Source organism: Heteronotia binoei, chromosome 15 (genome assembly GCF_032191835.1).
Source record: "Heteronotia binoei isolate CCM8104 ecotype False Entrance Well chromosome 15, APGP_CSIRO_Hbin_v1, whole genome shotgun sequence".
In the NCBI taxonomy this organism is placed as follows: domain Eukaryota; kingdom Metazoa; phylum Chordata; class Lepidosauria; order Squamata; family Gekkonidae; genus Heteronotia; species Heteronotia binoei.
The window spans coordinates 51,701,134-51,989,491 of NC_083237.1; the positions used below are offsets into that span (position 1 = coordinate 51,701,134).

At 45.6% G+C, this 288,358-nt stretch overlaps 4 protein-coding genes and 1 non-coding gene across 6 annotated transcripts in view; 1 reads left to right on the forward strand and 4 right to left on the reverse strand.

The window, feature by feature from the left end:
- Positions 1-46,855: 46,855 nt before the first annotated feature.
- Positions 46,856-86,394, reverse strand: KPNB1 (karyopherin subunit beta 1). Of its 2 annotated transcripts, none has more exons than XM_060256749.1 (22): positions 85,891-86,394; positions 84,210-84,268; positions 78,007-78,189; positions 77,482-77,682; positions 75,628-75,780; positions 73,374-73,433; positions 70,087-70,176; positions 69,880-69,990; positions 69,163-69,264; positions 67,853-68,077; positions 65,763-65,954; positions 65,019-65,149; positions 61,239-61,386; positions 60,544-60,615; positions 57,327-57,471; positions 53,901-53,983; positions 52,127-52,234; positions 50,619-50,762; positions 50,392-50,497; positions 49,446-49,590; positions 48,494-48,655; positions 46,856-47,520 (listed from the first exon to the last, which is right to left on the reverse strand). In XM_060256749.1, coding segments are annotated over exons 1-22 (2,661 nt in total). In that variant the 5' UTR covers positions 85,931-86,394; the 3' UTR covers positions 46,856-47,519. The 2 variants fall into 2 exon arrangements, with proteins under 2 accessions (XP_060112732.1, XP_060112733.1); XM_060256750.1 differs by having other exon boundaries at positions 49,446-49,560; positions 85,891-86,386.
- A 6,938-nt stretch (positions 86,395-93,332) lies between these two features.
- On the reverse strand, positions 93,333-219,112 carry NPEPPS (aminopeptidase puromycin sensitive). The gene is made up of 23 exons (XM_060256178.1): positions 218,687-219,112; positions 193,362-193,446; positions 167,428-167,505; positions 156,767-156,888; positions 152,710-152,817; positions 149,770-149,970; positions 145,712-145,808; positions 145,576-145,609; positions 141,490-141,604; positions 138,634-138,798; positions 137,841-137,945; positions 135,706-135,766; positions 130,095-130,204; positions 127,440-127,503; positions 124,562-124,701; positions 115,291-115,425; positions 109,375-109,594; positions 106,426-106,568; positions 105,633-105,689; positions 102,509-102,616; positions 99,624-99,779; positions 99,474-99,521; positions 93,333-94,935 (listed from the first exon to the last, which is right to left on the reverse strand). The coding sequence occupies exons 1-23, from the start codon at positions 218,807-218,809 to the stop codon at positions 94,783-94,785; spliced, it is 2,628 nt and encodes an 875-aa protein (XP_060112161.1). The 5' UTR covers positions 218,810-219,112; the 3' UTR covers positions 93,333-94,782.
- On the reverse strand, positions 127,924-127,995 carry TRNAR-UCU (transfer RNA arginine (anticodon UCU)). The gene has a single exon. It is a non-coding gene; the product is annotated as a tRNA-Arg (tRNA).
- Positions 219,113-251,884: 32,772 nt separating the features above from the next.
- MRPL45 (mitochondrial ribosomal protein L45) lies at positions 251,885-264,926 on the forward strand. The gene is made up of 8 exons (XM_060255943.1): positions 251,885-252,030; positions 253,323-253,524; positions 256,673-256,790; positions 260,155-260,253; positions 261,282-261,330; positions 262,887-263,036; positions 263,130-263,303; positions 264,212-264,926. The coding sequence occupies exons 1-8, from the start codon at positions 251,953-251,955 to the stop codon at positions 264,338-264,340; spliced, it is 999 nt and encodes a 332-aa protein (XP_060111926.1). The 5' UTR covers positions 251,885-251,952; the 3' UTR covers positions 264,341-264,926.
- Positions 264,927-274,583: 9,657 nt separating this feature from the next.
- GPR179 (G protein-coupled receptor 179) overlaps positions 274,584-288,358 on the reverse strand; it is an 83,613-nt gene continuing 69,838 nt past the window's right edge. The window contains exon 11 of the mRNA XM_060256188.1: positions 274,584-279,999. Coding sequence (XP_060112171.1) covers positions 274,861-279,999 — 5,139 coding nt within the window. The 3' untranslated portion in view covers positions 274,584-274,860. The remainder of the gene's footprint in view (positions 280,000-288,358) is intronic.

Here is a 288,358-nt window from a genome sequence, read left to right on the forward strand (position 1 = left end):
TGCATAATTAAGTTTGCTCTGGGGCCATTCTTCCTGAGCTGTGTGAGCTGGAGGCTAAAAAAACCTGTGAGCTAACTCACACTAACTCAGCTTAGAGGGAACACTGATTATGGGTAAATTCAGACAAATGGCTTGCCCTCCGCTCCCCAAAAACCGGCATGCTGAGATCTGTTTACTGATTGACTTCATTCATCTTCCTACATTTCTCCCTAGAGGGGAGCTAAAGCACCTTACACCATTCTGTTCTCCTCTGCTTCAGCACACAACACCCTGTGAGGTAGGTTAGGCTTAGTATGTTTGACTGGCCTAAGCGGACCCAACCAGCTTCCATAGCAGAGCGAAGATTCAAGACTGGGTCTCCCGAATCCTAGCCTGCCACTCTAAACTCTATACCAGGCTGGCCCTCCTATCTACCCATAACAATAGGATGGCTTTGGCTTAAGCACAAATCCAAAATCCTAATCCCAAATAACTGCAGGAAGGAGGCAGGGGCAGGAGCACCAAAACAGATCGGATAACCTGAGGGAGAGTCAGCTTGGTCAGTGGTTAAGAGCGGAGGATTCTAATCTGGATAAACCAGGTTTGGTTCCCCCTTCCTCCACATGCAGCCAGCTGGGTGATCTTGGTCCAGTCGCAGTTCTCTCAGAGCTGTTCTCTCAAGAGCAGTTCTCAGAAGAGCTCTCTCAGCCCCACCTACAGTACAGTTTGTCCGATGTGGGGAGAGGAAGGGAAGGAGATTGTAAATCGCTCTGAGACTCCAAGTGAAGGGTGAGATATAACTCCAATCTCTTCTTCTGTTCAGGGCAGCATTTTCCAAAGTCTAATATATTTAACATTTCCCCCCAGAAATGACACTGGGAGATACAATTCAGACTCCCACAAAAAAAAGATGTTATGCTACAGTTTGCCCAGCTTCATCATCTGCATCAACTTATCCCTTTTCTCTTCCTTGTTCAATGGCTGTATAAGGGTAATGCTGATCTATATTCAAGGACTCTTCCCCCTTCTTTTTTTGTTTCTGCATGAATCACTGATCTGGGCATGCCTTTCAAGTGGAAGGAGAGTAAACGCAGAACACTGACTCATACAGAGTTATGCAAGAGGCAGCCTCCTCTGAGGTTCAGTAATTATTCTGCATTGAAAACAACGAATGATCCAACTGGACCTGACTCAGAGATGCTCCAGAATTAGTAGCCCCCAGAAGAGGCTGACTGAAAGGATGCAAAACCAGAGAGCAGTAAATCCTGCAGGAACTCAACAGGCAACCTCTTCTGAGATGTGTATTTGGGGGTCTGACAGGACCTTTGAGTAATGTATTTCTCACAGCACACCAACAAATCTATCACAAGGCACTCATAGGTCAGTTCGAAAAATAATGAGGACATTATTATGAATTCGGTCCTCATTTAATTTATGTATGATTTTATGGTCATTCAGTTTTAATTTTGTATGATTTTACTGTTTTAAATGCTGGCTTAGGCTGTGAATAAACTATATTGATTGAAAATTAATGACATACTGTGTCATTTCTTATCCTTGGTCCAGCTCCTTTGTCTTTCACAGACAGGGAGAAAAAAATAACTGGGGGAGGAGGAGGAGTACAATTCTAGCAGCAGCTTCTCTGCATATTAGGCCACATACCCCTGATGCAGCCAATTCTCCAAGACCTTACAAGGCTCTTTTTTGTAAGCTCTTGGAGGATTGGCTACATCAGAGGGTGTGGCCTAATATGCAGAGGACCTCCTGCTAGAATTCCACCCCGATGATGATGATATTGGATTTATATCCCGCCCTCCACTCCGAATCTCAGAGTGGCTCACAATCTCCTTTACCTTCCTCCCCCACAACAGACACCCTGTGAGGTAGGTGGGGCTGAGAGAGCTCTCACAGAAGCTGCCCTTTTCAAGGACAACTCTGAGAGAGCTATGGCTGATCCAAGGCCATTCCAGCAGCTGCAAGGAGTGGGGAATCCAACCCGGTTCTCCCAGATAAGAGACCGCGCATTTAACCACGACACCACTACACATTTTAATTGTCCTTGCTTGTAAGTTCCTGTTTCTTTGGGGGATTTTTTTCCTGTTCTGCACATGTTTTTATGGCCACCAGAAAAGCCTGTGCTGGTTCAATCTACAGGGAGATATGCTGGAAATACACCAGTGTAATATAAAATCCACCACTAGAGGTAGCAATAACATATGCAGAAGAGAACCCACCTCCCCAAAGAAGCAGGAACTAACAGGCAAGGAAAATGAGACTGTAGAAAAGCCCTTTACTGCTCCATACCAGACAAAAGCTGAAGAAACTCAAATACTACCAGTCGTTCAGCAATTAAAACAAAGTGTCCTGGCAGAGAAATTAACAGCCTTACACAGACTTGCTTCAGAATGCGATAGTCATACAGTTGGTGCCATAGCCCCAGACAAATGAAAACTGTACTTCTCCCTCATCTCCAAGCAGCCAAACCCAATTCCTACCCACACAGTTCTAGGCAAAAGGAATTCCAGTCAGGCATGAGTATCAACAGTAGCTTTGTTTTAAGAAAACAATGATTAAATATTAAATGTTAAATATTGTTTGTTTGGTTTGTATTTGTTTGACTGCACTTTTTCTTGAAGAAGATGAAGATGATGAAGATATTGCATTTATATCCCGCCCTATACTCTGAATCTCAGAGTGGTCACAATTTCCTTTACTTCCCCCCACACACACACACACAACAGACACCCTGTGAGGTAGGTGGGGCTGAGAGAGCTCTCACAGAAGCTGCTCTTTCAAGGACAACTCCTGTCAAGAGCTACGGCTCACCCAAGGCCATTCCAGCAGCTGCAAGTGGAGGAGTGGGGGATCAAACCCAGTTCTCCCAGATAAGTCCTCACACTTAACCACCACACCAAACTGGCTCACCAAACTTAAATTGAATTAAATTATAAATTAAATTTAAAATGTACATTTTAAAAACGAAACTGATCACCCATCTTGAGAAAGCAAGCAGTTTTGTTACCCAAGGGAAGAGACACACTCCAGACAGGTCCTAAAACAGTGCCTTAAAATGGAAAATTCAACCACCCATTAATTATCCAAGCACACTCCAGCAGGAACTCAACTTCTGCAAGCCCCAGTGAAATGATTGGGACTTCTACAGCGCCCGTTCATTTCAGTGGTGCTTTCGCAGGAGTCAGGTCCTCTCTCCCAGTAGGCCATCTAAAATCTGGCACCCCAGGCAACCACCTTGCCTTTCCACAGACCCTACTTGTATACTTTGATAAACAGACCGAGAGAAAGAGACATGCATCCTTTCACATCCTCTTTGAATGCCTCCTTCCTCAAACCAAAAGGGAAATCTGGGATTTCATTCCAGGCAAGAACTCTCCGCTCTCTGACTTCTGAGAGGGAAGGTGGATCTATCGACGCAACACACAGATGGCGAGCTCGGAGAACTGTGGAATTAAACAGGCATGGCCATAGAATATGAAACCACCATCCAGACTGAGAGAGAGAGAGAGCGCATTCGGCGGCAAACTGGAGGGAAATCTGGCATTGGGGGAAAAAGAACATCCAACACAGGAAAAGGTGGGAGTCCAAACTGTGTCACAGAAACTTGAACAACATGGCAATATTTTTAAGGTAGATTACGTGTTAGAGACTGCAGATTGTTAGAGACTGCAGATGCCGTTAAAAAAAGAAGAGAGACATGTTTTGGCAATCAATCACTGGCAAATGAATGAGTTTTACACCAGGAACGCAACATCCTCCTCCTCTGTGTCAATAAACCTGGAATAACTCCCTGCCACCAGCTGCGTTCTCACAACCAGGAAACCAGAGAGGAAAGCCCACTCCACCCAGAAGCACACTCCGAAAGGATGCAGCGAACCCACCTGGCCTGCAAGACTGCTTGAGGACTCATTGGTCTGAGGCTGTTTCCACATAGCAATGATTCCCTCCAGGGCTTTTTGTATAGAAAAAGCCCAGCAGGGACTTATTTGCATATTGGGCCACACTCCCAGATATCACCACTGTTTCCCACAGGGCTTTTGCATAGAAAAAGCCCAGCAGGGGCTCATTTGCACATTAGGCTACACACCCTGATGCCCAGCCAGCTGGAACTGCGTCCCTGCTCCAAAAAAGCCCTGATTCCTTCTGTTCCCTGCAGTACCACTGAGAAAGCGGAAGCATTTGCAGCAGTACTTTCCCCTGTACTTTTCTGGCCTCAGCCCCCACAGCTGCCATTCCTGGGGTTGCCAGGTCTTCCTTGGCCACCAGCAGGGGATGTAGGCTTCCCAACCCTCCCGCCCTGGCGGGGGACCCCAGGAATTCCAGCCTCTTCCCCCGCTCCCCAAAAAAACGGAAGCGGGGGGAGGGGGGAATGGCTGGTGAGAGGCCTGGGAAGGCTCGGCATTGCTTGCGCTGCTTCCTTCACTTCGGCGGCTCCTGTGGGGAGGAGGGGGCGTCTGGGCCGGGCTGGGCTCCGAGCTAGGGTTGCCAAGTCCAATTCAAATATCTGGGGACTTTGGGGGTGGAGCCAGGAGACTTTGGGGGTGGAGCCAGGAGTTCAGTTATGCTTGTCACACCCTCGTTCCTGGCTCCGCCCCTAATGTCTCCTGGCTCCACCCCCAAAGTCTCCTGGCTCCACCCCCAAAGTCCCCAGATATTTCTTGAATTGGACTTGGCAACCCTAAGGGGATGGGGGGGGGTAAGGTTGCCAGATCCAGGTGGGGAAACACCTGGAGATATGAGGGTGGAGCCTGGAGAGGACAGGGACCACAGTGGGGTACAATAAAGGAGGAGATTATATTGGATTTTTATCCCACCCTATACTCTGAATCTCAGAGTCTCAGAGCAGTCACAATCTCCTTCACTTTCCCCCTCCCCACAACAGAAACCCTGTGAAGTAAGTGGGTCTGAGGAAGCTCTTACAGCAGCTGCCCTTTCAAGGACAACTCTGTGAGAGCTATGGTTGACCCAAGGCCATCCTAGCAGCTGCAAGTGGAGGAGTGGGGAATCAAACCCGGTTCTCCCGGATAAGAGTACGCACACTTAACCGCTACACCAAACCGGCTCTCCAAAGAGTCCCACCCCCACCCCCCAAAGCAGCCATTTTCTCCAGGGGACCTGATCTCTGGAGTTTGCAGAGGAGCTATAATTCTGGTAGGGTTGCCAGCTCTGAGTGAGGAAATACCTAGAGACTTGGGGGGTGGACCTGAGGAGAGCGGGGTTTGGGGAGGAAAGGGACTTCAATACCATTGAGTCAACCTTCTAGAGTGGCCATTTTCTCCAGGTGAGCTGATCTCTTCCCCCTGGAGATCAGTTGTAATAGATCTCCAGCCACCATCTGGAGGTTGACAATCCTAAATTCAGGGGGAATCCCACCTGGATGCTGGCATCCCTTCCCATACCCCCCACCACAACCAATGGAGGGGTTTTCAGGCATTCCATTATGGAGACCAATTCCCATAGGGTATAATGGAGAATTGATCTGCGGTTATCTGGGGCTCTAGTGGGGCTGTTTGTTGAGGTAGAGGCACAAAATTTGCAGCATAGCATCTGATGCCTCTCCCCAAAATACCCTCCCAAATTTCAAAAGAATTGGACCAGGGGGTCTTATTCTATGAGCCCCAAAAGGAGGTGCCCCTATCCTTCATTCTTTCCAACGGAAGGAAGGCATTTAAAAGGTGTGTGGTCCCTTTAAATGTGATGGCCAGAACTCCCTTTGGAGTTCATTTATGCTTGTCGCAACCTGGCTCCTGGATCCACCTCCAAAGTCTGCTGGCTCCACCCTCAAAGTTCCCAGATATTTCTTGAATTGGACTTAATAATCGTATATCGATTTTAAAGCCCCCCCCCCCCCAATTCTCGACAAGGGCAGGGGGGACAGAGATGAGGAAAACTGTGCTGCCAACTTTTCTCCTGCCTGTGTCCCTCGCATCAGCCCAACATCCATAAACAAAGCCTTCGAGCTTCTGTTGCTAGGCGCACAGCTGGAGACTCACCTGCTACCCTGCCAAACGAAAAGCAGGTAAGTATTTATCCCCACCCTTCCTAAATCCTTGAAACAGAGTCAGGAAAAGCATCAGGATACACCGAAGCTGGAAAATTATTTTGCACAGGAAATGCATCTCCTCCCATGGCCAGGAGACACAATGCCAAGGCAGTTGAGAGTTTACTGCTGTTACTTAAGGAGGCATATCCAGATATTCCTCCCACTTGTCCCTCATTTTCTACTCTTAGGGCTGCCAGTGCCACCGACAAACCCCCACCCCCAAACAGAGATGTCACACAGCAACACAAACTCTGTGATTTTGAAAGCAAAAAAACAGGCCTCATTTTGGGCAGGAGCTCACAGGAACGGAGCTTTGGAACCCCTACATTTTATTGTGCTTTCTTTCTTACCCCTCCCCCTCCCCAAGTACTTGTTTCTGGGCTCCATTGTTCAACCCCCTTGTGAGAATTCTGCTGAACTCGAAGATTTGACAAACTTTCAAATATTTCCCCCCACAAAAAAATGGAAAATTACCAAAACATATCAAGCAGACAGAAATCTTCTTCATGCCACTGTGGCCACATAGGTGAAAGTAATTTTAAAAGTATGATGGGAGTAAGGTTTTAGGATGACAGTTATAATTCAAGAAGCATTTTAAGGTAGATGCTGAACTGATATACTTTAGTACCGCTTCCGATGATGTCAGGGGCGTGTGGCATAAGCAAATGAGTTATGCTAATGAGCTGTGCTAATGAGCCCCAGCACCTCTTCTTCTATGAAATTACCCCTGCAAAAAATCATAGAGTTTTGTCCAAAACCCCGAGCGTTGCACATAATATTGCCAATGCAATGATGTCACTTTCAGATGATGTCATCACATTGGGGTACCACCCACCATGGTGGCAAGGGGACCTGATCACCCTAACCTGGAGATCTCCTGATATTGCAGTTGACCTAGATATTGCAGTTGGTCTAGATGACCAAGATCAGTTCTGGGGAAAAATACCTGCTTTGGAGGATGGACTCTTTGGTATTATACCCTATTGAGGTCCCTCTCTCTCCAGGCTCCACCCCCCAAAATCTCCAGGCATTTCTCAACCCAGAGTTGGCAACACTCTCACTCCTTGACCCTGGCAAATCCTGCACAAATCTGCCTTTGCTAAAGATTTGTGCATCCCGTTTTTGAGTTATTTAGGCTTCAGGCCTGAGCAGTGTCCCCTCTAAACTGAGTAAGCATGAGCTAGCTCACAGATTTTTAGCCTCCAGCTCACATATTTTTGTCTTAGCTCAGGAAGGGCGACCCCAGAGCACACTCATTTCTGCAGAAGCTCACAAGTTTAATGCCACTAGCTCACAAAGTAGAATTTTTGCTCAGAAGACTCTGCAGCTTGGAGGGGACGTTGGGCCTGAGGAATTAGGGTTTCCTTAAAGCAATGAAATACCTAGCTGGCAGGGGGCTGCATCTTGTCTGTACCAGGGTGCATGCTCATCGTAAATGCACGCGCATGAACACAAAGGTGCTGCATCGCGCACAGCCTGCCTTCCAGCTGCCACTGTGTATGCTGAACAATTAGCGACAGATTGCTGGGCAACTTTTTCAAGTCTATCTTTAACCAAAAGAACAAACCGTTCCTTGGTTTTCAAAATTAGTGGTGGATAATGGCTGCCGCTGATCTAAAAGTTGTCTTCGTTCCAAAGGACTTCAAAGGCAAGGATCCAATGTGAAAATGCCAAACTGGAATTCATCAAATAGCTTAGCACTATTTTGCAGTCCCCCCGCCCCTCCCCAGCATGAACAAGGACTTAGATTTCCTTATACACCAGGGGTGGCCAAACTGTGGCTCTTTCACACATATTGTGTGGCTCTTGAAGCCCCCCACCTCACCCTGTCAAGGAGACATTTGTCTCTTTAAATCACTTCTCAAAGCCAAGCCAGCTGGCAGCTTGGATAATGCATTCAATGTTAAAGTTGCTTTCTTTCCACCTTTCCCTCCCTCCTACTCCTCTATCTATTTTCCTTCCTTCCAACATCTGATGTTCATGTCTTGCGGCTCTCAAACATCTGACATTTATTCTATGTGGCCCTTACATTAAGCAAGTTTGGACACCCCTATTACACACTATAGGTGCTAACATCTCAGCGTGATGCACCTTTCACAGATATTGTCTGTACTTTTTATTTATACCATGGTCTTTGTACGGCTCTTACTGAATCGGCTTGGTGCGCCTGTAATTAGGGAAACGGCAAAAACTTCTGAGGTGAATTTCCCACTCCCACTATTTCCTCCCCCCCTTCCTTGAAAGCCCCCATAGCTCCTCCCACTTTCCTTCCCCCTCCCCTCCCCAACCATCATCCAACTGACCTTTATTGTCTCCCCATTTTCAGTTTTTTGCCCTTCCCGACCCTGGTATGCTCTGCCCAGGAAAATTATGATCCAGTTGCCAAGGCAGGCCCAATTTCCCAGCAGGGAACCTGCAAGGCCCTGCAAAAGGTTGCCAACCTCTAGGTGGTAGCTGGAGATCTCTTACTATTACAACTGATCTCCAGGTGACAGAGATGAATTCCCCTGGAGAAAATGACTGCTTTGGAAAGTGGACTCTATGGCATTTCACCCTGTGTTTTTCACTCAGGTATTTCCCAACTCGGAGCTGGCAACCTTAACCTTAACCCCACTTGTACGATAATTTAGGATAAGAATGTGTAACTGGCCCAAGGTTAGAACAGATAAAAGGAAGTACTTCTTCACCCAAAGGGTGATTAACACATGGAATTCACTGCCATAGGAAGTGGTGGCAGCCACAAGCACAGACAGCTTCAAGAGGGAATTGGAGACACATATGGAGCAGAGGTCCATCAGTGGCTATTAGCCACAGCGTATTGTTGGAACTCTCTGTCTGGGGCAGTGATGCTCTGTATTCTTGCTGCTTGGGGGGCACAGTGGGAGGGCTTCTAGTAGTCCTGGCCCCACTGGTAGACCTCCTGATGGCACTTGGTTTTTTGGGGCACTGTGTGACAGAGTGTTGGACTGGATGGGCCTTTAGCCTGATCCAACATGGCTTCTCTTATGTTCAAGGTCACCCAGTGAGCTTCCAGGGCAGAATAGGGATTTGAGCCCCTAGTCTGAAACACTAACCACATTTGGCTTTTTTGTGGCTGCTTTTGAACATCAGCAAGCGGCCAGACCTAGGTGAGTCATGTGGTATTAAGGCACCCCAATGACTCCTCTCTCAAAGGCCAAAACAGTACTGAAAAGGGCCCTGTCCCACCCCGCTGCCTTACTAAGCCTGTTGTGGTTGCCTAGCAACAGCCACTAAGGCAGCACCTATTTTTTAAAGCTACAGTCAGTCCTTTTATCACTTGGGGGGAGGGTGTTAATAACCCCTTCTTGCTTTTGTATGTGTTTGTTTTTCAATATCAGATTTTTCTGCAAACCTGGAACAGTTTTCATATCTATGGGAAGATCAAGTCTTGGCCTTTTATGTATCCTTAAATTTGGCAGAGTTGTCTGTTAGAATTTTCAAGCTGGAACCCACAAGGACTTGTAGGGTGTTATCATTTTCCCCTCATTTCCCTTCCCTGAAAGCCTCCATAGCTTCTTCTCTTTTCCTCCTTTCTTCTCTCCTTCTCACCCAACAGCCAATCTACTTTTTTCCGGTCCTCTTTTTCCTTCAGCTTCCTCTCTCCCCTCCACAGCAGCCTCTACCTAGGAAAACTATGGCCCAGTTATGTGGTGCCAGCTGCTGGGCCAGGCCCACTTACACTGATGGCAACCCTCAAGAACTTGTGGGGGGCACACCACTTTCCCCTCTATCCCCCTCCCCACATCATTTCCCATCTCCCCCCTCCTTGCAAACCCCATATCCTCTCCCTTTTCCCTGTCTCATTCTCTCTTTTACAGCCATTCACCAACTTACCTTTTATCTGCCTCCCATCTTCACCTATATTTATTATTTACTTCATTTATACCCTACCCTTCTCCACAGTGGGGACCAAAGCAGCTTACATCATTCTCCTCTCCTACTTTTTATCCCTGTCAGGTTAGGCTGAAAGTATGTGACTGACCCCACATCACTTAGTGAGCTTTCGTGCCAGACTGGTGATTTGGGCCTGGGTCTCCCAGACTCTACTCTGAAGCTCTAACCACTACCCCACACTGGCTCCCATAGGGTGGCTGCAGTTGAACAGTAGCAAGCAACCAAGCCTAGGTGAGTCGTGCAAGTTTGATGGTATCAAGTCACCCAGTGGTTGCTGCCAGGCCTGGCCTTGAAAGGCCAAAGGCAGGCCAAAACAGCCCTGGAAAGAGCGCTGTCCCCTCCCCCTGCCTTTTATTGACCAAAGAAAATGTCCAGAATGCTGTGGTTGGTTAGCAATGGCCACTGAGGGCTTCCATTCCTGAAAGCTGCAAGTACTCCTTTTATAAGTTAAAAAAGGTAAAGGTAGTCGTGCAAGCACCAGTCGTTTCCGACTCTGGGGTGACTTCACATCATGACGTTCTCACAGCAGGCTCTTTACGGTTTGCCATTGCCTTCCCCAGTCATCTGCACTTTACCCCCAGCAAGCTGGGTACTCATTTTACTGACCTCAGAAGGATGGAAGGCTGGGTCAACCTCGAGTCAGCTATCTGAACCCAGCTTCCGCCAGGATCGAACTCAGGTTGTGAGCAGAGCTTAGGACTGCAGTACTGCAGCTTTACCACTCCGCGCCACGGGGCTGTTATAAATTATAACTTTATAACTTTCCTGTATATCTGTTCAGATTTCAGATTCTTTTGCAAACCTGGGGCATTTCTCAGGTTTGTTAACAGATGTGTTTTGTCTGTTCACAGCTCCAGTCACTAGATTTGAGTATCCTCCAATCTGGCTGACATGGCTATTAGAATCCAGGGGTGGCCAACGGTAGCTCTCCAGATGTTTTTTTGCCTACAACTCCCATCAGCCCCAGCCAGCATGGCCAATGACTGGAGCTGATGGGAGTTGTAGGTAAAAAACATCTGGAGAGCTACCGTTGGCCACCTCTGGATACCAGTTGTGGGGATTGCATCTCCACCCCTATTGCTCCCCAGTATACACTGTCACAGCCGAGCTCAGAGGGGCTCCTGGTTTGCACCGCGTGGAACGACTCTCGGTTTTACTCACCACCAGCTCTGAAGATTAACTGTAAGTGTATCATCTGTGCATCCAGACAACACTGTGCACACTTTTAAAAAAATTGGGGGAGGGTATTTAACATCCCCCAGTGTATTTTTTTTTTAAGATTTCAGATTTTTCTGCAAAGCAGGGGGGGGGGTCTCCCAGGTTTGCAGAAAAAAATGTTTAGTGTTGCCATAGCCCCAGTCCATGGATGTAGATTTCCATAGTTGTGGGTCACACGTTGTTAGATATATAGTTAATTATATGATATGATATATGATATGATGCTAATCATAATCTGTTTGTCTATCAACAGTTGGCAGTAGTCTTCATCCACTGTAATTTGGCAGATTATTTTTATTGGTTCTTCTTTTACGTTAACCACTCATAACGTTTTTGTACCAACCCACCCCTTTCTGAAGTCCAAATTTAGCTGTTTGGGACAAGTACTCCAACAGACCAGATGAGTTCTGATTTACAAAAGGTGATGGAATAAATTTTTGTTTGTCTTTAAGGTGCCATAGGACCCCTGTTTCATTTAGCAGCAAAACTTAAGCAATCTGTATTAGTTTTTCTTTTTTTGGAGAGAGGGAATCCTCAGATAATCTTAAAATGGTATGGACCAGGGTGGCCAAACTGCGGTTTGGGAGCCACATGTGGCTCTTTCATACATATTGTGTGGCTCTCCAAGCTGGCTTGGAGAAGGCATTTGTTTCTTTAAATCACTTCGCCAAGCTTGGAGAATGCACTTAATGTTGCTTTCTTTCCACTTCTCCCTCCCTCCTCTCTTCCCCCTGTTTTACAGCTCTCAGACATCTGACATTTTATTCTATGTGGCTCTTACATTAAGCAAGTTTGGCCACCCCTGGTTTAGACAGTGATACATTTAGGGAATTTGCTCTCCCAATATAGGGCCACATGCCAGCTAAGATCAGAAGGATTCATTTAACCTTCACAAGATCTATGGCTCTTTCAGTCATTGCCCTGTTTGAAGGCACAGTTTGTTTACCAGAGGAGTTGCATAAAGCACCTCTCTTTTTGGCAATTGTTCAGAAGCTGTGTAAGGTTGTACTTTTTCTGTGTACCTTTGGGAGTTGAAAGATTTTGGCATTAGTCCAGCCTAGAGAGAAAACTCAGGAGCTTTTAAAGCTTGTGTTTTCTGGGAGGGAGCTGAATGTCCCCTAGGTATGAGGCGATTTCAATATCTGACTTGGTCAAGCAGAAGTTTCATTTATGTGATGGGCATTAACTGGTACTTTTGTGGAGGGAAGGAGTGGTTTCTAAAGGCGCAAAATAAATCCATAAAGGGCATGCATTCCATTTCCCAAAACATTTACAATCATCTTTGCAATAAACCCACAGCAAAATATACCTGCAGTGTGTAATCAGTAGATAAACCTACTAAAGGTTTGGCTGATTAATCTGTTGGGGTCAATGTTAAAAGGAGAGGGGGAAATTTTAATCAATGAGGGTTATGGTCAGAGAACATCTGATTAAACATAGACATGGAAAGGTCCAGGTAGGCAGCCATGTTGGTCTGAAGCAGTAGAACAAAGTAGGAGTTTAAGACCAACAAAGTTTTATTCAGATTGTAAGCTTTTGTGCCCAGCAGACATTCCCCCCTCCCATTTTCTGATGATCCTGAAGCGGGGGGAGAGCCTCCAAACTGGGGGATCCCCTGACCCCACCTGGGGATTGGCAACCCTAAGCTTTGGTCTAGGAACAGCCATGGAAGCTCGCTGGGTGACCTTGGGCAACCCTCAACTCACCTTTGACCCAGCCTGGAGAGGTGGCGGCTGAGAGGTGATATGATCACCATCTTCAAGTACTTGAAGGGCTGTCATCTAGAGGATGGCGTGGAATTGTTTTCTGTGGCCCCGAAAGGTAGGACCAGAACCAAAGGGGGTGAAATTAAATCGAAAGAGTTTCTGGTTCAATATTAGGAAGAATTTCCTGACCGTTAGAGCGGTTCCTCAGTGGAACAAGCTTCCTCAGGAGGTGGTGGGCTCTCCTTCCTTGGAGGTTTTTAAACAGAGGCTAGATGGCCATCTGACAGCGATGAAGATCCTGTGAATTTAGGGGGCGGTATTTGTGAGTTTCCTGCGTTTTGCAAGGGGTTGGACTAGATTACCCTGGAGGTCCCTTCCAACTCTATGATTCTATGAACTCAATCCAGCCTACCTCACTGGGCTGTTAGGATAAAATGGAGGAGAGGAGAATGAGGCAAGTCACTTTGAATTCCCACTTGCCAACCTCCAGGGAGTGGCTGGAGATCTACCACTATTCCAACTGATCTCCAGGTGACAGAGATCGGGTCATCTGGAGAAAATGACCTCTTTGGAAGGTAGACTCTATGGTATTATACCTCACTGAAGTCCCTCCCCAAACCCTGCGCTCCTCAGGTTTCACCCTCAAAATCTCCTACTATTTCCCGACCCAGAGCTGGCAACCTTAATTCCCACTGGGGGAAAAGACAGGGTATAAATAAACCAGAGCCTATCTATACCACTGGTCTGATCCAGCTCAAAGTTCCAGCAATCCTACAGAGAACTTTGAATGCACAAACCCTGTTTCTTGTTAAACTCTGTAGCCACAGAAATATAGTTAGCTCCTTGGTGGGTGCATTAAAAAATCCCATTGCGGGGCTGGAGGAAGGATTGATGCTAAGCCCGAATCTGTCCAAATTAAATCAACCGTGAACCTGACCTGCTCATGCATGCTTAACGAGCCAATGTGATAACGAGCTCTGTTTCCAAGCGAATCCCATGCAGCCGAAGAAATGCACTCTGAAACTTTTTTTTTTGTTTCCAAGAGGTTTTTTCCCCCTCCCCTTTCTTGCACGCTGCAAAGAGCTGTTGTTATTTCCCCCTCCGTTCCATTGTTTCTTTTCTCTGGGTGGTGATTTTTTTTTTTTGGAGGGGTTACCAAAGGAATTAGTATTTAAATGCATTCAATGAAAAGAAAGCCCACACACATCCATCATTAATAAGGTAAAAAAAGAGTACCACCCAGGCTTGGAAGACAGAACACTAAAAGAAAAAAAAAACACCCATGCCCTGAAAACGAAACAAAAAACCGGAATAAAGCACAGCTTGATTTTCTGGAGGGGAACTTGAAAAGTAGCATTATTCAATCGATCACAACTCTAGGATTATTCCAGGACAGCCTAACAAGGGCATGTGAGGCTCTGCATGCCCATGGGTGCTTTACCTGGCATGGGCATGGTTTGGTAGCCACAGGGAATGGGAGAGGCCATAGCTCAGTGCTTAAAGACTTGCTTTGGACATCAAAGGAGCCCAGTTTGCCCTGCCCTGGACAGCCCAGACAAGCCCCATCTCATCAGATCTCAGAAGCTAACCAGGAGTCAACTCTGGCAAATACTTGGATTGAGACTCCCAAGGAATACCAGACCCGGAGGCAGAAGCAGGCTTTATTCTGCCACCTCTCTGTATACCCCCAGTAGGGGTCAGTCACCACCAGAGGTTGCCATGACTTCCAGGCATGCAAACACACACATAAAAACACAAAAATACCAAAAAAGGAAGAAACCTGCTTCGATCCTGCCCTATCCATACCAAAGGACGTAGGGATCAAATGATGGGACATTTGAATTCACACTGTTTTCTGATGCTATGGCAGGGCTTTTTGGAGCAGGAACGCACAGGAATGCAGTTCTGGATTATTCAGCACCAGGGGCGTGGCCTAATATGGAAATGATTCCTGCTAGGCTTTTTCTACAAAAAAGCCCTGTGTGAAATGATGATGATGTCAGGAGGTGTGACCTAATGTGGAAATGAGTTCCTGCTGGGCTTTTTCTAAAAAAAAAAAAAAAAAAAACAATGGTGACACCAGGGGTGTGGCCTAAGATGCAAATAAGTTCCTGCTGGGCTTTTCCTACCCCCCCCCAAAAAAAGCCCTGTGCTATGGATTAGGACTGCAGAGACGGAGGCTTAACTCTTCCCTCAATAAACACCATTCTAGGTTAGAGAAGCAGCCCGTGGCACATTGGCAGAGTACCAGCATTGCATGTAGAAGGCCCCAAGTTCAATCCTCAGCACCTCCCATTAAAAGGAGACTGGAAGGCCCTCCGCCTGAGACTCTGGAGAGCTGCTGCCGGTCAAAAAACAGACCTTGAACGATCAGAGGTCTGGCTCAGAAAAAGGCAGCTGTGGGCTCAGTGGCAGAACAACTGCTTTCCACGTGGAAGGTTGTAGGTTCAATACTGGACACCCCAGGTAGCAGATAGGCAGGCCTCGGATTCAGCAGGAGCTCACAGGAACGCCGCTCCTGAACCTTTCTGAGAGTTCCACCTCCTCCTCCCCACCTTGTACATTGAATAGTAGCTGCAACTGCATAACAATCCCTGGATGAGCTCCACCACCTATTTTTCTACAAAATGACCTCTGATTGCAAGTAACCTGACATAACCGCTACTCTCAGACCCTGGAGAGCTGCTGCCAGTCAGAGCAGGAAATACTGACAAAGCCTCAGAAAAAAATCAGTCTCTAAACAATGGGAGGCAGTTCAAAAATCCATGCATTTGTATTAAGGTACCCTGTAGCACACAGCCAGACAGAATCACCACAGGCTGTCGAGAGTAGCTAAGAATGACCCCCGTTTCGTCTGTGACCCAAAGGAATGTGCTGTCCACATTTGCCTTGGGAGCAAACGAACCGAGTGAAACTTCTCGGAAACGGAGAGTAGGCCCAAACTGAGATTTCCAAAGAACGCCATCAGAGCCATGTGCTGAAGGACACGTGTGCTCTCTGGCCCCAAAACCCTTCCTGAAAGCCTGGAAATGTGACACTGGAGATTGCGACTGTTATTGTTTTAGCCCTGCCTTGTACCAGAATCCTACCTTCTGCCCAAGACTGAGTCACTCATGGAGTGGAAAGAAAAGCTGCCCCAAGGAATTGAAAGCAATTAGGCAAACATCTTCCTCGTCACGGCCAAGTAATTGGCGGTGAGGCAGAGAGAGACTCCAGGCCCTCCAAAAGGAAAGTCAGAAAGGGCTCCATTTACTAAGTCCCCTGTGAGGACCACAAAGCTGCCTGGAATTACAGCACTGGGAAGGATCCCTTGAGGTCATTTAACCAAACCTCCCTCACTCCTGCCCTGGGAGACACTCAAATACCCAGGAATTTGCATACAAAAATCCTGAACGAAGCAAAGCTAACTCCTGCTGCCTTTGATACAACTTGCAAAACAAGAAGTTGGCATAGATTCAGGTGGGTAGCTGTGTTGGTCTGAAGCAGCAGGACAAAGTTTGAGTCCAATGCCCACATTTTATTCTGGGTATGAGAGCCAGTTTGGTGTAGTGGTTAAGTGTGCGGACTCTTATCTGGGAGAACCGGGTTGATTCCCCACTCCTCCACTTGCATCTGCTGGAATGGCCTTGGGTTAGCCATAGCTCTCACAGAGTTGTCCTTGAAAGGGCAGCTACTGTGAGAGCCCTCTCAGCCCCACCCAACTCACAGGGTCTATTATGGGGGGAGAAGATACAGGAGATTGTAAGCCGCTCTGAGTCTCTGATTCAGGGAGAAGGGCAGGGTATAAATCTGCAGTCTTGTTCTTCTAAGCTTTCGTGTGCAGGCACGCTTCTTCAGATATCTGAAGAACTTTGTGTACACAGGAAAGCTTATACGCAGAATAAAACACTGTTGCTCTTAAACTTGCCACTGGACTCGAGTTAAGTTTGCGTAGCTCTTTTTCATTATTCATTCAAGTTCTCATTGTCTTGAAGATAAGAAAAAAACCTGTTCTAGGCATTAAAACCCACCTCCCCATGTTCTGATTTCTGAGATTTCTCCGAGAACGCATACCCTTTCCAGTCGATGAAATCATAAGCTCTAGAAACCCGGCTTTCTTTAAAATTAAAAAAGCCAAGGAAACAAAGGGTGATATTTTTAGAATCATAGAGTTAGGAGTAGGGTTGCCAAGTCCAATTCAAGTAGTATCTGGGGATTTTGTTAGTGGAGCCAAGAAACTTTGGTGGGGGGAGACAGGAGACTTTGGGGATGGAGCCAGGAGCAAAGTTGTGACAAGCACGATTGAACTCCAAAGGCAGTTCTGGCCATCACATTTAAAGGGACCACACACTTTTAAAATGCCTACCCTCCATTGGAAATAATGAAGGATAGGTGCACCTTCTTTGGGGAATCATAGAATTGGATCCCCTGGTCCAATCCTTTTGAAACTTGGGAGGGTATTTCGGGGGGAGGCACTGGATGCTATGCTGCAAATATGGTGCCTCTACCTCAAAAGACAGCCCCCTCAGAGCCCCAGATACCCGCAGATCAATTCTCCATTATACCTTAAGGTAATCGGTCTCCATATTGAATAATGGAGTGCCCAGAAAACATTCCCCCCCCCCTTGCTTTCTGATGACCCTGAAGCGTGGGGAGGGCCTCCAAACTGGGGGATCCCCTCCCCCCACCTGGGGATTGGCAACCCTAGTTGGAAGGTACACCCAGGGACATCTAGTCCAACCCCCTGCACAATGCAGGAAATTCACAAATACCTCCCCCTAAGTTCACAGGATCAGCATTGCTGTCAGATGGCCATCTAACCTTTGTTTAAAAACCTCCAAGGAAGGAAAGCCCACCACTCATGAGGAAGCCTATTCTACTGAGGAACTGGTCTGTCAGGAAGTTCTTCCTAATGTTGAGCCGGAAACTCTTCTGATTTAATTTCAACCCATTGGTTCTGGTCCAACCTTCTTCCAACACTAACTTTTGCATCCAGCAAAAAACTTCATGCTTCCATAATATGACGGGAGAATTCGCACAGTCCTGACTGCGCTCAGTCGGCCCATGTTATCTAGAACCTGTTCTGTATGTATGAATTAGACACGCCTTATGCACAGGCAACAACATACCTGCATTTACAAATCCGTGTAACATGCATTGGAAAAAGTGGGCAGCCATGTTGGCCTGAAGCGGGAGAACAAAGCAGGAGCCAAGTAGCACCTGTAAGACCAAAGTTTTATTTGCATACGAAAGCTTACATTCTGAATAAAACTTCGTTGGTCTTAAAGGTGCTCCTTGACTCCTGCTTTGTTATACATTGGAACGTGTGCCAAGACAAGCGGATTGTCTGGGGCTTCAAGTCACTGTCACATTTGGCAGCGCACGCACAGTTAATTGCAGTATAATGTCTGGACTTCTGCTACTGGAAGGGCGGCTGCTGTAAATTCTTCCTTAGCGCTCCAGCCAAGGAGAGCACAGACAAGAGGGTGAAACGTGAGATCCTGCTGAGGTGAAGGAGTGGAGGTGCCCTGAAAATGCATCCTCTCTTTTGCGTGAGCCAGCCCAGGGGAGGGGGCGTTTCTTAAACTTTTGTCTTATCCAGCCTGCTCTTCTGTTTTCCTTTTTCTAAGTGCTATTCCAGTGGGAGGATGCCTCCCAGCCGCTATGTCACGTTCTCAGGGCGCAGGCAGGCAGGGGTCCAAAGCCAAAGTCCAGGAAGTCAAGCAGGAGCCAAGTCACCAACGCAGAATCACAAACCGGAATCAGAGGTCAATGTCCAAAAGCCACAAGGTCAGGGTGCCAAGGAAATCAAGCAGGTCAGAATTTATTTAACAAATTAAATAAAATGACAAAGGGGGTAAAATTTGCACTGCCGGGGGTCATGAAAAGGGGGGAGGGGTGGAGAAACTGTAATGTATGTGTATTAATCTTTAATAATCAATGATTATATGAAATTGCAATATATTACATTATAATAAATTGTTTTAAACCCAGAATCAGGGAGGAGCATAGATGCAAGCAGGAGGATAGACTTGTTGCTTCCACAAGGTTACCAGGTCCTGGGTGGGAGCTATATAGGAGCCTCAATCAGCCTGCTCCCCGGGTGGCAGTGACTCTGCTAGAACTCAGGGCTGAGAGATCTCAAGCATCGGCATGCCTCATGTCTTCGCTCTGAAAGTTCTTTCCAGAGCTTGCTTCAAACTCTTGAGATGGGAGGAGGAGAGCTTGGAGGAGCTTGATCTCAACAGCTGACACTAATGCCTGGAGAGTGATTGATGGGCCAGCTGCTGTTTGTTCAGCTGAGGAACTAGCTGGCAACTCTTCCAGGTCTGTTAACCCTTCCAGCTCCCCCTCATCAGGGCTCATGACACTATCCCACCCCCCACAGATGGGCCAGGCCAATCAGGGTAGGCCGTGTGGAACTGTTGCACGAGGTCAGGTGCGTGCAGGTTGTCCGCATGTTCCCATGAACTGTCCTCGGGGCCATAGCCTTCCCAGTTCACGAGGTACTGGAGGTCCCCGCGGTGGATTCAGGAGTTCAGGAGCTGGTGGACCTCGTATTCCTCCAAGTCATTGACCAGGACAGGTGGAGGCGGTGCTGGAGGCGGCGGTCGGATGGGATCCGGTGGTGTAGCAGAAACAAGGAGGGACCGGTGGAAGACCAGGTGGATGTGGAGGGTGGCCAGAAACTGTAGCCAGAAAGCAACGGGGTTGATTTGATCTGTGATTAGGTAAGGCCCCGCAAAGCGAGGGTCCAGCTTGTGAGACCGGCCAGGCCGACGCAGGTAACGTGGGGGCCGCATCTGTCACTTTCGGTCGGCGGCTGTCTTGTAGGCCTCTTTAGCCTGTTGAAGCTGCTCTCGGAGCAAGTCCTGGAGAGCCCGGAGTTCCTGCAGGTGCGCATCAGCAGCAGAGACTGCTGTGGGGGGCAGGACTGTGGGGAAGAAGTGAGGGTGGTACCCATAGGTGGCTGCAAACAGGGTCTGTTGCGTGGATGCACATACGGCGTTGTTGTAGGCAAACTCGGCCAGGGGTAGCAAGGCAGCCCGGTCATCCTGTTGTAGCTGGTGTAGCAATGCAGGTATTGTTCCAGCGTGGTGTTTGTGTGTTCGGTCTGCCCATCCATTTGGGGATGGTAAGCTGAGGACAAATCCACCCGGGTGCCTAAGCTGGAGTGCAGGGCTTGCCAGAATCGGGAGGTGAACTGGGGGCCTCGGTCTGAGATCAAGTGTGCCAGGATCCCGTGCAGGCAAAAGATGTGCTGGAGGTAGAGCTGGGCTGTTTCAGGAGCCGTGAGCGGCTTGGGACATGGAACAAAGTGAGCCATGGATGCAAGTGTGCCCCTTGGACCTGGAGAGCTCAGTGATAAAGTCCAGGGAGACGGTGTCCCAGGGTCCTGCAGGCGAGGGTAGGGGATGCAAAAGCCCTGGGGGCTTGGCTGGTACATCCGGCAGATCTCACAGGAACCGACATAGCGGGCCACGTCAGCACGCACACGAGGCCACCAGAACTCCCACGTGAGCAGGTGCAGGGTCTTGTGTTGGCCGAAGTGCACCGCAGAAGGGGATTTGTGGGTCAGGCGGAGCACGTCGGCCCGGAGGGGCCCTGGAGGCACATATAGGCGCCCACGGTGCAGGAGGAGACCTTAGCAGGTAGAGAGGTCCCCGGCCGGCCGGTCTACTCGTGCCAGCTCATCAAGGACTTTGCCAGCCAGCCCCTCCATATACTGGTCCATGAGGGCAGCCTCATTCCAGGCCAGGTCTTGGGCCAGAAGCTTGAACTCGGTGGAGTACTGGGAAACCGAGTCTGTATCTTGCTTCAGGGTCTGGATCTTCCAGTTGGCGGTGGCTGCTTGCTGAGGGTTAGCAAAGCCCTGATAGTCAGTCAGCAGGGGCGATGGGGCTAGAAGCAAGGGGGTAGCCCATTTAGCTGCCTGCCCCTTTAAGAGGCTGACAATGAAGCATACCTTGGTCTTGTCATTGGGAAAGTCTCTGGCATGTAATTCAATATACAGTTTGCACTGTGCCAGGAATGCAGGAAACATCTTCCCAGCGAACTTCTCTGGGGGTAGAAATGGGCACTTGGGTGGGGCAGCAACAGTGGCATGCTGCTGCTGTTGCAGGTGAGCCACCATCTGAGTGAGGTGCTGTACCTGAGTGAGAAAGCCTGCTAGCTGCCCAGAGCCTCCGCTTGCCTCCTCATCCATCTTGTGGAGTGTGTAGGTAGAAGCAATCTGTCACGTTCTCAGGGTGCAGGCAGGCAGGAGTCCAAAGCCAGTCCAAGGTCAAAGTCCAGGAAGTCAAGCAGGAGCCAAGTCACCAATGCAGAATCACAAACCGGAATCAGAAGTCAATGTCCAAAAGCCAAAAGGTCAGGGTGTCAAGGAAATCAAGCAGGTCAGGATCAGGAAGGAGAGTGGATGCAAACCAGAGGATAGACTTGTTGCTTCCACAAGGTTACCAGGTCCTGGGTGGGAGCTATATAGGAGCCTCAATCAGCCTGCTCCATGGGTGGCAGTGACTCTGTTAGAACTCAGGGCTGAGAGATCTCAAGCATCGGCATGCCTCATGTCTTCGCTCTGAAAGTTCTTTCCAGGGCCTGCTTCGAACTCTTGAGATGGGAGGAGAGCTTGTAGGAGATTGATCGTCAACAGTTGACACTGGTGCCTGGAGAGTGTTTGATTGGCCAGCTGCTGTTTGTTCAGCTGAGGAACTGGCTGGCAACTCTTCCAGGTCTGTTAACCCTTCCAGCAGGAGCTCCTTTGCATAGTAGGCCAAACACCCCCTTGTTTGAGTAACTAAGAAAGAGAAAAAGTCACGCTTCAGAACTCCTGCCTTCAAATTCCAGGGGCATGGAGGCTCTGCCCTCACTCTGCCTCATGGTAGGCTCTCCCTTGGGCACTTTGCACATGTGCAGATGAAATTTCCTCATTTCACATGCACCAGGATCATCTCACAGAACTCAGGAATGAACCCTGGCTTGAATTAAGTCCAGAATATCTTATCTGAAATGCACGACAGCAAACCAAGGGGCATAAAGAGATGGAAGACTAACTCCAGAAGGGGCACTTTTCTTTTCCTTAATTCTGAGTGGGATGAACATTCTGCATTTGGAAACATGATTCATGAACATATGAAGCTGCCTGAAACTCAGTCAGACCCTCGGTCCATCAAAGTCGGTATTGTCTACTCAGACTGGCAGCTGGGACCTTCTGCTTACCAAGCAAATGCTCTACCACTGAGCCACTGTCCCTCACTGTTCTTCAGTGGGTTTTTAACAAATTCACTGAAGTTGTAAATTGCCGGTGTGAACCCACATTGAGAGTATTTTCTACCCTTCCCCTGAAAAAAATATTAGGGTACCCCCGAAAACACTTCAGAGAAAAATGCTGATAGACATGGAGATCTATCAAGAGTCACTCACTGCAATAACTCAATGTTATCATGTACCTCTGAATGCTGGGATATTGGGGCCAAACAAGAAGAGATGGCTATCATTGGTTTCTGTGCTTCCAAAAGGCATTTTGCTGGCTGGCTGCTGAAAACAGAACTCTGGAACTCGATGGGTCATAGACTGATCCAGAAAGCAGTTATTATTTGGAACAGGTTTTGGCAAAATCCACACTAGACAAAATAGACTGAAATACTAACAGCTACAAATCAAAGAGAGGGCTGTAGTTGTTTTTCATTAGACTCAAGAGAACTTCCTCTGTCAAAACCGTCAAACACTTTTTTGGGGGGGAGCGGGGGGGAATGTCTCCTGAAAGAAAGGAAGCAAGATCCCATTCACACATGCACACCAGAAAGAACTGGAACGATTGCCCCTCACTAAATCGGCAAGGCTTTCCACCTGGAAATATGGCATAGCAAGTGAGAAGAAAGCAGGGAGAAGCCCAGTGGGGAATTAGGGGCAGGCAGCTGAATGTGAATGGAATCAGAGGTGGGATGGGAATTGGGGCCGCTCAGTTTCCCTGAAAGGGAAAACACAAATAGCACCTTTCTATTACCGCTAATTAATACGGGGCTCAATCCACAGGGAAGCTTTTCGCTCAAGCTTCACTGGAATGAGCAGGAGCCAAGTCGCTACTGAGCTCTCCACAGAGCTGATGCAAAAGCATCTTTGATCGGGTCCAGTCTGTAGGTCAGAACTACCTCTCTCTCCCCTGGCTGGGAAATACAATGGCAACCAAGAACTACCGCCGGAGACTAGGGCTGACAACCTCTGGATGACAGTAAAGAGTCCAGTAGCACCTTTAAGTCTAACAAATTTTATTGTAGCATAAGCTTTTGAGAAACACAGCTCTCTTCTGTCAGATGGATCTGACAGAAGAGAGCTGTGTGTGTTGAAAGCTTATGCTATGAAAAAAATTGTTAGTCTTAAAGGCCCTACTGGACTCTACTGTTTTGCAGCAACAGACTAACACGGCTAACTCCTCTGGATCTATAACCTCTGGGTGGTGTCTGGAGATCTCCTGGGATTATAACTCATCTCCAGGTGACAGAGATCAGTTCCCCTGGAGAAAATGGCCACTTTGGAAGTTGGACCCTATGACATTATACTACACTGAAGTCCTTCCCCCTCTCCAAACCCTGTCCTCTTTAGGCTCCACCCCCCCAAAAAAAATCTCCAGGTAACTGTACCTGAGGCTCACCCTTGGTCTGATAGCAGGGAAAGGAGGGGTTGACAAGAAAGATGGGCGCCACTTAAACTCTATAGAACAGGGGTGGCCAAACTGTGGCTCAGGAGCCACATGTGGCTCTTTCACACATACTGTGCGACTCTTGAAGCCCCCACCACCCCATCAGCCAACTTGGAGAAGGCAGTCATCTTTTTAAATCACTTCTCCAAGCCAAGCCAGGCAGCAGCTTGGAGAATACATTTAAAGTTAAAGTTGCTTTCTTTCCAGCTCTCCCTCCCATCTATTTGCCTGCCTGTCTTGCAGCTCTCAAGCATCCCACGTTCATGTCTTGCTGCTCTCAGGCATCTAACGTTTATTCTATGTGGCTCTTACATTAAGCAAGTTTGGCCACCCCTGCTATAGAGGTATCACAGTTTCTTTGGATTGAAACTTCAAGGATGCTTAAAGCCACACATCTTTGGATATTGTGCTTATGGCTAAGCACACGAAGCTGCCTTCTACTGACCTTTGGACTATCAGAGTCAGCGTTGTGTATTCTGACTAGAAGCGTCTCTTCAGGGTCTCAGGTGGAGGTCTTTTTCACATCACCTGCTACCCAAATCCCTAGGTCTATCGTTCAGCAATTGCTACTTTGACAGTCAATGGCTCTCCAAAGTCTCACGGGGAGATCTTCCAAGTGAGTTCCTTCACTGGAAATGCCAAGGATTGAACCAGGGACCTTCTGCATGCCAACCTGATGCTTTGCCACTCAACCACAGCCGCTTCTCACAGCCACTCACAACTGTGTCAACACAGCAACCAAACTGAGAATAATTATCCAATAATATAAGTATCCAATAATATGCAGGTGCAGAGCTAGGGAAGGATCTTGGAAGTCTTTGAATCAGGCCAACAAAGCCAGGAAGCAGGAGGGATGGGAGAGAAGACGGGATCAAGGACTCAAACAAACGTTTTAAAAAAAAAAAAATACACAAGAGAGTCTCATGGCACCTCACACACTAATACAACGGTGGCATAAGCTTTTGTGAGCCGGAGACCACTTTGGCAGACAGAAAACCATTTTGTGGGCTCCTGAGAGCTTTCTCCATGATGAATTTGTTTGGCTTGGAAGTGCCACACGATTCTCTGTGGTTTTGGCTGCAGCACACTAACAAAGCCACCTCTCCGGAATCTGTCTTTACAGAAGGCAATAAAAAATACAGCCCTGTATCGCAACCAGCTCCATATCCTCCTCCTCCTCACAAGAAGGCTACTATATAACAATAACGAATCAACAGTGTGGAAGAGGCGGGGGAGGAGGGAGAAAAGATACAGGAAATGGGAAACGGGTGTCTGTGAGTCTTAGCAGGGTGAGAGCTCTATGGCTTCAAGATTCAACATGCACAAGGCTACTCTGGAAGGGGGGGGGAAGCAAAACGCACTCTGCACATGCTCAAAAACACACACCACTATTACTGCTTTTGGATGTCTGTGGGGAACATGTGGCTCAAATTTGTAAGATTTTGAGTTGGGACTGGAGATAAAAACAGGAAAACTGTTGTAAATCAGGGGGGGGGGGGAGAAATGCAAGAAGTCAGCTTGGAGAAACACGGAGGGGCCATCACACGGGGTGGGGGGTGGGGAGGGAGGTCTCTGTAGGGCAATGGGCACGGAATGGGGGGAGGGTGCTGGACCAAGGAGGCTAGGGTAGGGGAGTCAGTGCCTGGCAAGATAAGTTTATTATCATACAGCAGGGGGAGGGGAGGACATGAAAGGAAGTGCTGGGGGGACACATAAAAGGAGAACAAGAAATGCAATTAGATGGGAAACTGGGCTGGATGTGCATGCCCAGGACAGGGAAACAGAAGCAGATAAAATTAGCGGTGGGGTTGAAGAGTGGGGCCAAATGGCATTGAGATTTCTATGCAGAGAGGGACACTGCTCTAAAGAGCATGAATGCACCAGCATGGAAAGGTAAGCAGGGGGAAGAAGAAGGTTACAAATCTTGGGAGGAAAAGGGAGGGGGGAGTGCTAGGGACAGATTCCTAGGGGACTCCCTGCCATAACAAGGACGGAGGGAGGGAGGGATTGGGACAGAATAAATAGCCCGCAGTTGGGGAAGTGAAATTCAGAATGTGGACAGTTGAAACTGGGCCAGAGGACAGCGTGTAACTAAATGGGCAGCCACAGAACTGGTGGCAGATGGGTGCTGGGCAGAACCCCTAGACGGCAGGGGAATGTAAACATCGGGCTGACCCTGGAGTTGAAAGGAGCATCCACGCAATGGGGTGGGCGGGGGGAGGCAGCTGGGTTGCGGGGGAGGGGGAGAAGAGACCTAGGTGGGGGTCAGGATGCCAAATCAGAACAGAGCAAGGGGGCAGCCAGCTGGGGGGGGGGGAGGCAAAGTGCATGCAATTTTGAAGAAGAGGGGAATTGGTGGTGGGGGCAACTGAGAAAGGAGGAAGCCGATTTGCGGGGGGGGGGGGGGACGAGGGGCGCACCAATTGGGGGGAGGTGACGACATAAACAAATGGGATGGAAGCCTGGCTTGATCTTCCCGCACCCCCATCCCTGCTGGCGCTGGGCCGACACAACGCAGCTGCGTACCCGGGTTGTGCCCCCCCCCGGGGAGGGGAGTCAGGTGCCTCGACCTTTCCCCCCCCCCCCCCGGTCCGGAGCATCGTCATCTCCAGCAGCGATGGGCTTGCATTCCTGGGGAGCGAGCCCCCCCTCCTCTTTAGCCCGGTTCATTCTTGCAAGGGGGGGGATGAGATTCGGGGAGGGGGGGCGTACTTACATCACCTCCCAACCCGGTCGAGAATCCATCCTCAACAGCCGGAGGAGCCCGTGGAAGGCGACGCTCTTCGGAGGGGCTTGGGGAGGGGGGAGTCTTCGGTGCCTCTCCCCCCCTCCCCGGCTTGATCTCCAGCCCCTTCCCCGCTTCTCCCCCCTGGCCGAGCGCCAGCTGATCTCTGCCCCCCTCCCCGCCCGGGGCTCACACCACCACCAGGCGTGGCATCCGCCCGCCGCCAGCTCCAGAACGCGTCCCACGTGGTGGCATCACCTTTTGTGGCCTAAAGGCTCCTTTTTGCCACACCTCCCCCTTTTGCCGAAAAAAAGAGGAGGGGGGCGGCTTGCAATTTGCAGGGGAAGAAGGGAGGCAGGCAGGAAATGTTTGCAAGGTTTCTTCCTCTCCCTCCTCCTGCTCTGGCTGGCCTGCTTTCGCCTTTTTTTTTTGCTCGTCTCTCCCCAGCTTCTGTTTCCTGCTCCTTATCCCTCTCGCACACAGCTCGAGCACAAGCAGGAAACAGTCAGCGAGCGGGCGAGAGAGAGGGACCCTCTTTTTTTTTTATTTAAAGAGAACCGGCAAGAACAACAATCCCCCCCCCTCCCCCAGTAAAACTGGTCACAGCGCAGCCCGGACCCAATAAAAGCGGAGTTGGTGGAATGGATGCGTGGAAGGTTCAATTAGAAACGTTCCGGTCGGATTTCTTTTCATTTGGGCAGCGTTTTGAGCTTGCGAGGAGGGAAGGGGGAAAGGCTCGGAAGAGCGGCTTCCGTCCTCGCCCCGCTCCCCAAAATCTTTCCAGTTATAGGGTTGTCAACAAAAACGGGAGGAGGGGGAAATCTCGCCCCTTTCGCTGAGGCTTCGTGGTGGGGAAATGGGCATTTGGTGGCGCCAAGGTAAATAACCTCTCATTAAGTGAAAAGGGGGAGCGCATCATCTCGCCAGATTGCTGTTGGCAAGCGTAATCGCAGCTGCTTTTAACGGGTTTTTTTTTGGGGGGGGGGGGGAGAACCACCCAAGGCGAAAGTACCGTCATTCATTGTACAAACCTATCTTGAATACGGCTGCCTTCAAATTCATGGACAAAACTTGGGGTTTCAAAAGGATCGCCTGTCAAAGCTGGGTTTCAAAGAAGGCATCTTTTCCGAAATAGCCCAAAAGGTGCAATTCAGATGCTGGGTGAAGGGGGGGGGGGGGTGGAGTTCGCAAGTTTTGAAGGAACACAGGATTGTAATTTATTTTGAATCCAGTTCCCATGTGAACATACGCGAATTGTTTGGGAGAAAAAGGGAGAGATTTACTGAGGGCAGAGGAAATTGTGAATGGAAGCCTGTGATAAGAAAATGTGTGGGAAGGATTATTACATATTATTAGCTATGGCTCGAGGTAAAGAGGATGGCAGGGAGTTGTTTTGTGAGCAACAGGGTTGTTTTGTGGGGTACAGCAGGGAGTTCTTGTTGCCATTTCAATCGGAAGGGACCTGCCCAGTAGGAAATGACCTGTGCCCTCAAATAACACATAAGGGAAATGAAAAAGAACATGATACAAAGTGACATGAATGTTAAAAAAAACCTAAGACTCCTTGTGGTCTAAACCTCACTTTTGTCCAGAGCGAGATTTCCGCGTAAGCAAAGCAAGCTATAGTTTAAAGCCTCAGAGCATCAGAGGGCCTCTAAATGCAAAGGAATAGCTCCAAGTGTGCTAAATTTCCCTTTCGGTTAAGTCTATGGGGCCTCTACAACTTGATGTCGCTCAAGGCTACAACGTTCCTTAATCCAGCCCAACTTCAGCCTTGGGACTAGAGTTGCCAAATCCAGGTTGGGCAGGCCCATAGCTTGCCAGGGACCCACAGGGCCTGGCAGCTGACAGGGTTTTTTTGTGGGGGGCTCACCCCTACCTCCCCCTCCTCTGTGATTTAAATCGCACAGGAGGGGCGCCCAAGAGCAGCCATAAGAACATAAGAGAAGCCATGTTGGTTCAGGCCAGTGGCCCATCCAGTCCAACACTCTGTGTCACACAGTGGTCAAAAAAACCCAAGTGCCATCAGGAGGTTCACCAGTGGGGCCAGGACACTAGAAGCCTTCCCACTGTGCCCCCCCAAGCACCAAGAATACAGAGCAGCACTGCCCCAGACAGAGTTCCAACAATACACTGTGGCTAATAGCCGCTGCCCCTCCCATGCCATTTATAGGATTGGTGGGCTCTAAATCACACAGGAGGGGTAGTCACCATCCTCCTGCATGATTAGAGAGCCCCTTCCTCCCATGGCCCCCTGTGGCTTCTAACTACAGGGCTGAGGTTGGAAAACTCCTGAAGATTTGGGGATGGAGCCTGGGCAGGACAGGGGCCTCAGTTGGGTACGCCATAGAGTCCACCTTCCCAAAAAGCCATTTTCTCTAGAGGAACTGATCTCTGTTGTCTGGAGATCAGCTGTAACAGCCCAGGATACCCAGGCCCCACCTGGAGGTTGGCATCCCTACTTGGGGCACATGGTTTGACCGGTGCTCAGAATCCTGGGCCTTGTCAAGATCTCTCAGCCTCAGTTTTCTTGATCATGTTGTTGCAAATATAGAAATTAACTCCAGTTAGACTGCTCTGGATGGCTCAGGCTAGCTAGCCTGATCTCATCAGAGCTCAGAAGCTAAGCAGAGTCAATCCTAGTTAGTGTTTGGATGGGAGACCACCAAGGAAGTCTAGAGGTGCTACACAGAGGCAATGGCAAGCCACATCTGATTGCTTCTTGCCCTGGAAGCTCTCAGGGTCACCAGAAGTCAGCAGCTGATGGAACCGGCAGCACTTTCCACCATATGCTGCTCTGCTCTCCTCAGAAGGATATCAAGAGTAGTAGTAGTAGACCTTTATTGGCATTGATATAAGAGTACAGTATACTTTAAAACCGACAGTAACACTATAAAATATAGTAAAACCTTAGAAAAACCTGCAAAAGTTAAATTACATAAAATAGCTGTGGGCTATGCATGAGTAAAAGCCTCTCTGATTTGGATCGCAACCTGTAAAAAGCAAGCCACGTGAGTGGTGACAAAGTTGTGTTTCCCATGGAGTAAAAAACGAACTTTAGCATTGACAGAGAGGCCTTGATGGTCAAAGAGCAGAGCGGGATATCAAGAAAGACAGCCTCTATCCTATCACTCTGCTCAGGGCTTTTTTTGTAGCAGGAACTCCTTTGCATATTAAGCAGGCCACAAACCCATGATGTAAGCCAATCCTCCTGGAGCTTACAGGGCCTCCTGCAAGCTAGGGTTGCCAAGTCCAATTCAAGAAATATCTGGGGACTTTGGGGGTGGAGCCAGGAAACTTTGGGGGTGGAGCCATGAGACATTAGGGGTGGAGCCAAGATCAAGGCTGTGACAAGACTAATTGAACTCCAAAGGGAGTTCTGGCCATCACATTTAAAGGGATGGCACACATTTTAAATGCCTTCCTTCCATAGGAAATAATGAAGGATAGGGGCACCTTCTTTTGGGGCTCATGGAATTGGACCCCCTGGTCCAATCTTTTTGAAACTTGGGGGGTATTTTGGGAAGAGACACTAGATTCTATACTGAAAATTTGCTGCCTCTACCCCAAAAAACAGCCCCCCCAGAGCCCCAGATACCCACAGATCAATTCTCCATGATTTTCTATGGGAATAAATCTCCATAGGGAATAACAGAATTCCCAGCAGACATTTCCCTCCCCTCCCCCCGCTTTCTGACAACCCTGAAGCGGGGGGAGGGCCTCCAAACCGGGGGATCCCCTGCCCCTACCTGGGGATTGGCAACCCTACTGCAAGCTCTTGGATTGGCAACATCAGGGGGTGTGGCCTAACATGCAAAGGAGTTCCTGCTCCAAAAAGAAAGAAAACCCTGACTCCACTCAGCCGAGTCTGAAGCCTTCTTCAGGATCAAGGAGTCTTCAGGGTTGAAACTCGGCTGACCTGGGGAACTGGGGGTGCTGCTGGCAGATGAATGTGTCAACCTGGGGGCAGTTGACAGGAGACTTGGAGCCTATTCCCGCAATGACTGGCTGAGCGGGTGGGAGGGGACAAGCCACCACCCATGACTCCCTTGTTCTCTACAAACCTGTTCTGTCACTTCAGATACGGCTTCAGAAACTGTCTGGCTACTGATAGATCCAGAGGAGTTCGCTGTGTTAGTCTGTCGCTGCAAAACGGTAAAGAGTCCAGTAGCACCTTTAAGGCTAACAAATTTTATTGTAGCATAAGCTTTCTAGAGAAACACAGCTCTCTTCGTCAGATGCATCACTGGATGCTCATTGTGTACATCTGTTAGGACAATGCGTTTACGTGGCACCAGGGGTCGTTTTGTAGAAAAATAGTTGGCGGAGCTCATTAGCATAAGTCATTAGCATATGCCCCCCCCAGCCAAAAGCAACCCAATGCAAGAAAGGAGAGCCCCAGGCAAGTGAGGCCTGCTTGGGCTGGCTAGAGATCCATGTGTGGGTCAAAAGGCCAGCAAGCCACCCGCCGCCCAAAATCACATAGGAAGTGGCAAAAGGGTGGTGCAGGCTTCTCCAGGAGTTAATGAGGGCTGCTGGGGGTGTGGCAAAGCCCCTGGTGGCTGGCTGCCCCCTCTCCTAATCCAGGGATTGTTATGCAGCTGCACCTACTACTCAAAGGACAAGGTAGGTGGGGAAGAGGGGGAACCATCAGAAAGATTCAGGAGCTGCACTCCTATGAGCTCCTGCTGAATCTGAGGCCCACAAGGCACGCACCAATCCGTCTGATGAAGTACCTCACCACGATGGAGTCAATTTTTGTTAATCTTTACCAAGCCACTGTGGTGTAGTGGCTACAGCATCTGGTTAGGATCCAGGAGACCCAGGTTTGAATCTCTGCTGAGCCGTGGAAGCTTGTCGGGTGGCCCCGAGTTGTTCACGCTTTAGCCTAGCCTAGGGTTGCCAACTCTGGCTTGAAAAATTCCTGGTGATTTGGAGGCGGTGCCAGGGATGGGAAGAAAGGGAGGGAAATGTGATGCCACAGAACAAGGGTCCCTAATCTTTTTGAGCCTTTGGAATTCTGACACAGTATGGTAGGCATGGCCACAAAACACATGTCACAGGAAGCCTAACCAGCCATTTTGTGGCTTACCATCAGTCACACGGTGAAGATCCTTGTGTTGTGATGGTAAGCTGCAGCCAAAGCCACGGCCAATCAGAAGTCTTGCTGGGTAAACACTGTGCCTGGCCCTGCCCACTTTATAAAAATACATAGCACCAGAAAAAAAGGGTTGGTGGGCTCCAGGTTGGTGGGGACGAGGGTTGCCAGGTCCCCCCTGGACACCAGCAGGGAGTTGGGGGGAGGGCGTTTAAGGCTGCCACATCCAGGTTGAGAAACTCCTGGAGGTTTGGGGATGGAGCCTGGGAAGGATGGGGACCTCAGTAGGGTACAATGCCCTAGAGTCCACCCTCTCAGGTCCGGCCCTAGACTGTCCGGCACCCTAGGCAAGGCTAACTTCCAGTTCCCCTCACACACTGATAACATCACTGAGCCATATGAGGGTGTCCAACTGTTTTTTCCTAGTGGCAGAGCTGGCCTTGCACCCTCCGAAGCATCCGTTTTCTCCAGGGGAACTGATCTCTGTAGTCTGGAGATGAGTGGGGATTTCCAGGTCCCACCTGGAAGCCGGCATCTCTAGGGGACCCCTGCCATAGAGTCTGCCCTCTGAAGCTGCCCTTTCCTCCTGGGGAACTGATCTCTGTAGCCTGGAGATCAGCTGGAATTCCAGGGAAGAAGGAGGAGGAGGAGGAGAAGTAGTGCAGATTTATACCCCACCCTTCTCTCTGAATCAGAGACTCTGAGAGGTTTACAATCTCCCATATCTTCTCTGTTCTTTCACGGATGACTCCTGCGAGAGCGATGGCTAACTCAAGGCCATTCCAGCAGGTGCAATTCCTGCGAGAGCGATGGCTAACTCAAGGCCATTCCAGCAGGTGCAAGTGGAGGAGTGGGGAAACACCAGATACCACTAGAGTGGCCACTGCCAGCTGCCAGGTGGGTAAACAATGAACGGGACCACGGTGGATCGCACTAAGCACGACGATTAAAAATCAACCACACCGTGCAAAACTCAAATATCCTATCTGAAAAATCTCTAAAGAACTTCTGTTTATCAGTGTGTTGTAAATATCACAAAAGGTAAATATCTACTACAACATCATCATCTCTAAGCTTGCTATTTAAATACACAATCAATGAATGCAACAATCAGCTTCAGTCAATATTTTCCACCATGTCACAAATATTTGTTATGCGTTCAATAAATACCATTTTTGTTCAGTAGTCCAACATATTGTGCAATTTCTGGATAGAAGCATATCTCAAACAACAGGAGTTTATGAGATTTCTTCCACAATCCCTGCTCAGGTCCCTCCCCTCCCCAAACCCCGCCCTTTCCAGGCTCCTTGCCTCAAATCTCCAGGTGTTTCCTAGGGATGCTAGTCTCCAGGTGGGCCCTGGAGATCCCCTGGTATTGCAGTTTATCTCCAGACTACAGAGATCAGTTCCCCTGGGGAATATGGATGCTTTGGAGGGTGAACTGTATGGCAGTGTACCTCTCTGAATTCCCTGTCCTCCCCAGGCTCCATCCCCAAATCTCCAGGAGTTTCCCATCCTGAAGCTGGCAACCCAAATCCCTCTGTCCCACGCTGGTGGCTGTGGGGCACCTGGCAGGCAACCCAAGGTACCACCTGGAGGTTGGCAGGGCATTTTTTATAGCAGGAACTCCTTTGCATATTAGGCCAAAAAAAAAAAAGCTGTAGGGGCTACCAAGAGCAGCCTATACTGCAAGCAGAAAAGGCCAAACGTTGCTCTCTTGGGAACAGCTGGTCATGGAATAATTAGTCTCCTCATCAGAAGAGGGGAAAGATCACATAAAAAGGGGAGGTCTCTGAGACTTGAGGCTATATTGCTGCGCTTCTGTGAGCATTTCACCCCATGTCACTTAGCTCAGAGCTAGAGGATCTTATTTCTTTTTTTTTTCCTTTTTACCTCTCCACCCCTTTCCTTAGCTCTTCTTATATTTTCTTATTGGGTGTTTGTTTTTTGCATTTTGCAACTATTTCTGCACTGCAAAAGCCAAAATGGATTGTGGAAAGCAACCTAGACAGAAGCCTACCTTTGCTACCACCACTGGAATCTGAATTGGGACCACATGATTCCACTGCTTTGGCAATCTAAGCATTTTATTTTAAAGTAAGTTTCTAGCCATTGTGGATCAAAAAATGGGTTTGCAAATCTGTGGCAGGGGGCCTGTTGAAATCTCCGAAGCCAGTCAGAGAGCAGAGGCACACAACTTAACTTTCTGGAACTTTTTCTCCCCTTCAGATTGTCTGATTGTTCTTCTGGTTAAGGATTCCATGTCTTAAATCACTGAAAGGAGGGCAGGGAGCCGTTCCTGTTGGCAGCAGAGGAGAGGACCCGCAATCATGGGTTTAAATGAAGGGCAGGAAGGTACCGGCTGGCGATTAGGAAAAACTTTTTTATAGTCAAAGTTGTTCAAAAGTGGAATCAACCATCGAGGGAGGGGGTAGGCTCCCCCTCACTGGCAGTTTTCACTGCTATCAAAGATTTCAGGTTTTCACGGCTGGTAACATCATTAGGGTTTGTATAGCCTTTCGGGATCAAGTGCCGTGTTCTACTGGAGAAAGTTTTCCTTCCAGACGTTTCGTTCTCAGCTGCGGAGAACATCCTCAGTGGCGTTGCAGCCGGAGCAGGCGCTCTGACCTTCTTGGCTGCTGTGCATTGAGTGGGGCCAGGGCTGCTGGAGAGCTGCTATTTCTAGGCTGGAGGGGGTGTGATGAAAGGGCAATTGGTTTGTGGATGTGCCCATTGTTTGGTGGGGCTTCCTGGAAGGGTAGTGATAAGGAAACTGGCTGTTGAATGTGACCATTGTTCTGTGTTAATTGCTGGGAGGGTTGGAAGGGGTTTGAAGATAAGGAAGATGGTTGTTGACTGTGCTGATTGTTCTGTGGAATTTGCTGGTTGTTCTGAGACTTTCTGCAATTTATAGTCTGTAGAGTGCTGCTGTTTTCACTGCTGTTCGAAGGTTCTCCTTATGTTCATGTAGCTACAGAGAGGTTAGGAAAGCATTGTGGAAACAGGATTTCCAGGTTGTCTCCTCCCTCCCCTTTACTTCTTGAGAGTACCCGGCTTGTCACAACACCCAGTAATAAAATGGCCATCCCCTGTAGGGTGGCTGCCAGGTCCCCCTTGGCTACCAGCTGGAGATGGAGGAGCAGGGGGGCCAGATCCAGGTTGGGAAACTCCTGGAGACTGGGGGACGGAGGCTAGGGAGAGCAGGGACCTCAGTGGGGTACAGTGCCACTCTCCCAAGCATCCATTTTTCTCCAGAGGAACTGATGGTCTCCGTAGTTTGAGATGAGGAGTAATCCAGGGATCTCCAGGTCCCACCTGGAAGCTGGCATCCCTAATTACCCTGCACGGATCACAAATGCAGCAAAATTAGGCCCCTCCCAGACAAGGGGAAGGTTGTTCTTGGTTTGGGTGTGGAGCACCAGTTTTATGGAAGGAAAAACGACTTTTTAGCAATTTTATCTATGCTGTATTTTATCTTGATATGCTTGTTTGATTGTTGGGTTTTTAACCATTCTATTGCATTTGTAATCCACCCTGAGCCCGTCATGGGAAAGGGTGGAATATAAATCTATTAAAATAAAATAAAACAGCCAGAAGAAAAAGACATACACACCCAGGGCCATCTTAACAGCATTATGGGCCCCAATGCAAAGCAGCGTACTGGGCCCCCACGACAACTACTCACAGGAATAAAAATGTAAATGGTCGATAAACTATCAATGCCTGGTTATTAGCACTGCATCATACACAGATTAGTATGGGGCCCCCATGCTCGTGGGGCCCATGGGCAAGTGCCCATCAGGCCCATGCATTAAAACCGCCCTGTACACACCCCTAAGTAGGGCAAAATAAGTTCTTGGAGACCTACCTGGAATATTGACTGTCAGTTAAAGAGATAGGGCCAGACCAGAGGATCCAACCGCTCATCCCCTGCCCTCGAATGCTTAGAGAATCTTAGAGAATCGTAGCGGGCCAAGATTTCCAAGTTGTTCCATGGCCTGCCCACGATTCCTCCCAGAGCCCAGTCTGTTCAGCTCTAAAACCTCAAAGATGGAAGATCTTAGAAATAAGACTCCTTGCTCACAAAGGCATTCCATAGCCGTCAGGAGGAACGCATCATTTGGAGGATTTGGGGAGGGGAGGCTTTGCAGTGGAATACTTTGAAGTGCAAAGGAAGTCTTTCCGTTGACAGAGGGAAGGGGGGGGGGATGAACAAACGACACTGAGCTCATTCCTCCACTCTGCAAGAGCAAGCACACGATTCTCTATGTTTTATCCCTGGATGTGAGTCTCTGTACATTGTATTTATTGACCACTGAGGAGCACCCCTAGGGGCCAGAACACGTTTGGTTCTTGTGTTGATTGTAAATCCATCAAGTGTATATGAGTAACTATATATGGTTTACATATTTTATGCAGTCTGACATTCGAACAATGTTTTAAAATTCATTTGTGGGATGTCATTTGATAGTAACTGTTATACATTTTATGAATCGCGTATAGGCAGCTTGACCCTCTTTTCCACTGCTCCAAGAGGATCCCATTATCCAATAGATTTTGCAGCTGCAACACAGGCAGCCTTGATCCTTTGCTCCGCTGCTTATTGGATTGTCCAGAATTTCATAGGTATAGAACTATGTTTATCTCCCCCTCCCTAAAGGATTTGGCTAGTCTTCCAGCTAACTATGAATTACAGACTCTTTTGGCTGGAAGCAACCAAGAAATAACCCTGGCCATTGCTAAGTTCCCCCCCCCCCCTTATGTACCCAAATTCAATAGATAGACCTGGATGATCTGATGTTTTAGCTGTCATAGGTGTTTTTACTGTTATTACCAGGGCTTTTTTGTAGCAGGAACTCCTTTGCATATTAGGCCACACCCCCTGATGCAGCCAATCCTCTAAGAACTTACAGGGCTCTTCTTACAGGGTCCAGAGATAGAATTCTAGCAGGGGTCCTTTGCATATTAGGCCACACACCCCTGATGTAGCCAGTCCTCCAAGAGCTTACAGGGCTCTTCTTACAGGGCCTGCTGTAAGCTCTTGGAGGATTGGCTGCATTAGGGGAGGTGTAGCCTAATATGCAAAGGAATTCCTGCTACAAAAAAGCCCTGGTTATTACTATTATTGCCATCAGTGTTTTTTGTTGTTGTCGTTGTTGTAGAAAAAGCCCAGCAGGAGCTCATTTGCATATTAGGCCACCTGACCTCCACTCTTGTGGGCTCTGGCAAGAAAAAAAAGCCCTGGTTTGTTATGACTATTTACTGCCATTAACATTATAATTCCTTACTGCTGCTCTGTTGTTGAACTGTTATTGCTCAAGACTGTAGTCATGAGAGCAGATAATAAATTCAAATTGTTAGGCAGTTTTGTTAAGGTTGTTTCTTAAGGCTGTAATCCACCCTGTCTCTCAGCAAAAGCAGCAGTGAACTTCATCCTTTTGTGAAAAGTCCTTTTTACGAGAGCACTCGCACATAGGACTATGAGTGCTTGAAACACCTCAGATGTGTTGTTGCAGTCCTTACCACAGGCTTGAAAACAGGGGTGGAATTCTAGCAGGAGCTCCTTTGCATATTAAGCCAAACTCCCTTGATGTAGCCAATCCTCCAAGAGCTTACAAAAAAGAGCCTTATAAGCTCCTGGAGGATTGGCTACATCTGGGAGGTGTGGCTTAATATGCAAATGAGCTCCTGCTAGAATTCCACCCCTGCTTGTAAAGTAGACTGAAGTTATGAGGGTGAACAGGGCTCGCAAAGGATGCTTAGGGAATCTGGGTCCATAGGGAGAATTCATCCACCCAACTGCAGCTCAATTTCTTAGGAGCCCACAGTCCACCACTCAGAGTTCGGATTGCCAGCCTCCATGTGGGGCCTGGAGATCTCCCATTTTTACAACTGATCTCCAGCTGGCAGAGACCAGGGAAGGAGATTGTAGGACTCCTTCAGGTAGTTAAGGTTGGAGTATAAAACCAAACCTCTTCCTCATTTAAAACAAAGAGATATACATACAACTTAAGGCTCTTCTTATGCCAGCTAACTTTGCATTGCTTGGGAAACAACTGGTCACTGCCATTTCGTAGGGCCTGCAAGACGGACTATTCTGCCGGGCCTTCGATTGAGGCAGCAGACATCCTTATTCCCATCTGCTTGGCCTCCCTTGTCATTGTGCTATCTTATTTTAATCTTATCTTAATTTATTATTCCATCTCTGGGCCTACTGTTGTATTGATATATCTAATGTGCCCAATTGGAAACTGCCGCCTGGGACATATATGTTGTTTTGTTTTATTGCATCATATAGTTTTAGCTTGTAGTTTTTGTTTTAACTCTTGATGTTAGCCGCCCTGAGCCCACTCGTGGGAAAGGGCGGAATATAAATTAGCAAAAACAAAAAAACCCCAAGAGATCTTTGGGCCAGTTCTGGCCTTTATAAAGGACAAAAAGCAATACATTGAACTGGATCCTGAAGCACTTTTCATAGGGCGAGTAATCTGCTCCCCAACATCGTACTCCCCCACCAATGTACTGCAACAAGTGAGCCGTACCAGTGCATTTCTTCAGTGCTTTAAGTGCAATACAGCCAGAGCCGGATTAACAATTAGGCCAAGTAGGCACTAGCCTATGGGCCCCCATGCTTTTAGGGGCCCTGGGCTGGCTTTTCCTCCTAGGGTTGCCAAGTCCAATTCAAGAAATATCTGGGGAATTTGGGGGTGGAGCCAAGATCAAGGCTGTGACAAGCATAATTGAACTCCAAAGGGAGTTCTGGCCATCACCTTTTCAGTTCCTTCCTTCCATAGGAAATAATGAAGGATAGGAGCACCTTCTGTTGGGGCTCATAGAATTGGACCCCCTGGTCCAATCTTTTTGAAACTTGGGGGGTATTTTGGGGAGAGGCACTAGATGCTATACTGAAAATTTGGTGCCTCTACCCCAAAAAACAGCCCCCCCAGAGCCCCAGATACCAGCAGATCAATTCTCCATGATTTTCTGTGGGAATAAATCTCCATAGGGAATAACAGAGTTCCCAGCAGACATTTCCCTCCCCTCCCCCCGCTTTCTGACGACCCTGAAGCAGGGGGAGGGTTTCCAAACCGGGGGATCCCCCGCCCCCACCTGGGGATTGGCAACCCTATTTCCTCCTGTTTTCCCCCCTGCTTGCAGCCCTCCCAGCTTGCAAGAACAGCCAGCGACTGAGCTGCTCTTTGCCCAACTTGCCTGGTGTGGCTGCTGCTGGCGTTGTCGCCAAGTTTGCCTCTCCCCCGCAGCTTAGTAAAAGGGGCTTTTAAAAAAGTGCCTGCAGGCTGCAGCGGGGACCAGGAGCAGTGGGGCGGGTGCTCCAACTCTGAAATAACTTGCGAGGGGGTCCCCAAGATTTCGACTGCCGAGGGGCCTGCGCAGGGTTTAATCCAGCCCTGAATACAGCATGTGCCTCTGGCCTGCAAGAGTCTGGGTTTTTTCTTTCCCTTGTGCCATGCCACCCCTCCCCCCCACACGTCTTCTCCAGCCACCAATGCAATTCAGCGGTTCTCACAAGAAACCAGCTTCTCAATGCACAGTGACATTTTAATGCATATATATATATGAACCCCACCGATTTGACAATTTCCCCACCTAACAGAAGCGTGAGCCTCCCCGCTCGAAAAACGCAAAAAGTAAGAATTAGCCGAAGGCAAGGCTTAATTTGAGGCAGAGCCGTCAGCAAACCTGAGTCCCTTGGCAGCCATGGAGGAGATGAAGCGCTAATGAGGCATCTTCACACGTATTTTGGGGGGAAGGGGGGAAAAAACACGCACACACGCCACAAACTCCTGTTTGGCAAAGCCAGGAGGGGACTCCCAGATCTGCAAGAGCACGATGGCAGGTCATGACATCAGAATCAGGTGACAGGAGGGAGAGCTGCAATCTCACTGGAGCCGTGGAACGAACTGGCTGTACCATAGTGAGGACAAGTCAAAGGCTGGAGTTACAGGCAGTGTTCCCTCTAACCTGAGTTAGTGTGAGGCTAGCTCACTGTTTTTTAGCCTCCTACTCACACATTTTTGTCTTAGCTCAGGAGAAATGGCCCCAGAGCAAACATGTATCCAACAGCCCACAGCTTTAATGCCAGTAGCTCAAAGTCACATCTTTCCTCAGAAGATTCCACAGGGAGACTCTTTCCCAAACTTAGTGATCAACGCGGGAAGAGGCCTCTTGAGGAAAATGGTCCTGCCCACTCAAAAGGAGTAGAGAGGCCCTCCTCACCACCTGAGGTTCAGCTGGCCTGCGGGGGGGGGGGATCAGCCCACCAGAAAAAGTTCAGGTAGTCGTAACGGCCATTCTGCTCCTGCCCTAACCTTACTTGTGTCAACCAGGGGTGGCCAAGCTTGCCTAACGTCAGAGCCACCTAGAACAAACATCAGATGTTTGAAAGTCACAAGACTTTAGGAAGGCAGGAAAGTAAATAGATGGGGGGGGAGAGAGGTGGAAAGAAAGCAACTTTAACTTTAAATGCCTTTCCCAAGCTGCCAGCTAGCTTGGCGAAGTGATTTAAAGAGAGAAATGACTTTTTCAAGTCAGCTGATGGGGAAGGCTTTGAGAGCCACACAATATGTGTGAAAGAGCCACATGTGGCTCCTGAGCCAGTCTGGCCACCCCTGCAGTGTTCCCTCTAAGCTGAGTTAGTGTGAGCTAGCTCACAGATTTTAGTCTTAGCTCAGGAAAGATGACCCCAGAGCACAATAATTTATGCAGTAGCTCACTTTAATGCCAGCAGCTCACAAAAGTAGAATTTTTGCTCACAAGACTGCAGCTTAGAGGGAACATTGCACCCCTGGTGTAAATGGATGGAGGAGACATGGCACCTGTGCTCTCTCTGCATATCCTTCCATGCTCCAGAAAAGCACCCCACACCCCTAAACCACAGTTCTGTAAAGGCTTGAAATCTCCCAGAATCATCCGGAACCTACAACTCACCCCCAGAGAACAGCAGAGGAGCCAGAACCAATGTGAAATGCAGGGGAAAGAATAAAGCACAGCCAGCGAGGGTCGGCTTTGCTTTTACTTCGTCGATCCACGCTGCCGCCACAAGCACATTTTGCCGCCTGTTCTCGGAGTCCTCTGAGCACCTCTAGAACGCCTTCCCTTTATTGCTCCGGCGCTAGAGCCCTTCCTTCCACTGGAGGGGTCCCAAGAAATCTGAGAGGACACACAATCCAGGCTGGCTCAGATCTTGACGCCTCGCAAAGCACGGAGTAATGCTTCTCTGCCCACATGCTGTGCATCCGGAGCACCATTTAGGAAGCAACCAAGGCCTGTCTCACCTCCTGCCGGTTCTTCAGCATACTGAAGCAGCTCATCTTTAGCCAGAAGTCTAACCCCGTCCCCCCCAGACCGCTATTTGACAGCCATAGTGCCAAGCAACACACCAAAGGATGTCCCCCCTCCCACAATGTCGACGAATCCCTGCTTGGCAAGTCGAGAGACCGTGTGGGGCAGTGGTTAGTGTCAAAGCAGGATTGGCAAGACCCAGGCTCAGCTGCTTCCATTGTCAAGAAAGCTTCCTAGAAGTTGGGCCTGTCCCTACTGATCAGCCTAACCTACCTCAAAGGGTTCTTGTGAGGATGGAACAGAGAATGGAGGAACGTTTTATGCTGATTCAGGTTTCCGCACTGAGGAGAAAACAAGGACATAAATAGCTGATAGCCTTTTTAGGTATATGAACAGGGTTAAAGAGAAGTTTTTGCAGCCTGTATCCCTCCTCCTCCTCAATATTAGGTGAAGCCTGAGGTTTCGCAGACTTCATTTGTGGCAAATTAAAAAGTTAAGGCAAATGTTAGAAAATGTCTGTACTGCCACTCTGAGAACCAGCTTGGGATTCTAGTCCCGAAAACTACAATCCTTCATGGAGGGCAACTGGCAAGACAGTCAGTTTGGTGTAGTGGTTAAGTGCATGGAATCTTATCTGGGAGAACCAGGTTTGATTCCCACTTGCAGCTGCTGGAATAGCCTTGGGTCAGCCATAGCTGAGTTGTCCTTGAAAGGGCAGCTTCTGGGAAAGCTCTCTCAGCTCCACCTACCTCACAGGGTGTCTGTTGTTGGAAGGTAAAGAAGACTGTGAGCTGCTCTGAGACTGAGATTCAGAGTGAAGGGTGGGACATAAATCCATCATCATCTTCAAGAGACAGTGCTGAATTTGGACCTGGTTCAATCCCAGCTCAAGCACAAAACACTCTAAGCTCCAGACTGACACTGACCACACCACCACAAGCCACCAAGAACTTCTGAAAAAAAACAGGATCCAAATGTCATGAAACCCCAATCGAAAATTCAGATTTCTTTCACTTGATTTGAAATCTGCTGGAGTATATGGGGAGAATCAAGTTTCTCAACTGCCAGCAGAAACACCCAACTTCCTATACTAAGGCGCTTTGGAATCTGAAATCATTTTGAATAGCTCAAGGCTTGGTTTTTATAATGTGCCAAGACGCTTCTAAGAAATGCTAAAGGCAGCAAAGGAACAATTAGCGGCGTGTTCCTGAACGTGGGTGCCCAGAAGAGAGCCACTGCCAGCCCTTTTTTTAACTCTGAGGCTTCCAATCTGTGGTTAAGGACATGACCCAGAGTATTAAGTAAATCTATGCTTTTGGGCATGTACAGCTGTTACCTCTCCGCTGAGAAGATGCAACCCCTCCTTCTGGACCTCAGGCAAGCATAAGGTATCAGTATTGTTTCCTAGTAAGTAAGGACTGGGGACTTGCACAGTGGTGGTTTTCCTTCAACTCTTTGTGCTCCAAAGATACCACCAAGATTTGCTGGAACAATCTGGAAACAAGATTTTTAGGCACAGCCGCTAGTGGGACAAGCAGAACAACAACCTGGTGCAGCTCGAGAAGGTTGGGGGTGGGGGGGCAAAAGCCCACAAAGCAAATTCCAAAACGGCAGCCGAGTGATTTTACTCTGCAAAATCAGCAATTTGTCACCTTTGCAACATTTTTAAAAAAAACTGGCCAGATGCATGAAAGTAAGCAAAGACGCCCAAGCATGGGTACAGCGTGCAGAGAAATGCACTCGAATGTTTTAAGCTAGGCTATCTGCGCAAAGCAGATAGACCCTGCTGTGCTAACTGAATGAACATGGCTGCTTTACCCAAGGAAGAATCCAGTTTAAGGGAGATCCTGGAGGCATTTTTTCTGCCTTGCCAGCATCCCCTTGAAGGGCAGCGCACAGGGAGCTCGATTGCTGAGGAATTCATCAGGACAAGCCGCACTGGGTCCCGGAAGCCTCACTTTGCAAACTAGTTAGGAAGAGGATATATAAACCTAGGCTTTCAAAACAAGCATTGGCTCATGAACCAATACAGGCCTCTTTCAAAAAACCCCTTCTGCAGAAAACACCCACCCACTCACCCCTCAAGAAAGCCAAAGGCTGATTTTTGTTCAGGCAGACAAAATATCTAGGCCAGATGGCCACAGAATGCTGAGTGCTTGCAAGCCAGCTTCTGCTAAGCTTAGAGGCCCAAAAGGCTCCCTTCCACCCAATAATTGGGAACAGTGATCCCTCTAAGCCATGGTGTCAAACTCATTTGTTATGAGGGCTGAACCTGACAGGGCCGGGGCCATGTGTCATGAAATGTAATGCCAGGCAGCAGAGATATAAACTTTATAAAGGACACAACACAGAGTTAAAAAAATAAATAGAACATGATTAGAACATAAGCACTCATTCGTCGTAAAGGTGCTTTCTTCGTATCTCCCCTAGGGAATTGGGCAAAGCTCTGGCTCTTTCCTTCTTTCAACAATGAAAGATATGGAGTGACGGTTCAAAACAATGAAAATAAAAAACACCCAACACTAGGCAATATATAAATTGAGTCCCATGCTGCAATACGTCTTAGCCAAAGTAGTCCATATGAAGACCCCGGGTTTTTATTACTTTGTTTCAATTTTTCAATCTTCCACAGTGGTGTGGGCATCAATCAAGTTAATTTTGGATGCCAAGATAATTCTTATGATTCTGAACTTCTTTTCTGCTATCAAGTATATGCGGACATCAAGAAATTATTTCTCTGAAACTCCTGTTTCCTCCCCATGTTATCCAAGCTAATGCTATCAATGGAATTAAGCCAACATTCTCTCAAACAGGCCTGTTTTCTATTTCCATTCTTTCTTTCTTTCCCCAGGGGACCAGGAGTGGGAGAAACTTCAGCCAATAGAAGAGGCTTGGCTCAGTAACTCTGCTGTGTGATTGAAAGCCTGGCAAAGCAAGGTATTCCTCCCCCACTTCCTTCCCATGGGAGGAGCATCAGCAAATAGGGAAAATACAGGCTTTGCTCTGTAGCTGTGTGATTGAGCAAGCCTGGCAAAGCAAGCTGTGATGCAGAAGGAAACAAGAGAGGAAAAAGGAAGCAGATGAAAGCCAATTGCTTGGCGGCCTGATAGGAGCCCTTTGAGGGCTTGATTCGTCCCCTGGGCGGCATGTTTGACACCCCTGCTCTAAGTTTGAGTGAGCTAGCTCAGTTTTTTAGCCTTTGGCTCACACATTTGTCTTAGTTCAGGGAAAATGGCCCCAGAGCAAAGTAACTTATGCAGTAGCTCACAACTTTAATTCTAGTAGCCCATGAAGCAGAATTTTTGTTCACAAGACTCCACAGTTCAGAGAGAGCACTGGTGGAGAGGCTGGATGTCTTCATTCCCAGTTCACACCCTAAACGGAAATGCAGTGGTAGTGGAAATTATCAGGTCACAGCTGATTTATAGTGACCCTGTAGGGTTTTCATGGCAAAGGACATTCACAGGCAGTTTGCCACTGCTGTCTCTGCATTGCAACTCTGGGCTGCCTTGATGGTTTCCCATCTATCCACCAGGACTGACCCCGCTTAGTTTCCAAGATATGCCAAGGTTGGGCTATCCAGTTCAGAGCAAATGGAAACATAGCATGGATCGAGTTTGGGAGTATATTAAAGATCCTCATCATCAGGAATAAACGCACCTTTGAGATTGCGGGGGAGGATCTGTTTACAAAATACGTTCCACAATAGTTTTTCCAATAACATACTTATGAGAGAGATTCAGGTGGGTAGCCGGTGTTGGTCCGAAGCAGCGACGTTTAAGTCCAATGGCACCTTTAAGACCAACGAAGTTATTCTGGGTGTGCACTTGTCCCGACAGGAAGTGCTCAGCCCGAGGGCTGCAGGTTGTACAAGGCTTGCTCTAAGACAACCTATTTATTAGAACTATAAAGAAAACAAAACACCCAGCAGCTGCCGGTGGGCACTCTCATCAGAGAAAGGAGAGCATTTTGAAGCACAAGCATCGATCTGGATCGCAAACGGCACCAAGTGCTTTTAAACCATTTCCCAGCTGCATAGAACTGTTCCATCCACTCGCCGAGTGGCACAGCACCTCCGGATAGCAAAGCTTGTGAAAAATTTGCAAGCTCACAGAAAGCTATGCTGAAGCAAGCACATTTGGGACAAGGCAGCCCAATGCGTGCACAAAAAAGGACAAAGGATGTATTCCATTAAGAGGCCTGTCACGGGGAAGTCACTTAATGTTTTATTGCTCCTCTCCAAAAGCAGATTTAAGTATTCGGGGCCGGCAGCGGTTGTGCCTTGAGATCTGAAACACACAGCGGCCTCCAGGTGCAAGTTATAGATGCATAAACAATGGTAACAAGGAGAGCCATTACTGAAGCCTCTTTAAACTGTAAAGCTCAGAAGACAACAGCTTGTCCTTTGAGCATGTGCAGAGGGGGGCTTCTGCCACAGGAGACAGACTGGGGCAAAAGATAGGATCTGCTATTGCCATGTTAGAACTTAAGCGGCGAGTGGCAAGAGGACAAAAAAAAAATACACACAGATTTTGGTTTCCACTACTAACTCAGTGTACTTTATTTGCCTGCAGCCTACAGCTGAACAGTGGACAGAGTTCAGTAGCACTGAGGAATGATCAGATTATCTCCCCCTTCACACACCCCTCTTTCCCCCCAATTCAGGAATGGCTTTCGTTTTGTGGGTGTCTCTCTCAAAGAAAACCCCCCAACCCCAAAAGGGAACAAAAAAAAAAGGCATTAAGAAAAGGTGGACCCAGGTTTTGTGAAAAGCCAATCTTTCAGACTCATGCTGGAGCTTCCCATTTTAGCCCACCTGGTTCTTTTCTGGTTCGAGAAGTCGGCACTTTGGGGCTGCAATCCTGAATCTGGCACTGAAAGGCACGCGTCAGATACCCTGTACAAGAAATCTAGCATGCTTGCTCTCCGGCGAGGATGGGCAACTCAAAAGTAGCCCAGGATCAGCCTGGGAAAAGGAAGAGGGCATGGGGAGGAAGGAGATGAGGATTTTTAAGAAAATGCTTCCTGTAAGATTATTAGGATCCCTACCAGACAAGGCAAACTTGAAAAGCATCTTTTTTTTTTAAGCCCCTAAAAAATCAATAGCTGCATAGTTGAAAGCAAACGCATCTCACTCCTTCATCCCTCTTAGGAATCCTGACTTACTGCCTCTCCCCAGTGACAGGTAGAAATTTCGAAAAAAATAATGCAGCTATGCGGGGTTCAACAGGCACACTATAGACGTTAGCAGACAGCTGCCCATCCAACTGGTTTTATTTTTTTTTTTTGTAAAAAAAAGAAAAAATGGATTCCCTGTTTACCGGAAAGACCAATAGTGTAAAAAAAAAAAAAAAGTAGTACTGGGGGAATGTTTGACACCATTTTATTAATCTTCAACTGCAGTGGAAAAATATAACCTTTACAAGTGCCGTCCTGTGTTAAGCTCAAGTCAGTATATATATCTCTATATAATTTTCTTCTCCTTTTTGAAGTGCAGCAAGAATAATACCGTATCAGAATCAAATAAAGAGCACAAATAGGCCAGGCTGTTTCCAAATTGTATTTATCTTTTTTTTTTTTTGCTTTGTTTGAACATTTGAATTTCAACCTTATTTTTTGCAATCCAAAATATTTCCTGAAGTGTTTTGCTTTTTTTTTAAATTCCTTTTTAACTCTTTGGCACAGTTGTGTGTGTGTGTGTGTGTGTGTGTGGTTCGGGCTATTTTGTTCACGCCAAGAGACAGGCTTTTTTCCCCTTTGGGTTTTTCTTTATTTCCCCCCCCCCCCACCCCATTGCCAATTTGGAGAATAGTTGCATTTTGTTTTAAAGCCTCACATCCCATTTGGAGCAAATGGATCCTAATCTCTCTACTAACCCGTGAGAGTTTCTTGACACCCTCGCCCTTCCCTACCCCACCCCCAGGTTTCTACATTCACAGTTGAACAAAATTAAGGAAGGAAAGGCGCTTTTTAATGAAACAAGATCGTGAAAAGTGTCACGACGGGAGCTCTGAACATCCCTCCAGCGATTCCCTGAAGAAGCCCCAGACGGAGCAACTTCTGTCCCACCCCACCCACCCCCCTAAACTCTTTATTTATTTTTTTCTGCTGCTTCAAGTAGACTGAACTTGTTAGTTTATGAAATGCAACCGCTAACCTCTTTTTTCCCCTCCTCCTCAGTATTTCTCTCTCTTTTTGGGAAAGATTTAACTGCAATGACTTTAAAGTTGAGAATGTAGATACCGCCTCATTCACACACACTCACTCTGGAAAGAAAATCCTTCACCCTTCCCGTTCCTCGCGTGCACTGACAGCGTTGTGCGGCCAAAAAAATCCCCTCCCCACAAGTTGACATGAGGCGGGCTGGGGGGGAATACCCCGCCTCCCCTTCCTTTCTCTCCAGCAACGAAAGCCAGACCTTAAAAAAAGATATTAGCACTCAAATTGAACCTGATGCTAGCTTCCCTCTCTCCAAGGCTAATTTCGTCTCCTTCTTCACTGGTCAAAAAAGACACAGAAGGTAGTCTTTGTCTCTGTCGGAAGAGACTGCATTGAAGTATGGAAAAGCAATCGTTTCCCACTTCCTAGAGGCAAGCGATGACAAGGTTTTGCTGCTACGCAAGTCAGTGATTAGCTCCATTGACAGCACTGTTGCTGCTGCTGTTTGCCGTGGCTGGATTCTCACCGTGGTGTGTTTTTAAGCCTCTCACTCACTCATCCTCTCATTCCCAAACACTCAGCATCCGTGCACATTCCTCACTTCCGGGTTGGGTTTTTTTTTTCTCAATAGATTGGAGATTTCCAGTGGGGGTCTCAGGTGTCATCCCAATGGTAACAGATCTGGAAGGGAGGAGGAGATTACGTGAGAAGGAGCAGGCGCAAACAAAGGCAAAACACACCACACGCAAAGATCACTTGGAAGGTGAGCGCACAAGAACTCCTGTATTGAGGTCACACTAAAGAGCCCTCCAGTCTCAACAGGGGTTTAACTTAACAGGAATGCTCCAGGCAAGGACCCCTTCCATGAAAGGCCTTCAACAGCCATGAGTAAGCCAAGCAGATGCTGTCAGCCTTGAAAGAGTCACTCAGCTCAGTTGCTCCAGAGCTGTCTAATGTCCCCATCTGCCCCTGGATATTAATGGCATGTTGCAGAGGATTCTGAAGAATCTCCTGGGGTGCACAGTTTGTTCAGGCCTGCTGGGATCTGCCACACTTGCGTGAGAAACCCTGGGACATACTCACTACTTCCTGCACTGCAACAGAGTAGTCAGGGGCAAGACAAGTTTCTCTCAGGAAAGCTATGCTGGTGAGCTCCAAGAGGCCTCCAGGCTTCCCCAGAATGCACATTTTGAGGGACATCAAGCTCAGAAAACACCAAGGTTTGAATTAGGGACTCTGGACTCACATGCTGTGCCACACTACACGACTTCCCACAGAACACCACCGACAATGTGGTTATGAACTAGGCTGCATGCCCCCAGAGAGGATTAAATCCAAATGAGAATTTTTCAAATCAGAACATCTGCTTTGTTTACACATCACTTATTCTGCAGGATGCTGAAACTGCCATTCTTTGCTTTGAGTTTACAGGGAATATTTAAACAGGAGTGGAAGGGAGAAAGGAAGCCATTATTTCAGATTTGGGATAGGTAGACCACAGGGAAGCAGCAGCTTCAAGACTAGGTGTTCTTATGGCCAACATGAAGATCTTTGCTTGGGACCTAAAGCTCAAAGCCTGCCATGGGTGTCCTGGCTGGTTTTGTCACAAGTTCCTTAGAAGGAACTGGAGGAAGGGAAATGGCCGCCTCCTTACCAAGCTTGATTCTTCAGTTTTCTCAGCTCTTTAGTGGCCCAGGTTGCAAGGGTTTTTGTTTTGTTCGTCTTTGACCTCCTCCCTTCAGTGAGCAGTTCGTGTATCATGGGTTTAGTTTCTACCAACTTGAGGACATCTTTCCCAAATGCTGTGCACAAATCCCTGTGAAGAAAGCAACAACAACAACAGAGGGGCTTTAAAGTAAGTATTCGGTTTCAGGGGCAACTCAAAACTCCCAGATTCAAGGACTGTCCAAGGCAGCACCTCTTTGCGGGGGCCTCTGCCCCGCAAACACTTCACAACGCAGCGTTCTACCCTGAATACGCCTTCTGTTCCTCCTCGTGAAGGCGAGCCAACCCCTGTTGCTGTTTCACTTTGATCCTGCCTCAACTCGAGATGTCAGCTTTGAACCTCTATGTGTATGAATTATTCCCTTGCCTGGGTTCTTCAAAGGTGGCTCGGCACAGAGTCAGCCTCTTTTCTGCTGATGCCCTAAAGATACAGAAGGAACGCCCAGCGGAAGCACCCCTCTGGACATCACAAACAGCCTTTAAAAAGGGCAAAGCTCGGCTCGGCAAGCGGTTGAGAGGCTATAGGTGACGCCGCTGATTGCCATTTCCATAGAGATCTTGACACTAGTGCTCGACAGCTGGGGGGCTTGCTGCCGTTTCCAACAATCACTTACTTTGTCTTTGTGTGGGATATTAGTGAGACATTACATTACCACTACTCCCCCCCCCAAAAGTAGGGCCTGTGGGTCAAATGGCAGGTTGCTAGACACGGTCTCAGTAACAAGTCTTCATGGTTGCTCAACGTTCAGTGAAAAACAGTTTGCAGTGCAAATTATAAATTTAAATTTATAAATTAAAAAAAAACCTCTTTACACAAACTAGGTCTCTCCTGGGAAAGAAAAGTGCGAGTTAACATTTCTGTAAGCGAGCTAGGCACTTACCCGATCAGGCCAGCCGCGCAGGCTACGACCCCGTCAGTATGATCCTCATCTCCAGCAATATGGTCAATGAAAGATAAGATGAATTCTACTCTGGGCTGCACCAACATCACATCCGCTGAAAAGAAAACACCATTAGTTGGATTGGCTGGCAGCAAAGCCACTTTCCAGATGCCAATATTAAATAATTTTAAAAAAGCAGCAGTGGGCCTAAAAAAAATCCTGCCACATTCTGCCTGAGATCAGCTCCACCCCACTACTTTTCTTGAGCCCTCCTTGCTTCACAGCCCTGTGCCAGACTCATGTTCTGCATCGCTGTGTTCTGCACCACAAACACACCACCACATATGAGGATCCAAAGCAGTGACCGCATAGGTGCAACGCACTGGAACACTGCCTGAAGGTGAATGCAGTGCAACCACAACCAAAGAAAAACACAGCCAGTGCCACGTACGTAAAGGACTGGCAGCTGTCCCAGGACACGCAGAGTGACACTGCTGCCTCACCCCACCCCAAGCCAGCTCACTGTCTTCACACATCAGTTTCTGAAAATTTCCAAGGGCTTCACTGTCAACTGCATCATGGGCCATGGATGGGGGCCCTTTAATATCCAGGTGGGGAAAGGCTAGCCAAAAGGGCCACAGGAGGACTCTGGGGCAAGGACCTGAATATAGGTCATGCGGATATTCCTCCTCCCACCAAAAGATTTCCAGTGCAATATTTAATAGAGACATTATGGTTGCTTATATTCTGCTGCACATCTGTGAGCCCCAGCAACTGCTCTGAGGTGAAGCAAGCGAGTACAGAGGCCAAAGGGGTTTCCTGTCACGCATTATGTAGCATGAAGTGAGCTGGCTGGCAGTCTAAAACACGGAGGCATTTACCTGTGACATTCACCCATCCCTAGACTGGCTAAAGGTCCTGCTTCAAAGCCCTCAGAAATACTCACGATGCACGTTCTCTTGATCTCCTTTCAGTCCCTGGATGATGCCGGTGTACGCTTCCAAGCAGCCCTCTCGCAATTCGTTCAGGTAGTCCACCATGTCGTAGTCAGACTAAGGGAAAAAAGAATCAGGCACGATGAAATGGTTTAACTGGGGCTGCCTTGCAGACACTGTTCACCACCCTACCTTAGCGGGAGGGGAAGAAGGGAATCTATGCAACACCTGGCCTTACCTTATCCACCTGGGCTTGAGAAGCTTGCTGTAGAGTATTCAACACAACTTCTAAGTATTTCTTGAATTCTCCCCCAATTGCAAGAGCAATGTCACCAAACACAGAGAGAATCTGGGGTTTCACCGACCGGTGCACATTTTCATTCTGCAAAGACCAGCCACCATTTTACCCACGACACGTTCTTAACCGTCAACACAGTAAGCTTGATTTAAGATATCTGTATTTTAATCTCCCAACCAATGTTCCCTCTAAGCTGCAGTCTTGTGAGCAAAAATTCTACTTTGTGAGCTACTGGTATTAAAGTTGTGAGCTACTGCATAAAATCAGTGTGCTCTGGGGTCATTTTCCCTGAGCTAAGACAAAAATGTGTGAGCTGGAGGCTAAAAATCTGTGAGCTAGCTCACGCTAACTCAGCTTAGAGGGAACACTGCTCCCAACCCCATGAGCTGCTCAGAAATAATTGCATTTTTACTCTTATTTTTCCCCCATTTAACAAGTTTTATTACCCAAAGTGAGATAATACAAAAAAGTGTCAGATTTTTAAATACACACACACATATATATACACATGGCTGGGTTTTTCATTCCAGGCCATTATGAACAGTAGAAAAAAAAACCAAGAGTCCAGTAGCACCTTAAAAGAGTAACAAAATTTGTGGTAGGTATGAGCTTTCATGAGTTACTGTTACAGGCAGACTAATAGTTACCCAACTTGATCTATTATAATAATTAGCCAATTTCCAGATGCAAATGGAAGGAGTGCCTTGCTGCTGTAACCAACTAGCTATTAATTCCACGTCAGTAATACAAATACTATCCTTTAAGTACTATAACGCTCCCGTTGCTAGCAGCCAAGAAGCTCAGGGGTAATTCTATTTTATTTCAATAATTTCATTAAAGGCTATGATCTGGTGACTGAGCCAAGGTGACCCAGAGAGAGAGAGACACTCTGAGCAGAGAATTCAATCTGTTCTTGGCAGTCTAAGTACAACAGCATTCACTAATACACCATGCTGGAATTGATTTCCCTGTATGCCTTTCACCCAAGCTAGACAGATAGGTCAGGTCAACTGGAGCCAAAAAGGAAAGAAGCAAAGCATTTTGTGGGCTTGTAATAGGCTACATTTATCTGCAAAGTTGGACTGACAGTGACCCTTTATAACACTGTATGGATTTCATTTAACGTGCCCACATACAACATACAGATGTGTTTGTAAGTAAAACCGTATGTGCAGAAAACCAATCAAATGGAGCTCAAGCAAAATAAAGGTTTCATGTCTTGATAAACACCTCATAAATTTTGTTTGCATCGCTTGCCTGCCTCCTCCTTCCCAAAGACTCAGCCACAATGTTTATAAGCACTAGCTGTTTACCTTTGTCAGTTTGCTTTCAACAACCTCAGGAATCATTTCTTAAAATTTTACAAAAGGGACTTTTCTAGACTCCCTTCCTTCCCACCCCCACAGCCATCTTTCTCCAGATTCTTCAAACAACTAAAGTTCACTCACCCCCAAGTTTTCTAAGAGCAGCTGCATAGCTTCATCACAGAAAGGCAGGATGTTGGATTGCAGGGCTCGGCATAAGTCACCGACTAGGCCCACGGCAGACAGACAGACCTAAGAAGAGAAATGCAGTAGCTTATCACACCCACCTGAACAATGAGTCACTTTTCACCCCCTCACACACATTCCACCAGCACCGATCACCACATCTGTGCCCCTATTAGAACACTAAATAAAGCCGGTGAGACAGGCAGCGCTCCATTGTGACGTGCTTGGAAGACTCACAGGCTTTTTTTAACCGGTTGATGGAGCGTTGCAGGCAACAGGGAAGAAGAGACACAAAGTGATTTTGCCAGCTGGGAAGAAGCCTTTCAGAACTGATACCCTGTTCATCTAACGGGAATTTATTCCGTAGGGGCAATGCCCATTTACGCAACTGTCACACCACGTATCTGAAAACTGCTTAAGTGGGAAGGAGCATCGCGGCAAGATCGCTTTTATACTAAAGAATGCTCTACAGCAGGGGGCTGCCAAATTGCTACGCTTCCCCCCTTTCAGAAACTCAAAAGCCTGCCCGACTCCACATTTCTAAGATGTCCAATCCAACGCTGCTTAAATAAGCATATGTGCTTGTGCTGGGTCCCTCTCTTTCACTGTACCTTCTAGAGCACAGCACGACCAGCAGCAGGTTAAGTGAGGGTGACTCGTGAGGTACAAACATAGGCATGGGGGTAAAAATGCAAATTTGTTTCCATTAATGAAAATCCTGAACAGGGATTAAATCCTTTTAAAGTATGTCCCCTGAAGAGCACGATGCACAGCCTGAGGGAAACATCTGCAGGAGATCCCAAACAACATCTGTGCCCTGCAGGCCCTAGTTCAGCTCTGCAAAGCCTGTAAGGCTTTCAAACAAAGTTTTTAACCAATGGTCTTAGTCTGGTCTCCTTTTCCATCCACTCCCCCCCCCACCCCCGGCTAAGAGTAATTAGTTTTGTTCCATTGCACTGTTCTACATTAAAAAAAAATTATTTTAAATTGTATTTCAATGTTGAACACCGCCCTGAGCCAAGTATTGGGGGAGGGTGGTCTAAAAATGGAATTCATATATGAATAAATCCTGGATCCTGAGGTGAAAATGAACTCCAGGCAAGCAGAGAAAAGCAGAGGAGCTAGGCACATAAATGAGCCTGACGCAAGGAAGGTTGTCCTGCGTTCTTATTGGCTGAATGCGGCCTTACAGACACAATGTCCCTACACCCTCTTGTGCTGTACTCTGCCCATCCTGCCATATCAGCTTGGGCCACCTCTGTGCTTGTAATAGGTGGACAGCTCAGCATTTGTTTTTGATCACACAGAAACTAAGGGAGCCTTCAGGAATGCATCTGAGCCAGGTGCCTGCAGTCTACCAAGAGCTCCAGTGGCAGATCTGCATTATCAGATTTATGGTTTTTCAGCAGAAGTTAAGATTGAGCAATTCCTCGTCTTACCCAGCAGTTTTCCTCTGTGTGCAATATTACTGGTTTCTGCCACAGCCATCAAGACTTGGGGGGGGGGGTTGGTTTTTGTTGTTAGCAGAACCAAGAATAGAGCCCTGTCCTTCCATATCCTACCAAGAATTCTGCAGCTTTATCAGTCAAGGAATTCTGCATGCACAACACAGAAGACTTTCCCAGCTCTTGCCACAACGCACTGATTCACCCACTGCTGATCCCCCCAACCTCCCTAGTTCAGCCTAGGCAATCCAAATCACACAGTGAAAACAGTAACGAGAGGATCTTACCTGGTATTCAGCATAGTTTTTCAGCCCAATACTTAGGAAAGGTTTGAAGGCATCCATATACTTGAGAAACTCTCCACCCAGCACTAGCCGGAATAAAGGGGGAACAGACAAATGAGGATCAAACGTCTAGAATGGTACAACGGCACGGTTAACAGTCTAGAGGGTTTCTAGATCTAAAACTAGGGAACCCAGTCTACATGTTACTACAAAGAACCAAAACGCTCAGTAGGTGTGCACCAATTACGATGCTGCTGGATTTTTACAGAGCAATGACAGAAAGCCCAGGAACATCATTCAACCACCTGCTTAAGGGCAGCCAGGCCTCCTATCTGTACAGAAGTAGAACAACTGTGGTGCTCTGGCCAATTAAATCATGCACGTTTCCCACACGCTTGCATTTTTTTCCCCAACGTTATTAAAATATGACAAAGAAATAATTAAAGCTGGCCCCCTCAGGTAGGGCAAGTATTAGATCCAGTTACTTATTTTGCAGAGCCTGTTACAATTTGATTTCTTAAGATGACAAATCATCATGTTATCACTCCAGCTTTACAGATCAGGAACTGAGGCTGAGGAAACAAGAACTTCCCAGGACTTCCCTGAGGCCTGCTGAGGTTAAACAATCGCCCAATTTCCTAATCACAGTTAAAGAGACCAGATTCAGTAGCAGCTAAGAGACTCAGTCCTCCTCCTACCCCCATTTGGCTTCAAAGTAATCATAGTTAGCATTAACACCTGAACTGGCAATTTTGCTAGCCACAGATAGCTCTGAAACAGAAGAGGAGGTATGGGAGACAGATCGTCTGCACAAATCCCCAGGGCACTGCCGGCCTTCTAGCCAGTTGGGCAGTGTACTGCGCTCAGACCTAATGAGTAGGTTCCAAATTTAAGTATTTCCCAGGCCATTTCCTATTCATATCCTTCAACAGCCTGCTTTGAAAGACATGTGAACAATCTGTGTCACTAGGCATAGCAACAATATTCTAAATAAAAAAGCTTCCAACTGTGGTGTGACAGCATACACACGCCGCAAGGACTGTGGAGTGCTGCAGCTCAAACTTCTGGATGAATCATACTTTTATTTTTTGCTGCAATGTGGTTATTAGAAGCTTCAGGAAAGAGGTGGGTGAGAGGGTGGGTAGGTAGGTAGGCAGAAGACCTCAATGTGATCCAGAACGCATTCCAAATCCAATGGGAAGCCACTGAATGTGTAAAAACTAGCTGACCTCCTCTGAACCAATTCCATCTTTGCCGCTGTGCAGCTTCTAGGCTTTTGCCAGAGAATCTAACAAGCTTCTGTTTAACTCACACCTGCAGAAGAACCGACAGATACATGCATTTTCTGAAACAGTCCAATTCAAGCTGCAGGTGGGAGTTGGCCAGTTTTTCCCTGCTCCTCCAGGAAAAAACTCCTGGCATACAGAAAAAGTAAAATGTCAGGCAGAAAGTTAGGCCAGCCCCTTCCTTCCTTAACATACCGGTTTTCTGTCTAGAAGACTCAAAGAGATGGGGGGGGGGGAGTAAAGAGGATTCAAATGTGATAAAAGTGCCATCTACAGCCTAATACAGAAGTGGGCAAGCTTTTTGCCTGAAGTGTCAGAAACTCACAGTATCTACCTGCAAAGAGGCTTTCCCTTGATCAAACAATCCAGAGTAAGCTGAGCCCCAGGGGTACTGACAGTGTTCTACCTCAGTCCCTTAGGAGTAGGACCGGCCCTGCGTGCTGGGCAAAAAGGTCTGACATACAGCTGTTTGCCATATGTGTTGGGGTTGCCCACGTCAAAGGAAAGCCTCATTACAGTCAAGTTAGCCGAACATAATATGTGCAGAGCTGTTATTTTTCCTTCAACCAGCTTGAGACTGGTCTTACAAAGATTCAAACTTGACAACCTGATCCTAGGCATTTTGCTTAAAAGGACCATATGAGCAAAGAACTGCAGCTTGTCTTCAGCAAGGAGAATCACCTTTTGGGGGGAATGGGGGGCATTATACGTTTAAACTTGCTCTCCACTCTTCCCTTTCTGTCCTTAGGTTAACAGAGGCCAAATTCAGAACTAGGTCCACTCTTGTTCCCATTGCTGCCAGTAGATCGAAACTATCCTGTCCTCACGTTACGCTATCTAATCAGAAATAGATTATGAGTAAGTGAAGCTACGTCTTATCAATACAGACCATTTAGCTCAGTGCTCCCCATGGCCTCAGGCAATGAAAGGCCTTCTCTAACATGTGTCACCTTAGATTCTTAACAGGGATTGATCCTCAGACCTGTCTGATGGAGACATTCCATCTGTGCAAGTTTTCAGAGAAGGGTCACAATATGGAGCAAGCAAGAGTATTTATTTTGCTCATTTACAAGTTTACAGATTATTCTTATGTTACAAAATAGCTGGGCTCATCTCAGCAGTGATTTTGCTGGTGCAGAAAGGAGGAGAGACCCCATTTCACCCCTGATCCAAGGATAATGAAACCCATTAGATCAAATGCCACAAGGGACATGAACTGCTGTGATCAGGAAGATTTGCCTTTCTTCTCTTTTGGCAGTGGGAAAGCAGATAGGCTCCAATTCACTGTGTCATACTTATTCTGTACTAATTGTTACCCACACTAAAGGCAAGAGAAATCAAACACAGCTAGAACAGAAGGCCATAAAATTCCAACTGCCAGTATAGAGAGGGAGGGAAGGGAAAAAAGGGGGGGAGGAGAGAGAGAGGGAGAAAGAAAGAAAGAAAGAAAGAAAGAAAGAAAGAAAGAAAGAAAGAAAGAAAGAAAGAAAGAAAGAAAGAAAGAAAGAAAGAAAGAAAGAAAGAAAGAAAGAAAGAAAGAAAGAAAGAAAGAAAGAAAGAAAGAAAGAAAGAAAGAAAGAAAGAAAGAAAGAAAGAAAGAAAGAAAGAAAGAAAGAAAGAAAGAAAGAAAGAAAGAAAGAAAGAAAGAAAGAAAGAAAGAAAGAAAGAAAGAGCTATAAGGATGGGAAGATTAGCCATCAATCTCAAAATTCTAAGCAAGGTTTTACATGCTGTAGAGGTGAGAAAGCCAAGTGGCAGTGAGAAGTCAAAACTTCCATTCAGCATTACTCTGTTAGCCCCAACAGACTTCCCCATACCTATGCCTCACATACATCCTCTGCTTTCACCAGCAAGGGATGCTCTTCTCAAGCAAGTAGCCTGATCTTAAGGACAGAGTTGCCATCTTCAAGTAAAAGGCTATTCTTGGCCAACCAAGCCCTACTGGAATGCTGCTGCAATGTCTGCATTCAGCTATATCATGGCTAGAACCATCCCTGTGTCATGCTTTCTCACTTCATCAAGGCCCACACTGTGGCAACTGGAGAAGGCCAAGAACATCCTGGAGATAAGGCAAAATATATCCACACAACCCTCAGTTTGCATGTTTCCCCTTCAAGACCCTCCACCTGCATAAGTTGCTGACCTTCTACTAGTGTGCTGACAGCCATGAGGGCATCCTCCTGGACACCCCCGGATCCTGCTGTGCTTTGGAACATCCTCAGGAGAGAAGCCATCACCACATCGGAGATCTGCAAAGCATCTTGGTGCTGCACCTTACGCAGGACATTCTGAAGTTTGGCAGAAGGAAAGGAGAAGTTAGGCAGAGACTTTCCTCTCGGACTACTTTTCTCCCTCCTGTCGTCACACTGTTCTTACACAGCAACACAAATGGTCATGAATTGTCATGAATTCGGCAGCTCCCAACTTCTGCAGAACAAGTGTGTGTGTGTTTTTGAGGGGGGTGGGAAATCTAGCATTTTGCAGCCCACAGCTTTCACACAATGAGATTTTATTCACCCAGCCCTGACGTTGGGAAGTTCACTTAGGTTTTGTTTTGATTGGCTATTTTGGATTCTAAAATACAGCCCCTTTCACCGGGAAGAATGGAAAGAATGTGCCCTAAAAGCAACTTTAAACTGGTCCACTTAGAAGGGTTTCTCTCTTAGGCTTCAGCACCTACCAGGGCATTTTTTCCAGAGAAAAATTGCTTGGTGTCAGGAGGTGTGGCCCAAAATGCAAATGAGTTCCTGCTGGGCTTCTACAAAAAGCCCCGCGAAACAATGGTGGTGTCAGGGGTGTGGCCTAAAATGCAAATAAGTTCCTGCTGGTTTTTTCTACAGAAAGCCCTGTGAAACAATGGTGACGTCAGGGGTGTGGCCTAAAATGCAAATGAGTTCCCTGCTGGGCTTTTTCTACAAAAAAGCCCTGGTACCTACACCTGCCAACACATTTGCAGAGGAAAGAACTGCTTCCCATGTCACATGAGGGACGCATGCATGGGTTGTGCACTGAGTCGTACACAGTTGCTCAAAAAATTGCTGCACAAGCGCATTTGCATCTTACCCCAGCTTTTGACACTGCCAACAACCACCACCCAGGTTTTAGACAAGGCTAGAAAGAAAACTTCAAAACAGAAAGCAGGATGTAGCTCCGCTATCGTATGGATTAGAGATATTCACCTGTGGGAGTGTATGTACTAAAGATCCACACAACTATTTTATTTAGGTTTGGCTTATTTTGTTATTCAAAAATTGTCCAAATTCTGTAATGCTACAGCATGCTTGGAATCGCAGCTGCATTCAGGTGACATTTAAAGATGGTTTCAGTAGGAACTACTCCTACTGGCAAGTTTGTTGCCTAACCAACTGGGATGAAATTTTCAGGGGATCCTATCTCTCACTCCGTCCTCAAGGTCATCCCTCCTCAACTTTCAGGCAGCATTAAAATAATCCTCAAACATCTGCGTACAGTGCAGAGAGAAGTCTGGGGGATTACAATTTGCTTTTCCTTATCCACATAGCTTTTGTAAAAGCAGTCCCCCCCCCACCTCACAGTACATAGAGGAACAGGAAGTTTTATGCATAATTGGGTCCCCAAGGACTGCTTTTAGAAGAGGAGAGAACTGATCTAGTTCTTGACTCTGAGGTTTGGTTTTTAATAGTGTGTTAACTCTATGCTCTGCAAAGCAGACTGGGTACCCATCCTTGGAAATGGAAGGAGATAAGAACGTACAAGAGAGCTGGCCTTTGGCTGCTCTCCCCCTCTGGCACAGCAGGCCTTCCCACCTGACAGTGTATGTAAACAGAGAGGATATACTTCAGTTCAGAGGTGGCAAGAAGAGCAATGAATTGGATAGGTTAAAAGAATTCCCCCTCCACACACACACACACACTTGCGGCTAACTCCAAATAGCTGGAACAGGGCAGGCAGCAGCCCCATTCAGCCAGCAGTTTCCCCAGGCAGTGATGTGATTGGAAAAAAGCTGTACACAGCCAGAGACAACACTGTGGGGTGCAAACACAGACTATGAGTTAAACTGGAGGGGATACTCTCAGGCACAGGTCAGCTTTTGCTAAGCCCTGCCCCAAAAGAAAATGTAGAGACTGTGTGGCAAAACTGAAAGAGCAAAGAATTTCACAGAAACACCACCTGGGGCGGGGAGGGGCAGATCTCGTCTAGGCAGTCAGTCCAGATTCAAAGATCTGAGGTAACATCGCTTGCGTCAGTTAGCCTTGCAAAAGTTAACACAGCATGCCTGGATTGGATTTTGTTCTGGACTGCACACTCCAATTAGCGAAGACAGTAGAAACTGACTTTTTGGTGTCTTAGGATTTATCGGTCCTTCCACTCAGAGTCACTAAGATTTATAGGCCCTTCTATTAAGAGTCACCAGATGTTCTCACCAACTCCTCTAGAGGGCTGCTTATCTGCTACAGCAAAACTAACAAGTCTGATGGCATCCTGAAGACTTCATTAAAAATACACATTTATTCCTACCAATGTATAATCTCCATAACTCCCGAAGGAGGGCATGTTTTGATTAGCTAGCAGCTAGTTAACTAGGAATAAGTGTCTAGCATTCCTTAATCACTCAATGTACTTGAAACATTTTCTTAATCTTCTAATGCCAGCCCCATCTCATTATAGACAGGAACTATATTGGGGAGGGGAAGAACTGAGAAAAAGGAGCTTTGTCTATAGCTATGTCACCACCCTAACTCCTCTACAGCTAGGTCACCACTCTAACTTAATCATTACATTAGATGGTCTAAATTCCATGCGGAAATTTTCTAATTCAAGGCTTTTTTGGCAATCTTAGAAGGGGGGGGGGGGGGGAAGGACATTCAAACTGAAGAGGCCTTTGTATATACATATATATTTAATATATATATATTTTACACATCAAGGGTCCCCAAACATTTCAAGCCCATTTTTCAGAAGGTGCAATGAACACCACCCCAAAATGGCTAACGGGAGCAAAGCCACATACCTGCCAGGGAGGGGAAGGAAGGGAGAAGGAAGGGGAAATAAGTCTTGTACTAATCAGTCCTCCACGTCCTCTAGTGGCCACAGCTGCCATTGCATGAGGGCTGCCAATGACAAGCCCTGCCTTAGAATGCCAATGACAAGCCCTGCCTTAGAATGTCCCTGCTAGCTTCTTGGAAAGCTTGGTCGGCGCCAGGTAAAGTGGTAGGAGAAAACAAAATGACCACAGGCACTATACCGGGGAAACATGGCTCACATGTTAAAAATGATTCTCTCAATGTAAGACACAATTCAAATGGTTTCCTCTTGAACATTTCCCCCCTCACGAATCCTGTTGTGGAATGCTTTCTCAAAGAGAAGGGCAAGGTTTTTACCTGCAAAGTGGCGCACAGCAGAGACTGAAGGTCGTTGAACTGGATTCTGTCAGATGTACTCTGGATATGGGACTGGGGAAGAGAAGACATCCTTTTAGCCCACAAAAGAAGCCCGCTACAGCTGTACCCTCAGAATGAACTGTGGCCTCAAATCCAACATTTAAAGTAGCATATGTGACTGGAGTGAATACAAGTTTATGCAAGCTACAAGGCGGGCTGAAAAACAGCTAAATATCAAACCAGGCTCACAAAAGTAGTTCTGGTAAACTGGAGAGGTGTCCCAAAGTTTCCATTCCAACAGGCGTGGAGCCTTCCTCATCAAGAGGAGCCTGTCGTTAGTGAAGCCCGCCTCTTCTGCTTGAGCAAGGCTCCTTCCACCAGTGTAAGGCTGGCCTGCACTGCAGAAAAGCTTTGCTTTTCAAACAGAAAATTCTGGATCCAACCCAATGTTTGTTTTAATACAGTTACATGGGTGTACCTAAGAGTCCAGATATATAGTCAGATAATAGATCTGCTGCCTTCAGGAACATCTTTTAAAGATTCTTTGACCCAACACCAGAGTTTAGAAACCCTCAGACAGTTGTCTGAGCACTACAGAAAACATGCATTGTCACAAAGGCACAAAGTTGCCCGGTCTCCACTCATTTGTTGGGGCCCTATTTCCAAACAAGACAAGCTTTTGCTCTCCAGCCAACCTCCATTTGAAGGACTTGCTGTAGCCGTTCCATGATAACTAAAGTTGTTTTCTGGACAGCTGGATAGCAGTCCTTGGCGCTGTTCTTCACAATCTCCATCAGAGCTTCATAGGCTGCACTCCTCAGGTTATTCTGGTGTCCATCAGGCCTTTAACAAGAAACAGAAAAAAACATTAGTTTCCTAGAACACACAACGCTGGTCACCCCAGCACCATTTAACCTGTATTTTTCATATTTCAGAATCCTGCTGAAAGAGGGGCAAATGGAAGACTGTTCAACTGAAAAGAGTCGGATTAGAGATTTCATTGGTGAAGTGACACCTAGACCATAACGCACCTCATGCAAAATTGTTTTATGCAGCTATCCCTAAATTTGCTGACACACAACTTTTTCTCATCCATGACCACATCACAAGGGGTCTTAAGAGCACAGCCAGCAGTGTTTGAAAAGCAGCAGCAACACACAAACTGAGCTCTTCACAAAGGAAGGCAAGGTGACAATACAACTCGGGGTTGGCCTTGCAGAAATTTTAGAAGAAGAAGAAGAAGATATTGGATTTATATCCCACCCTCCACTCCGAAGAGTCTCAGAGCGGCTCACAATCTCCCTTACCTTCCTCCCCCACAACAGACACCCTGTGAGGTGGGTGGGGCTGGAGAGGGCTCTCACAGCAGCTGCCCTTTCAAGGACAACCTCTGCCAGAGCTATGGCTGACCCAAGGTCATTCCAGCAGGTGCAAGTGGAGGAGTGAGGAATCAAACCCGGTTCTCCCAGATAAGAGTCCGCACACTTAACCACTACACCAAACTGGCTCTCCAGCTGCTGAAGAGGATTGACATTTGACCACGTTCAGCAATGGGATTGTTGGGAATGACTGAAAAGGCATATGATACAACAACCACACTAAATCCAAGCAAGTCCAGATTTGGCTGATGACTGCAAGACAGGCCTCCTGGGACCCCTCTGTAAGTCAGCCTTTGTTCTATAAGGACGAAAGGAAGGATCTGAAACAAAATTCTGGAAGGTACGTAGGAGGGCACTCCTTGAGTAAGTAGCGGCAAGTCAAGCCAGTCGTCTGAGCACTTTGAGGGAATCATGCATTTAACTATGGCTGGAATTGAACTCAGTTAATTGAAACGTGTCCGGGAACAAACCACAATGAAGAATCTCCAACAGAAAAATGATAATCAGCCAAACATAAGCAGAGTTAGTATGTGGACCAACAGTGAATTGCAGGGTATACAGACAGATTTTTTTCCCAGCCCAGAACTATAATTAAGGCTACAGAGAGGGCAAGATGACCTGTAGAAAATATAGCCAGTTCAGTCTCGATCCACTACATTCTGATGCCCACGGACAACAGCAGTTCTCATAATCTTGAGAGCTAGAAGTCGTAATAAAGGCAGCTGAATAGTTTATTCCATAGCATTCACAATGCAGCTATGGTTAGGTTTCACAGGCGTTGCACTTGTAAATCCAACAGATCACAGACCAGAATGGGGCTGACATACCTGCTTGAGCAAAGTTATTTACTGATACAATTGAACTCCACTACAACAACTGAAAGTGTAAATATCAGAACCGCGAAACATCAAGCTGTCCCACTGGAGCATAAAAACACTGTATGAAATGGATAGCCAGTGAACACCGTTTAGCAGCATACTGGAGAGTTTCAAGTGATGTACAGTCAGTAGTTTTAAATCCTTGCCGGATCATGCTAGTTTTCTACCTAGTGCAGAATCCTGTTTCACACAGCAGGTAACCTGTTGCCCTGAAGGGCCAGCAAACAGCTTCAAAAGGTCATGGCCTTTCCCTGTTATTACAGCCTAGCACTAGATTTCAGAGGCATATTGCCTTCAGATGTGGAGATTTCCTTCACTAACCATAGCCAGTAGCCATTGATGGATCTATCCCTCCATGGATATAGAAGGTAATATTGGATTTATATCCCACCCTCCACTCCGAACCTCAGCGGCTCACAATCTCCTTTATCTCCCCCCCCATAGACACCCTGTGAGGTGGGTGGGGCTGAGAGGGCTCCCACAGCAGCTGCCCTTTCAAGAACAACCTCTGCAAGAGCTATGGCTGACCCAAGGCCATTCCAGCAGCTACAAGTGCAGGAGTGGGGAACCAAACGCGGTTCTCCCAGATAAGAGTCCCCACACATAACCACTACACCAAACTATATCCAGTTCCTTTCTAAAGCCATCTATGCCTGTGGCCATCACTACCTCCACCAGTACTGAATTCCACAGTTTAAAGTCTTTCCTTTTGTCTATCCCATATTTAGAATGAATAAGAACCTGGGATGTGTGATTCTCCAAGAAGATCCACAGGAAGATGAGAAGACCGCCTTAATTCAAACTTATACTTTCAACCAAATGTGGTTAAGCACAGAACTCAAGATAGCTCTTTAAAAAAGAAAAGAAATGCTGGGATGTAAGGATTACCAAGATATGAAGAAAATGGTAGGACAAGAAACCTAAGGGATTTTTAACAAATGCTTTATTAAAAATGAAAAGTTGCCAGTAATCCAACTGCAAACCAAGGACAGATTTATGCCAGAACCCTAAATCCACAGGGCAGGGCGCTCCTCCATGTCTTTATTACTTACTGTGAGACCTCATGTGAGTTACTTCCTAATACTGGACTCACAGCAAAGCTTTGAATATGGTTAGAAATTTCAGTTCATCCAAAATGCAGCAGCCAGGCTATTCTCAGAGGCAGAATACATACACAGATAGTACCACAACAGTGGATCTGCACAGGCTGCCCGTTTGTTTCTGAGCACCTCACATATGGGATGCCATTCCCTTAAGGCTTGCCCAGCTCTTGTAATGCTTTATTTTAGGTGCCAGACCAAAACAATTTCCATATACCCTGGGCTTTTAATTAAGGAGCTGGTTTTTCAAGCACTATTATTTTAGCATACAAAGCATTATTTCAAGCTGTCAGTGGTTAGCTTTTATGATGGATTGTAATTAATTGATTTTTAATGTTTTGTAAGCCTCCTTGAGCAAGTGCCTACAGAGACAGCATAGAATTTGTTTAAATAAACCAAATATCCAGATACATTGGCAAGTTGTCTCAATTGTGACTGTACAAGATGGTTTGTCCAAATACCCTTTTTTGTTTACTCCAGAATTGCTTTCTAACTTCAATTTTTATTTTTTCTTACTTTTCACTTGGCAAAAATTAAATACACGTGTGCTGTGGAAGCATAGGATGCAACAGTTTGTAGCTCTCTCCAGTAAAGACACCCATGCTTTCAAATTTCATAAATGTGTCCAACATTAACAATTCTATAGGTTAACTTATAACTGATGCATTTTATGTTGTTAAATCCATAAAAAGAGGTTTTGGGGAAGTAATGATTAATACTTCATTCCCCCCTAAACTTGTGTTTTTTCTGTGGCTTCACAATTTCTAGAAATTTTACATCTCTAGAAGGCACAAGAATGGCTGCAGGAAAGGGTATTCCACAGAGGGAACTATCTGGTGGCCTCAGCGAGAAAGGAGGTCATCTGGTGGCCTCAGCGAGAAAGGAGATCAACGAACTACACAAATAAACCTTGTGGCCAGTCTTACTTCAGAAGGGGAGAGAATACAAGACAGGACCTGGATGGAAGACTGGAGACTCTGGACAGGTTGACAGAAGCACAGGTGGTCCTTGAGATACCTTTAGCAACCCAAAATGGTCTGGCAGCAGGTATAGTAAAAGTCTCTTTGAAAGCTTGTGTGATGAAGCAAGGTAGCAATGCAGGGACGGCTTACAGTTACCTGTCTGTGGTCTCCAAGAGCTTTTGAACTATTAGTTCAAATGATGATGATAAACAATATGTTGCTGGTTCTTCCTGATCATCGGCTACATCAGCGGCCTCATAAGCTGCTTCTGCCAAACTGGTGAAAGCCTGAAAGCACAAGTCGCAGTTTAGGGGGATGCAACGTGAACCCATAATCCTTTTCAAGGTTGAACCAGTAGCCCCTCTAGTCCAAAGGGCCCAATAACATATTTTCTGTTATCTTTTCCACACCACCAATCGCTTCCTTCACACAAGCAGCTCTCTTATGCAAAAGAATCAGCACAATCACTACCCACTGTTTCACCTGTTAAGAAGACTGAAGATTGCAGATTTATAATCCGCCCTTCTCTCTGAATCAGAGACTCAGAGCGGCTTACAATCTCCTGTATCTTCTCCCCCCCACAACAGACACCCTGTAAGGTGGGTGGGACTGAGAGGGGTCTCACAGCAGCTGCCCTTTCAAGGAGAACTGCGATAGCTATGGCTAACTCAAGGCCATTCCAGCAGCTGCAAGCGAAGGAGTGGGGAATCAAACCCGGTTCTCCCAGGTAAGAGTCCGCACGCTTAAACCTCTATGCCAAACTGGCTCTAATAAAGTCAACCAACCACCTTTGGGAACAACAGCTTTTCACAGATCATACACGGATGCTTCAAATACTTGCCCCCCTTTCCCCAGTGAACTCCGCAAGTCAATTCCCCCTGCCCCCCAATCCCACCTTACCCAGCACACATTTGATGCCACTCTTGGCTCTGCACTCAAGCCTTCAATTAGACACTGCAGCAGTGGAGCGAGGTAAATATCATTTATGGCTGCTTCAGGAAGCAGCTCGCAGATCCGACCCACAGTCCACGCAGTCGTGTCCCTGACCACTACGCTGGGGTCCTTCATTAATTCTATTAGAGTTGGCATTGCCTAGGAGAGAAGAGAGCAGTTAAGCTGAAGTCAAACCATACACTGCAACTGGATCCTTTTCAATCATGGAACTCAAGAGATTCATATGAATCCAGCCCACTGTCCAGTCCTAGTATCCTGTCTTACACAGTGGCTAATCAGTTGCTCTGCAGGGCCCCAATAGGGCGGAGATACCAAGACTACCCCATGTTGCTTTTCAGCATTGGAATCCAGAGGTTTACCACCTCTAAATGTGGAGAAACTCCTTAGTCATCAAGGAGAGTAGTAACTGATGAGTCTATCCTCCATGAATTTGTCTAGCCATTTGTTAAAGCTTTCTCTGCTAGTGGCATGCCTTCACACTACAACATGGAGTGAATCATTATTTCCTTTTGGTCGTCCTGATTCACTTGCCCAGCATCTTAATTTGATGACACCTGAATTCTAGTATTATGGAAGAGGAAGAACACGGTGTATCTAGCTCCACTTTCTTCACTCCATGGTCGATTTTATAAACTCATTTAGAGAAAAGATTTTTAAAAAAACAGACTCTTGAGCCTTTCCTCATGGGAAAGGTACTTCAGCCTCTTAACCACCTTAGCTGCCCTCTTCTGTACTTCCTCCTGGATCCGCCTTGACCCTGCTCCAAGAATTCCAACAAAAATTTTAAAAATTGCACTACTCTTTACCAGAATGAACTGCACTGCAGTACAAGATGGGTGTATGTTCTAGCTACTGAGCAGGTAGGAAGAACATGTTGGAACAGGGATTTGGTGTAACCAGGTACAGTACTCTTCATATCCTCACAAGTGGTTTGGAGACAATCTGAATGGCAAGAATAGCTGGATGCTATGATAGTTATGCCTCCAGCAGCTGTTCTACCTCATTATACTAATCCTATGCAGTCTCATTAACGGGTTTCTTCCTGAATCAACACAAGATAAACAGGGAAGGAGTATTAATTAGGGAAGCATCTGTGAGTAATCAAGGTCTTCCTTTTCTCCTTTGAAAGGGCACTTGCAAGTTAAATTGCAAAAATAATCTAATGCTTTATGAAAGGGGTGGCCAACGGTAGCTCTCCAGAAGTTTTTTGCCTACAGCTCCCATCAGCCTCAGCCAGCATGGCCAATGGCTGGGGCTGATGGGAGCTGTAGGCAAAAAACTTCTGGAGAGCTACCGTTGGCCACCCCTGCTTTATGAGAAAGGCAATGGGGCCCATTGAGATTGTTTGGGCAACGCATGACTTGTGGGCGTGACCTCCGTAATGCCCCCAACAAAATGCAGACAGCACTGAAGCAGGATAACTGCTTTACGAGAAGTTGGTAGGAGTGCTACAGATGTATATACATATGGTGGGATCCCAAAGTTCTCTGGTGGGTTCCACTGGCAGAGGAGGGAAGGGCAACTTTTGCAAATTCTGCCACTGGAGAGAGACCCCTTCCCCACTTTGGACTTATGCTGTTCCTAAAGGTCACCTGTCCCCAAAACCAGAATTACAAGGCAATGCCACAGGAACAGGAAGCAGGGAAGTGCCACTCTCCACCTTCACTCCACTAGTAGCATTTCAGCCCGTGTTCTTCAAGGATCTCTTCTTTGAAGGCAATAAAATGACTTCTGGTCAGTAGCTGAATCCTGAATCCTAATTCCAGAGGCATGGCCTCCTCATAGTTCCCTTGTGTGTTAAACAGGTATCCACTCCGGACCAATGTTCCCTCTAAGCTGCAGAGGCTTGTGAGCAAAAATTCTACTTCGTAAGCTACTGGCATTAAAGCTGTGAGTTACTGCATAAATTATTGTGCTCTGAGTTCATCCTTCCTGAGCTAAGACAAAAATGTGTGAGCTGGAGGCTAAAAACCTGTGAGCTAGCTCTCGCTAACTCAGCTTAGAGGGAACACTGCTCCAGACCTAGAATTGCTCACCTGAATAACAAGAGGTTTGAGTTGGTTGGGCTCAGGCCCTTCCAAAATGCACCCAAATGCCATGACTGCAGCATCTCGGTATCGCCAGTCAGGGTTCTTTATGTGTTCCTTGATGAAAGGCAGAACGTGGGGGACGATATCATCTTCACAACAGTTAGCTAGGAGCATGAGGCAGACCCCGGCTGCTTTGCAGGGATTCCAGTCGTCATCATCGTCATTTTCATCCTGAGAAGGCCACGGGAAGAGGAAGAGAGGAGATAGCACCCCAGTAAATTCTCCCTTGCATAGACTTTATTTTTTAAAGATATGGACATTTCACTTCAGCCTCATAAGGTCCTGACAACCCACACACCTGGGTGAGCTATGGGAAGTTATTAAGTCCCTGCCCACTAGAAATTGTTATCTCTATAACTAAAAGGCTACCCCCTCCCATTTCAAGTTACTGTTTACGTTTCTGAACACTACCATGTGGCGAATGCTTTACAAAACACAAAGTGCTTTCTCACAGTATATTCCACAGTGAATTGCAGAGTGGAGTTTGATGCGCACACCCTTATGCTCATAAAAGTGCCAGTTTTTTTCTGTTGCATGCACGAGTAAAAGCAAAACCAGTGGCAGGAGGAATGGCTCCTCTGAAGAAGAGAGGGACAGAGTGGGACAGCCCTGCAGTTAATGCTGGAACTAAAGATTTCATTTAGTGGAAGGAGATGATGATTTTGCAGAAATATATACCAGAAACACCCACACAAGCCCTCCAAGCACATGTATTTTAGTACCTCACAGCAAACACACAACAAAGACTAATCAGAAGGGCCCACTGTCATATATGCAACTGGGTGAACTCTTCTGAGCAAAAATTCTACTTTGTGAACTACTGGCATTAAAATTGTGAGCTACTGCATAAATTAGTTTGCTCTGGCCCCATTCTCCCTGAGCCAAGACAAAAATGTGTGAGCTGGAGACTAAAAAACTGAGCTAACCTCATACTAACTCAGCTTAGAGGGAACACTGGTTATGAGATGCAACAGTTCAATACCAAATGAGCAATAAATGTCTGGGGACACCTTCAGTCTCAGATAATTAAAATGCTGCATCACTGATCAGCGTGGTGCATGGTTTCTCATCATTGACCAAAGTCTGCCACAGATCATTCAAAGCTCTTACACAGAAGTCATCAGAGAAGCCAGAGAATAGAAGGGGGACATTATTATATACGGTCTTCTTTTCAGAAATGAATATAGTTCTAGATGCTTCACGCCATGAACCTCGCTACTCTGGAGAAAGGGATTTTTCAAAACCTCATTGCTTACCTGCTTGGTCAGGGTCTGCGTGAGAATTGGGATGAGATACTGTAGGGCGCCCTTAGCGTAGAATTTGCTAGTGTGCTCTGGAGGCCTTCCTTGCTCTGCTGCCTAGGAGAGGAAAAAAATGGACTCAAGAAGCACTGGTTTGAGTAGACAGGTACTGGATGCCTATTTCAGGCTCTTCAATACCACACATTTTGCAAAGATGACACTGGGGGAAAAGCCATAATTAAAAGTTATTTTCATATGTGTCGCTTTGGTTCTGAATGCATGCAGATACTGAGTGTATCAACCACGTAACTGGTGATCTTATGTACTGAGTCATGTGCACCCAGATGGGAAAGAACTGGATACAAATCCCAGTTCAGCCCAAGCTCCTCACAAGCCAGGACACACTCACTCAGTTCCATAAACTACAAAATGTGTATCTTCACACCACAGCATTGCTGTTATTAATGCGACAATGCAAACTTGCTACTGGCAGACTCTGCCATAGCGGGAAAGTATGCTGCATGTAGAGTGTTTCAGGAAGTCGCATGTCCTGGAAGCACTTCCTACTGGCAAGGCTTAGTCTCTGAATTCGTAGGAGATCAATGCATCATCGTAGTCAGAGTGGTGCATGTTGTCTCATCATTGACCAAAGCCTTTCTACTGAAGTCAGAAATAGCATCTCCAATCAGTCTCAGCTGGAGGAACAAGCTGCTGGGCAAGCTTCTAACTCACCTCTGATGCTTCGATAGCCAAGTCCATTTCTTCATCACAGACGTTTGACCAGAACTCAATTCCTTGCAGAGCCACTTCATCTATTTCACTTTTCATGGCTTCAATTGTGATCTTTGGGGAAAAAATCCAAAAGGGTCATTGTTTGGGCTCTAGCCAAAGAAACTCTTATGGGTCTTTTGCTATAGGCTCCCAGACTTGAATACTCACAGCGAAAAGTGCAGGGCCCATATATGTCTCCATGTACTGATAATAGAGGGACATTATCTTCACCAAGTTCTGTAAGGCAGCTACTCGCACCTTTAAAAAAGCAAAGGGAAAAAAATGGGTCTCATTGTCCTTATGGATGCTTTGGGAGACAAAGCAGCTTTACTGGGGCACTAGTTACAGTGCAGGAATACTGGCCTGAGAAAACTAGCATTCAAATTCTATCAGTTAACCCTGCGTTCCTCAACTATAAATAAAAAGTTTCTAGTGGGAGACCAAAAACAAGATAATGATTGTGAAGTATTAAGTGCCAGAGAAATAATCTTGCTGTGGCATTTTTCTGCCAGTGTCACTTCAAAGGAACAGAGCTTAATTATCCGTAAGAAAAATTCACAGCTTTGCTAATCTAAGGAGAAAAAATAGTAATATCATAAGCTAGGTTTGCTCAACGAGCATGTTTGTGAATCACGGGTCAAGCAGCAGCAGCCACCTTTGTCCACTACCACGCTAAAATACCACCTCTTGTGAGATACCCATGTGGCTAAAATCAAGTTTCCACTTTCTTGAAGCTTGTGGTTTGTTTTTTAGCACTGAGACGTGGGATAATTTTGAACACTGTGCTAAACCGGAGCTCAGATAACCAGTTTGATTAAGCTGCTGATTAATGTAAATGCTTGTTACCTCATTTACTCAGGGATACTTAACTTCCAAGCCTGTGAATCCTCATTTTGTAGCTGCTCTAGCTGGCTGTTGCATCTGAATATAGGAATCCTGGGTACGCTGGTAGCACTGTCTTCCACGGCACATTATCTGCAGCTGCAGAGCACAGCTCTTGCTGCAGTCAGCTCTCGCCAACAGCAGTGAGACCAGGATTACCCAGTAGGCTCTAGTTAGCTTTGTCTGTCCACAATATCTGCCACAGTTTGTTCAAAGCATTTAAGCTACAGCCAGTGGCAGCAGTGACACGTGAACACTTACAATTTCCCAAGTAACTAGTCAACACAATCTGCATAAAAAACTCTTAGGTAAAGCTGCTACCTGGAGAGAAAAAAAATATTTCACCAGCACTTTATGTCCCCTCACCCAGATTTCTGATCGCATGTAGAAACCTGTTCTCCCATCCATTTGATGGGGTAATCACTACCAGGTTGACTGTTAGATGAACATCTTGGCATAGTTTCATGGTGAACAGTCACATGGATTCACTTTGTATCTCATAACAGAAATGAAGGCAACTTTTGACAATTCTTTCCTATGACTGAGAAACTGTGACAGCCCTCAGCAAGGACCTTTATTCCAATCACTTCTTGTTCCTTTGGAACCACTCTTAAAAATCGTTTCCAATGTCCAAAGGCACTCAAGGCTACTTATGCAGATTTAAAAAAAAAAAAAGAATTAGCATTAAATAACCATGTTAGAATTGCAGGAGTAAAATGGGCATCTCTCAAACTATTTCAGAGCTGCAAAATAGCAGCAATAAAATTTCAATTAAAACTGCAAATACAGCTATAAAGTAAATTACATGTGGAGGCACGAAAATAATCAGCAGTATCAATCTAAAATAGTATGGAGCATAAGGATTTAAAGAAGGTAAAGTTTGGTAGAAAAAGCCAACACATTTATGAAGATGAAGAAGATATTGGATTTATATCCCGCCCTCCACTCCGAAGAGTCTCAGAGCGGCTCATGTTATGCACCATCCCATTTGGCTACGGGACATAAACCAAGGGGTAAAACTGAGACGTTAGAGAGCTCTGACTGTGCTAATTCAGGCGCTTCTAAAGCAAGCAGTCATGCTTGGAAGGGATCTGTCTGCAGAATCAGAGCTGATCGCCTCACTTTTATAGCAAACCTGAGTACTGTCAGATGATTAATGATCATCCTAACACTTTTTAAAAAGGGAACCTTCATGCAAAAGCATGCTCAGACTTGCTGGGTGTGGGAGACTGAATACTGCTTGCCATTTTTCAGGCAGCACCTGGTTGTCACCGGTGGAAACAAAAATGCTTGCCAGACAGACCTCTGAGAACCACTGGCACGCATTGCCTTTGCAGCAGCACACTGTGTTCACTCACAACTGAAACTGGGCTCTAGTCTCAGTCTAGCCTCTTGAGCAGGCAACGAAGCTCTGGCATCATATTTTACTTCTCTTTGCTTTCCAAACGATTGCCAAGTCACATCACTTCTCATAGCACAACACTGCAAGAAGAATTCACACTCTGCCTTCCTTTGCCAACCTTCAGTAATCTCTTGACTCCAGCTACTGCAAGCCTTCTTCTCAGGCTTTCCTGGGCTGCATTTTAGTTCTCTGCCTCAACCCCAGCCCCAAAAGAGACCTGGAGCTATCAAAGTAATTCACCTTCCCCATTTATCACCATGCTGAAGCCCCTTTGCCCACATCCAGCACAAAACCATCACTGCCTTCAGACCTATCTACTCTCCTGTCCTTATTACCGTGGCCTGTACCTGTCCAAGCTCTGCCACTCTCAACTGCCCTCCCCAAACCCCACATCAGACTGCCTCATTTCCCCTTGTCAGCCATCTGTTGTCAGTCCTTCTGCAAAAACGTTTGTAGTACTAATTTGCCCTCTTCCACAAAACCGTTTCTCCCTCCCACCCCCCATGAAGCCTTTGGAGTAGTCCCTAAATGCTCTTCCCCAACAGTAAACCAAGTGTAAGAACACGCAACTGCTCTTGCTCATTCTTGGCACCCCTCTGGCTGTCTTACCCATATCAGTATTGATTGTGGCCTTTTTTGTGTCAGGGGACCTGTTACCCTCCAACTCTGTAAAAAGAGCATGTACCCAAAGGAGCTGTATTTCCCAATAATGATTTGTCAAATACCGAAGAAAAGGTTGTATCCTACAGAACTGTCCTGCTAGACAAAGTGCTTTCTTCCAAGGCGGAAACATTTTGCAACAGGAGAACACATGAAGCTGCATTATACTGAATCAGACCCTCGGTCCATCAAGTCAGTATTGTCTACTCAGACTGGCAGTGGCTCTCCAGGGTCTCAAGCTGAGGTTTTTCAAGCCTACTTGCCTGGACCCTTTTTTGTTGGAGATGCCGGGGATTTGACCTGGGACCTTCTGCTTACCAAGCAGATGCTCTACCACTGAGCCACCATCCCTCCCCATTGCAAAAAAACACCTCTGCTTGGAGAACAGATCTGCAGGATGAGCCCATCGGAATTCCGTAAGTTTTCCCAAGCTGGTTTTATAAAGAAAGCCTCATGGTTTGACTAGTTTCATACATCAAGACAAGAAACAACTTATAAAGATTCAACTTACCCTTGTATCTGGACACTGCGTTGCTTCACAGACTACTTGCATAATAAAGTGCCTTTCAGACTGGGAAAAGGGAAGAAGTAGCAAAATTAGGATTTAATACATGCACATTTTCCTAGTGTGAAAATATTTTCCCCATTATTACTAGAACCCCAGGAATTCTGGCTTTTATTCAGCTTCTTGAAATACAGGAGCAGAGTTGTCCAAGGAAGCACAGAAGGCTGAAACAAAGACGACTGAAAACTCTAACCCTAAGTCAGATTGAACAACCATCAATTTTCTGTTCTTGAACTTCTTTCTTACAGCACACATCAGAAAAAAGGCAGGGAGAGAGCTATAATCACTAGTCTTCCTTTGACTATTTTACCACAAGACAAGGACTAGAGTGTTTTAGGATAAGTATAACTCCATGCACTCAAGACCCTGGTCTTCTAACAAACCTGTGACAGAATGAATACTCTTATTTAAAAATATTCATGTTAAAATTTATTTCAAACAAAATGGTAAAAGAAATAAAATAATTCAAAAGCCACATGGTTCCACTAAAGCGCTGTATCCACAGAGATTTGTTAAGTACCAGTCTGCAATATCAAACCAAAAGGTAGTAAGCTCTGAACACTGTTCATGAAGTGGAACATGTATCTGGGCACCTACTCTCATTAGGGAAGTGCTAGGTAAGGTCACAAGGAACTTATGTTTGACTGTTGTAAGTCATCTAATTCTGGACAAGAATTTCCATTTCCATCACAGGAATAACAAGATTTGCACTCTGATATATATTGACATTTAGTGACCAAGTCAAACATTGCCATGGGGCCCTAAAAGTAAGCTCAGAAAGTGACATATATCTAGTTTTTTATATTTATGCTCATGGCATGGTAATGCACCCTTTATCTAGAACCAAGGATGACATCTGATTATTAACCAAACCAAACATAACATGCCTGGCACTTTTAATTCCTTAAACAGGGCTTCCAATTTTCACAATTTAGTAACAGACCAAAGCACAAAATTCCAAATGAGTTTGCTACATTCCAGAAGCTTCTGTTCTCTTCTAGAAGAGAAGAGATTGGATTTATAGCCTGCCCTTCACTCCCGAGTCACAGAGCACAGTTTATGATCTTCTTCCTTTCCTCTCCCAACAGACACCCTGTGGAGAGAGCTCTCAGAAAACTGCTCTTGAGAAAACTGTGACTGGAGCAAGGTCACCCAGCAGGTGCATGTGGAAGAGTGGGGAATCAAACCGGTTCTCCTAGAGTCCACGCACTTAACCACCACACCAGATGGGCTCTTCTACATTTCCATTTGCATGGAAACCCTTTTGAGAAGCAAACAGCCTTCATGGAATGGACTCCTTCACTGAATTAACTTTCAGATGTATTGCACCCATTATAATGGAACTGGCTCCCTCTGCAACCTTTTACTGAAGAGGCAAGAATTACAGACCTGCCCCTAGGTTTTCAGATTTCTTTAATGCTTCGCCAGATTAAAAATAGATCAGGCCATTCTAGAAACAACATTAGGACCTGTACAGCCAACATGTGTACCTTTCATTATTTGTCTGGACTACAAACTATTCTGAGGGCTCAGAGAAAGGTAACACAAGGCTCAATTTATGAGCTCGTACTTATCAGCCTGCGTACTTGCTGCATGACCACAGTACACTACTCAACAGTAAACAGTACTACTCAATGCACAGAAAGAAAATATGCAACGAATTCAACTGAGGTTTTTCACGCCTACTTGCCTGTGCACATGCATTTAGAGACAAGGTTATCCAGGCAGTATCACATCCCCACTCGGAGGGCAAAGCATGCAAACCAAGCTTCACAGTAGTTTACTTAGGAAGTGACCTGTAAGCCCCATAGACCCAAGAGACACTGCAGTGCTCCCCACGTGCTGAAGCAACCCCCAATACACAGGTATTCTACTAGCTGACACCATCCAACTAGAAGAAAATCTGTCAGGATGCCTTTAGGGCAAAAACCCACTGAAATGTTCAGTTTTAGTTGATTTAATATTACCTCTCAATTTTTGTATATCACAGGGCAGGTCTCTCATAGCTAGCTTCTAAGAACACAAATCCAAGTCTCAGCAGATCACAATGATGCATCAGGAAACTCAGCATGTAAAGCAAGACTTCTCATCACAGACCATGGATTTATTTCTTGTTCCTATCAGCAGCTTTCATAAGCCTTGCATTTCTTTTTGACCCTCACAGGCACCCACTGCCATGCGCATACACAGGCCTGCTTACCTCTTTGTCAAAATTTGCTTTGGTGAATTCCAAAGAGTTTAGGAGTGCATTGGTAGCCGCTAGCTTCACGTTATTACTTGGTTCTTCTTTTCTCATGCCCTGGATAATGGCCGTCAAGATCTCATTTGACTTGTCCTGAAGCTGTTCTGGGTCCTGAAAGCAGGGATCAGAACAAGATAAACTTCACAAGGAGCAGCAGTTATGCCTCCAGCAAGAGCTCAGCATGGAATTATATCAAGAGGAGTTTCATCAATAGGCTGCTCCAAAAGCATGCAGGTGTCACACAGCATAATTCACAACTTGCTCAAGAGAACAAATAAGAGGCCATTCATGCAGGCACAGAATCATTTAAGACTGATTAAAAAAAGTTTGTCCTGTATTACTTAGGGCTGGCAACCCACCATACCCTGTAGCAGGGGTGGCCAAACTGCAGCTTGGCTCTTTCACACATATTGCGTGGCTCTCAAAGCCCCCACTGCCATGTCAGCAAGCTTAGAGAAGGCATTTCCCTCTTTAAATCACTTCTCCAAACCAAGCCAGTTAGCAGGTTGGAAAATGCACTTAAAAGTTAAAGTTGCTTTCTTTCCACTTCTCTCCCCCCCCCCCTTCCTGTCTTGTGGCTCTGAAACACCTGATGTTCATATCTTGTGGCTCTCAAACTTCTGATGTTTATTCTACGTGGATCTTAAGTTAAGCAAGTTTGGCCACCCTTGCCCTGTATGAAGCACAAATGAAAAACCTTGAACGTTTAAATTCCAACAACTAAAAAACAGTACTGCATCAAAGGGAAGAATTAAGAAAGATTGTTTGTGGCAAGTGTAATAGTAGTTGCAAACAGGGCTAAGAAGAACAAGAAATTGGATTTATATCCTGCCCTATGCTCTGAATCTCAGAGCGGTCACAATCTTTTTTACCTCCCCCCACCCAACAGACACCCTGTGAGGTAGGTGGGGCTGAGAGAGCTCTTACAGCAGCTGCCCTTTCAAGGACAACTCCGAGAGCTATGGCTGACCCAAGGCCATTCCAGCAGCTGCAAGTGGAGGAGTGGGGAATCAAACCTGGTTCTCCCAGATAAGAGTTTGCACACTTAACCAGTACACCAAATTGGCTCTCTAAGGAGACCATGCCCCATCTGGACTCCTAACCCAGGTTACGAAGCATTGTTTATAGGCTCTTCTTCAGAACAGAGATGGCTGGAGATGATATGCCCAAAATACCTTGCTCCATGAGCAGATGTACAACATTCCCAAGTCTGTAGACAGTGTAAGGACTCAAACCAGCTTCAGGAATGAAGCACAAACGATTTGCCCCCGTCTGTGTTTCTGACTCATCAAAAAAAAAAAAAAGCTACTTCTTCTCTCCCCCCACAATCACTGAGATGATGCATCACTCATAGGAGAACAGCCCTGCATATATTTAAGCAAGGGCTGTCACCAAAGATCAAAAACATGCATATAGAGAAGCCATGTGTTTAGAGTTCTTGTTCCTCGTATTTCTGACATACCTAGACCTGCTGAGTGAGATTCTAAATATCACTGACACATTCCCTCACCACTGGGGCTCCCGTTTGTTTATAGCTCAAAGCTTGGAAGCCCCTTGCATTCAATCCTTGATTGGGGATGGGAAGGAGAGAAGGGGGGTGTTAGTAAACGGTGCAGCAAAGGAATTCTGCACACACTCAGAGGAACTATTTTTCTGCCGTGTATTACAGGGTTCATTGTTGGCCATGGAAACATATGCAGTACAGAAGCCTATTGGGTGGAAATTTCTAGTTCCAACTAAGCCATCAAGAGCAGAAGAGAACGGGTGCAGGGGAAAAGCTGGAGAATCAGCATTGCACATGGTGGTACTTACAATATCCTGACAGATGTAACCAATTGCTTCCAATGTTGACTCTTTCATATGCTCTGTGCTGTGCTGATTTGTAACATTGGCTACCAGTTGAGGAATTAGTTCAGGCCATTGATTCATAGGGATTTCTGCACAGGCGATGCCAGCAACGCACTGTGAGGCTGAGCTGGGCCTGTAGGTTTCGGTACCCAAAGTCTGCAAAACCTGTAATAAAACATAGGAAAAGATCACTATACTGGCAAGAGACATCTAAGCACAGTTAGGTCTAAGAGGGAGGAATGTTAAGAGCTACACATTTAACTTCCTTAAACATTTTAATTTCACAGGATATGACTTAAAAGTCAAGACAACAATCTCAACCTCCAATTGTCTTTTCAGGACAGTAAACATTTATTCACAGCTCAGGCAGGAAAAGCAAAGCAAACTGAAGACTGAAGTACTGAATGCAGAATGCAATGTTGTGTATTAGTTACAGAAAGGCAGACAAACTTTGACCCAAACTAATGTTATGAAGAAAAAATTACATACATAATTTTTGACTTCTCGGCGGGCGTTGGCATCGATTGCAAGCCATCTTTGCTGGTGCTGAGCCTTTACATCAGGATCTTTAGAAGTCAGCGAATTCTTGATCTGCAAACCAGCTGCGACTCTGGCAACCTGGCTGTTTCCTGGGTTTGCCAGCACTCTGGACAGTTCCACAAGGAAAGTGGGCTAGTCAACAAGAAAAAAAGATTAAGACTTTTAGTTACTGATGGAAGTTGCATCTTGAGGGAAGAAAGAATTACAGCCAGGGTTCAGTAAATTTAACTGCCAATACTTTCAGTTGAATATAAGCTATCAATTGAATAATCTAAGTATTCCAGGCTGAGTCTACACATGCTCCCTTCTTCACATATATTATGCACTCTCCCTCACCGGTTATTGCTTCTGAATGGTTGTTGTTCAGTTGCACAGTCAAGTCCGACTCTTTGCGACCAGCATCAGGATCTTCTCCAGTAAGTGCTCCGTTCTCATTTTGTGGCCTAAGTATTTGAGCTTCAGCATCTGACCTTCCAGGGAACAGTCTGGGTTGATTTCCTTTAGGACTGACTGATTTGATCTTCTTGCAGTCCAAGGGACTCTCAAGATGCTTCTCCAGCACCACAGCTCAAAAGCATCTATTCTTCTGCGCTCGGCCTTCCTTATGGCCCAGCTCTCACAGCCATACATTACTACTGGGAATACCATCGCTTTGACTATACGGACTTTTGTTGGCAGGCTGATGTCTCTACTTTTATTATACTGCCCAGGTTCGCCATAGCTATCCTCCCAAGGAGCAAATATCTTAATTTCATGGCTACAGTCACCAGCTGCAGTGATCTTGGATCCCAAAAATGTGAAGTCTGTCACTACTTCCATGTCTTCCCCCTCTATTTGCCAAGGTGTAATGTGGCCGGATGCCATGAACTTAGTTTATTAATTGAATCCTCCCCTAGTTATTCCTACTCATGCAAAATAAGAACCAATAGAGTGTGACTTCTACAAGACCACTAAGTCACTTTCCTGTCAAATACAATGGTCTGAATCCTTGTCACAAGGCCTAGTCCAACATTCAGTCTACTATGGATATATTTTGTTTCTTCAGTCTATCCAGAGAGCATCCAGTAAAAGCTCTCACTCTGAATCTCTAAACTGATCTTTTGTCATCTGCTTCAAGCTCCTAGTCTACACATGTAAAGCCCTCCAACTTTGCTTCTAATTATTCTTTCCTCCCAATATAACTTTCCTCCTCACATTTCCATTCTAAATGTTTTAAAGGGTTTCTTGGAAGCAAATCTTCCCTTAGAATGTTTTAAGAACTGCTCCAAACTGAAACACTAAACTCAGTGCATTTGTTATTGTAAGGACGGCTAGCAGAGAGAGAACACATGTAGTACTCCCTCTCCACCTCAAGCAGTGAGAAAAGTTTCTTGGAATCCTAGCAAAATGTCACAGCTTTTGGAATGAAATCAACACCCTGCCACTCAAATTACCTGTCACTCCTTTTTTCTCAAGTTAACATCATGGGCAGTAAGTTTCCCTACACACAAGAATGACAATTCCTGATTTGAAAGCGGTAGGAAAAAAACCAATGTACTGGTCAACCATACTTTTGGCTTCTCTATGATCACTGATGCCTAGATATGCTACATTCAATAAGAGGCAAAATGTTATGTGCAGGGTTGCAGCCCAGATTTCATGTTTGGTGAGGCCCATAAACAGCATGGGGGAGGGGGGCAAGAGACCACCCAGTTTGACCTTAAACACTTTCTCTGCTTCTCTCGTAAAGCAACAGCCCCCCCCCCCCCATTTGTCTAACTCAGTAAACCTTCCAGGGGGATCTGGCTGCAAGTAGGCTTCTCCCCACCTCCAGTGCCGATTTGAAGCCCCTCCCTGCTGGTCTCTCTGGCCAGGAAAAAGCAAAGCCTCCTTCCCACCCTCTCAGAAGGAACTCCCCCCACCAATTCCAAGGTCCCTGCTGCCTCTGGCCACCAAGGATCCAGCTAGCAGGGACTTGTTTCTGTTTCAAGGAAGGCTTCCTTCCCTGGCACCCCAGTAGCAACACTGCACTTGTTCAGAGCGGCAGCGAGTGGCGGTGAGCAAAGGGGGCAAATTTTAGGCCCTCCAATGGAGGGGCCGTAGAGATGGAAGGGGGGTTTGAATGGAGTGGCCTGGACCCCTCAGGCCACACTGTAGTTAAGGGTCTGGTTATGTGCCTTTTACAAAAGACAACATTCATTGAGCATGTCCTTTGTCAAACAGGGTGCCCTGCTATAAAAGACAAAAATCTATCTTCAAACAGAATGCCTGGAACTCCACAACAGCGGTTTTTTAAAACCAAGTTAAAGACACACAAGTACGATCTCCTGAAATATGTAAATTTAATAAAGTCAACAAATGACCTGTATGTTACTATAAAGAACAGACTGTGAAGTACTTGGTCAAATCATATCACTTATAGACAAGATGGCTTTAAAATACACATGCACACTTAAGCCACAGATACCATCATGGGCACAAAGGCTATTTGCTTAAAAGTACCCTGCAGTTTAAAACCCTTCTGGACTTCCATACCCGACATGATTGTACTCTAAGCATGTTGATTTGGGCACTGCTTTAGTCTCCACCCCTTTTCACGTGACCTTGGCTGCCATTTAAACAATTTGATGAAAGAACCCAACTATTTTCTTGGTACTACTGCAAAGTCCCAATTTACCTTCCTCTACCATCTCTGCATCTTTCAGCCCACATTTCTAATACTGCCCAGTGCCCACCCTGACTTTGGGTATGGACATCCTTTTATCATCTTCCACCTGGCCAACATTCCAAACAGAGCTGAGATCTAGAGGAACTTCTACCTTTCACCTAATATGGTGGGGTAAAGGAAAGCAATGTAGACAAGCCAACGGAGCATACCATAATGGGTTAATCCTCTACCAAACAAAGGGGAAAGAACCTTTGAGCAGCTGAGAATTGTGTGTGGTGGTGGCACACAAACTAGGAAAGCTGTTCTACCCGAAACTGACAGACATAGTAAAGAGAATAGCTAAAATATTTCTGCAATGTAAAGCTGATCTGCAGAGGAGTAAGTATTGTGCTGATGCTGTCTTGAGCTGTACAGAACCTTAAAGAGCTGGATCAGGTCATCTTTAGTCTGCTCACATTCCTACAACACAGTGAGTTCGGAAAAAAAACAGCTGACTTTCTTGTTCAACAATATTGTTTATGTATTACTTCTAAACAGATTTGGAACAACAGGGGGCATTAAAAGGTAAGCAGCAACTCATCTATGGAAAAAGAAGAGTTTGTTTTTATACCCCACTTTTCTCTACTCTAAGAAGCCTCAAAGCGGCTTACAATTCCTCTCCTGCAACAGGCACTTTCTGAGGTAGGTGGGGCTGAGAGAGTTCTGAAAGAACTGTGACTGGCTTAAGGTCACCCAGCAAGCTTCATGTGGAGGAGTGGGCAATCCAATCCACTTCTCTGGTTTAAAGGCTACCACTGTTAACCACTACACCACACTGGCTCTTTAACAGTTTGCACTCTTGACTTTTAGAGGCCTCCACTAGGGGAAAAGGGAGTTACAAGGGCTGAGCTTTCCTTCTACAAAGGAATTTCAAATACCTGTTGACAAGTCTCCAATAGGAAATACTGTGGAGAATTATAGGCAGGACTACAGTTTTCCTCAGGAAAAGGTCATCCCCATTTATTTTTAGTCTCAAAGCATGTATGGGGGGAAATGGGCTACAGAAAGCTAGAGATGCTTTGCATGGGAAAAGTTCACAAGCAGCCAGTTAAATTTTGAATTTACCTCTTCATGCATGGTCCTGCCCTAATCCAAACACACGAACTTAAAAGTGTGAGTTAAACTAACTAGGGCAGGAGGAAGCCCTAGCTTTTCATGATGGCACCTTAGACCAGAGGTGTCAAACATGTGGCCCGGGGCCAAATCAGGCCCTCAGAGGGCTCCTATCAGCCCCCCCCCCCCCCCCGAGCAACTGGCTCATGTCTGCTTCCTTCTCCCTCTCTCTTGCTTCCTTCTTCATCTCAGCTTGCTTTACAAGGCTTGCTCAATCGCACAGGAGCTATAGAGCAAAACCTCAATTTTCTCCATTGGTTGAGGTTCATCCCCCTCCTGGTCCCCTGGGAGAAATACAAAGAAAGCACCTTTAAACCCAACAAGTGCTAATGTTTTAAGCATGTTTTATTTAAGGTGAGGGTTTTTTTGTCGCGTTTGTCAGTGTCCTTTAGAAGGTTTATATCTCTGCTACCAAATCTTAAATAGGTGTACACACATGGCCTGGCATGGCACAACCCAGCCCCAGACTTTACTGCTCTGTATTTTTGAAAGTGCTGATTTCTTCTCAACTAAAGGCACTAAATGGACTCACTGATTTGGCATATGAACCTTTGCATCAAATTCCCCCACTCAGTCCTTATGCTCACCCATCTCCCTCCCTATAACAAATTATTATTTCAAAATTAAAATGGGATCTATTATGTATGCAATACCTTACAAAAAAAGGATGCAATATAATTTCTGACTACTGAACATTTGAATTTTGGCTAAAACGTTTGGAGAAAATGAGGAAGTAACTGAATTTTTCACTGTCACAAACTAGGATTTCAAAACTTCATTTAGAATTTATAAGTTTTCAGGCCCAAGAATTAGATCTCTCATACTAGGACAACACTGGATTTAACTATAGCATGGGGTGCAGACTGAAGTGTATATGGTATTAATAAAGTATGTTGAGGTTTTTATAAAAAATGCAGTCTTTGTGAATGTCATCAAAATTCTAAGCACAAAACAACCTGTACCATACTAATGCAAAACCACAGAATGTGACCCTGCAAACCAAATGCAAATAGGGGAGAAACATTCTAAGCAGCTGTATGAAAACTAAAATACTGAAGTTATCACAACCTGAGGGCAACAACAGACTAGCTACTCACTGAATCAACAATCCCAATCCAAAACATTATGTACGATTCACATAAGTCTTTTTTCTAAAGCTTGTAGAATTGTTGGAGATAGTCCAAAGCCTCTAGGAGCCCCATAGTCTTCAAAGGCACAATTGTGGTGCCTGAGCAGTTTAACACTCAAAGCATCATTTAGAGATTCTCTCAAGGAGTGAGCAACGCATCCTCAGCCTCTTCTATTTCAGCTAATAACAGCTGATTGGGAAATGTTGCCTGTGCCTTCCAGACATGCTACACAATCTTTCACGAACACATGCAGCTTAAGTAGCCCATGGTCAGCAAAGCAGATTCAGGTACAAGCTAGGTTACATGCAATTCATTTTTCCATCCTGCATAGGGAGCACCAATTTTAGATGAGCCAAGAAAAAAACATATCTGTTCCTTACAGGAAAAAAAAACTGAACTATCTACTTTTACTCTCCATATTAATACAACTTGCCCCACACTAGCTCTGCTTGACAATCCCCTTTCTTCACTGTACTCTGGCTTTACCACACAGTTGCAAAGATAGGGATTGTTATTTCAAAGCGGAAAATACTAAAAAAATATTTTTATTTAAGTGATTAAGCATCTGCTTTCCAAACGGGAGAAACTAGTCCTGAAGCAAGGAACCTTATGGAAATCAAATGGATACAATTCAACTTATTCAAGGCTAGAAAAACACCCAGAGAAAACTGGGATGCCGAGCTGGACTTAATTAGAAAATGCCAGAAGGGGGGGGGGGGGGGGAGACAAGCCATAAACCCGAATAAAAAGTACAGCAGGAAAACGAAACCTAAACTTATCGCCTCTGCCAGCACAGAGGCGGAAAGGCCCGTTTCCAGGCCGCCTCCTCCACCTCCAGCTGCGTCTAGCGACTCATGCCGGCTTCCCCACATGGCCGGCCCCCGCCAGCCCTATCCATCCTCCCTCCTCCACGGCTCTTTCCCTCCATGCATGCAGCGCGGCACAGCCAAACCGCCCTCCCCTTCCCTTTCCCTCCCGCGGGCCCGGCTTGCCTTCGCGATTGGGTGGCGCGATTCTCGGGCGCAATGCTATTGGCTGCTTAGCCCCCACCCCCCCTTCCAAAAAGAAAAAAAAGGAGAGAGAAAAAGAAACCCTTCGGTTAGGCTGCGCCCCTCTATGGCGGTTCGGCCTGCTATGCTCTTAAACACATACACACACACACACACACAGAGGGAGGGGATCCCGCTTTGGCGAACCCCACCCAAGGCCGGGTTTTCTCTTACCAGGTTCTCGATGGCCGCTTGCTCCAGGAACTTCTGAGCCGCCTCGAGTTCGGAGCGGTCTGCAGGGCATTAAAAAAAGGGGCAAAGGGGGAAATTCACGGAGGGGGAGGGAGAAGAGAGGTGTCAATATCAGCCCCCAACTGAAAGGGGGGGCGCTCCATTCCCCCCCAGCAAACCATCTCCGCATCTGGATTAGCTTTCTCATAACTGAGCCATAGCACGCCAAACTCCCCCCACCGTGCTTAAAATCAGGGCACTCCACCGCTTCTTTCTTCCCCCCCGCCAACACGCATAAAAGACGGCCTGCGAAGCCTTCCCTCCCTACAGGGGAGGCCTCGTGCTGAACTAACTTTCCACTTGGAGGAGGCGCAGAAAGACTGGAAGGAGGACGGAAAAATCTCTTTCCGCACGGCATCCCCACATTCGAGTTGGAAAGGAAGAAGCATCTTCTTTCCCCAGAGATTTTTTTTTTTTTGGGGGGGGTGCTCTGCCTTTCTTCGCCCCACAAATGGAGCCGGCGCACACAAGCATCAGGGCAAGATTCCCCCCCACACGCACACATACTTGTATTTAAAAGTGGGAAATATGTAGTAAACTTATACCGACTGGTGCTGGACCATGACATTCCCCCCCACCCACCCAATACAGTTTTCAGAACCAGACCGATCGGGGCCTACATTCAAACCGGGCAGCCCCTTCTCCCCTTACCAAATCCCGGCCCCCCAAATGTACGTGCATTGATCCCTAAAACCCATTCCTGACATCCAACACCCCCCATTTTATACACGAGAGAACACAACCCGGGGCGCACGTGGGGCCACCGGTTTCCAAAAACCATTCGTAAGCGCCACATACATATATACTTGAGATGGGTAGCAACAGAACAAGAGCCCAGAAGCACCTTAAAGACTTAACAAAATTTGCTCCATTCTGTGACTCTTTTCAAGGTGCTGCTGGACTCTCGTTCTTTTCCTACACACAACACGCTGCGCTCTTCTTTCTCCTTTCCCCTACCCCGGGGCAGGAAACAACCCTCCCCCCCCCTCCCCGCCGCCAACACCCATGCCCCACAGCGAGCGCTAAAAGGAGAGGAGTTCACCTCCAAACCTTACCCCGTTCGCCTGGAAGAGGCGACCCCGGAGCCACCCTTCACCTTCACGGGACCCCATCCCTTCCCTTCCCAAATCCATCTAACCCAACACTGGGGAGGGGGGCGAGAGCAGCCCCCCCCGCCCCGAGATCTTCTCGCACGTGCATTCATCGTGCACAAACCGCGGCCCCTCCCTAAAATATATATACTCAGGTCCATATCGAAGCCACGAGAATCCATGGCTAAGGCCAAAGCATTGCGGCCCCCTCCCAAAAAAGAAACAACCTATTTGGAGCGTGGGGTGGAGGGGGGGAGAAGCACGTCGTCTTCCATCGCGCCCTTGTAATGGGGAAGAATCATCCTCATCCTCACCCACGGGGAGTTTAAAGAGGACAAGGAGAACCCCCCCCCCCCCGCTCTCCTCATGGCCGACCCCAAACCTTTCCCCTACCCCCATGCTAGGGGGCCTTTCGTTCTGGGGCTCCCGCTTCCTGAAGTGTTCCACTCCTCGCCTCCCCCACAGCGGGACTCCCTCCTCCTCCCCAGGCCCTTTCCATCGCCGCCTTCCCTCCTTCCCCCGACCCGCTTTACCTGGCGAGACCGTCTTCTCCAAGATCGTGATGAGCTCCATGGCGGCGTGAGGTGAAACCGGGAAAGGAAGGAAGGGAAAGAAAGGGGGGGGGGGGAGTGAAGAGGAAAACGAGAGAGAGGAGGGGGGGAGCGGAGTCGGGGATCGCCGCCGCCTGCCTCTCTCTCTCTCTCTCTCCCCCCTGCGCTTCGGTCGGGCCGGGTCTGTCTCTCCCTCCCTCTCTCTCTCTCTCCCTTCGCGCTCTTTACTTCTCCCTCAGCTGCTTGCGCGGGGCGGACCCCACCCCCTCCCCCCGGCGGAAGCGACTCGGCTCTCCTTTTTACTACTTCCTTTCTCTCCCCCCCCCCCCCCTCACACAACTCCTGGCGGCGGCGGAAGAAGAGAAGGAGGAGGGTGTTTTAAAAAAAGGGCGCGCGCGGCGAGGTGAAGCCAAATGATAACAGCGAGCGCGAGCCTAAGGAGGGAGGGAGGAGAATGGAGTAGGCGGGCGGGAAAAAAAAAAAAGAGGGAGGGAAAACAAAAGAGCGCGCTCGCTCGCTCGCAAACTCTCTCTCTCTCCCCCCCCCTCCCACGCAGCCGCCCTGAGGGGACGCTAATCCGCTCTCCCCCTCCTCCTCCCTCCTGATTCACTGACAGACAGAAACTGGACTTCTCAGTCCCTTGCCAGGCCCCGGCCCGCCTTCAGGCACGTTAACGGCCTTGCGTCAGCGAGCGTGCTCACGCAAGCACGCCCGGCGTTTCTTTCGCGACGGTGTGGGACTGTGGGAGCGCCTCGCTTTCTCTCATTCTCGCCCTCCCTCTCGCATTTTTCAACCGGCCGACGCCCGCCTCGCTGCGCGCTAGTCCGCTGATTGGCTGGGCGTGTTTCGTACGTCATGACGCTAGCAAAGTCGGATGGAACCCAATAGACGCGTTTGGATGTTCTAGAGGCAGGTTTGGGGTTGAAGCTGCAGTCTTGAGCACGCTTACGTGAGAATAACGTGCTTTGAGCTAGGTGGGGCTGACTTCTGAGTAAACGCGCTTAGACTAATTGTGTTAGCTATTGACCCTCTAATAAGTTTTTTTTTTAAAGCCCCAAAATTAGTATTTAAAAAATAAGGTATCTATGTAATCTTCCATGAATACTAATATTACAGATTTTTTTAAAAAATACAGACTTTTCTTTGTAAAATGTTATGTGCACTGGCAGGTATGTTTGTTTCTACATACATGCATTTGTGTGTATACATACCCCCATAGTACATTTGTTTAATGGGTTCAGTCGCACAGTTCAGACTCGACTCTTTGTGACCCCATGGACCAAGTCATGCCAGGCCCTCCTGTATTCCACCATCCTCTGAAATCCACTCAAATTCATGTTAGCTACATCAGTAACGCTGTCCAGCCATCTCATCCTGTACTGTCCCCTTCTTTTGCCTTCTGTCTTTCCCAGCATCAGGATCTTCTCCAGTGAGTGCTCCCTTCTCATTTGGTGGTCAAAGTATTTGAGCTTCAGCATCTGACCTTCCAGGGAACAGTCTGGGTTGATTTCCCTTAGGACTGACTGATTTGATCTTGCGGTCCAAGGGACTCTCAAGATTTTTCTCCAGCACATCTCAAAAGCATCTGTTCTTCTGTGCCTGGCCTTCCTTATGGTCCAACTCTCACAGCCATACATTACTACTGGGAATACCGTCGCTTTGACTATATGGTCTTCTGTTGGCAGGGTGATGCCTCTTACTTTTTATTATACTGCATAGGTTTGCCATAGCTGCCCTCCCAAGGAGCAAACGTCTTTTAATTTCATGGCTATAGTCACCGTCTGCAGTAACCTTGGATTCCAGGAATGTGAAGTCTGTCACTACTTCCATGTCTTCCCCTTCTATTTGCCAAGGAGTGATGGGGCCAGATGTCATGTTACTTTTTTTATGTTGAGTTTCATGCCTACTTTTACTACTTCCTTTAAGGACCCCAGGCTGATGTATATTTTATTGTCACAACAACCCACTGAGGTAGATTAGGCTGAGAGTGAGTGGTCCAAGTTACTCTCTGGTTTGAATCTAGTTCTTCCTGTTTAGCGGTCTAATCCAGAGGTGGCCAAACTTGCTTAATGTAAGCTACAAAGAATAAATGCCAGATGTTTGAGAGCCACAAGAAACGAAGATCAGGTATGTGAGAGCAGGAAGGAAGGAAAATAGATGGGCGAGGAAGAGGTGGAAAGAAAGCAGCTTTAACTTTAAATGCATTCTCCAAGTTGCTGACTGGCTTGGCAGAGTGATTTAAAGAGAGAAATGCCTTCTCTAAGCTGGCTGATGGGGTGGTGGGGACTTCAAGAGCCAGACCAATGTGTGTGAAAGAGCCACGTATGGCTCCCGAGCCAAGAGTTTGACCACCCCTGCTCTAAACCACTCCACTGGCTCAGTGTGTGTACAGTGGCTGGCACACACTGTTATCCTACCTTTCTATATAACACTTTCCAACAAGGAGCTCAGGGCTGAATGAACAGTTCACCCTCCCTTGTTTTATCGACAGCCCTGTGAACTAGGTCAGGCTGAGAATGAACCATCTTGCCTTGTGTCACCCAGTGAGCTTCGTGCTGTTTAAAAGGTTTATATTGCTGTAGCTCACCCTGAGCCCGTCTGTGGGAAGGACAGAATATAAATCTAAATAAATAAATAAACCGAGGTCTCCAAATCCTTGATTCATCCTTCAAACATAGTTGGAGCTGACTTGTGCTCTCTGTATGCCTGTGTGCATGGATACGCTCAGGGCTTTTTTTTTTGTAGAAAAAGCCCAGCAGGAACTCATTTGCATATTAGGCCACACCTGATGTCGCCATTGTTTCAAACAGGGTTTTGTAGAAAAAGCTCAGCAGAAACTCATTTGCAAATTAGGCCACACTCACTGACACCAAGCCAGCCAGAACTGCATTCCTGCTCAAAAAAAGCCCTGGATACACGATATATGCATATACACAGCAACTGTATGTACATCTAGCACTGCATTCATGTTAAGTGTGTATCTTTAGGAGAATGCTGTCAATCACAGAACATGTTTTTTTAAACAAAGCTGACTGACGAATATAAAATATATTTGTTTTTATGAGCCAGAGCCATGGTGAGTTCTGCATAAATCCTGTTAAAATGACTGGGAGCACAGCAAGTATACTGCTGCAGCACGTGTCCCAGTTATTTTTATGGGATTTGTACAGCAGGATTCCTTCTTGGTTGGCAAGTGCAGTTTATTAACTTGGGGACGAACATGTGAAACATCACGAAACCACCTGTTAGTCAAGATCAGCACCAGAGTCCCTGTTGCCCCATCCCATCTTCTCAAGCAAAGGTCAGGTGACCAGAGACAGTGACTTTTCATGTAGTGCACCGTGATGGTGAGAAACCTTCTTAACCTTGCTGTTTATCCAGGCATTTCAGTTACAGTATGGTTGTTCTTTGCACTGTTCAGCTGTTAACAGGGTGTTTATTATAGGATTTTATCGGTATTTTATTCATATTCAACCCTTGGTTGCTTTCAACTTTGAAAGAGACCCTTAACGTTTTTAAGAAAGTGCAACCAATATATATATATATCTCAAATCATGCATTTGAGGAAGTGAGCTCTGAATCACAAAAGCTAACGCTAGAATAACTTCTCTTAAATTTAAGGGGCCACTGGAATACCATTTTATTTTGCTGCAATATAGACTAACACAACTACCCTCCAGAATCCCGTGCAAGCACCAGTCATTTTCGACTCTGGGGTGACGTTGCTTTCACAACGTTTTCATGGCAGACTTTTTATGGGGTGGTTTGCCATTGCCTTCCCCAGTCACCTACACTTTCCCCCCAGCAAGCTGGGTACTCATTTTACCGACCTCGGAAGAATGGAAGGCTGAGTCAACCTGAGCCGGCTACCGGAAACCAGCTTCTGCCGGGATCAAACTCAGGTTGTGAATCTCATATATACACGCACCTTAATTAAAATAGTTGGCTGAAGACGGTTCCAGAAGAGACCATAAAGAGTATTCGAAAGGTTTTGAGGAGTAACTGGGACTCACTGGCAGTTTGGTATATTAAGGTTTGAGAATCAGACTAAAATCCAGAAGACCCAGATGTTCATTCCAGCTCTACTGTGGAAGCTTGCTGGGTGACTTTGGGCCAGTCATACACTCTCAGCCTAAGCTACTTCATGGGGTTGTTGAGAGCACAAAAAGTGAAAAACCTAAGCTGCTTTAGGGCCCCACCGAGGAGAAAGGCAGGATATAAATGAGGTAAAATCTGAGAGACCTGAGTTCAAATTCTCACATAGCCATGGAAGCTCAGTGGGTGGCCCTGGCCCAAAGGGTAGCCATGATAATAAAATGGACACAGGGAGAACACTGCTGTAAATCACTTTGGGTCCTCGTTGATGAGAAAAGCAGGTTATAAATTATCAAAATCAACAGAGGCTCCCTCTATTTGGAGGCAGGAGACAAAGTGTTTGGCAGCTGGCCTACAGCCAGCAAAAACAGCACTGCGGACTGCTTCTGCCTGGCAGACCAGCATTAGCTGAGAGCATTTGGACATATATGGACATATGAAGCTGCCTTCTACTGAATCAGACCCTTGGTCCATCAAAGTCAGTATTGTCTACTCAGACTGGCAGCGGCTCTCCAAGGTCTCGAGCTGAGATTTTTCACACCTATTTGCCTGGACCCTTTTTTGGAGATGCCAGGGATTGAACCTGGGACCCTCTGCTTCCCAAGCAGATGCTCTACCACTGAGCCACCGTCCCTCCCCATTTCTACTTTCCTAGTGCTTAGCTTGTTAACAAATACTCTCTCCTTGCAGGGTCCTCTGGCTATAGGGACTCCTCCTGGAACATCACAGTATTCAGGGACATGGAGATCTGTAACATACACATGAACCTCTCTGGTTATGAACATCCTTCTCACACAAGTGACCAACTCCTGATGTTGCCTCCTGGCTCTGGGATTCAGAGGCTTAGTGCGGAGGTTCCCCTCAGTCACCATGGCTAGTAGCCGACTGATAGATTTATCCTCCCTGAATCTAATATTTTAAAGCTGTTTATTCCTGTAGCTATCGCTACAACCTCTGGCAGCAAATTCCACATTTTAATCACTCTATGTAAAGTCATATTTCCTTTGAGCCCGTTAAGGGGAGGGTGGGATATAAATCTAATAATATAGAGCCAGTTTGGTGTAGTGGTTAAGTGTGCGGACTCTTATCTGGGAGAACCAGCTTTGATTCCCCATTCCTTCACTTGCACCTGCTGGAATGGCCTTGGGTCAGCCCATAGTTCTTGCAGAGGTTCATGAAAGGCAGCTTCTGGGAGAGCTCTCTCAGCCCCACCTACCTCACAGGGTGTCTGTTGTGGGGGAGGAAGATAAAGGAGATTGTGAGCCGCTCTGAGACTGAGATTCGGAGTGGAGGGCAGGATATAAATGCAATATCATCATAAAAAATGAACCTACTGCCTGCCTATCAGCTTTATTGGATGCCCTCAACTTCTAGTATTGCAGGGGGGGGGGGATTTCTATCATGATCAGTGTTCCCTTTAAACTGAGTTAGCGTGAGCTAGTTGGCAGCTTTTTACCCTCCATCTCACACATTTTTGCCTTAGCTCAGGAAGACCCCAGAGCACGCTGATTAATGCAGCAGCTCAGAACTTTAATGCCAAGTGGCTTGTAATTTTAAAGCCGGTAGCTCACAAAGTAGAATTTTTGCTCACAAGGCTTTGCAGCTTAAGAGGGAACATCGATCATGACCACCTTAGTTGTCTCTTTTACAAACGGAAAAGTCCCCAATTCGCCATCCTTTCCTCATAGGGAAGATGCTCCAACCTCAGGCTTGGGGGGCTATTCTAAGCATGTTGACCTCACAGGCTGTCCAACTAGCACCTATATGCAATGGCTTCTTCTACACATGCCTGCAGGTTAAGACAATTAACTTATACTAAGTGCAGATATCAGCTGGAACAGACTTGTTAAACACGTTGCATTGTCCTGCAAGTCACTTTGTACTAGTAATCCCTGTAGGGTTCGATGCTGAACAGCGACACAGGCACCAAATTTCTTCTACGACATTATTTGGCGCAGGACTCACTTGCAACATCTCAATCCTCCTTTACCACTTGGAGGAAGGAGAGTAACGTCACCAGCTGAGTGGAAGAACAACGCCACTTCCACGCCCACTGGCACCCAGGCAGGAGAGGAGAGGCTGGAACAAATGGACCATAAACAGAGGCTAGATGGTCATCTGACAGTAATGAAGATCCTGTGAATTTAGGAGGAGGTATTTGTGAGTTTCCTGCATTGTGCAGGGGGTTGGACTAGATGACCCTGGAGGTACCTTCCAACTCCATGATTCTATAGGATTGTGAAGACCACAGCATAGTATAGGGTGGTAGGTTGGTACAGTGATGGGATCAAAAGCCAGGCAGACATCTCACATACTCAGCACAATCCATGGTAGTCTTCTTGTGCAACGCTCATTGAAATGGATAAGTACTGCAAGAAGTCCACATGACATCCCTCCACAGATACAATAGTTCTCACATGGAGTGGGAGGGGGATGCACAAAAATAGCCAGAAGCTTTTCAGCACAAGCATGATTGAAAAGTTACACAGCTTTGCTGTTTGACTGGTGCTTATGCAAAAGCCTCCCCCCGCAAACACACACACATACCCAGTGAAGGTTTTTCTCTGTCTTTAGGAGTCTCAAAATAGCTTACAATCTCCTTTCCTTCCCTCTCCCCACAACAGTCAGTTTGGTGTAGTGGTTAAGTGCACGGAGTTTTCTGTGGGAGAACCAGGTATAATCCCCCACTCCTCCACTTGCAGCTGCTGGAATGGCCTTGGGTCAAGCTCTCGTAGGAGTTGTCCTTGAAAGGGCAGCTGCTGTAAGAGCTCTCTCAGCCCCACCTACCTCATAGGGTGTCTGTTGTGTGTGTGTGGGGGGGGGAGAAGGTAAAGGAGATTGTGACCGCTCTGAGATTCAGAGTATAGGGTGGGATATAAATCCAATATCATCTTCTTGTGAGGCAGGGGGATCTGAAAGAGTTCGGAGAAAACTGTGACTGGCCCAAGGTCACACAGCAGGCTTCATGAGGAGGAAGGGGGAGACAAACCCAGTTCTCCAGATTAGAGTCTGCTGCTCTTAACTGCTATACCATGCTGGCTCTCACAGTAACTTTTGTCTCATGGATCAGATCCATCCATCTGCCTCCAATTCTACTGTCTATAGGAACACCCCGAATCTGCAGTTTGAAGCAGCTGCTTCCCTTTGCCCTCGGTCATATCTGGCTTTGAATACGAAAGAACTCAGGTGCACCTTTCATGTGAACTCACCCATCATATACAGCAGCCATTAAAAACTGATACCTAGTTCTGGAAACCCCATGGCAGAATTTTTTTAAAAAAAAAATGTTTTCCAGCTTTACCCGTACCCGTACACCAAAACCAAGACTCTTTGGTTTCACATTGACTTTCCTTTTTATTAACGCCAACTTGTTTTAATTTTTTTCCTTTTGTTTTTCTTTTTAAAACAATAGCACAAAAAAAAATGTGTTTCAGGGAAGCAGTTTGACAGCTAGTTCTCTGATGACCTTCCGATATAACAGTTAAAGCCACACCAAGTATGAATTTCTTTGTAAAAAGGCTTTTTTTTAAAAAAAGGGGAACTGTAAACGTTTTTGTGGGAGTGGCGGTGTTGGGTTTGAAGTCTGGTGAGCAGGTGCATGCTACTCTGGTAAAGCGACTGATGGCACACCATTTAGAATTTCATCATGCCAGCTAGCACAAGTTTTAAGGCTTCTGAATCAAATTACCATCAAACATCACTGAAAGGGGGAGGTGGGGTGGGAAGCTGCAATCACAAGGAGTTTAGGGCAGCGTTTCGGTTTGGAACCGGGAGAGCTTTTTGGACAAATTACGGTGTTATGCATAAAGGAGGCCTGCCCTGTGGTGGCCCCAAAAGGGATGGATCCAGTCACAGTATTGTACTTGCATGCAATGGGAACGTATCATTTAAACAGAGAGAGCATGAAAAGGGTGGCAGGATAATTCTCTCTCTCTCATCATGTGGCTACGAAAGACATTTCCGTACAAGTTCTTATCTTCTCTAAGGAGGACATCAGCAAATCAAACCATAAAGGGAGAGGAAATATAGGAAAAACATGGACCATTTGGTTACCCACACCCCACAAAGAGATCATGAGACAAAGGAACAGAAAACAAGGGTTCTTACAAAGCCTTTGAATCTGAACTGAGATTACGGGAGGCCTCCCTGAAAACCCCCGCCAAACGCAGCACGAGGTACGCCACGCGGTCTTTCGGAATCGAACCATTCCACACAAAGCGTACATGCTTCTGCCGTCTCGTAGTGTGCTCTCTGATGGGCTCAGAGGCATTAACCCATTCCTGCCCTCAACTTGCCATAGAATTCAATTCTCACTGTAGAAACCTCTGGCTTCCTTGCACTTCTTTGTTTTTTTAATAGAAAGCAGAAGGGAATGGTAAAATAAGAAATCGTTCATCAGTAGATGCAAGGGGGCGGGGAGGGAAGGTGTTAAATATTTTAACCACTGACAAGGCTTAAGGAATTTTCACAGTTTTGTTACGCTCTATTTTATTACTATTATATTTACAGGGTGGTTTTTTGTTTTGTATTTTTTTGCTGAATTGCTGATAATTTTTTTTCTTTTCCTTTTTTAAATAGAATTTAGTTCTGGAGTGTGAGCAGGAACCGGTTAACTACATTCATCGTCCAATCTCCATTCGTTTGAGAAAAGACTCCAATTTTCCTTGGCGTGTGATTCAGCTGTCGGGTTAGCAGCTCCTCTTCCTCACACCGAGGCAGTCGGGCCACAGCGGCTGGGATGCCCGGGTAGGGGGTGGGTGGGGGATGAGGGATGAGGGCTCACACAGCTGTGGGTGAGGCCTTACGCTGCAGGAGGTACTGGTGGACGTTTTCGGCATCCCGCTTGAGCCACGCGGCGTTCAAGAGGATGTTTTCGCAGCACTGCTGAATGGTGCGCTCAGCTGACGGAGCTGGATGGCTCTCAAAGAAAGCCTGGGGCGGGGGGGGGGGGAGAGGGAGAAGAAAGAACAAAAACAACATCCGTTGGAAGTGCCGCACCAGACAACATTTGTAAACTTACCGAACCCCACTTAATGTGAAACCGGGTCACCCACAGCTTGCAGACCAACTTTTCTTTTTTGTACGTAACGTCTAGGAGAGCCACTACTGCAGGGTTCCCCAACATGGCACGTGTGGGCGGCACGGTGCTCGCTGACACCTTGCTTGGCACCCACCGAGTGTCTTCAGAAAGCAGTGGGGTCAGCATGACTACTGACTGGCCACTGGAGATCTGATGGGCTGTGCAGATTAAAACAAAAACCGATGGGGCAGCGATCGCCACCAGTGTCGTTTTTATTTTTCTCATGCCTCTTTTGCACATTTTAAAAAATTACCCCTCTTCTCCTCTGTACTTGAACTTCCTCCGGGGGGGGGGGGGTTCCACCTCTTGTCGCAGCCATTTTGAGCCCAGCACTCTGTGTCAAAATAGCAGCGGTACCAACAGGCTCAAAAAAGATTGGGGACCTCTTGATTATTGCATATGGATATGTGTGTGTGTGTGTGGACACCACTCTAACCATTAAGGCAGCTGAAGACGCTTTTAGAAAGCAGGTATTTAAGTTGCCTTTTGAGCATTTTTCCGCACTGCTGCAATGGCAGGCTCAAGTCTATTCCCAAGAAGATACAGGCAGGTACAGGTAGGTTGTATTCATCATTTAACAGATCGCCTCTTTTACTTATCTGAGTGCCCAGTACTCCGGTTAAGAGGATCACACACAAAGCAATTGACATTGCTTGGGAATCCTTGCATTCCTGACTATCAGAACATTCAAAAGCACACAACTGCATGCTAAAAACTCATCTGAATTTAAAATGGCTGTTTTTTATGTTGTCTACAGCTTGCACAAAACACACAAAGCCATTAACTGGACAAAGAAAGTGAAGCCCTTTGGTGTGCTGAATAATATGTACAAAGCCTGGTCCTTCAATATGCCAGCTGAATATTATCTACAATGCCTGGCCCTTCATTCTGCAAGGCACATGAAGCCTCCCCAACCCACCCTCACTTCTGCCTTCCTTTGCTATTACCGCCATCATTTTCCTGATGTGGCCCCATACCTACTAGCAGCTGCATTTTATTGTGTTACAGTGTGCATATCTACAGTCAAGGACTGTGGGCCTGATTCAGCCGCCAGCAACAGAATAGCCAATGGACTTCCTCTCCCCACAGTCTGCGCCATCACGTGAAGGCCCCATTTTACGTGGGGCGGTGGCGGCTCTGTGGTAAGTCTTTCGCAGTTGAAGCAACAGATTTGTGTGGCATAATGAGCCAGACCCGCTTTGCAACATGCAAGGGAATGTGTGTGCCAGACCACTCACCAGTGTTCCCTCTAATTTTTCTTCCTGACTGAGCACAGCAGTTCACAATCTGAGCAGAATAGAACTGCTGTAATCTTAAAAATGGGCAATGGGCAGTGCAGGACCCTGTGTGGCTCCAGACTGCTGCTGAATGAGGCTTCCTGTGTTAATGGGTGGCCGCTCACATGCACAGCTTAGAACAGGGGGCTGAATCAGGCCCTCGGAGGGCTCCTATCAGGCCCGTGAGCAACTGGTTGGCTGTCATCTGATTCTTTCTCCCTCTCTTGCTTCCTTCTGCATCACAGCTTGTTTTGCAAGGCTTGCTCAATCGCACAGGAGCTACAGAGCAAAAATCTCTATTTTCCCCATGGCTGGGGCTCCTCCCTTGGGGAGGAGGGGGAGAGAGAGATTGTTTAATTCAATTTATACCCCGCCCTCCCTGCTGAGGCAGGCTCACGGCGATTTACATCAAATCATAGTAAACTATGATTGCAGTTATAAAATCAATAAAACCATTAAACAGTACAAGTTAAAACAATCTACAGTTGGTGCTAACAAATCAGATGTTACTCATATTCTCAGGACGACAGTTGTTCCAGAATTCTCCTAGTCGACTGAAGGCTTGCCAGAAGAACGCGGTCTTACAGGCCTTGCAGAACTGAGCGATGTCCCACAAGGCCCTAACCTCTCCCGGCAATTGATTCCACCAGGAGGGGGCTGCCACTGAAAAGGCCTGATCCCTGGTGGTCGACAGTCTCGCCTCTTTCAGCCCAGGGATCACTAGGAGATGTTGAGATCCAGATCTTAGTACTCTCTGGGGAACGTGTGGGGACAGACGGTCCCTCAGGTAGACAGGTCCTCGGCCACAGAGGGCTTTAAAGGTAATAACCAGTACCTTGTAACGAATCCGGTACACTATTGGTAGCCAGTGCAGTTTCTGCAGTGCTGGCTGTATGTGCTCCCACTTGGGCCGCCCCATTAGCAGCCTAGCAGCGGCGTTCTGCACTAGCTGAAGTTTCCGGGTTCGCGACAAAGGCAGCCCCAAGTAGACGGCATTACAGTAGTCCAATCTTGAGGTGACTGTTGCATGAATCACAGTTGCCAGGTCGTCACGGCCAAGGAAAGGAACCAACTGTTTCACCCGCCTAAGATGAAAGAAGGCGGATTTCGCAGTTGCTGCTATCTGGGCCTTCATCATCAGGGAGGCCTCCAATAGCACCCCCAAGCTTCTGACCTTGGCCGCCATTGTCAGTGGCACCCCGTCAAAAGTTGGTAGGGGGATTTCCTTGCCCAGGCCGCCGCGACTCAGGCAAAGGACCTCTGTCTTCGTCAGGTTCAGCTTCAATCAGCTCAGCTTAAGCCAACCAGCTTTGCCAGGCTCTCTCAATCACACAGCAGAGCTACTGAGCTAAGACTCTCTTCCTTCTATTGACTGAGGCTCCTCCCCCTCCTGGTCCCCTGGAGAAGGAAAGAAAGAGCCAGTTTCCTTTGTCTAGTTTCCTGGATCCCATGGGAGAGATACAAAGAAAGCACCTTTAAGACCAATGAGTGCTAATGTTTTAGGCATGTTTTATTTTAATTTTCAAAAAAATCTTTAATTGTGTTTGTCTGTGTCCTTTATAAAGTTTATATCTCTGCTACCTAATCTTAAATAGGTATACACATGGCCCGGCCCGACATGGCTCAGCCCAGCAAGATCTCATTTATGTCAGATCTGGCCCTCATAACAAATGAATTCGACACCCTTGGCTTAGAAGGAGCTCTGCTACTCACTGAATATCCCTAAACTTTACTGTTTATACTCATGGTGAACTTGTACCTTAATCCCTCTACAGCAGAGCCCTAAAATACAGGATCTAGTTGTACTCAGTATCCAGTCTTTAAAGACAAAAACAAACAAACCCCAGAGCACCATTTTGCAACAAAATACCTTCCAAGGGAGACTCCAGTGTGAAGCCACTAAACTGGATTTCATTAAGAGGTTCCCCACCTCACTCTCCTGGCTAGAAGAGGGATACGGATTTTTTCACTCTGAATGCAGTGTTTCCCAGCTTGTGGACTGTGAAGCCTGCGAAAGTGGGTCACAGGCTGTTGCAGTATTTATTTTACAATGTTTCTATGCAATCTTTCCATCTAATTCTGGATCCCCAAGATGCTGGTCAAAACACTTTTTTACATGCATACAGAAATAAAAATAATTTGTCAAAACAAAACATGGAGACACACGAACAGGAAAGGAGAGTCACTAAGGGTCAACTCAAGAGGGCATAAAAGAATTGGAAAAATCTTCAGCTGCTAGTGGAAGACAGTGACTCGGTGGGTGGGTGGGGACAAATGAATGTCCCTAGGTAGGGAATTCTATCATTCCCACACTTCGTTTTTTGTAAGTAAATTTGGTAGTGTGGGTGGCCCTACCAAAAAGGTTAAAAAGCACTGCACTAACTTTATTAACTTCCTTAGCAAGACTCAAGACTCTACACCCCCCTCCCCCCCGCCCAGTGGTGTTAATCAACTTAGTTTGATTCTTTTTAAAAGACCATTCCTTAGATATTCGACTTTGTTCATTTTTCTCCCCCATGTGTGAAACAGCTGCACTGTGAGGATCCACTCAATGCAACTAACACAGTAGTCCATGACAACTCAGCTGCCCTGAGCCTGTTAGGGGAGGGGCAGGATATAAATTTGATTAACTAAATAAATAAAATAAACTTATGCTGCTATGCAATTGTTGGTCTTTCAGGTGCCTGTTTGTTTTTCCTGCCAACGGACACACAGCTACCCATACCCCGCCAGGAATTCTTATCTGGTCTAAAACCAGACAACCCTCTTTACAGGACAACCATCTGTAACCGTGTTGACCGTTCCACAGCTCCTTGCTTGGGAGGTCTGTCGACTAAGCTTTCATATGGGATAAAATCAGTTTTACACTGATGCGCTTACTGCGCTCTTGGCTTAATTCATCTGGAGAGAGCACAGACTGGCCGGCCAAAAAAAAAAAAATGTGATGAGTTAGGGAAAACCACTCCAACATTATCTCGCTCTGTGACACACTTGGCCTCTCCCCCTCGGCTGTGATGGCCCAACAAGCGGGGATGAGAAAGGGGAAAAGAGGCCACATGTGTCGGAGGTCGGCCAAACAGACCCCCCCCCACTTCCCCCAATCCAATTCTTACCTTAACTTCTGCAGCCATTTTGTCGATTGCAAACCCATCCACCGACAGCTGGAACAAGAAAGCAGAGTGCACGGAGATGTTAGGAGGTGTGGGGCAGTCAGCAGCCTCGCCTTCTCAATGACTGCTGTAAAAATGACTTCTCATGCCCACCTTTATTAGCCTAGATATCAAGAAACCCCCTTGGTAGCGATTGTAGAGCTCTTCCCAGTTGTCTTTGACGAACTTCCAAGCAGCTTTTCTGCCCTGCTTGCTCCCTCCAGCTACTCCACCGATAACGGATACCGTATCCTGGGGACGTACCTCTTCCTGCAAAAGCAAACACGAGTACATGCCTTAATTGTGGCAGTTTTGCAGCATTCTAGACACAACCGCCCAAAAAGGGCAGCTGATGCATGCCACTGTAGCACAACCTAATCTGCCGTAATCTGATGGAATTCTAGCAAGAGCTCCTTTGCATATTATACCACGCACCCCTAATGTAGTCAATCCTCCAAGAGCTTACAAAAAAGAGCCTTGTAAGCTCTTGGAAGACTGGCTACATCAGGGGTGCGTGGCCTAATATGCAAAGGAGCTGCTGCTAGAATTCCACCCCTGGCCGTAATTACTAGGGCAGCAGTTTTCAAACTATCCAGCTTCACAGAACCCTTTCTAATCTAACCTGTGTGTTTTGCAGAGGATTCTGGGAGACACGGCAGTGCACACCTCCTTTTGTAACACCAATCGTTGTATAAACGACATCGGTACTCTTAGGATACAACCTGTGCAGCTCTGAGGCTGCACAGAGGAGGGGTGGTGGTGGAAAGCGCCAATAAGTCGGAGTTGACTCATGGCAACACTGCAAGGTTTTTCAAGACTAGGGACAAGCAGAGGTGGTTTGCCATTGCCTGCCTCTGTGCAGTGACTTTGGATCTCCTTGGTGGTCTCCCAACCAAATACTAACCAGGACCAGCCCTGCTTAGCTTCTGAGATCTGCCAAAATCAGGCTAGCCTGGGCCATATAAGCAGACCTTGAATTCAGCAGGAGCTCACAGGAGCGCAGCTCTTGAACTTTTCTGAGGGTTCTCTCTCCACTCCCCACCTATCTTGTCCATTGGATAGTAGGTGCAGCTGTATAACAATCCCTGGATTAGGAGAGCGGGCAGCCAGCCACCAGGAGCTTTGCCACACCCTCAGCAGCCCTCATTAATCCCTGGAGAAGCCTACGCCACCCCTTCTTATGTGATTTTGAGCAGTGGGTGGCTTGTGGGCCTTTTGACTGTGGGTGGGGGGGTGGTCAAGGAGAGCCCCAGCTGAGTGATGCCTGCTTGGGCTGGCTGGATCCCTAGCCAGCTCAAGCAGGCCTCACTCGCCTGGGGCTCTCCTTCCTTGTGTCAGGTTGTTTTTGGCTGGTGCGGGGAGGGGGGAGCGGAACATGCTGATGAGTTATGCTAATGAGCTCCACCACCTATTATCTACAAAACGACCCCTGCATATAAGGGTTTGTATAAGCCAGTATGGTGCAGTGGTTAGAGTGCCAGCCTAGGACTTGGGAGATCGGAATTCATTTCCTCTTAGCCATTAAGTTCATTGTGTTTGATTGGCCTAGAGCCGCAATAAACTGACTGACTGACTGACTGAAGTTCATTGTGTGTGGGGTGGAATGGAATCTTAGGCCAGCCAATCACACTTGTCAGTGTTGCCAACCTCACAAAACGGTTGAGAGCAAAATGGAGGAAAGGAGAAGACCACCCCGAGCAAACTAGAAAACATTCAGATCGAGGGGGCTGCAGCCAAGAACGGCAATGCTGTGTGTCATATTTCTTCTCTTCCCGTTAAGGGTGGGGTTATGGAAATGCCAAGATATGAGATCACCACCTAACACATTCCCCTACCTTCCTACAATGTGAAGTAAGATCTCCGAAACAAGCTCTGATGTAATATCGTATCACATTTCGATAGCCACCCATTATTCAGGCAGGAAGGGGGAAAACACCTTATGAGAGTAATGTTTTCCGTTGCAATGTGCTGCTGTTCCATCTAATTGTGAAATTCAAGGCTAATTTGATGCCCAAGAATTGCTCATAGTAAACCTATTCCCAGTTTCATCAGGAAGGCACCTCCAATTTGCTATACTTGCACTGTCCTCTCAGTGAAGACACAGTTATTGCTATTACTCCATGCCTTAGCTCCTGGGTTGGGAAAGGAGGCACTATTTTATGCTTCTCTGCATCAAGTCCAAGGCCTCAGAAAAAGGCAATCTACCCTGTGTTTTCTGTTCCAGGAGACTTAAGGTATGCGTTTTACTCGCAAGCATCACAGCCCATTTCATTTGCACATTCTATGAAAAATACCAACCAACCACCCATGGATCCTCCACATCGCATAGGGGAGGGATGGTAGCTCAGTGGTAGAGCATCTGCTTGGGGAGCAGAAGGTCCCAGGTTCAATCCCCGGCATCTCCAACTAAAAAGGGTCCAGGCAAGTAGGTGTGAAAAACCTCAGCTTGAGACCCTGGAGAGCCGCTGCCAGTCTGAGTAGACAATACTGACTTTGATGGACCGAGGGTCTGGTTCAGTATAGGGCAGCTTCATATGTTCATATATGTTCAAATGAGAACCAGGCGGCAGGAAAGACCCACCCAGCAATAATTCCAGCAGGGAGCCAGAGATAAACAATCAAGGGAATACACAAACACGCACATACTCCCAGATCTTTTTTAAGCTACACAAGTGTCCCCATGTGACCAGACTGAGAAAATGCAGGAGAGCTGGGTGCAGGGAGCTCTATAGGAAGAAGTTGCCCTATAGCTCCTCACGCGAAACTGATTTTGTACAGTTTATATTGCTTTTCCTCTAGCTAAGAGCACCATCAAGCTGGAGCATGACAAAGGGAGGAGCCTTCTCTCTCAGTTTCTCAAGTTTCACCAGGCTCTGGCTTTGCATTTCTAAGCCTGCATTTGAAGTTGCAAGACTTTCTTATAAAATGACACCTGGGACCTCTCTCTCTCAGCCACACCGATGCACACGACAACCAAGTGTCCCCCCGCAAATACTCACTGAAAGTGCAAAAGTGAGAACTTTCTGTATTAACTCCGCCTGAGATATGGCGCCAAGCACTCGCTCTATTCGGTTCTTCTCTTCCTGCATGTCTGCTTGCTTGTGGAGCTGCAGGGAACCAAGCACACACAGTCGGGCAACGTTAAGACCTCTGTTTCCTGCCGCAAGCTTTGGGAGCAGACACCCTCTGCTCTGAGCTACAGCCAAGAGCTAAGCTGAATGAGAAAACTGACATGCGGTACGTTGGGTGAAACCTGCCCAGCCTCTGGGAGTGCAGCCAAGGGGTAATCCGCACAGGAATATTTGCCACTTGGTTTAGTGGGGGTCAAACAGAGGCCGCACTTCCGAGCTAACGGTTCGTTTTTGTTCGGCAAGAATGGAGCCGCTAGGTGGCAGCAGAGCTTCATGTGACAGGTCACCGGGTCCTGCTGCCAGATCACCTGCTGTTGAAGATGTATTTTTTCCCTTGCTTCTTGTGAACTGTATCCAGAATCAGGCCTCTAATATTGCGGGGAATGGGGGTACCATGCTGGTGACATTCGCACACTTCCTCAAGGCATAAAACAGACAGGGCAAAAAAGACAGGGCAAGCCTCTTGAAATGATCAGGGAGAAGGAGAAACAAACTGAGTAGTCTATAATTAGGTGCCCTGCTGGGTCAGAACGATGGTCCATCTAACCAAGGATCCTGTCTCAAGACAACAGCCTACTAGCTGTCCTGAAGTGTCAAACAGGGACGAAAAGCCAAGTCCTTTCCCTAATGTTGCTCCCTAGCATTCCCCCTAGTCAGGGCTTTTTTTTTTTTAGCAGGAACTCCTTTGCATATTAGGCCATGCCTTCCTGATGTAGCCAATCCTCCTGGAGCTTACAGGGCTCTTCTTACAGGGCCTACTGTAAGCTCTTGGAGGACTGGCTACATCAGGAAGGTGTGGCCTAATATGCAAAGGAGTTCCTGCTACAAAAAAGCCCTACCCCTAGTCACAGGGGCTAGTTTTCTCCTTCATGAAAAGCCATCTGGGCTTGTGACCATCACTACATCTACTGGCAGCAAATTCCACAGTTTAGTTATTGAGTGAAGAAACATTTTTGTGTGTGTGTCTTGAATCTGTACCCCAAAGTGTTAGTACTGTGGGGAGGAAGGTCCCCTGTCTATGCTTTCTGCCCCAAGTACAATTCAAAAACCAAACTGCCTTCCTTGCAAATTAATGAGGTAGCAGCCAGTTTGTGGTGCTGGTTAAGTGTGCAGACTCTTATCTGGGAGAACCAGGTTTGATTCCCCCCTTCTCCACTTGCAGCCGCTAGAATGGCGTTGAGTCAGCTGTAGCTTTCACAAGAGTTGTCCTTGAAAGGGCAGCTGCTGTGAGAGCCCTCTCAGCCCCGTCCACCTCACAGGGTGTCTGTTGTGGGGGAAGAAGAAAAAGGAGATTGTAAGCCGCACTGAGACTCTGATTCAGAGAGAAGAGCAGGGTAAAAATCTACAGTCGGCTTCTTCTTGAACTTTTTAACCTTAAAAAAATGAAAATACATGAGGGGGGCACATGAGTGATTTAAAAAGCTGGGTCCTATGGCAAATGTGAATCAGAAAAAGCCCAAATACAAAAAACAGTGTATTTTCAAAAGCACAGTACTTATAGGCACCAGATGTTGTGCCAGCTACTTGCATAGATGAGAATACACTGAAATGGCTCCGTCAATACCTCTAGAGTGCTAAAGTTCAGTTCTCAAGGACAGAGGTTCAATGCAAGTCTGCTTGAGTCACACATCTCCTTGTAATGGAAAGTTTAAATTTAAAGAAAATCAAGACTTTCCACCCCACTAGCTCTTGCACTCTCTCTCAGCACTGTACATAATTGTAAACTTTATTCAAAGAAGGGTTTGAAACAGAAATCTCACCCTTTTTTTCCAAGTACAAATATTAATAACTGATCGCATCTCATCGGAATTACTTTAATGTTACGGAAACCTCAGGCGAAAGTTGAGTATTTTAAAATCCCATTCATTTCAACTGAGGAGGATTGACTCCCCCCCCTCTCCACAAGTCACAGTGACCCCGCAGAGGTTTCAAAGCAAGAGACTTTCAGAGGTGGTCTGCCATTGCCTGCCTCTGCGTAGCATCCCTGGACTTCCTCTGTAGTCTTCGATCCAAGTATTAACCAGGTGCTGAGATCCAGTTAGCCTGGGCCACCCAGGTCAGGGCTAGAGAGGCCTACTGAGTTGAAATTAAGACGAACTGAACAAGCCAGTCTCCCTGTAGCCTGGTCAGCACTGTCCACGTGGGACAGATGACATCATCAGGCCACACGGGCCTGTAAGGGGAAAACAGGGCTACAGGGGAGTAAGCGCTTGGCATGTAAGGCACCGGTGGCAATGCAGCTGAATCTGCCAGGAATGGGGCCACAGCTGAGGGCGGACGGGCCAGGCGACGAGGCTGAGGATTTACGCCGCAACAAGCAACAAAGTGGGACGGACGTTCGAGTGTGAGAGGGCACTGCCGCTGGGGTTCTGGACAGCTTGACAACTGAAGAAGAACAGAATTGAAACATCATGAATTATCTAGAAGGGGTGTCTGTATGAAGGCTGTAAGGATTTCCTGATCCCTCCTTTGGACAAGATTTTTGCACATGAACTGACTGTGTTATGGACCTTAATTTTTTGGAGAGTTGCAAGAGAAAAAGGTTGATCCTGTGATTATATACACTGGCTTGTGATAGAATGTTATGTTGAAATTGAATGCATTAACTTTATAAAGATATTTAAAAATTGTTTCTTAGTGGTTTTTCTATATCAGAGGGTTCTGGACAGGCAACCAGCCAAGAGGCAGACAAAATGACTGGTGAGCGAGAGAACACGTCAGCGTACAATCAGAACCCCACACGGTCTCACATCCAAAGGTCAGCCGATCCTTGTAAAAACTCTCACGGACTAGTCGATGGGACTTTGCAAGACTCATGTTGGGCACTTAAGGGAAGAAACCACACTTTGCAGCATATCTGAGACTCCGTATGGTCCCTGATAGGGCCAAACATCCACAGCCACCTTGTTCATTAGCACATCACCCTTGTTTATGCAGAGTACTTCCTCTCGGAAGTATTTTACATGCACAGAAATACAAACAGCACACTCACCTTTAGCATAGTGTCTAAGGTTGTACTGTCACCGTGCTTCAAAACAGTTACATATACCTGGAAATGAAATGGTACTTATTTTAAAAATAAAGAATGTTTTCCTAAGACCTTGTTTTCCAACAATACGTGAACAAATGTTTGGTCTAAACAAGGCCCGTGGATTTCAGTTCCCAAAACTTCACCGTGGAACTGCCCCATGTTGTTTCAATCTTGGCCAAAGGAACAACAAAAACTTTGGGAAACATGTAAATTTGTTTCAGCCTTTAGTGTATTTTTACTACTTGTGTCTGGCAAAGAGAGCTTTATCTCTTGACAGCTTATACTCTGGAACTCCTGTTGATCTCTAAGGTGCCACCGGACTTGAATCTAATAATTTTACTGCAGACTAACACGTGTACCCTCTGAAATGTATTTCTGCTGGTACATTTAAAAGTTTGAAACAGTGCAAAATTCACTCTTCACTGGGCTGGAAAATGGAAGAAAACTGCTCAGGAAAGCTGCTCAAAACCAGCATCAAGACTGTGTGAGCAGGCGGGTTACATCAAGCTATATAAAATAAAGGCTACTGTTTATACATTTGATGTAGATTAAATCAGGCCCCATCGCTGAATACTTCCTGCATCTGAAGAAGTAAGCTCTCACATGTAAAGTTATGGGAAAATGTTTTGTTAGCATTTAAGGAGCCACCTGACCCCTGTGTAATCAGGCTACCATACAGGTGGCTTTTTTTTTTTTGGGGGGGGGGGGGGAGGCAACTGAAGTATTTCAAGAACAGATTCTCAAAGCAACTTACAGGACTCCTCAGATCAGCAGAGAGGATGTGCTTCCCTTCCACGTGGTCTTTAAACCGGCGCCGAGCTTCTTCCAGTGTCGCCTTATGGCCGGCTTTTCCTAGCTTCCCCAAAACTAAACCTCTCAGAAGCGCATCCAGGTGGCCTGATAAGAAGACAGGAATGGAAGCCATTTTAAAACAGGATTAATAGAACTCTGGAACTTTTCAAGTGGTGACATGGGCAGAATTCTAGCCCTAAAAAAAGGGCCCACAGAGGTTATATATCTAACCCCGCCCCTCTTTGTAAATATCCATCTTTTAGGTTCAAAATGAGGAATGCAAAAATAATCTGAGCCCTGAAACACTGTGGTTCAAAATGTTAGCAGAGGGCTCTGCACAGAGCTGAAAACAGTATCCTAGCCTTCTGAGATAAACACCAAGCTGGTATGTACCATCGGCACTGATGCGAGAGACTGCCAACCAGTGGCAGGACTGGCATACAGAATATCTCAAGAAGAAGAAGATATTGGATTTATATCCCGCCCTCCACTCCGAAGAGTCTCAGAGCGGCTCACAATCTCCTTTACCTTCCTCCCCCACAACAGACACCCTGTGAGGTAGATGAAGATATTGGATTTATATCCCGCCCTCCACTCCAAAGAGTCTCAGAGCGGCTCACAATCTCCTTTCCCTTCCTCCCCCACAACAGACACCCTGTGAGGTGGGTGGGGCTGGAGAGGGCTCTCACAGCAGCTGCCCTTTCAAGGACAACCTCTGCCAGGGCTATGGCTGACCCAAGGCCACTCCAGCAGGTGCAAGTGGAGGAGTGGGGAATCAAACCCGGTTCTCCCAGATAAGAGTCTGCACACTTAACCACTACACCAAACTGGCTCTCTCAAGTTTCTTGGCACTTCCACTAGAAGGATCTCAGGCACTAGGAAATATTTCTGTCTCGAACCTGACAAAGTTGCTGCATTCAGAGGGGGACCGAACCGTTCTGGAGGGGACTAAGCAGTTTCATCTGAACATACAACTAGAACCCTTTCCGGCCTTGTATGCCGTTCTTATCGCCGTTGTAAAAGCAAGGACGTCAAAGTTATGTGAGATGAATGAGTGGCGAGAATAGTTCCAAAGCTGTCTTCAAGGGCTGCTGGCAACAGACCCCATGTCAAGCCCCAAATCTAACACCATCCTTTACACTGTATTTCTCAACTAGCCCTAGGTAGTTTTTCATAATGTGCTCAGTACACTGGTTCTTCATCTTTAATCTATTACTGCCCACCGAGTACACAAGCTGTGGCTCTTCCGGAACTCAGAAACTGCCATATAATGGATCAAATCATTGGTCCATCAAGGGTCAGTATTGTCTACTCTGACCAGCAATAGTGCTCCCGAATCTCAAGCAGAGGTCTTTCACTTGTTGTGCAAGTCTGACATTTAACTGGAGATGCCAGCAACTGAACCGAGGACCTTCTGCGTGCCAAGCAGATGCTCTACCACTGAGCCATGGCACCAGTTTGGTGTAGTGGTTAAGTGTGCGGACTCTTATCTGGGAGAACCGGGTTTGATTCCCCACTCCTCCACTTGCACCTGCTAGCATGGCCTTGGGTCAGCCATAGCCCTGGCAGAGGTTGTCCTTGAAAGGGCAGCTGCTGTGAGAGCCCTCTCCAGCCCCACCCATCTCACAGGGTGACTGTTGTGGGGGAGGAAGGTAAAGGAGATTGTGAGCCACTCTGAGACTCTTCGGAGTGGAGGGCGGGATATAAATCCAATATCTTCTTCTTCTTCCCTGGTTCAAGGCAGGTGATGCCATTGCAGTGCGTTCTCCCAGCCACTGCTAGAATCTCATTTTCTCACTTGCCTGGTCAGGTAGGGGTTGCAGACAGCAGCAACACCGGGCATCTTCTTTTCACTTGTGTGCTTCTGCCCTGGCCTGCATATTCTGTCCACCCACCGCTGAGAAGTTACAGGGCGCCACAGCACCCATAAAGCAAAGGCTGCAGGGAAGGACAGCAGCTAATGAAGCTCGCCCTAGAAGACTAGGTGAGCCAAAGGATAGAGGGTGGCTGAGTGATCAACAGTGGCAGAAACACAGGGAGGCAGCTGCCCCACAGATATGGGGGTTGGGGGACTGTTGGGGAATTTTCTTTTTATATCATCCATAAACCATACTCTTACTATTCTATATAAGCCTTGGAAATTTCCCACCAGCTTGCTGCCTGAATCAGAGAGCTAAAAGGCTCCTCTGGGCAGGTTAGCCAAAGAACAAGCTTAGTTAAAGATCTTTTACAAAAGTTGACAATGTTTAGAGATTTCTAACAAAGATGGAGACTATAGAATCATAGCTGCTATGCTTAAGCACATTTAGAAATCTTGCAGGTATAAAATAGTATGAGATCAGCTATCTAAAGAAACAGAGTTTGTAAGCCTAATTACTAAAACTGGAAATTATTTTAACTATGTAAGAATGTATAAGGACTCTAACTATAAGAGTATAATGTGTGAGTTTGCTATTTAACTGTTTTACTTTTTATATATAGTCCTAGTGCGGTGTCTTGAGAGAACACTGGAGAAAAATAAAGCTTATCTGTTGTTTATGAGAAAGTCTCTGTGTCCCTTGCACCAGATCTTGTGGGAAGCAGGATGGTTTGGGGGAGTATGGTAAGAGTATGGTTTATGAATTATATAAGAAGAAAATTCCCCAACAGGGACATGGGAGTATGCCTCTACAGAGGCAAATAGGGAAATCAAGTAAACTTTCCAAACCAGTCTCACTTCTGGAACCAGCCCTGATCGAGATGCTTCTTTGCTAACGGGCCATTCATCTACATAAGCCTCTCAGGCATCTGAATGCTGTGGTCTGGTACCTTGCCCCCCCAACATCCAAGACTAGCTGCACTGTGCTTGCAAAAACACACACACTCCCCAAGTCCTTCAAGGATCAAAAGCTCAAGAGAAAAACCTTCCTACCCTCGCCAGGCTTGGGGTCCCAGCCCAGCTTCTCTCCTATGGGCGAAAAGATATCGCGGACAAATGCCTGGATCTCCTCATAGAAGTCTGTGTGGGACAAGAGAGTCGAGAGAACCCCCAGGTTACAGCTCAGGTCGCTCCACACGGTATAGTTGGGCTCATTCACAAATGCTTCCATGACTTTTAGAACCTCTACAGTGCTAATAATTCCAGCTCGGGCCTGAGAGAGGAAAAGACACAAGTTACGCTCAGCTCCAGAACAACAATAATAACAGCTCTTTGGGTTTCGTGGGGGAGGAGGAAAGCTGGGTGCTGCTGATGGCAACGTTTGGACTAGGGGAGGAAGGAGAGAGAAGACAACCGACATGGTTCACTTAAGACTAGACCTGGGATAGTGGAACTGCTGTGCGGCCAATCTGAAAAGCCCAAGTGTTAGTTTTAACTTTCAAAGCCTTGCGCAGCCTGGGACCAGCATACCTGCGGGACTGTCTCGTCCCGTACATGCCCCGGAGGTCGCTTCATTCGGCCTCCCAGGATCTTCTGACAGTCCACAGCCCAAGAGATGCCCGTTTTGCCTCTATCAGGACCTTTTTGGTCCTGGCCCTGACCTGGTGGAATCAGCTCCCTATGGAGATCCGGGCCCTACCTGGATTGTTAGCCTTTCATAGGGCCTGTAAAACGGAGCTGTTCCGCCAGGTTTTTGGATGAGACAGCAGGCATCTATCTATTAGATCAGTTGGCCTCCCCTACCGTACTACTGTACGGCTGTAGTACTCTTCTGTGCTATTCTGTAGTACCATTCTGCTATACCCTTCTGTTATGTCATCTTGCTGGACTATCCTGTTGTACTTTACTAAGTGTTGTAACTGGTTTTTATCATGATTGTAATTTTATTGTGATTTTATTACTATTTATGTTGTACTCTGCTCTGAGCCCCCAAATGGGGGAATGGGGGGGGGGATATAAATAAATTAATTTTAAAAAGTGTGTGTCAGACTTCGCTTGTCCTTTTCCTTTTGCTGTGAGAACAGCCATCTCAGGAAAACGTCAGCTCCTGCTGACTAATCTGCAGTCTGGCAGGGCGCCATACAGAACATTGGCTGGATCAAGTCAACTCCCTATGGTTTATGAAGTTATGAATAGCACAGAGGCAGAAATTTATTACAGAGCTTAAGACGACCCAATCAAATAGATTGGCCACTGGTTCTGCGCAGACTAGGGAAAAGGACACAGCGTGCAAATGACATATGGAGTTTACCAACACACAAAAGGAGGCTCTGGCTGCAAGCTTACAGGGCAGAAAAGCAAATAGATCAGAATAATTCATTTAGGATGCATCAGCAGCTATTGGCAACAACCGCCTCCTTGTTTGGAGGCCGTTACCCTCTGAGTGCCAGCTGCTGCGAGACAAACAGAAGAAGGCTTCAAGAATGCTCTGCTTGTGCACTTCCCAGAAACCTCTGACTGGCCACTGTGGCTGGAAGGGAGGCTGTTGGGCCTGTGGTCTTACCCCCTTCTTGCGCAGTGGATGTTCTGCTGAAAATCGCAGCTAAGAACATTCTGACCCTTTGTCTGTAAGCTAGGTTATCTAACTCTGGCCCTAGTTTTGCCTTTCCCATTTCCTATCTTTGGTGAATGTCAGCATAAGCAAGAACTTGAGTAGAGGATGTGTGCAGCTTAACTTCCCCCCAGAGCACATGGTGCCAGCAACCTGGTGTCCTCAGCCCACAGTACAGTTCTTATAACCACGGCTTTTTTGGTAGAAAACGCCCAGCAGGAGTTCATAAGAACATAAGAGAAGCCATGTTGGATCAGGCCAATGGCCCATCCAGTCCAACACTCTGTATCATACAGTGGCCAAAAGTTTTTATATATATAACTCATTTGCTTATTCGGCCACACCCCTGACACCAAGCCAGTCGGAACTGCATTCCTGTGTGCTTGTGCTCAAAAAAAGCCCTGCTTATAATTCTGAAGTCCTCTGGGAGGATACCATGAAGCCCAGAGGCCTAGCTGATGAAATGAACATACACTTCAGAACACAGTGCAGAACACTCTTGGCACACAAAGGGGCTCCCTCAACATAGGAAGACTGAAAACTAAGGAGGTTAAAGGTGTAAAGGCAGGGTCGCCACTTAATTTTTTTTTGAGCTGTTATTGGTTCATTGGTTCAATTTACAGCATCCAGCTACAGTCCCTAGTCTGGTGATTCCAACATTTACTTTGTGCAGAATGATAGTAGGAGTTAGTGCTGATAAACCACAAAGCATCTTGAACTTCAAGGGACTTCTCTCAACTCACTTTTCAGCAACTGCTACCATCGCGTTTCGACATTCTAGCGAAAACTCGGCCACTGGACACTCAACTCTATTTATTTTGTGAAGAGCTTCCTCTGCCGCAAAGTCAGTTTCAACCTTCTTCTGGTCAAGCAGGTGCTCTGGCAATTTCATGTCAATTGTTAACAACTGTGAACCAGATGAGTGCTTTTGTAGCTTTTCTGATTAGGTACACTGAGTCGTTAGCTTCTTGATTAGCTCATGAAGCTTGTCATACAAAAAAGGTATCAGTTGTACATTGCCAATCCCCAGCTGGGGGCAGGGGATCGCCTGGTTTGGAGGCCCTCCCCCTGCTTCAGGGTTATCAGAAAGTGTGTGTGGGGGGGGAGAGGAAATGTCTGCTGGGAACTCCATTATTCTCTATGGAGACTGCTTCCCATGGAGTATAATGGAAAATCAATCTGTGGATTTCTGTTGCTCTAAGAGGGGTTTGTTTTCTGAGGTAGAGGCCCCAAATTTTTAGCACAGCATCTGGCCCCTCCAGGTTTCAAAAAGATTGGGGCAGAGGGGTCCAATTCTGTGAGCCCCAAAAGAAGGTGCCCCTATCCTCCGTTATTTCCAAACGGAAGGAAGGCATTTAAAAGGCATGCAGTCCCTTTAAATGTGATGGACAGAACTCCCTTCGAAGTTCAATCATGCTTGTCACGCCCTTGCTTCTGGCTCCACCACCAACGTCCCCAGATATTTCTTGAGTTGGACCTGGCAACCATACATTTTATACTGCATGCGTGGATGTTGCCTTGCGGATTTTACGCAACTTGCACATCCACTGTTCAGGAGCTTTGCTTATTCCACACCCATGCCATTGTCAAAAACAGCAACAGGCCTATCAAGACACATAACATTCGCCAGCCACCTAGTGGAGCAAAACCTCTGTAGAAACTGTGTGCTTCCTGTTATAGCGGTATGCAACGCCTGCTTAGCTTTGTGTTTGTCTCCAGCATCTTATAACAACCGTGGAATGAACCCATGATGCACAGTTTGACATCCAGCCACTGCATATTTTTTTAAAAAATTGGGCTCTTAAAAGCCCCCTTCAAAATATAGTTCCCAATGCAGTCACTGGACTGTCTGGCAACCAGGATCTTTCTTGGGTTGGAGCATTCTGGGTTCCAGAATGGGTAATTAGCAGATCAGAAGCAAGGAAGGAGGTGGAGCTTAAATGCCCACAGGTCATTTCTCCAATCTAGCAGAAGCAGACAAACCCATCTGCAAGCTTTATGTCTAGGAGGTGTCAGGGGAGGGGTGCGAGCTTGTTCTCTGTATTTTTCAGCAGGAGCACCCAAACTCCATTTGCAAACTTTACTTTGCATAGCACGCTGCGGAAAGTGCTCTATGTAAAATCCAACACCAGCAATATTCATTTGCAAGCTTTTCAGTGGCAAAAGCTCCATCTCCTGTCTATCATTCCCTTCACAACCCCAACACATGGAGCTGTGTGATATCTGGCCATTTTGTGCGGATAGCTAGGAAACTGCAAGTTAACACACGCCTAACACTTAACTTTAAATCTTGTATGTTTAACCTCATGTGGATGCTGACATATCTGACAAGGGGAGCTCAGACTCTTGAAAGCTAATACCCTTCAAAACCTTGGTCTCTAAGGTGCTACTGGACCCAAATCTAGCTTGCAGTACTTGCAGAAACGTTCTATTCCAGTGGGTAATTTCTAGGTTATATGCAATTGTGTACTACCTTCTGCTGCAGAAAATGGGTGCTCATAATAAGTCCCAGATTTAGTCAGGATGACTAAGAGTGCCACTCTAAATCTATTCCTTTGGGTCCCAAACTGCCTCCTATAGTCCTATTTGCCTGTTTTATCAATGCCATTATAAAAACACAGATTGTACCAATGGATTTGTGCCAACTGCTAAAAGTACAGACTTAGACCACTAATATTTCACTGCAAAGTCTGAAGTCTGGTTTACACAGATGTAGAACACTTCCATCAGCTTAAGGCTTAAGAACCCTTGTGGCCTGCAAGAAATATGCTTGGATACAGTGCTCAATGAATGGAAATGATTACTTTCTTGACCATCATAGAAAACTTGCTTGATGCTTTTCTTCTGCTGACTGTTTTTGTCATCTTTATATAAAACGGAGGTCTAATTTTTGTTTCATGAAAGAAGGGCTGCAATTTCCTTTGATCAGAAGTAGAGAATAAAGGGCCCCTATGCTAAACAATATATTATAAAGTGTCTAAAATTAATGTTTTTAAAACCAACATTTAAAAATAGTTATAACGTCTGATTTCTAAGCCAAACTCAAATTTATTGCTGAGCAGTATTGTGGCATGACTGGACTTTACATTTGGCTGATGCACAGTTTGTTGACCTGTCAAATATTCCCATCTTTGAATCAAATGAATGATTCTAATTTGTTTGAATACAAAAAAAAGTTGCATGAAGAAATCATTTCCTCCATAAAACAACGGCAAGTTCTTACAAGTTAATTGGTAAGAACACTGGGCAGGAGGGAATCCAGCATTGGCCCAGAATCCAGGCTCTCTAGAACCTCTGCCTTTCTTTGTCTGGAGGCTCTAGAGCCTTTAAAACTGCAAGTGCACACTTGAAAATCCATGCGCAGCACCCGATCAGTTTGCTGAAGCCAGGAGAGGAGACAAGGCTTCCAAAGGTCACACGGCAGCACCACAGTGCACTGCATGCTCACCCCTCCTCATCACAAGGAGGTAAATGGCACCCTCCTCTTTTTCTTCCATCTTTCTCGCTTTGGCCTCCTCCTTGCCCTGCTCACGAGATGGTGATGTGGTACAGAGTGGGAACCATACTAAATTACAATGCTCAAGGCTTTATTTGTAGAAAAAAGCCCAGCAGGAACTCATCTGCATATCAGGCCACACAATCCTGATGTCACCATTGTTTCATACAGGGCTCTTAGTAAAGAAAGCCCAGCAGGAACTCATTTGCATATTAGGCCACACCCCCTGTCACCAAGCCAGCTGGAACTGCGTTCCTGTGCATTCCCTGCTCAAAAGAAAGCCCTGCCAATGCTATCTTGAGACTAATAATATAGGGAAACTGTTTTTATTGGTTTTAATAATGTTATGTTGATGTTTTTAGCTCTTGTTATATATCGCCAAGAGCCCTGTGCACTCAGGGATTGGGCGATTCATATTTAAAATATAAATAAAATAAAAAGGAACAGGCAAAAAAAAGTCTCATGGGCCTTGCATGGTTCCTACAGCAGCTTTTTGCATCCCTGCTATAGTTCATTCCTGTTTTAGAGTCTTGATAAGTGTAGAATATGGACACGTTTTCAGCATGAAGCTCAGAGAAGCCTTGAGCTATTGATTCAAAAGCAGAAATTTCTCCTTCTGGAGGAAAAACAGTCCTCCCAGGCTGGGAGGTTGAAGCCAGGAAGGCTGGGCTTCTTCACGCTAAAGGGAGGGATTACACACCTCTTATTAACGAGATGTAGTTCATTAACTATAAAGACATTGAAAATAGTGGCTAGGTTCTTGGGGGGGGGCTTATTTCTACAGCTATGGGAACAACCCACTGTAAAGCTGCTAACACCGCCACCACCAGATTATGAAAAGTTAAGGCAAATGACTACTTACCAAAGAAAAGAGATCATTCTGCAGTCCCAGCCTGTCCACAGGTGGTAAGGAGAGGTCGCGGATGGCTGGGAGCAGACTCTCCAGCATCTCCAAGCTGTACTGAGTACGGTAAAACCCTACAGTGCCCAGGTTTAGCTGGAAAGATAAGCGGGAAGGGGAACAACAGGGCAATACACAATCCAGTTAGTGGTGCACAGAACAAGTGAACATAAGAACATAAGAGAAGCCATGTTGGATCAGGCCAATGGCCCATCCAGTCCAACACTCTGCGTCACACAGTGGCCAAAATATGTGTGTGTTTATATATATACACACACACACATATATATATATACACACACACACTGTGGCTAATAGCCACTGATGGACCTCTGCTCCATATTTTTATCCAATTCCCTCTTAAAGCTGGCTATGGACAAGCTTTAGAAATAAAATCATGGTCTTCGGGTCACCCTTGTTCCCTACTATCTTTCAGACAAACATTCAGCTAGGAAGAAGAATGTCAAAACTCCACCAGTAACATTTTGCACTGCAAAACAATGGAAAATAACCACCAATTCAGGGGAAAGTTCAACAGAAGAGGGTGTGGGAGGAGGAGGAGGAGGAGAATTCAAGGACAGAGGAAAGGTTGTGTGTGACAGGCCTTCTTTTAATCTACTGAGGGGACCTACACAACTGCCTACACAGTTTTGGGGGAAACGACCCTTGGCACTTACCGTGAGGGGTCCTTCTCCTAAGAGGACAGGAGGACATCTTGGGTGTTTCCCACCGTCCAATCAGGGAGGCAGGAATCTTAAAAAACTTCCCCTTCCTGTGGATGTGGGAACCACCCTCCTTCCAGTTCGGGTGACTCCGAGAAGCAGTAAAGAACTCTTGCAACCATCGCTGCTATGAAAAAAGGTGAGCTAACTAGTGGTCGGTACAAAAACTTGGCATGAGCCTCCCAAACCGACTGAAATAAACTCGTATAGAAACTGAGAAAAAACATGTAAACTACAGGTAGCCTGTGTTAAAGAGTAATCAACAGCTGTAGGTGAGACTACAGGAGAAGAAGTTAGATCCAGATACATAGATGCTGCCCAGGGTAGGACGATAGAAGAAGGGGAGGGCAAGATGTCCTCCTGTCCTCTTAGGAGAAGGACCCCTCACGGTAAGTGCCAAGGGTCGTTCTCCCTAAGAGGCGGAGGACATCTTGGGTGCTCCCATAGCAGTATGTCATACAGGGTGGGATCGTCCTACTCAGGCAGCACGTGTTGCAGGATTCGTCTGCCAAAGTTGCGTCCGCCGACGCATATGCGTTCAACTTATAGTGTCGGATGAAAGTGGAGATAGATGCCCACGTAGCTGCCATGCACACCTCCTCTATGGAGGCATTCCTGTTGAAGGCAGCATTGGTGGCCGCACTCCTGGTTGAGTGTGCAGTGATCCCTGGTGGTACTTGAATGTTTAACGCTTTATACGCCTCCGATATACACTGCTTGATGGCGTAGCTAATTGCTGATTTGGACATCTTCTGTCCCAGTCTAGGAGACGCTATATTAATGAACATGAAGTCTAATTTTCGGATAGATTCAGTTTTGTAAGATAGACCTTAATTGCTCTTCGCACGTCTAAGGTATGCCATGTGCGCTCCTTGGGATGCTTGGGATCCGGACAGAAGGATGGTAAGTTGATCTCTTGACTCTGATGGAATCTAGAAGAGACCTTCGGTTGGAAGGTAGGGTCCGGATAGAGGACCACCTTGTCCTTGTGGAACACACACACAGTTCCCTCTTAACCGATAAGGCCCCGATCTCTGAAACTCTTCTGGCCGATGTTATTGCCACCAGAAAGATGGTCTTCATACGCATGAACTTTAGGAATACAGAACTTAAGGGCTCGAAAGGAGGACCTGTTAGGGCCGAGAGTACCAGGTTCAATCTCCAGGTAGGAAACCGATGTACTTGTGGTGGAGAACTCATGGAGGCTCCTCTAAGGAAGCGTCGAATATGGGGGTGAGATAAGAGGTCCACGCCGTCCACCTGCTGGAGAACTGGGGATAAGGCTGCCACCTGACGTTTGAGGGTAGCTGGCTTCAATCCAGAATGGAGACCGTCCTGAAGGAACTGTAGGATCTTAGGGACAGAAGGATGCAACGGGTCCACGGCTTTTCTCCGACACCATCTGTGGAAGGCTTTCCAGGACATGTCGTAGATCCGCGTTGTGGAGCTTTTTCTGGATGCTAGGATGGTGATCGTCACGTCACTTGCATAACCAAGATCTAGGAGAGAGCGCCGTTCAACCTCCAAGTGGTCAACCTCAGCCAGTCTGTATGAGGATGCCACACCGGGCCCTGTAACAGCATGTCTGGACAGATTGGTAAGTGAAGCGGCTCCGCTACTGACATCTGTTGGATTGATGAGAACCAGTGACGTCGCGGCCACCAGGAAGCAACCAGAATGACATCGGCCCTTAGCAGCCTGATCCTTCTGAGCAACCTCGGAATGATCGGGATTGGGGGAAGGGCGTATAGAAGGCCTTGCGGCCAGGGAGAAGTTAATGCGTCCGTGGCCTCCGCTTGGTAGTGGTAGTACCTCGTGTAGAATCGAGGAAGCTGGTGGTTCTGAGAAGACGCAAAGAGGTCCAACACCGGCGGGCCGAAGCGTTAAGAAAAGCTTCTTGTTGGGAGACCACTCTCCCGATTGAATGCTCTCCCGGCTGAGCCAGTCCGCCTTGATATTGCAAGTCCCCTTGATATGCTCCGCCCTTATGGACTTTAGATGTCTCTCCGCCCATTCGAACAGTTTCACGGCCTCCTTGCGAAGGGAAGTCGACCTGGACCCCCCTTGATTGTTTAAATAGGCCTTGGCCGCGATATTGTCCGTTCGCACGGAGTTCCAGAAGGTTGATGGGAAGACTCGCCTTCTCGGGTGTCCACTGGCCCTGGGTAGGTATCTCGTTGAGGGTCGCCCCCCAACCTGAAAGTCTGGCGTCCGAAAGGAGCTGTATTTCCTTCTCTACGAGGAACGTTCTCCCCTGACGCAGGTTGTGGTCCTTCGTCCACCACAGGAGACTCTCCTTGACCTTCTTGGGAACAGACAACGACATAGGGCGCTTCTCCATGATCTGGATCTGATAAGGGCGCAAAAACATCTGAAGTTGTCTGGTGTGAAAAGCGACCCCATTGAAGCGCCTCCAGATTTGAGACTAGAAGACCCATAAGTCGTGCCAGGGTCTGGAGAGATGACAATGGTTCCCGCACTAACTGGAGCACCAATGCCTTGGTCCTCAGTATCTTGTCTTCTGGGAGGAAAACAGAATTCATCCTTGTGTCGATGACCATACCCAGATGTTGTAGCCTCTGGGACGGTTGTAAATGACTCTTGGGAATGTTGATTATGAACCCGTGTTGTTGAAGACAGGATATGGTGTGTATAACGTCCTGCTCCGCACTCTCCCTCGACAAGGATCTTATCAGCAGGTCGTCGAGGAAGGGGTGCACATGTATCCCTCTCTGTCTGAGGATTGCAAACAGGTTCACCAACACCTTGGTGAACACCCGTGGTGCCGTCGCCAGGCCGAAGGGTAAGGCTCTGAATTGGTAGTGAGTCCCATTTACGCAAAAAACGAAGAAACTTGCGATGTGCTGGGAGGATTGGAATGTGCAGATATGCCTCTGTTAGGCCCAGAGAAGACATGTAGTCCTGATGGTGCAGGGACTCCGTTATAGATTTGATGGACTCCATCCTGAAGTGACGGAGGTTGATATGTCTGTTTAAAAAATTTCAGGTCTAGAATCGCTCTCCAGCCCCCGTTTTTCTTGGGCACCGTGAAGAAGATGGAATAGACGCCTTGACCTCTCTGCAATGGAGGAACAGGTTCTATCGTTGCAATTCGCAGCAAATGTTGAATTGCTTTGAGGGTGATGCTTTTTTGTTCTGGGTTTGAGCGAAGAGGAGACACCAAGTAACGAACAGGAGGTGCCCTTTTGAATTCTATGGGGTAACCCCATGAAACAATTTCCAACGTCCAAGCATCGACCCTCGAGGCCGCCCACGCCTGCTGGAAGTGTAGTAGACGGCCCCCCACTGGAATAGAATTCCAGTCATGCTTTGTTGGGCTTGGGGCCCTTCTCAAATTTATTGGACCTATCGGGCTGACTCCTCTGGAATCGTGAATTGGAGAAGCCCTTTTGGAAACTCTGTTTGGACTGTCCCCAGGCTGTTCTTCTGAAGTCCTGTTTTGGTTTGGAGAAGCTGGAGGAGGCACGAAAGGAACCAGACCCGAAGCTTCTCTTATCGGAGCGGCGCAGATACTTGGGCATGGCCTTTTTCTTATCCCGTGTTTCCACCAGGATCTTATCCAGGGTGTCTCCAAATAGCTTTTCTCCCTGGAATGGGTATGCTGACACGATGGACTTTGAGTGCACGTCTGCCGGCCAAGCCCAGAGCCATAACCCCCGCCTTGCTACAGTGCTTGATGCCATTGCTCTAGCGGAGAAAGTGAGGGCATCCAATGAGGCATCCGCTGAAAAATTCGGAGGCCCTAAGGAGTCTGCTGGTACCTTCCAGGACCCGTTTATCCACGTCCGGCAGTAGCTGAGTAAGCCGTCTTATCCAGACGATCGCTGCTCTGGAAACTATAGAGGTGGCCGCGGCTGCCTTGATGGCCAGAGCCGTAGCTTCGTGGCTCCTCTTCAAGGCCAAGTCTATCTTTTTGTCCCAGTTGTCTCGCACCGAGCCATGGCCATCCTCAGCTAACAGACTGTAAGGCTGTTAGGCTAACAGACTGTAAGGCTGCGATTGGTGCATCCACCAATGGTACTTGCAGCATATCGTTAGCAAAGGCAGGTAAATCATAGAGCTTCTTGATAGAATTGGGTACCTGTCTGTTGGTACTAGGTTTGGCCCACTCAGATTTCAACTGACGCTCCAAGAACTCAGGGAAGGGAAAAACCTTTCCAGAGGATCTGAATCTGGGGAAAAACTCCGTATTTCCCTTGGGTTTGTTTCTGGGGTTGGCTAGTGGGTGGGGAGACTCCTGCTCCTCGGGTGATGCTTGTAAGTCTAGAGCAGACAGCACCTTGGCTAAAAGAGGTTGGAACTCTTCTGCCTTGAAAAAAACCGTGATGAGGGTTCCGGAACTGCAAGGTCCTCTATCTCCTCATCAGATAAGAATTCGCCCTCCTCCCGATCTCCCCCATAGGAATCATGAGAGTGGGTCTCAGAAATGGATCTTTCGCTCTCCATCTGGTCACAGAGCAGAGGTTTCTTTGAAGCCCTATGGTGGCTGGAGCTACCTCTGGACCTCTTTGGAGAAGGTGATCTGGAGGGGGAAACTGGACCTGGGGGACCTGGGTCTCCTATGGCCAGATGCCCTGACTGCTGCCCCCACCGTCTGCTTTATTGATTCAAGAGACTCAGTAAAAAAGGAGGGCCCCATAAAGGGTACGTTACCCAAGCCCGACTGGGGCTGGCAGGTCTGCGTGGCTTCCAGCGCAGGTTGGATCACATCTGCAACTGAGTCTCCCGCCAGGAGGTTGGCATCGGGACGTTCCTGCGTCTGGAAGCTGCATGGCTGAGGTCTGTCCCCGTTTCGCGCCTTTTTGCGCTCCCCAAGATGGCCGCTGCCAGTGGGGAAGAGCCCTGACGAGGAAGCCTCCTCCGTGGCTGGGGAAGACCAGCGCCGCCTGCGTTCGCCTTTGGGTTTTCTCGCCCCTACAGGGCACGTTGCCGGTAGCCGAGGCAAGCTTAGAAGACATGCCGGCTCCGGAGGCGGGCCTCTCGGTTCCGCGCCAGGCGTCAGGAACCAGGTCGTCGTCCATGAACGCGTCTCTTGACCGACGCGTCATTTCCCTCTCCTCTGCAGCTTGAATGCTGTGCGCTCGGCCGCGGCTTGAGTTTAAACGGCCGCTCCGCTTCTGAAGCGCTGAAGAAAGTGGGGGGGGGAAAGGAGGCAGAGAAGCTGAGAGGGACTGAAGGACGGATTGAGAAGGCAGAAAAAGATCTGAGGTAGAATATCAGGAGATGAACAACAAGGTAGGAACTGAGGGGAAAGAAAAAGTATCTTTTTTTTTTTTTAAAGAGATAGGCAAGTAATGAGAAAGGGTAGGAACCTAGCCTAAACGCTGCTACTCCCTGTCGAGGCAGGAAATAAACTGGAAGGAGGGTGGTTCCCACATCCACAGGAAGGGGAAGTTTTTTAAGATTCCTGCCTCCCTGATTGGACGGTGGGAAACACCCAAGATGTCCTCCGCCTCTTAGGGAGAACAAGTTTGTTTTAAACTATAAACCTTCCCTTGCATTACCAGGCATTCTTAAGGCAGCAAGTATGTAAGAACAAGTTTGCCGCTGTGAGGTAAGTGTTGTGGTAATGGAGATCACTGAGGCAGGATTTTTATATCAATGAAGAAAATTTACTCATTTACGGATTAGTTTCAAGGACAGATCAGCAACACAGTTCAGCAAGAAGACGAAGGAGAAACCTAGCTGAGGTGCATCAGTTTAAAATAGTTATGGCTTCAGATTGTAGTCTGGATTTTCTTTAATACTTTCAGGCATAAACAGGCTTTTACTGAGTAGCCACTAGACTGAATCCTTTCATGCCCACAGGAGTCCACCCACACCAGCCTGCCCTTTCCCAAGAGTCAGACTAAAGAGTTCAAGGTCTGCTCATTACAAGAGACAGGCCTAGCAGTCAGTAAATTGGAACCCTTCTCAGTTTGGAACTCCAGTTTCCCCCCTGATTTTTCTCACCAGGACTATCTCTCAATTCTAGCTTTACATTGACCTTTAATATGCAACAGCCTCGCTATTGGATCTGAATTGTATTTATGTTCTTGATGAATAGAATTTTCCTTTATTATGTATCTTCCTTGCTTCTTATATTTTAAGTGGCCGTCTTCAGGCTGCTTTAGGAAAGTTTCCTTTTAATGGTTTGTTCTGAACTTTTAAAAATTTCAATAAATATTAAATTTTTTTGGGGGGGAGGGAGTTTGCCATGCAAAAAAAATAAGGTATTCTGTTCTGTCTCAGAGGTAGGGTCAAACCACTCTGCCAAACAACCAGGCAGAGCTAGCCTTTGCTCCATCTGCTCTTTTGCTGAGCCAGACCTAAGCTCTCACTGCTCTCTCCCTGAGGCAGAACTGATATAAATGGCAACGCTCTGCCCCTCTTCTGAAAAGTGATTGGATGCTTGAGCAGCACTCCCACAGGCTCAGCTGAGTGGCTGTTTCCCTCCTCCTTTGGAGGCAGGACAACCTCCTGTCCATCACATTTTGTACTATCAAAATGGTTCATATTCCTTGCTGACCTAGAAATTGGGGTTCTACAAATTACTACCCACTGGGTTCCTTTTTTTAAATTCCTTGCAAGTCTCTGAAATTACAATACACCATGACACCCCCTCCCCACCCTCCCCGATTCTGGCTGAAATCTGGACTCAATGGTCGCTTCCTTTGGGAAGCTCAGTAGGTGAATTAACTGCATCAACACTCAGTAAATCCCAGTCAGTCAACGGTGGAAAAATGTCTTAGGAACACTCCAAAGTAACGGTTGATTTGCAAAACAAAAACACCCCAGTCGGTTTGAAAAAAAAAAAGGAAAAAATTAATACAATTGCAGAAGACAGACTTTTCCCCATACATAATTCCAGAAACGCCATTAGAATACTGAATGGCAGACACTCTGGAAGTCAACCCCATGCATGCAAAAGAACTTAAAGCATCTGTGTTTTGTTTTTAAATCCTGATTTACAGTGACAGCGCTGTAATCACTGAGGCAACCCCTTTTCTGAGGATACGGATGAAATTTGCTTGGGATGAACTTTCAGTCAAACCACAGTAGCTATATGGATATGCGAAAATAACCCCCCCAAAATCCAGTTTGGGTGATGTCGTTGCTGATTTTAACTATACTGTCTATGGGGGGCCTTCAAGATCATACGCACAATCCCCTTCTCCTCTTAAGCAAGGAACTAATTAAACCTGACAACACCATGGGGAAAGCACTGACCCGTGCAATTTCCCAGTCTCACCACAGCTTGCTACCTGTGCCCAGTTAGCAAGCCACATCCGGCATGGGAATTAAGCACACTGAACTACTCTGCACAGATAAGCAACCCAGTTTAAATCAGGACGTTCTGCAATAGCAAAGCCCCACAGGTCAAGTGCTTCTGCTTTTCTAAGTGCCACATTTAAAAGCAGGCCTTTTTGAGTACTCGGAGTGCCGTTTAAAGGATTGATGCACAGAGAAGCGGTGACTGCAGTCCAGCTCAACAGCAACAAAGATCACTCAATGTTCTTAGAAAGGAAATATAAGGGTATTTCAGCAATGAAAGAGACTCCAAATCTTTAGAAAGATTAAAAGTAAATCTATTAGGAATGCTTTAACAGAGCACTGGGAAACCACTTGGAAAAAAAAATTCAGGGTGGATTACGGAAGATCAGACAATGCAATCAGACATTGTCTTGCAATGAACAATGCAATAGAGTTAGAAAACAATGCAAACAATGCAATTGTCTAAGGCAAGGTATACAATAAACAGTGCAAAAAGTGGAATTACAAAGGTAGACAACGCCATAAAATCAAGATGATACCCTACAGGACTACAAACCTAGTCAATTACAAGCCCCCCTCCTGAACTATTCCATTCCATTACAGTTCTGACTCACCAAAATGCTCCTTTATCAAAGCACTCTCCTGAGCATTTCTGTTTTGCACATTCTCTGGAAAGATCATGGAAGCCTTCCTGACCACCTCTGGCAGACCACTCCACAAGGTGGAAACAACTACAGAGACTGCATAGAAATTAGTTCGCCGAGCCAAGATCAGCCCCTACTCAGGTCATGAGCTGCTTTTTCAAGGTGATTAAGAACAGCTTGAAAAAAAAGTTAACAACAGCTGGCCTAATGCTGGCTGCAAATGGAAAACTTGGGGAGGGACAGTGGCTCAGTCGTAGCACATCTGTTGCCGGCATCTCCAACTAAAAAGGGTCCAGGCAAATAGGCGTGAAAAACCTCAGCTTGAGACTCTGGAGAGCCGCTGCCAGTCTGAGTAGACAATACTGACTTTGATGGACCGAGGGTCTGATTCAGTATAAGGCATGTTCATATATATGTTCAACTGAGGCAGCGTCTGGGGGTTGGGGCAGTGCAAGGCGACCAAGCAACGACCAAGCAAAATCTCCCCGCTCCATCTTGTAGTTATTTCAGTTACTGACTGGGTATCAAGGGACATCATTACAAACGTTTATCTCCCCCACAAGGAGCACCTTGTTTTTGATACTGGCTCACCTTCACCCAGTGCTCAGGCTTAACATCCTTCAGAACCAAGGTCAACTCCGGCTTGTCCATCAACACTTGCATTTTGGCATGGGCTGGGTCTTCGCTTGTACAGATACTGATAGGAATCATCCATAGAGGGTTATCCTCCCCTACATGAAAGAAGGAGAGAGAAGGACACCTGACAGAACAAGGCAAGATAGGGTCCACTGGTTGCTTCCCCGCTTCAAGGAAATTGTCTTCCCATCCACCCACCCTGGGCAGGTTTTATAGAGGTAACATACAAACGCTTCAAAAGCCAGCACATTTGCAGTGTTAATGCAATAGGGAAAAAATATTTTAAAAAGCATTAGAGAACCTATAAAGCATTTTACTAGAAACATGAATACTAATTTTTTGCAGAATGGCAGCTCTGTGAGCACTGTCTGTTTTACCAATGAAAACTCAAAAAGAGTGGATGACTTTTCAACCATTCCCCCCCAAGTCACTTAGGCTGCACACACCTGAGCAATTGCTTTGGGTTAACCTGCTTTCAGCCTTACTCTTTTCACTAGAGTTACTTTAGTGGCACAATAGCTACAGAACAGTGGAACCACACAACTTTTTTTTTTTTTTGCATAAAGCAGACAATGGTGTTGCAATATAGTTGCGTCCATTTTAACCACGTGGGCTTAGAAAACAAGATGGGGGAGTGCGTGTTTAAAACCTGTGCTTCCATGATGCAACCACAAAGCTATTGCTTTGCACATCTTCTATGGTTCCAACCCCTAGCAGCTACCATGCTGCTAAAGTAATGCTGAGAAGAGATGAGATGAGAGAGGAATATGGCATCATTGAAATGAAATAATATTCTTAACTGCTGCATTGTGTGTGTGAACATTTCAGGAGCTGATCTTGATTTCCACTCCTCAGGGGGCGGGGAGTTTGGTTACTAGAAGGAATGGCTGCTTAAACAAAAACAATGAACTATGAGACATCCCTTCACGTTACAAATGAGTGATATAACGGGTGGGGGGAAGCAGTGATGTGTTTCTGGGCTCAAAAGGTAAAATACGCTTCATCTTCCTGAATAGGCTCTATAAAGATACCTAAAGCTTTTTCAATAAATTCAAGTCCAGCAGTACCTTAAGAGATCACCAAGATTTTGGGGCTATACGCTTTTGAGTCAACACTGCAGCATTTGATGAAGGGAGTTATGACTCTCGAAAGCTCATATCCTGAAAATCTTGTTGGTCTCTAAGATGTTACTGGACGTGAATCGAAGTGGTTCAACTGAAGACCAATACAGCTATTCCTCAGAAACTAAAACTTCTCGTTATACTCATGACCTCAAGACTCAAACTCATGAAGAGATGCAAGGAGTAGCACAGCGACTGCGTGAATGAACAAAATTTGAGTCCGGTGGCACCGTTAAGACCAACCAAGTTTTATTCAAGGTATATGCTGTCATGATCACACACACTTCTGAAGAGGTTACCTGAAGTGTGCATGCACACGAAAGCTCGTATCTTGAATAAAACTTGGTTGGTCCAAAATCCACCGGACTTGGATTTTGTTGTTGCTTCAGACCAACACGGCTACCTGCCTGAATCTACCTTCATGGAAGGTTGTGCAAAATGAAGACTCTCCTGCAATACACCTGCAAATTCTCATATATGTCTATGTGAATTCTCTTTGGCCTTAAGAGTGAGCCACATACCAACATGTGGGCATCTAGAAAAGCCCCCTCCAGATGACTTTTCGGATGCTTCTCTCTCTCATGTCCAGGATCTCCAAGAACCATATTTGTGACCAAGAAGGGTCCTCTCCCCCCGCCAAAAAAATGGTTGGTGACATTCTTTTTAGATTTGACTCACTGCCACAAGCCCTCTGGAATGATTGCAGTCTGGATGACCTGGGTCAGGTATGGGTTGGGCTAAAATGCTTTCCAGTGATTTCTAACCTCACAATGCAATAAGGATTCGAGCTATGGATTTATGGTAGCTCTGCTCAAGGCAACCAAGGATTCAACTATGTGTCCAGCAAGGGCCAAATGTCTGGTTTGTTAAGAACACGAAGCAGCAGAGCAGCCCCAAGGAAGCCTTTTGACACCAATTTTCTATTGAGAGGAGAGAAGATGATGATGATGATATTGGATTTATATCCCACCCTATACTCTGAATCTCAGAGTCTCAGAGTGGTCACAATCTCCTTTACCTTCCCCCTCACAACAGACACCCTGTGAGGTAGGTGGGGCTAAGAGCTCTTACAGCAGCTGCCCTTTCAAGGACAACTCCTGTGATAGCTATGGCTGACCCAAGGCCATTCCAGCAGCTGCAAGTGGGGAATCAAACCCGGTTCTCCCAGGTAAGAGTCCGCGCACTTAACCACTACACTAAACAGGGAAGCTGCAGCTGACCTCTGCAGCAAAGGCTTATGTAAGTCATCTTGGCAAAAAGAGGCATTAATATGATGGGCTGAATCTTGCAGATCCATTCCGCTAGCAGCTGTATTTCCCACAGCACAAGGAACTTTCCTCCCCTACAAGGAACTCCTTATGCCAGGACAAGGACTCCCTGAATGGAGATGAAGCGGAGGGTAGTCACAAAACGGATCTGTAGGATCCAACCCACAGTAAAGCAATTTTAAATGTATTTTATAGTCTCCCTAATTAAAATATGCAAACTAGAGGAATGAAAAAGAAGAGTAAAAAAAAAAAAAAATAGAAATTCAGGCTGTTATCTTTCCTTTTTTTATAAAAAAAAAATTAATAAGTTATTTCAAACATCTAAATCCTCAAAAGGACACCTGCCTGCACAAACTGACAGTGCAAGGGGCTGTTTCACGGAACGGCTGGTGTCACGTACAATTTGATGCGCCGCTCAGCTCCTGCTATTTGCCATCGCCTTACCACTATATGGTCCGCTGGCACAGAATTTCTTCTGGACTAGCTTCAGCACTTTGTCGTCTTCTTGCTGAAGTGGAGAACAAGAAACCAGAATAGTATTCACAGGCTTCCAAGGGTGCATCGTAACATGCGGCCCAAAACTCGGTCCACTGAGGAGAGGACCCGATTCCCCCATTTTCACACGTTGCATCAGACTCGGTAAGCTAAGACTTGCTGAGTCGCCTCTCCTTGCCCACCTCTTTCTCCCTCAACCCCCCCCCCCCACTTCATTTTTGTTGTTCCACCCCCCCACCGCAACCTCCTATACTTTCCTCTCCTGCTTCTGGGGTACCCTAGAGATCCAGTCCAGGCTACCACGCACACTTGAAGCTGCCTTATACTGAGTCAGCCTATTGATCTATCAAGGTTTGTATTAGAATTGTGTTTGATTGGCACAAGATCTCCAGGAAATGATCTTTCACATTGTCTCCTTTCCGTTCCTTTTAACTGGAGATGCCAGGGATTGAACCTGGGACCTTCTGCATAGAAAGCAGATGCTCTGCCATTGAGCCATGGCCCCTCTCTAAATGAAGTTGCCTCATCGTTAGGTCAGTCCACTGGTCTATCAGGGTCGGTCTTGTTTACTCTTACTGCAAATGGCTCTCCATGGTCTCAAGCACTGGCCTTTCACAACACCTACAACTGATTTGTTTAGCTGGAGATGCAGGAGATTGAACCTGGGACCTTCTGCAGGCAGATGCTGTACCCCTGAGCTATGGCTCGTCCCCTTACTATGTGCTGTATCATAAAGAAATACAACATCCAGGACTGGGGCGTCGGGCATTCCAAATGCATGGGAAAGGCCACAGAGACAAGGGTGCTAAATTAGGGTGTTTGCTGGCCCAGCCTGATGCACAGTTAACTTCAACAGCGCTGGGATTGGGCCTTGAACATAAGGAAGTGAAACTCAGAATGCGCTAGATGGATCTCATCGCCTGAAAGTGTACTATCTTCTCAAACTAAGCTGAAGAAGAGTAGGTGTTTCTACCCTGCTTTCCTCTACCTTAAGGATTCACAAAGTGGCTTACAATCCTCTTCCCACAACAGGCACCTTGTGAGGTAGGTGGCGCCGATAAGAGTTCTGAGAGAACTGTGACTGGCCTAAGGTGACCTAGCAGACTTCAAGGGGAGGAGTGGGGAATCAAACCCAGATTAGAGTCGCTGCTCTTAACCACTATACTAGCTCTCGAAAACTACTCTTCAACCAAATCACTAGTTCTCTAAGGCGACTTCCCACCATAGGAATATTCTAGGCAGGCTTTTTAATGGCCGAACCGCTTCCGCAGCCAAAACAGAACAACGTTCACGCTTAACTTCAGCCTGATCCAAAAGACAGCATCGGGTCTTGGAAACTGAGTTGCCCACCTGAAGGATGGATGGGGAGGAGTGGACCTCTGAGTAAGACTCTCTCTACTGAGTAACCACAGCCAACTCCCATCTAGGGCTTAGGAGATGGCTCTTCTGGGTCAGAGGACATAACTTCCAGGCAGATTTGAGTGCCCCACTGCACCCTACTTGTCAAATTAAGCAAAATTCGCCATAGTTAACACACATCATCATATATTTTTGTGTATATATATAATTTTTTTAAACAAAAAAAAAGTACAGCAATTATTTGCAAAGCCATACCAAGGAGCTGTTACAGCATACAGGTTTATATCATGAGGCAAGACTTGATTTAATTCTTGGTTCAAATGCCTGATTTAATTGTTTGGTTCAAAGTTAAATCAAACCCTGTCTTTAGAAATACACAAGCTATCAAAGCAAGGAAAATAAAACGTAAGTCTGTTGCCTGCAATTCAGAGACATTCTCCTAACTTTAGAACCGGAAATCTATTGTATGCCGTTAAAGGTTACTACTACTAAAAAATCTTTAGCAGAATGACACAAAGGAACAGCTGGTGGTCTGTGTGCAACTATTCTGCAAGCTTGTGCTTGGCTTTCACAAAGGCCCCAATGGCTGCCTTAAGATAGCCGGCAGCCATTTTAAAGTGCTCAGTGCCGCCACACCAAAACAGTTAAGAAGATGTTCAACTTTCCCATCGGCAAAGGTTCTCCGGCTAAGTCCCTGTGGGTGAACAGACTGCCAGGTTACCACTTGGCAGCTCTGCTATCTGCATGAAAGAATGGCATGTTTTCCTGCCATACTTTCTTATGGATGGTAAAGATTAAGGTCTTCACCCAGTGGGGAACATTCCCCACATCAGGGGTCCCCAACGCGGTGCCCATGGGTGTCATAGTGCCCCGACACCTTCTCCAGTGCTTGCAAGTGTTTTTAGGAAGGGCTTTTGGCCTAGCAAGGCTTCTGATGGACTATGCAGATGTTTTAAAACATTGCTTTGGCAGTAGCTGGCAACACAGCACAAGGATCTACATTATGTAATTAAAGTTAAACAGTTTCAGCTGTTGCTTCCACCCCTCAGAGGCACCTACTCCAACAGAAAGGAGAGCACAAAGCATATGGGAGAAGGAAAGCAGACAACCAGTCTATAACTGCAGCTTGCACACCTGAAAGCTGTAAGTGCGGCTTAGATTCTAAACTGTGGTTCAGTCGCTTGGGTTGGTGCGCTCTCTGAGCTGAGCCCTCATCGAAGTCAGAAGATGCCCCTGTATACCTACCTGCTCTGCTTCCACATAAACGAGAGGAAAGCCCATTTGCTTGGTCCATGTACTCATCACAGCGGCGATTGGTTTACCACTTGCATATTCCAGGCTTTCCCAAAGGTCCTCTGCAGACAGAGGGGGGAAAAGAAGTGAGTGAAAATAACACACACACACCCCTCCTCCTACCACTGAAGAAAAAAAAATCAAAAATTTCGTCAGGGAGATACCACCACTCGACCTTCTAGGATTCTGATGTCGGTGAAAAGTGCAGCCAAGCTGCATGAGGCTTAAGATGATCCCATGGGGGGTTTCAAGGCAAGAGATGAATGGAAACGGCTAGCCATTGCCTGAATCTGGACTTCCTTGGTGGCCCCTATCCAAGTACTAACCAGGGACAACCCTGCTTAGCTTCTGAGATCTGATGAGACTGGGTAGCCTGGGTTGTGCAGGAGGCCGATAGGGCAATCTTAATCACTTCTATGGCACTTCTATTAGTTTGTTAAGGAATTTGTATGCCACATCTTCAGAGCCAGCTCGAGTACTTTCTAAACCTCGTTCATCCACTCTTCATCCCACACTTCTGCTAAGGCATCCTGCCGTTATTCCTACTGCAAAGATGGGGATCTAAGGCAGTAAAATTCTGACATGCGGATTCATAGCAGCCAGCCAGTCCAACCAGACGATTCACCGCAGATGGCTTCCGGCCTCCAAAAGCCTGCTTCAAAGCTTCCAGAGCGCTTTCAGAAAAAAAATCCAGGGCAGAGCTCAACTGCCTTCTGAGAGTCAATCAAGTGGCAACTGTCCCCACACAGTTATTACTGTCTGCTTACTGTAAAGCCAATGGATGTGGGAACTGTGCCTGCTCCAGCAAAAGAGTATGAGAACTGGCAACATGAAACCTAAAATACTTAACTAAGGATATGAATTATTTCTCAGTTGATTCTTTCTTGGCTGGCCAATCAGCAAGCCTTCGCTTATCCGGTTTCACAGACGCTGATCTCCCCAAAATCACTACCAGGATGGTTCCCCTGAGGCAGATACTCTTTACCTATGCCTCATTCTAATCTCTGAACTTTCTTGATTTTCCTTATTCCTTTTTAAAGCCTGTTTATGTTCTCAAATCTCCCTACCCACCCATCCCATCTTCCTACTCTGGGTCTCCCTAATTTCATCTGTCACATTTTTAAAAATCTGCCCTTCCACACATGTATTCAGGGCAGAGTACTCTCCATTTCTGCCCAAGTCAGCCCCCATACATTCGAACACAGAGAACAGGAACAATCCAGATGACAGACATTCACACATACGGCCAGCTGAGGATTCTATTGCATTGAAACCCAGAGCTCAGTGCTTATGTTCCACGGATTTCAATGGGCCCAGCTACGCTTCAGTTCTCTGGACTGCAGCCAGTACTTTTATCAGTGCAGAAGGAAATGGCTCCTGTGTTTGCAAAAAGATAATATCTGAAATGGGCCCAAACTGCTGCAAACTTGCCAACAGAACATAGTAGCTGCGGAAGCTGCTCTCCCCACCCTACCCTTATCCCTGGCCAATCAGAGACTGAGATGCAAAGAACCACACAATTAGTTCCCACAAGTCCAAGAGAACTTTGGGGCTTCAGTCTGATGAACAATATACACACACATACCATTTGGGGGAGGGGGTTGTATTTTTATGCATGTGTGTGTGTGTGCACTTGGAAGTCATAGTGACCTCTGGTGACTGACCTCCACTGGGGCCAGGGGGATATTCAGAGAGGCAGCTGAATAAAGCCTGCCAACGCCTCCCAACTCTGGTATTCCCAGGAGGTCTCCCATCCAAGTACTTGCCAAAGTTGACCCTGCTAAGCTTCGGAGATCTGACAAGAGCGAGCTTGTCTTGACTATCCAGGTCAGGGCCCCACACACTATTCTTGCTGCATGACAAGGCACTGAAACTGAGAGGTCTTTCAAAGGCAGTTTGTGACCCACGAAGCCTCTCAAAATAAAATTTTTTAAAAGTCCTACTTTTTTGGCATGAAAAAGCAGCTCTCTGAATCTTAACCAGAGAACCCGTTTGGAAGTGTACCGGTTAACCAGCCATCTGCTTGGAACAGAGCTTGAAAATATAACAGAGAACTGCTGTAAATGTGCAGTCAAACACACTATTGAGCGCCTCAAATCGAAAGGCATCTTCAGGGTTCAAGTTCCACAAATAACTTGTTTCCCAACCTGTGGGACAGGACCCAAAAGTGGGTCACAAAAGCCTCTGCAAGTGGGCTGCAGGCCAGCCCTCCCTAATGGCCACCCTGCCCTTTCCATTGCTCTCTTTTATACCTTGGAAACCAAGACCTGTCCCTGAAAACAGGATCTTCCTTTTTCTCCTTCACTGCATATACATGTTGATCAAGTATGATGTATTCTGATGGTCACTAGAGTGAGAGAGATTCTTAGTGGTTGTGGTGCAGTTAGAGCTTTCTGGATGACGCTTCCGTGCTAAATCTTTTTCAGTCTGGTTTCCGCCCAGGTCATGGGATGGAGACGGCTTTGGTTGCTCTCATAGATAACCTCCAGAGGCATCTGGATAGAGGCGGCTCGGCGGTACTGATGCTTTTAGATCTATTGGCCGCGTTTGACAGGGTCGATCATCAGTTGCTGACCTGCCACCTCGCCGATGCTGGGATACAGGGGTTGGCCTTACAATGGCTTTCCTCCTTCCTTCATGGTCGGGGACAAAGGATGGCAATAGGGAAGGAACTATCTTGTCAGCTGTCAAGTCCGGCTTTAACTTTGGCTCAAACAAAGAGCATGCTGGATAGAACCAAAGTGTAACCAAATGCTGCTAGCAAACCCTTTCCTGTTCCCCCCTCCCTTTTAGAGAATATTCCTGCTTTGAAATGGTGATGTGTGAAAAGTCTTATCTGAACCTTCTCAGCTCAGGCTCGGGGGAGAGAAGGGAGCCTGAAAGCATCAAGGCCAGATGGCCTCTAATCAACATGAGAATGTATTTGTAACATTTATGTGTGAATGTTCCCTGCACAATTGCCTACCCGTAGGAATCCCTTTGAAGTATACCTTATATGAAATGTATCTACTGTATGTTCTTCAGTCTTTTCAAGCCTTGGCTTAGGCCACAAGTATCCAGTATCAATAAAATAGTTTCTTTGTACCTACATCGACTCATCATTGAATCTGCAGACTTGACATTAGCTCCCACTTGTGTGTAGTGTGCCACAAGGGGCAGTCCTCTCCCCGATGTTATTTAACATCTACATGCGCCCCCTTGCCCAGATTGCCCAGAGGTTTGGGCTGGGATGTCATCAGTATGCAGATGACACCCAGCTCTATTTGTTGATGGGCGGCCAATCCAACTTCTCCCCAGAAGACCTGACCATGGAACTTCAAGCTGTAGCAGGGTGGTTCAGACTGAGTCGACTGAAATTGAATCCGACGGAGACGGAGGTCCTGTACCTAAGTCGTTGCGGTCTAGGGATGGAGGTTTTATTACCGACCTTTGACTGGGCATTACTTACACCAGCGCCCAAGGTTAAAAGCTTAGGGGTGCTCCTGGACCCCTCCTTAAATATGGAGGCCCAGGTGGCGGCCACCGCCAGATCAGCTTTCCATCATCTTCGGTTGATAAGACAGTTGATTCCCTACCTTGAACGCGATGACTTGGCAACAGTGATCCATGCTATGGTCACCTCAAGATTGGATTACTGCAATCCCCTCTACACGGGGCTGCCCTTGTCTCAAACCTGCAAGTTTTAACTACTGCAGAATGCAGCAGCCAGGTTGATATTGGGCCTTCCCTTACGGGAGCACATTCCACCTGGGCTGAAAGCACTGCATTGGCTGCCTATTGCAGGGGTGGCCAACAGTAGCTCTCCAGATGTTTTTCTGCCTACAACTCCCATCAGCCCCAGCCATTGGCCATTTTGTAGGCAAAAAACATCTGGAGAGCTACTGTTGGCCACCTATGGCCTATTGCATACCGGGTTCGTTTCAAGGTGCTGGTTCTTACCTTTAAGGCCCTATATGGCCAGGGACCTGCATACCTTAGGGACCGCCTTTCCCCATATGTTCCCCAGAGAGCATTTCGGTCTGGATCACAAAATCTGCTGTCAATCCCCAGCCCTAAGGAGGCCAGGCTCATGACAACTAGAGCCAGGGCCTTCTCTGTAGTGGCCCCCTGCTGGTGAAACAAGTTGCCAGAAGAAGTTAGGGCCCTGCAAGAGCTCATACAGTTCCGCAGGGCCTGTAAGACGGCACTCTTCCACCAGGCATTTGCAAACTAGATTGTCAGCCACTACAGTCCTCAGGGAATGTCTGGACCACCTTTTGCAAGCCAGCCTGAAGCAGCAGCAGAAGGGAACACCTAAGATCTGTTAACAGAGAACATAACTTTGAATTTAAGATCATAGCATCAAATGTTAAATTTTTATGTCTTAAACGGTTTTATGGCTTTTATGTTTTTATATGTTTTATACTCATGCATATGCATGAGCATGTAAGCCGCCCTGAGCCTGCCTCGGTGGGGAGGGTGGAATATAAATGGAATCAAATAAATAAATAGTAAATAGTGGGATTGTAGAGAGATATTGGAGAAGGAAAGGGTGGTCAATGGCTAGAATGCAACCTCCATATCAAAGGCTGTGTATGTCAGAATGCCAGTTGCTTGAGGTCCACAGTGGGGCAGCTGTGCCCTTTCTGTGATGTTTGCTGGTTTTTACCAGTTAGCCGCAGAAGAAAATGGAATAAAGTAGATAGCTGCCAAGGTCACAGTTTGCCTAGGAAGGCAAACCGTGGGCCAGCCCTGGATGGGTCACCACGCCCCAAAGGCAGAGAACTGCTCGTCTATGCGAACCCTGTAGGCAGAGGCACTTCAAATCTGTTCTGCACACCAGCCGGCCCACTGCTGGCACGACGTAAAAATAAACACAACAGCCAAAGAACGGCTGTAGGGATGCATCTCTTCCTACTGTTCTTAAGACATTTAATTCCGTGTTTTTCATAAGAACATAAGAGAAGCCATGTTGGATCAGGCCAATGGCCCATCCAGTCCAACACTCTGTGTCACACAGTGGCAAAAAATTTTATACATACACACACACTGTGGCTAATAGCCACTGATGGACCTCTGCTCCATATTTTTATCTAAACCCCTCTTGAAGGTGGCTATGCTTGTGGCCGCCACCACCTCCTGTGGCAGTGAATTCCACACGCCAATCACCCTTTGGGTGAAGAAGTACTTCCTTTTATCCGTTTTAACGTTTCTTTTTAAATGTAAGCTAGTACGAACCTTAACACAATTATCAACTTACTTTGGGGGAGGGAGCCAGAAGTTAACAACAATTAGGCTAATTCAGAATTGGGTACATCTTCTCCCCCCCCCCCCCCCCGCCAAAGTAAATGTAGCCCATTGACAGGCAGGATTGTGAGAATGGCCTAATGCCATTTGTAATTTAGCGGAAGCTACTTTATCGCTCAAACTCCCTACGGTTCAGACAATTCTGACATATTGCAAAGCTAAGGAACTGGTTACCAGAGGCCAGGCTATCTCTGAAATGGACTGCTCTGGAGCTGAAGGGATGAATGCAAAGAGAAGTCAGCCAGAAAAGGGGGGGGGGGACAAATAAAACTGTTACCTGTAGCTGCATTCTTATGCTGAAACTTGGTCAGATACAAGTGCATTCCTTTCCGGAAGTCCTAGGAATACATTTTCAAGAGAAAGCTCAAAAAGTTAGCTTGTCACTGTACCAAAGGCTGTGTTCTTTCCCCTAACACAGTCATTTCCAAGAGTTAGCCATGTTTGCCAGACAAGCCAAGGTTGAGCTCACCCAGCATCCTTTGACTGACTAGGATGGCTCCTTGGTACCAGGCTACCCTTCCTATTTACCTGCCAAAGGCAGGGAATTACCTGTCTCCAACTTCAATTTTCCGCCCCCAAGGAACTGAAGAGGAGGAGGAAAGATAGCCTCCATATTGTAAGAGTGTAGAAATTTCCCCGAGTCTCTATGGTAAGAACCACAGACACTGGGGAGACAACCTAGAGAATCATCTGAAAGTGACATATCCTCCCTCCAACTCTGCCCTCTCCAAACATCGCTCCCCGTAATCTCCCTATACCAAACACATTATACTAACATGTCACTTTGAATTAGACTGCAGAAAAACAGCATACATGCACTGCTAACCATGCTTTTTGTTCCTGTTTTTCAGAAACAGCAGAACAGGCCGTTGCAACAGTGTCGTTTGATGCTATTGATAAACTCACAGAAAAATCATCAATTTCAAAACAAGCCTTAGGACTTAGCTCTGAAACGAAAAAGCCCAAAGAGGACAGCTTAAGAGTAGTTCCCTACATTTTCCAACGCTGATTTCAATTAAAAATCTCCTTTCTGGGCTGTTTTATGCTAAAGCTATTATTCCTTCTCGCTGCAGAGAGATCTATAAATATTTATTAAATTAGCTAATTTTAGAAGAGGCACTTAGGAACAGCTCTCTGCAATTCAACCGCTGTAAAAAGGGCACTTTCAAGACTTCTTTTAATGGAGCACAATCAAATCCAAGTATGTAAGGCCTACTTGGAATAAAGGCAAGCGTGCTGCAAAGAAATAAGAGACTGGGACAGAGCCCTTCACATCCGCTAATCTATACTAGGGAAGAGATGCACGGAAGCCCAAGACTTGCAGCTGTGCATCACATTTGTCTATCAGTCAGTGTGCTGAGTAGGGGGACTGTGTGAACCAGCCCTGCCTTTGCAAAAGTAACCGAATCCAAGGATTTTAACAAGGCCAAAATCCTTAGCTGGACCCTATAGCACCATCCCATTCATGACAGCGCTTTCCTCTGGTGCAGGGAGTCTCCTGCTGACACAGAAAAGATTATTTGAACTGAAGGAAGGCCCTATCATTAGCAGAACAGAGTCACAGGACCCAACTGCCTGCATAGTCTCCTCGTTAAGGAGCACTGCCAAATTCACAGGCTGGAAATACTGGAATACTCAAATGATTGGTACAGAGTGGCACCAGGGGCTAACCTGGCCACACAGAGCCTTCTTTCACATAAACTACTTATTCTACCTGGGAAAGAATGACGGCTGCATGCACGGAAGCAGCTTCACGTCCAAGGACATAACAAATGAAGGCTTCTTGCCTGTGACAAGTGCATAACTTGAAAGGGATACCAGGAGCCAAACTGGAGGACTTTCACTGCCTTTGTACAGAAGGGATCTTCATGCTCCTAGGGTCATATGAATTAGTCCCAAAACAGACATCCTTTCCAAAATTCAGAGGCAGCTCCCAAGAACTGGACACTCCTTGAGGGAGGAAGGCATTAAGTCTAACAAAGTTTAATCTAAGATCAACAGAGATGCCACTGGACTCAAACATTGATCTCTTCCAGAAAGTATCTTTTGCAGGCTGGTGGCAGATGCTGCACTGACAGCAACAAGTACAGTATATACAATATAAATAAAATCAATGTGTTATCTCTGCTTTTGGGACTTTCATGTATAGATAGCATATCGGTGTGTCAGATGCTGGAGGGGAGGAATAGGAGAAGAGAGCCAACCACTTTTGTGTTGCATGTCAACCCCAAGAGACAACCGGTTTGCTGCAGATGGTTAATTCAGTGCTGGACTGGAGAACCTTGATTTAATGCAACAAGACACACGTGCTTGCCTACAAAAGCATGCCTGCGTACCCTCCCCTCTTGCGCCCAAAGAAAGAAAGTTTACAGTTACCAAGAAGTGAGCAGCAGAGAAATTATACATTTTTACCTCATCCCCAATGTAGTTGTGCAGCATCCGAATGACTGATGCTCCTTTGCTGTAAGAAATTGCATCAAATATTTCATCTACTTCAGATGGGTGGCCCACGCTAACCTGGGTGAGAAGAGCAAATCGTAAAGAGAACAGCTTGCTTTGCAATCTCAGGGGGGAGTGCAGGGGGAGAGAATGCTAATCAGTGTCACAACACTAAGACCTATTTGACTCCGCACTGTGACTGACCGCTGCTTCTCCAGTTATCAAGAAGGACCAGGGGCCGTTTTGTAGAAAAATAGGTGGTGGAGCTCATTAGCACAACTCATCAGCATATGCCACCCCACCCACCAGCCAACAGCAACCTGACACAAGAAAGGAGAGCCCCGGGCAAGCGAGGCCTGCTTGGGCTGGCTAGAGATCCAACCAGCCCAAAGCAGGCCTTGCTTACCTGGGGCTCTCCCTGGCCACCCCCCACACAGTCAAAAGGCCAGCAAGCCACCCGCCACCCAAAATCACATAAGAAGTGGAGAAAGGGTGATGCAGGCTTCTCCAAGGGTTAATGAGGGCTGCTGTGGACATGGCAAAGCCCCTGGTGGCTGGCTGCCTGCCTGCACTCCTAATCCAGGGATTGTTATGCAGCTGCACCTCCTATTCAATGGACAAGGTAGGTGAGAAGGAGGAGGGGGAACCCTCAGAAAGGTTCAGGAGCTGTGCTCCTGTGAGCTCCTGTTGAATTCAAGGCCTGAGAAGGACCATGAAAGAAAACCATGGGACAAGCTGAGAGAGCAGGGTTGCAGTTGCCACTCACTTCAATGGGATGACTGTTGTCTAAGGCATCAAGCTCCTGGGCTCGTGTGTAATCAGCAGAGACAAACTGGGTCCAGATATCATATTCTGGAAAGCAGTGGTCAACACAGAGATACTCAATCCAGGAAGCGAAGCCCTCATTGAGCCACAAATGGGTCCACCATTCCTACAAAGAAGTGAGAACAGATGTTAAACACGCTATGAATATTCTGTAATTCTGTGAAAGAGCAGAAAACAAAGAAATACAGTGCTGCACCTGGTGAAATCGGAGCTTTTTTTTGTCTAAAACAAAAACCTAGCACCTATAACTTGAATCTGTGAAGCTTGAATTTGTGAAGCTTAGGAAAAAATGGGTACCAGTTTGCAGGGCAAAAAACCAACCAAATAGGAATAAACATACACATATGCACACACACTCAGTTTCCAGTTCAGCAACTGAAGGAATGTTTGTTCGGTGAGCATATGAAAGCAGAAACACAGTAACCTTCTGCTCCGTTGAATGAAATGTATTGTCACCATCATCGCCACTGCCGCGCAAGAAATAACTGTGACCAACCTCTGCAAGGCTTGCCAGGGCCGTGTGTGAGAGACAAAGAGAACCAGGAAGTCATGCTGACCTCTGGGGGCTGACCCCTACTGGGGACCTGGAGGATATTCAGAGAGGTGGCTAAATAAAGCCTGCCCTTGCCTCCTGACTTCTGGTATTCCCAGGAGGTCTCCCATCCACGTACTTGCCAGAGTCGACTCTGCTTAGCTTCTGAGGTCTGACGAGATCAGGCTTGCCTGGGGTACCCAGGGTAGGGCAGGCTTGCCAGAGCTTTGGCGGGGATTGAACGGCAGGCGTCTTTTAAGGGGAAGGAGATTTGGGGTTTGTCATTTTGTCTCAAACGTAACTGGAAATGTTTTCTTAAACTATTATTTTCAGCTGCACTGAACCAGGAGGGCATGAGATGTTTCGGCAAATAAATAAATAAAACGGGTATCCTATTACCATTTGCTTTATGCACTATTAAGTTGCAGGTTAAGAAGTGGAGCATTGTTCTGGCTAGACACGGGATGGGGTGTGAACTGCATGAGCTATTTATGTCACTGGCAGGTACAAAGCACTCCCCACCCCCCACCCTCCCAAAAAATCTGCTGGAGAAGCTACATCATTAAATCCAGCTAAGTAATCTCACTGCAGAACTGTGGGGAAGGAGGAGGAGCGAGAAGATGGTTTTTGTTTTGGGATTCCAGACTGAGGGAATCATTTCGCCGCCACCATCTTTTCTCTGTCTTTCTCTCTCCTCCTTGCTGCGAAAATGAGCTGATGAACTCATGACTCCAGTGCCTGCTGAAGTCGAACATTAGCGCAGCAAGCGTGATGGGACCAGCTCCTCCTCCTTAGCGCCGGTGCCTGCCACTGGACATCCATGCCAATGGGACTCTGGAACTGGCACACAAGCCTTAGAATCATGGAGGGGGGAGGGAGAGGGAGGGAGGGAAGGAGGGAAAGAGAGAGAGGGAGGGACGGAGAGAGAGGGAGGGAGAACGAGAAGGAGGGAGAGGGAGAGAGGGAGGGGGAGAGAGAGGGAGGGGGGAGGGGGGGGAGAGTGTATGGTAGCACATTTCCCCTCCCTCAGAAAACAAAAGTGCTCCCTTAATTTAATAATTTATTTAGGGAAGGGTTTTTTTGTCCCACCTCCCCAAACCACCTTGCCAGAGGGCAATGGACTCCCAGAAGCCCCCAGAGCAGGGTAATGGCTGCAGGGCTAAAACACTTCGGCACATTTGGTTTGCAAAATTTTTTTTAAAAAGGTCAACTCTTTCCAGAGCCCCCTTCCCTTCATGGAAGTCCTGACTCGTCACCCAACACAGCCTCTCCCCTGTTTCCAACTGCCTCAGCGTCACTTCAAATGCTAAAAATATACAGCATGCTTTCCCGATTGTTACTTTTCCATTTCAGTGACCCAGAGGCCAGATGACAACTAAGGAAAAGTGGCTTGTCACTAATGTAAAAAGGCAACAAATAACCATTGCAAAACTATGGAAGCCAGAAAGACTTTTGCCTTTTGTAAAAGTGCAGGGAAGCTGTTTATTTTATGGATGCTGAAGATCCAGAGCAGGAAGGGGAGTGGGGGGAGAGATAAGACAAAGAAAACCCAAGACAGCCATACTTTCTAGTGCGCAAACAGAAAGCCAACAAGCAACCTGAAGATACAATTCTGAAGGAGGTGTGTATTTGGAAATTCCTGACAAGCACCACTTAAAATATAACAGCGGTATGATTCAGCATCCCTAAGAATCAGAGCTCTTGCCCTGCCGCCCTTAAAATACTTATGCTTGCAAAAATAAGCATAAGGAACAGTGGATGACTCTAGACACCAGGAACAGCCTTGAGTGCACTAGACAGCTTCTACATGTATTTGTTTATCAACAACCAATCTTAGGCCTATCACAGAGTCTGTACAGGGGCTCTAACCACTTGCGGCCGTCGCTCGTGCAATCTTCCTTACGATACTGTGCATGCACACAGCATCAGAAGAGAGCATGCGGCATATGCAGTTATCACAAGCAATGGGTATACAGTCCAAATTATGACCCTGGGGCTGCAAGCAAAGGGGAGGTCTGGACAGGTGCTCTAACCATGTGCAGTGGTTCTTCATGCAGTCTCCCTTATGACACTGTGCATGAACACAGCACTGGAAGAGAGCATGTGGCACCTGCAGTTATCACAAGCAGCGGGTACGCAGTCCAAGTTATGACCCTGGAGCAGCAAGCAGAGGGGCAGGTTGGCCCGTTCACAACTTGAATCACCTAAGGCCACAATACTGTGAAGCTGAGCACATAGATTTCGTACATATACAAAAAAGCGTACCATCGTCACAAGGTTTCCAAACCACTGGTGAGCAAGCTCATGGCCCACGACAAGAGCCACCCACTGACGGGACGAGGAGCACGAATTTTTGGGATCAATCAGCAGAGCAGTTTCCCTGTGTATCAGGAAGAAAACACAGAATGAAACAGTGTGGCACGAAAAAGTAGGTTTTTAAAAATCTAGCCAAACTATGTATTTTTATCAAGGCGTACAAAAGTGTATCTTGTTTGCATGCAAGCGCAGTGGGAGTTAACATTTTGGATCTGCTAGAATACAACAAAGAAGGTAGAAATTCTAAAACAGTAGAAAACCACAACCATAACCCTAGGGGGGGAAATGAAACCTTGACCTTGCCTATATTCTATTACAACTCCACATTCAGAGGCACATTCAGAGGCACTTCAGAGTGTTGAAGGCAAAGACAAATAGATTCAAGGGCAGCTTCTATCCAAGTGCCGTGGTTAAGCTAAATGCAGGGTTATGAATGGTTATGTGTTTTTAGATGCATTTAAATGGTCTATGTATATGTCCTTTTGTGGGTGTTGATGTGTTGGTATGTTTGTGGAAGAGCACCTCATTTCGTTGCTCTCATTTTCTTTTTTGAGAACAATGACAATAAATCTATCTATCTATCTAAGCCTCTGAATCCCAAAGCCAGAAGGCAACATCAGGGAAAGGCCTCAACCTCTATGCCCCGTTGGCCCTCCAGAGGAACTGGTTGGCCACTGTGTGAGACAAAATGCTAGACTATTGGTCTGATATAGCAGGGCTCTTCTTACGCTCTTAACTGGGCTGGAAGGAGAGGGGAACTGAACAGATAAGGGTCATAACTTTAATGCCAACTTGCTCTTTTTCATCAACGTTTCACCCCAAAACACCTTCAAAATGATCACAAAACTACCAGTGTCGCTTCAAACTCACCCAAGCTCACCTCAAAACCCTTCTAACAAAAGGACTGTTTCAACGTTTTACAGGATTTGGGAAATCTTTTATTGAATGGCATAACTGAGGGAAGGGAAGAGGTTTCTAGGTCTTTGGCTTGGTGAAACTTGCAACGTAACTCAGGGGGCTCCACAACCCGCTCTCAGCTGCAGTGTCACAGTTGCGCCATCTTCTCTTACTGACTGCCTACACTTATGCCCCTCCCCAAGATTTCAGAGAGCCTTCCTGGCCTTGCCAAGATATGTATGCCACCCTTCTGGTAATTCTGAGATAGAGAAAGAGCTACGGCGACATTTCTTTAAAAATCCAGTTTTGTGGTACAGTGTTCTCAAACTCTACCTAGGGAATGCTAAGAAGATGCTGCCGATCCGCAAGATGTGGTCTGATTTAAAAGTGTGCTGAGTGCAGAAAGGTTACTCTGGAGCTGACACGCGAAAGCAAGGGCACAGGATGCGCTGAGGTCAGGGGCGTTGTAAACAAGGCTCCCTATCCACCCTCCACTTTGATAAGCTGGGCTCTGAGATTCAAGTTCACTACATATGAACATATGAAGCTGCCTTATACTGAATCAGACCTTTGGTCCATCGAAGTCAGTATTGTCTTCTCAGACTGGCAGCGGCTCTCCAGGGTCTCAAGCTGAGGTTTTTCACACCTATTTGCCTGGACCCTTTTTTGGACCCTTTAAACATGCGTGCTTGTTTAAAAGTCAACAAGCAACTTTTATATGTCAGCCAAAAGGAACGTTTCGTGAAACGGGAAGACAGCTGGGGGAGGGACGACACAGGAAATATAAAGTATATCCCATGACGGCGGGCTGAAAAATGTAAAGCTTTCGAATGCTCTTTGCGAGGTCTGCAGGTTGCTGATAGTTTGGACATTTATCGTACCATACTGCGCCAGGTGCCCACACCATGATCCATCTGCTCCAAACCTGCTCCAAGTATTTGGTCAGCGCAAGAATGTGAACACCTATGTCCAAATAAGCGGACACAGGGGCTCCAAGCATACTGTAACTGAAACAAGAGAAAGCGGAGAAGGATAACTACCAAACTCTGGCATCCTACGCTGCCTTGCCTGGGTCAGGAATGCCTGGTTCTCAGCCCAGACTTCATAGCTACATAGGTATGCCTGCTGCTCTCGACTTCAACTGACCTTCCCCCAAAGACTTTTTCGCTTCTTACTGCCAAAGAGACAAGCAGCAGCGCTGGCTTAAGATAAAAATGGCCTTGGAACTTAAGCGGCTATTCGTAGCATCTGTGGATAAGTGTGAAGGCTATGGTGGCTGGTGTTAACGCTGTGGCCAAGCTACATATCGATGACTGTGGGCACACAGCTGCCGGTTGAGTACTCCCTAGCTAGAGAAAAGCAGATGGAAAATCCTTCCCTTGGCAATGCTACTTGGTCTGTAGAAAGCTATGGAGCCAGCGTGCTCTAGAATAAGAGGCACTCCTGTAGGTGCCAAGGGACTGCAGCGTAAGTCTGACAAGCATAGAAGGTTTCCTGCCGATTTGGAACACCTGAACATATGAACATATGAAGCTGCCTTATACTGAATCAGACCCTTGGTCCATCAAAGTCAGTATTGTCTTCTCAGACTGGCAGCGGCTCTCCAGGGTCTCAAGCTAAGGTTTTTCACACCTATTTGCCTGGACCCTTTTTTGGAGATGCCAGGGATTGAACCTGGGACCTTCTGCTTCCCAAGCAGATGCTCTACCACTGAGCTACCATCCCTCCACCTGGAAACAGCAGGGTCAGGGGATAACAGGAGTTAAAGAGCTGGGCCCAAAAACTACAAACCATGAAGTGGTGGGTCGGGTCAGGGTCACAAAGCAGCTGAAATCAGATGGGGGAGGGTGAGCATGAGGGTGGGAGGACAGAACTGGACCTATGAAGACTCGACAAGCAAGAATACTTTTGCCACCCTATCTTAAGACCAAGATGTGAACTAGAGAATGCCCCCTTCTGAATACCATTCTGCAGAAAATCTTCAAATATAAATTGACAGCGTTTCCTTCCCAGCAGCTTCCCAACCATGAATTGGCAAGCTGCAGCCGGCAGACTGGTACAAGAGCTCTTGACAAAGAAGCCCCTTGGAGATACAAGCTATTTTCTTCCACTGAGCTTCTGCAAGGGGGAAAAAAACCCCACCCTCCACACAGTTTTCAATATTTAGAGGAGTTACAGATAATGGTGGAATATGGGACACTGCTCATGGGGGAAACCAGCTTCAGTGCACTAGATGCAACTCTGAGTAAGCATATAATCATATCCCTGTAGGTCTGATGCTATAGTGTTGTTAAGTTTGTAAATGTGTGCACAGCCCGAAATGACTGTGTGCGCACACACACATGGAAATCTTGCTGTTGGAATTAAAAAATGAATCTGGAACTTACAGCTGCAAACACGTAAATATCAAATGCAAAGAAAGATAAGGTTTACTTTCACCTTACTGAAACTACGAAATAAAGTAACAGTTTTCCAGCCTCAGCAAAGGTCTCCAGAACAACCGTTGTTCATGGGACTGAATGGCCTCTATCCATCCTCTCTCAAAAATTCCCTTCCCATCTTAAGCATGGTAAAACATCAAGATCAATCCTGATAGTGACCAACATTAGAGATAAAGAGGGTTCCAGTTTAGCCTGGCTTTGAAACCATCTTCAAACCATGCCTAAAGAGGCCGCCTGGCTAACTTTAACTAAGGTGAATGGTTGTGCAGTTAAGAAAAAACACAGTAACTTGAGTCCTGAGAGAAAAATGGGAGAGAAATAATATGTTCTCTGTCCTATTTATGATGATCTTATCCACCATTAAGAATACATCTACCCTGGGTCACAAAGGACTGGGAGAAAGAGATGCAACAAAAGATCTTAATCAGAGTTACAACTTTAAAAAATTTTTCTTAAAGATCTGCCTCTAAAGGCTTCATTCCCACCCATCACCCACACACCCTGCTGCCCAGGATTTGCTAAAGTACGCATTTCTGTGGAGACCTCCACAGAATAGTTGGAAAATAGTTGGAAATAGTTGGAAATAGTTGGGAAATAGTTGGAAAATAACTTGGAGAAAGTCACTTGAACATTAATTAGGACAAATTAGTCAAAAAGACACACAAAAGGGAAGAGAAGACAGTATTTAACAGCATACCTATAAGTAACAAGGCCCCAGTTCTCCATGGCACCTTTATAAAATAAATACAAAGATTTATTGATACAGCCATCTCCTAAAACGTTACACAATTTAAAGAAAATCTGGATTTCAGAGATAACACAAGATACTTTACCAGCTGCAAAGTCTGCAATAGCAATGAGATCAATTTTAGGAAGAGGATAAGGAACATTGAAGTAATCCTTATAAAAAGGCAGGGTTTTAGCAGCAACCTACAGGGGAGAAAAAACAGTGAATATTGTGTATTAAATGAAAATAAAAGACTCGATATTTCCTTTTATCCAGTACAAGCTCTGTGATACACTGATCTTGAGCAGTGAACAGCTGCCAGTAATCACTTCTCACCCAACAGACAAAAGGAGTAAAGAACATTTTAGCAACTGCTAGAGTTCCTTTTGGATCCCTGTCAATTGGACCATAAGAATGAACTGGCAAATAAGGCTAAATGTAACTCCTGAGATTTTGCAAATATAGGGCACTCCAAAAGAATGTGCGCAATTGTGTCAATCTTACCTGAGTAACAGGGTCAGATGCATTCTGAATAAGGCAAATGTATGAACTTTCCTCTTGTAACTGCAGAGGAGAGGGTGTTTAATCCGGCCAGAATAAGTGTTCTCAAAAGGCTTTGGGAAGCCAACAGACAGGTATAGGAAGGAAACTCAATGTTTCCCATTGATTTCAAGCGGGTGGGGGGGGGGAAGCACTGGGAAAGCCCCCTCCCACTGGGAGAGAGTGAGGGCCAACCCGCCTGCCCTCAGCATTGCCCTCATTGCTACCTGACTAGCCTAGACTGGGGAGGGCTCAAGAGAGATGCCTCAGAGAGGGCAGATGTCCCTGGGAGAAGTCCCAGTAGCCATAATGACCAATCCAGCCCTGACTTCAAAACACTGCATCTTAATTTGTATCCCTGTACTGCTGTGGGAGTTTAAAAGTTCCCCTTTTCCCTCTGGCAAAGAGGCAGGATGGAACACGCTGGGAAGATCACCTGGCCACTAATCTGATCAGGCAGCAATTGGTGGCAAAGGGTCCTGACAAAGACCCCAAAGCCTGCACCCCTGGTGACCTTACCAAATTTTGAAGGGTATAGTACAGTATGTTTGTCTGCTGCTCCAGCCATAAGAAGAATAGTGTTCATGTTGTAAAAGACATAACCTGTAATCTTCTATGTATTTCAGATCCATGTAGGGGACAGGCACGCCCAACAAATAAAAGAGATGGCATAAACTATTTTCTTCTCCCTCACCAATTTATCCATCTGCCTGGATAGGGAAAGATCATGATCGCCACCTGAAATTTACTGAACTGTAGTCTATCCTTTCCTTTGCAAGCCAACATAGAGAGGTGTCACCCAGCAAGGGCTTCCTCTTTGCAGGATGTTTTCCATGAACTGCCTTGGAGTAAAGGCACTTCCTTAAATTTTGAGCTGGATCATCCTGCTTCTTTAAGTAAGAATTCAATAAATAAACAGTTATAAACTCCAATTTCTCATATATTAGTTTTGAAGTATCTGCTATAAGGGAGTCTGAGTGGCTGATAGGGGTGCACACACACACAAATTTGGTATTTGGGGGGTACACCAAAACCAAAAAATATTGGTATATACCAGGGGTGGCCAAACTGTGGCTCAGGAGTCACATGCGGCTTTTTCACACGTGTTCCCTCTAAGCTGAGTTAGCATGAGCTAGCTCACAGATTTTTTTTCTTAGCTCAGAAAGGATGACCCCAGAGCACACTAATTTATGTAGTAGCTTACAACTTTAATGCCAGTGGCTCACAACTTTAATGCCAGTAGCTCACAAAGTAGAATTTTTGCTCACAAGATTTTGCAGCTTAGACGGAACATTGGTTGTGTGGCTTCTGAAGCCCCCAGCACCCTATTGGCTTGCTTGGAGAAGGCATTTGTCTTTTTAAATCACTTTTCCAAGTCAAGCCAGCCAGCAGCTTTGAGAATGCATTTAAAGTTGTTTTCTTTCCACCTCTACCATCTATTTGCTTTCCTTCCTTCCTACCTGTCTTGCAGCTCTCAAACATCTGACATTTATTCTATGTGGCACTTACATTAAAGCAATATCAGCATGATATTGGGATTCCAGAAATAATTAGTATTGCTGAATTTATTCAGCACCAAACCTTCCCTTCCCTCCCTGAGTCATGCCAAAGTAGCGACATATCTTAGTGAGTGAAGAGAAGGCATTTAAACAGACATATTTTCCCCTTCCGTTGCTGAGGTGCAACTCGAGGTGGGAAAAGAAGATATTTAAAGTTTAATTACTTTCTCTTTCATCCCTGAGTTGCACTGCAGCTTCAGTACATCTCAGCAAGTGAAGGGAAAGTATTTAAAGAAACATAACTTTCCTCCCTTCCCTTTCTGCTCCATAACTCGGGGGGGGGGGGATGTTTCCCCTTCACTTGCTGCTGTGTGCTGCTGTGTGACTTGGTGAGGGGAGGGAAGACACATGTGTGACTGGACTTTGCAAACTTTCCCTTTAAATGGCTTCTACAAGCTTCACACAAGGAACCTGGAAGCAGCGAACGTTCCCCTGGAAGGTGGGTGAACTCACGCTACTTCAGCAAGTGAAGCTGAGCCCGAATAAAAGCCCAATAATATTGGCTTTCATTTGGGCTTAGCTAGATGGGTAGAAGAATCAGATTAGAAACTCTGATTCAGGTGAATAAATCCCCCCAAAATAGCATTTTTTTCAAGTATTTATTTGGCTCAGTATAAACCAAATGCACACCCCTAGTGGCTAATCTATCAAGTTCATTTGTTTTCCTTTTGACTTGGGACTTCATACCTACGCTTAATAGAGAAGGTCCATCTTCTGGATTCTGATTTAAACTAAATCCCTCATTGACATCAGAATCATTCTTCAAAACCTCAAATCAACTTTTTAGTGGCACGGAGGGCGGTTATTTATTAAAAAGTTTTCCAATTTACTTTGCTTAGTTTTTATAAAAGGTTTGTCATCAATCCAAATAAAACAAGGGGGAGTAATGCTGATCCTATGAACTTAGGGGGAAGTATTTCAGAAGTTTCTTTGTGCGGGAGCTTGGTTTAGATGGCCCTGGGGGTCCCTTCCAACTCTTTGATTCTACGGCTCTATGATCTGTCATGCCCATTTTTTAACGCATTTTAACAAATGGAAAGGAATGCCCCACCCCCCCCATCCAACCTAGGAAAGAAACTAACCAAATTGGTTGTCTTCAAGGGGAAGAGAGGAATGAAGAGATAGCGGGACAAGCCAAGGTCAACAGCTCTCTAGCTTCAAGAAAGAAAACCCACACAAACACTAAACACACCTTTGAACTACAAAGAATAATAAAATACTAAATATAACTAATGGAAGTCTAGTAAAATAAATACTAAACAAATAACAGCCTAAAAGGCCTGAACCCACCTAAACTAAGCTCAACTGAAAAGACATAAATAAAACCTACAGGCAGCTGCAGCCTGCCCCTTCCCAACACTTTGCTTGGAAATAAAGAGAAAGAAGGGGGGGGGGAGTTGTCAGGGTTTAAACCAATAAATCTTTGGGGGGGGGGATAAAACAAAGGCAAAGAACTGCTAGAAACTCCCCACCACTCTAATAGAGTAAGACAAGGAACCCGGCCGAACACACACACACAAAAATATCACCCACAAGGCAATCCAAATAAAATGAGGGGGAGAAATGAAAGGAGCATCTGATAATGAACAGACTGATAATGAACAGAAAAAGGTAACAGAAGCAAATATAAACAGAAGTAAATAAAGCTCCTTGAAGCAGAGCACAACCTAAATGGGTCAGCCAAACTAGCACTGGAAACCAGAAGTCCTCTATCCAATCTGTAATTTAATGATGTATCTTTCTGGAATGTTGTATACAATGCTCTAGCATTGCCTGAGTATGTGCCCTCCATAACTTAAAGTTTTTACTACTACAGAACACCAACTTGGCAATGGAGTCCATTCATTCATGAGAGGATCAATTTGGTAAATTGGTACTCTGGCTCTCAACCAGATGTCTCGAGAATCCAGTGATTCCCGAGCACAAAAACGCTGACCGCCTCTGCATTAGACAACAGCATTTAGGAACAAACATCAGCAGCCACTTCAATGCTGGGAAATTCAAAAATCTCTCTTTAAGACCAACTCTAGGCTGCCCCAGAACCACTGGAGGGATGTGTTTTTACCTCTAATGCGAACTTTCCTTGCTCCGCTTTGCCAACAGGAGTGTAAACGCGGACTAACACACCGTCAGTAGACCTGGTCTCAACGAAATCATATTCTCCCACCACGAAAGCGACGAGATATGTTGACATCACCGGGGTGCGGGCAAACTTCACTTCCACCAGGTTTTCGTCATCGGGGTAGGGCCTCCGTTCAGTGACGTTCTTTCCAAGGAAAGAGGTTTGACAGAGAATCATTAAGCGGGGAAGAGGGAGGACACTGCACTGTATTTCACACGACTGAAACAGACAGTAGGGGCTGAAACCTCGTGGCTTATTTTGCAATGCTAAATGGCAAGCCATGAGTCCCGCAGAGCCCTCCCTCCTTCATAACCATTCTACTTCAACTGTGTGCTCCCATCACCTCTTGGGGGTTATAATGGGTAGCTCAATGAAGGTGTCAACCCAGTCTGTTGCAACAGTGGAAAAGGCAACTGTGTTAGTGGTTATTAGAAAAAGGATTGAGAATAAAACGGCCGATATGCTCTTTAGATCTATGATGCGGTCTCATTTGGGCTTCTATGTACAGTTCTGGTCACTGTATCTCAAAAAACCAACATTGTAGAGCAGGAAGAATACTTTACACAGAGAGTGATCAAAATGTGGAATTTGCTGCCCGGGGATGTAGAAGAAGAAGAAGATGATGAAGAAGAAGATATTGGATTTATATCCCGCCCTCCACTCCGAAGAGTCTCAGAGCGGCTCACAATCTCCTTTACCTTCCTCCCCCACAACAGACACCCTGTGAGGTGGGTGGGGCTAAGAGAGCTCTTACAGCAGCTGCCCTTTCAAGGACAACCTCTGCCAGGGCTATGGCTAACCCAAGGCCATTCCAGCAGGTGCAAGTGGAGGAGTGGGGAATCAAACCCGGTTCTCCCAGGTAAGAGTCCACACACTTAACCACTACACCAAACTGGCCATGTAGTCATGGCCACAGGAATAAACAGATTTAAAAGGGGATTAGATAGATTCAAGGAGAAGTGTATCAATGGCTACTAGCTATGGTGACTGACGGGAACCTCCATACTGAGAGGCACTAAGCCTTTGAATCCCAGAGCCAGGAAGCAGCATCAGGGGAAGGCCTTGGCCCTTATGTTCTGTAGTTGGCAGTCCAAAGGAACTGGCTGGCCACTGTATGAGACAGGATGCTGGACTAGATGGACCACTGGTCTTATGTTCTCCCACAACCATCTCCATGCTTTTCTGCCATTCTGCTCCTCACTCTGGCAAAGCCACCCTGGATTCATCCAGCCACTATAAACCTCACTTCCAAGACTCATTTTAACAAAGTTCTTCCTCAACCATCCTGCTTCGCTGTTATCACCTCTAAAATAACACCACCTGTCCTTTTCTCGAACGCTTATCGGTGTTGGCTATCTTCCCCTTACCAACCACTGCAAGGCATTTCACTTCACCAAAGATATTTTTGGTGCTTATCCAAAGAGCAGTAAATTAAAGATTTCAGGTTTTCACGGCTGGTAACATTAGGGTTTCGTAGAATCTTTCGGGATCAAGTGCCGTGTTCTACTGGAGAAAGTTTTCCTTCCAGACGTTTCGTTCTCAGCTGTGCATTGAGCAGTAAATTGTTCAGTGCAGTATTATTTAACATCACTGAGTACCTTATATAGTATAAATAGGTAGGTAACAGAAACAGGATCTGGGTACAGACCTCTAATCCATATTTTACTAACTACCAAAACCAATGTAATATAAAGGAAAGTGCCCTCGTTTCATGTACCCGATGTCATTAACCACTTCTGGACCATCATGAAATTTAGACTGAGAACTCTGCTAAGGCAGCATTTGGCAAAGTGTTCTCCATTCACCGGTTTGTTCCTCCTAAGCAAGCAAAACTGCCTACAGAAACATGCTGTCAAAGTACACCCATTAAAACGACACTGAAAGTGCTTACAAAGGTCTTGCTTATATGTTTAATGTCCTTTAATACGAATTCTGCCAACCTGTTCACTCAGCAAAAGTAGGAAAGAATGGAAGAATGGAGTCCTCAGGACCTGAATACCCAAACTTTTTAATGTGAACATTATAACAATCAGCTTTGCTTTCCCTCTTCCTGTGAAGTGTTCACCTAGCACCACCACCTCTCCTACTGGTAGATAAGCCAAGATGAATGCCAAAAGACATGACTTTTCTAAGGATCATTCCTTGCTGTACTCCTGGTTTAGAAGCTGACATTGCACTTTATCATGATAATTACATCGAATACACAGATAATACATCTGAATGCATAGATCATAAATAAAGATCAGCCAGAAACAAATCTGTGAAACTTTGGGGAAAATCCCACCCATGGATTAGAAACTGGATATGGCATGCTCATGCCTCTTCTGCTCGTCCTCGATCTGGTATAATCATAATTTAGTGCCACACCAGATTACAGCTGGAGGATTATTTTGAAAGCACAATATGCTTGGAATCAAATTCTGAAACATTCTTGCAAACCACAGCTTTGGATAACACTGGCTAACTTCACAGTTCAGAAGCGATATCCAAACTGAGCCAATGGTGTGCAGAGGAGGAGTTTTGCCAGTCTTTCCACTCAAACAGGTGCCCCTCATGACCCAACACTTAGCTCAGCAAACTGAACTCTGGGTTTCTGTCCTCACAGATGCACCTTAACCACAGTAGCAAACTATGGTTTGAACCAGGGCTTTTTTTGCAGAAAAAGCCCAGCAGGAACTCCTTTGCATATTAGGCCACGCCCCCTGACACCAAGCCAGCTGGAACTGCAATCCTGTGCGTTCCTGCTCAAAAAAAAGCCCTGGATTAAATCTGCAGAAGGCACAAGAGATGCAGGGATAGCAGAGACGTTCTGCATTCAGAAGAGCCTGGGTCATCGCATCAATTTGCATTTTCATCAGTTAACCATTTTAATCAAATACTTACCATATTTGACAAAGCTACCCTGTCTTTAGGAACCACCAACGAGATATCAAACGTTGCCTTGATGGAGGGCTCATCCCAGCAAGGAAAGGCTCTACGAGCATCAGTAGCCTGGAGGAATTAACAGGATTGATCAATGCATTTGAGGATGAGATTATGACAATACAAGAACAGATCGGGCAAATTCCAATGAAATACATTCTTAAGCAAAATGTGGCCTTTACATTCCAGTGTACAAAACAGCAACACAGAAGCGCATAGAGAACCTGACACTAAATTGTTCAGGGTGGTGAGACCAGAAAGGATTGTGAGGCACGCCAAAGGGATCTGTCGAGGCTGGAAGAGTGGACGTCAACGTGTCAAATGAAGTTCAACGTGACCAAGTGCAAAGTAATGCACATTGGGGCCAAAAATCTTAACTATAAATACAAGCTGATGGGGTGTGAACTGGCAGAGACTGACCAAGAGAGATCTTGGGGTCGTGGTAGATAACTCACTGAAAATGTCAAGACAGTGTGCAACTGCAATAAAAAAGGCCAACACCATGCTGGGAATTATTGGGATGGGAATGGAAAACAAATCAGCCAATATCATAATGCTCCTGTATAAATCAATGGTACGGCCTCATTTGGAATACTGCGTACAATTCTGGTCACCGCACCTCAAAAAAGATATTATAGCATTGGGATTTCCGGGATTGGAAAATGCCGAGCTGAACTGCTTCTCAGAAGGGGAGCAGGCTGGAACTTCTGTTCGGGGTAGTGAGAGGCAATCTAATGCCTACTGCCTACTTTTCTCAGTCAGAGATTAGTCCAAGATATGCACAGGAAACTTTGAGGAGATTTACTTTGGCTAAAAGGGAGTTCTGGGGGGGGGGGCTCCTTTGAGGCTTTGAAGGGTCTCCGGAGACGAGTTGCATTTTCATCATCTGCAGAAGTTTCCAGAGTCATTTATTTGACTTAAGCTCAACAGGATCCTAATCTTCTATGATACTACTAAACATCTAAAGCTATACAAGACCAGTGTTGATCTGGATTACAGAAAAGGTACAGATCGCTATCTTTCATTTCGGGACTAATTAAAATTAAACAAAATAAAATCAGAAGGTGGGAAATTGAAATTTAGAAAGCTTGGAAGAAGAAGGGAAGAAGGGGCGAAATTTGGACTTTGTAAATTTAAAGGACAGTGTTAAAAAGTGAAAAGGAATTTATTGTTTGGTCTACTTGCGGTTTTTGAGAAAAAGCCCCATCGTCATAGAATTGCAGCTCCCACAGTCAACACAGGAAATACGTCAAGTATCGTGAGATCTCTCTACCAGCGAAAACGGGATTTGGTGGCAAGTAAAACAGGAAGCATTGGATGAAAAAGGGAAATCACTGAAGCAGCCAGCCTACTCTAGGACTATAATATCATAGAAAAACATCGGCGGCCATTGTAAGGAGGCCAAAGTTTAAATAAAATTTTTAAAGTGTTCGAGACATTAAAAATTGGTGGAGCCGACAGAGGTGACGATTATAAGGTATCTGCTATTGGACATTATTGCTAATAACTATTTTAGAAGCCTCTAGAGGAAAAAGGAAAAATATTTTAAAGTGAGGCAGAAAGTCGTGACCGCCATTTTGGAGAAAATAAAAACTTTAAAAATAAATATCTGAGCTCAGGAGGCTCTGAGGACAGCAAATTAGGCTTATTGAAGAAAGCAAGCTTCACTCTTTTAAACCTGATAGTTGAAATTTAATTTGGTGAGGTCAAATTTTTCGGTGTTTTTACATCCGACCATAAGCAAACCCGTGCAAGGGCTGCTTCACTGGATAAAATTCAGGACCAACTGGATGCAATGGAAGCCAGGATTATGAAAGGGATGAAGGAGATAACTGCTTCCAAAAAAGAAATTAGAAAAGATATTGAAGAGCTAAAAAAAAGATATAGAGGATCTCAGAAATGAGACTGTGGTAACATCAAAGAAAGTGCAAGAGGTGGAAGAGAAAGTGAAAGTACATGATTCCACCTTGCTAAAAATACAAGAAAAAGTGGCAATTCATGACAATTCATGTATGACTATATGTATAGAGTGAATTCACTTTATGCTAAAAAAAATAATCTACCAAGAGATGTGGTTATAAGATATACGACAAAAGAAATGGTGGGAAAGATTATGCAGCAGCAGCAAGCCTTTATTGGCATAAAACAGATTTAGCAATAAAATAGCAACATAAATAATATAAAATCCTAGATAATAGAGTACCTAGGGAGCTAATATACATAAAATAAGTAAAATATACATGAGTCAAGTTTAGCCAAATTAAATAATTAAAACAAATAAAATGAGGTCATTCCAGGACCATTCTCTGTTGTATTTCCATGGCCTGTTGAAGAAATCTAGCAACCGTTAAAGTTACCTCAGAGCAAGTGTCATTTAAAAGTTTGTGGACTTTGCCTGAATCAGCACAGCCCAACATATCTGCTAAAATATCTTTCAGGCATATACAATAAATATCATCATAAAGGGGACAGTTCAATAATACATGGGAAATAGATTCGATACATTTGGGATTACAAAGACAATGTCTATTAGAGTACTCAATCCTGTTTAATCTACCAAATAAAATAGCAGATGGTAATGCATTACATCTCGTTAACGAGAACGCACGCCGTTGCTGTGGAGCTTGCAGAGAGGAGAAATATGACGCTAATTTCCCTACTGAGAGAGGGAAAGATTATGAATAAAAACTTTGAAAAGACATTGATAGTGGGAGGCAGCAGAGTAAGAATTATGAAGGAGTTGCCAAGACAAGTGATAAATGACAGAAGAGCATATAAGAAACTGACAGAAAAATTACGGGACAATGAAATGAGGTATAGATGGATAATACCTGAAGGTTTGAGCTTTGAACTTCAAGGAAAAAGGATTACAATTACAAATACACAGGAACTGCGTAGATTTTGTGAAGAACATAAAGAATTTGCACCATGATGGATTACAAATTATTATCTTGGAATGTAAATGGACTAAATTCACCACAAAAAAGAAAGGCAAAGTTTCATTGGATTAAAAAGTAAAATTGTAATATAGTTTGTTTACAAAAAGTACATATTAAACAAAAGGATTATAAATTTTTATGGAATAAGCAACTGGGACTGAACAGAAGAAAAGGGGAGTGTTTTTTCAAAGACATTATACAACAATTTGATGAAGTGACATATGATCAAGTTTTGATAATGGGGGACTTTAATGGAACAATTAAGAATACACTGGATAGGTCTGGGAAAACAAAATAATAAGGAAGGAAAATTGCCAAAGTCTTTTTTTGAATTGATTAAACAAGAAAACCTGGAAGATATATGGAGAAAATTTAACCCTGAAGTGCAGGACTATACCCTTTTTTCAGCAAGACATAATGCGATAAAAGTCTGTGATAAAAGTATCAGTATTCCATTTTAGAGAAAGGACACAGAAAACTAAAGAGGTAGGGACTTAGCAAAGGCAAACAAGGGAATTCAGGGGCCAAGCAACCAGTGAAACAATTCTTTCAATCTCTATGCCAGTCTTCTGTCCATTTATGCCAGCCCTGAAAAGCAGCTGAAGTTAACAACCTACAGGCGCTGTCTTGTACAAAGTGCAGAAACCAAGAGGAGATCAGGGTAGACCTTTCCCAATAGAAAGGGTAGAACCTGCTGTTCCTTCCCCCTTGGAAGAACAAATCTACAACCCCAGTCTTGACCCTCATGGTTTCTATAAAAGGAAAATGCGGAAGGGTCTACCTAGCCAACTCTCACACAAGGAATACACACACACACACAAGATACAAGGTATTTTGTACTGAGCTCCTTAAGAAAAGTATTCCTCACAGTGCTGAAAATACTGCTGGCTGCTAGACCAGGTCATGTTCTATTTTTTTTTTATTGCTTTCCATTCCTTTGACAGATAAATGAAAAGTGGTGGATTTCTAGAAAGACAACAGCAAGTAGTCAGTCCTTTTTAGAGGCTGAAATCCACAGAGAAGGGATGCAGTTTCCAACAAAAGTAGGAAGGGGAAAGGGACACAGAAGCAACTCATACCTCAAACTGAGTAACAGCAGCAAAACGAGCATCTCCAGAAGGTGTGGTGTATTTACTTCGATAGAAGCCTTTCATTTTATCATTCAGCTCTCCAACAAAATCTATCTTTAATGACCCCATCCCTGTGGGTATAAAAAAAGAAACACAAACAGATTACAATACCCCGCTACACAAAGGTGCTAAACCCAGAATGTTTGAGTAGGATGAAATGGCAAAGCCATCAAAGAAGTCATAAAGAACTTCCACCTGAGCCAAATATCTTAGAAGTCGGCCTTTTAAAGCTAGATTCGTCGAGTAGCACCTCAGAGACTTGTAAGATTTTTTTGTTCAGCTTCCATGTTATCTAAGCCATCAAATGTCATCAGTGTCCCTACCACTCTCTATAGCAGTCCCAATGCAAAAGGAAAAAAATGGATGTAAATCTGACATAAAAAACCTACAACCTACAGGGGAACATTTTAATCTTCCTGGTTATTCCATTGTTGTCCTAAAAGAGGTAATCTCAGAGATGACAATCCGAGACTGCTGAATTGATTTACAAATTCAGAATAATGAATACCCATCCTTCAAGCTGACACCTATCTCACCACAGATACTGATTTCCACCCCCAAAAATATACCCTCCCCAAAGCATATCCCTTCTGCTTCGATCAAGCTAATTACACACATTGTACCTGCATCCTGAATTCCTCACAACACCCTTTCCACATGTACGTATATAAAAATATTAATTTTGTCCAGATGAATATGACATGCTGTGATAACACACACCGTTTTAGTCCACTAGATTGTGTTCTGATGCTTCAGACCAAACTGGCTACCCCCATCTGAATCTATAATACACATTATTGAAGAGGTTGGTGTTTTCAACATTAAGTGTAACATTTTACGATAGTTCTTAATACTGAGACTGAACTGTTTCCAGGTCCAAATAATAAATTCTTATCAACTACAACATTTTCAAATTCCAGTTTCACCTATTTTTCCCAACTTTCCAGATGGCAAAAACTAACACGCGCACTTAGGTGGCATCATGTGCAGCAGCTTGCAGCTCTTTACTCCCCAGAACTGAGAATATTTGCATTTTTGTTAGAACAAAACTAAGATCTATATTTAAGTTTCATAAATATGTCCAACGGTATTATGCTAAATGAGTGATGCATTTTTATTTTCCTAAAGCTGTAAATCAAATTTAGGTTTACTAGGGCCATATTGTTTGGATTTCATTTTCCCAGCATTTCTTCCCTCCATCCACAAGACTTCCAAACCTTTTTTTTTTGGAAAATTTACAGCTCTATGGAAATGCATGAAAAAGTAGCAGAGATTAAATGACAGCCAAGGAGCACAAAGAAGAGCAGGAGATGAGAGAGTTGAGTGATACAAGAAAGTTTTGTGGAAGAAGTGGATCTGTACCAATGAAGTGAGGGAGACAATGCCATGAGGAAGGAAGGAAAGGTCCCCTGTGCAAGCACCAGTCGTTTCCGACTCTGCGGTGACGCCGCTTTCACAACGCTTTCACGGCAGACCTTTTTACGGGGTGGTTTGCCATTGCCTTCCCCAGTCATTACACTTTCCCGCCCCCCCCAGCAAGCTGGGTACTCATTTTACCGACCTCGGAAGGATGGAAGGTTGAGTCAACCTCGAGCCGGCTACCTGAACCAGCTTCTGCTGGAATCGAACTAGGTCATGAGCAGAGGGCTCCGACTGCAGTACTGCACCTTTACCACTCTGTGCCATGGATAAAGATGGAGATCAAGGAAGAACCTAAAGCCACTCCAAAGATGGAATAAGATGAAATATTCAGTTCAGATGAAATAAGAAAGAGTGACATGGGCACACAGACAAAACAGTGAAGGCAAGGTGGGAAAACAGAGAAATCTGGCCACTGATACCTAAAAATCTGTTGTTAGCATCCCGCATTTCAAAATCCTTTTGGAAGACCATGGGAATGCTTTAAAAGGGTTTACAACTTGGCCAACTGTGATTTTTTTTCAAAGCAATGTATCAAGCCCCACCCTAGAAGAAAACAACAAGTCCCAGCTTGACAAGCAGGTGTACATTAAACGCATGAAGATGCATTAAACATAATTCAGTCTAGCACTTTCTGGATAACAAGGGAGCAGACAATTCCTTGTTCAGCACAAATTGTCTCTCGGCTTCCAACTCCTGGGAGACAGACACGTGGCAAGGCTCTGCAGCAAAAGTTTTACTACTACAGAGCACCAAACAACCCCACAGGCAATGTAGGGTGATTAATCAAATGCAATATATAATAATAATAATAATAATAATAATAATAATAATAATAATAATAATAATAATAATAATAATAATAATAATAATAATAATAATAATAATAATATAGGCAGCATCAGGGGGAGAACAAGAAGAAGAATAGGTTTTTATACTCCGCCTTTTCTCTACCTTAAGGAGTGTCAAAAGTAGCTTTCAATTGCCTTTCCCTTCCTCTCCCCACAGAAGGAACCTTGTGAGGCAGGTGGGGCTGAAAGAGTTCAGAGAGAACTGTAACTGGCCCAAGGTCACCCAGCAGCTGCATGAGGAGGAATGAAAAATCAAACCCAGTTCTCCAGATTAGAGTCTGCCTCTCTTAATCACTACACCACCCTGTCAGTAGGAAGTGAAGAGGGAACAGAGTTCCATTCTGCAAATGGCGCTTCATATGTAGGTTGCTGGATACAACCTACAATTGCCAACTCAGGCAATTTATTTCCTGGAGATTGGGGGGGTGATGCCTGGGGATAAGAGTCATTGGGGATGTGAGGCCATACAATCCTCCCTCTGAAGCTCCCACTTCCTTCAGGAAAAGTGATCTTTGTAACATGAAGATGAGCAGTTAATTGTGGGAGAACTCCAGGTTGGTAATTATACAACCTACTATGATGTTACCAAAAGTCCTCTCTAGGAAGTCAGTTAAGCTCTTATTTCTCATTTTTTTAATAGGCCCAAACTACATTCTAGGGATGCTAAGCACATATCCAGTGTCAGAAACAGCAGCTGTATGTCCAGCTCCTCTTCCTTCTGGTATCACTACCAGCACTTACCAGTGTTGTAACATTCCACTCCAGCCCTTTCCAATTCTCCCATCAACAGCAGCCAGTGCAATGGAGCACGGCTGGGCAAATAAAGTTGCAGTTGTACTGATTTCAACTGAATATACAACTTCACAATAGCTAATGCCGCAATAAAACTGCTAGCTTCCAAGATACTGCAAGACTCTGTGTATTGGCTGAAAAACATCAACATGGCCACCTCTCTGGAATCTGTCCCTCTTCAGTTGTATGCATACCACCAATCTCCAATATGCTATCTCCTCATGAGTTTCCCGCTACCACAGGAGGTGGTGGCAGCTACAAGCATAGCCAGCTTCAAGAGGGGGTTAGATAAAAATATGGAGCAGAGGTCCATCAGTGGCTATTAGCAACAGTGTGTATATACATGCGCGCGCGTGTGTGTATGAAAAAAAAATTGGCCACTGTGTGACACAGAGTGTTGGACTGGATGGGCCACTGGCCTAATCCAACATGGCTTCTCTTATGTTCTTATGTAGTGTTACCCAGAGGTATCAAACATGTGCCCCGGGGGCCAAATCAGGCCCTCAAGGAACTGGTTGTCATCTGCTTCCTTCTCCCTCTTCTCTTGCTTCCTTCTGCATCACAGCTTGTTTTGCAAGGCTTTCTCAATTGCACAGGAGCTGCAGAGCAAAGCATCTATTTTCTCCATTGGCTGAAGCTCCTCCCTTGGGGAAGAAGGGAGGGAGGGAGGGAAAGCTTGTTTTTCCAGGCTCTCTCAATCGCACAGCAAAGCTTCTGATCAAGGCCTCTCTTCCTTCTATTGGCTGAAGCTCCTCCCCCTCCTGGTCCCCTGAGGAAGGAAGGAAAGAGCTAGAGCTTCCTTTGCTTAGTTCCCTCAATCTCATGGGAGAGACACAAAGAAAGCACCTTTAAGACCAAGTGCTAATGTTTTAAGCACATTTTATTTTTTAAAAAAACTTTGTGTTTGTCTGTGTCCTTTGTAAAGTTCAGGACCTACTTACTACAGGACCTACTGTAAACTCCAGGAGGATTGGCTACATCAGGGGTGTGTGGCCTAATATGCAAACTAATCTTAAATAGGAACACACATGGTCTCATTTATATCAGATTCAACCCTCATAACAAATGAGTTCGACACCCCTGCGTTACCAGACTTCCTCATCCTCATCCCTTCCATCTTATCTCTTTTCACTTCCCCATCCTTTTTGTCCTCATTCATGTTCCCTCCCTTCTTCTATTTCCATTATTTATTTCATTTATACCCCACCTTTCTCCACAGTGGGGACTCAAAACTGCTTACATAATTCTTCCTTCTTCCATTTTAACAACAACCCTGTGAAGTAGGGTAGACTGAGAGTATGTGGCTGGCCCAAGGCCAGCCAAGCTAGCTTCCCTAGCAGAGTGGGAATTTGAATCTGTGTTTCCCAGAACTTAGTCTGTTCATTGACCATTACTCCACATTGGCTCTTGTTTCCTTTTATCACCTTATCACCTTCCACAGGCCCTGTCTTTTCTATACTTCTTTTGCTGGCTTTGGAGAGAGCTAAAATGCAATGCAAGGATAGAGAGGTTGCAGAGGTGATGAGAGGACCGGCAGGAAAGGGAAGAGTCAGATTTCAACCAACTCCTGGAAAACGCAGGCAGCAGCTACAGCTTAAACTGGTAACAGGTGACCAAACCTATACTTCAGTTCTGTTTGTCATCACTAGGGGTGTGTGTTTGCTTGAAATGGCTTCAACAAAACAGTAGAAAGGAATTGGGGGGGGGGCACCTCATAACCAAAAGCAGTAGTATAACAAAAAGCGCAACCAAGGAAAAGGAAAGAGAAGAGAGGATTTACGCTGCCCCAGGCTCTGCCAAGAAAACCCATCCCATTCTCCCAGCAACTGCCCCATCCAGAATCCCTTCACACACAATGAGGATAAAATCCATCACACAAAGGCTTACTGACTTCCCAGTTTTAGTGTCAAACAGATTTTCCCTTGCAGAGGGGAAACTAAGACCACATACCACAATTTCTGTTGGATAAATGCTAGCTAACTTGGGCCTTTTAAATGCCTGGAAGTTTCTTGGGCTTCTAAAGAAACTGAAATATTCCATTTCCTCCACCATCCTGAACATTTAATCAGATGTACAGGGAAGGGCTGACATTCCACATGGCAGCCATTTTGTGATCCTCTGAAAAAACTCCAGCATTGCCCACAGGCTCAACAAGATTAGGAGACCTGGATGTATATACCATTTGGGAGTGGGTCTCAATCCCTTTTTACGTGTTTTTTTTAAAAAAATGGTGCTGTGTAGTAGTAAACTGATGCACCTCTCTCTCACACTGCTAGCCAGTTTGGTGTAGTGGTTAAGTGTGCGGACTCTTAACTGGGAGAACCGGGTTTGATTCCCCACTCCTCCACTTGCACCTGCTAGCATGGCCTTGGGTCAGCCAGAGCTCTGGCAGAAGTTGTCCTTGAAAAGGCAGCTGCTGTGAGAGCCCTCTCCAGCCCCACCCACCTCACAGGGTGTCTGTTGTGGGGGAGGAAGATAAAGGAGATTATGAGCCGCTCTGAGACTCTTCGGAGTGGAGGGCGGGATATAAATCCAATATCCTCCTCCTCCTCCTCCTTCTTCTTGCCCTTTAGCCTTGCTTTGGAATGAGCAGCTTCAAAGAGAGGCTCTGGTTTAAGGCTCCTGAAATGGAATTCATTTGCAGATTTCATGCTATCAGTTTTGAGCTTTCAGAATAAAGCTAGATTAGTTTTTTGTTTCTTTGTGCTTAACAAGATTGCGATTTCTGTTAGGCATTAATACAAGTGAAAGGAGGTGACCAGCAGGGCCGGATCTAGGGGGAGGGCAGAGGGGGGTGCTTGCCCTGGGTGCCAACAGAGGGGGGGGGGCACCAAATTGGAGTCCATTGTATTCTATGAGACCATAAAATAGAATGGCCCATAAGGGGGCGTCATTTTTTAACACCCCCCCCCCCCAAAAAAAAACCATCCAGATCCGGTCCTGGCGACCAGTCCCGGAACTCTAAACTCTTCGTAGATTATTACATAGGAAGCTGCCTTATACTGCCTAATCAGTACTGTCTACTCCAGGGGTGTCAAACATGCAGCCCAGGGGTCGAATCAAGCCCCTGGAGGGCTCCTATCAGGCCCCGAAGCAACTGGCTGTCATCTGCTTTCTTCTCCCTCTCTCTTGCTTCCTTTTGCATCACAGCTTCCTTTGCCAGGCTCGCTCAATCACACAGGAGCTACAGACCAAAGCCTCTATTTTCTCCATTGGCTGAGGCTCCTTCCCCTCCTGGTCCTCAGGGGAAGGAAGGAAAGAGCCAGAACTTCCATTGCCCAGTTCCCTGGATCCCATGAGAGAAATACAAAGAAAACACCTTTAAGACCAACAAGTGCTAATGTTTTAAGCATGTTTTATTTCAAGGGTTTTAAAAAAAATCTTTAATTGCGCGTGTCTATTTCCTTTATAAAGTTTATATCTCAGCTACCCAGGGCTTTTTTTGTAGCAGGAACTCCTTTGCATGTTAGGCCACTCCCCCTGATGTAGCCAATCCTCCAAGAGCTTACAGGGCTCTTAGTACAGGACTTATTGTAAACTCCAGGAGGATTGGCTGTATCAGGGGTGTGTGGCCTAATATGCAAAGGAGTCCCTGCTACAAAAAAACCCCTGCAGCTACCTAATCTTAAATAGATATACACACAGCCCAGCCCAATATGGCATGGCCCGGCCTGACAAGGTCTCATTTATGTCTGATCCGACCCTCATAACAAATGAGTTTGACACCCCTGGTCTACTCAGATTGGCTGTGGCTCTTCAAGGTCTCAGATACGGGTCTTTCCCATTACAAACTACCTGACCCTTTTCAATTGCAGATGCCAGAGACTGAACTTGGGAACGTCTACATTCAAAGAAGGTGCTCTACCGCTGAGCTATGTGCTCCTCCCTGAACAACGCAGGATATTTTTACATGCTTCTCTAGAATTAGATGAAGAGAAGGTCCTTACTTCTAACTAGAAAAGACCTTCCTGACACTTTTTTTTGCTGCTGAGTCACAGCCGGCTTACGGTGACCCCCCTCATGGGGTTTTCAAGGCACAAGATGTTACAGAGGTGGTTTGCCATTGCCTGCCTCCATGTCATGACCCTTGTGTTCCTTGGTGGCCTCCCACACCAATACTAGCCAGGGCTGACCCTGCTTAGCTTCTGAGATCTGACAAGATCGGACACTTACTTTGAAATAATTATTGCTTGTGTTTACAGGGAGCAACTGAGAACTGTTACCTTTAAGACCAGTTCCAATACAACAAGAAAACAATAAAAACTGACCCTTCTCTAAAGGGCTCTGTGGTTCAAGTTCCGTTTGACTCTGATCGCGCCGTTTATTTTTATGCCCCTTTTGCAGTGTGGAATTCACTACTCACTCATCCAGGACAACTTAATCAGTGACAAAAAACCGGGGGTTGGGGGGGACGGGGAGACTGGTTACAATCATTACTACCAATGCACATATTTCAGAATGCATCCTCCAGTCTCAGTCCTCCCAGAGAACACTGGGAAGAAGTAGTAAAAACAAACCCCATCCTGCACTGTAGCTGAAGTGTATGGAAACGCCTTGAGTGAGAATTGTGTTTTTCTGTTCTGTTCAAAGCACACTAACCACCACCCAGCTGGGTGATGTGCACTTAAAATGATCTGCATCAATTAAGCACTGTGGTAGAAAGCAGCTATCAAGTCGAAGCTGATGTATGGAAGGTTTTGAAGGCAAGAGATGTTCAGGGGTGGTTTGCCATTGCCTCTCTCTATGTCACATCCCTGGTATTCCCTGGAGATCTCCCATTCAAATACTAGTCAGGGCTGACCCTGTTTAGCTTCTGAGATCAGGCCAACCTGGGCTATCCAGGTCAACTAAGCACTACTTGGGATTTTAAGAACAGTGCTCTAGTATCACAGGGTGTACACAGTTTGGACAAGAGCTCTTAGTGCCCCTAAATGAAGGAAGTCTAGCTGCCTGGGCAGCTAAAAAATTAAAAGCCAGTGATGCCAATTTTGAAATATTCAGTGCTGATTTAAGGCACTGGAGAAAGCACAATTCCCTGATTTCCATGGTGCTTTCTGAGATGTACAGGCTGCATGGTAAGGGGGGAAAAAAACACTTGCAGGGTCTTACCCTAACAGGACATGATACAGTGACAAGCATCCTTGATTTATTTTTATTCTGTGACCACAAAAGCAATAGCTCTCTGCACTAAAAGGCCTTCACAACACCCTCCGGCTGAGCTTGGCTGTCTGTTCTGGAATTAAAAATAACTGGCAAGAAACAGTCTCAATGTCCGGGTGTTGCTAGGCTCCATAATGCCCACAAGGCAGCCAACAACCCCTTCACTGAGCTGCCAAGTGAAAACTTTCTCTCCTCCCCCCCCCCCTTCCCGAGCTGCACAGCTAGAAATATTTTTTCAGAAACGTGTGTTTAAAAAGTAGGACAATGGCTGACAAAGGTATCTGATGGGAGACAGAGGGTGCTATCAGCATTGAGGGGGGTGTTAACTGCAAGGGAAGAAAATTTACTCCTGCTGGGAGAAGATATTCTGTAAACAAAAGTTTCAGTTTCAAAAAGAGTGGATTCCTAAGACTGAGAAGAAACCATGCAACTTCTAGCCTCCTGTTTATATAAGTGTGCCAAAGTTGTTCAATAGGAGTTTTTTATTCTATTAGACAATGAACCTGAACTCTTTGGAGAAGCAAAAATTACTAAACTGAGGCTATCGCACTTTGATCACATTATGACAAGAGTCCCTGGAAAAGGCAATAATGCTAAGGAAAGTTGATGACCCCAACATGAAGCCACACAACTCTCTGTTTGCAAGACCTGAGCAAGGCTGTTAACTATAGGAAGTTTTGAGGTTGCCATCACTTGGAAGCAACTTGACAACACTTAACACACACACACACATGACTTATGAACCATTGTGGTATTTCTCCTCCTCCCTTAAGTAGTCTCTGGTGGGGAGGGCACAAAGTCCACAGAAGCAATGATGGTTCCACTGCCAATTCCAGAAGGCAGACATGCCACTCACCTCACAATGGATGCAGCTGACTGACAGCACATCCAATGTGAGCTGGCAAACTGTACAACCACTCAGTCAAGCCACAGAGAATAAGGTCTCCGTGCATCCATGCATCCAAGGATAGCATCCTCAGCCATGGTACACAGGGATACCTGGGCTCCCTCTTTCAAGGAGGGTGTGCTCTTGTAGGACACTAGTTTAAGGACAGGAACTCAAACCACAGGCTGAAGGGCATGTTTCGTCCTGACTAAATCAAGTTGCAGAACAGATGTCTCTTTTTTACACTATTCCTCATGGCCTCTTCGTGCATGACCGATTTAAATTTGAGCTTAAGATGCTTTAAGAATACACCTAAAATGCAGATTGTGAATATGCACATCATACAGGTTTTCCAGGAGCTAGGATTGGCTGATAGGACCAGATTCCACCAAGACCAACACTGGGAAAGACTTTCCCCCTCTGCTCTATTCAGCCAGGGACTGCAGGAGAGAGAGGGCTGATGGTCTTCCCCCTTTAAGGATTTGCACAACACCTAGAATTGTCTATTCTGCAGTTACCTTACTGAAGCTGCACCTTCAGTCAGTTGGGCTCTGAGAGAGAACAGGAAAGGGAGCTGCTGAAGGAATGTGCCTTTTCTTAACTGCTGGGGGAAACTAGCTGAGGCTACTGTGTGGAAGGAGAGAGTCTGAGGGAGTGTGCTTGGGGCACTTTAGCTTGGAGAAATGTCAACGGAGGGTTGACATAATAGAGGTTTACAAGATTATGCATGGGATGGAGAAGGTAGAGAAAGAAGGACTTTTCTCCCTTTCTCACAACCCAAGAACTTGTGGGAACTCAGTGAAATTGCTGAGCAGTCAGGTTAGAATGGATAGAAGGAAGTACTTCTTCACCCAAAGAGCAATAAACACATGGAATTCACTGCCACAGGTGGTGCCAATTTCAAGCACAGATGGCTTCAAGAGGGGATTGGATAAACATCAGTGGCTATTAGCCACAAGGTATAGATGGCACTCTCTGTCTGGGACAAATGATGCTCTGTATTCTTGGTGTTTGGGGGGGGGGAGAACAGTGGGAGGGCTTCTAGTGTCCTGGCCCCACTGGTGGACCTCATGACAGCACCTGGTTTTCTGGCCACTGTGTGACAGAGTGTTGGACCAGATGGGCCACTGGCCTGATCCAACATGGCTTCTCTGATACTCACCTGCTCACTGCACCTGCACCTTGCCTACTGAAGGAGAAGAAAACCCAGAGAACAAGGTTTGGGCTACATCTCTTCCCGTTACAATTCCAACTTACTATCTTCTCTTCCTCCCCATTCAGACACTCATTTAAAAGCAAATCACTTAAACAAGGTATTTGATTGGTTCACCAGGACATTAAAGCCGACAAGTTGTGAAACACAGGAAGGAGGCAGATTTCAAGAGAAGACAATGTAATGAGAAAGAATGCCCTCCTGTCCAGGGAATGGAATGGATTAAGTTTGGGGCCCCAGCTAAGCTAGCACATGGATCATCAACCAAAATCTAGAGAGAATTCTGTACCTGTTTGAAGTGTGCTGGGGAAGGAAAGTGTCACTTTCTCATCTTCGTTCTGGTAGTTGAATCCTGTTGCATGGATTTCTGAAAAAGAGGGACCAGTGAATTCAGCAAGACAAACCAAAAACAATTACCTGTATTGTTTTAAGTAACATAAATCTGTAGTGCAAAATGAAATTCAGAGAACAGACTTCTACCTTTTTAAACAGGGTGCATTTTCTAACCCTTATGATGCCAGGAAAATACCTGAAACTTGGGGGGGCAGTTTCACAAACAGCTGAAAAAACAATTCAGAGTCTGAACCCTCCCTATAAGACGGCATTAATTTGACCGCTCCCGACCTTCCTTTTCACATTTACCTGCTCCTGTTTCAGTTCTTCGCCCAGTTTGTACATGATAGGTGCTCTGCATTGACATGAACCTACCAGGACATTAAGATGCTCCTCAGAAGGCCTGCTCTGGTATTCTCACAACCAGAACCTCAGTGAGTAGCAAACAGAAGAACAGAACTGCTGGATCAGACCAGTGATCCATCCAGTCCGACATCCTGTCTCACAGAGTGACCAAACAGTTAATCTGGAGGACCAACAATAAAAGTGTAGAAGCAAAGGCTGTTGCCTGTGGTTGCCCCTTGGCACTGGTGTTCATAAGTTTACTGCCTCTAAATGTGGAGGTTCCTTTTTAGTCACCATGGTTGCAGCCACAGCCAGACCTATCTTCCATGAATCAATCTAATCCCCTTCTAAAGCTGTCTACGCCCATGGCCATTACTATATCCTCTGCCAGCAAATTCCACGTTTTAATCATTCATTGTGTAAAGAATTATTTCCAGTTACTGGAGGAGACAGGGCCCTTTCTATCGTTACACCAGACTTAACATCAGATGTCATGATTAGGATCTCTCACTTTTTATATACTAATTGGCAGTCCAAGTCAGCACCTTTGAAAACTGGGAAACAGCTGCTTGGCCTGTGTGGTATAGTAGTAAGAGAGTCAAACTAGAGTCTGAGAGACTCAGAGCTCCACTCTGCCGTGGAAGCTTGCTGGGTGACCTTGGGCCAGTCACATACACAAAGCCTATCCCCAAATCACAGGGTTGCTGTGAGGATAAAATAGAAAAGTGTTCTAAGCCACTTTGGGTCCCCGTTGGGTAGAAAAAAAGGGTATAAACAGAGTGAATATATAAATGGGAGGAGGAGTTTAAAGAGATATAGCACTTGTACCTCCCCACTCCTCACACACATTCATCAGCATTTGGAGAGACAATTTTTGCAGGAGATGCAGGGAAGAAAAGGGCTAATTAATCCCATACCAGCCATCTCTTCCCCAGCCTTTAAAGCAGCCAAGCAGAACTCCTAATTAGTGTAAAGAACACAAAATATCCTAGCAAAGATCTCTGCATTACTTCAAGTCAGTCTGTAATGATTAAAAAGGTAAAGGTAGTCCCCTGTGCAAGCACCAGTCATTTTGGACTCTGGGGTGACGTTGCTTTCACAATGTTTTCACGGCAGACTTTTTATGGGGTGGTTTTGCCATTGCCTTCCCCAGTCTTTTACACTATCCCCCCAGCAAGCTGGGTACTCATTTTACCGACCTTGGAAGGATGGAAGGCTGAGTCAACCTCGAGCCAGCTACTAAACCAGCTTCTGCTGGGATCGAACTCAGGACATGAGCAGAGGGGGCTCCAACTGCAGTACTGCAGCTTTACCACTCTGTGCCACAGGGCTCTTCCTGCAATGATTATGGAACTGCTTTTCAAAGGAAGCTCCTTCCTTATTGATCTTCACATATTTGGCAAGAGAGGTACTGTGTGGGATGATCCTTGGGTTATCCAACAGTTTTGCTTTTGTTGGCCTTGCGATGTTCTGACTTTTTTCTCTGTGGCTCCTGATGCTGTATTTTGGCATTCTGACTCAATAGCTTTTAATTGTGAGTTTAAAAAAAACCTACAAACCTGATGTTAGTTGCCTGGTGGATTCAACACACCAAAGAATTTTCATCAAGCAATAAATATGCAAAGATAGTCTGTTTGGAACATGACTGCAACTGCCCTAAACTTCAAATGCTTTTGTCTCCCACATGAAATCTAGTTAATTCACGCTTTGAAGAATTCAGTGTAAAGATTAAATACAAAATACTGCTTGGGAAGTTCATAGTGTAGTAGGCAATTTTTAAAAGATAGTATCACGGCTGATGAAAAGTTTCAGCAGTAGCCACAGAAACTGTCCTTCCCAAATATGGAGCCCCTTCTGCATGAGACATGTACCTATATCGAATCACAACCTCTCTCACACCTCTGTTCATTTACGTCCACCATTTTTGTCATGAGTGCAGAACCAAAACATGGGCCAGACTGCTTCAAAGAATGGCTTTTATGTAAAATGGCTGGCACCATAAATGTAGCTTAATAACCACAGCCAAGTATCTGCATAGTTCAACACTCTTGCAGTGAAACTGCAGTATTTGGGGATTTTTTTTTTTAAATGGAATTCTAGAGCCCTTGCTTTTATACTTCATATGTACCAGAGTGTGCAGCAGTTGGAGTGCTGGACTAAAATCTGGGAGATCCAGGTTTGAATCTCCACTCGGCCATGGAGGCTTCGGGGTGACCTTGGGCCAGTCACACGATCCTCAGCCTCGTCTTTCTCCCAGGTTTAAGGTGAGGATAAAATGGCAAAAAGGAGAATGCTGTAAACTACTTGGGGTTCCCACTGGGGAGGAACGTGAGGTATAAATGAATAAAAATGTTCTCTTGGCCTCTGCTACTTAAGTTCTAAACATCTCCATTATATTCAACTGGATTGTAGTCCAACAGCACCTTTGCTAAGAACAAGGTAAAGTTATTATTATGGTTACTGACCAACAGGAATAAACATCGGCAGAAATAAAAATGTCTTGAAATCATTACTTGTAACTACTTGCACCTTAGCTGAACTCCTTAGATCGCTCATTATGGAAGAAAAATGATCAGGCTCAGAATCTCAAAGAAGTAGCTAATACAACTAATCCAGTAATTTGTTCAGAGTTGATTGACCTAGAATCCTCCATTCGGTTAACTGATCTCCAAGGGACATGCAAGGAGACCCAACAAAAACACAGGTTATCGAGAGTTGCAGGGTGTAAGTTTTTGAGAGACAATGCTCTCTTCATCAGACACTTTTGAAAGCTTATCCCCTGAAACTCTTGTGGCTCTCTAATGTGCAACTGGACTCAAATCTAATTATTCTACTGCAGATCAACACAGCTACCCTCTGAAACTATAACTATATTCAGAGACCACGTAAATATGTATAAATAAAACATGGCCACACCCCTCCTTGTCTTGCTCCAAGTTACTTTAGGAATGAGTGATTTGAAATACAGGAGCACCCAAGATGTTATACCCTTTCCTACTCATCATCTCTCCCCTTCCAATCAAACACCTATGCTATTAACCACTCTGGAACACTGCAGGAAAGGGGGCAAGGGAAGGCGTGTGGCAGGTAATTGCAGCTGAAAAGGAGCAAGCATAGAAAGGTAGCGGTCTCACACTCAAACACCCCAAGCTTATCAGTTTCTAAATGCTTCCCCCCCCACACACACACACAACTTTCTCCTGGGGAAACAAAAAGGCAGCCAGGATTCAGATGGTGCAATGTAGGCAAGCTCTCACATGTGCACAGAACATACAAAAGTATCCAATGCACGTCTAGAGTACCACAAAGCAGTCTGTGTTTTAATGCCACTCCATTGTAATTTATTGGAGCTGAGGTTGGAGGGAGGGGACAGCAGAGTTCCCTTCAAGCCAGAGGTGTCAAACTCATTTGTTGCAAGGGCCGAATTTGACACATCTCCAATTAAAGGTTCTCAATCAGATCCTGGATACTCACTCACTACTAGGGGTTCAGTGGTCCGACACAGTATTAGACATCCATCCCATCATGACAGGCTTTTTATGCACATGTTTCCAGCTGTAAACTGATTTCCACTCCAAACTGCCATTCTCAGCAGCCTCATTTCACTCTGCACTCAACAACAGCGCTGGATCAGAATGCTCCTGGAGACTTCCAACTTCTTCACCACTCAGATAAGGACATCCATATCTCTCTCCCCCCCACCTTCATCTATTATAAGGGCAAGGCCAGCCAATACATTCCAGAGGCATGTGCACAATGCCCTGTGACTGGCAACTGTATCCCTCACATGAAACAGAGAGGCAGGGGCATGCAGATGAGCTGCTACTTCTTTCATCCCTTCCTTTGATTATATTAGTTCCCTTATTGTACATTGGTGTTATCTGAACACTGAAGATTCAATGAAGGGAAGCATTCTAATTCAGTTAATGTAGTTAGCAGTACCAGGGATGGAGAGGAAGAGCAAATATGTGCACAGTCTGACCCAAAATACTTGACTTATGAATGAAAAGATGGCTCTTTTAGAAGACCTCCCCAGGTATAAAGTCATTTCCAGGCAGGGCTTAATTTGGAGGTACAGAAGTTATTAAGTGTACAGAAACTTGCCTCCACTTGGTAGAAAGTGCCATCAAGTCACAGCTGACTGATGGCAACCCCACTGGGTTCTCAAAGCAAGAGACATTCAGAGGTGGTTTGCCACTGCCTGCCTCCGTGTAACAAGCCTGGACTTCCTTGGAGGTCTCCCTTCCAAATACTAAGCAGGGCCGATCTTCCAAGATCAGGCTAGCCTGGACCATCTGCATACTCCAAGCAATCTTCCTGGTAGCTAAGACATTACCCCAAGAAACTGAAGCTTGTACAGCCATCAAACACACGGCCCAGCTCATTAGCAATCGCAAGTTATGGGCTTTGAAACAGCAGTGCCCCAAGTGCATCTAGAAGAAGAAGAAGATATTGGATTTATATCCCGCCCTCCACTCCGAAGAGTCTCAGAGTGGCTCACAATCTCCTTTCCCTTCCTCCCCCACAACAAACACCCTGTGAGGTGGGTGGGGCTGGAGAGGGCTCTCACAGCAGCTGCCCTTTCAAGGACAACCTCTGCCAGAGCTACGGCTGACCCAAGGCCATTCCAGCAGGCGCAAGTGGAGGAGTGGGGAATCAAACCCGGTTCTCCCAGATAAGAGTCCGCACACTTAACCACTACACCAAACTGGCTCTCCACACCAAACTGGCTCTCTACGCAGAAGCGGATGTGATGTGCTCGGCATGTGCCAGGGCATTTTTTTTTTAAGTCTGTAGACTTAAACAAGAAAAAGGTAATATTTAACATTTGTTATGAGGGACGGCTCTGACGTAAATGAGTCCCTGTCGGACTGGGCCACATGTGCCATAAACTGTAGCAGAGATATAAACTTTATAAAGGACACAAACAAAAAGGGTTTTTTAAAGCTTAAAACAAAACATGCTTAAAACATTAGCACTTGTTGGTCTTTTTTTTTTTTAATTAAAAACAAACTTTATTTGATCTTAAAGCAGCATAACAATGACAAGAAAAATGAGTGCAGTAAAACAAGCAGAGGAAAGGCGGTATATAAAAAAAACCCAATTGAACAAACATACACAAATAATCATCTTAAGTGAGCAAGAAAAGAATATTGACATTAAAATTAATGTAGGAGCCTATAGAAAGGAAAAGGGAAAAAAATCCATTGACTTAACTAAATTACCATAAATATAAAAATTGACCTAAAAGGGAAAAAAAGGAGGGGGGGAGACCATGTACTCAGTAGTGGGAGATCCTAAGCCATGGGAGAGGAAGGGTTAGGGGAAAAGCAAACAAATAAATAAAATAGAGGTTAAAAATATAACCAAGAGTGATATACCCAATTTGAAGGAAGATTATAATGTCTGGACAAAAAATCCAAAACAGGAGCCCATGTTGAGACAAATTTATTGAGGACCGTTGGAGCATGAAAGGGCTTAAAGATGCTTTCTTTGTATCTCACCCATGTGGATCCAGGGAACTGGGCAAAGGAAGCTTTCGCTCTTTCCTTCCTTCCCCAGGGGACCAGGAGGGGAGGGAGCCTCAACCAATAGAAGAAGAGAGGCTTGGCTCAATAGCTCAGAAGTGCGATTGAGAGAGCCTGGCAAAGCAAGCTATCCCCCCCTTCCTCCTCAAAGGAGGAGTATCAGCCAGTGGAGAAAATAAAGACTTCGCTCTGTAGCTCTTGTGCAACTGAGCAACCTGGCAAAACAAACTGTGATGCAGAAGGAAGCAAGAGAGAGGGAGAAGGACGCAGATGACAGCCAGTTGCTTGGGGGCTTGATAGGAGCCTTCCAGGGGCCTGATTTGGCCCCTGGGCCACACGTTTGCCAACATGATTCTGTATGCCTAGTTTTAAAAATGCCCCCTTTTCAAGATGTCATTTTTTCACAAGCATTTCAAATGCTATCTCCAAGTGTGTCTTCTAATTTACTCAAGAGTTCTCACTGGTCTGAAAGAGTCTTCAGTAATGTACAGATACAAGGAAGTAATTAAGGCTCACCCAAACCCTGGACAGAATCAGTCCCAAACAAATGAAACAAGTAATGCTGAGACTGACGGTATGGCTGAAAGCATCTCCCTTTTCACAAATGATTTAGGACCCAATGATATGACAGACTGTTTTGGAAATACAAGCTTCCCTCTCCCTATCAAAAAGGAAAAGCATGTGCGTGTGTGTGTGTATACACACACACACAAGTTTTAAATAAAGCTAGGCTGGGAATTGCTTTCTTGCACACAAATGTGAATGAGTTAAAATAGAAACAGATTACCCTCCTCCCTCCAAACCCCCCCCCCCCCCAGCAAATGCAATCTGTTCACAGACATGGAGGTTTCCAGTCTACAGCACGAGGCATGCCAAATCTGCTGCTCACATCCTTCTGGTCTGGTGATGCTACAACCAGGCGCTGTTTATCCAGTGGCACGGCAACATTTGTGCATCAGCCTCCTGCACTTCCAGTTTCTGGATTACCGAATGCAGTCCAGGAGACCATGACTATAGTGAGTTCCCACAGTGGAATGGCAAAGATCAATGTTTACATGGAGATTTGAGGATCATGACTGCTCTTACATTATTACAGTCAGTAATGCCAGCTGGTCATTGCAGTCCACTCTGTGCTCAAAAGGGGGAAATATCTGACGCCAGTTGTTCGCCTGCAGTGACTGAGGTGAGGGTCGGGTAGGGGCAGAATGCACTTGAAGCAAGCCTTGCTCTCTTCTCCCTTCAGAATCAAACTCCCTTTCCATCCTGCATGAAGACCAACAGACTTAAGAGAAGGAGCTGCTCAATGAAGTGCTTTACCTGTTCTCTCACCCTGGCCTAAGAGAATACCAGTAGAATTTAAAAGAAAACTATTGGTCCATTCTCCTTTTAAGGCTTCAAGTATAAGTTCTAACTGCTAAATGCAGGCAAAGGAATAACTGCATGAAAGCACTCTACTCACAACTGCCAGCAGACAATATATTGTTGGGGATAGAGAATACTGTCAAGTCACAGCCAATACTCCCTCTAAGCTGTGGAGTCCTGTGAGCAAAAATTTGACTTCGTAAGCTACTGCCATTAAAGTTGTGAGCTACTGCATAAATTAGTTTGCTCTGATGCTGTTTTTTTTTCTGAGCTAAGACAAAAATGCGTGAGCCAGAGGCTAAAAAATTGTGAACTAGTTCACACTAACTCAGCTTAGAGGGAACACTGGTTGCAGCTGACTTATGGTGTCCCCACAGAGCAGGGGTAGCCAAACTTGCTTAATGTAAGAGCCACAGAGAATAAACATCAGAGGTTTGAGAGTGGCAAAGCAGGCAGGCAAATAGATGGAGGGAAGAGGGAGAGGTGGAAGGAAAGCAACGTTAACTTTAAATGCATTCTCCAAGTTGTTGGCTGGCTTGGCTTGGAGAAGTGATTTAAAGAGAGAAATGCCTTCTCTAAGCCAGCCGACGAGGCAGTGGGGGCTTCGAGAGCAACACAATTGGTGTGAAAGAGCCACATGTGGCTCCCAAGCCACAGTTTGGCCTCCCCTGCCAGTTTTTTCAAAGGAAGAGACATGAAGAATTGGTTTGCAATGTCTGCCTCCACTTTATGACCCTGCTATTACTTGGAGATCTCCCATCCCAATAATAGCCAAGGCCAACCCTGCTTAACTTCTAAGATTTGATGAGATCAGGCTAGCTTGGGCTACCTCTGTCAGGACAGACATAGTGCGCTAAGTGCTGTCAACTCGCTTCTGACTTGTGGCAACCCTATGAATTAACAGTCTCCAAAATGTCCCATCGTTACCAGCCGTTCTCAAGTCTTGAAAACTAAATTAAATATCATTTTAACTTTCATTTTATAACTTGCAATGGCCAGACATAAATGCCTTCACTCTGAAACAAAGCCAAGTCTTTAATCTGCAACAAGTATTTTTCGGAAAGGACTTGGAGGCTTACATTCCACATTCTCATCCTGAAACATAGATCCTTCCTCCCCATCTTCACAGCCCCTAAACTGAAGTAAAAAAATAGATAAGATAAAGGTTTTTATCCTGCTTCCAGTGAACCCCTTTCATCCATATCCCTTTGCTGAGGAGCCACGGGTAGCGGCAGAGCATTCCAGAGCACGTTTCCCAAGCCCACAGTCAATCCATGTAGGTCACTGACCAGACCTGCTGGATCTTACTGTTGCCTTCCTGAACCAAATGCATGACCTATAACACACACATCACCCTAATGCAGCTGAGATTGCAGAAGAGGAGCCTTAACAGTGAGCAAATCATTCTTCAGAGAAAGCAAACATCCCATCCTCAATCTTTGCATAGTTTGCACATACAGCAGCTGATTCAGCCCCATTTCCTTCAATAGGATAAATGTTCAAAGTGAACTTCGGCTATGACAATTAAAGACAACTTCCGTGTCAGCCTCTGTAAATACCGTTCAGCATAAAAGGAGGACGAGGGAGCCAAGCATTAGCTTTCATCATAGGTGATGTCACACACAGCTCAACACTCTCAGAAAACACTGCTAATTGTTCACACATTATAGTTTGGCCCAGTTACAACCTTTTTTGTGCTCCTTCCCAAAATGATAACTTGCTTCTTCTTTTCTTTTTTTTTTGCAGAAGTGGAAGCAGCAGCTTTGGAGCCATTGACAACACACTGGGGATGCAGTGGCCACCCAACACCTGAAAGGCTGAAGAGATTTAAAGCTACAAACCACGGATAAAATATGAAGCCTGAAACAGGTTGCTGGTGATATTATTGGGTAAGAATGCAGTGGATTTTGATCCCTGCTATCTTTAGATTCCAAAATGGAAAACGAACATGCTCTAACAAGATACTGCCCCAGTGTTTTCAACGGACTGAAGGAGGGAGGGGCTGAACATCTGCTTTAGACAGATTTCAGAGTGGCTGGAAAACACTCATACTCCAACTGCAAGGGCCATTAAATCCTGCTCTAGCCTTTGAACTGCTTTAAGAAGTTTTTAAAAACCATTATGGAGTTTTAAAAGGGAGTGCTAGAGGATGTCAACAATGCGTTCACAACATGAACACGCAAGTGGGAAGAAAACCTGATGGCTGTTCCAAAACTTTCACCTAAATATACAAAGCAAAAACAATTGTTTTACTGCTCACTTAGCTTTATGATTAGGACAGTCAAAGGTGAGGACTAACTTTCCTTCTCCTCCCCCCACCCCCAAATCATTTCATTTCAGGCAGAGAAAGGATTTTTAGCCTGCAAACAATCAATGGCTGACACCATTTTGATGTTAATCGGACCAGTCTTACTACAAGCAGAAGAGGTGGCCAGAAAATCATTCAGATGGACTCCTGTTTTGCAGGACATCCCTCAATGACAACTGGCATTCCTTCCCCCATCCTTAACTGTCTTCCAAAGTTTACCTACACTTGCTACTTGAAGCAGGGAAAACTCCAAAATTCTGTGTGCTTTTTTAAAAAAATAAAAACACCCTGTCTCCTTAAGTTTCTGCTTTTCCCTATCCTTCTGAATTTTAATATGAGACCCTAGCGCTGTACCTATAGAAAGTGGAAGAGGGGAAAGGGTGGGGGGGAGACAACATGTGAGTGACAGAAGCAAGAACAGAAGAATGAGGGTAGCGCACCAAGAAAGTAATCTACGCTGCATTTGGACTTCATGTTAAGCCAACATTCGGACTGAAGACAGATCCCAGCAGGCAGCCGTATTGGTCTGAAGCAATAGAACAAAGTAGTAGACAAGTGCACATTTAAATAAAACTTAGTTGGTCTTAAAGGTGCACTTGTCTACTATTTTGTTCTATTAGGACTGGAGGTACAGGAACCCAGCTAGCCTCCGGGCTTGCCTGTATGCCTTGTTACTGCTTTCCTGAAGAAGGGATGCAGGAATCCTGCTTTAAAACCAAACAGGGTTATTCTGCTCTTGTCAATATGAATGCTCAACCAGAGTTGGTCCATGTTGCTCGGGCCTATGACATCTTTCCTGGCGCTTGCTTTCCAACCCCAACCCACATGGTCTTTTGCTCAAGACGATGGTGAGGTTGTTCCTGTCTCTTGCCACATGACAATGATGTCATAGGACTTCCTGTCGTGTGCTTGAAGCTTTCCAACACTTTAGAAATATTGGAAAGTTCCTGATTGAAGGTTTTGAGTGGTGCCTGTTCATTCATACATTCTTAACTGATTTTTTTGGATGCAAAAGGTTTCATCAACACCAAAGTAATATAGCAATGATGGAAACCAGTTTGCAAATGGTGAATGTATAGTAAGACGAAGGATTACAAAATGTCTCTCTGAGGAAGACCTGTAATTGAAACAAGAATTCTATCTGGAAGTCTCATCCTGTGTCTTCTTCATTTACTTCTTTGCTATATTAAAGGAATCGTGTCTTTTTCTGCAAGAGTCGTCTTGCATCTTTTTCTACAACAGATTCATCTGCTTCCATTAAGTGGATGTTATAAGCATTATGTTTTGTACCATAGTATATGAATCATTGGCTTTATGGAATATTTGATCATGGCCAAAAAGCAAATTTGTTCAATGATAGCAACTTTGTGGACCAGGAACCACTTTATGTATAATCATGCCAGACAAATAACTGGCTAATGTTTTCATCTTTGTACATTTAAAAAGCAGTCTGTTTGAAGGAATATGTGCAATTGCATCATCTTTGGGATTCTCACTCTGTATTTGTTGTACTTATTCACAATTTCATTTGTAACAACCTACCGTTATAAACAAATAAATGACTACAACTGTGAAAGGCAAACCTCTACAAGACAGAGCATTACACATATCGACAATTTGTTGCAAAGAACATCTAGTACAGATTAACATGACTGCGTCTTACAAAGCAATTCCTGAAATTACATAATGGCCAGATGGATATGTCAATTAATTACTACAATTTACAGGCCTGCAATACAAAAAAAAAAAAAGCACTTGGATCTGGGCCAAAGGTTGCTTTGCAGTCATGTTCCCAAAGAAGGACAAAGGCAACGTTCGAGCTAGAATTACACTTGCTTCGCACAAGGCTGAATACACCATGGCATAGAGCTCTATACCATGAATGAAACATTTTGTGTCACGTGTGCTTCATACAACTTGAATTGCACACCAAGGTTATCTATCCAAACAAATATAATTAATGAACTGTTTAAAAATTATACTTCAAATCCAACTAGAAAAATCGATGTTTTATGAGTTGGGTCCCATAGTCAAAGAAGTAGCAGGCTGGACTGGACAGCAGCTTAATATAGATGTTGAAAAGCATGGGAAAGAAACCAGAAGCTTGCAGGACCGTTTAGGATAAAGGCCAAGGGATGGAGCGACAGCTGCCAGTCCCAATTTCTGAAACCTACCTTCAAGACAGGGCCTAACTACCATAGAACAGTGCCTCCCAGACCCAACCCCAAAAGGCAGTCCCAGAAGGAGACCATGATTAATCACATCAAAAGCTGCCAAGAACGCCAGGAGAATTAACAGGGTTGCATTCATCCTGTCCGTCTTCTGACACAGGCCATCCGCCGCTCAATTGAGGCTGCTTTGGTCCTATAACCAAGCTTGAAACCAGTTTTGAGCAGATCCAAACAAATTACCTAGCCACCATTCATTCAATCACCTTGCTCAAGAATAGTATATTTGAGACTGGACAGTAGTTATTCAACTCTCCTGGGTTTAGAATAGACTTTTTTGGAGTGACAAGCAAGGGTGATCACCCCTTCTCTCAGGGAAGCATTCACTATCTCCCGGACCAGGTCCATCTCTCTCACAAACACATACGCACACACCAACAGATTAAAGCAGTCAGGAGGGCCCATATAAGGTAAGTCTCCACCTGCCAAGAATCCTGTCCACATCTTCAGACTGGACAAACTGAAAGGGATTCCATCCAACCGGACAATCTGGCACTTTGGGACTATCCGATTCTGATGCCCTCACTGCTACAGCACTACTGATGCCCTCATCACCATAAAATGGCTGACTGCAAGTCCGCTGACCCATCACCAAATGCATGCAACGGTGGGCAAGCAGTGCAATATTTCACTCTGCCTCAGTGAAACCACCATTCATATATCAGAAAGCATCGGAAGATGTTTGCCACAGCAGAGTTAAGTAAAGGTACTTACTCTTGGCTCGTATCAACAGGTGTCCACAGAGAATTTCCTCAGCAAGTCCTCTGCCAAATCCATTCTATTCTACTTTCAAAGCCATTATATCCTGGCAGCCTCCCAAACGGAATGAAAAGTCTTAACCCTATCGTAAAGCAGTCGGGCTACATGAATCTGTAAGGAATACATTTTCAGAGCAACAAAGCCATGTATTGAGAGCATTTACAAATGCAACTGTTCTGGAGAAATGTACACTTACTGAGTGTCCTGGAAAGCTCTGCAAGCCAACATTCAAGTCAAGTCCCAGGTTCAAATGTTAAGGAACATAGTATTCCCCGCCCCCACATTCTCTGTGCATTTGGCTTGATTGGCAAGCAAGAGAAATTGATTTTCAAAATAACTTACAAAGTGCATCTCCAAGCCAGCACTGAAGGCTTCAGTTCCATCATACTCTGCAACTCAGTGGTCCATCTACCAGAGAACGGCATCCAAATATCTTTGGGGGATGAACATGCAGCATGATACAATGACAATAAATATTCTCTAATCCTATTCTCAGACTATCAAAAGAATACTGCTCCTGAACATCAAGATTTCACATCTGGGCAAACATGACTGTTCACTAGGGATGGGCACAGACTGGGAAAACCTAGTTCGGTCCAGGGCTCGCAAACCAGGGGCCCCCAGACCGAACCCCAACCAAACGCCTGAACAAAAAAACCCAACTGAATTAAACCAGCTCTTGTGGTTTCTGGCCCTGTTCCCAGCACACTCATGTTGCCAGGGACTGATGCCAGCACATTAATGATGTGCTTGTGTCACTTACGGATAATGTGAGTGTGCTGAACACGTGAGCCAAACCAAGTAGAAAAGCTCAGTGGGTGTTCAGGGGAAGGTGTCTCCCTTAAACATTGTTTTGTGAACTCCAAATCAGGCAAATTTCAGCCTGGACTTTGGCTTGGGTTCAGGTCTTCACCCATCCCTACTGGTCACCACCAGCAGGCCTTCACAGGACTTTCTCTTCAATGCATCCCCAAGAGTCTAGTTTTTCCCCCACTACATAAACTGAAAAAAATTCTCAATAACACTCAAAACATTTCCAGGCCTTCAAATCCCCAGCATTACTAGTAGGTCCTCTTATCACATCAGAAACTGCAAGCAGAGGCTCACATGACTATTGTTTCTCCATACAAAAAAATAGTTCCTCTAGCACATTAGGGAAACTAGATCTAACCTATTTATGTCATATGAACCTCTACCTGCTGTTTTGAAGAGGTATAATCCAAGACATGGCTCAACTACCTCAGTAATAACTAGATCCTTATCTCTGCATAACGAAGAAGCATTCAGCTATGCAATTCCTGTGCCCAGGTTTCTTCAGGTATAGGGATGGCAAGCTCAAGGTATTTCATTTTCCCATGCAAAACACGGTTGCACCCTCTACCACCTTCACCTAAGCTGTACAACATGAGTTCACTGAAAATAATCTACAATATCCTGGGATAGTTTTTTTTTAAATTTTGTTTATATTAGTTTCTTATTACTTCATTTCAAGAGAGCATAATTTAGCGGCAGAATTCATTGCAATTGGTGGCACAACTGCTCTCCTTCCTTACGAGCAAGAAGTTCTGTGCCACCCCAAAGATTAAGATTTGGGGGAGGTGGCATAAATAATTGCTGAATTAAGAATCTAATGCTAGATTTAACTGTATTAAGTAGGGCTTAAACTAACAAGTTTTATGGCTGTTGTGAATGGTCCTTTTGAGTTGCGCACACAAAAGTCAGAAACTGAACCTCTTATACTTCATGGCCTTTTAACTCCACTGCTAAAAGTCTTTTCCCTCTACATCCATATGTATCTATATATCCAGAGCCTGAGGGTTCATTTCATGCATCCAGTGAACAGTTAAACAACAACGGAACCATTTGGCCATACTTCTAGAAATTGTATTGGGGATTACTTATTTTGTGCCAAGACCAGTCCAAGAGTTTTCAGCACTAAGGCTATGCCCTGGAACGAAATACCTCTGAGCAGAAATAGTGACTTTCCCTCAGCACTGAAAGGGGCGCGGTGTACTAGTTACGGTTGCCAAGTCTGGGTTGGAAAGTACCTGAAGATTTGGGGAATGGAGCTTGAGAAAGGCAGCGTTTGAGACAGGGAGGGACCTCAGTAGGGTACAAGACCACAGAGCCCACCCTCCAATTCAGTCATTTTCTCCAAGGGAACTGATCTTGGTCATCTGGGGATCAAATGTAATACTGGGAGATCTCCAGGTAGCACCAGGAGGTTGGAAACCCTAGGGCACCTAGAGAACAGGCACAAGGGGATCCTCCGACTGGTCACACAACCCACTCCTGATAAGTGGGAAAAACTAAAGGGGCAACAGAAGGACAGCAGTGATTGTTATGAAGCCCTTAGTCTGGGCTGAACTAGCGTCAAACATCATCAGCACTGTCAGACTAAACTATTTAATTGTATAGACTGGTTTTTAATGTTGTTAAATAATGTTTTATATTGTTTTATATTGTTAAATTTAAAGGTTTTATTATACTGTATGTTATTGAGAAATGTTGTTAGCCGCCCTGAGCCTGCCGAGGCGGGGAGGGCGGGATACAAATAAAATTTATTATTATTATTATTATTAGTCGACATTCACTTTGCTTGCAAGGAAATCCAGCCCTTGATACAGGGACCTGCATCCCAAGCCACTTTTGGAAAGGATCAGGCTCCAGATAGAATCATATATTAGTCATCCTAGTTCTTTTTGGTCTTTCAATAATCTATATTTTTGCCCTCAATACCACTAAATGCATGTGTAAATTCTTCTCCTCCATCTCCTCCTCCTTGTATTTTGTGTGTTTGTGTATACCTGCCTGCCTACACCTGGAAGTCAAGGCAACCTCTGGTATCTGACCCCTACTGGGGGCCTGGAGGATATTCAGAGAGATGGCTGAATAAAGCCTGTCCCTGTCCTCCCGACTGCTGGTATTTCAAGGATGTCTCCCATCGAAGTACTTGCCAGAGTCGACCCTGCTTAGCTTCTGAGATCCTTGTAAATCTCTCTTCTGGTTGTCATTGGATGCACAGATCACTTTCAGTTGGGTGAGTTACTAGTGTGAAAGGACTGGAACTTTCTCAATCTACATAGTATTTAATCATTCCTCCCACCAGTTTAAATCATAAGAACATAAGAGAAGCCATGTTGGATCAGGCCAATAGCCCATCCAGTCCAACACTCTGTGTCACACAGTGGCCAAAAAAATTACACACACACACACTGTGGCTAATAGCCACTGATGGACCTCTGCTCCATATTTCTCTCTAACCCCCTCTTGAAGCTGGCTATGCTTGTAGCCGCCGCCATACCTCCTGTGGCAGTGAATTCCACATGTTAATCGCCCTTTGGGTGAAGAAGTACCTCGTTTTATCCATTCTAACCCGACTGCTCAGCAATTTCATTTAATGCCCACGAGTTCTTGTATTGTGAGAAAGGGAGAAAAGTACTTCTTTCTCTACCTTCTCCATCCCATGCATAATCTTGTAAACCTCTATCATGTCACCCCGCAGTCGACGTTTCTCCAAGCTAAAGAGCCCCAAGCATTTTAACCTTTCTTCATAGGGAAAGTGTTCCAAACCTTTAATCATTCTAGTTGCCCTTTTCTGCACTTTTTCCAATGCTATAATATCCTTTTTGAGGTGCGGTGACCAGAATTGCACACAGTATTCCAAATGAGACCTCACCATCGATTTATACAGGGGCATTATGATACTGGCTGATTTGTTTTCAATTCCCTTCCTAATAATTCCCAGCATGGCGTTGGCCTTTTTTATTGCAAACGCACACTGTCTTGACATTTTCAGTGAGTTATCTACCACGACCCCAAGATCTCTCTCTTGGTCAGATTCTGACAGTTCATACCCCATCCTTGTATTTGTAGCTGGGATTCTTGGCCCCAATGTGCATTACTTTGCACTTGGCCACATTGAACCTCATCTGCCACGTTGACGCCTACTCACCCAGCCTCAACAGATCCCTTTGGAGTTCCTCACAATCCTCTCTGGTTCTCACCACCCAGAACAATTTAGTGCCATCTGCAAACTTGGCCACTTCACTGCTTACTCTCAACTCCAAATCATTTATGAACAAGTTAAAGAGCATGGGACCCAGTACTGAGCCCTGCGGCACTCCACTGCTTACCGTCCCCCACTGCTAAGACTGCCCATTTACACTCACTCTCTGCTTCCTATTAATTAGCCAGTTTTTGATACACAAGAGGACCTGTCCTTTTACTCCATGACTCTCGAGCTTACTAAGGAGCCTTTGTTGAGGAACTTTATCAAAAGCTTTCTGGAAGTCAAGATAAACAATATCTATCAGGTCTCCTTTGTTCACGTTTGTTCACCCCCTCAAAGAAATGTAACAGGTTAGTGAGGCAAGATCTTCCCTTACAGAATCCATGCTGAGTCTTCCTCAATAACTCGTGTTCATCAATGTGCCTACTCATTCTGTCCTTGATAATGCTTTCTACCAACTTTCTCGGTATTGAAGTCAGACTGACTGGCCTGTAGTTTCCCGGATCTCCTCTGGAACCCTTTTTAAAGATGGGGGTGACATTTGCTACCTTCCAGTCCTCAGGAATGGAGGCAGATTTTAATGAAAGATTACATATTTTTGTCAGAAGATCCACAAGTTCAACTTTGAGTTCTTTCAGAACTCTTGGATGTATGCCATCCGGACCTGGTGACTTATTATTTTTTAATTCATCTATCAGTTGTAGGACCTCCTCTCTTGTCACCTCAATCTGACTCAGGTCTTTCAACACCCCTTCCAATATAAGTGGTTCTGGAGCAGGCAAACACTTCTCATCTTCCACAGTGAAGATGGAGGCAAAAAATGCATTCAGCTTCTCAGCCATTTCCCTATCCTCCTTCAGTAATCCTTTGACCCCTTGGTCATCCAAGGGCCCCACTGCCTCCCTGGCTGATTTCCTGCTTCTAATATATTTGAAGAAATTTTTATTGTTGGTCTGTTTTTTGCAATATGCTCCTCATAGTCCCTTTTTGCCTGCCTGATCACAGTCTTGCATTTGATTTGCCACTGCCTGTGATCCCTTTTATTAATCTCACTTGAACTAGCTTTCCACCACTTAAAGGAGTCCTTCTTACCTTTTACCTTGGGGAGGGGACGGTGGCTCAGTGGTAGAGCATCTGCTTGGGAAGCAGAAGGTCCCAGGTTCAATCCCTGGCATCTCCAAAAAAGGGTCCAGGCAAATAGGTGTGAAAAACTTCAGCTTGAGACCCTGGAGAGCCGCTGCCAGTCTGAGAAGACAATACTGACTTTGATGGACCAAGGGTCTGATTCAGTATAAGGCAGCTTCATATGTTCATATGTACAGCTTCCATTACTTTGTTTGTTAACCATGCAGGCCTTCTCTTATACCTGTTTGTACCTTTCCTAACTTGTGGTATATATTTTATCTGAGCTTCCAGGATTGTAGTTTTAAATAGCCTCCAAGCTTCCCCAAGGGTTTTGACTGTATTTACCTTTCCTTTCTGTTTCCTCTTCACATGCCTCCTCATCTCAGAGAATTTACCACTCCACTTACAGCTGCTGGAAAGGCTTTGGGTTAGCCATAGCTATCGTAGGAGTTGTCCTTGAAAGGGCAGCTGCTGTTAGAGCCCTCTCAGTCCCACTCACCTCACAGGGTGTCTGTTGTGGGGGGAGAAGATATAGGAGATTGTAAACCGCTCTGAGTCTCTGATTCAGAGAGAAGGGCAGGGTATAAATCTGCAGTCTTCTTCTTATACTCTTGTTTTGCCCCTGTAAACAGTCTGAATTGAGCAATGCTTATAAACCTACAGATTGTTAAAAACAGGTTCCCTCTGAACCTCAAATAAAAAAATCCCAAGCCAGTCAGGTAAATCCATTTTAAAAGTTTTTACTGATCAGCAAGGAGCAGTTCAAAAAGACAAGCTCAATGTAATGAATACAGTCCCCCAGATAGGACTAAGAGCCAGTTTGCTGTATTAGTTAACAGCGTGGATTCTAATCTGCGAGAACTGGGTTTGATTCCCCATTCCTCCACATGCAGCAGCTGGAGTGACCTTGGGTCAGTCACGGCTCTCTCAGAGCCTTTCTCTCAAGAGCTCTCTCAGCCCCACCTACCTCACAGGGTATCTGTTGTGAGGAGAAGCGAAAAGTGATTGCAAGCTGCTCTGAGACTCCAAGTGAAGGGCGGGGTATAAATCCAATCCAATCGTCTTCTTCTCCAGCCACCATAACATGGTGCCCCTTAGTTCCAGAGGCAGCTCAGTATGCTGCTATGGCTGATAGTATCAAAGGGTGCTGAGAGATCCAGCAGAAGTAAAGGGTCACATTCCTCCTTTCTAGTCCCCGTCATCGACCAAGGTGATCAGAGCAGTCTCTGTTCAAAATCCAGACCTTAAGCCACACTGAAATGGGTCCAGATAATCAGTCTCTTCCAAGAACCCATGGAGCCGAGGGGCAACCACCCACATGAGTACCTTGCCCAAGAATGGAAGACTGGAAACTGGCTGAAAATGTTCCAACATAATAGAGCTCAGGGATGGCTAAACAGGTCTAATCGTGCACAACTTCCACTCTCAAGGAACCATTTATCATTCCCTTTACTCCCATGGCGCAGAGTGTGAAAGCTGCAGTACTGCAATCCTAGGCTCTGCTCATGACCTGAGTTTGATCACCAGCGGAAGCTGGGTTTTCAGGTAGCCGGTTTGAGGTTGACTCATCTTTCCATCCTTCCAAGGTCAGTAAAACAAGTACCCAGCTTGCTGGGGGGAAAGTGAAAATGACTGGGGAAGGCAATGGCAAACCACCCCATAAAAAGTCTGCTGTGAAAACCTAGTGAAAGCAACGTCACCCCAGAGTCGGAAACGACTGGTGCTTGCACAGGGGACCTTTCCTTTTTCCTTTCCTTACCCACTCAGCCAATTTCCCTTTGGCAGCTTTTATTGGCCAGGAAGGGAAAGAGTCGAAGACAGGATCTGTCCATCTGTCCAAGGATCCTGTCCACATCCTCAGGATCCTCAGGCTGAAAAGCAACCATATAAATTGGACAAGCAGGTGCCAAAGGTACACCATCTGGACATGCATCCATGCCAGTATCTAATGCAATGCAAACCTGAATGATTTTGCCTGCAAAGTAAGTGGCCAATTGATTACCCGACAGTCTGCTGTGATCAGAGTCCAAATCCTTAAGGCAATGACGTAAAAGCCTTGAATCACATGAAACAGCTCATCTGGACAATTTCGTGCAGACGCAGTTGTGGCAGGGAAATAGCCTTTTCACCACTGCCACAAAACAGGCTCTAATATGGGCTCTACGCTGTGTCCGATCAGTCTTGCTCCAAATTTTCTGCCAGCGGCACTGTCGCCCCTCCCACTTCATTGTCAGCAGCTCCCTATCGAACCAGGGAGATCACCTGGCTCTGTCTGGGGGCAGAGAGCATTTCGGGGCGATTATGTCAACAGCCCACACTATCTCCCTATTCCAGAGAGTGGTCACAGCCTCCACGAAATCATCAGCAACCAAGGTGGGAAAATCCTAAGCGCTAACAATTGGGGCAAACAATCTCAATGGATCCAACACCCCTGCAGAAGGTTAAAGTGTTCCAAAGCATTCAATGGGTGACCTCAAGGTAGCTGTTTTACTGCAAAGGAACTTCAAGAACAGAATGGAGAGAGAAATTGCTGAATTACAAATTATTATGAAACTTGGAACAAACGCCTCCCCAGGACTGAACAGGGATATTGGTTTTTTATCTCATTACAGATGCTAAACCCACTCTCAGTGAGTATAGCTATACAGCCACAGTATTCCAATGTGTTTCTCTTTTAGAATTGTGTATCAGTATAATTATTTGTATTGTCATACTCAAAATAGGGATACTGGCTGTATATCTCATTACATATGCTTTATCCATTTTCACTATATTTTATTGCATTCCTTTTTCCTATGGCAAACTAGAATTATGTTTACATGTTAAAAAGTAAATTAGGTGGACAAGAACATCACTATCCAATGTATTTCTCTTTTAGCTGTGCTGACGCACTCAAACAGGGACTTTGGTTGCTTATCCCATTACATATATTGAACCCATCTCCCATTGCCATTGACAATCTCACATTTTGACATACTACTGTTTTGTTGCTTTCGCATGCTCATGCTACTCAGATCAAAGGTTTGCTCAATTTGTTAATTTTACTATTCTGTCATTGTACCATTTTTACATTCTAAACCACTGCCTAACAGATAATTTAACTTCACTGTCATTGGTTCTTAAATCTGTACCATGTTGCATTCTGGGCCACTGCCTACCAGCTATGTATGGCTCTGCTCAGCTATGTATGGCTTTGCTCACTGTGCTGGATTCCTCGTCTGATGAAGTGTGCTTAAGAGCACATGAAAGCTTACGTTCTAAATAAAAATTGGTTGGTCTTAAAGGTGCAACTTGACTAGTCTTTTGGAATTTTCTGAAAAACACAACATACCTGCCCAAAAATAATAATTCAAGCACCTCAAGGAGCTCTCAGCTAAAGTTTGACTTGAACAGAGCAGGTGGAATTCTAAGAAAGCGATACTTAAGCTCTGTTCATACCAGCTACCATTAGAAGCATTCAAAAACCATGTCCAGATCACAAGCAAGCAGAAACCTGATTTCATAGATATTCAGTAGCAGCAGGGAGAATATCTGCTTCTGCCGTTCAAAATGGGAATTTTATACCAGACAGAAGATTGCAAGCAAAAAAACAGTCACCCAACCCTTGCTTTTGCTCTCAATGCTTATGCCTGAAGGGCTCTAAGAATGTGCACCACATTTCAACAGCTGCCTATAGCCAGCACAGACTCAAAAACGGACAAGTTCCAAATTCCCTATAAACCATGTGCGAAGTGCAAACCTTTTTGGAAGTTGTGGAGAAGAGAAACTCTGCCTAAAAAGAACACAAAGATTCTTAACAAGGGCTATATGCCTCCCCAGGAATGATCTATATATCTTGGAAGGGCATAATGAACTCATGGGACAAATAGTGGACATTTGGGTTTTTTTTAAAAATAAAAAGGAATAAATCCAATACAAATGAAAAACTAAAATACAGGATATTGCAGAGCTATTATAAACATCAATTATACAAACTGAAACTTATCTTCTCATTCTAGACTTTAAAAATTCCATTTTCCGAATTTATCAGGCACTAGGCCATGTAATAAGCCTGGTTAGTTCACATAAGCAAATACACTCCACTAATTTTTCTAACGAATCCTTCATCTTACGATTTATATTCTTCAAATATTGAGCAAATGTTAACTTTGCAGATATTACAGTATGAACAAATTTATGAAATCCAGATGAAATCCACATAATTAAAAAAAACCCTCAGGGGAAAATGGTAACTCTCCTTCCTTATATCTTTTGAGATCACTGTAACAATCATGTTCCCAAACTCTACCACTCAACAAATAGCTATAAAATTAGCACTGGTAGCTCCACATACTCAACAATCCCCATTAGCACCTTGGTAAATTTTTGCCAATGTATAAAGCAACAGGTGCCACTGATGTAATGCTGTAACATCTTCCGAGATTTGATGAGATTAAGCCAGCCTGGGCTATCCAGGTCAAAAAAGTATGATATATGCTTACAAATTAAAATGTGCCTTTTCTGAAGTGCTGTTCTTAAACCCAGTTTTTTTTTTGTTTGTTATGAGCTTTTGGCCTCCACAGGTCCACTGAGGACTTCATCCAGGTTGAGCCTTCTCTCCAAGCAGTGCAGTTCCAATCCTTCCCTTTTTCCAATAAAAGCTCTATGGCTCAATATCTCGAGCAGAATAACAGTCTGAAATTTCATGTATAGACTCCATTTATTTCCCAAAAGAGTAAAGTAATTTTTTTTAAAGTTTCAACATAAAAGTGAGAGAGATATTTTGATCTTAGACTAGGAAGGGGGTCACCCTGCATGGATTAGAATTGTAGAAATTCACCAACCGTGGTAGAGTGAAACAACATTTGAAGTTAAAATATAGAGGACATTCCAAAAAAAATATGAGAGATTGTATTGATTTTACCTAGGAAGCAAGAGGAAATTCTGTCAGAGTTGGGAAGATGCAAAAAGCAGTCTCTTGTGACCTCTGTTGAATTCTAGCAAGAGTAAAAGCCCTAAAAAGATCAGGTGGGGTCATAGACAGTACAGTTGCATTCTTTTTTCAGTAACAGCTCCAGAAATAAGGAACATCATCCATAAAGAAGCATAACAAGCCTTTTGTAAGAAATGCAAGGCCATTATATTTAGGCATTTTTTAAAGTTAATTTCTTAAGGATATTATTTTGAAGGAAAGGTGTATAGCTGTGTTTTTTCTTACTATTTTTTTTACCTACACAGTCAGAGTTTTTTTTTGGGGGGGGGGGGGGCTGTAAGCCACTATGACTGGTGGGAAGAGCAGCATACAAAGATTTAAGTAAATAAACAAGAGGCATTTAATGACAAGGTTGCATACTAGGGGAGGGGTAGATCAAAGGTTACGGATTTCTGATCAAACATGTGAGGTGCACCTCTGGCACCTTGGGAGAGGTCAGCCTGCTATTATGTATGACCCCAGTGAAAGGGAATTTGCCACCAGGAACATTTTGTCACCTGAATACATCCAGCAGAAGGAAACAGGAAGCGGGTCTTGCTCTGGAGAACAAACAAACCGCTACCAGCACCATCATCAATAGTTAAACACGCAGATGTTACAAATTTCCTCAGTCTGGCAACTTCGCTGAAGTTACCCAATATGTCATAAGACCAAAGTTCAAGCCCTGCTTACAGAACTTCTCCCACAATTCTGAACTTTCCCATCCTCTAGGTCAGACTTAGTTTGCCACTTGCTCGGGTGAGTAACTTGGCAGAACCACCACTCAAGCTGCTTTATGACACAAGCACATGCCGGATTTAATATTACTCACATACTCTTCACACACCCATTTCCTTCCATTTTATTGCTACCACATTCAAATAGGTTCTCCATCCAGAATTACCTTCTACTCTTTTTTTTTTTTGCCTTTATCACTCTAAACTGAACTAAGAACCTGCCTTTAAAAAACCCCAAACCATTAATGTCACGAAGCATTGTTCTTATGCTGCTGTCTGTAGATCCGTGGTTTTAGGAACAAAGGATATTGGATTAACTGTCTTTTGAGAAAGATTGCTAAATGATACATACAAATGTTTACAAAGTAATTTAATTCCTGAACTGAAGAAGAGTTCTGGGGAAATTGAAAGCTCCTGCACCAGTAGGTGTCCTGTGGTCCTAATGAAAAGAATCACACAAATAGTGTTTGTCACTTTTTGGATTTTACAACACAGCAATAAACAACTTGTAAGAAACCTGAATTCGGCCAATAAAAGCAGATAAGTGACACTGAGAGGCAAATGGAATTAGGAAGACAGTGTGAATTTGAAAATGCAACACAAGATCATACCTACATCACAGGTGGCCAACGGTAGCTCTCCAGATGTTTTTTGCCTACAACTCCCGTCAGTCCCGGCCAGCATGGCCAATGGCTGGGGCTGATGGAAGTCGTAGGCAAAAAACATCTGGAGAGCTACCGTTGGCCATCCCTGACCTACATAATTTGGCTTCAACTGATTGTGTACACCTTGCAACACCATTCATCCATCTCCTGAATGCAATGATTTTCAAGGGATTTGTATTCTTCATTTCAAAAAGGATCTTGAGTCATACTGATAGAGCCAAGCGGGCAGCCGTGCTGGTCTGAAGCAGTAGAACAGAGTAAACTTTCGCATGAATGCATACTTCTTCAGATGAGGGGATGATGCACCCCAACCCCTCATCTGTAGAAGTATGCATGCATACAAAGCTTACATTCTGAATAAAACTTTGTTGGTCTTAAAGGCGCTACTTGACTCCTGCTCTGTTCTACTGAGTCATACTGGTTCATGGAAGACACTAGAGGTCTGCTGAATCCTTAAGAATCTACTCTATCAACTATAAAATAAAGTTTCAGAAGAAGAAGAAGATGATATTGGATTTATATCCCGCCCTCCACTCCGAAGAGTCTCAGAGCGGCTCACAATCTCCTCTACCCTCCTCCCCCACAACAGACACCCTGTGAGGTGGGAGGGGCTGGAGAGGGCTCTCACAGCAGCTGCCCTTTCAAGGACAACCTCTGCCAGAGCTATGGCTGACCCAAGGCCATGCTAGCAGGTGCAAGTGGAGGAGTGGGGAATCAAACCCGGTTCTCCCAGATAAGAGTCTGCACACTTAACCACTACACCAAACTGGCTCTCCAGCAGCTGCCACTACAGTTTTGGTTTCATACTGACTCTTCTTTCCCAGCTTATTTTTTTACATTTACTCCTATTGTCCCCTGCACTTGGGTTTCCGCTCTGTGTGTGGATGGCTCCGCCTCCCACAGTGGCCATTTTGTGATTGTTACCAGCACCCTGTTTCAAGATTCCACAGGCTCAAAAAGGTTGGGAAACCCCACCCCACTTACATCACCCTTTTTATTTAGTCATTCTGCATCAAGGCTGCAGGACCCCGGAGTGCCAAGTGATAAAGAGGCCACCTAATCCAGCCTTTAAAGCCAGGATGTCTATCCATGTGCCAGTACAACCCTACACACAGGACAACCGATGCAATCTGAACCAGACTGTGCCACAGAGTACGTATTCCGTAAGGAGTCTTACAGAGCAAGAAGCTCCAGATGATTCATACAAGCAAACTAAGCTCACATATTCCAAAGAAAGACAGGTTACTGGCATTGCCTTTCCCAATCTCTAATTTGGCAACCGGTCAGATGGCAAGCACAAACAACAAGTCTATCCTCTGAGCCATCAAAAGGGCATGCCAAATAGGAGGCCTACAAACTTGTGACCAACTAAGCCAAACAACTTATTAGCTATGCATGGAGGTCAGTCAGATGCTTGGCAATGGCCATTGTGCAGTTCTAGGCAAGAAACTGAAAAAGAACGCTCATGTCCCTAATGGGGTACTCATACAAATCCATGGAGGCCATGTCAAGTTGGTGGTTGAAGGCTTGGCATAAGGACTCAACAGCCCTAACTACAGGGCGGATATGCTGGCACCAAAGCCCTCACTCTTTAGCCAAGGGATCCTCTTTGGAAAAACTAGAGTGAGCTCTGAGTCTTTATAACACACAACTTTTCTATCGTGTAAAACTTTCAGATTCTCACTTTTTGAAAGTAATGCCTCAAAAGAACTTCATATTCATAAGCCCTGTGTTAAATTTTGCCCTGAGGGATGCAGCAGTGTACCTTCAAGCCGCCATGTCAAACAACCAGGAAATGCTTGCTGCACAATAAGTTTATTACTTAGTCAATACTGCATTCTACAGAACCTGCATTCAGATCTCCGCTTACCTTCATCTCCCCCCGGTGCATAGGAAGCCGTGATAATGTCGATGTCAGCGCAATTCATCACAATCTGATTGGTTGCCTGCCCCACCTGAAAGAGACACATTCCCCTTTATTATTTGTTCAGTAACACTTTTCATATCACCTTCAGTCCAAGATGCGGAGAAGGAACTAAATTTATCAGGTAATGTTATTGCAAAGAAACACACATACTCCAAAGACTGGTAGTTCTTACAAGACAGCCAGTTTGGGGTGGTGGTTAAGTGTGCGGACTCTTATCTGGGAGAACCAGGTTTGATTCCCCACTCCTCCACTTGCACCTGCTGGAATGGCCTTGGGTCAGCCACAGCTCTGGCAGAGGTTGTCCTTGAATGGGCAGCTGCTGTGAGAGCCCTTTCAGCCCCATCCACCTCACAGGGTGTCTGTTGTGGGGGGAGAAGATATAGAAGATTGTAAGCCGCTCTGAGTCTCTGATTCAGGGAAAAGGGTGGGGTATAAATCTGCAATTCTTCTTCTTCTTAAAAAATAGATCTAAACACCTGTCGTCATTGAGTTGATGTCAAGAAGCATTCAGAGGTGGTTTGCCATTGTCTGTCTCCACTACATGACCCTAGTATTACTGGGAGGTCTCCCATCCAAATAGTAGTCAGGACTGACCCTGCTTGGATTCTAAGATCTGACAAGCTCACACTAGCCTGGGCTATCCAGCTCAGGTCTAAACATTTAGAAGAAGAAGAGCATAGATTTATACCCCATCCTTCTCTCTGAATCAGAATCTAAGAGCGGCTTACAATCTCTTTCCCCCACAACAGACACCCTGTGAGGTAGGTGTGGCTGAGAGAGCTCTTATAGCAGGCCCTTTCAAGGACAACTCTTGCAAGAGCTATGGCTGACCTAAGGCCATTCCAGCAGCTGCAAGTAGAGGAGTGGGGAATCAAACCCAGTTCTCCCAGATAAGAGTCCACACACTTAACCACTACACCAAACCAGCTCTCATACCATACATTACCAGGGGTGTCAAACATGCGGTCTTTGGGCCTAATCAGTCCCCCAAAGGAGTCCAATCATGCCTGCCATCAAACGGCTCTTGTCTGCTTCCTTCTCCCTCTCCTGCTTCCTTTGGATGCAATTTTTGTGTTTCTCCCTGTGATGCAGCCAAGCCAAGCAGCCTCTTGTTCTTTCCCTCTTCCATTTTCCCCAAGGGAGGAAGATAGAGGTCAATGGACACGCTTGGCTCTGTAGCTCTGCGTTACAATTGATACAGCCTGGCTCTCTTAATCAAACACAGAGCTACAGAGCCAAGTCCTTCCATTGGCTGAGGCATCTCCTTGGCAGAGTAGAGTAGAGGCTGCTTTGCTCAGCTGCCTCAATCTCACTGGAGAAATGCAAAAAGCATTTTTAAGAACTTTAACACAGCTTTATTCTAGGTATGAGCTCTTTGCCTTGCTATTCTGTGTGTGTGTGTGTGCTGTTAAACTAGTTTTGTCAGGGCAACTGAGTTCCCTCCTGCTTTTTACTGTATTCGTGCCCTGATCCAGTCTCTCTCAAAAGGAAAGCAATGGGAACAGTTTAGATGAGGAATAACCACAATCCATAAAGAGATGGATTAGGCTGAGAGTGCATGTCCAGAGCATATCCTTTGTAGACTGCAGATTTCAAACCCAGGCTTCCCTGATAGTATGCTGATAGTGACCAGTATACTGGCTGTCTCTCTATTCTTGCACTGTCTCATAGAAGCTGCCATTATTTTTCTGGGGAAGATTATGGTTTTATAGATAAACACTCAGTCTATGGTGCTTTCTCAGGTTCTTGACTAGCACACAAAGCACTTATGTACAAAAGCTCACAATGTTTCCCCCCCGTGGTCCAAGGGTACAGAGCACTGACCATGAGATTTCTATTGTGAACATCAGTAAATCAAAAGTAGGCTTGCAATTTACAGATGCACAACTTAACAGCATAGTCAAGATTGCTACAGCACATACATTGTCTTCAGATTTTAATGCAACAATTCAGAGCAAGAAGTGTCAATTATCAGAGACTGTTAAACAAATATTGCAAGCATGGTGATGTTTTAAGTTTTAAAAAAATCTGTGTTTGTGTGTGCCCTATAAAGTTTATATCTCCGCTACCTGGAATTACATTTTATGACACACTTGGCCCGGCCCAGCAAGATCTCATTTATGTCACATTAGGCCCTCATAACAAATGAGTTTGACACTCCTGTTTTATACCAATAGATGACTCCACTGCACAGATTAAAAAAAGTCCACAAGGGGGCATTACTCCAGGCTGGGCTAGCAGTTTTGTCAAGCCCGGGGTAATCCACAGGTTTACAGAAAAAATTCAAAAAGGAGAGTTAAATCATTACCTCCCTGAATTCAAGCAAGTAGACAGAAACTGGGTAGATGAGATGGGGAAGAACCAGGTAACGAGCAGGACGGTGAAGGGACAAGGAAATGGACATCTGTATGAGTAGACGACGGAGGAAAACTAGAGACATGACAAGAGTAGACAAAAGCCAGGGCCACCAAGGAGGGGGATAGGACTTCTCCCCCATAATTTCTCATGGGTTCTGCTTGTAACAAGAACCAAAAAGGTCAGTGAGTAGAAGCACAATTTCTTCTGGATGAACAGCTTTGCCAAACCAAACAGATCAAACTACTTAGAGATATAGAGATACAACAAAGCAAGCAACATTCATTTGCTCAAACTCTACCACTCACTACCTCAGCATGGGTTAAATCAGGATGGCCAAACTATAGCTTGGGGGCCACATGTGGCTCTTTCACACATATTGTGTGGCTCCTGAAGCCCCCATCACCCCATAGGCCAATTCAGAGAAGGCATTTCTTTCTTTAAATCACTTCTTCAAGCCAAGCAAGCCGGTGGCTTGGAGAATGCATTTAAAGTTAAAATTGCTTTCTTTCCACCTCTCTCTCCTCCCTCTATTTGCCTTTGTTTCTTCCTTCCTTCCAGTCTTCTGGCTTTCAAACATCTGCTGTTTATGTCTTGTGGCTCTCAAACATCCAACATTTATTCTATGTGGCTCTTACATTACGCAAGTTTGGCCACCCCTGGTTTAAATCATGCAAACCAAACTCAAGAAGAACAATGATGGGCTCTACAAAACCTTAGCCATCACATCCTTAGACAAGTCACACACTCGGCCTAATCTGTCACACAGGGATGCTGTTAGGATATCAAGCGGGAGGGGAAATCACACACCATACTCTGAGCTCTTTGGAAGGGTAGGATCAATCAAAGGCTGAGTTTGGGTTGGGTCAGTGACAATCTATCATTTCCATCATCAGGAAATGCCAGATTTGCAGGGAAAACAGAAATCATAGTTTGGGTAGAGAAAACTGGGACACAAACCCTACATCTGAGTAATTTAACAATAAGGCCTGTACGTGCACAGACATTACACATACACACAAAACGCACCCTGGACTTCAGGTGGCATTTTAATCTTTTAACATCGTGTTTACAGACAGCTTCTAGCTTGAAGATAGCTTTAAAGGATCATTTAAGGTGGCTCAGTGCCTTATATTTTATAGAAGAAGAAAAGATTGGATTTATATCCCACTCTTCACTCAGGGTCTCCGAGTAGCTTACAATCTTCTTTCCCTTCCTCTCCCCACAAACAGACACTCTGTGAGGGAGGTGGGGCTCAAAGAGAAGCTCTTTCAAGAACCATAACTGATCCAAGGTCACTCAGCAGGTGCACATAGAGGAGTGGGGAATCAAACCCGAATCTTCTGTGCACTTAACCACTACACCAAACTGGCTCTCTTATGTTCTAGATGGAGTTTTTTATAGCTAGTACATTTTAATGATTTTATACTGTTTCATGGTTGTATCATTCCCCCTTTGTGAACCCACCATGAGCAGATTTCTCTGGAGAAATGGCATACACACTTTCTAAATAAATAAATATCAAGTGCTTCAACAAGTTTAGAGAACATTCTAGGTGCCAAAGTCAGCAGTCAACACATACCCTTTACATCGCTATTTTGTTCAACTCCTAACGTGAGAGATTTGTTAAGCAACTGTTCCAACATTCTTGGCTGACGCTGCATGAAAGTAGGGGGGAGAGGGGGGAGAGTTACTTGACAGCCCTGCCAGGCTTATTCAAGTGGGAAAAGGTTATTACTAACTGCAACTTCTCACATAAGCCACTTATTTAGAATGCAAGGTTCTGGAGCACCTTCAACAATTTCTGACACCTATATCATGGGGTGATCTGGACAGCCCAGGCTAGCTCAATCTCAGCAGACTTTGGAAGCTAACCAGGGTCAGCCCTGGCTAGTATTTGGATGGGAGACCACCAAGGTAGTCCAGGATTGTGATGCAGAGGTAGGCAATGGCAAGCCACCTTTGAACCTCTTTTGCTGTAAAAACCCTACAAGCAGGGGTGCCAAACATGCAGCCCATGGGCCAAACTGACCCACCTAGGACTTCTCCCCCCTCCCCCCTTCTGCCGTCACCCTGTGAAGCTCCTAGGTTGCCCAGCTCCTTCTGCCTTCTCTTTGCAGAGGCTAAAGCTGAAAGCAAAGCTGCAAAGAAAATGAGGAATGGATTTTCTTTCAGGCTTCTGGGCAGAGCAGACATGAACAGAAAATCCACTCCACATTTTCCTTGCAACTTTGTCTATTTGTTTCAATGGAGAGGAACTCTGCTTAACATCCCAGCGTTCCTATGGCCAGCTGTGTTGTGGCTAATCAAGCACTGATACTTTGAGCCAGCTTTGTCTCTTTTCAATTGAGTGAGAACTAATGCCTAGTCAGTACTCTAACTTGGGAACCCACAGCCAATGGAGAGCCATTGCTAATCTAAGTAGACCCAGGATGGGGGGAGAGAAGCTTGCAATGCCTTGCCATTTTATGTTTTCCCAGGCTGAGAGCATTTTATTTTTTAAGCTTCTGCTGTGATCCTTGTGCTTTTTCTTGATGTTTTATTTTTAAAATTGCATTACAAAATCCCACTACCCCCCCTTTCTGTTTTAAACAAAATACTGCAAGAGTTTTAAGCATGTTTGTATTTTAAGTTTAAGTTTAAAAATGATATATTTAATTTTGTTGGCCTGTGTCCTCTATAAAGTCTATATCTCAGCTGTCTGGCATTACATTTTAGGAGATGCATGGCTCAGCCCCACAAAGTCCCATTTATGTCAGATCCGACCCACCTAACAAATGAGTTTGATACCCCTGCCCTACAGAGTTGCCCTAAGTCAGCTGTGACATGGCAGAACTTTCTACCATCACCACATCATGTGGTTAGCTGCTGACAATGCATAAAATTACATGGGTGCCAACTGGGATCTACATAAATATTTGTAATAGCACCACAGATTGCTACAATAGGTGTGGAAGACTCCCATAAGTATGGTCATCTGGGTTCCTAGAAATCTAAAAATCCAAAATATTTTTCAGTTTGCTACAGGATTAGCACTTGTGCAAAAACATATGCCTCCCAGGAAATCTGAACTTCTCTCTCTACCTGGTCTATGTATGTTTGTACACCACTTGTCCAGGTCTGCCAAGAATTTCAGCATGGTTCCTAAAAATTCTGATTCAAGACTTTGCTAACCTCAACTGCGCCCAAAAGGAACGGTCCTGCACACACCTTTTAAGAGTAAGCCCTAAGAGAACTCCACTAAGCATTCTGTCAGGTACAAGTCCCTGACAAGGATTTGTTTCAGTCCTGTGGCTCAGTAGCAGCTTATTGATTTTCCTAACATTATGGTCATTGCTAATGGCTACTTGTCAAAAGCATACCCATACATCCACTACTATATTGTTCCCTGTATTCATATATGCATGATAAAATGAGTACCCAGCTTGCTGGGGGGAAACTGTAGATGACTGGGGAAGGCAATGGCAAACCACCCCATAAAAAGTCTGCCATGAAAATGTTGTGAAAGCAACATCACCCCAGAGTCGGAAATGACTGGTGCTTGCACTTGCACAGGGGACTACCTTTACCTTTATTCATGACTGCACTAACCCCTGTATTATGTCAATATTTACTAAACTTTATATATATTAATTATATTTTTGTATGGATTTATGTAGACTAGGATTGGTAACATATAAGGTCATAAATGAGGGTTGCTTATTGTGGGGAAGCAAGGGCCTAATCTTGTCTCCCTGGGAACAGAAGGTATGTGTCAACTGAAAACGTCTACAAAGCTGGAATGTGACCTTGGAGAAAAGCGACACCGTGGTCTGGGAACTAATTCAAAGACTTTTGAGCGGGAGGGCTAGGCGGGAGAAGTGATGGGCCGTTAACCTGTAACCTATATTTGGGATGTAACTTTTGTGTATTGCCAGCCTGGCAAGACAAGCAGTCTTGCGTTCACATGCTACAAGTGTTTGCTACCTGATTCTTCATTAAAAGCTTCTTTCGCATTTGCTCAAGAAGTCTTGTGATAGATTCTGGGCAAAACCTTGAACATGCCTGAACATAATTATGTGTGTACATGTGCAGGCATAATGCAACAAAGAGAGGTTACTTCTGAAGGTAACTCACTGCCACAGTAAGTGTAAGCGCGGTTTATTTTTAGATTCTATCACATGCATTACAAAATGCGTGAAGTGCCAGATTCCATTTATAGGAACTAATTTAATGGTTAATGAAATGTTCTGCCTCCAAGACCCACAAATGAAGCATCAACCAACTATTTACACAGGCCAATTATATACACAAATGAAGCGCCAGCCAATTACATATGAAATGTGTGCTCGTGATAACTATTATTACACTCGCAAAATAGGAACAAAAATGCAAAGGAGATCCTCTACCTACACAAATGGATAAAAGGACTCCTTTAAAAAAGAAAATAAGCAGGGGAAAACTTTAGGCTGGATACCAAATGCATTCATCCTAGTACACTCCCATTAATGTCAATAAGGCTCCACATATATGATGGATTCAGGATTACGTACATCCTTGCTTTTGAGAACAACATAAAGTCAGCAGGACAACATGGGTTACCATGTGACTTTTTTTTTTTGTACTGCAGGCCAATTTAAAATACAGGCATTTGATGCTTATAGGGAAGCAGATACATTAAGGAAAACACTGTACGCAGCAAGCAATTAATATCTGAAAGCCTTTTACATGGCAGAAAAAAATGTTTTCTGGAAAGCAGCTACTGTAATATTTACAAGAGTAAAGAGAAGTAATCACAGCAGAAATTGCACGTTCATTATTAAAAGCATTTATTTCCACCAATAACCTAAATAATCATGCCACCCTTAAGATAAAATCTGACCGCTTGTATGACTTCAGCATATAGGAACTTCTTTTAAAGTGGAAGTGGTCTGGACTTCACTATTTCAGAAACAAATGCTGTAAACTGAGCACAGACCAAGCGTCTTCCTTCAATACTGCATATGTAATAGGGAATCCCTAGTCAGAAGCGGAAGTGCTTCTCATTTAATGGAAAGCCTGTATATCCACTGGGCTATGGAATAGGGATGGAAATTTCATTTAATAAAGCAACTGCTAAAATTATCAAATGTTTCAACACAAACAAGCTAATAACCTAGCCTACATATCTATCAGCTCCGCTACTGATTATTACTAAAAATGTTAATGTACTCCATATCAGCATTGCCAGTTTTCCAAACCCTGGAAAACATCTAAACTTTTACAACATATAAGCGGTAGACAAATCCTTATAATTTAAAAGTGTACACCCTACTGTGGAGCTTGGCCATTCCAAAAATAAGAATTTCAACTCAGAAACCAGTTTCTTCACACAGACTTGGTCTTGCTTCGGTATCTCACATGCTCTGGCTTTTAAGGGGTGGAGGAAAGGGAAAATATGGGGCTTATTTTATCTTGGTTTAATTGGAAATGGTTTTAAGCAGGCCTCAGATTCAGTAGGAGCTCACAGGAGCACAGCTCCTGAACCTTTCTGAGAGTTCCACCTCCTTGTCCATTGAATAGTATTGCAACTGCATAACAATCCCTGGATGAGCTCCACCACCTATTTTTCTACAAAACGACCCCTGGTTTTAAGTATTTCTGTAAGCTGCCTTGAACCACAAGATGTTTTAATAAATGTATTAAAATATTTTTAAAATTCTCTTAAATTAAAACATGTCCCTTCCTCAGGTCCTCTCCTAGTTTGAGGTGTCTTGTTTCACAGAGTTGGTTTTCTGATGTAAATATTATTATCTGAGGGAGCCAAGTTAGTTTCTCTTGTTTCCATGTGGCCAAGTATGTCTCCCCCCGCCCCCCCCCCCCCCCCCACAAATCTTCCTCAAGGGAATCCATCATTTTGGCTGTTTTGGCTACGTTTTCAGGTTTCTTATCACATATAATCCATTAATACTGAAGTGAACCATCACCTGGGTGAGCAACAGAAGACAGCACCCAGAAGAGGCTAAGCACATATCTAACCCAAATAACTCCATAAGGATCCTCCCAGCTTGCTCATTAAGCAACGATGACCCATTGGTGCAGCAGTGCAAAAAGGAAGGTAAATGCCCTGCCATTCCAAGTTATCTGGATGAAGGCCAAATGGATGGAATGCATGAAGGCTGTGGGGTGGAGTGTGCACCTCCCAACTCCGGCTCATCTCATGCCAAAGAAACATTGAGTCATCTGGTTACTATGATTTGTGCTGCAGTAATCTCCCAGCTTGATTTCTATGAAGCCACTAAGAGTAAAAAGTACTCAGAAACGACCAATACAGAATATAAAGGTCTATAACATGCCTATCCTAAAGTATCTATATACTAGTCAGTTTGTTCTGAGCCAAATTTACAGTGCTTGTTCTGATATTTAAAGCTCTGGACAGAATCAGCCTAGGCTGTCTCCAGCAGTGTGGGGCAGAAAACCTTCCAATGCTATATTCTTCCTGAAGTACATTTTCTCTTTCACAGAAATTATGGATGAAGGTAGCTAGATCTCCAGAGCTAAATTTCCTTGGAACTCTTCTCCTAGGAAAGTGCACCTAAACAATCTCCTTGCAAGTTACAGAAGATTAGTCAAGATTGTCCCTTTTAGAAGGCTTTTTGAGGTTTTTTTAAAGTTTTTGAAAAAGAGATGGGTTAGTTGAACTGATCAAATTTTGTGGGTTGGCTTGCTCTGCTTCTTTATAACTGCTTGATTTCAACTCTTATTATTAGTTCAGTGCAATTTGTAGGCTGCAATAAGAACCCACAAAGAACTGGGGATTGGGATGGAGAGAAGAAAAAGCCCCTTAGCTATAGCGCAACACTGAGTCCCAGTGCTGGCTAAGTAAGCTTCCTGCTCATCTAGCCCTGAAACTTCAAAAACCAGTACTACCAGGACTGTTTTGTTGTTATTGCTTAGGCCAAGTCACAGCTGACTTATTGGTGACCCCATATGGCAGGGGTGGCCAATGGTAGCTCTCCAGATGTTTTTTGCCTACAACTCCCATCAGCCCCAGCCATTGGCCATGCTGGCTGGGGCTGATGGGAGTTGTAGGCAAAAAAAACGTCTGAAGAGCTACCGTTGGCCCCTCCTGCCATATGGTTTTAAAGGCAAGAAATGTTCCAAAGTGGTTTGCCATTGCCTGGCTCTGTGTCATGACCTTGGTATTTCCTGGTGGTCTCCCATCCAAATACTAGCCAGGGCCAACCCTGCTTAGCTTCCAAAATCTGATGAGATTGGGTCAGGTCAGGGCATAACACTTACTGAGCAAGAAATCGATCCAAGTAGGACTACTGAGCAAGAAAATCGATCCAAGCCTGAATGCCATATCACACAGGAAGGAAGGGTTTTAACTCTCCTTCCTCTTTGCTGAATGGAAGAGGTGGAGGGCTCACTGGGTGTATATAACCCCTACTCCTAATAGACTGTTAATGCTGCTCCCCTTTTGCAGTTTAAGGCTGTATTATGATTATGTTTTTATCTCCACTTTTTCCTCAGGACCTAACTCCCCAAGCCCAGCCCCAACATTCTGCTTCACAGAAGCCAGGGCCTTTAAAAGCTTATATAATTCTGCATAGGTGATGGAGAATTAGGATTAGCAGTCTCATCATTCACCTCAACCCTAATCTCCCTCCCATTCCCACTATAAATAGGGATTTGAGCAGGCTAATTTCCCTTCCACCCCCCATGATTCTGTAGCTGCTACTCAGCATGTCATGCATCCTAAAAGGCAGTAAGCAAACTACATCTGCATTAAATGAGTGTGTGTGGGGGAGGGGGGAGAAGGGGGTTGTACTTTGGGAATTAATATTTTTCTGGTGAGCACCCTAAGTTGCAAAAAAGGACACTTGCTATGGTAGTCCTGGTCTGCTGCTCTGCTGAGAGACATTTAAGCATTTATTTTATTTTGTGCAACCGATATCCCATCCATAATTAAGCATTAAGCTTGCCATTCAAAACAGTGATAATGTATTATTGCAAACAGGATCTTTGCTGCAACACAAGACTGTATACAAAATGATTCAGTAAGAAATATAAACATACAAACACCAGAACCAAAGAGGAGGCCAATTCATTTGGCGTACAAGTATTGGGGTATGCCAAATGAAACTGGCGAAGACAACGAGAATAGATTAACAGTGCAATCCTAAGAAGAGTTACTCCAGTCTCATTGAAATGAATGGGCTTACACTGGAGTAACTCTCCTTAGGATTGCAGTGTAAGTCAACCAAATCGCCTTGGGGAGGGAATTCCAGGAGGGGGGGGGAGAGACAGAGAGACCGCTCACCTAAAGTCATGGGTCATGGTGACTTCTGGTGACTGACCTCTACTGTGGTTCTGGATGATATTCAGAGAGGTGGCTGAATAAAGCCTGCCTCTACCTCTCAAATATTAGTATTCCAAAGAGGTCTCCCATCCAAGTACCTGCCAGACTTGACCCTGCTTAGCTTCCAAGACTGAACAAGATCGAGCTTGCCTGGGCTATTCAGGTCGGGCTGAGTGCTGAAAGTTTTGAGAAAGAGTATATTTTATGTTTAAAAAGTAAAACCCCTTAATCCACTCTATACTGTGTCGTTTGCTTTAGTAAGATCTCTCCTGGATGAGCATCTGGTATGGCACACAGCAAACAGCGTTGCCCCTTGGGCTCCCAAGTCTAAAGATAATAAGAATCTATCCTTATATTCCGCTTTGCAGGACTAACAGAAGCAAGGACGGAGGGGAAGGGGAGATAAAGAAGGCATCCATCTCTTCAGTGATTACTCGCAGTTCAACGTCACCCAGGAAAACTACACTGTCATGCCAGGCAGCTGACCCTTCCAGTATATTGCACAGTGACTAAGTTATTTGTTTTCCAAAAATATATCTATGAATCCCTGCCCACGAACATAAAGAGCAGAGTCCTTTATAAGATCCCATCTGTGAGCCAACACTTGCAGCTAGAGTAATTATTAGCCCTTATCTAGGCAACCACATTTGTTCATTGATTTGCATCCAGCGTGGATTACAGTAGCCAAGCAGTAAATCTGCTAGCACAAAAGGCAGCAACTTCCTCTATGCGGGCGCCTGTTAATTTTTTAAACTGCACTTGGTCCTTATTCTTTTGCTGCATTTAGCGGACAGATTGGCATTCTCAGTCAAAATCACTTTCTGTGCAAAAGTCATTCCTAACCTAACAGACCTACTTTATTCAATAGTGTGCTGTCAGAAGAAAATGAAAGGCCTAAGGGGCCAAAGATCTGAAAAAAGAAGCAAGACAACAGGCAAAACAAAAATACCAGAAATTCCAGTGAAATCCTAACCATAAATACAGGCCTGCAGTACACATCCCTTGGGATTCAAAGACTACTTTAGGCGTGCCCAAGGGCTTGCACATACCTAGTGGGATTTTTTTAAAAAACCGTTTTCCTCTTTGAACATCGCAGCTCCATGACAAATCACAAGCTGCTTTGGGAGGCTGATGTTAAAAAGAAACGCACCCCCTTGGGTGTGTGGAAGTAAAGCGGTTCTTCAGTCCCAGCTGCTGCACAATCAATAAACCACTGGGGAAAATACAACACCACAGTGTTAAAATCTTTTACCTTCAGCATTCAAGCAGGTCAGGCTACAAATGTATTTGCATGTTCTCAAAACACACACACACGCACCAAACCCACCAGATGTTTCCCCCACCTTGAACACAATCACTTGAAACGCAAAATCAATGCTTAATCAGCATGATCCACAAGCCCAGCAGATGCTTCACAAGCAAGCTATAAAAAGCAACGAAGATAGGTTAAACATTACTAAGTATATCAGGATGTCCTTCAGCCAAATTAGAAGACCGATGAGAGCCAAAAGGAAAGAAGAGGTTTAAAAGGTCCTTCCATTGTCTAACCTTTCAGGCAGGATTCTCCTCCCCCGCTCACACATGGTGGTAAACAGGGCTTTCTCTGGCAACTTAACCACACAGCAGAAACTTGCCCAAATGCTTCCTAAACTACATTTGCTCAATGAATGCCAAACAAGATCGGAAAACATGAGATGCATAGCAACCCCTGTGAATTTTTTTAAACTTTTAACTGAAACTGCATGGGGTCCCAATTGAGGCTGGGTGTGGGGAAAAGACAGCACACATCTCCACAACAGTATTCCATCTAAGCTGAATTAGTGTGAGCTAGCTCACAGATTTTTAGCCTCCAGCTCACACATTTTTGTCTTAGCTCAGGAAAAATGGTTCTAGAGCAAACAAATTTATGCAATAGCTCACAACTTTAATGCCAGTAGCTCACAAAGTAGAATTTTTGCTCACAAGACTCCACAGTTTAGAGGGAACATTGCTCCACACCTGCATAATCTGCAATTCTTCCTAGTTTGCTATTTTGCCCCATGGTGTGGTCAGGGGGAGGGGTGTGTAGAATACCACATGGTTTCTATATGTTTACCTTTCTGACCTTTGACTTCTGGACCTTGCCAGACACAATAGTGGCAAAGGAGATGGCCTTCCATTATTTGCTTCTTCTTCCCAGAATGCAAATGTTGTAATCTAACACTTACAGCAATTAAACTAGAGCCTGTTAGACGTTAACAGCTCCAAAGGTCACCAAGACAGGGTCTTAAGATCTTAACCTGGAAACTCTGCTCTTTCATTCTTTCATTTTTATTTGTAACATATGGTCTGATGTTCTGCTGAGCTCAAAACGGGTACAATGTTTTGTGCTATTTTTGTCGGACCTAATAAAAAAAGTATTACACAGGGTTTTTCCGCTCCTTGTTCTGGAATGGAGTGGGCCAATAAAAGACTGCAGATTTATACCCCACCCTTCTCTCTGAATCAGAGACTCAGTGCCTTACAATCTACTATATCTTCTCCCCCCACAACAGACACCCTGTGGGGTGGGTGGGGCTGAGAGGACTCTCACAGCAGCTGCCCTTTGAAAGACAACTTCTGCGATAGCTATAGCTAACCCAAAGCCATTCCAGCAGCTGTAAGTGGAGGAGTGGAGAATCAAACCCGGTTCTCCCAGTTAAGAATCCGCAAACTTAACCACTACACCAAACTGGCTCTATAATATAGTGCTACACAATTTTCTTTCTGTCTGTACCAGTACCTGAGCTAGGAAGAGCAATTCAGATCATTAAACGGACACAGAAGTTTTAAAAAATTCAAAAGCTTCTCAATTCAAATTAAACCTGCAATGTGTTAATATAAGAGAGGTCGTTTACAAATTTCCCATGGTCATTCGTGTCTAGTTTGACCTTACATTTCATATTTCTGCAGGACTGAGACAACATCACAATAACAAGTGCCTCAAGTACCTGAAACTATAACACAAGCATTCCACACCTTAAAGCAAGGGTGTCAAACATAAGGACCAGGGAACAGAACTGGCCCTTCCAGGGCTCTTAGCCAACCCACAAGCAACTGGTATGTATGGGAAAGTAAGGGATTCTCATTTTTACAGTATCCCTTGGAATAAACCTAATCTTGTATATGATTAAATACATTTATTGAAGCTTTTGGGGGTTCCCCAGTAAATCAACTGCTTTTGCTCCTAGGAATCAATTGCTTCTGTTTGTATTTTGACTGAAAAAGAAAGTAAAAAAGAGTAAAAAAAAAAAGAACATTGTTAATTGAGTTTGTCTGTGACCTTTATAAAGTTCATATCTCTGGAATTTGGTGTTAACATTTTATGGCACACATAAAAGCGACTTTTAAGTCAGATCCAGCCCTCACACAGCAAATGAGTTTGACACCTCTGCTTAATGCATTGTGTTCTATGAGGTTTTTTTCACATGCTTACAATTCACTTCCTGGGTTAGAGATCAGATGACTTGATGTAGCTTGATGCTATTGGACTTGAAAGCCAGAAGTCATTACAACCAATATAAACAAATTACTAATAAATCATTATTACAATTACTAAAATTGTCCATGTGTATTATTACTTTATGAATGCTTTACATATAATAGTAAACGTAAAGGTAGTTCCCTGTGCAAGCACCAGTCATTTCCGACTCTGGGGTGACATTGCTTTCACAACGTTTTCATGGCAGACTTTTTACAGGGTTTGCCATTGCTTCCCCAGTCATCTACACTTTCCCCCCAGCAAGTTGGGTCCTCATTTTACCGACCTCAGAAGGATGGAACGCTGAGTCAACCTGAACCAGCTACCTGAACCAGCTTCCGCTGGGATCGAACTCAGGTCATAAGCAGAGAGTTAAGACTGCAGTACTGCAGCTTTACCACTCTGTGCCACATAGCTCTTTTATTATTACATATATTATATATATTATTACATATAATAGATAAATGCAAATCCACAATTTAGTATATGATGTATAATAACATTCCAGGAGAGAATTTTAAACATGCTTCAGTAGAAGTCCATGCAGTTCCAAAATTCATGTAGAATTTAATAATTCAGTGAATGTACGTCATTAGAACCACTAATGAGAAGCTTAGATCTATTTCTCGTTGCAGAAATTCTTCATCAGAGTGTAAATTCTTCATCAGAGCATGTCTTCTTCAAAAGCACAACAATCAAACTGGAACTGATATTAAAACACAAGCTAAATATAAAATCTTTCAGAAAATGATAACATTAATTCCATGGATTGATGAACTTCCAACAGTTTGATTGTTGCCGTCCTACTGAAGAAGATACATTCTGATGAAGAACCTCGACAACAAGAAATAGACCAAGGCTTCTCATCAGTGGTTCTAATGGCACGCATTAGATTGAATAGTGGAATTCTACATTAATTTTGGAACTGCATGGACTTTTATTGATGCATGTTTAAAACTGTCTCCTGCCGGCTGCACATTTGGAATGTTACTGTGCATCATATACAAAACTGTGGATTTGCATTGATCTGTTATATATTAATCATTGACAAAGTAATGAGAATATACATGGACAATTTAAATAATAATAATAATGATTTATTAGTAATGCATTTACACCAGTTGTAACAATGAAACACGCAGCATACGTCTTTTTGCTAGTATTCTGCCCTGTACTGGACTTCAAGCCCTCTGTAATACTTTAGGTAAGGGTCTTTTCCAGTGTTGCTACTCAAGATCCTTCCTAAGGAGAGTGCAGCAACTGAACTGAGGACCTTACATATGACCAACATATGTTACAGCTGATCTACAACACTTCAATAACAGCATGCTCTACCTTCAAAGAGCCAGGTCAGGGCTGTAGCTAATAAAAAGCACAAATAAAATAAAACTCTGTGAAATTAAATACCTCTCTCTCCCAGCTCACCCCCACACATACTGCATCACAGCAACCAAATGCCTGCCTAGATAGAAAGGTCTTACGTATAAAAATATGTTCAGAGCAAGGGGTCCACAAAGGTCCCAGGGGATGGAAATGCCACAAATGCAGAACAGCCCACTGTACCTGATCCCCTTGTCTGAAGAAGTATGCTTTTGGCACACGAAAGCTTATGTTCTGAATAAATCTTTGTTGGTCTTAAAGGTGCCACTTGACTCCTGCTTTGTTCAACTGCTTCAGACCAACACAGCTCCCCACTTGGATCTAGCTACCAGACTATCTAAGTGCCGTTGATCTTCCAACCAGAACACACAGAAGGGAGATATCAGCCAATTCTTAGAGTTCTGGGAAGAAGAGTGTGTTGGGCTCTCTAGCTCAAGAATAATACTCTAAACAGAGGTCTGCAAATTATTAGTGGTCACAATCAATCTCCCTTTACCTATGAGCTAGGGCATGTGCAGAAGATTTAGGGAAGGGTGTTTCCCCTTCAAGGCTTTTGCTGGGAGTACCACCTCAGTGCCATTGCGATCTCCTTTTAAAGTACAATCTGAAGGCAGAGAATCCTTCCATCCTTTCTCTTCTAAAACTACTCCTTTCTCCTTCCCCCAAGTTCTTCACAGACAAATGGTTCCCCTCCCTCAGCAGGGCTCTTACAAAAAGCAAAGGGGTGCTAAGACAAGAGATGCATGCTCAACCATTGTGAGGTAATTTATGGAATCCTGACTGTGAACCGTTCCACAAAACAAATCCAGAACAGCCTCTGGAATGGTAGCAAATGCAAGATAGCTATTATACACCTTCTTTAAAATCTGGTGAACAATTAATCTTCAGATTTTTTTCCCCTTAAGAAAATCCATGCCTAGCATATCTGTCTTCTGTAGTGTTGCCAACTACAGACTGGGAAATTCTTGGAGATTGGAGGGTGGAGCCTGGAGAGGGTGGGATCTCAGCAGGGGACATGATGTCACAGATTCCATCCTCCAATACAGTCATTTTCTCTGGAGGAACTGATCACCATGGGCTGGAGATCAGTTGTAATTCTGGGAGATCTCCGGTCCCTACCTGGAGATTGGTGACCAAATTCTTCTGACGAGGTGGGGAATAAAAGGACAGAATATGTTGGATGAGATCCAGCCAGTGTTTCCTCTGATGGAGAAGTAAGGAGGAGCCCTCTTTGACCAGTCAAAAGGACTATGCTGGAGATCATGGGACCTGCATGGGCAAAAGCCATGTGGGATGGGCCCTATTGAAGCACTGGGTAAGACTGAGTGACCAAGCTGGTTGCATTCGACTATGTATATGGCTGTGTGTGTGAATCCTTTCCTGCAACAGAGTGAACACTTGCAAAGTGAAGAGATCCAGTTACCTTCTGCTCAACCTTGCCTGCTTGCTATAAAGTACCAAAAGATAAGGTGGACAAGTGACTGTGTTTCACTGAATCTTTCACAAGTTGCCCAAATAGTTTAAATCTCTTGAAAACAAACAGTTTAGTATTTGATTTAGTCCCAAGCCAACAAAAACACAGATACACACATATATAAAAACATACCCTATTTTCCTGTCTGCAGAACGATTGCCAAGTATTTATAAATTCTTTATGCCATTTCCACAAGAGGCATTCAAAAACTGGGTCCCATCGTTTTTGAGCTACCTAGTAAAAACGCCACGGCCTGGCTGGCAATTATACAGTTATCTGAATAAAGCATTTTACTTTCCCAGAAGTGGAAGCAGCTTGCCAGCAGGGTCCTACTACATTCTGATGTGAAGTTCAAGGGGGGGGGGGGGGGGGAATTCACAACTTATAACCGAGCAAATCCACAGTAAATCTTTTTACTTCCAGCATTCTCCTACAAAGATGCTAACATACCAAGCATCCATGGCCAACATGCCATCTTGCCAAGACAACTGCTTTTCTACAGTCTCTTCACAAAAAGCAACTGAAGTAGACGGTTACTTCCGAGAAGCTGCCTGGCACACTACCACTGCCAGTGTGCCAACAGTTTGGATTTGCCACAGGAGAAAAGTCACAAAAGTAGAATGCTCTCTAAATTGCTCCTTAAATTACATGTCACCTAGGCAGGAAATTATTTTAATCTGCTAACCTGCAAGCATGGTCACTGTTTTAAGATACGGCAATTGTTATGTGCTAATTTACTATTAAGCAGGAGACCTAACAGTGGGATGTTCTTCCTTGGGAGAACAAAACAGATTCCAAAGAGGCCAAGCTTCCTTATGAAACAAAAGGTAAGCCAATGCCAAAATAAAAGGCTGCAAAAAAAGCATAATTTGTTTCTTGCATTTCAAAGACAGCTTAACTGGCTACAGTACTGGTATGAATCAAACATCTCCTGATAAAAAAAGAAGGCTCTTACTCTCTGGAACTGGCATGCAACGAAGGAGTGGCACCACAGAAGAACAGATGCAAAAGGGTCAGTTAAAAAGCTCAACTGTTCATTGTCCCAATATCACAAGGACCGTTTAACATCTCTTGTCTAAGTACAGAAGTCAGATGTTACCGGCGGAAATTCTGTGCCAATGGATGACTGCTATTAGAAGTCCTGCTTGCTGACAGATTGTTGACCTTTTGGCTAAATGCAGTGCTTAAATGGTTGGTTAACAACATTACGGTTTTAGTCGTTCAATGGTGCTTCCGCTGAGCAAGTGAAGTTACAGCAGAGGAAACAGGATACTTTGAAAGAGCAGCAAACAATTCTTACAACATCATTACTATCAACCTTTGTGTCCCACACTTCCTGCAAAGAGCTCAGGGATGACATACATGTGGTTATCCCATTTTTACCCTAATAACCCTGGGAGATAGTGACTGGCCCAAGGTCACAAAGCGAGTTCTCTGGCTCAGCGGTGATTTCAAGCCGGGCCTCCCTGGGCAAATTCCACTGTTTGCTATACCACATCTCTTTAACCACAGGTGAGAATGTATTTTGTTCTATACTAGGGTTGGCCAAATTGTGGCTCGGGAGCCACATGTGGCTCTTTCACACATACTGTGTGGCTCTTGAAGCTCCCATTGCCCTGTCAGTCATCTTGGAGAAGGCATTTCTCTTTTTAAATCACTTCTTCAAGCCAAACCAGCCAGTAGCTTAGGGAATGCAATTAAAGTTGCTTTCTTTCCACCTCTCTCTCCCCCATCTATTTTCCTTTATTCCTTCTTCTTGCAGCTCTCAAACATCTAATATTCACGTCTTGTGGCTCTCGGACATCTGATGCTTATTCTATGTGGCACTTATGTTAAGCAAGTTTGGCCATCCCTGTTCTATGCCTATAGTATGATACCACTAGTGCAACAAAGATGCAGGCCTTCTTCCTTATCAGTGATAACTTCAGGCCTTTTAAGTTAAGAAGCACCTCTCAAGTATCAGTCTAGTTGAAGACTCATGCTTTTTTGTCTTTGGAAATTTAAGACACTGTAAATTATTTGCTGCTTGCTTCAGAGCATGCTTTCTCTCAAAGGTTTTAGGAAAATTAATTACACCAAAACAGGGATCCAACTTGTTAAATACCACCTTTCCTCACTTATCTGCTCTACAAACCTCTGAAATAGGCACACCAGCATTCCTGCTTTGCATCTAAAGAATGGCTTCAGTTTACTCAGGGATACTCCAAGGCCCCATGGTGATTATGGAACATGAACAGAGCCTGATACCATCGTGCTATACACTGGATCTCATTATCCCCAAGCATTTACCTAAACAAATATTTTTACTGGTATATGACTGAAGAAACAATAACATAATAAAAAGCTGCATTTTGTTAAGACAGCACTAAATATAAACTTTAATGAGAGCGCAACATTTAGCGATGGCTCAAGAAGCAGCCCAAATGACTGACGATTCTTTAAAATACGCGAAAAATATTCAGATTTCTGAAGGGCACTCTCCGATTACTTGACTATAGTAACCTCAGAATATGCTCAGCATTTCCACCAGGTAAGGACTGTATGCCTTCCAAACGCATGTTACTAGTATGTCAACTGTGTTACTTCTTAATTAAGTTGCCCAACCACATTTTAGATAAATGCTACTACAGGTACTAGAAACAAGACTATTTCTATGCTAATCTGGTAGATCCAGGTAGGCAGCCGCATTGGTCGGAAGCAGAAGAACAAAGTAGGAGTCAAATATCACCTTTAAGACCAACAGAGTTTTATTCAGAATGTAGGCTTTTGTGTGCATGCACACTTCTTCAAACTTCTTCTGTACCTTTCCTTATCTGAAGAAGTGTGCATGCACACAAAAGCTTACATTCTGAATAAAACTCTGTTGGTCTTAAAGGCGATACTTGACTCCTACTTTGTTCTGATGTTAATCCGGGTTCAAACATGGATAAAACATGGGCTAGTTTTATTATCTTTTCTTTCAAATGCACCACAACCTCTGACGCACTTTGAAACAACTGTTAAAGGTGTTAAAAGCCGATGACAGACTGGCAGAATAATTGGCCAAAAAAACCTTTACAGCAGAGGTGGTTAGGAAATCATTAATAGCGTGTTCAAAGTTGGCTAAGTTCCACTCTAATTTAACACCCACCATTTGCAAGTGTCACCACACTTCTTGGAACACCACACTTGCTTTTAAAAGCTCCTGTTCTCAATTTAATTGCGCTGGTGGCTCCCGTTTATAGCCTCATTCTTTTTCACTCGCCCTCCTCAACTGTCTGACTGTGGGGCCCTCCTCTCTTGGTGCTGTTTTCTAAACCAGAATCGTTTCGGCAACTTCAGCACTCACATTCCTTTTCCACTGTAAGTTGTCGCCATGGTATTTACTGGTCACCTTGCAGTGTTCTCTAATCTCTGCTTGTGTAGTCAAATTCACCCAGAACGCTTCAAAGCAAAACTTACTCCTGCTGAGACTCAAATCCAGTGAGGGGCAAAACAAGGAGGTTTCTTTCTTCACCCCAAATAACCTACGAGAACTGCCTGAGTTTTAAATTCCGCGAGGTCTTGTCCTCTTCTGAACACTTAAGCTTAACCTACAATTAAAGTACAGCATGCCATGCAATCATATCATACCCTCTGAGAAATAAGTGAGTTCATAAGCACCTTTAAGAAAGTAAAATTATTGCAAAATCTAGTTCACGCCAAGTGGTTCACTTTTAGGCTTTTCTTTCAGTAGTGTCTCCCCTCCCCCTGACTTTTCTCCTAACACTGAACACTGCAAAGCTATCACAGTTATTTAGAGAACCAGAGGAGGTAACAAAGGAAACATTCTAGCCACGGTTTTTGGTCTTGCCTGAGCTACTTGATCCCTGCTGACGTTCTAGCATCGAAGCACTCTACTTAAGGAATTACTGAAATTATTTCAGTAGCAGTAACAGTCAGACTTGAAATAATTTCAGGCTCCTGGCTAGCCACATGCCTATGATTAGATGCTGAAACCTAACAAAAATTGCTGAGTCACACAATTAAGGGGAAACTCCCCACCCCCCACCCCAGCACTGTACACTAAAGAATATAGCTGCTCAACTCCTGGTGAGAGCACAAACTTGGAAGGATACCACTCCCACCTTGAAACAGCTCCAGTGGTTTCTAGTCTGTTTCCAAGCCCAGTTCACAATTCTGGTACTGACTTTTAAAGACCTATATGACCCGCCTACTTGAGAGACGGGCTCTCTCAAGATCAACCTAGATGACATCTCAGGTCCTTCCTCCATTACCTGGCCAGTACCCAGGTTCAGTCGTTTTCAATGGCTGCCCTGGTTCTCTGGAACAGCCTGTCAGAGAAGTGGGAAAGGGCTCCCCTCCCCTCCCCCAGCAACCATGGGCCAGTTTTACAGGCAGTGTAAATTGGTCTTAGACCTTTGATAGCTATTAAGCTGGATGTAGTCCTATACCTTTAGAAGGCGCAAGGGCTTATTTGTTGGTAAAAAGGTAACTGTAAAGGTAGTCTTCCTGAGCAAGCACCAGTCGTTTCCGATTCTGAGGTGACGTCACATCACAACATTTTCACAGCAGACTTTTTAACAGGATGGTTTGCCACTGCCTTCCCCAGTCATCTACACTTTCTCCCCACCAAGCTGGGTACTCATTTTACCAACCTCAGAAGGATGGAAGGCTGAGTCAACCTTGATCCGGCTACCTGAACCCAGCTTCCACCAGGATCAAACTCAGGTCGTGAGCAAAGAGCTTAAACTACAATACTGCAGCTTACCACTCTGCACCACGGGGCTCTTTTATTGTTGGTACTATTCTGTATATAAAGTTTTTGTTTTTAAATGATTGTCTGCCAGCTTCAATTGGAGATGTAAGCTGCCTTGAGTTTGGCAAAAAAGTGGGATACAGATGTTGATAAATATAAATGCAATTCTCAGAAAACCAGCCACGGCTAAATGCAGGTCTAAAAACTGGCTAATGTGGGGAGGAAGATATAACTTTTTAGACACAAACCCTGAATAAAACCATTCCACTGAGACTGCAAGGACAAAAGAAAAACAGATGCACAACTCCAATATTTCTACCATATTAAGTCACCAATAGCTACTTGGAAAGTTCAAAGCACACTCTACAATTCATCTCATGCCATCATTTCCAAGATACAACCACACCAGAAACAGAACCACTATGACCCAATCATGCCCTTGAAGACTTAACCAGTCATGCTTCATGACATGTTCATTATTTATGACACAATTTCAGAACTGTTTTTTAAAATGACAAAGAATTTTGTTATGAGAACGAAGCCTCTTCCTGGTATCTTAAAATGTCTCATATCCACTTAAGTAATCTCATATTAAGAAACAGTACTAAGAGGTCTAGAAGACCTGCATTCTTTATGCACCAATTGCACAAGAGAAGTTTCTATCATCCCCAAAAGTCAAGAAGCAAGGATTCTGCGCTGCATAAACCACTGATAAAGTTAATACCTCTAATTTCAGTAGCATGTCCTTATGACAATGCCCCCACCTTAACCCTTCCATGCCCCTCCCTCCAATTCCTGTCTCCCCCACTCCACCCCAAGATAACACTCTGGCTCATCTATGGTTCTGCACAAGGCAAGAACCAAAAATGATGCAAGATGTTATTAAGTTTGTGTAGAAACTTTACCCAAGTATCAGTTCATTGTTCAGCTACTAAAATTAGTAGTCCATCTATAAGGAAGAAGAGCAGAATACACTGCACAATACTTGGTCAATTCAGATTCTCTTTCATTTCCACTGCCTCTCACACAGATCCTCACATTATCAAGGATACTCCTTCAAATCTAGCCCCTTGCAAAATATTATCAAAGAGCACCTTCACAAACACCAATTCTCCTTGTCATGCCCAACACCACGGTAACACCTCACAATCTTGATCTGTTCCGATTCCAAGAGTGATAGCCTCACTCATATATTATCATTCCACCTTTTTTCCAAGGAGCTCAAGGGCAATGTACATGGTCTTATCCTCCTGCCAACACACAAACATATGATGTTTGAACTATCAAATTCGAACTGGAATTCAGAGAAAGGCTCAGTGCACCTGAACATAAGAACAAGATAAGGCATCTCAAGAAGATGGTAACTATGATCCTAACCAGTGTTCCCTCTGAGTTAGCTCAGATTTTTAGCCTCCAGCTCACACATTTTTGTCTTAGCTCAGGAAGGATGGCCTCAGAGCACACTAATTTATGCAGTAGCTCACAACTTTAATGCCAGTAGCTCACAAGGTAGAAATTTTGCTCAAGACTCTGCAGCTTAGAGGGGACATTGATCCTAACCCCCTCCAACACACACAGACTTCTCCATCCTGAGAAATCTTATGATTCTCTCTTCTAACATATTGTAATAAAAAACGGAGGCACAGGGAGTAACTTCCTAAAGGATCATGTACACATACCTTCTTTAAGAGTCTGTTTAATTACTAGAGCCCAAGAACACCCTTATGACAATCTCAGGTCCCAACACCTGAAGATGATGCATGCACCCATCCAAAACCGTAAAAGACTACCAGGAAGAGTTGAGACTTCAGTCCAAATTCTCAGCCCCAAACAAAGAGAGGTTCAGTGAAGATTCTTCTTCTTCCTTCAATCCTATAAGAGCCCTCCTACCTTTAGTGTTTAGGCTTCCTCATCAAAAGAGATCTTTTCCCATTCTCTTTCAAAGCAGAAAGCAGCCTCCCACCTTAGAGAAACTTCTCCCTGTCCATCCCCCCTCCCCAGCACTAGCAATCCCAGCGGTCTTCTTCCCTCTCTGAAAACACATTTCCCCACCACACTAGATTAGCAGCTTTTTTTCTCAGCAGATGTGGAAACACATCAGTGCTTTAAGCACCCCACTTAAGAGAAGTCCACCTCAAATGCACATGCATTATAAAGTCTGCAAGGAACTGGAGCCACCACCCTCAACATTGGCTCAATCCCCCACAAAAAAACCCATTAACCATCCACAGATTCACCCACCACCTGTCAATGACCAGAACTCCCAAATCAGCCCTTTCCTCCCACCACGTGTGTGACTCAACCATGCCAATCCCCTCTCCTCCAAATCTCAAGGCTGTTCCCATTGACCACTTCTCTCCTTGCACTTCAGTCCACTTGGGAGTCGACCTTCCACAAAGGCACACATACAACCCATGGTGCTGAGGTTCAAGCCTGGGGACTAAGCCCTGGGAGACCCGAGTTCACGATCCCCACTTTGGCACGGATGTTTGCTGGATGACTTTGGGCCAGTCACACATTCTCAGCCTAATCTACCATGCACAGTTGTTGCCAGGAATAAAAAAAGCAGTTAGGGAGATTGATACCTGCAAATCGTTTTGGAGAGAAAAGCAAATCATGGACACTTAAATAAAAATGATGTAACGAAATCTCAAGGGGGCTCAAAGCTCCCATTTCATCATAACCTCCAACAACACCCCCTGTCCTTGCATGCCATCCCTCAAACACACACCATACTCAGCACCTTCCCTCCCCCCCTCCGCAACTATACTTGTCTCTACCTCCCCTCTCAAGGTCTTCCAAGCGCAGTCCCCATCACGTGCCCCACCTTAGCCCTTTCATGCCCCTCCCTCCAGTCCCAGTCTCCCCCACCCCTAGATAACACTCTGGCACCCCCATTCCTGCACTTCCCCTCACGCCCTTCCCCATCAGCAGCTTCCCCACCACCACCATCACCACCCTTCCCTAGGGTTGCCAAGTCCAATTCAAGAAATATCTGGGGACTTTGGGGGTGGACCCAGGAGACTCTGGGGGTGGAGCCAGGAGCAAGGTTGTGACAAGCACAATTAAACTCCAAAGGGAGTTCTAGCCATCACATTTAAAGGGACCGCAAACCTTTTATATGCCTTCCCTCCACTGGAAATAATGATGGGGCACCTTCTTTGGGGGCTCATAGAACTGGATCCCCTGGTCCAATCCTTTTGAAACTTGGAGGGTGTTTTGACGAGAGGCAGTGGATGCTATGCTGAAAATTTGGTGCCTCTACCTAAAAAAAAAAAACAGCCCCTTCCAATACCTGCGGATCAATTCTCCATTATTCCCTATGGGAATCAGCCTCCACAGGGAATAATGGAGTGCCCAGCAGACATGGAGTTCACGACCCTGAAGCAGGGGGATGGCGTTCAAACCGCGGGGTCCCCTGCCCCCGCCTGAAGATTGGCAACCCTGCCCTTCCCACACCCAAGCGGCTTTCTCCTCCCCCTCCCCCTCCCAGTATTACCTCCACGGCGGCCTCCAGCTTCCCCTCGAAAGTGAAGTCGATCAAGTCCGGCTTGAGGCAGAGCCCGTAGTTGATGGGGCGCACCTCGGCCGGGAGCCGCTCGAAGGGCCGCTTCTCCGGCATCGCGGCGGAGCAAGAGCGAGAGAGGCGGGCCGAGGGGGAGAAGAAGAAGAAGGTGGCGGCGAAGGAGGTGGAGAAGGACTCGGCGGCGGCGGCTGCTGCTGCTGAGGCGAAGGGGGAGGCCCAGCGCGCACGCGCACTGAAGGGGAGGCGGCGACCCCCCGCTGCCGCTGACAGGAGGAGGCGAGGGGGCGGCGGCCGCACGCGCGCGGCCTGGCCCAACCGAGCGAGAGGGGAAGGGGGGGACGGACTCTCCGGACAGCCGATCGGATGCGGGTCTCTGCGCTGCTCTTGCCGCCACCCTCCTTTTCCTCCTCCTCCCTGCACAGGCGGCCGCTGAAGGGAGAGAGCGTACTGCGCACGCGCCGCGGTAGCGGCCCTCCTCCTCCTCCACCACCACCACTTCCACCCCCTCCTCCCGGTCTTGGGCGCCGCCGCCTCCTCCTCCCTCAGCCGGCTGAGAAAGGAGGCAGCAAAGCGGAGGGCGCTCGCGGGGTGACGCAACCACGTCGGCGCCTGCGCGCTAGGCAGCAGCGACGCAGGAAGGGCCGCCGAAGGCAAGCGGGCGATCAAGCGACCGCAGAACATTGAGAATCCACCGCTGAGCCAACCCTCTCTTGGAAGGAACGGGCGGGGGGGAGGGGGCGAGAGTCGCGCATGCGCTGCCGGAGGAAGCTTGAGAGGGGCGTCGCTGAGGCTTGCGCGTGCGCGCTGGAGGCGGAGAAGAGACGCGCCTTTTCCCAAAGAGGGAAGGGTTTGGGAGGGTTCGTGTTGCCTGGGGAGAGAGGAGGAAATGCGGCAGGCGAGTCAGGTGGTGCGCGCGGTGCGGCTGCCCCTCCCAGGATCTGGAACAGCTTCGGCAAGGAGAGAGAGAAGAGTTTTGTCTTCCTTCCTCCCGCCCCCCCCCCCAAAATGAGTTTCCAAAAAACAAATACAAAATAGTGTGCCCACACATACCTGTGTAATAAGGACATATTAATCAAACGCCTGAGCGCGTTTGCAAATAAACGAAAAATGCAATTTGCTGTAGGAAATCATTCAAGTTATGTTTTTAATTCCCGGTCTCTTTTTGCATATTTTTTTAATTATTTTTAAAATTAAACTTTTTTAAAAAAAACGTTATACAGCAAGCGCGGTCAAATATTCACAAAATATTAACCCTTAAAGTCCCCCTCCCCCAGAAAAAACCTATAATATAACACATCTATACCATTATCCTAGGGTCAGATTCAGACAGGCAGAGTTCAAGAAGTAGATACAATATGACCAACATAAAAAGCTGCAAAATAAACTCCCTGTGTAGAGAATGCAAACTGACACGTTCAAAAAGAGGCTCAGTTTATAGAATGTATGGAATGCACAGGGTGAACTGACTTCCCAGAAAAGGAGGGGAAAGGGCGAAAAACAAACTTTTTGCATATTTTGAGAAAGTTTGAGGAGACCTCTTGCAATTTTATAGGAAATGCAATTGGGAATCGAATGGCAGGCTCGAGACTCCACCAGAAATTTAATCGGTCGGATCTCGCTGCCTCGAGAGCGTACGTGCGTGCATACGTGCTTATTTAAAGCTTCCAAAAACAGAAAAGAGGGAGAGGGGAGCGTTACAAAGAAAAGCCGGGCTGAAATGAGATCTGTTCAAAAGAGCAATAAATCGGAGCGCAAGACCAGAGAAAGCGGGACTGCATTTGACCCGGACGCTCCATTTTAAAAAAGAATTTAGAGGCACGTGTAGGATTCCAGCCCGAAAGGAGCCTGATAGATTTCAGGGAACGTGCAAGCAGAGACCCCCAACCTACACTTCAAAGTACTTGGCACATTTTCGGCTCAGCTGAATACAGCTTCTTGGTGAACTTGCCTAGAGTTGTAGATAAGAGCAAGAGTCCAGTAGCGCCCTAAAGGCTAACAAAAATGGGTGGCGGGGGGGGGGGGGGGGGGTGAGCTTTCCTGAGTCACTGCTCACTTCTTCAAGCACCGCTAGAGTTGTGCTGCGTGAAATCTCACGTCTTCAGTGGCTTCACTTGAAAATCAGCCTACCGAGCTCGAACCTTTGCTGCCCCATTTTACCCAATGTTTACTCGGAAGTCAATCTTTATGGAGTCAGCCCTACCCGCGCAGATTTGGTTGCCAGCCTCCAGGTAATTACACCCAGGGCCTTTTTTTTTGTAGCAGGAACTCCTTTGCATATTAGGCCACACACCCCTGATGTAGCCAATCCTCTAAGAGCTTACAGGGCTCTTAGTACAGGGCCTACTGTAAGCATAAGAACATAAGAGAACATAAGAGAAGCCATGTTGGATCAGGCCAATGGCCCATCCAGTCCAACACTCTGTGTCACACAGTGGCCAGGACGATGGGCTACATCAAGGGGTGTGGCCTAATACGCAAAGGAGCTCCTGCCTACAAAAAATGCCCTGATTAGGAAGGTTGAAGAATCACCAAGTACTATTGTACAAATTATATGAAATATATGATAAATTGTAACAACATATAATATAACAAAGCTGGAGTCAAGTATTATTTTTAAGACCAAGAAAGTTTTATTCAGAATGTAAGCTTTCGTGTGCTCTAAGCAAACAGCACTTTTAAGACCAACAAAGTTTTATTCAGAATGTACTGAATAAAACTTTGTTGGTCTTAAAAGTGAAATTTGACTCCAGCTTTGCTCTGCTGCTTCAGACCAACACAGCTGCCCATGTGGATCTATCAACATATAATATACAGCAGAAAGCTCATAAAGACATAAGTTACAGCTTAAATTCAGCATGAGGTCAATCCGGTTTCTCCATTTCCAACACTCTTCTTCAAGTCCAAAGCTGAAGAATATAACTTTTAAACATTGTATATCCTCATACAAACTGCAGTCCGGCAGCACCTTCAAGACAAACATTTATTTTCAATGGAATTTTCTTGTGTTTTGCTACAAATAGACAAGAGCAGTGATCCCCCTGGCAGTCAAAAGGCGTGTGACAGGACAGGCAGCACCTAGGTAACACCTGACTTTTATTCAGGATTGTAAAAACCACTCATCCGTGGCAAGGAAGCATTGGCAAATAAAGAATTAGATCTCTGTTGCTTTGGCAGCCTTGATAATCATCATATACCAGTCTAGGTACATGTGGGCAGACAGATTAGCCAAGAAAGTGTATGGGCTAATAACTTTTTGTGGACTTATTTGCAAAACTGCTATAAAAATCAGCGTACCTGAACTGAACCCTTACCGCCCAGTCTTATGCAATGTTTACTTGGAAGTGAATCCTGATGTAGTCAGTTCTACTGAAGAGGGACCCCTGAATAATTAATGAATACCTCAATAATAATAATAATAATGGAAAATATGGTTGTGCCTTCAAAAGAGAATGTCTGACGCAACATTTAGAGTGACTGTTAAGAGGCCCCTCAGAGGAGCTTCTGCTAAACTGTTAAAACCAGACAGGCTAAGGGTGTGAATCCAAGATAACAGGGGCCCCGCAGAGAAGGAGCTTCTTGCTGATAACACAGAGGGACAGAGCAGGGGGAAACTACAAGAAATTACTGGAAGGAAAGCAGGAGGTGGAGCATTTGAATTAGATAAGAGGGGGCTTGTCTGCTTGTTTTGGGGATGAATAAAAATGGTCAGAAGGCTGATGATTTTAACTTAGTCATTTTGAGCTTATGCTGACAAGTTCTGCTTTGATGTCAAAGTAAAATACCTCGCTTCAAACCAAGCAATGTGTGAGGCTTCGTTATTTACCTGCTACACTACCCTGGCTGATTTGGTTGCCAGCCTCCAGGTAGTGGTTGGAGACCTCCTGGAATTACAACTGATCTCTAAGTAATAGATAGCCAGTGCTGGATTAAACCCTGTGGAGGCCCCTAGGCAGTCAAAATCTCAGGGGGCCCCACACAAATTATCTTAGATTCTGGGCGCCCTCCCCACCACCCAAGGCCCCCGCTGCAGCCTGCAGGCACCTTCTTAAAAGCCCTTTTTACTAAACTGTGGGGGAGAGGCAGAGAGAGGCAAACTTGGTGACACCAGCAGCAGCCGCACCGCACAAGCTGAGCAAAGAGCAACTCAGTTGCTGGCTGTGCTTGCAGGCTGGGAGGGCTGCAAGCAGGGGGAATTGGGGGTGGGGGGAGCTGGCCTGGAGCCCCTAAAGGCGTGGGGGCCCATAGGCCAGTGCCTACTTGGCCTAATTGTTAATCCGGATCTGTAGATAGCAATTTCCTCCAGATTCAATGGCTGCTTTGGAAGGTGGACTCTATGGCATTGCTCCCTGCTGAAGTCACTTCCCAAACCCCCAGGCTCCACCCCACAAATCTCAGGCATTTCCCAATCTGGAGCTGGCCACCTTAGCCATAAAGGCAGTCTTGCCACCTGTGTTCCCTCTAAACTGAGTTAGGGTGAGCTAGCTCACAGCCTTTTAGCCTCCAGCTCACACATTTTTGTCCTAGCTCAGGAAATAGGGCCCCAGAACAAACTAATTTATGCAGTGGTTCATAACTTTAATACCAGTAATTCACAAAGTAGAATTTTTGCTCACAAGACTCCACAGTTTAGAGGGAGGCACGGATACACTCCAGGCATGGCTGAAGTTGGGAACAGGCGGTTTTCTTACCTTCACATCTATTAAAATTGTCAGCTTCCAGATGAGGCCTGGAGAATTACAACCAATCTCCAGACTGCAGAATTACAACCAATCTCCAGATTGCAGAGATCTGTTTTGCTGGAGGAAATGGCTGCTTTGGAAGCTGGGCTTAGCATTATATCCTGCTGAGGTCCTTTCCCTAACCAAGCACCACCTCCTTCAGGCTCCACCCCCAAATCTCCAGGAACTCCCTAACCCAGAATTGGCAACCCCAGGGCTTTTTTTGTAGCAGGAACTCCTTTGCATAGTAGGATGCACCCCTCTTATGTAGCCAATCCCCCAAGAACTTACAGGGCTCTTAGTACAGGGCTTACTGTAAGCTCCAGGAGGATGGGCTTCATCAGGGGTGTGTGGCCTAATATGCAAAGGAGTTCCTGCAACAACAAAAGCCCTGGGCAACCCTGTTTGGATTCCAGGCAACAGTTGAAGAGCTACTTCAAGGAAAGGTTTGTCTCTGTCTTGTGCTGAGGGATTGTCATCTGCTTCATACATGCATCAAGTGGCTTTTTGTATGCAGCTTCGCAGAGCTACATCTGTGTACTGCCTGTTCATCTCTGTGCACAATTTAAAGGTTTGGTTCTTACGTTCAAGCTCTAGTCTAAATGGCTTCAGGCCACAGTACTCAAAGAAGTGCCTCCTCTCATACTGTCCAGCTAGCTAGCTAAAATATTCCAGAAAATCCCTGCTCTCTCTGCCTGCAGGAGTAAGGCAGGCGGCCACCACCAGAGACAGAGCTTTTCCAGTGGTGGGACCTTGCCTGTGTAACCCCCCTGGGTTGTTGTTTTTTTAAAGCACAAACACACAGGAATGCAGCTCCAACTGTCGTGGCATCAGAGGGTGTGGTCTAATATGCAAATAAGTTCCTGCTGGGCTTTTTCTATACAAAGTCCTGTGTGAAACAAGGGTGTCATCGGGGGTGTGGCCTAATATGCAAAAAAAGCCCTGGTAACACCCTTCCCCTTGGAGCTTGCCTGGCCCTAGGGCTTCCAGCTGCAGGTTAGGAAACACCTGGAGATATGGGGGGTGGAGCTGAAGAGGATGGGGTTTGGGGAAGGGAGGGGCCTTAGCTAGGTATATGTCATACTCTCTACCCTCCAACGCATTCATTTTCTCTAGGAGAACTGAACTTGGGTGTCTGGAGACCAGTTGTAATAGCGGGAAATCTCCAGTGCCTTCTTTGCATTCTCGGTCTAGGGATAAGATGCAATGTGTGCCATTTCCCCCCAAACCCAGCAGATCCCTCACATTCCTTTTACTGAAGGCAGTTTTAAGAAAACGTCCTCTGGAAGGTTATTTAGTTATTTATAATCTTTGATTTATAGTCCACCCTCCCTTGCACAGCGGGGCTCAGGGTGGGTAACAACAAGTAGGGACGACGATATTAAAACAATAAATAAGTTAATGATTAAAACTCAGTCTACAACCTCATTTATAACACCAATTTAAATCTAATCAGTCTGACGGCAGCCCATAAATTAGCACGGTCCTCTCTCAAAAGAAACTGTACTTCAGGTGTGTCTGTGGATGTTAAGATGGAGCTGTGACAGATGGACAGCCAATGAGACAACAATACAGGCGGAACAGGGTCAGATTAACAGTTAGGCCAAGTAGGCATTGGCCTATGGGCCCCCATTCCTTTAGGTGCCCCAGGCTGGCTTCTCCCCCCCCCCACCCCGGTTTCCCCCCTGCTTGCAGCCCTCCCAGTCTCCACGCACAGCCAGCAACTGAGCCGCTCTTTGCCCAACTTGCCAGGTATGGCTGCTGCTGACTTCGTCGCCAAGTTTGCCTCTCTCGGCCTCTCCCTGGCAGTTTTGTCAAAGGGGTTTTTGAGAAAGTGCCTGCAGGCTGCAGTGGGGGCCACAGGTGGTGGGCCAGGTGATCCAACTCTGAGGTAATTTGTAAGGAGGGGTCCCGAGATTCTGATTGCCTAGGGACCTCCACAGGATTTAATCCGGCACTGAGGGGAAGCCAATATAAATGGAATTTCTACCACCTCAATCCTCAAGTTAAATTTGTAGCTTAATTTAAAGAAGGCTTGTTCAGTGGAATGCATTTTCTTTTCTGTTCATTTAGAATATCTGTTAGCTCCATTTCCAAAAAGAACAATTCTTGAAATGGCTACAAATAATATTTCCTTCTCCCTTTCAAGATAGCTATCGTTGTTCTAAAATGTGGTGTTGGAGAAGGGTTTTACAGATACCATGGACCAGAGGTGGCCAGAAGAGCCACATAGAATAAATGTCAGACGTTTGAGAGCCGGAAAGGTGGAAAGAAAGCAAATAGATGTGCTTCAAGAGCCACACAATATGTGTGAAAGAGTCACAGTTTGGCCACCCGTACATGAGTTCTGGATCAAATCAAGCGTGAGCTCTCCCTAAAAGTGAACATGACCAAACTGAGGTAATCATATTTTGGTCACATTATGAGAAGACATAGGGTTGCCAATCCCCAGGTGGGGGCAGGGGATCCCCCGGTTTGGAGACCCTTCCCCCGCTTCAGGGTCATCAGAAAGCGGGGGGGGGGGGAGGGAAATGTCTACTGGGAACTCTATTATTCCCTAGGGAGATTTATTCCCATAGAAAATCATGGAGAATTGATCTGCAGGTATCTGGGACTCTGGGGGGGCTGTTTTTGGGGGTAGAGGCACCAAATTTTCAGTATAGCATCTAGTGCCTCTCCCCAAAATACCCCCCAAGTTTCAAAACGATTGAACCAGGGGGTCCAATTCTATGAGCCCCAAAAGAAGGTGCCCCTATCCTTCATTATTTCCTATGGAAGGAAGGAATTGAAAAGGTGTGCCGTCCCTTTAAATGTGATGGCCAGAACTCCCTTTGGAGTTCAATTATGCTTGTCACAGCCTTGATCTTGGCTCCACCCCTAATGTCTCCTGACTCCACCCCCAAAGTCTCCTGTCTCCACCCCCAAAGTCCCCAGATATTTCTTGAATTGGACTTGGCAACCATAAGAAGACAGGAGTCACCGAAAAAGACAATTATGCCTGGAAAGGTTGCAGGCAGCAAGGAAAGAGGAAGACCCAACAGGAGGTGGATTGGCTCCATTAAGGAAGCCACCATGGTCTTCAGTTTGCAAGACCTGAGCAAGGCTGTTACTGATAGGGTGTTTTGGAGGTCATTAATTCATACGGTTGCCGTAAGTCAGAAGCCACCTAATGACACTTAACATGTGTATAAAATCCTCTGTCAGAGCCAGTCTTAGTGATTCTGGGCCCCGGGGCAAATGTTTAGGATAGGTCCAGGGCCAGCCCTACTACGAGGCAAAATAGGCAATTGCCTAGGGCGCCAGCCTTCTGGGAGCACTGGGTGTCCCCATGTGACTCGGTGACATTATCAGATGGGGGGGGGGTGCCAGAAGTTAGCCTTGTTAGACAGTCTAGTGCTGGCCCTGGATAGATCAGGATACCCAGAATTACTACCAGGGCCACCAAAGGTGGCTCTTATCTCGTGAGAAGTGGGAGCCACCAATGCTGCCAGGGCCCCAAATGGGGCACCAGCATTGGCAGCAACCTGTCCTTCTTTCCCCCTCTCCGTTGGAGGGCAGAGCCATGAGTGGTTGGTCTCCAGTTTGGGAGAGCCAGTTTGGTGTAGTGGTTAAGTGTGCAGACTCTTATCTGGGAGAACCTGGTTTGATTCCCCACTCCTCCACTTGCACCTGCTGGAATGGCCTTGGGTCAGCCATAGCTCTCATAGACCTTCTTCCCCTGTAGTGGTTAAGTGTGCGGACTCTTATCTGGGAGAACCGGGTTTGATTCCCCACTCCTCCACTTGCACCTGCTAGCATGGCCTTGGGTCAGCCATAGCTCTGGCAGAGGTTGTCCTTGAAAGGGCAGCTGCTTTGAGAGCCCTCTCCAGCCCCACCCACCTCACAGGGTGTCTGTTGTGGGGGAGGAAGGTAAAGGAGATTGTGAGCCGCTCTGAGACTCTTCGGAGTGGAGGGCGGGATAGAAATCCAATATCATCTTCTTCTTCTTCTTCTTCTTCTTCTTCTTCTTCTTCTTCTTCTTCTTCTTCTTCTTCTTCTTCTTCTTCTTCTTCTTCTTCTTCTTCTTCTTCTTCTTCTTCCCCAATGCAGGGCCTGGTGCAGCTGCCCTTTCAGCCCATTGGCCAGGACCACTCCATCTTCCTCTCCTGCTTCTTCCATTTCATAATTTCCCTGAACAGAATAATCTTCAAATCTATAATTGGGCTGGGATCTCCTGCATTTCTCCTCATGGTTGCAACCACTAATCTAATTAAAATCTCAGATGCCAACAGAATGAAAGGTAGCTATCAAGTCCTCTCTGGGGTGCCATGTAGTCGTCTATCAGGAATTATGGGGGGGGGGAGCTAGAGTGCTTTTGGGGGAGGGTGCAAAGTGATGTGCTGGGTGGCTGTGTTCCTTTTATCCCTGAAAAGGGTGTTTTGCAGGTTTAATTTTCAGTTCAAAGTGACATCTCGCTGTTTAAAATATAAGTTCACACAGTGCATGAAGGGAAGCGAGAGGGAGAGAATGGTAATTTAACATAAGCTCTAAGGCCACCGCAGCCCAAAATTGGGGCAGACAAATAGAATAAAGGTTCCCCCCCTGCAGAAATCAGAGACAGTAGATATAGAAGGATGTAGTAAGGTAAACAGGAAGGTTACTGGATGTATCTGTTTTGCAGGGAGGACCAAGTCGAGGTGCATCTGTATGGCAATTACTTAATGCTATCCTGCCATTTCTAAACCCCAGGTGGCTACGTTTCATCGACGAAGCCATGATTGGTTGGCTTGCATTCAAATGCTGATTGGTTGCAATTTGCACCAGTCCTGATTGCTCAATGGACTTTATAAAACAGAGAGTCAAGTTGCTTAAGTGGTCTGCAGTACAGCTTAGAGGTATCATTTGGATGGTGAAGGGTCAACTCTCACATCAGGCCTGGGACAGGAAGCCCTTGAGTGGTGTCATTATGCTCGACCCATAGGCCCTGCGTCTAGGGGGACAGGAAGTGGCACACCTCCCTCAAACATCATGAAGGCTTGGCAAAGAGGAGCCTGAGCTACCTATGGGACAGGTCACAGCTTGGAACCAGGATGATCTCGCCTTTAATAGGAATGGGTATGAACCGGCTCATGATGAATGCAAGTTCATGAACAGTTTTGGCTGGTTTGTGGTTCAGGAACTGAAGTTTGTGAACTGAAGACCCACCATGAACTTCAACAGATTGTAAGGGAGTTTGTGGTGGGTTTGTGAAGAGCAGAAAGCAGGGGTTTAAATGGCTCAGAGTCATTTAAACTTCCATTTTCCGCTCCTCACAAAAAGCAGTGGGGAGAAGAAAGCAGGGGACATGAACCACTACAAATTGGTTCGGTCTGTGAACCAACCTCCTGGAGAGCCAGTTTGGTGTAGTGGTTAAGTGTGCGGACTCTTATCTGGGAGAACCGGGTTTGATTCCCCACTCCTCCACTTGCACCTGCTGGAATGGCCTTGGGTCAGCCATAGCCCTGGCAGAGGTTGTCCTTGAAAGGGCAGCTGCTGTGAGAGCCCTCTCCAGCCCCACCCACCTCACAGGGTGTCTGTTGTGGGGGAGGAAGGTAAAGGAGATTGTGAGCCGCTCTGAGACTCTTTGGAGTGGAGGGCGGGATATAAATCCAATATCTTCTTCTTCTTCTTCATAGCAGTTCCTGGTTTGGCCACAAATCATGAACCCCAACAAACCACAAAAATGCCATTCATGCCCATCCCTACCTGTGAATTCAGGGAAGGGCAAACAAGAGGAAGCCTGACTTCTCTGCATCCTACCAATACCCTGCACTACATCTAAGTTTGGACTGGGATTTTGGCCCAGGGGCACCACAGATTCCCTTTGATCAATGTAAACAAAATAAAGTTGGCCCTTTTTATTTCCGGACATAAGGTGTTTGCTCTCCTTGTTCTGGGTCTGCATGCAAAGAAGGCTGTAGTAAAGTAAACAGTTCTATGGAAGATTACTGGGTGTATCTGTTTCCGTGGGAGGCACAAGCTGACATGCATCTGTATACCAATTACTCAACGCTATCCTGCCATTTCTAAACCCCAGGTGGCTACATTCCAGCTATGAAGCCCTGATTGGTTGGCTTGCATTCAAACACCGATTGGCTGCAATTTGCTCCAGTCCTGATCAGCCAATGGACTTTATAAAACGCAGACAAAAATACTCCTATCGCCAATAGTCCATAGTCTGTTTGATTCTACTTCGTTTCCTCCCACCGCTGGCTGGAAGTCCTTCGCAAAACCTTTCAGGGTTGTTGGCCCCAGGCCTGTCTTTTGTACCAATTAGAAATATCAATTTGTTTCCTTAATCCTTTCCAACCAGGGACTAAAATGAAGTCAAGTTTAAGAGGACCAGGGCCTGAAAGCAAATCAGATCTCATATTAGCAATCTGCCGCTGGCATCTGAAAACCTTGTTAGGATGAGCTGATGATAGGGGGAGGTCAGGGGTAGATGAGAGAGGCAAAGAAAAGGAGAAAACAATAATGTTAGGAGAAAGCAGCTGGAACAGGTTAAACAATACAGTGGGCCATCTTGCTTAGAAGCCTCTTGCATTTTTGAAACACTAACAGAATAATCCTGAATAGAGTCATACTTTTCCTAGAGTTGCCAGCCTCCAGGTGGGGCCTGGAGATTTCCCACTTTTACAACTGATCTCCAGCTGGTAGAGATCAGCACCCCTGGAGAAAATGGCTGCTTAGGGTGGACTCTTTACCATGCCGAGGCTCCTCCTCTCCCTGATCCACCCCCAAAATCTCCAGGTATTTTCCAACACAACCCTATATCCAAACCCGTTTAGGCAGGGCTTTATGTTTGTAGAAAAAGCCCAGCAGGAACTCATTTGAATATTAGGCCACACACCCCTGACACCAAGCCGGCTGGAACTGCGTTCCTGTGCGATTCTGCTTAAAAAAAAAAAAAAAAAAAAGCTCTGCATTTAGGTGAATTAGCTTATGTAACTATTTGGACATTTAGACCCTGCTTTTCTCCCCAGTGGAAACCAAAGTGGCTTTCAACATCTTTCTCCTCTGCTCCATGTTATCCTCACCATACCCCTGTGAGGTAGATGACGCTGAAAGAGAATCACTGGCCCAAGATCACCCAGCAAGCTTCCATGGCAGAGTAGAGGTTCGAACCTGCGTTTCCTAGTCCCTAACCTTGACACCCTAACCACTACTCCACACCAACCCTGGCTCTCTGGAAGGGTGTCATTCTACTTAGGATGGCACTATATTCTAACTTCTTGTGCAGGATTAAATGTGATTACTGTCTGTGGCAATTTGACTCTCTGCTGCCCAGGGAGAATTGTTGTTTTTACGTTAATTGTACTGTGCATGAGCCTTCTGTGGAAGAACAAACTGGATTTTATTACAGTGACGACAGATAATAACTTGAGCATTATGGTCATTGGGTTATGCTGGAGTTCTGTTCCTGGGTTAGATCTCACAGGAAAATTCCCATGTGCACAAGCATCCTTATGCAAGCAGAAGCGCTAAAATGAGCCCTCGCTGTCTGCTTGTGCCAACGGGAAAGCAGTTGCACCCGCTGCACACAAGTCATAGCACAAAGTCTTTCTTCTGATACCATTTCAACAGCGAATAGAATGAAATCATGCAAACCTTCAGTGGTACATTGCCCCAGGCTCCCTGTGCACAATGTGGTTTTGTTACAAATTATATTGAGGCATTACATGTGACTGCAGTCCTTGTATGACTCTTTGCACAAGCAGAAGTGCACAAAGCACATTTTTCACTCATGCATCGTTGGATCCAACCAAGCCATTTTCTATGCTTGGACTTCACTAGGAAATTCCCCAGCTGGCTTTAGCCCTGACAGACTTCTGAATTAAAAACACATAGGGTTTGTAGAATCTTTCGGGATCAAGTGCCGTGTTCTACTGGAGAAAGTTTTCCTTCCAGACGTTTCGTTCTCAGCTGCGGAGAACATCCTCAGTGCTGAAGCAGCCAAGAAGGTCTGAGCGCCTGCTCCGGCTGCAACGCCACTGAGGATGTTCTCCGCAGCTGAGAATGAAACGTCTGGAAGGAAAACGTCTGGAAGGAAAACTTTCTCCAGTAGAACACGGCACTTGAGCCCGAAAGATTCTACAAACCCTAATGATGTTACCAGCCGCGAAAACCTGAAATCTTTGATAAAAACACATAACTTTCCTTGCTGCTGTTTGAAAGAATTTGGATTCTCCCAAATGCCTCACATGCTTTTAACATGTCCTCTCTTGATTTCCCAAAATGCACCTGATTATCTCCCTTTCCCATCCCTTAAAATGGGCATATAGAAGAAGAAGAAGACTGCAGATTTATACCCTGCCCTTCTCTCTGAAAGAGTCTCAGAGCGGCTTACAATCTCTTTTATCTTCTTCCCCCACAACAGACACCCTGTGAGGTGGGTGGGGCTGAGAGAGCTTTCACAGCAGCTGCTCTTGTGCTGGTGCCCTTTCAAGGTCAACACCTGCAATAGCTATGGCTAACCCAAGGCCATTCCAGCAGCTGCAAGTGGGGGAGTGGGGAATCAAACCGGTTCTCCCAGATAAGAGTCCGCACACCTAACCACTACATTAAACTGGCTCTCTTCCAAACTGGCTCTCAATATAATTGTGATAGTGTTGAATAACACTGTGTAAAGGATCAGTCAGCAGAGGTAATGTTGTTATAAATACATGCAACAACATCCTATTGCAAGAGTCTGTATATTCAGCAGAGCAAAACTGAAAGAAGGCCAATAATAGATGTTCTTCATAAGAGCTGCTGTATAGTGCCCTGGGGAAACAGCCAGTCGCATGACGCTGCATAGGTCAAGTCAGCTTCAAGCTACATCTTTTCAGCTCCCGTTAAAAAATAGCTCCTGTTCAGTTGCTGGCCGCAATCTGGGAGAAGTTACAGGCCTCCTGTGTTGGAAGGCGCAAGCTTTGGTTTGGCACCAGCGCAAGAGCATTTGGACGAGATCTATTCCTGGAATAGGTTGGCTTCTTGTTCGGCCTCAATCAAGGGGTGTTTGTTTGTTTCAAATGGCTAATTCAGATCTCAAGTGTCTGCCCATTTAAACGCTACAGCCTCTGAGGAGAGCAAAGGGGCTCGTCATGCTCGGAGTTTGCACTGCAGGGTGGGAAGTGGAGTTGCGAACAGCAGTAATATCAAGAGCAAGCTTGTTCCCTGAACGCCCGACGTGCAAGTTGCATCTGCTGCTTTTGGTTTACAGCCTTTGCAAGAGAAGAACGGAGTACGCAGGGCCGGCTTGCCCACTAGGCAAACTAGGCAGTTGCCTAGGACCCTGGGAAGTGTGGGGCACCAAATTGGGCTCTCCCCCCTCCCGGTGCCCATGGCAAACAGCTAGTTTGCCTGCCTCCCTCTTCCCCCCCGCTGCCACCACGAACGGAAGGAGGGGGGCTGCGAGGGGGGGTGGCGGCAGCCAGGGAGCTGCCTGGAGCACCCCGCACCCACGGGCCTGCACGGGGAGTACATGAATGGTCAATCTCAAAGTCAGGTCCAGAATGTAGCTGCAAACTCAGGCAAAACTACAGCAGTGCTATGCTGAAGGCTGAGATGGTTAGGCTTTCCACAATCAGATTGGGAGGCTGCTTCAAAGGTTTGGTTTCAGTCTCGTGCCATTGTGTTAAATATCAATCTTGGGCTTGCCAACCTCTAGGCAGGGCCTGGAGATCTTCCAGAATTACAGCTCATCTCCAGCTTACTTGAGATTAGTTCCCCTGGAGAAAACAGCTGCTTTGGAGGGTGGACTCCAGGGTGTTGTTTTTTTTTTTGAGCAGGAACACAGTTCTGGCTGTCTTGGTGTCAGGGGGTGTGGCCTAATATGCAAATGAACTCTGTGTGAAACAATGGTGGTGTCAGGGGCCTAGTATTCAAATGAGACACTGCTGGGCTTTTTCTACCAAAAAAAGTCCTAGTGGACTCTATAGGTCCCTCCTCTCCCCAGGCTCCTACCCCAAATCTGGAATCTCCCACCAGTGCTGGATTAAACCCTGTGAAGGCCCCTAGGCAGTCAAAATCTTTGGGGGCCCCTTGCAGATTATCTCAGAGTTGGAGTGCCCGCCCTACTGCCCACAGCCCTGTTGCAGCCTGCAGGCACCTTCTCAAAAGCCCCTTTGACAAAGCTACGGGAGAGAGGCAGAGAGAGGCAAACTTGGCAACAACGCCAGCAGCAGCCACACCAGGCAAGTCGGGCAAAGAGGAGCTCGGTTGCTGGCTGTGCATGTAGGTTGGGAGGGCTGCAAGCAGGGGGGGACCGGGGGAGGGGAGTCAGCCCAGGGCCCCTAAAGGCGTGGGGGCAAATAGGCCAGTGGCTACTTGACCTAATTGTTAATCCAGCTCTGTCTCCCACATGGGAGTTCTCAACCCTAACTCCGCCAAGCTCATTATTTAAATAACTTTGTTACTGCTAAATCGCATAGCTTCTGTAACTAGGGTCAGGGCTACCATTAGGAGCCAGTATTCTCACGCAGCTTCCAAGGGTCTACCGCCCAAGAAGGGCTGTGCTGATCCCTGATTAGCTGCCTCTGTTGTCACAGGACCCCCAAGGCCAGAAATGGAACCCCCAGAGGGCTGTGCTCCCAGTGCATTTCTCCACCATAACGCCCTCAACCATAACCCCCCCCCCCCAAAAAAAATGTTATTGTTATGTATTGAATTTACTGCCTCGTGGCAGCTTCGTGGGCATCTGGGGTAACCACGGGTAACACTGATAGATTGGAACTCGGAGCAGCAACCAGTGAGCGGTCTTGGCGTGAAACTTGACTGCTGTGATTTGGTATGGGAATCAGGGTGTGTGTGTGTTTCTAATGCATGTATATAAGCTTTAGAAATACCTGGAGATTTTGGAGCTAGAGCCTGGGGAGGGTGAGATTTGGGGAGGGACCTCAACAGGATATAATGCCATAGAGTCCACCTTCCAAAACAGCCATTTTCTCCAGGGGAACTGATCTTGGAGAGCGACTGTAATAGCAAAAGATCTCCAGATACTACCTGGAGGGAGGTAAAATACTTGCAAGAGCAGCCTCAGGGGACGGCAGTGAGGAATCTTTCATGCAACCAGGTTGCAGAAGGACTTGGCAACGATCCGCTTGACACAGAAATGCTTATTTTCAGCCAACTGAGAAATGAATCCCTAGAGTAAGCCTGCAAAACATGCCTGGGCAAAACAGACTCCCAAAGGTATGCACACCCAAAATACTTCATCCCCACCCAGCTGTAGCTGCCAGTGTTGCTGGTTTGCCAGTGGCTTTGAGCAGCTACGTTTCCTCTGTCGATCCCCTACAGCAACGAATCCAGGCAATCCATAACCTACTTTGCTCTGTTGTGCGCCCACAGAGCTGCGGCACCTTGAGCTCTCTGCCTTCTTGGCAGAGATATTTCCACCAGCCCTTTCCTTGACAAACCACTAATTAGGGAGAGATTGGGTTCAAGAGATGGGTAGCGGTTAACCTCCGGATGGCAAGACAAGGCACAAGCCTGCCTGGAGGTCATACCCAATCAGGTGTGTACTTGAATCATTCACAGTTGCTAGTGCGTTGTAACTTTGGCTATCTAGCACAGCGGTCTGCAAGCCAAGACAATCAGGATCGGCATCTCTAGACGAATGCAAAGATTGACTTGGAAATGTATACAGTGTGAAATCTCAGAAACAGAAGGGGGATCCCAGCAAGGCTGCAAGTGTTCAGGGGATTCAGAGTCCTCTCCAATGTTCCCTCTGAGCTGAGTTAGTGTGAGCTAGCTCCGTTTTTTAGCCTCCGGTTCACCCATTGTTGTCTTAGCTCAGGAAGGATGGCCCCAGAGCAAATTAATTTAAGCAGTAGCCAAGTTGATCGCTCACAACGTTAATGCCAGTAGCTCACAAATTAGATTTTTTATGAACATATGTTACAACATATGAAGCATATGAATATGCCTTAAACTGAGCGTAGTTATACTGGATGTCTGCTGCCCCCAATGCTTTAAATGTTTTAAATGTTTTAAATGGTTCAATGTTTGAAATGGTTTAATGTTTAAATTTAAATGCTCTATGTTTAACGCCTATTTATGTTAGATTCCTGTGTTGTAAGCCGCCCTGAGCCACTTGTTGGGAAGGGCGGGATAGAAGTCATTAAATAAACAAACAAACAAACAAACAAACAAACAAATAAATAAATAAATACTGAATCAGACACTCGGTCCATCAAAGTCAGTATTGTTTACTCAGACTAGCAGAGGCTCTCCAGGGTCTCAAGCTGAGGTTTTTCACGCCTATTTGCCTGGGCCCTTTTTAATTGGAGATGCCGGGGATTGAGCCTGGGACCTTCTGCTTAACCGCTCTACCACTGAGCCACCATCCCTCCCTTGTTTTGCTCGCAAGACTCTGCAGCTTAGAGGGAGTATTGGTCCTTGCTGTCAAAAAAACTAATTTGAAGGATGCTCTTGATAAGGAAACCCCAACCTCTTTGAGTCTGTGGACACATCTGGAATTCTGACATGGCATGGTGGGTGCAGCAGCAAAATGGCTGCCACAAAATGGCTTCCGCAAGAGGTGGTGGAGCCAGCCAGCCACAAAATGATTGCCACAGCTTATCTTCAGTAACACAGTCAGGGATGGAATTCTAGCAGGAACTCCTTTGCATATTAGGCCACACACCCCTGATGTAGCCAATTCGCAAAGAGCTTAGAAGGCTCTTTTTTGTAAGCTCTTGGAGGATTGGCTACATCAGGGGTGTGTGGCTTAATATACAAAGGAGCTCCTGCTAGAATTCCACCCCTGAACACAACGAAGATCCTTGGCTGCTGCTGCCAAAGCAAAATTTTTAAAAATCTGCATAGCCAATCAAATCTTGAATAGTGACTCAGAAGCCTGGCTGGGCAGAATCCTGCTGGCCCCATTCACTTTCTAAAATTATTTTATGCACACCAAAAAAAACGATTGATGTGCACTATTGTGCCCATGGGCGCCACGCTGGGGACCTCTGCTTTAGATTTTTGCCCAGTGATGGCTGAACGCAATAATATCTCCTCCCCTGGGGTGAGTTTAACTGTCTGAAATTCAGGCATGAAGCTTGCTGATTAATACAGAGGGTCAGCAACCTTTTATGATTAAAGAGCCAAACAGCTGCTTTCTCACACATTGGAGAATGCATAATGACAACAGTAATAGTTTGCAACTGTCAGGAAAATCTACGTCCCTTATGAACACACATCTTATTGCATTTTTTCCCCAGAACAATAAATCTTTAATCTTGACCAGGGGTGGCCAAACTTGCTTAATGTGAGAGCCACATTGAATAAATGTCAGATGTTTGAGAGCTGCAAGACATGAACATCAGATGTTTGAGAGCTGCAGGAAGGAAGGAAGGAAGGCAAGCACGCAGGCAAACTGGATGAGGGGAGGGAGAGTTGGAAAGAAAGCAACTTTAACTTTAAATGTATTCTCCAAGCTGCTGGCTGGCTTGTCTTAAAGAGACACATGCCTTTTTCAAGCTGGATGATGGGGCAGTGGGGGCTTCAAGAGCCACACGATAAGTGTGAAAAAGCCACATGTGGCTCCTGAGGTGCAGTTTGGCAACCCCTGATCTTGACTTTGGATTCTGTGCCCACTTTACACCCCATTTTTTTTCTTCAAGTGTATTTATTCTGCAGCTATCATTTTAAAAACTCACTTTTCTAAATCAGGGTGGAATGTTGTGTGTGACGTGTGTGGGGATGGTATCCAAAGGTTTTTTAAAATTTTTTTACAGAATTGCTCTATTGCAGCTGCACAGTAGTGTCCCTCAAACAACGTCTGTTTAAATCCTTGTAGTTCAGGTTTTGCACATGCATTTTAGCATTAGTTGGTTAAATGAAAACGAACGGAAAGGAAGGCAGGTAAAGAGGGAAAACCCACTGCTGAAACTCAGCAGACTTTCTGAAACTGACAAGCAGCTGCAAACGGCACTTAGGAATTCTCTGCTGCGTTATTGTCCATTGTGAAAAATGGAAAGGAGTCACACAGTCTCTTAATATGGGGAGACATGTTGAGTGCATAGAATCCACAACAGAACCCACAGACACTGGCATTGCAAACTGTGATCGTGTGTGTGTGAATAACTGTGCAAAGCTGCTGCAACACCATCATGCTTTGCATAGAGCTGCAATTTGTATGGGGGACAACTCCTCTGGCAGAAATTCTGGAGAGTTTTAGTCTTGTGCCACTGAAATGAAAAAAGGGGGGTATTTTTGCTGATGCCCTAGTGCAGTTGTACACTAATGCTAATTTCCTGCCCTACCTTGCAAATTTGCATGGTTTTATCTTTGCGATTCTCTAATTTGATCTTGTACACTGGTCAAGACCTTGGTAGTTTTTAAAAGCCTGTCCTGTGTGGATTACAGTGTTTCTCCAAGTAGATTGATCTCAGGCAATTCTCAAGTTATTAACCCTTTATTTCCAACAAGATATTGGCCTGCCACGTAAAAAACATGAAGGCTCTTTCTTCCATATGTGGTGGACTTGTGGAAAAGCGAAGGAGTATTGGAATACGATACAACAAGAAATCTCCAAAATTTTGGGCTATGACTTCAAGAAAATTGCAGAGACTTTTTTGCTTGGATTACAATTAGAAAAATTTCCAAAGGAAGACAGGACTTTAATTTGGTAATTGCTCTCAGCTGCTAGGACATTGTATGCGCAGCTTTGGAAACAAGGAACAATACCAGAGAAATGGGACTGGATTGTGAAAGTTTTAGCGTGGAGTGAGATGGACAAATTAACTAAAACTTTAAGAGACTATGATTTAGACTTATTCAAAAAGGAGTGGAAGAAATTCAAAGGATATATGGAGTGGACCGTAAAAAGACATTGGACAATTTTTTAGTATTAATCAAAAGTATTATATTTTGATAGATTAGTGGTACCTTTAGAATTAACTGGAAATTTATAACTTTGGGGAAGTCAACATTGGAGGGAGGGGGGGGTGAAATATCATATGGTTTAGTATAAGAAAGAGTTAATTAAATATTGTAACCATGTGTTATTAATAAATTGTTAAAACAAGATATTGGCCTGCCACTCCCTTCACATGCTGGTTGTTCTAGCTCAGGAGTGGCCAACGGTAGCTCTCCAGATGTTTTTTTGCCTACAACTCCCATCAGCCCCAGCCATTGGCCATGCTGGCTGGGACTGATGGGAGTTGTAGGCAAAAAAAAACATCTGGAGAGCTACCATTGGCCAACCCTGTTCTAGCTCCTTACTCATTCCCCCACTCAATATACCCTAACATAACTATTTTGCTTTTTCAAAGAGCATTATTTGGTTCCATACTGAGCCACATGTGTGTATCTGGAGCCAGAGGTTGCAGACCCTTGGTTTAATCCAGAAGTTCTGGGCCAGCTCAAGTTCCCTGTACCCTTTTGGTCATAGACGACCTGAAACTCAAAACATAATACCTGATTTTTTGGGGTAGCAAAAAGATGGTATTTAATGGTGGTGGAAGAAAGAGCTGTCAAGTCGCAACTGACTTATGGTGACCATACAGTAATACACTTAGCACAGGGGTCCCCAGTGGGGTGCCTGTGGGCGCAGGGCCGGCCTTAGACTGTCTGGCACCCTAGGCAAGGCTAAATTCTGCCCCCCACCCCGCATTGATAATGTCTGAGTCACATGGGGATGCCCAATGCAGCACTCCCAGAAGGCCGGCACCCTATGCAGTTGCCTGGTTTGCCTAGTGGCAGGACTGGCCCTGTGTGGGTGCTACGGTGTCCTCTGTCACCTTTTCTGGTGCCTGCCAAATATACTTTAGAAAGTGGGTGGGACCAGGTAGGGCTTTTGCCTAGCGAGGCTCCTGGTTGGCCACTGGAGATCTGATTGGCCTTGCAGATGTTTTAAAATGTTCCTCTGGCAGCGGCTAGCGCCACAGCACAAGGATCTTCCCCATGTAGTTGAAAGTAAGCTGCGGCAGCCATTTTGTAGCTAGCTGCACCTGTGCTGCCTGCAGCAGCCATTTTGGTGCCAAGCCTACCACCCTGTGTCAGAAGTCCAAAGGTGACCACAAACTGAAAAAGGTTGGGGACTCCTGCTCTTAGATACTTATAGGGGCCCTCTGAGATGGGGGGCAGGTGCAATGAAGCTGCTGCACCCCTAAATCCCTCAAAGCTGCAGACTGTGCTGCTGTGGTATGTGCAGATGTCTGCTGGAGCGAGTAGCAGGTCTGTTCAGCCACTGTTTTGTTGCCTTGGTCCCAAGCAAAACCTGGAGCTGGGCCTGACCCCATTCACAGGGCGCTTTAGGAAAGTATGCCCCAATTAGCCATATTGCAAATCTGTGGGACACGCAGAACAAATGCTCCAAGCTCCTTTCTCATCCTTTCTCTCTCTGCTGTGCATCAGCTGTGGGTTTGTTTGTTTTTTTGCTCTGTTGCAAGACTTGTGAATGCCATAAATCCCCGACTGGGATTTGAAGTCCAGCGAGCGAGTCAACCCTGCCCCCAGTAGCAGCAGGAAAGCAGTTCTGTTCCAACAGCTACAAAAACACTGGAACGGTTCCAGCTCTGGACACAGCAACCGAGGGATTCAAAAGTGTGAAATCTCCGGGTGGGCTGTGGGAGCCAAACACACAACCTCTCTGTTGTTGGGATCAGCAAAAGGAAAGCCAGGCTGCATACTTTCTAAACAAAAGAAACAACTCTCTGGGACGGCTGGGCTTTGGAGGGACATTAAGTGGCCCACACGTGGGTCACATTCCTGTCCCAGTGGCAGCCTCTGGTTCCTGACTGTTCTCTCGTTCCTGGCAGGCTACCACCCCACATTTAAAAATATTCGGGGTAAGGGTCAGGGTTGCCAACTGCCAAGTGGCCCCTGGAGATCTCTCCCTATTGCAGTTGACAAGAGATCGGTTCCCCTGGAGAAAATGGCTGCTTTGAAGAGTGGACTCTATGGAATTATACCTTGCTGAGGTCCCTTCCCTCCCCAGGCCCCACCCCCCAATCTCCAGGTATTTCCCAGCCTTCAATAGTGCAGTAAAAACAAGTGGGACCTGTTTAATGGCTGAGTGCTTGCTGGCAACTCTCTACTTCTACAATGAAATTGAGAAACAGCTCCCCCAGTGGACTGCTCAGGAAATGACTATCTAATGCCTTTCAGTCCTCTTCAGTGCTAGCCAAAACACTCCTTTGCACTTTGTGATTCATCATGGTTTTTTTTGGGGGGGGGGCGAGGGGGTTGCAGCTTTGTATTACAAGCATTATTCAGAGGTGTCGAACTAATTTGTCATCAGGGCTGGATCTAACATAAATTAGACCTTGTCAGGCCGAGTCATGCGTGCACCTATTTAAGATTAGGTAGCAGAGGTATAAACTTTATAAAGGGCACAAACAAACACAAAGATTTTTTTAAATTAAAAATAAAACATGCGTAAAACATTAGCACTCATTGGTCTTTGTATCTCTTCCATGGGATCCAGGGAACTGGGCAAAGGAAGCTCTGGCTCTTTCCTTCCTTCCCTAGGGGGCCAGGAGGGGGAGGAGCCTCAGCCAATGGAGAAAATAGAGACTTTGCTCTGTAGCTCCTGTGTGATTGAGCAAGACTTGCAAAGCAAGTTGAGATGCATCAGGAAGCAAGAGAGAGGGAGAAGGAAGCGGATGACATCCAGTTGCTCGGGGGCCTGATAGAGCCCCCCAAGGTCCTGATTCGGCCCCCGGGCCACATGTTTGACTCCCCTGTAATATACAGCAATGTTAAAACAAAGCAAAATGCTTGTGGTGGCAGCCTGGCCCCTACACTCACCTGCTCCAGAGGAGACACCAGTGTAGGGTAGCTGGGTTAGGGATGACAGCCTCCCTGGTGACCCCCTGGAATTCAAGCTCATCTCCAGACTACAAAAATCAGTTCCCTTAGAGAAATGGATGCTTGGGAGGAAGGACTCTACGGCATTGTAACCCAATTAGGTCCCGGTCTTCCCCAGATTTCAGCCCCAAATTTTCAGGAGTTTCCCAACATAAGCAGGTCCCTCCCAGCTACCACCAGGGGATGGGGGGTAGGGTGGGTGCAAAGATCAGAAGGGTGCGCGTTGATCCAACAGATTATTCTCTGTGGCTCTGTGAAGAACTGTTTTGTTGGAAGAGGGGTAGAGCTGATAAAGGCATTTGAAACTGCCTATTCAGGGCTTTTTTTTGTAGCAGGAGCTCCTTTCCATTTCATATTAAGCCACACACCTCTGATGTAGCCAATCTCCCAAGAGTTTACAGAGCTCTTATTACAGGGCCTACTGGAAGCTCCAGGAGGATTGGCTACATCAGGGAGGTGTGGCCTAATATGCAAAGAAGTTCCTGCTACAAAATAATGTCCTGCACCCATTCATTCTGAATAAGGCGAGTCCTCTCTCCTTTTGGAGATCCTGTTTTTCAGTTCCATGGATTTCTTCATTTGCTACAGTTAAGTCTCAACTCAAGGTCGCTTCGACACAAGCACTGACTGTTTTGGAAGCAAATACAGTCAACGCACCAGTGAGAGCAATGGGGAAGCATAACAACATTTACAAATCTCACTGTAGCGCCTTGCATGGCGATTTAAAGACTCTGGAATCCAGGACTGTGGCTATTGCGAATTGGAACACCGGCTATTCTAGGATTGTATATGTAAAAGTTGTGTAAGTCGTAAGAGTATATTTGGTTGTATACGTGTATAGAAATTCAGAATATAATTTTGGTATTGTGTGGAACATTGTTCCTTCGGAGCCTGCTTCTTCAACCACCTGGAAGCTGGCAAAGATAGAGAATGCAAGGGTAGACCATTAACAAATATTACTGCTGAGCTTCAGGTGACCCCCCCCAAGTAAGGGAGAAACAAACTCAGCACTCTATTGTCACTCTGTAGTTTGAGATTTTATATATATTTAAATTGGTATTTTATTGGTTTTTTACTGTTGTTTTTACGATGTAACCTGTCCTGAGCCTGTTTTACAGGAAGGGCGGGCTAAAAATCGAATAAAATAAAATAAAAATAAATCTCTGCTTACAGGATCTTCCCTCACTTCCTTCCAGTGGCTGATTAAACCCTGTGGAGGCCCCTAGGCAATCCAAACATTGCCCCCCCCCCTGCAAATTATCTCGGAATGCCCACCCCGCCACCTGTGGGCCCCACTGCAGCCTGCAAGCACTTTCCCAAAAGCCCCCTTGACAAACTTGCAAGGGAGAGGCACTGAGGCAGAGAGGCAAATTTGGTGACGCCGCCAGCAGCAGCCCCACCAGGCAAGTTGGGCAAAGAGTTGCTCAGTTACTGGCTGTGAGGGCAGGCTGGAAGGGCTGCAAGCAGGGGGGAAACCGGGGAGGGGGGGGAGCCAGCTTAGGGCCCCTAAATACGCCAGTGCCCACTTGGCCTAGTTGTGAATCCTGCCCTGCTTCCTTCCCTGGCTTGCTCAGAGGAGCATTTGTTTTACTTTATCCTAAATTTCTAGCTGAATGAAACATAAGAATAAGGGAACGGACAACTGTACTGTACTTTGCTTGAAGCCTTTGGAGTCTATGGAAATGCTGAGGCTGCCAGTCTTAAGGTCAGTCAGTCAGTCAGTCTGCCTGTCTGTTTAATGTTATTAGCCATTGGCTGTTACAAGTCTACAAAAATCTCAAGGAAAAGCAAAGTAAACTAGACGTTAATGAACATACAAAGTAAAGCACAAGGGTAACAACAGATGCAATACAATAGCAATAACAATGGAGATACACACATAAATCTACAAATCATCCCTTTGCATTGCCACCTTGGCATGTATTTTCTTTGCTATGAGGGCAAAGTCTTAAGATATACCACCTCATTCACACCAGCAGGGCTTTTTTTTGTAGCAGGAACTCCTTTGCACATTAGGCTACACACCCCTGATGCAGCCAATCGTTCTGGAGCTTACAGTAGAGGTATGGCTACATCAGGAGTTCCTGCTACTAAGAATGTCCTGCACACCAGGTATATATACACAAGGATCAAAGAGGGACTGCACTGACTGGAAGATTGCCTGCTTTGCCAAAACAGAAGATCAGGCCTGCACGTGTGTCCCTGCTGTTATCGTCCTTCCCTTGCTTACACACCTCTGCCTCCAGCTACCTATCAGGAAATGATAACAAGAGCTTCATTGCAGGACGCCAAGCTGAGCTGCGGACGCTCAATGGTTTTAAGAGTTTGGGAGGTGAGGTATGTGAAACGTGACAAGTTCCATGTTCCCAAGCCTTGCTATTCCTCCCTTGGGGAATAGAGGGAGACAGAAGGGTGGGATGACTTGGGGGGGGGGGGGGTGTGGACTTGGAAGCCTCGCAGTGAAAGATGTGAAATCCTCCCACATCAGTATCCCAAGCCCATTGTTTTTAAACCCCAAGCCCATTGTTTTTAAACCCCACTCACTTCAATATACCATCCAGCCTGTTGCTCAGAGCTGAGCCCCAACAGGCCATACCTCATTCTGTGTACTCAGAAATTCTACTGGCTTGAACAAGACTCACTATTGAGACAGCACGCTTAGGTGCAAACCTCACTAGAGTTATACCCTTCAAAGTCCACTGAAGACCTCGAAATATGTCTCTGTGCCTAAGATTGTACCCAGGGCTTTTTCTTTTTAAGCAGGAATGCGCAGCAATGCAGTTCCTGCTGGCTTGGCATCAGTGGGTGTGGCTTAATATGCAAATGAGTTCTTGCAGGCCCTTTTTCACAAAAAAGGCACCATGGGAAACAATGGTGACATCAGGGGGTGTGGCCTAATATGCAAATAAGTTCCTGATTGTACCACAGTTTTCCTAAAACTGTACAGGGCAGGCCGTTGGTTTGCAAGCTTTAAAAAAAGAAAGGCTTTCAGGGAGACATTAATACATTGATTGTTCTGCTGATAATTCTCTGTGCATTTCAGAGGATCCTCTGGAGCACTGTAGGATGCATAGCTTGTTCACCTGCCTGCCAGGTGTCTTGAGCCTCAGAGTGTCCTCAGAGGATGTGCCCTAGAGCACTTCCAACACTCCCTGAGACTGTGCGTTGGCGGGGGAGGAAATGCCCACTGGGCACTGTGTTATAACCTATGGAGACCGGTTCCCCATAGGGTATACTGGAGAATTGATCCGTTGGCATCCAAGGCTCTGGAAGGGCTGTTTTTTGACCAAATTTACAGCATAGCATCTGATACCTCTCCTAAAAAAACACACACAAGTTTCAAGAAGATTGGACCGCATGACCCCCTAAAGAATTAGCTCCTATTCTCCATTCTTTCCAAATGGAGGGAAGGCATTTAAAAGGTGTGCAGTCATTTTAAATGTGATGGCCAGAACTCCCTTCGGAGTTCAATCACACTTGTCACAGTCTTGCTCTTGGCTCCATCCCCGAAGTCTCCAGATATTTCTTGAGTCAGACCTGGCAACCCTAACCTCAGTAGGAGATATGGGAAGCACGGCCAGGCAAGCTGAGCCCAGTCATGCCCTTGTTCATGCTCTGTTAACTAAATTACCATCCTCCAGTGCCCCCTCTAGGGAAAAAAAATCTTAGACATGGGCCTGCCACCCCCCCCTCCCGCCGCCCACTCTACTTGCATATTTCTTGTGGAGGTATTCAGAGCAGGCCAAATGGTAAGAGCCGCATAACCCACTAACATTTCTGGAAAGGACATCGCAGAAAATGTGTTTGGTAGGCATGAGTGTGTCTGGTAATTTCCCTACTCTCATGAAACCAGGGCCAGGTATACACCGAACTATAAACAAAATAGGTTCTGCACCAAGACAACCTCCAAATAAAAGAAAATGATGCAACCTGTGTAGTTACCCCAAATAAATGTAATTGCTCGGATTGCCTGGTTTCCCATAATTGGTTTCAGCTAGTGAAGGAGAGCAGCAGGGAAGGACACTGAAACTTGTGCCAGGGCTACTGGGAATTCCCCTTCCCAGCTTCTCTTACGCCCATTACACACAAATCTTTGCTGCCTTCAGGGCTTGAATGCTGGCTTCTTTTCAGATTAAACTGGATATTTTTAGGATTCAGAATAGAAATGCAGAATGTACGTGGCCTTGTTTTCGGTTGTCAAACTACGGAAGCTCGATTGCAAATTCAAGTCAAAAGGATTTAGGACAGGGGTGGCCAAACTGTGGTTCAGGAGCCACATGTGGCTCTTTCACACATATTGTACGGCTCTTGAAGCTCCCACCACCCCAGATTGAAGAATGCATTTAAAGTTAAAGTTGCTTTCTTTCCACCTCCCCTTCCCTCCCTCCCTCTCTCCTGGCTGTCAAACATCTGATGTTTATTCTCTGTGGCTCTTATGTTAAGCTAGTTTGGCCACCCCTTATTTAGGACGTTAAATCCTTTTGCTTTTTTCCTGTCGCAGTTGTAGCCAATGGTAGCTCTCCAGATGTTTTTTTGCCTACAACTCCCATCAGCCCCAGCCAGCATGGCCAATGGCTGGGAGTGATGGGAGTTGTAGGCAAAAAAACATCTGGAGAGCTACAGTTGGCCACCCCTGTACTATAGACTTCCAGCCTACAAGCTCCTGAAAAAGTGTACGTTTTAACATTACTGTTGCTTACATCAGAGAAAAGATCAACTGTATCCCATGCGATTTTCCCTTCCTCCTTCAAAAGTAAAGAAACATTCTTGAGAATCCCCAAATCCCCACACAGTAATATTCTTGCCCCCTCTAGTGTGGCTGTGATGAAACCATTTTGTTAGAGTTCATAAACCAATAATGAGTCAGGCATGCATCTGTCGGCAGGAGATTTGGAGATTGTCAGATGTATTCTATGCAGGCACATTTTATATACACAAGCTCCCTGTTGCTTTTGGTGGGCTGCTACAAGATCTTTCTGCTACTTGATCTTATCCAAGCATGGATACATGCAGGATAATTTGTCATGAAGGATGCTCTTTGGGTCAGTCATACACTCTCATCTTAAGAAGATAAGAACATAAGAGAAGCCATGTTGGATCAAGCCAATGGCCCATCCAGTCCAACACTCTGTGTCACACAGTGGCCAAAAAACCCAGGCGCCATCAGGAGGTCCATCAGTGGGGCCAGGACACTAGAAGCCCTTCCACTGTTCCCCCCACAAGCACCTAGAATACAGAACATCACTGCCCCAGACAGAGAGTTCCATCAATACACTGTGGCTGATAGCAACTGATGGACCTTTGCTCCATATGTTTATCTTGACCTACCTCACAGGATTGTTATGAGGAGAAAACAGGAGAAAATGATGTGACTGACAAGGTGTAGTGGAACAGTCCAGCTCTGACCTGCAGGTCATATTCCTTGGTTTCCCACCAAGGTTTTCTGGGCCACAGTTGGGGCCCAAGGTCTCTGCCTCAGATAGGGATGCCAGGGATATTTTAAAATCCAAATGATTTATTTTATCAAATTTATATCCCGCCCTCTCCTAATGGGCTCAGGGCGGCTAGCAACAACAAATTAAACCACATAAACATAAAAAACATTAAAATGATTCAAACAATTTACAGTCCTAAAACCAAGATGTACATTTCTAATTAGTCACCCTCTTTCCTATTGGGAACAGGGCAGAATTCTCACCCATAGTGAATTGGCAAAAACAGAGCTCTTTCGCCATGCTTTCAGCTGAGGCAGTGGACGTCACTTGTTGTCGGCCTCCCCCCCTCATTCCATCCCAGTTCTGTAGGACCTGCTGGATCTGGATTATAGGCCATGTTTGTGAGGCAGAATTCGCCGTTTTAGTCTCCACTGTTACTATGTAATTTTAGATTTCATATATATTTTAAATTGGTTTTTAACTCTTTTTATGATCTTACCTGCCCTGAGCCTGTTCTATGGAAAGGGTGGGCTAAAAATAGAATTAAATAAATAAATACATAAATAAGGGTCTGTGTTTCAAAAAGAATGGAGACAGCTTTGCCTGATTCCAGATTCCCATTAACCAGCTTTTTCACCCCCTCTTTGGGATCAGTTTTATGTTCAGTGGGATGTCTTTCTGAAGTGATCAGGTATCACATTCTGAATGTCTGAAAGAAAATTGGTACACGAATTTTACCTTAAATTAACAGAGAACCCAAATAAGTATTCTTGCCACATATTCAGACAAAGCCAGTAGCGTTCCACTGTATTCCCAGGTACATGTGCACAGGTTTAGTAATATTTCAGTTTGACCATCACAAACAAAGTGTGAGAGTCAGCACAGTGTAGTGATTAGGCTGCCAACAAGATTAGAGTATTGGACTAGGATTTTGAGTTCAAATCCCCACTCCACCATAGAAGCTTGCTGGATGATGTTGTGCCAGTCACACATTCTCAGCTTTCTCTACTTCACATATTTCCAATGTTTTTCTGTCAATAAAGTGCAAATGTGTGCAATCGTACCCATGCACCTCTTGAGAGCCAGTTTGGTGTTGAGAGCCAGTTTGGTGTAGTGGTTAAGTGTGCGGACTCTTATCTGGGAGAACCGGGTTTGATTCCCCACTCCTCCACTTGCACCTGCTGGAATGGCCTTGGGTCAGCCATAGCTCTGGCAGAAGTTGTCCTTGAAAGGGCAGCTGCTTTGAGAGCACTCTCCAGCCCCACCCACCTCACAAGGTGTCTGTTGTGGGGGAGGAAGGTAAAGGAGATTGTGAGCCGCTCTGAGACTCTTCGGAGTGGAGGGCGGGATATAAATCCAATATCTTCTTCTTCTTGGAAAATGTAACCCTCAGAATGGGAGTGAGGAGATCTTGAACAGGATCATAAAGTTGTTTGGGGTGTGTGATTAATAAAGAAACCAGTTCAGTTTCTGGTAAAAGATACCAGCAGGCATAGTAAAAGTGTCTAAATGACAGACCCATGGAATATCGTACCGCGAATTCACCAGAAATGTGGGCCGGGCCAGGGCGGGGGGGGGGGGGCGGCGATTGAAAAGGCCTCAGCCCTGTAAGCAACCAATACAAAAAAGAACAGGAAGAGGATGACTCAGGAAAGTCAGCGAGTGATATAGTAATACCTCAGATTTAGGTTAAAATCCTCGTTCCACCACAGAATTCACAGGGTGACCTTAGGACCTTTGATACCTCTAATCTTCATTTACCTCATAGGACTGTTGTGAAGTTGAAGTGTGAGGGAACCATATATACTGCCCTGAACTGGAGAAAGGGTGGAGAGAAAAATAAGAATAAATGACATGAAACATTAGTAATTATGCAAATTTGTGTACTTTTTAAATGATTTTCTTGCATGATAAAAGAAGGAAGTGGCGAATAAACAAAGACAGCTGCTGGTGTATGGTATATGCTATGACTTTATTTCCGCCAGTCTCAGGAGCCGTTTTGAACAAAATATTGTCAATGTGGCGGAATTCTTAATGGATTTGTCATGCAATAAAAGAAGCCAGAAGAGTGAGCCATTTCCTTGAGGCATGACAACATACATCAGCTTCTCCCACCTCCCGGAAGAAGATATTAATTTTATATTTCCCTATGGTAGACAGTAGGCTCTACTCTACTGCTACAAACAAACACGGCTATCAGTCTTTTACACTTCCCCCCCAGTGTTCATTTTCAGGCATGGATATTATAAAATTTCACATCTTTAATTGTTACAACATTTCACTTCTGGAAAGTTTTCTCAATTTAAATGATTGACTTCTTTTAGGTCAGAATGACTACACTGCGAGTAACAGCTTGCACGGTAGGAAGAAATTCAGTTGGTGCAGCTTCTCCCTCCATTAGGGTTGCCAATCCCCAGGTGGGGGCAGGGGATCCCCCGGTTTGGAGGCCCTCCCCCCCCCGTTTCAGGGTCATCAGAAAGCGGGGGGAGGGGAGGGAAATATCTGCTGGGAACTTTATTATTCCCTGTGGAGATGTATTCCCATTGGAAATAATGGAGAATGGATCTGCAGGTATCTGGGGCTCTGGGGGGTTGTTTTTTGAGGTAGAGGCCCCATATTTGCAGCATAGCATCTGGTGCCTCTCCTCAAAATCCCATCCAAGTTTCAAAAAGATTGGACCAGGGGGCCCAATTCTATGTGCCCCAAAAGAAGGTGCCCCTATCCTTCATTATTTCCTATGGAAGGAAGGCATTTAAAAGGTGTTCAGTCCCTTTAAATGTGATGGCCAGAACTCCCTTTGGAGTTCAATTGTGCTTGTCACAACCTTGCTCCTGGCTCCACCCCCAAAGTCCCCAGATATTTCTTGAATTGGACTTGGCAACCCTACCCTCCATCCCTACAGGGGAAGAAAACTTATACTTCTGCAATCCCCGCCTATCACACAACTATTCAAAGTGCAGGAATGGAAGGGGGGGAGGAGGAAATTACAACCTTGTTTCTTGTGGGATTTGTGGAGTGGTCAGGTTTGGAGAGGGGAAAAGGCTGATTCCCTTCACCGTTTTTAATCTTTGTTTTTATTAAAATATACCAGGCTTACCAGCCTCCAGATGGGGCCTGGAGATCCCCTGCTTTTACAAGTGATCTCCAGATGGGAGAGATCAGTTCCCCTGAAGAAAATGGCTGCTTTGAAGGGTGGGCTCTAGGGCACTGGGCCATGCTGAGGCCCCTCCCTTCCCCAAACCCCGCCCTCTCCCAGGAAAGGAAAGGTCCCCTGTGCAAGCATCAGTCGTTTCCAACTCTGGGATGACGTTGCTTTCACAATGTTTTCATGCCAGGCTTTTTACGGGGAGGTTTGCCATTGCCTTCCCCGGTCATTGCACTTTCCCCCCAGCAAGCTGGGTACTCATTTTACCGACCTCGGAAGGATGGAAGGCTGAGTCAACTTTGGGCCGGCTACCTGAATCCAGTTTCCGCTGGAATCGAACTCAGGTCGTGAGCAAAGAGTTCAGACCACAGTACTGCAGTACTGCTGCTTTACCACCCTGTGCCATGGGGCCGCTGCCCTCTGCCATATCCACCCTCAAAGTCTCCAGGTATTTTCCAACACAGACCTGGCAGCTCTAATGAGTTCCACATGCCATTTGAAGAAGGATGGGATAAAATGCGAAGAATGGCTGGTTGTAGCGCTTACACGTTTTGGAGACACGCTAATTTTGTGAGGGCTTTTATAAATGATGGCTTGGTCTTGGGATGCCAGCCTTCAGCTGGGATGTGGGGATCCCCTGCAATTGCAGCTCATCTCCAGGCTACAGAGATCAGTTCCCCTGGAGAAAATAGATGTTTTGGAGGGTAGACCGTAGGCATTGTGCCCCAGTGGTCCCTGTCCTTCCCCTAGTGTTGCCAGGTCCAAGTTGGGAAGCTTCTAGAGATTTGGGGATGGAGCTTGAGGACAAAGACCTCAGTGGGGTACAATGCCTCAGAGTCCACCCTCTAAAGCATCCCTTTTCTCCAAAGGAACTGATCTCTGTAGTCTGGAGACGAGTTGTAATTTTAGGAGATGTCCAGGTCCCAACCTGGAGGCTCATCCCTAGCAAATCTCCAGAAGTTTTCCCAATCTGCATCAGACCACCCTATTCCCCCCCACCCCCAATGGCAGACTGGATCTAAAAATACTGGTTGCCAGGAGACATAGGGGGCCCACCCACAGCTATCATTTAATTTGTATAAGATTTAAAAAAGAAAAATTCCAAAAATACGTAAGTGGAAAAAAAGGTACAATTAAAACTTTTGCGAAACAAATATATATATTTTAGTAATTACAGTGAACATATATTGTACATATTACTGGCAGTATACAGTAGGTACTAAATGTAAAACAGATTGCATTTTCTCCCGGGGAGCTGATCTCTGCCAGCTGTCAGTTGTAAAAGCGGGAGATCCCCAGGCCCCACCTGGAGGCTGGCAACCCTAAACATAATGTAATTTTTAGCTGCATTACAGTAGTAGTAGAAGATGATATTGGATTTATATCTCGCCCTCCACTCCGAAGAGTCTCAGAGCGGCTCACAATCTCCTTTCCCTTCCTCCCCCACAACAGACACCCTGTGAGGTGGGTGGGGCTGGAGAGGGCTCTCACAGCAGCTGCCCTTTCAAGGACAACCTCTGCCAGAGCTATGGCTGACCCAAGGCCATTCCAGCAGGTGCAAGTGGAGGAATGGGGAATCAAACCCGGTTCTCCCAGATAAGAGTCCGCACACTTAACCACTACACCAAACTGGCTACACCAAATGTTGGGACTTCCATAATATTTTCAAGCTACTAAAGGGTCATTAACATTTTTAACATATTGTCTAATGTTGAAGGGGGCCCATTTCATCAGGGGCCTACAGGGCCCACTTGCCATTGGCAAACTGACACCCCGACCAGACTACCACTCCCCCTCCCTTTCCGCCCCAGTTGGTGAACAGGGTGGACACAGCAACCCTCGTTAGGGCTGATCTGTCCTGTGAATGCTTATAATGTTTGGGTATGTGTGTGGGGCGGGATCTGTGCATACTGTAAGGGGAAAAAAAACCCTTTTCTTTATTATTGCGTATGTTAATTCTTTGCTTGTGCAGCGGCCACGCAGCCCACTGTCTTCAGCGGCTGGCAAAGGAAGTGGAAACAGCAGATCCCTCGAGGATCCTTTCCGCTCATTCCCTGAAGACGCCGCAGCCGGAATTTTCCACTCTCCCGTCATCAGCCTCGGAAGCCCCGCCTTCACGATCCCAGCATGCCATTCGCCTCTTCCAATATGGCGGCCTCCGCGCATTTCAATATGGCTAAAGCAGCTCTGGGAGTTTCTTTGCAGGTACTGAAGGGGAAACAGAAGAGGGTAAATTTCTTTTTGTGCGAGGGCAGGAGAGAAGGGGTAGGGGTTGCGGTTATGATGATAGCAGTGTCTGTGCCTTTTTTGAGACTATCTTTTGTTTATGTTGTGCATGGTAATTTTGCACAAAACCGTATGGCGTCACCCTAATGCAGGTGCGGCCAAACGGCGACTCTGGAGCCACATGTGGCTCTTTCACACATATTCTGTGGCTCTCGAAGCCCCCACCGCCCTGTTGGCCAGCTTGCAGAAGGGATCTCTCTCTTTAAATCACTTCTCCAAGTCAATCCAGGCGGTGGCTTGGAGAATGCATTCAAAGTTGCTTTCTTTCCACCTCTTCCCTCATCTTTTCTCCTTCCTGTGGCTCTCAAACATCTGATGTCCATGTATTACGGCTCTCAGACATCTGATGCTTATTCTTACATTGAGCAAGTTTGGCGACCCCTGCCCTAATGTATCACCCTCCCGACCCACTGGATGGGGAAAATAGTACACAATTCTGTGCAGGGTTACTCCAGTAAGCCTGGTTTCATTGGGTTTAGATTTGAGTAACAGCATATATTATATAAAGTTAAAGTTTTCAACGTGAACTTTCATTGCTCGGAGCTCAGTGCAGATTATGCTGGAATAGTTTTAATTCTCTTTTAACTGGCCAATGATTTTTAAATCTTGCATTTGACAAAATACTCATACAGGTTGATGGTGGCATAAATATTGCTGCTACAGAGTAACACAGCTACTTATCTGGAATTATCTGCATAGGATTGCTCTCTGAAGGGCTGTTTTATTTTCCAAAATTTGAAAGAAAAGCGAAATAGAGAAAAGACCAAGAAAGGGGACTAAAGGAAAGGAGTATGTGAGAGGAAATAAGTTGGCAATTGTTTTCATATGGACACATTTTGCTTTTAGTAAAACCCTTGTTCTTTAAGTGATGTACAAAATGGAGTAATTCAGTAGCTAGTTATGTCGTTTTGGAGATACCATGGATAAATTGTCACCTGTTGAATTTCTGCCTGTCAAGAAAGCTGCAAATGAGCCCTACTGAGTGTGGGGCTGCCATAAATGTCCCTATTTAGTATGAAAAACACCTACTTTTGTCCTCTGTATGCTCACATGTAAGTTGAAATGTACTGAAAGTGTACCTAACAGAGCATACTGGCCACTTGTACATATCCAGGTTTGTATGAAATTGTGAATTGGGACAAAAAGGGATTGAATTGTGTTTGGAAACTGTGTTTTGAGTTGTCTACTTTTCAAAAATAAAAATTCTCCAGGGTGTGGACTGTTTATTGAATCCTGCCCGCTTGGCTGCATCCTCTCTTGTGATCCCAGTGAGAACAAAGAGAAGACATTTCATTCCACCTGCTGCCCAACCAAAATATTTGACACCAGAAGAGTACAATCTACGTGCCAGGGCTGCGGGAATTGTGGTTCCTTATGAACGATTAGTACGTCCCATGAATATTTCCTGCACAGGTAAGTAGTGGTGAATTGAGCACTTGTCATGGGGGATGGTCTAATGCTGAATTGGATTCTAGGGGATGGATCCCTGTAGAATCATGGGCCTAAAATAAAATTCCTGTGTTCTTTTGAATACCTTTTGGTCATCCTTAGCTTGTAATGGTAGTGCTCAAAAGCGTGTAGATGGCTTTTTAAAATGAGCCAAATATTTTAATTGTCACTAAGCACACAAGGTGCTGCTTCTCCATGTGTAAGAGTTTGTTTCCACTCCAAAATGTAGGCTGGGGACCAGTGTTCCCTCTAAGCTGAGTTAGCGTGAGCTAGCTCAAAGATTTTTAGCCTTCAGCGCAGACATTTTTATCTTCACTCAGGAAGGATGACCCCAGAGCACGCTAATTTATGTAGTAGCTCACAACTTTAATGCCAGTAGCTTACAAAGTAGAATTTTTGCTCACAATACTCTGCAGCTTAGAGGGAACATTGCTGGGGACTGTAAGCAATAGAAATGTGTTTTTGACAGTATTCTTGTGTTTTCGTTGTGGATGCTTAGTGGACTTATACTGCCTCCACGGTTTTCCTTATGACTCTGCAACAAAAAAGGGCTAGAGATTTTTTTTTAAAACCAGGGACTGGTTCATGATTGCAATAGATCATTATAATGCTAACCATCTAGCTATTACCAGCTTCTTCTAAACCTGAAAAACCCCTGTGGTTGTAGGAGAGGGAATGGCAGAGTGCTGAGGCTAGGAAGGTACAGAAAATACTTCTGTGTGATTTCACTACTTCATCTTCTGTAGCCCATTGTAAAAGTAATTTGTACACTTTTGAAATTAATTTCTCATTATCTCCAAGCAGAACTCTTTCCATTTCTGTTTGTTCTTTCCTTATTCCTTCAGCTTTGATATCATTCTCCATCAAACTTTTTATTTGTTGCATTTGAAACCAATCATATTTATAGTTTAGTTCTTCTGCAGTTTTCAATTCTATTTTCCCGCTTTGTATTTTTAGTAACTGGTTGTATGATAGTTGTTTTTCCTTGACTGTTTTGGCCGTTAACTTTATCACTTCAGCCGGCACTATCCATAAAGGTCTCCTCTCATCACCATATTTCTTGTACTTTATCCACACATTTAATAAGCTACTCCTTATATAATGGTGAGAGAAAAGACCGTCCATCTTCTTTTTTCCATAGTACAAATATGCATGCCAGCCGAATTTTTTTCCATGGCCTTCTAACATTAGAAGTTTTTTATTTAATAACGTTATCCATTCTTTTAACCATACTAAACAAATTGCTTCATGATACAGTTTCAAATCTGGTAATTGGAATCCACCTCTCTCTTTCGCATCTATCAGGACTTTCATTTTAATTCTAGGTTTCCTCCCGGCCCACACGAATTCCGAAATTTTTCTTCGCCATTTATCAAATTGCTTAGCATCTTTCACAATGGGGATGGTTTGAAACAGATACATAATCCTTGGTAAAATATTCATTTTTACTGCAGCTATTCTACCCAACAGTGACAAATTGAGCTTGTTCCACTTTAGCATATCTTCTTCTATTTTACGCCATAGCTTTTCATAATTGTTCTTAAACAAATCAATATTTTTCATTGTTATCTCTACCCCTAGGTATTTTACCTTAGAGGTAACTTCACAACCCGTTAGTCTTTGTAGTTCTTGTTGTCTATTTTTCTGCATATTCTTACATAAGATTTTTGATTTTTCTTTGTTTATATAAAGTCCCGCCAACTCCCCAAACTCTTGTATTCTCATTAACAACAAAGGTGTAACTTGTAAAGGATCTTCATTTATAAACATTATATCATCTGCAAATGCTCTGTATTTATAGGTAAATCCTTTTATTTGTAGTCCTTCTAAATCTTTTTCTTCTTGAATCTGCATTAGTAAAATTTCAAGAGTCATTATAAACAGCAATGGCGAAAGCGGGCAGTTAATGTAAATAAAGAAATAAAGATGGAATCTTGGGAATATCTGTGGAAAAATTCCATGAAACTCGCAACATGTCATAGTATTAAAGAGAACTGTTTTAAGATGATGTATAGATGGTATATGACTCCAAATATATAGATGGTATATGACTCCAAAAAAATTAGCAAAGATGAACAATAAGATGCCAGATAGGTGCTGGAAATGTAAAAAGCATGAAGGTTCTTTCTACCATATGTGGTGGACTTGTGAAAGAGCTAAAATGTTTTGGCAAATGATTCAACAAGAGATATCTAAGATCCTGGGATATGAATTCAATAAAGAGGCAGAGACTTTTCTGCTGGGATTACAAATGGAAAAATTTCCAAAAGAAGATAGAACATTAATATGGTACTTGCTCTCAGCTGCTAGGACATTGTATGCGCAGTTGTGGAAGCAAGAAAAAATACCAGAAAAATGGGACTGGATTATGAAAGTTATGTCATGGAGTGAAATGGACAAATTAACAAGAAAATTAAGAGACTGTGATTTAGAACTTTTTAACCAAGAGTGGAAGAAATTCAGAAGATATGTAGAGAAAGAGTGGAAAATAAAAGGACATTGGACAATTTTTGAGGATTAAGATTTTTAAGATAACAATATAACTCTTGAAGGGGGTTCTTCTTCCCTATGTTTCTTTTTTGTTTCGTTTTTTTTCTTGATAGTTAAGGGTACCTTTAATATCTGTTTTTTTAAAGAAAATAACACTGGCGGGGGTCAAGTAATTGGGGGAGGGGTGGGAGAAAGTAAGATGTGGGGTAGAATGATGGTCTTTTTCTTAATATATATTAAGCTTTTTATAAGTTGTAGTTATAGTTCTACTACCATATGTTACTAATAAAATTGTTTATTCATTAGAAAATACTTCTGTGTGGATGCTCTGTTGCAACTATGAATGTGTCTGCACTTGTAGCAGCCACAAAAGCTGCACAGATAACTGTCTGTCTGAAACCGTAGACTTTAAGCCACAGTTCAGCTTCTTGCTGTTCCTAAATTCCTTCTAGGGTAAGGTATAGGATGTTGCCTCTGAAACAAAAACATGCTTCAGTAGAACAATGAGCAACAGTGCTTTAATTACATCTCCCACTCAATTCACGGTCTTTGACTTGAATATTAACGTGTTTGGGGGCATGTGTTACCTGTTATAATCTTTGCTTTTTCTTTGGTCACACAGCTGGGATCTTCGACCCTTACGTTCCTCCAGAAGGAGATGCTCGCATTTCATCTTTGTCGAAGGAGGGATTGAAGCAGAGAGTAGAGCAGCTCAAGCAGAATGCAACTTCACAGTTGGCGTATGTACCCCGAGCATCTCTGTGTGCTAGCCATTCAGCATCTATTCCTAAGAAGGCTTAGCGGCTAGCACACAGGGATTAATTAAATTAAATTAAATCCATGACATCCTGTCCTCCCCCCCTCCCCAAAATCGGTCCTGTAGCTCTTCTTCAAAGAGCGACTCTTTAGCATTTATTCAGGACTGCAGACTGTTCCATCTGAGGAGGTGTGAACTGTAAAAGCAAATTTATTTATTTATTGGACTTTTATCCCACCCTCCCCTGCGCTGCAGGCTCAGGGCCAGTTGAACTGTGACTTGCCCACTTAACTACCACACTATCTGCTCACTTAACTACCACACTATCTGTTCACTTAACTACCACACCAAACTGGCCTACCAAACCTCATAAGGTTCCTGTTATGGGAAGAGGAAGGGAAGGTGATTGTAAGCCACTTTGAGATTTCTTAGGGTAGAGAAAAGCAGGGTATAAAAAGCAGTTCTTCATCATTAGAGGGAGGCAAAGCTATACTCTTCCCTCTTGTATCCTGACCATCATCAGGCAGGTTGTTGCCCCTTGCAGTCTGAAATGCTATGGTCGTACAAGGGTTGCTCTGTCTAATGAGGGAGTGCTTAGAAATGTCTAACCACCAAATGTAATCAGGGAGCTGTCACAGGGAAGAAAGGCAACAACAAAGTATCATTCCATTGTGCCTGAACTTAAAACTCACTAAGAACCCCTACTTAGAGCAGTTTGGTGTAGTGGTTAAGTGCACACTCTTGAACCGGGTTTGATTCCCCACTCCTCCACTTGCACCTGCTGGAATGGCTTTGGGTCAGCCATAGCTCTTGTAGGAGTTGTCTTTGAGAGTGCAGCTTCTGAGAGAGCTCTCTCAGCCCCACCCACCTCACAGGGTATCTGTTGTGGGGGAAGGAGATAAAGGAGATTGTAAGCTGCTCTGAGATTCTGATTCAGAGAGTATAAATCTGCAGTCTTCTTTTTTGTGTTGCTTTTTAAATTTTTATCTGTGATGATGTCTTATATCCATGAGCCATTTTGGGAGGTAATTTTTGCCTGAAAAGGCTGAGGGGAAATTACAAATTTTAGCTGGGTTCAAAGAAGGGGTCCAAATCACTACTAACAACTTGACTAGAATAAAACTATTGATTGATCAAGATCAAGGAAAGCATCTATTCCTAAGAAGGTTTAAGAGTTTGACAGTTTTGAGGGCAAAAGCATAGCAATATGTATAGGCAAAATGACATCAGGATCTTGTAGGACCTTTATGCCAGTTACACAACAACAATTCAATACTGCACCAAGTAGTAACCAATAGAAAAACAATCTATACTTCCTTCTTAACAGACATAATAATAATAATAATAATAATATATCCTGCCCTCCATGCCAAAGCAGGCTCAGGCTTTAAAGAATACAATACCCTGACCTAGATAGCTCAGGCTCGCCGGATCTTTCCAGATCTCAGAAATTAAGCCAGGCTGGCCCTGGCTAGCATTTGGATGGAAGACCACCAAGGAATATTAGTGTTACAACTTGGAGGCAGGCAATGGCAAACCACCTTTGTTTATCTTTTGCCTTAAATCACTTGTGACTTGACTGCTATAGTGTAAGAGAACAGGTTATTGGTTAAAGGTTAGTTTACCCTATCAGGTGAGGAATGCAGACTTTTGGAGACTTCATCTAAAAGCACAGATGACAGTGCTGGCTCCTCACTGGACCCAAAGCCCCCCTCAGTTCCTCACTTGACCTTTATAGGCATGGCCACACTATGGCTCATTCACGTTATACCTTTTCCCCCGCTGAGAGTGAGACGAATGTAATAGAATGGATACACTCTACATTCCAAAAGAAGCATCTGCAAACCCAAAATTGCCTTGCCAGATCAAACAAGAGGTCCACTTGCTTAGATCAGGGGTGTCGAGCTAATTCGTTATGAGGTCTGGATCTGATATAAATGAGACCATTTTGGGCCCAGCCATGTGTGTACCTATTTAGGATTAGGTAGTAGAGATATAAAGTTTTTAAAGGACACAGACAAACACGACAAAAAAAAAATGCTTAAAACGTTAGCCCTTGTTGGTCTTAAAAGTGCTTTCTTTGTATTTCTCCCAGGGGATCCAGGGAACTGGGCAAAGGAAGCTCTGGCTTTTTTCCTCCCTCCCCTGGGGACCAGGAGGGGGAAGAGCCTCAACCAATGGAGAAAATTGAGGGTTTGCTGTGTAGCTCCTGTGCAGTTGAGCAAGCCTTTCAAAGCAAGCTGAGATGCAGAAGGAAGCAAGAGAGAGGAGAAGGAAGCAGACAAGAGCCAGTTGCTTGGGGGCCTGATAGGAGCCCTCCGGGGGCCTGATTCGGCCTGGGCCACATGTTTGACATCCCTGGCTTAGATATTCTACCTACAAATAAGGTGTACTGGATACAATCAACTCCCCCCCCCCCAGTACCTACTGCTCAGCGATAACAGTGTCTTGGAACATGGGCATTCTGTTCCTGGCTTTCATGGTTATTGCTGCATTATAAGTCTATCCCCATGAATGAATTTAATCCTGGGGTTTTTTTTAAACGATCTTCTAAGCATGCGCAATGAATTTTGCAAACTAACCACATTGTATGAATAAAATAATTGTTTACTTTGATACTTATACCCTGCTCCCCCACTCCCCCCCAGTGGGGACCTGAGGCAGTTCACAACGTTGTTGTTGCACTCCATATTTATTTTTACCCTGAGAGAGAAATTGGGCTGAGGGAGTGATTGGCCCAAGGCCACCCGACAAGATGCCATGGCGGAAGAGGGATTTAAACCTGGATCTCCCACATCCTAGTCTGGCACTCTTAACTGCTACACCACGCTGTCTCTTCCTTCTCTTCCTCTGGAATCCACTGCCAGTCAAACAGCTCCTTAAGTCAAGAACGCCCTCCTTCCATGCTTCCTGCTACGATCCCAGAAATTGTATTTCATTTTGTTTTAAAGGGTTTTTAGTAGTAGGGCAATCTAAAGCCACTTGATTTTTTTTTTTTAATATCGTCCCTCTGAATTGTTATTGCTTCTTTCCCTTATGAGCCAGTTTGGTGTAGTGGTTAAGTACACAGACTCTTATCTGGGAGAACCGGCTTGATTCTGCACTCCTGCACATGCAGTCAGCTGGGTGACTTTGGGCCAGTCACGGTTCTTTCAGAGCTGTTCTATTCAAGAGCAGTTCTTGAACTCTCAGCCCCGCCTACCTCACAGGGTGTCTGTTGTGGGGAGGGGAAGGGAAAGGAGATTGTAAGCAGTTCTGAGACTCCAACTGAAGGGTGAGGTATGAATCCAATTTCCTCTTATCTGTTTTGAGGCATAAACTACTTTTTCTTATCCTTACCTTCGCAGAGTCCGGAAGATCAAAAATTACATTCCTGACTTCAGCACCAAAACTTTTGCAGAAACAGCCCAGGAGATTTTTATTGAAGCTCACAACAACTTGACGAAGTAAGACTGGGGGTTGGGGGTGCTGTTCTTTGGGTTCTCATTGCTCTCCCTCCTCCCCTTCCACTGTCATACGCACATTTCTCACTTGTTGACAGTGTTACTGGATTCAGAGGACTGAAGTTACAATGACCATTGTAGGTTGCTGTAGGCTTTTGGGTTTTCATAGAACTCTTTAGCAGTAATGAAGAATCCTGTCAGCATTAGAAGCTCACACACAAGATTCGCAAGCCTTAAGATTAGCAAACTTAAGTTGCTACTGCCGTTACACAAAGATTGTGGGGGGAGGGTTTAATTTACACAAGACGTTTGACATGAGTTGGGTCAGGGGGTCCCTTGCCTCATTCGAATAGAATAGAATCATAAGAGTATGGCGGGACCTCCAGAGTCATCTAGTCCAACTCCCTACACAGTGCAGGAAATTCACAATAAACACTTGCTCCATGCCCAGAAAATGGCAGGGAAAAAATCCAAACCCTCCAAGATCCCTGGCCAAACTGGCCTGGAGAAAAATTGCTCCTGACCCCAACGTGGCAATTGGCATTTCCCTGGGCATGTAAGAAAGGGCCATGAGAACTAAGCACCGATGCAACCCTTCCTGCCCTCCCTTTCTTGATTTGCCTAAGTTTACAGAACCAATATTGTTATCAGGTGGTCATCTAGCCTCTGTTTAAAAACCTCCAAAGAAGGAGAGTAATTGCAAATGTGGTTCTCTGTGAGCTACGGAATGAGTACCACTATTCCAACCCCTGTGCCACACTGGAGCTCCACTTAATTCACGTGAACAGAGCCTTGTTAACGGAAGTAGCGATTCCGTTAACAGAACAAAGAAAGCAGTCTTGAGTCTGCAGAGTTACAGTGCTTAATCAGGGGTTTCTTGGGATGCGCCTGTGTTTGCAGAAGTCGTTTCGAGATTATTCTTGTTTGCAGATGCGGTGGTTATATTTGTTGGCAAAACAGGATGCAAAATGTTTTCAGGAAGAACAGCGACAGGCTCCTTGGTAACTGCCTGCTTTCTTTGTCCTTTACAGCTTTAACAAAGACAAACTTCACGCTTTAGTGACAGAACGCTGTTTTCCGGTAAATATTTCAAAGGAGATTGACAAGCATCTTTATGGAAGGGTTAAAACCCCCTTAAATAGTTTGGAGGGGGAAGTGAAATATAAACTAGTTTCACTTATTTAATTTATTTCATTTATACCAGGGGTGGCCACATCGCAGCTCGGGAGCCATGTGGCTCTTTCACACATGTTGTGTGGCTCTCAAAGCTTCCCCACCAATCAGTCAGCTTCTCCAAATCAAGTTAGCCAGCACCTTGGAGAATGCTTTTCAAGTTATAGTTGCTTTATTTCCATCTCTCCCTCCCTCCTCCGCTACATGCCTTCTTTCTTCCAGCTATCAAACATCTGACATTCATGTGTTGCTGCTCTCAACATCTGATATTTATTCTATGTGGCTCTTACGTTATGCAAGTTTGGCCACCCCTGGTTTATACCCTGCCTTTCTCCCTATGGGGGGGGGGGGGCTAAAGCAGCTTCTGTCATTCTCCCCCCCTCCATTTTTATCTCCACAACAACCCTTTGAGGTAGGGTGAGGCTGTGAGTGTGTGACTGACTCAAGATCTCTCAGCAAGCTTCCCATTATTTTCAATAGGATTTACCCCCCAGGTGAGCATGCTTAGCATTGCAACACTTTGAACAAGCCAGTTGATGTTTTATTAGTATTATTTTTATGTCTGTCACCTGTATAGACCAGGCTAGCCTGATCCTGAAAGCTAAGCAGGGTCAGCCCTGGCTAATGTCATGTAGATCCTGGCCGTAGATACAGGCAGAGTTCTATACTAGTGGCAGGGGTAGAATAGTTTTTATTCCCAGAAGAGCAGTTGGAGCAAGTTATAGGTGGGCTTCTCAGCTTGATTGGGTTCTGTCTCATGTGACTTCCGTTGTTTTCAAATTTCTGAGCTGTTAAAGATGGTTTTCCCTGCACTTTCTTCTCTTAAAAAGTATTTGTGCATGTGTGCATATGTACGCTTGCATGCCTGGAGGTCATGGTGACTTCTGGCGACACCTAGTGAAGGCTAGGACATTTTTCAGAGAGGTGGCTTGCTGTTATCTGCCTCTGCATGCCAGCCCTGGTATTCCTTTGGAGGTGTCCCTTCCAAATACTTGCCTGGTTCAGCCCTGCTTACCTTCTGAGATCCTGCTTGCTGGGTCAGTGTCTTTTTCCTACTCTTTCTGTGGGGTGGGACTGTGTGCAAGCAGTTCCAGATTTTATCCCTGACATCTCCATTTAAAAGGACCAGGTAGTAGGAGACGGGGACGATCACTATCAGATATCCCGAAGAGTCATCACCACACATCAGAGTAGGCAAGGATGACCTTGATCGACTCGGAATAATGCGCATCTTCATGTGTTCATTATATTTTAGTTTCTGACCCGAGATCCTGTCGCATTGTCAGTATTGGTCATGGGTCCCCTTGCCCTCCGTGTGTGCTTTTGTGTGCAGAAATGTTTCATGGGGTCTGAAGGGGCAGAGAGGATTCACAGAGGTGCTCGGATCTCCTGAGAGAACTCAGGCAGTGTACAGTTAGTAACCAATGGCCCATTGAAGCTAAAAGATGCTGTTGAATTGCTAGGATATGGTACGTGGGAACAGATACAAGACTATCCGTTGGAGCTTTGTGGAGTCCCTGGAGCCCCCTCGTGTGGTTCAAGTGCGATGCACTGATATGGTAAACAAGGACAACTTGTACGGACAAGTGACAGTCCGCATGCACACCCGACAGGTATGTGCGTCCAGCTCCTTTCACTCTGTGCTTTTGATGTGTTCTGCCTAGGTTGTTTTTGCATTCCATTTGTTTCCCATTCTTCCCAATAAGACACTAGCTATTTATGACCAGTTTGGACGGCTGATGTACGGTGGGGAGGAAATACCAAAGGACGTCCTGGAGTACGTTGTCCTGGAGAGACACCTGGTTAACCGGTACGGTGCGTGGCGGTTGCATGCCAAGATTGTTCCACCTTGGGCTCCGCCAAAAGACCCTGTCATGAAGGTACTGTGGGGCTGTTTGGCCATGGCATCTCCCCAACCTCAAGTGAGCTATTTGTGAGAGAGTGATTGTGCACTTGGGTAAAGATTATATCCTTTTAAAATTGTGAAGTCCCAAACTTGGTTAATCGTTTTAAAATTGTGGTTCTCAAAACTGAACACAATATTCTAGGTGAGGGGTTGGGGGACCCCTAGTACAATAATAAAACTATCACTTAGCCTTTCCCCCCCTTTTTTTGGCTTCCTGTTTTTCAGACTAGGATTTGAGGGGAAAAGGTCACACTTTGTGTTGCTGATTTTCCCACCTGGTACCATCTTTGGTGGGGAATAAGGATGGGTTATTTAGCTCCTTGCAGGAACTTAAAAGTCGCTTTTAGTTTGTGGGAAAAGGTATAGAACAGGGGCAGCCAAACTTATTTCATGTAAGAGCCACATAGAATAAATGTCAGATGTTTGAGAGCCACAAAACAGGAAGGAAAATAGATGGGTAGAGGGGGAGAGAGGTGGAAAGAAAGCAACTTTAAATTTAAATATATTCTCCAATCTGCTGGCTGTCTTGGCTTGGAGAAGGAATTTAAAGAGAGCGATGCCTTTTCCAAGCCAGCCAACAGGGTGTTGGGGGCTTCAAGAGCCACACAGTATGTGTGAAAGAGGCACATGTGGCTCCCGAGCCACAGTTTGGCAACCCTTGGTATAGAACCAGGTTTGGAATGTCTGCTGCATCACTTCCTGCCCTCCACAATTGATAGAAAGGTGAGAGGGAGGGAGGACTAAGGCGGGGGAAAGGGCGAAAGAATTCCCTCTTCCATAATGCTTGTTGGGGTTTTTGCTAGTAGAGTAATAAAGAGGTAACATATTTTGGATTTAGATGATGACCTGATCTCTTTCTCCCCCCCCCCCCTTTACTTTCAGACTGTTATGATCCCAGGCCCATCTCTGGGTCCTTTGCAGGAGTATGAAGAGGTCTGCATTCCACAAGCCAAACCAGCGCAACAGACTGTTGATACAAATCAAGTCCAAGGTGTGGGCCATCAGGGATAGAATGTGTTGTGTCTGGGGTGGTATAGAATTGTTGAAGCGTGGCATACTCTTCAGGCCTCCTTGTGCAAGCATTTGGTCTTGGACTTCTAACAAAGTTTCAAGCTCTTTGAAGACCCTTGAGCTGTTTGTCATGCCACAATCCCTTCAAAGCTTCTGGATCTTCCCAGCTTCTTCAGTTTCCATCTGAAGGCCGATGAATCCGTATCTTCAGGTTCCGGCTGAAGTATTGACGGATAAAGAAATAAGACTTTGAAAGCAGTGCTCTAATTCTAACGGCATAAAAAGGAAAGTGCTGTCACTCAGTGCTGTCTGGAATCCAAACCTCTGCTCTTGAAGACTTTCTGATGCTCATAATGTATAGGGCAGGCTGTCTTATCCTGTGTCGCTGAGATTTCTGCACATGGTCAGAAGCGTGTACATTCTTTCACAGGTTGTCAGGATGAGATTTAGCCATGACCAGTCCTTTCTCTCTTGTATTTTTATATCATTATATGTGTGTGTGCACCTGGGAGTCTTGTTGACCTCTGGTGCCTCTGGAGAGGGTATTCAGAGAGTTGGTTGAATAAAGCCTGCCCCTGCCTCCTGAGCAGTGTTCCCTCTAAGCTGTTTGGCACACCCCCCTGAAGGCCAGCGCCCTAGGCAGTTGCCTATTTTGCCTAGTGGCAGGGCTGGCCCCGGTCCTTGGAAACAGAAAGCATTTCAGATGGTACCAGAATAAGAGTGCATGACATCTCCAGATTAAGGGAGCTGCACAGTTTGGAACAGCAGTTTTAAAAAGGCCCTCTTAAGGGTCCCAGCCACCCACACCTCTGAGAGGGCAGATTTCCAGTAGCATCTCTCCCCCGATGATCTAAGAATCCAAGCAGATCAATAGAAGAGAGGATTGTCTTTCTTTGGGTCCAGGTCATTAAGGGCTTTAAAAGCTAAAAACCAGCACTCTAAATTGAGTCTGGAAAAATGCTGGAAGCCAGTATAGTTGAGATTGAAGTGCCTGTGGTCAGTGTTCCCTCTAAGTTGTAGTGTCTTGTGAGCAAAAATTCTACTTTGTGAGCTACTGGCACTGTGAGCTACTGCATCCATTAGTGTGCTCTGGGGCCCTCCTTCCTGGGCTAAGGCAAAATATGTGTGAGCTGGAGGCTAAAAACCTGTGAGTTAACTCAGCTTAGAGGGAACACTGCTCCTGACTGCTGTTATTTCAAGGTCTCCCATCCAAGTACTTGCTAGAGTCAGCCCTACTTAGCTTCCGAGATACACCAGGATAATATCGTAACCCCGAATTACTATAGACATTCAAAATATATGGAAAAATTAACCTGTATATCTCAAAACGTATGTACAGCATGACAAAGTGACAAGTTGTTTTCCCAGTGAATTTACAAGGTTAGTTCAAGAGTTCTATTCCACAAGGTTTTTGATAGGAATCCTTCATAGGGGGTAGCAAGTGGTTACGCAGATCCTCGGTGTTGATTCAAAAAATTCTATGTCCAGTAGTCCCAAGAAGGGTCCTGGAGAGCCTCTCCCAACAAGCAGTCGATTATTTTTTTTATGGCTTGTTTCATAGAAACTTCCTCAAGGTCGGGAATAGCAATGCTGCAACCATTAAAACCAGAGAATCAGCATGGCATGCGCTATTGAAACACAAGCTCAAGATGCCATTAAGTTTTAACAACTTATCCAAAAGCAGTATGAATAAACATAGTTTACAGGCTGGCATGTGCTCTGAAATATCAGTATACTAAGGCATACATTTGCATCATATTTAAAACGTCAATTACACAAAGCTGTGTGAAAAATTAAAGACACAACGCTCAAAATAGATGTTAAAGCAATAACAAAGCAGTTCCTAAGAATATGCCAATACTGACATACAACCAATTTTTCACACATTATATCACACCTTTTTCAGTATAGTACATATTATTGAAACGCAAGCTCAAAATACTATAAAGCTATAATCACTTGTCCCGAAGAAATACGAATAAATGCAGTAGGCAAAAGTTTTGAGCTTATGCTATATAACCATTGCCTACTGTGCTTATTCATATTGTCTGTAGTAACGTGGAGTTACGATACACAATTAAACAACCTTTCCATAAGTCCTTTTCCTTGACCTTCCGCATTTTCCCAGCAGTCAAGCTATATATATATTTGCTGGTCAAATAAGATTATGGGAGAGCTGTTTTGAAGTGCTGGTTTAGATTGTGAATGTAAGGGTCAGATACGTATTGGCTAGTGTTGGTGCCTTCACCGCTTTTCCTGGAAGTCCACTAATATTGCTCCAGAACGCCCATGACTTTTGCCCTTAACATCCATAAATCAGGTTAGTCTCAAAATGAAGCCTTCAGTCAGTTTTGACCCTTAGCAGGACCTTTTGCTTTGAGACTTTCAGTGAATTTTGCTAACTGGCTTTCTTTGCTGAAATCCATGCAGTAGGCTATGCTAGGTTCATTTGTGGGCCATTAAGCTGCAAATCAGAGTTCAGACTGTAGACTTTATTTCCATTTATCAGAAGAGGTTTGTGTGTCCTACACGGCTCCTTGGTCCTAAGCAGAATAAATTATGGGGAGGGGGAAGCAAATAAGTAGATTTGAACAATTTACCTGGGTCAGAGAAGGCAGTTGGCTTTTCTTGGCAAATGCATTGAGTTTATTTGTGCAGTTCTTATTTGAAATCCAGCCAAGTTAACAAGCCCCTGCCTGGGGTTTTCAGGCTGGATCTGCCATGCTGTTGGTCATGCTAAATTGGCATCGAGCTCTTATATGTGATGGTTCAGAGGGGAATCTCTCGAGTCTTGGTGCTACAGAGATTTTTAAAAAGACCATTGTGAGTAGCAAGTGAACTTCTGTCCTTGGGTTCACGTAGAAGTTTCTGATGACTGTATGTTGGTGTGCTGTGAAGCAATCTGTTTAGAAACTAAGTACAAAATCCTGATAGATAAATTTTAGTTCTAAGGGTCTCTTAGAACTTAAGGCCAGGACCTCCAAGGTAGCCTTCTCAGAGGTGCTACCTGTTCCACGTGCAGGGCTGGAGAGACAAGCACAAATTAGAAGTCTCAATGTGTGGATGAGACGATGGTGTAGGGAGGAAGGGTTTAAGTTTGTTAAGCACTGGGATGCTTTCTGGAACAAGCAGGAGCTGTACAAAAGAGACGGTCTCCACTTGTTCTCAGATGGAACCAGGCTGCTGGCGCTTAAAATCAAAAAGGTGGCAGAGCAGTTTTTAAACTAAATCTTGGGGGAAAGCCAACAGGAGATGAAATGTCTCTGGTTCGGGAGGACTCATCTCAAAGAGATGAAGGGTTAGCTGTTACTTTTCTACCGGGTAATGGATCAGAGTTGTCCACTGAGATGGTGACAAACAGTATGGACTGCCTGCCAAAGTCTCGAGCCGGCAGGAGGAAGGTTATGGGCCTAACTTGCCTGGGAAATTATAGATGTTTGTACACAAATGCTAGAAGTGTTCAAAGTAAAATTGGTGAGTTGGAATGTTTAGTGTTCGGAGAAAACAGACATTGTGGGAATTTCAGAAACTTGGTGGAATGAGGAGAATCAGTGGGACACGGTGATTCCTAGATATAAGTTATATAAGAAGGATAGGGAGGGAAGGGTTGGAGGTGGGGTGGCTCTGTATGTCAGAGAGGGTATGCGCTCCAGTAAGACTGAGGTCAGAGAATTGGATTCCCTTCTAGAAATGCTTTGAGTTGAAATAGAGGGCCCAAAAGGAAATTTAACTATGGAAGTTTGTTATCGCCCACCAAATCAAAAGATAGAGGACGATTATAATATGATGGAAGGCTTAAAGATAGTGGCTAAACGTAAAAACTGGTTCGTCATAGGTGATTTTAACTACCTGCAGATTGATTGGGTCAATATGTGTTCTGGTCAAGAGAAAGAGATTGAGTTTCTTGATGCTCTCAATGACTGTACTATGGAGCAGATGGTCTCTGAACCTACCAGGGGTGGGGCGATCCTGGATTTGGTCCTAAGTAATGCCCAAGACTTGGTAAGAGATGTAAATGATCGTACCGCTTGGGAGCAGTGACCATAACGTTATTGATTTCAACGTTTGTATAAATAGTTGCCCCAAAAGACCAGCACAACCATGTTTAAAAGGGGTAAATTCTCTGAGATGAGGAGGCATGTGAAGAGGAAACTGAAAGGAAAAGTAAATACAGTCAAAACCCTTGGGGAAGCTTGGAGGCTATTTAAAACTACAATCCTAGAAGCTCAGATAAAATACATACCACAAGTTAGGAAAGGCACAAACAGGTATAAGAAAAGGCCTGCATGGTTAACAAACAAAGTAATGGAAGCTGTAAAAGGTAAGAAGGATTCCTTTAAGCAGTGGAAAGCTAGTCCAAATGAGATTAATAGAGGGGAATACAGGATGTGGCAAATCAAATGCAAGACTGTGATCAGGCAGGCAAAAAGGGACTATTAGGAGCATATTGCAAAAAACAAAGACCAACAATAAAAATTTCTTCAAATATATTAGAAGCAGGAAACCAGCCAGGGAGGCAGTGGGGCCCTTGGATGACCAAGGGGTCAAAGGATTATTGAAGGAGGATAGGGAAATGGCTGAGAAGCTGAATGCATTTTTTGCCTCCCATCTTCACTGTGCCTCCATCTTCATGTTTGCCTGCTCCAGAACCACTTATATTGGAAGGGGTGTTGAAAGACCTGAGTCAGATTGAGGTGACAAGAGAGGAGGTCCTACAACTGATAGACAAATTAAAAACTAATAAGTCACCAGGTCCAGATGGCATACGTCCAAGAGTTCTGAAAGAACTCAAAGTTGAACTTGTGGATCTTCTAACAAAAATTTGTAATCTTTCATTGAAATCTGCCTCTGTTCCTGAGGACTGGAAGGTAGCAAATGTCACCCCCATCTTTAAAAAGGGTTCCAGAGGAGATCCAGGAAACTACAGGCCAGTCAGTCTGACTTCAATACCGGGAAAGTTGGTAGAAACCATTATCAAGGACAGAATGAGTAGGCACATTGATGAACACGAGTTATTGAGGAAGACTCAGCATGGGTTTTGTAAGGGAAGATCTTGCCTCACTAACCTGTTATATTTCTTTGAGGGGGTGAACGAACATGTGGACAAAGGATAGATATTGTTTACCTTGACTTCCAGAAAGCTTTTAATAAAGTTCCTCATCAAAGGCTCCTTAGTAAGCTCGAGAATCATGGAGTAAAAGGACAGGTCCTCTTGTGGATCAAAAACTAGCTAATTAATAGGAAGCAGAGAGTGAGTATAAATGGGCAGTCTTTGCAGTGGATGGTAAGCAGTGGGGTGCCACAGGGCTCAGTACTGGGTCCCATACTCTTTAACTTGTTCATAAATGATTTGGAGTTGAGAGTAAGTAGTGAAGTGGCCAAGTTTGCAGATGACACTAAATTGTTTAGAGTGGTGAGAACCAGAATGGATTGTGAGGAACTCCAAAGGGATCTGTTGAGGCTGGATGAGTGGGCGTCAATGTGGCAGATGAGGCTCAATGTGGCCAAGTGCAAAGTAATGCACATTGGGGCCAAGAATCCCAGCTACAAATACAAGTTGATGGGGTGTGAACTGGCAGAGACTGACCAAGAGAGAGATCTTGGGGTCGTGGTAGATAACTCACTGAAAATGTCAAGACTGTGTGCAATTGCAATAAAAAAGGCCAACGCCATGCTGGGAATTATTAGGAAGGGAATTGAGAACAAATCAGCCAGTATCATAATGCCCCTGTATAAATCGATGGTGCAGTCTCATTTGGAATACTGTGTGCAATTCTGGTCACCGCACCTCAAAAAGGATATAATAGCATTGGAAAAAGTGCAGAAAAGGGCAACTGGAATGATTAAAGGTTTGGAAAACTTTCCCTATGAAGAATGGTTAAAACGCTTGGGGCTCTTTAGCTTGGAGAAACGTCGACTGCGGGGTGACATGATAGAGGTTTACAAGATTATGCATGGGATGGAGAAGGTAGAGAAAAGTATTTTTCTCCCTTTCTCACAATACAAGAACGCGTTCGAAATTGCTGAGCTGTCGGGTTAGAACGGATAAAAGGAAGTACTTCTTCACCCAAAGGGTGATTAGCATGTGGAATTCACTGCCACAGGAGGTGGTAGCTGCTACAAGCATAGCCAGCTTCAAGAGGGGGTTAGATAAAAATATGGAGCAGAGGTCCATCAGTGGCTATTAGCCATAGTGTATGTGTGTGTGTGTGTATATATTATAAAATATATGTGTGTATATATATATTATAAAATTTTGGCCACTGTGTGACACAGAGTGTTGGACTGGATGGGACAATGGCCTGATCCAACATGGCTTCCCTTATGTTCTTAAGTGCATACTTCAGGGAGGGAAATGTCACAAGTGCAGTCGCAGAGACTTGCTGGCATGGAGGCAGATCCTGATGTGCCCCATATGAACATATGAAGCTGCCTTCTACTGAAGGAGACCCTGGGTCCATCAAAGTCAGTATTGTCTACTCCAGGGGTAGGGAACCTTTTTATAACATCATTTGCGGGCCATACACAATTATCAACTTAAAAACAGTGCTCCACCTAGGGAGAACAATTCAGGCCAGCAAAATTAATGCAAATAATTGTTTTTCTATTTGAAGTAATGTGGGGAAAGCCTAATTTCGCACGCACACACATGGCCTGCTGCCCTAGGCAGATGCCTCGGTCCAGGGCTTTTTTTTAATATAGAAAAAGTCCAGCAGGAACTCATTAGCATATTAGACCACATCCCCTAATACTAGGATTAGGTCACACACTCAGTAGCATATTAGGCCACACCATCTGGGTAATCAAGCGCAAACTGAACTGGTGGTAGCTGGGTCCCACCCCTCCCTCCCTCCCTTCATGAGGAAACTGCAGCTGCTCTCAGCAGACCTTTAAAGACACCCCCAGACCCCAGCTGCAGCTCTTCACAATGCCCACCTCTCAGGCTCCACAGAGAGAAAGAGAGGGGAGGGGGGAAGGAAGGGAGAAGGGGAAATAAATCTGGAGAAGAAAGGGAAATAAAGAAAGGGGGGAAGAAAGAGGAATTAAGGGTAACAAAGAATGGGGGGAAGAACTAGAAAGAAAGAAATTTTAAAAAATTGGGGAAATGTTACCTGAACTGTGGCAGTGACTTTTCTAGGCCCCACAACAATCCTGGCTGACCAGCCAGGCCCTGGGGAGGCCGCTGCACAGCGTGGCTGGGCCCCATGATCCTTGCCAGCCAGCCAGGTCCCAGGGAGGCCGCCACATGGCTTGGCTTGGCCCAGCAATCCCCGAGGGCCAGGCCAAGTGATCTTGAGGGCCGTAAATGGCCCTTGGGATGGACGTTCCCCACGCCTGGTCTATTCAGACTGGCAGTGGCTCTCCAGGGTCTCAAGCTGAGGTTTTTCACACCTACTTGCCTTGGACCCTTTTGAGTTGGAGATGCCGGGGATTGAACCTGGGACCTTCTGCTTACTAAGCGGATGCTCTACCATTAAGCCACCATCCCTCCCCCATGTAATATGTGAAACTGCCCTGTCTGTATCAGTTGTACGAAAACTATCAGTCTCGAGTCCTCTGTGAGAAGACGGCCAGGATGCAAAGGAGAGTTTGCCCTCCAGTTTGTTTTCAGTCTGTTGTGGATCGCCAAGGTGGAACTGGGTCATCACAGAACCAAAGGGCATCGCCAGGGGGGAAAGAAGCCCTGCCCCTTAGCCGAAACAATCAGCGAGACACGTTCTGTCAGTATAGAGATAGATAATATTTTATTTCTGTATTTACACTTATTAACAACATTAGATAACCTCGTTTTGACATTCAGCGCTGAGTATGTTAGCAGTACTGCCTACAGGTGCAAAGGACAGCTCACGGGGGAAGGCAGGGTCCGTCAAGCAAATTTCGGATTTCAGCTTTAATCCTAAAGCAGAAAAAATGTCACGTTTGCTGCTCATGGGATCCCCTTGTATGTGCAGGGATTTACGGACGCTCAGAGGATCGAAGGCAGGGTGGAAGGCTTCAGAGGGATGGGGGACCGCAGGAGGGGTCCGGCTTCCTGTTGTCCTCTCTCTCCTGAGCTGGTGATTCTCAAGAAATGCATGAGGATGGAGAGAAAAATGGTGAACGCAAGCTGAATATGGGGAAAAGGGCCTTTTGGTTCTGTTTGCTGTCGTACAAAGCCACTTAACTCTTTATTCCCCTCCTCTCCCCGGTTGAGTCGGATCAGCCAGATTTTTGGAATCCATCAGCTATAGGGATACTGGGCCCTCTCCTAGCATCCCCAGGAACTTTCAGGGTGGTGCTACAGGATGATGTCATGTCCTACCACAGAGTTTCCAGAATGTCAGCTGACATGCTAGCAGCGCTTCTGAGGTTTTTGCTTAGATTTGATGTCAACACATAGCACAATGTCATTCCCACCCTGCACGGTTCTCCTGCCAGCCCCAGAGGCAAGGGTAGGCGAGACGGCCCAGCTGTAACAAGGCCTGCCCATAGGAAGCAAATGCTTGCTTTGAATCGCTTATTTTCTCCAGCATCTCACTGCACAAGGATAAATCTGGTCTGAGATGACATTTGCCTAAGGCAGACGTCCGCAGCGGCACCAGGCTGCAAGGAAAGTTGGCCAGCTCGGACAGAAAGATCTGCAGTGGCGCCAGTTGATCTTTGAGATTTACTTCATTTACACCTCATTTTACTCCCAGTGGATCCCCAAAGCAGCTTACAACATTCTCCCTTATGCGTTTTAGAGAAGAGAAGGGTTAGGCTTAGCTAGGTGCTCAGAGTGTGGGCTGGCACAAGCCCACGGTTTACATGGGGGGGGATTATATTCCCCCAGGCTGCACGTTCTGGAGAACAAGTTTACCAAGAGTACAGCTTCATCTGTTGACTCTATTAAGCCACAATGTTTATTTCTGAGCTAGCTGCAGATCTCTTTTGGCGGGATGCAGCCCTGCAGGTGGGGCGAGAACTCCAGTTGTGTTGACTCTCCTTGGTTTGGGGGGACAAAGCTAATTGGCTGCACTCTAGGATACCAGCAGGGGCAGCACACGTCTCTTGCTCAGTACCTGGGATCACTTATATTTTGAGCCCCTAGCCTACTGGTCCTAGTAACGATGGACATATACTTCCTGGAAAACTACATCTGATCTCCCTTGCCATGCACTGGTGCAAGCGAATATCAGTTATGTCCTAACATACACACATTCAGTTGACAGAGAGCATCAGGAAGATGAATTGAGCCTTATGGATGGAATGTGTCCCAGAATCCACTGCAGTGCCTGAAAAAAACTCCCTGGCAGGCATTCAACAGATTGTTCACAAGCCAGGTCAACGTGGAAAATGGTTCTTTTAAAAGTAGAAGGTTTTGGTGTTCGCTTTAAACACATACACACATATAGACTTTGTGTGTACGTTAAGCTAATATCAACTTGCCCTGTGGTGCAGAGTGGTAAAACTGAAGTCGAAGCTCTGTTCACGACCCAAGTTTGATCCCGAGGTTGGTAAAGTGAGTACCCGGCTTGCTGGGGGGGAAAGCGTAGCTGACTGGGGGGAGGCAATGGCAAACCACCCTGTAAAAAAAAATCTGCCGTGAAAACGTGATGCAACGTCATCCCAGAGTGGGAAACAACTGGTGTTTGCACAAGGGACTACCTTCACCTTTTAAAGCTAATATCAAAACCTTTCACCATGCATCCCTGAAAGGATATATGGAAATGTCTGAAAATGGGAGACATTAATGGCTTGAGGAGCCACTGGACTTGGAATGTAGCATTCAGGCATCAAAACTGACATCATTAAGACAAAAAAATCCCCGAAAAATATTCGGTTCTCGAAGTTAACCTGATGAAGAAAGGAAGAGTTTTGGGTGAAATATGAAGATGACTCTCAACAGGGGCTTTCCTGCTCAAGGAATATGGAGACTTAACTGTGGAGTTCAGCCATTCCATCATCTTTCGGGGAGCACAGTCTCAAATCCTTGGTTAACTCTGATTCTACAAGAACTTGCTGGATCCACGTCCCCTAGAATAAGATACTAGCCCGCTGAGACAATGGCTGTGGAAATAAATACGATCTCTAGAGGTCTCTGTCAATGGATTCCCACAACCCTGATGCCATCCAGCATTCCTCAGAGAAAATTATGGATGACATTTTTTACTGCGAATGTCTCCAGATGCTTCTTGCCTATACAGACTTCAGGAATGCATGGTCTGGAGCTTTTTTTGGCGGGGGCGCGCAGCGGGGTATGTCCCCTACACATTTAACAGAACAGAATATGCAGTGTCTTGCAGCTAGCTTGGTTTTTCGGAAAATGAAGGCAGGAAGGTACCACTTTGCTCTGGTGGCCACTCCAACATCAAATTGGTGGTTCCCCATTATTAAAAAAAAAAAATACAGAGGCCGCCATCACCAGAGTCACCACAAACAGATGTCTTTGTTGAAATCCAGGCCGTAGGCTATGCTGGATGAGTTCAACATGGCATATGGAGCGATTCTTTGCAGAAGCTTCTCTTGGAACTCTAAGCAAATTCTTTGTTCTCTCCAGTTCAGTCGGAGTCCCAAGGACAAGCAACCGATTTGGCTTGCCTAGGACTCCTCGCCTCCCTGGCCTGGGGTTTCTCCCCTTTTTGACCACGTCCTGCTCCCCACAGAGACGCCTCGGAGAAAGCTTTGCTGATGATCACAGAGTCTTTTCTGACGATGACAGGGTCATTCCAGGGACAGATTTCAGTCATGGCGCTGTCGCTCCCAGTTCTCGCTGCAGCAGTGGCCCGCGGACTTCTGCCTTTGCTTATGCCTTTTGGTAGGCTGCTCTCTGGGTAGGTGCGGCACAAAGGTCTGTGTCTAGCCAGACCCTCAGGCTTGCTTTGGCTTGTCTTCTCCTCGACTGGTGGTGTCTCTGTCTCATCGATGCATGTTGCCTGTTTTTTAGTTTCAGTGACTAAGCCAGTTCCTGTTTCCCATGGACAGATCTCCTCCTTAATAGATACTTCTGGAGTTTCTGCTTCCCAAGGACAAATTTCTGTCCTCCTGCTCTCAGAACTGTCAGAATTCTTCATCAAATTACTAGCTGAATAGCTTGATGCCAAGACTTTTGGTGTATCTCCAGGGCCTTTTCTTTGGTGTTTCTCCAGGGCTTTGGTATCTCCCAGGGAGGTCCTGCTAACAACTTTCCTTGATAACTTCTTCTCTAAGGGAACATCAGCTGGCTCCCAGGGGAACTCTTCCATTTTGGTGATCGATTCAAACTCTTGGGATTCCCAAGGACAGATCTCGGCTCTCAGACTTTCCACGCTGTCAGATTTTTGGGATCCAACCTTGGACAGATCGAAGCTTTTACTGCTTTGTTTTATAGAGAGTTCTTCAGTACTCTTGTAAGCTAACTCTTGATGGCTGTGAGCCTTCCCCATCTTTCTAGATGGACTTGGTCCCCCAGCATTCTTCCAGTCTGGGCGGATACTCAATCTTTTGCCTTTAGCTCTGCTTCTATCTTGTTTTAATACCACTTGAGTGATTAGCACTGGCTCTATTTTTGAGACGAGCATTTTACTGTCAGGCTCTTCTTCCCAAGGGCATACTTCTGCCCTCAAGCTTTCAGCACTGTCTGATTTGCTAGACCCAGCTTTGGACTGGTCTGGGCTTCTGCTGCTCTGCAATTCTATGCTATCCCAAGGAGAAATGGATTCTTGTGGGCTGCCCATTTTCTCCATGGTCTTCCACCATCCCATTGGTCTGGTGGTGTTTGTTTCATCTGTAGAACTCCTGCCTTCATCCTTTCTCAAGGTGTTTGACTCTGGTGGTCCTTCATATACCTCCCATGGACATATTTCAGCTTTTGTATGAATCTCCTGGAATTCCCATGGGCAAATCTCCGCTTTTAAGCTCTCGGTACTGTCGGTTTTTTTGTAACTAATGAACAACAGATCTAAACTTCGGGTGCTTTTGGCAGGTGGTTTCTCAAAGTCCATACTCCCCCATGCACAAACTGTCTCTTGGTGGCTTTTGGACTTCTCTATCTTCTTAAAAGCAGTTTCTCTCCCAGCCTTCTTTGCACCAGGGCTTCTCAATGCCCTGTCTGTTTTTCCTTTGGAAGTCTCAACTGGGTCATGCCTTAACTTTTCTTTTTCAAAGAGGGACTTGTCCGCTGTCCATGGGCGCACATCTACTGTACTGAGGTCCTCTTCTGAAGTTTCCCACGGACAAACTACTGCCCTTAGACTTTCAATGCTATCTGATTTCCTCGAAGTTGGGCTTTGACCACCTGATCGGGAAGGTTCCTCAACCTCCATGCTTTCCCAAGGACACACTTCTTCTCGTGGGCTGCTTAGCTTTTCCGTAGGTTTTGGTGTTGCACACCTGCTGTCTTGGTCACTTGTACTCAAAGCACTTTTATCTGGTGGACTTGTAGTGACTTCCCAGGGACAAATCTCTACCCTTAAGCTCTCAACACTCTCAGATTTTTTAAAAGAGGCTTTAGACGCTTCTGGTTTAATGAAGACTTCACTGGGATCCATGGTTTCCCATGGACAGACTGACTCTTGTGGGCTGCTCGCTTTTTCCATTGCTTTAAAAGGCTCTGTTTCTTTTAGAGGGGTAGTCCTATCCCTTTCAAGAGCTCTGTCACCTTTTGAAGATGATCTTTTACTTAACAAGTTTTCAGGCTCCTCCCATGGGCACACATCTGCCTTAGTGCTGGAATCTATTTCCTGGATTTCCCAAGGACACACTTCCATCTTGAGGCTATCAACACTGCTGGATTCTTTGCAGGTTACTTTAGCTTGGTCTGGACTTTTAGCACCGGTCTCTGATGGAATGTCGTGAGTGTCCATTGTTTCCCAAGGACAGATGGATTCTCGTGGACTGCTCTCTCTCTCTAGAGATGTAGCCATGATGTCTCCTGTCCTTTTTGAAGCTCCACCTCTTTCATGTATGGAAGTCCTATCTGATGGAGCCGGAGTGACTTCCCAGGGGCAGATTGCTGCCTTAGAGCCAATTTCAATATCTTCAGCCTCCCAAGGACAAATCACTGCCTTTTTACTCTCCACGCTGCTGCTTGCCTTCAAAATGACTTTGGGTAGATCTGGTTTTTTAGCAGCAATTTCAGTGCTCAGTTCTTCAGCTCCTACGTTTTCCCAAGGGCAAACAGAGTCTCTACGGCTGCCCTCTTCATCCTGTTTATCACTGATCTCCTCTGATATGGGACTTCTGGGTTTTGTCCATTCAGCTCCTTTGGATTCCTCTCCTGTATCCTGATCTGGCTGGTCTGTCCATGAGAAAGCATCACTCGTCTCCCAAGGACATATCACTATTTTGATCTTGGCTCCATCTTCAGGCGTCCTACAAGTGGTTGCACCTTTAGCATCCTCGGGTTTTGCTGGTAATTCCATGGACTCCCAGGGGCAAATGGATTCTGCTTGGCGGCTGATTTTCTCCATTGCCACTGCTCGTTGGGCTCTTCTGTTCTCTTTGGAAAACACGTCCTCCATAGGAGACATCTCCTTGGGAGGTTCCTCCACTTCCCACGGGCAGATTAGTGCTTTATCACTGGCACTCACCTCCTCTGTTTCCCAAGGACAGATTTGTGCCTTATTGATCTCCATACTCTTGGGTTTCTTTTGGTCTACCTCAGATAGCTCCGGGCTCTTCTTCATCTCAGTATCCCTTGAATCATGCTGGCTGCTCACTTCCTCTTGGGATACAGATCGAAGAGCCTCCTTCAAAGAGGCCCCATTCCTGTATCCATCTTTTATTAGTTCATCCCCTGGCAAAGCTGTGCTCCTTCCCCAGGACCGTCCTTCACTTTTGGAGCTGGCTAGGGCCTCTGCCACTTCCCAAGGATATGCTGCTGCCTTCTTATTGTCTGTTCTTGGAACCATTAAAGCATACTTGGAGGTTTTATCCTCTGCATTTTGATCCATGTCCAGGCTCCTCCATGTGGATTCCCACTGGCTCTCGGTCTCTTCCACCACGACAGGGGAGATCTTTCCAGTGCTTTTGGGAGCCACTGCTTCTGAACTGCTTACTCTACTGAGCATGATGCTATCATGGCTCATCTCCCAAGGACGTACTTCATATGCTTTGCTTGGACTCTTCTGTGGGCTGGATGGGATGTCCTTCTCATCCCAAGGGCAGATGCTTGCTTGCTTGCTGGGTACCTTTGCTCTGCTCTCCTCTGGGCTTATGGATGTTTCCTGTTGCCTCGGTGACCCTCCAAGAGACAGAGAGACTATTTCTGCCAGTTTGGGCTTTTCAGTTGTTCTGGGGATCTCTTCACTGTCTCTCCTTGCTTTCATGCTTGCCTTTAGCCGTGACCGGTTGAATGCCTTAATGGCCAGACTTAAGCCTTTCATAGAGCTTTTTGGAACAGAGCTCTGTTGGGGTTGTTTCTCCAGAGAGTCATTTTGACCGTCCATCTCAGTCCCTTGTGGGTCTTTTTTGGTTGGAACTTCCATGACCTCCCAAGGACAGACTTCTGCAGCAATGGAGGCCAGCCTTTGTAGCCCAATGGGAGAAGGAAGCGGTGCGTCTTCTCTTTTCCAACTCCTTTCGGTTTCACTCTTTGCCGGAGACCCCATCGATTCCCAAGGACGTACATTTGCTGCTGTTGGACTCCCTTTGGAATCTCTCCTCAAGGACTGGGTGAGATCTGGCATCTGGTCTCTTCTTTCGAGGCTGTGACCCAAGCTTTGTTGCCGGACGGGTGGCTCAGGTGGTGTCTTCTTGCCAGCCTGGTGTCTCTTTCCCACCGAATCGGAGATGTGCTCGCTATAGCTCCTGTTGGGGGCGTACGTGACATGCTTTTGCATCCTGCTTTCTGAGGGCGTTAGTGGGGCTGTGGGGGAAGCCGAGACAGGTTCCCCCAGGCAGGTGCCATCTTTGATGGAGCCACTGTCTTCCAGAAGGGATTCTGCAGTTGCTTCAGATGCATCGTCTCTCTGTCGCGGTTTCATCGCTAGATTTGAGGCAACTTCGGTAAACTTGGCGTGCCCGGAAGCCTCTCTTTCTGTTGCGGAGTCTTCCACTGCTGTCACCTCTTTTTCATGGGCTTGCCTGCCTTGCTCTTCTAGGTAATCTCTGCTGGTGAGCAGCAAGGCCTTCTCTTTGGCGCTGGTGGCAACACTGAGGGACTTCTGTAGAGGGGAAGGCTTGGGGTGCAGAGGTTTCTTATCGGCCGTCAGGTTGTGAGCGCTGGCCGACTTATAGACCAGAGGGGCCGAATCCTCGAGAGAGTCGCTGTTAGATCTCTCGGAAGCTTTCTTGGCTAGTTTTTTCCTCATCATCGAATCCAGCAAAGGAGCTTCTTTGCAGCTATCATGCCTGGCTGGTAAGTAGTTCTCCTTGATGTCCCTCATGTGGTCAAAGGTGCTGTGGGACTTCCTCAGCGAAGGGGCCACCTTGCGCTTGGAAGGGAAGTCATCTTTCACCTTCGTGCTTGAGCTGCCAGAGTCTAAGTGTCTCCGCTTGTAGGAACCCGAGCGACTCCCTCTTCCTCTGCCAGCAGACCCGTCTTTCTCCTCTTTGCTGCACCGGCGGGACATTGACTCGGGGATCTCAGTGATACGTCTCATGAAGGAATGGCCGATCCCCCTCTTGGAACTCCTCTTCTTTTGAAGATGAGGGTTGTTGGCTGTCATCTTCTTCGTCTTATGAACCTCCAGTTGCGTGTAAAGCTTTTTCAGTTCATCCTACATGTGATGTGTAGAGGGGAGGGGGCAGCAGGGTAAAGGATAGGGAACAAATATACAAGGAGAAGGTGGGGGGGGAGGGGAGGAAACGAAAACTCTTGTTCAGTCAGAAGCCAGATGACATTAGGAGCTTTTTTACTATGTGTAGACTGAATGCCAACACTGCTGGGGCTATCGGTACGTGATTGTCTATTGCTTGACCTGCGTTCCTGGGATGAATACGTGCTGAGTCATACTACCAGTCTATCAAGGTCAGTATTGTCTACTCTGACTGGCAGAATTTCTCTTTGGTAGAAGTCTTTCACATCAGTACTACCCGATCCCTTTAATTGGAGATGCCAGGGATTAAAACTGGGACCTTTTGCCCATGAATCAAATGTTCTGCCATTGAGCCACCCCACACACACACATTCTGATGGTCCTCTACTCCAAGGGTACCATTATGTGGCCTTGGTCACACAGCCCACTTCCACTACACGGTCTTTCAAAAAGGACCAGCATTTCCGTTCAATAAATAATCGGAAATACTGGTGGTGGAGATAGGGTCTACGCAGGGGTGTCAAACTCATTTGTTATGAGGGCCAGATCTGACACAAATGAGACCTTGTTGGGCCGGGCCGGGCCGTGTTAGGCCGGGCCGTGTGTGTACCTATTTAAGTTTAGGTAGCAGAGATATAAACTTTTTAAAGAACACAAACACGACTAAAGATTTTTTTTTAAACCCTTAAAATAAAACATGCTTAAAACATTAGCACTTCTTGCTCTTAAAGGTGCTTTCTTTGTTTTTCTCCTATGGGATCCAGGGAACTGGGCCAAGGAAGCTCTGGCTCTTTCCCTTCCTCCCCGGGGGACCAGGAGAGGGAGGAGCCTCAACCAATGGAGAAAATAGAGGTTGTGCTCTATAGCTCTGGTGTGCAATTGAGCAAGTCTTGTAAACCAAACAGACATGCAGAAGGAAGCAAGAGAGAGGGAGAAGGAAGCAGACAAGAGCCAGTTGATCGGGGGCCTGATAGGAGCTTTCCAGAACCCTGATTTGGCCCCTGGGCCGCATGTTTGGACACCCCTGGTCTACAGCATTAACAACTTACATCTGCTTTTAGGTAGGAGATCTCAAAACTAGTATAACAGCAGCATGATGCCACAGCAGAACAAAAACCTCACCAGGCTGCCTCAGGTCCAAGACCCTTGCAGTGTCAAGAGGGTTTTGGTGGTTGTTGTTGATGTTTGTAAAAAGGAGCATTCAATTAAAACAGATAAAACGGATAAAAGGAAGTACTTCTTCACCCAAAGGGTGATTAACGTGGAATTCACTGCCACAGGAGGTGGTGGCGGCCACAAGCATAGCCACCTTCAAGAGGGGTTTAGACAAAAATATGGAGCAGAGGTCCATCAGTGGCTATTAGCCACAGTGTGTGTGTATGTATAAAATTTTTTGCCACTGTGTGACACAGAGTGTTGGACTGGATGGGCCATTGGCCTGATCCAACATGGCTTCTCTTATGTTCTTAATTGTAGCCCTCCCCACCTGCAATCCCAATTGGTACAGTCTAAACATAGTTTTACCAAGTTAGTGAGGCCTGTGCCTAAACCAAACTGACAGGGGAAGCAGTTTTCTAACGTTTTCTAGCTGCCAGAGAGAGGCAATATTTAGAGGCCTATTAAGTGGGGATGGTGACTGAATCAGTAGGGTTCCTCCCCCTTCTTTTTTGAAGAAGACTATGAACCTTTTGCACTAGTCCATTCCTTAACACGGGACCCCAACTTTTTTGAGCATGCAGGCATTTTTGGATTTTTAATTTTTTTTTTGTGTGTGCACATGGACCTGGAAGTCATGGCAGTCTCTGGTGATTGACCCTTACTGGGGGCCTGGGGGATAAATCTTGGCTGAATAAAGCCTGCCCCTGCCTTCCCAACTGCTGGTATTCCAAGGAGGTCTCCCATCAAAGAGTCAACAAGATCAGGCTTGCTTGGGCTATCCAGGTTAGAGCACGTTTATGGAATTCTGAGTGAGGGTAGCAAGCACAGCTGCGAATGCCTTCCTCGGGAGGGGGACCAACAATGGAATACTTCCCTCCAAGGAAGAAGGAAATCCTGAAAGGAGAGCAAGGTTTCCAAGCCCTTCCAGGCAACCAGAGGCAGATGGAAGGACTGACGAGGAGCAGGAGAGAGGCCCAGGCTATGTTACTTTTGTACACACAGGAAGTGACATCACCAAGATTGAAATTCTAGCAGGAGCTCCTTTGCATATTAGGCCACACACCCCTGATGTAGCCAATCCTCCAAGAGCTTACAAAAAAGAGCCTTGTAAGCTCTTGGAGGATTGGCTACATCAGGAGGATGTGGCCTAACATGCAAAGGAGCTCCTGCTAGAATTCCACCCCTGGACATCGCCATGCTTGCTGCTGGCAATGTAGCTGACCTCCCTCCTGCTAAGTCCACCTGCTGGCCAGCTGATTAGGGGTGGAGGTGGGGCCCACGGTGAGGAATCGCCCTGCCTCCAGTTGGAGGCTGGCAACCCTAACTAGGGAAGGGATGTAACTACACACTGACTAACCAGCAACTAGTCGGGTGGGTGGCGATTTCAGCAACATAACTATGTCACTTTCTGGTATAATCAACAAGTTCTCAAACTTAAGTTGTTGAAGGCTTTCACGGCCGGAGTTCATTAGCAGTTGTAGATTTTCCGGGCTGTATGACCATGGTCTTGGCATAGTAGTACCTGACATTTCGCCAGCAGCTGTAACCGGCATCCTCAGAGGTATAACAGAGAAAGACAGAGTTCTCTCTGGGTCAAAGAACTCTATCTTTCTGTGTTATACCTCTGAGGATGCCGGTCACAGCTGCTGGCGTAATGTCAGGTACTACTATCTGAAGAAGTGTGCGTGCCCATGAAAGCTTATACTTTGACTAAAACTTTGTTGGTCTTAAAGGTGCCACTGGAGTCAAACTTTGATAAGCAGATCTTGTTCTTTAAGTTTGGCTAGGTATAAGACTCCTTGGGAAACACCAGTTCTCCTGACCTCGTTGAGAGGAAAAGAGGACCAGGTATGCGATAAATAATACATCTAGCAGGAGAAGCCACCCATGAAGCAGGTGTTTTTGCATGCTGGAACAAAACAGCTTTGCAAAATAATGGCCCTGAACAATTAGCTCTGATTCTCAGTGAAGGCAGATGTTAGGAAGGGAACAATGAGCCTCCCAGAGAGACCTGCAGCCCCTTGTGGCCTGGAAGGCTCCTGCACAGCCTCGAACAACCAGATCCCCAAGGAAGACAATATACTTTCATGCTGCAGATGCAAAGCTGCAGTTAGGGTTTTCTGCTCTGCGTGGGGAAATACCTGGAGATTTGGTGGTGGAGCGTGAGGGGGGTGGGGTTTGGAGAAGGACTGCCACAGAGTCCACCTTCCAAAGTGGCCATTTTCTCTAGGGGAACTGACATCTGTTGCCTTGAGAGCAGTTGCAACCCCAGGAGATTGCCAACCACCGCCTGCAGACTGGCAATCCTAGTTGCAGGCACTCTTCCCTCTAAACTGAGTTGGCATGAGCTAGCTCACAGTTTTTTAGCCTGCAGCTCGCACGTTTTTGTCTTAGCTCAGGAAAAATTAGGGTTGCCAAGTCCAATTCAAGAAATATCTGGGGACTTTGGGGGTGGAGCCAGGAGACTCTGGGGGTGGAGCCAGAAGACATTGGGGTGGAGCCAAGATCAAGGCTGTGACAAGCATCATTGAACTCCAAAGGGAGTTCTGGCCATCACATTTAAAGGGACGGCACACCTTTTCATGCCTTCCTTCTATAGGAAATAATGGATAGGGGCACCTTCTTTTGGGGCTCATAGAATTGGACCCCCTGGTCCAATCGTTTTGAAACTTGGGGGATACTTTGGAGAGAGGCACTAGATGCTGTACTGAAAATTTAGTGCCTCTACCTCATAAAAGAGCCCCCCCAGAGCCCCAGATACCTGCAGATCAATTCTCCATGATTTTCTATGGGAATAAATCTCCATAGGGAATAACAGAGTTCCCAGCAGACATTTCCCTCCCCTCCCCCCCGCTTTCTGACGACCCTGAAGCGGGGGGAGGGTCTCCAAACCGGGGGATCCCCTGCCCCCACCTGGGGATTGGCAACCCTAGGAAAAATGGCCCCAGAGCAAACTAATTTATGCAGTAGCTCACAACTTTAATGCCAGTAGCTCACAAAGTAGAATTTTTGCTCACAAAATTCTGCAGCTTAGAGGGAGCATTGGTTGCAGGGTTCATCAAGAAAGCATTTTATAAAGCAGCACAGTTGGCTTGGAAGAAGAAGACTGCAGATTTATACCCCACCCTTCTCTCTGAATCAGAGACTCAGAGCGGCCTACAATCTCCTATATCTTCTACCCCCACAACAGACACCCTGTGAGGTGGATAGGGCTGAGAGGGCTCTCACAGCAGCTGCCCTTTCAAGGACAACTCCTGCGATAGCTATGGCTGACCCAAGGCCATTCCACCAGCTGCAAGCGGAGGAGTAGGGAATCAAACCCGGTTCTCCCAGATAAGAGTCCGCACACTTAACCACTACACCAAACTGGCTCTCACCCCTGGAAGCACACCCCTGTCCTTCAGAGCGTTCTGGATTAGCCCTGAAGATATTTTCAGAGGTTAGAGTTGCAGGTCTGCAGTAGAGCAGCTAGATCTGAGTCTGGAAGTCCTTACAGACCAGCAAGATTTTTGGTTTATGAGTTTTTCAGGAGTCAAAGCTGACAAATCTTGGTTTCTAAGGTTGTACAGGACTCAAATCTAGCTGCATTAACCAGGGGCCACCCCTCTTCCATTCATGCGCAAGTGTCGCTTTCATACATGCTAAATAATGCAGTTTTAATCCCGTGATTGTTTGCAAGTGGGTTTTGCCATTTCACACAGTAAAATCCAGTCGCAAAGTGAATTGAAACTGGATTTAAAGTGTTATTTAGTGTAGAAGAAGAAGACTGCAGATTTATACACTGCCCTTCTTTTTGAACCAGAGACTCAGAGCAGTTTGCAATCTCCTATATCTTCTCCCCCCACAACAGACACCCTGTGAGGTGGGTGGGTCTGAGAGGGCTCTCACAGCTGCTGCCCTTTCAAGGACAACCTCTGCCAGAGCTATGGCTCACCCAAGGCCACTCCATCAGCTGCAAGTGGAGGAGTAGGGAATCAAACTCGGTTCTCCCGGATAAGAATCCGCACACTTAACCACTACACCAAACTGGCTCTCACACCAAACTGTATGTGAAAGCACTCTTATAAACCATCACGCCCTCAAAGTGAGGGGTGGCTATTGCTTAGGCAAAGCCTACTTTACAAATGAGTGCACCCTCGGGTCTGAATTCACCTTCTGAATGTGTGTTTGGGTATAAATTTGAGGCTCATGAAGCTGCATTATGGTCAGACCCTTCATCTATCAAGGTCTATCTTTACTCTGACTGAGTGGCTGTCCAGAGTCTCAGGTGCAGATTTTTAACTGGACGTGCTAGGGATTGAACCTTGGGAAATCCTGCATGCAAAGCAGGTGCTGTGCAACATGGCCCTGTCTTGTACCCACACCCTACGTGGTGGGGCATACATGCTGAAGCTGTGTGTCATCCATCCCTACAGATACAAAGCTGCCTTATACCAAGTCACATGCAAAGGCTAAATAGCAATAACAAGTTAAGTTTATAGGTCACAATATATTTGGCTTTAATTACGGGGGGTGGGGGGGTGAGATAGTGGAGCAATAAATGTCAAAATGCAGAAGAGAAGAGATTGGATTTATACTCCACCATTTACTCAGAGTGGTTTACAATCTCCTTTCCCTTCCACTCCCCACAACACCCTGTGAGGTAGGTGGGGCTGAGAGAGCTCTTTCAAGAGCTGCTCTGAGAGAACTTCTGACTGACCCAAGGTCACACCAGCAGCTTGCATGTGGAGGAGTGGGGAATCAAACCTGGCTTTCCAGATTAGAGTCCATGCTCTTAACCACTACACCAAACTGGTTCTCTGTAAAAGTATCCTTCTTAATTGTTAAATCGAACAACCAGGTCTCAACTACAATAAAGAAGGATACTTTTACACATTAGTCTCCTACTTTTGACATATTTCTTGCTCCACTGCCCCCCACCTCCAAAGTAATTAAAGCCAAACATATACCAAGTCAGTCACTGGTCCATCTGGCTTCATGTTCCTTGTTTGGATGGTTGTCTCAGGCTGTCAGGCCAAAGATTTTCCCCCAGCCCTTTCAGAACTGGAAATGCCAAAGATTGGACCACAGGTCTGCACAAAAGCACATGCTCAGTACCCCAATTCTCTATAATTCTTAGCTTGAGATCCATTTCGGGATTCTGTATTGAAATTAATATCTAAGAGTGCTTAACCCACTACCCACTGTCCCTTTTTCCTTCCCACAATATAGGGCTGCCAGCCCCGTGTGAGGAAATTCCTGCAGTTTTTGGTGGTGGAGTTGGGGGACAGTGGAGTTTGGGGAGTGGAAGGACTTCAGCAGAGTATGCAGCCATACAGTCCACTCTCCAAAGCAGCCATTTTTCCCCCCAGGGGAATCCAATCTCTGGTATCTGGAGATCAGTTGTAATCCTGGGAGATCTCCAGCTGCCATTGGAAGTTGGCAACACTATCCCACAACCAAAACTCACAGAGAACATCAAGCCTCAGCTCCAAATCATATATGACACAGAGGACATTAAAATTATTTTAGCCTTTAAAGGAGCCATAGATTGCTCTGGATTGCTCGCCACAATACCGTAAGGGAGGGGTGTTTGATCCTTCCCCCACCCCATTCTGTTTTCCTTATCTGAGTTTGTACCTTTTCTGCTACAGGATTCATAGCAATTGTGTGTGGGTGTGTAGGGTCGCCAATCTCCAGGCATGATTGCCAACCTCCAGGTGACACCTGGAGATCTGCTATTCCGCTTGCTCTCAAGATGACCAAAATCAATTCCTTTGGAGAAAATGGAGGGGGGACTCTGTGGCATTATACCCTGCTGAGGGCCCTCTCCTCCTCAAACCCCACCCGCCCTATGCTCCACCCACAAAATATCCAGTTCTTTCCTAATTCAGGTGGCAATCTCAACTCCAGGTGGGGCCTGGAGATCTCCTGGAATTACAACTGTTCACCAGACAACAGAGATCAGTTCCCCTGGAGAAAATGGCTGCTTTGGAAAGTGGACTCTACAGCATCTATCCCTGTTGGGTTTCCTCCATTCCCCAAACCCTCAGGCTCCACCCCTCTCCAGGAATTTCCCAACCTAGAGTTGGCAGCAATGTTCCCTCTAAGCTGAGTTAACGTAAGCTAGCTCACAGATTTTTAGCCTCCAGCTCACACATTTTTGTCTTAGCTCAGAAAGGATGATCCCAGAGCACACTAATTTATGCACTAGCTCATAACTTTAAAACCAGTAGCTCACAACTTTAATGCCAGTAGCTCACGAAGTAGAATTTTTGCTCACAAGACTCTGCAGCTTAGAGGGAACATTGGTTGGCAGCCTTATGGAAAATGATGCAGAGAAAGTGCTAAATGACGCCCCCCCCCCCCACCCCGTAACACCCATACCACTGCAGCTCTGTTTGAAATCATGCAGCAGGTTTAAAGCTTTCAACAAAACTAATCAGAAGGTCAGTTCACAGTATCAGCTGTGCAGGGCAGTGTCCTTGTGAGTCACTAAGTTTACAGCATGCACCACCCATTCCACCCACCTCCACCCACTATACTGCACAGCTTTCGTTTTGTTTTTGCTGCTGCCGGGAACAGGGCCAGCCTCGCCCAGCAAGCAGAGATCAATGGGTTTCCAAAATCAAACTCGTGTTTCTCTCTCCCTGTTCCGTCCCACGCTCTACACTGAAACCATACCCTGGACCTAGAGGCAGCCTCTCCTAGTATACAGGTCATTAGGTGTGGACACCGGCACATCTTTCTAAGAAACTACATGTGACTTTTGTTTTTTTGAGTCCCCATAGTGCAGCAGCAAGCTTTATTTTATTTTATTTTGTATTTTTCTTTATTCGACTTATAACCCACCCTTTCTGCAAAGCAGGATCAGGGTGGATTCCAGCAAAGAATCAAACAAAACAGTCAAAACCAAGTTAATATTGCAGTATAAAACTGCTAAAAATGCAATCTAAACTAAGAAAAACTCTGCCTCTACAGTAGTGACCTTTCAGTCCAGAAGTCCATCAGAGCTCAAGTTGTTGGAATGGGGGGCAGGGGGGCTGAATACAGGTGACGTCAGCTGCCTCAACTGAAAGCCTGGCAGAAGAACTCTGTTTTGCAGGCCCTACAGAACTGGAGCAGGTCCCACTAGGGTTGCCAAGTCCAATTCAAGAAATATCTGGGGACTTTGGGGGTGGAG

Bases quoted from the DNA above. Each gene is read 5' to 3' on its own strand.
- MRPL45 (XM_060255943.1), top strand. From the start codon at position 251,953: ATGCCATTCGCCTCTTCCAATATGGCGGCCTCCGCGCATTTCAATATG. The intron at 252,031-253,322 runs GTACTGAAGGGG...AAAATTCTCCAG, and splicing joins CTCTGGGAGTTTCTTTGCAG to GGTGTGGACTGTTTATTGAA. The intron at 253,525-256,672 runs GTAAGTAGTGGT...TTGGTCACACAG, and splicing joins CATGAATATTTCCTGCACAG to CTGGGATCTTCGACCCTTAC.
- KPNB1 (XM_060256749.1), bottom strand. From the start codon at position 85,930: ATGGAGCTCATCACGATCTTGGAGAAGACGGTCTCGCCAG. The intron at 75,781-77,481 runs GTAAGTACCACC...CCCTGCTTTCAG, and splicing joins GTTACATCTGTCAGGATATT to GACCCAGAACAGCTTCAGGA. The intron at 57,472-60,543 runs GTAAAAACCTTG...GCCAAACTTCAG, and splicing joins TGCTGTGCGCCACTTTGCAG to AATGTCCTGCGTAAGGTGCA.
- NPEPPS (XM_060256178.1), bottom strand. From the start codon at position 218,809: ATGCCGGAGAAGCGGCCCTTCGAGCGGCTCCCGGCCGAGGTGCGCCCC. The intron at 193,447-218,686 runs GTAATACTGGGA...TGTCTCTTTCAG, and splicing joins AGCTGGAGGCCGCCGTGGAG to GTGGGGCAGGCAACCAATCA. The intron at 167,506-193,361 runs GTAAGCGGAGAT...CCTCTTTTTCAG, and splicing joins TGCACCGGGGGGAGATGAAG to AAATCCATGCAACAGGATTC.